At 52.4% G+C, this 280741-nt stretch overlaps 7 protein-coding genes across 10 annotated transcripts in view; 4 read left to right on the top strand and 3 right to left on the bottom strand.

Moving 5' to 3' along the window:
• Positions 1-1318, top strand: part of SPRY3 (sprouty RTK signaling antagonist 3) — a 12465-nt gene extending 11147 nt beyond the window's left edge. For all 3 annotated transcript variants that reach the window (XM_075435605.1, XM_075435606.1, XM_075435604.1), the window contains exon 2: positions 1-1318. This exon is cut by the window's left edge and continues 5511 nt beyond it. The gene's annotated coding sequence lies outside the window, so the exon portion shown is untranslated.
• Positions 1319-68170: 66852 nt separating this feature from the next.
• POU4F3 (POU class 4 homeobox 3) lies at positions 68171-69687 on the top strand. Its single transcript, XM_075435626.1, has 2 exons — positions 68171-68290; positions 68782-69687. Exons 1-2 carry the CDS (start codon positions 68171-68173, stop codon positions 69685-69687), a joined length of 1026 nt encoding a protein of 341 aa, XP_075291741.1.
• An 86737-nt stretch (positions 69688-156424) lies between these two features.
• LOC104333414 (endothelin receptor type B) lies at positions 156425-169164 on the top strand. Its single transcript, XM_075435488.1, has 8 exons — positions 156425-156519; positions 160827-161354; positions 163128-163240; positions 163727-163931; positions 164646-164795; positions 165566-165699; positions 166300-166408; positions 167409-169164. Exons 1-8 carry the CDS (start codon positions 156505-156507, stop codon positions 167556-167558), a joined length of 1404 nt encoding a protein of 467 aa, XP_075291603.1. The 5' UTR covers positions 156425-156504; the 3' UTR covers positions 167559-169164.
• A 4869-nt stretch (positions 169165-174033) lies between these two features.
• Positions 174034-183914, bottom strand: LOC104333418 (DNA-directed RNA polymerases I and III subunit RPAC2). Its single transcript, XM_075435554.1, has 5 exons — positions 183813-183914; positions 177538-177635; positions 175791-175867; positions 174572-174654; positions 174034-174231 (listed from the first exon to the last, which is right to left on the bottom strand). Exons 1-5 carry the CDS (start codon positions 183849-183851, stop codon positions 174184-174186), a joined length of 345 nt encoding a protein of 114 aa, XP_075291669.1. The 5' UTR covers positions 183852-183914; the 3' UTR covers positions 174034-174183.
• An 82-nt stretch (positions 183915-183996) lies between these two features.
• Positions 183997-202881, top strand: VAMP7 (vesicle associated membrane protein 7). The gene is made up of 8 exons (XM_075435553.1): positions 183997-184165; positions 192320-192478; positions 195649-195706; positions 196289-196426; positions 198865-198955; positions 199511-199578; positions 201616-201708; positions 202037-202881. The coding sequence occupies exons 2-8, from the start codon at positions 192333-192335 to the stop codon at positions 202103-202105; spliced, it is 663 nt and encodes a 220-aa protein (XP_075291668.1). The 5' UTR covers positions 183997-184165; positions 192320-192332; the 3' UTR covers positions 202106-202881.
• Positions 202882-205835: 2954 nt separating this feature from the next.
• Positions 205836-232983, bottom strand: LOC104333412 (SLAIN motif-containing protein-like). 2 transcript variants are annotated; one of them, XM_075435636.1, is made up of 9 exons: positions 232876-232983; positions 229469-230196; positions 218602-218738; positions 215869-216018; positions 211752-211892; positions 209505-209822; positions 209159-209296; positions 208679-208997; positions 205836-206960 (listed from the first exon to the last, which is right to left on the bottom strand). In XM_075435636.1, the coding sequence occupies exons 2-9, from the start codon at positions 230176-230178 to the stop codon at positions 206894-206896; spliced, it is 1980 nt and encodes a 659-aa protein (XP_075291751.1). In that variant the 5' UTR covers positions 230179-230196; positions 232876-232983; the 3' UTR covers positions 205836-206893. The 2 variants fall into 2 exon arrangements, with proteins under 2 accessions (XP_075291751.1, XP_075291752.1); XM_075435637.1 differs by lacking the exon at positions 215869-216018.
• Positions 232984-234640: 1657 nt separating this feature from the next.
• On the bottom strand, positions 234641-270528 carry ZNF185 (zinc finger protein 185 with LIM domain). The gene is made up of 32 exons (XM_075435638.1): positions 270451-270528; positions 267891-268029; positions 267244-267303; positions 265403-265441; positions 264702-264776; positions 263782-263856; positions 263053-263133; positions 261952-262035; positions 260740-260778; positions 260026-260109; positions 258338-258412; positions 257612-257692; positions 257108-257176; positions 256061-256144; positions 254921-254965; positions 254428-254532; positions 253479-253562; positions 252866-252964; positions 250338-250436; positions 249559-249672; positions 248805-248900; positions 247122-247202; positions 246816-246917; positions 246286-246444; positions 244824-244937; positions 244460-244555; positions 242595-242696; positions 241047-241115; positions 238679-238759; positions 238226-238328; positions 237556-237654; positions 234641-236542 (listed from the first exon to the last, which is right to left on the bottom strand). The coding sequence occupies exons 1-31, from the start codon at positions 270473-270475 to the stop codon at positions 237556-237558; spliced, it is 2658 nt and encodes an 885-aa protein (XP_075291753.1). The 5' UTR covers positions 270476-270528; the 3' UTR covers positions 234641-236542.
• Between the last annotated feature and the right edge of the window lie 10213 nt (positions 270529-280741).

Genomic DNA, 280741 nt, shown 5'->3' with positions numbered 1-280741 from the left:
GTTTGTGAACGGCTGCTGTAGCGCAGTGAAGAGGGGTGAGCGGAGGGGTGAGAGGAGCTGCTGCAAGGTTTGCATGGCTGGTCTGTGCAGGGAAGGAGCACACCATGTCCCAGACTCGCTGTTCCCCACACCCGCTTTGTTAGCTCTCTGTCCCTGGCCCTTGGGTGTTTCGAGGCTGGAGGAAGCTGGAAGGTCTTCAGAGGTTGGAAGGTCTTTCTGTGATCAGTGTGTGAGGGAAGTAGACAAGGGACGTACCCCCACCCCAAAGCCCATTCTTGGTCGTTAACAGGATCCAGTTCAGGCTTGTCTCCTGCAAGGAGCCTGTGGAGCCCAGACCTGCGGGATGCTTGCAGCAGCTGGAGGCTGCTGGTCGGCGTCTGGTCCGTGAGGGCCAAACCAGAGCTGTGATCTCTTTGGGCTCGGTCTGCTTCGGGCTATTTCTCAGTGAGCATCGGGATCTCTTGCAGACCCTTTCTCCCAGAGTGTGGGTGAGACCTGTTGTCCTGCTTGGGTGATGCTGGAGGAGAATCCCCTGAGGACGTAAGGCAGGGAGGCGGAGCGGTCCCCTCGCAGGGACACTGCGGGCAGGAGGGACGTTGGGTGGACGGGAAGAGATGGCATGCCTCCGTGGGGCAGAGCAGACGTGTGAGCGCCGGGCGAGGGGAAGCTGAGAGACGGGTGGTCACCCTGGAGCTGGCATGGCTGGTCCCCACCTTGCCCGTGCTGCCGCTCTGCCCCGGCCGAGCCCCTTCCCCTTCCCCTCCCTCTCCCCCTGCCCATCCTTCCCCCGCAGTCCCCTCGGGCCTCTGCGATGCTCTGCGAACAGGCAGCGGCTCCGCAGCCTCCTGCCAGCCCAGGTGTCCTCAGCACAAAGCTCTCCTCAGAAGACGTATCGCCCTTGGCTTCGAAGGAGAGTCTCGTACCAAGAACCGAAGCCTCTCATTCTCTGTTTGGTTGGTACAAAGGCATCCTGTACAGTGTATAAAGAGATCCCTCCCCCGGCTGTCTTCATTTGGGTTCCTTTCTATAAGGTATAATATATGTTTATAACCCGATGGCTGTTTTTTGACAATACTCTTGTACCTTTTAGGGGAAAAAACATAAAAAAAGCCAAAGTATTTATTTGAAAAGTTTATTTTAAAGATAAGAAAAAGAATAACCTATTTATTTTAATGCACCCTCCTCTGTTTGGTTTTCTTCTCTTGCAAAGCTAATAACTGTTACTGAACCACTGCTGAGATGAAAGAAGTAATTCTATGGGTGGCTTCACAAGCCCACTTAGAGCAACTATTCAATAAAAATATATATTAATTTTGAACGTGGTCTCATTCTTGTCTTCGTGACAGCCGGGGCATGACTCAGCCTCCTGCTTCGGCAGGGCTCTTGCTGGCGGCGGGGTGCGAGGCGGCTGGGCTTACACTGCACGGACTGAGTGTTGGGGGTATATTTCTAACTCCATGAGATCTCCCCTGGTAGCCCTCTCCTGACGCCTGAAGAAATCCGCAGGAATCTCAGTATGTGCTTCCCTGTCCCAGATCCTCGAGGAAGGGCAGGCTCCTGTAGCAAAGAGCAGGAGCAAACAGAGAGGGACCGAGGTAAGAAGTCCCTGAGATGTGGGGGATTTTGGTCGCTCCACAGGGATTCCAACACGTTCCCAAAGTCTCTCCTGCTGCCAGAAGAGATGAGGTGACGCCACAGGGCAGTGGACATCCTCCACAGGAGGAGCTGCGCTTTGGACATGGCTGTGTCTCCCTGCCAGCCGCAGAAGGCACCTCGGTGATGAACGATGAATTGCCCCAAATGCCCCAAAATGATGAATCTGGGCCACAGCACGAACAGTTGCTGGTTCGGGCTGGTGCCTCTGAGCTCTTTGTGCACGACAGGCCGGTGTTCCGCTCACTTCTGCACATACAGAGCCCGGTAACTTCTTCTCGGCTCGATGTTGTCTTCAGTTCGCCTACAGCTCTCCTCTCGCAAAGACAGTGGATCTTTATTTGAGCACTTCCAGAGCATGAAGTCCTTTCGCACAGATTCGGTGGCTGATGAATCCCATGGTTAGTGGCACCTCCCTAATTCCCATTTGAATTTGTTGGCTTCAGCTTCTAGCCCTTGACTCCGGCTGACCCCGTTTCCTCTAGCTGCAAGAGTTCTTTCATAGGATGGGTTTGCTAGGTGAGACCCGTGCTCGAGAGCCCTCTCAACCTTTGTGCTTAATTCAGAACACGCCTTCTCCCTCCCTCTCACCATAAAGCCTTTTTCTCAGGCTATTTTTCTGGTTTCGGAGTCCTCTCTGTAGCCTTGCTGGTATCAGAGTGTGCTTCCCAAAATACGTTCCAGTGCCTCAGCCACAGCGTTCAGGATCTGCCTCAGGGCTGGGGATTCCAGACATGAGTCCGGTCCCTGCTGTGACTCACTCTTCTTCACACTGCTTTTAAAACAAAAGATGGCTTTAGGCTGTTTGTCACCCGCTGGCTCTTTTCAGTGCCAAAGTCCCACTTTCTTGGCCACAGCCAACCAGTTTCATTCCTAGATGCACAGCCTTCTTTTAACTATGTTAGAGCCCTTTTTGTCTGCATAGTACCACCTTCCCGAGCCTTCCCTGTCCTCATCAACTCACGCCACCAAATCTTACTGGCATCTGCGCATCTTTACCGGCTGTGGTCTGTAGGGGAAGGCTGAAGGAGCGCTCAGGAGCTAAACTCTAATGGGAGATTAGCAGGGAAGTATGGGTAGGTGGCCTACAGACCACGATGACCTGAAAAGGATGGTAATTGCTTGCTTAGGGATTTTCCTTTTCCTGTGTAAAGACGTTATGGTCCCAGGAATCACAAAATGTGACAGTAATTGGGCTTTCTCCTAAAATTAGGGTGATTCTTTAACCTGCACCAGCTTTTCTGCTTTGCGCCCTTGTGAAGACCGAGTAGAGACTCCACCAGCTCCAGTATACCCTGGCACACACTGCAGAGCACAGGGCCCCAGAAAAACTGGCAGTAGCACCAGCTCACGCTCACGTGGCTGTACCACCTGGACGGCTGAGTCGCTCCTGCTGGTTTATCCCAGAGCGATAAGCCACTTTTCCTTGGCTAACGCAGCCAGGTGTTGTTCGGAGCAGGACTGGCCTGTACATGCTGTCCTAGGACCAGCAAGGCCAGAGCAAGCTCAGCTCCATGAAACCCTCCCTTAGAGGCAGAGAAGGTTTTCCACAAGTGGATTTACACCCTTTTGGTGTTGAAGTCTTCCCTTGCCTTCAGAAAGAGCAAAATTAGGCCAAACCCCAATGCCTCTGAGGATGTCTGCCTGTGCTGGAGACCCACAAGAAGCCAGCATCCCTCACCAGACTGGGAAGGGTGCCTGGTGTGCTCCAGAAGAGCCAGGCTAGGTGTTTGCAGTCGAGAGGTTGGCTGTCTAGACAGTGGAAAGCAACAAGCCCTCTTAAGGACTCATTCATCTCCTCCTAAGATGGCTAAATAGGTCAGATGACTCATGCCCTGAAAGTGCCTATTTCTCTTCACTGACTACAAAGAGGGAAGGAGCTCTCGACAGCCCTCCACGCTGAAGACATCTGAAGATAACGGCTCTGAACCTAGCTGCTGCGGCGGTTTCAGCAGGTCAGCAGGGGAGTTCAGCCTACCCTGAGGATCCAACGCACTTCTTCGTCAGTGACTTCGTCAGGGACGGTGACGAGGAGACGAAAGAATAATTAAATGCCAGCTGGTTTTTGACTCACACTGAAGGTGACATGCATGTAGGAACCTGTGCATGCAGAGTTGGGTAGGACCAGGTAGAAGGTCAAATCTAGCTCTCTGCTGTCACCATAGGCTGCAGGGACCATGGAGCAGGAGTTTAGGCTGAAGGGGTTTGCAGAGTGGCTTCTCCACAACCATGAACCCTTCCTCGCTTGGCCATAGTCATCCTCCATGTCGGGCTGAGGGCAGCGTATTGCTCTGCAGACCTCTGACCGCTGCTCTGGCCAGAAGAAGCTGATGCTGCTCTGGCCTGGGCAGATAGGAGAGTGCAGTCTGAAGGTCCCCCCCGGGTCTGCCTCGCCTACTGCTGCTCAGAGCTGCTCAGTGATGTTGGGAAAATGGGGCCTTGGAGGGATCATGGGTTTGGGATCCACCTGGACCAGTGAGCGGGCAGGTGTGGGGGCAGCTGGGAGCCTTTGAAATTGCCCAAATAAGAAATGACACCTGCAAAAGGTTCATCCACGCAAAAGGTTCACCCATGCAAAAGGTTCACCCATGCTGTGTCTGCAGCCCTGGGGGTGCAAGGGACCTTGGTCCCTACAGCCAAGAGGGTCCCCAGTGATGGCAACGTGCCATGGTCCTGTTGCAAACAGACAGCTTGCTTACAAGCACCCAGAAAAGCCTGCAGTTTATGGTGCTGTCCTGATATCACAGACCCATGCTTTGGCCCTGCAAAACATCACGAGATTGGCTTAAAAATCAAGATGCAGCTCACAGCAGATTCTTGTTTTTCGTTGCTGCTTTTGGAGGCTGACTGAGTCATGCTCACAAGCCTCCTTTGCCAGACACCAGGGCTAGCAGCTTCACTGAAATAATTAAATGAGCACGGAGATTCTCATGTGAGCCCGGGAGCCGGCAGCTCAACCAGTGCCCCAGACGTCGCAGCCTGGGGATCAGGAGTCAGAATGGACACCCCACACACGTGTTGGAGAGCGCAGAAAACTGCAAGAAGTAGAAAGGATCTTAAACAGGGGATGATGCACAAAAAGCAAGAGGGACAAGAGGTCCATCTTCCAGTTTTAGTCCAGTCACCGGCATGGTTTTTCCTCTGGACACCTCACTCCTTCCCCAGACTTTGTCCTTGGCAGCTACCGAGTGCAGATGTACCAGGCTGCAGGGCTGCTGGTCTTCCTGGGCTTCCTACCATACCCCTACAAGCATGACCGGCAATGTCTCAGCCCCAGTCTGCAGCCAGCTGCATTCTGAAGTTCTCCACTGGTCTCTGGAGAAGTGATGCTTTCCGCTGGCTGGAGGGCTCCTCACCCGGGCGCTCCCGTGGCATCCTCCCTCTCCATGTTTCTGGTGCCTGGGAAGCAGCTGAGGTTGAGGATATTTCTTCCAGGCACGTTCAGAGCAAAATTGTTTTCCTGAAATGATGCTCAAGCTCCAAATTCTCCTGGGTAGCTTCTACAGGATTGATTTCCTGTATCCGCTTCCCCTGTGCCTTGCTGTTATTCGTAAGGACATTTGCATGAAACAGTGGGATCTCAGTCTTTTGATGTGCAATTATCATCTGCAGAAATGACTAATCAATTAAGGACAGTCACTACCAGGCTTGCTATTTATTTCTTTCTCATTGAAACCGGAGCAAAAGTGCCCTTTTTCACAGGAAAATGTTGTTTTTTTCCAGCCGTGGCTGCTGAGAACTTCCCGACGGATCTGAAAATGACATCATGCCATTCTTGGTCCCTGCTGTTGTCGCCATCAGTGCTGAGCTGGCCGTGCTGCTGACAGTTAGCAGGCAGACGAGCAAGCCCTTGTCACCAGCCCTGCCAGCTCCGCGGTGCCAGCAGGAGTGGGGACGTGCCAGGAGTGGCTTGGATCGTGCTCGGACAGCTGCTCAGGCAGGTGAAAATGTGCCCAGAAATGTAAGCAAGCATGAAGATACTTCATCCTAAAGGTGGTCCACCATGACAGGGTTCAGCTAGAGGAGAGCCTAGACTGGAACTGCAGGTCTGGACCTCCCCTAGGCATAGGGGAACATGGATTTGGAGGGTTCAGCCCGTCTTTAATCACAAAGCACTGTGTGGGATTCTCCGACAAGAGGCAGAAGGGCTGGATTGTCTCTTCCAGGTGGAAGGGTGACCATGGGTTTGGACCAGGACTTTGCACTAGGGGACCAAGGCATCTCTGTGCATCTATGTGTGCACATAGCAGAGGGAAACTTAAATTAAGGTCCGGGTCCCTCGTCCTGACTGCTCTGCCTGAGGGAGGTCCCCCTAAAAGGAGAGAAACACCTTTCCTGGCAAGACAAGCCCCCAGGTCCGGTTCACTGGATGCACATGTAGACACCCGAACTGGCCCAGTGTTCAGCAGCCGGCAGGGCAAATGAGCTTCAGAGAAAGGAGCCAAGGGACAGAGGAGGTCCAGGGACCTTGCACTTGCCACCTGGTAAGCAGCGAGGGCCAGGCAGCCTTGGGAAGGGGGTTTGCAGGAAACCTTTGCAGCTGAGCGTGCTGGGCACTGCTGCTACCCATGCTTATCGCTGTCATGAGCATCCTGAGGAGCAGAGGGGAGGCTCCCACCCCAAAGACTGAGTTTCTCACCTTGTCTCCTCTGCCCGCTCACACCGTTGTGGCTCCCAGAAACTCTGTGTGACCCTGACGTGGGGCACAAAGCTGGGGGTGGCCCGGAAGACGAGAGCGAGATGGAGCTGAAAGAGAAGCAGAGCTGTTTTGTAACAGTCTGTCCCTGGGGAGGGATCACACCACACCGGAGAAGTGCCTCCGGAGAGGTGCGGCAGGCGCGGAGGTGACCAAATGAATTGACACCAGGCAATTCTCGCTGGAGCTAAAGAGACAAAGTAATTGAAAATAAATGAAGGAACATGACACCTGGCTGGCAGATCAGTTATCTATAGCATACCTTTCCTGAAATAACTGCCTCCTGAACATCGTACGCTGAGGCAAAACCAAGGAGATGCACACGTAAAATAGGCCACTCCAGCAGGGACCTGGAGGGCCCTTTATTTTTAATCGAAGCTGTCAGAAGGGTTAATTAGATGGTGAACAGCAGGGCCCCGTGTCTGGAGTGTTGGCTCTCCTTGCCACCGATGGGTACCATGCACTGGGTGTAAGATGCCCCATCGTTGTTGTCCCTGGGCAAACCCTTGTGCCACAGACCAATGCTAGTGTGGGCTTGCTTAGTTCTCCAGCCTCAGGGAGAAATCCAGACACCCTGGGGAGAGCCAGGACGGGGTGCTCTCACCCACAGGGCTTTGAGTAATTGGGGTAAGGGGGGAGTCATCCACTCATCTAAGCCCAAAAGTGCCCCCAAAAGTCCTCTAAAAGGGTCATACACAAGCCACTGCCCCCAAACTTCTGGTCTGCAAGGATCGTTGAAAAGTGCTTTTAGTCCTGACGGGACATAGCTTTTGTCCTGCAGAGCGTGGCATGGAACCGTCCCTCCCTCTGCAGAGAGGTGGAAGCAAAGGTGAGGAGAAAGGGAAGTCTGGGTGGGACTGGTTTGGGCAGTCGTGCTAACAGCGGGACTTAAATTCTTCAGCAGCAGCCAAATCCACGCCAAGCAATCACCCCACTGGCCCTTACCGTTGCTTGTTGAGGGCGTGGGTTGATCACATCTTCCCTCTGCAGACCCCTGGGAAGCCGGGGGTGTTCTGCACTGTGGGGAACCAGGAGGGTTGACCAGATTTGGCTGCCGAGTCCAGAGCCCAGTGGCCCAGCAACACGTGGCAGCCAGGGCAGAAAGCAGGCGCCAGTACCTTTCGCACAGAGAAGAGGAGGGAAAAAATAATCAACGGCCAGGAGGCAAGCCTGTGCCTGAAAATAGAGTGGCCTGAGGGGTCTCCACTGCCGTGCCTGTGACGTGAGGCGCAAGGCAGGGACGTGCATCCCGGCTGCGGATCTGCAGCACCTTCCTGGGGACTCTTTCCTCGTGGCGGAGGCTCGGCCGTGTGAGAGGTTGAGCTTTGGGGGGGAGAAATCGGGTGCCTCTTTGCAAAGCCGCAACGTTGCTGCCAGGGCTTTTCTGTGCCGACCGAGCGGTTCTCAATGGGTCCCTCCATTGCAAGGGAGATGGAGTCTTTGCACCCCCAAAGCACCCTGGCTGTCTGAAAGGGACGGGCATGAACAGTTCCTTTCTTACGCCGAGATGTGCTGCTGATCTTTCTGTTTTGCCTTTCCAGGCACCTCGATTTTTAGCGGTTCTCTTGCTGGCTTTCATTAAACGAGGCAGTCGACAAGCAGCCAGGAGCTCTGGTGTCCCAGCTGGACGAAATTTCATGAAAAGAAAGCAAGAAAGAAGGCAAGAAAGAAAGGCTCTCCCTCCCCCTCCAACAAACGCAGCTGAAACCTGGTAATGAAAACATGGCCAACACTCTGCTCTGCCCTCTGCCCTTTACGGTGCAGGTTGGAAGGTCGCAGAGACGTGGTCCCCCGGTATTGATCAGGACTCTTTTGGGCTGGCATATGGCACCAGGTTTCAAAGGCTGAGCAGCTAAAAAAGAATTAAGTGGGGGCAAAGAGTGGAACGTACCAGATTGAACTCCTGACACGCCAGGGTCAAAGATCACTGGAGATAAAGCGGGTGCTGGAATGGCCTGGGCAATGTCAAAAATAAATGAGTAAGCATTAAAAAATCAAACATCCCCCAACGCTCGGGCTAAAAGCCCACCATGTTTTGGAGGGAAAGAAATGGGCTGGATGAGTCCGACACGCTAGGGAAGAACTAATGGGGAAAAAGCCTTTGTTTGTACCTAGGGATGAGTGGGAGGGTGCCTTACCTGGAGACTGCGCCTATGGACTTTACTGCCTGGAATTTATGGGTTTTTGCCTTCCTTTCGAGTGTCCCTCAGCTCCTCAAGGACAGAAAGACCAACTTCGGACAGAAAGACCAACTTCAGACAGAAAGGGAGAGAGCGAGAGCTAGAAGGTAAAGAGAGCATCTGGCATCTCTGGCTGTGCAGGAGCATCGCTTCTGAACTGGCGAGGTGACTGGGGTGAGAAGAAAGCAGCAGCTTCAGCACTATATGCTCCAGAGCAGAAAGAGATGGGAGAGTTGGAAGAGTCCAAAGGACTGCGAATTCAAGTTTACATCAGAGTTTTTTCCCTCTGCTACGAGCCACTGTGTCCAAAGGGTCAAGAGAATGGGCAGAGTACATGGCAAGGAGCATGTACGGAGCTGCTGAGAGGACCAGGTTCTGACCTGTTCCGTCAGTGAGTCCTTCTTGTGTTACAGGGCACCAGGCACGAAACAAGGTGCAAAAGTGACCCTTGCGGTGAGTAAATCAACAGCTTCAGCTACAAAGCTCGTGGGACGCTGTGTCTTGGTTACGTCCTAGTGCAGGCTGTGGCTTTGGTACCACTTCGAGGGTCTTTTCGTAGGACCAGCTGGTTGATTTTCTCCTCACCTTACAATGCATTGCAAATGTCAGCTCCTGAGCTGCCTTCAAAGCAGAGAACTCCAGCCTGGCTCTTGCTTCAGGTCCCCAAAGAGGGACAGAGTCATGAGAGGAGCAGCAGGTGTCTGTCCCAGTCACTTTTCCTTTTCCATCACAGTGTTGCCTGGTTTTCATGCTCATGGCAGGGGGGTTGGAACCAGATGCTCTTTAAGGTCCCTTCCAACCCAAACCATTCTAGGATTCTATGATTCTATGAATGGGAGACTGCCCGAACTCCAGCAAAGGACGAGGGAATCTATGGAGCTTTTCTGTGCCAGGTGGAGGCTGGTTTAGAGTTCATTGGTGCCTCTTTCCAAGAGTGTTTCCAACTTTGTGCAGGAGCAGGGGGACTTTGTAGGATCTGCCATCTCTTTGGGCAGCTCCACCAGCGGTAAAGATCCCACGTGAGGGATCCCACCAATATGTAGCTGTATGGCCCATCAGCAGGCAGGATGACTCTCCTCTCTGAAGCAATTACTCAGTAAAAGATAAAACAAAGGATAAGTGAGGGCGTAGGACCTTCTGCAGCTGTCACAGGACCTTACCAGGCAAATCTGTGCTGCCTATAACGAGCCTACATTTGTCTTCTGGACCAGACAAAGGATAAGTGAGGATGTAGGACCTTCTGCAGCTGTCACAGGACCTTACCAGGCAAATCTGTGCTGCCTATAACGAGCCTACATTTGTCTTCCGGACCAGACTCGCCACAGCCTTCACTGGAGCCCTCAGCCCCATGCTGGAAGCTCTGGGGAGGGACATACTTGGAGAACGTTCAGTATATTATGGGAACCCAAGCTTCATTCAGTCTGGATGGGCTGGGGGCAAGCAGGGCTGGAAAGGCAGCAGACAGCTCAAGTTTTGTCTTCCTGAGTGTGTTGTGGACGCTTGAAGTCCAAGCCACAGCAAGTTGAAGATCTTAAACCTGAGCTTCAAGCTCCCTCATCATCTCCCCATGCAGTGCCAGCATCTATGATCTCCGGAGTCGTACTGAGGGTGAAAGGTGCGTGGCCTGGAGGAAAAAGGCATGGAAAAGAAGCAGCCCATCAGTTAATGGACTTACCCAGGGCATCTTGTGGTTGTTTCGGTTCTTCCCAGCATTGCGATGCTCCATGGGAAGCCGCATGTCAGTACTGCATCTTTGTCCCTCTCTCCTGTCCGGGCCACGTAAGAGATTAATGAATTGCATGGTGCCCTCGTCTCCACCTTTACTAAAGCCCCCCAAAATCTCTCGTGTTCGGTGCTGAGAGTCTGCGGATTTTTGAACAGGTTAATGAGCTTGTTTTCATGTCTGATTTTTGGTGCCTCCTTCTCTTTTGTTCTGCTGGAGCCTTTCACATCCAGCCAAGGTGCTCTATCTTCTTCTGCAGCTATGCCTGCAGGGACACGCTCTGCTCTGCTCTGCTGTTTAATGTGTCTCCTCTGCTTGATTCCTGATAAAGCGAATTGCTCGGTGTGGTATGCAGCAGGGCGGGGGGTGCTTCCAAACACAGATGATGCATTCAGAGTCTTGTCATCATGCAGCTCCACCAAAGCACTTCCACTGTGGACACCAAAGCACCTGGCCGTGAATGTCCAACAGCAACTCCTCAGAATTTCCTCTCTGAGCGTTTCCAGTTGCGTACGGAGAGCAAGGTCCTCCATCATGCTGATCACCTCACAAATATTTTAATTTCACTGGCTGTCAGGGTTAAAATCCTTCAAAATGCGAGTGGGCTGAGAGGTAGCTCAGCAGCCAAAGAGAACAGCTGAGCACTTGAGGAACGGGACAATGCCTGGCTGTGAAGCCCAGTGACACCTCCAGAAGGTTACGCTACGTCTGCCCTCTCCACTGACCTCTCAGGTGTGCCAGACAGGATAGGCAGAGTGGGGTTTTGTGCCCTCATATGTTTCTCCTACATCCGTGTAGGTGGAACACTCTAAATGGCATATTATCCCTTCCACTCCGCACTTCCCCCTGGATTTGTTCTTCCCATGAATGTTAAAAAATGTGTTCTAGAGCTGCTGTACGATGAGCAGTCAATGCTTAAAAATGCTGCCTTCTTTTCTCCCATTTTTCTCAGTGAATTTAGTACCAGATGGTAGCCTTACAGCCCCGAGAATGAAGTGCTCTATAATTGACAGCAGAACATGACTAGCAGCAGCGAGATCGTCCTCCCCTCTCTCCGCCGCTGAGACTCCGACGGTGCAGAGTGAATAATTTAGCATCCATCTCTCATTCAGCAAACACTGCCGGTGAGCTGTGTGAGGATGATTTTTATTAACCGGACGGCTGGATGCAATTTTCCAGCAAACCCTGTGTGCAAACAAATTGCAGCTGACTGCTGGGGAAGCGCCAGCGCTCATGACTGTCTACTGGTGCAGGGAGATTCGATGCCCACATCCTGTTACACCATCTCCTCTGCTCGCGAGCTGCTTCCCAAGCCCGCAAGTAACTTTGCTGGTGAACAATCATGGTTTCATATCGGGGAGACTGTTTCCAGCATGCTCGTGATGTGTTTTTTTTTTGTTCCCTGGGAACACTTGAACAAAATCACGCTGCCCAGCCCGCTCTGTAAAAGCCATTGCGGATGTTGCTGATTGGGCTCGTGGGATCTGACCAAGAAAAACATTTATGAGCCCTTTTGTTTTTGCTCCATTTCTCCATTTCCGCCTCATTCCAGCATCGGGGTGACCGTGTTAGGAGGTGAGAGGGGCGTCTGGTCTCACTGGGCCCCTCCATTGCCATCTGCCATCGGCAGGAGAAGACGTGGCCGACGGGGACCGTGCTGGAGCTGCCGTAGTTGGCAAAGCCGGGCAGGTGCTGCCAGCCGGAGACAGAGTCGCTGGTTCTGACGTTGCCTCTTGCACACCAGTTGTTGCCTGCAGCCCACTCCAGATCCCAGTAGGCGGCTGCCAGTAGGGATGAGAGGTCCTGTGACCGCTGTCCCCGCTGCAGACAGATGTGACAGCCGTTCTGAGGTCTTCCAGAGCCTTGCAGTTTTGCAACGGCACATCTAGCTGTCGGTTAGGAGGCCTGATGGATCTGAATCCCGCAGTGGGCAGGTAAGAAGACTCAGAGTTTGTTGGACAGGTGCCTGGAACATTAGGCTGTTATTGGAAACACGAGGCTTTTATGGTAAGTAATTGTAATGTTATTGGGCGTCTGCTTTAAATAGTCCACCACACTCCCATATGCCTGCAGCTGATGCTGAAGGGAGAGGTGTGTGCGCACGCAAGAAAAGGGGAAGGTGAAGTGTTTCTGTTCTGATGGGATGTAAAATGGAGATCCAGGGCGGCTGTGGCCATGGAAGTCTCCCTGGCTCCTTTCCTGAGCAGAGGGCTGTGTGTCCCTGCTGCCCTGGACCCTGTCCAGCTCTTTTCCAGCTCTGTATGAGTTCCTGTGTGCTCGCAGATGGATGTGGTATTCTTCTCCCCTTCCTGCCCTCGGTCGGAGCAGGGAAGCACTTGAAGAGATGCAGAAGATAGCGTTCCCTCCGGCAGTGGAAGCGGGTTGCGGGCAGAGAGCTTGTTTTTCGCAGGAGTGGAAAATGCCACAGCGTGAAGTCAGGTCTGGAACGGGCCAGTGCTCATCCTCGTGGCCAGCTGCACAGCTCCAGAGAGCCCGTGCTTGTGAAGCCCTCGTGGCTTGCAGAGGTTGGTCCTTCCTGGCAGCTTTGTAAGCAAGTGTGGAGCTTTATAGGGATGCAAGACCCCAAGTCTCTGAAACTTTGAAATGCCTGCTTCACCCTGCTGTATTTCCCCAGTTAGGTGGGATAGGCACCTCCTACAGAGAAAAAGAAAACCAACCCACCAGAAATGCAATCCCAAAAGACCCAGACGCTGAGTGTCTCTCAGTGTCCCTGGGAACGATGGTCACCATGGAAAGACAAAGCTCTAGTCTAGAAGTCTCCTTTGGTTTCTCCCTGTGTCCTGGACAGGCTTCACTGCCAGATGGCCGAGCGCAGGAGACCATGCTCTCTCCCTCCACCGTGATGGTGGGTCAGAGCTTGCCTGTGGCTGGTAGCTCACCTGGTCCCTACCTCTTCGGGAAAGGTCAGCCCAGCCGCGTGTGGGTGGGTCTGTAAGAGGTGACCCTCTTGGCTCCTAGTGATGCCGCACTGGGGGCTATTCCCCCAGGTCCCAGGCAGGGGAAGCCGTTTCGCAGCCTGGGAGGTGGACACGGGTGTCTGAGGGGCTTGCGGCACTGCGCGTTGCTGGGGCGTGCAGCTCAGACCAGGCAGGGCTTTGCGATCAGCAACGATGTTGTGCCAGGATGATGTTCGTCCTCTGCTGAGCTCCAAAGGAAGAATAAGAGCATCCCCAGAGCTAGAACCAGCGAGAGCAGCTGCGGCAACTAGGCCACCCTCACTTGAAATAGCCCATGGGGCAGGATTAGCATCGCTTCCCCTAAGGAGCATCCCAAGGATTAAGAGATCTCCCTGGTAAATGTGGTGGTTTTCTTTTTTCTCATATGAAGCCCAAAGGAGTGTCTCTTTGCTCCTCACCGCTCACCCTTTCCTATACAGGGCTGTAAGCGATGCCCCGTCACTCCCCAGGCTCGTGGCTGGTCCTGGAGTTACTCACAAGCACTGAGCCATTTCCATGCGCACATCGTCACCGCACGGTTGTCCGTGAAAGCTGGGCTGCCAACATCGGACAGCTATAAATAGCCCAGAGCTTGTAGGAGGCAGGAAAACACCTTTGAACTCCCCTGAAATCTGACGGAACTGGAGAGCTGCAAAGGGACAAATGATAAATGTTTGGCTAAAAATATACCTGAGCCCCATCTGCTCGGTGGGATGGGTGGGGAGGTCGGGGGTGGCGTGAGCTGGTGGTTAGAGAGGGGAGGTAGCCATTGGGACTGACCGTTCCCATTGCAAGCTCTACTGGTGACATCCTCTGCGAGCGGGAGGGAGCTGGGGAAGGTTTGACTGGAGACCAAGAGATGCCAGCAGAAGGGGTCCCACCATGTTCAACATGGGGCACAGATGAGTCAGGCCCATGGGCCGCATCCTGACCCCCTCGCTGATCCAGCACCCACCGTGGGCTTGGCTGCAATTCGAGGCTCAGCTTCGGCATCTCCCCTTCCAGCAAGAGGGTGCCTGGAAGAAACCACCGAGCCACTTTTTGGGACTCGCTTTTGCTCACACTGTCCAAACCTTCCTGCTGCTGTCTCTCACCTTCCTCCCCATCAGCCCACCCTCCTCCTCCTCCTCCCATCGTCCTGGAAACCAGAGGCCAGGATCCCTCGGCCCCGGGTGACAGCCCCTCAACAAAGGCTGCTTTCACGCTGCCGGTGGGACGGGGTCGTCCCCAGAGCCCCTTCCTCCCCGCTCTCGATGCACAATGCAGGGCGGCGAGTGCTGGGGGTGGCCCCAAGCCCCGGGGGACACCCGGTGCCAGCCGTCCTCGTCGGGTCCCGGCTTCGCCCCCCTCGCTGCCCCCTCCCTTTCACGTTTCGCAGGTCAGGGGACAGGGTTCACGGGCTCCTCTCGGCAACGGGGCGAAGGTGGATTAAGGAGGGGGCAAGGGCTCATTCTTGTTGCTGTTGTGGGATGGAGATGGGGTCAGCCGTCCCCGAAGACCCTCACACACCGCGGTGGGTCCCCAAGTGTCATTCAGCGTGAAGGAAGTTGTCCATCAAAGCTGGGAGGGGGGGGGGCTGTGGGAATACCTGCGGGCAGTTTGCAAGCCAGGCGATAGGGACCGTCACGGGAAGCTGGGATGAGGGACAGCAAAGCCAGCTCCTGGCCCTGCTGGTTTTCCCTTTTCCTTCTCCCTCCACAAATAAGCTGCACTTTCCCGGGCCCGTCAGACCCGAGGAACTCCCTGGTGCAAGCCTGGAAACGATTCCCCTGCAGCAGGACTTTGCATCTGCCTGTGGAAAGCGTGCAGGTGGGAAAGCTATTTCAGGGAAAAATCTGATCTGCAGATAAAGATTGGTCTATGCAGATAAAGATTGGTCTATGCAGATAAAGTTTGGTCTATGCAGATAAAGATCGGTCTACTGGCTCTTCTTGCCTAAACCAGAAGGAAATCTGCCTTCAAGTCCTGGAAATGTCAGATACACAGCAAGGGCAGGCACACGATTTTGGAAGCAGGCAAAGAGGCTTTCCCAAAAATACCAAGCCAGACAGAAGAAATCCTCCTTAAAGACACCCCAATCCTATCGGACACGTCGTGCTGGGCAGGTGGGTGCGGAACGCTCTGGGAAACGCACACCGGCAGGTTCGCCCCGAAATACCGCGTCTGCTCGATGCGCGTAGAGACTGACGGACGAGGGAGTGTGCGCCCACATCTCGGCAAGCGAGGAGCCTGGGGCTCGGCCGTGCCTCTGCAAGCGGGCATCGCCTCACCGGCACGAGGCGAATGGGGGTGCGGGTGGCACGCCGAGGTCAGACGGTCCCTTGATGTCAGGGTTTGCCTCGGAGCCTGGGAACCACCCCTTCAAGCTGTTCTTCCTCCTTTCGTTCCTCGTCTGTCGCGTTTCCCAGGTGAAGAAGCTGTCAGCCGTCCTCCAGCATCACGCTGATGCCACCCAGGCACCCGCGGAGCAGAAAGCTCCCATTCCCTTCCTGGGGGCGTGCGGAGGACCTGGCAGGTCGGTCAGAAGCCCTTGCCAGCCTTCTCAGAGGATCCAGAGTGCTCTTGGGACAGCAGTTTCATGGCTGCAGGCCCACAGGGAGTGTGGAACCGCACGGGTCCCTCCAGCACTGGTGAGGGAGCATCTTCTGCCCTCCGTGCCTGGGTCCAAGCCCTTTCCAGCCAGCTGATGTACCCTGCTTAGGCTACTTACAGGCATTTAACTCACTCCTGCTTGCTGGGCTGCAGGTCTCAGGCTCCTCTAATCCTCTCCTTGCAGCACCCTTCCCCGCGTGCCGCAGAATTGCTGCCCCTTGCCAAGCCAATCTGCCCCCCCCCACAGCCCCATCACTGCTTCCACCATCGCTGGATGGGGACAAAAGCCAGTGACTGGTGTGGCCTCCGTGGGGGTCATCCCCCCAGGTTGGGGTCTCGCGGGATGCTCTTGGGAGCTCCTCTCCTCCCACCGCCACCTCTGCCCTCTCCGGTCCTGCCCCCCGGGCCCCTCCACGGCCCTGGCGTGCTCCGGCGGGCAAGCGAGCGTCTTCCCGTTGGGCAGCTGTCTCTGGGAAGGTGGTGGGGTGCGACAGAGGAAGGAGCCATGGTGGCTGCAGGCAGGGAGTGCTCCTGGTACCCACCCTCCGGCTCCTTCCTGCCTCGCGAAGCTCCGCTTTCCTGCAGCCGGGTCCAAGCTCTTCTTGGCCCCTGCCTCCCCGCCTGCCTAAAAATAACTCCCCTGTGCAGGTCTGGGGAAGAGCTTCTGGGCTGGAGTTCAGCCCAGGAAGAGAAACGGGATAAAGAAGAGGCAGGCAGCGGCCCCTGGACAAGCTGACCCGCGTTGTTCTGGGGCTCGGAGCTGCTCCAGCCTCCGAGGGCCAAACCCAGGGATGGAGCGGCCCCAGGGCTTTGGGGATGCCGACCTTCGTGCTCTGCAGGGTTGGGAGGTCATGGCCACCCGAGCTGCCCAGGGCTCAGCCCCTTGTGCATCGCAGCCGGACACAGTGCAGGGGATCTTCGGGTTGGTGGGGGTGATCCACCCCAGAGATATCCCGGAGCCATCCGAGCCCTGTGGGACCTCTCGGGGCACCCACCCCTGCCCTCCTCAGCCTCAGCTGCTGGGTCTCAGCCCTGCCTTTGGGTGCCTGCGTGGTCCCTTTGGGTCTCTGCAGAGGGATGGGGAGCAGCTCCAGGGAGCAGATCTGCTTGCAGCCTTTTTTGGGGGAGTCAATCTCTGTGCTAGACCTGTGCCATGTGGGGCCAGGCATGCCCTGCATGGGGGTACCACCTCCCCCTCCCCTCCATTCCTCCCTCCCTCCTTCTCTCCCTCTCTGTCCCCAGGAACCTCATGCCTTCCAGGAAAAGGGGTATTAAATGGTGTTAACGAGCCTCCCTGGCAGAGGTTTCAACAAATGGTTCTTCCCCAGGCTGCTGGATGGGAACGGGTGGGTTCAGGGGAGGGGAAGGCGAGGGGGCACGTCTGGGGCTGATGGACCTCCTTCCTCTGTGCATCGATCAGCCGTCGGGCCAGCGGAGAGGCTCAGAGCATGAATTTCCAGCTCTGGGGTGGGGAGGGATGGTGAGACCCGCTGGCTCTGCCAAGCTGGGTGGGGAAGAGGAGAAGCGACCTCTGACTGCTGGTTTTTAAGTGGTTTTAGTCTCTCGAAACTCGCTGCGTTGCTGTTTATGCATGTTCTGCGTCGCAGCTGGCTGCGGAGGACTGAATGGTGCCCAGAGCATTTCTGGGGAGGGATGCAGACAAACAAAGGGTTGTTTTAGCCTGTGGGTCACAGTTATAAGATATCTCTGCATGGTGGACGCAGCAATTTGACCTGGGCAATATTTCCCAGGACGCAAGTTGGTGTTAGATGTCCCCTGAGGCTCCCTGGAAGATGGGAAACGGCAAAGCTTTGTGACAGAGGCCCTCCAGCCCAGAGGGCAGCTGCTCCTGCCCGCACTGCCTTGGCCCCATCCCTCCCCTCCTTCCAGGTGGGCCCATGCCACCGGATGACCCCATGTCCCGGGACACAGAGTGGGAGGAAGTTCTCCCATTGCTTCCTCCCCATCAAAATGACACCCTTGGCCGGGGCTGGCAGTGGATCTGAGGAGCTTTTCATGAGGAGTGAAATTGGGTCCTGCTGGGATGATGATCCAGCTCCTGTTGGGGTGATGGGAGCTTGATGGAAATTGGGGTGCTGAGGCTCTAGAAAACCCCCGCTGCTCCCCACCCCTCCCTTCCCCAGGTTTTTCTGCAGAGAGTTTTGTCTGCTGAGCTATGGCTTGGACCTGCAACCCTGCCCGCTGCCCGAACCCAGCAGGCTCTGTCCACTCTATCACGCAACGGAAAATGTTTGAAGGCTCTTCCTTGCAGAAGCAGCCCCTTCGTTTCACCTCCCTGGGGTTTATCTCGCTGTGGATGAGGGTGCAAGCACGTGTCTTTCTGCTGGCTGGCTGACGCCGGCTGCACGGTGCTAGGAATGAAGGTCGGATGGCGTCAGAGCTGCCACGCTCCAGGCAGGCTGGCCCGGCCAACGTGCCCATCTTCAGGCAGGCCGGTGGTCGGGGTGGATGTCACAGGGCCCTGGCATGTCCCGTGTCCTCTGACGCAGCCCTGGTCTTTCTACAGGCGATGCTTCCCCCGCGTGGGATGTGCGGGAGGCTCCTCGCTCCCGCGCTCGCTCTTTTCCCTCTTGGCCGGGGGCAGGAGGGAGCCAGTGTCCTGGGAAAAGTAGAACCTGAAAGCAAAGCTGGACTCTTTATTGTCGGGAGGCTTTTTTTGTTGTTGTTGTTGATGCGTTTCCTCCGGGTCGTTTCCTTTTCATTCGAACGTGGGTTTAAAAATATGTTTCCGCTGACATCACCCCGCTGTCCCTTTTCGGAAGCGATCTCGTCTTGGTCTCTGTGAACACCCCAGGGCTTTGCATTCCTCCCATGGCCATGAGAAACACGCCTGGAATGAGCAGTGGGGCCAGCCCGGGGCAGCCGGCGGGGCTGGGGAAGGACCAGCCAGCGAGATGGGACGCTTGGACTTCTTGCGTGGGTGGTGAACGGGGCTTGCTGGTGCTGCTCTTTGCACCGGGGAAATTCGGCCTCGTTTGCTAGCAGACAAGTGATCGCAGCTTGGGAAAATTCAGTTTTTCTCTCAACCCAAGCGGGAGGAAGAGGGTGAGAGACCGTGCGCTGCCCTGCGGCTGCTTGCGACGGTTGTCTGGTCTCTGCTGGAGAAACCCGTTGCTGCTCTGGATCTAGTCACTCCTTTGCAGGTGCCATGGGACGAGCAGATCCTGAGAAGCAATATGCATATTTTGTGCCCCCTGTCTCTGTCCAGGCCCCACCAGCCACCAGCACGTGTCTCAGGGGGCGGGGACTGAGGGGTTTGACCCCTTGGTGGGCTCAAGCGAAGTGGTCACAGGCTTTCTCTCTCCCAGAGCCGGTGAGACCAGTGGGGCCAGCACCTTGCTGTCCCACATGGATCCAGCCCAGGGCCTCCTTCCAGCCTCTCCAGCCTGACAGGGCTCCCCCTGCACATCCACGGCATCTACGCTGCTCGTGAGATCGCCTGGCACTTTCTCCACCCACCCACCCCATGGTGGTGGGACCTCGGTTATCGCTCCTCATGGAAAGGCTGGAGCTGTTGGCAGCAGGTCGGTGGCTCAGAGATGTATGGAGGGATGAACGCAAGGGTTGCTTGAAAAACCAAGACCTTTGCTGCACCCCAGCTGCGACTCCATGGGAGAGAAGCCGGAGCTGTTCCCTCCCTGGAGCCAACTGGGGATGGGGGTGAGGCTCAAGCATTTCTCCCTCGGTTGCCGAACGCATGCTGAGAGGTCCCAGGGATCCCGGAGGAAGGGTTATGGCCAGCAGCTCCAGATATTTACACAGCTGTGGCTTCACGCTGTTTGCTTTGTGCTGGGTGGTCCTGAACTTCCATGGAATATTTGGCGAGTGGGGCAAAGGCTCTGTGCAGCCGTGCCTTGTGCTGCCGGCTTGGACGAGGGCGAAGAACAGTTGCTGGCCTGGTCTCTGGTGTCTGAAGTTGCTGAGAAAGGATTTCTCCCCGAGCTCTTGCAGTTTTCCCATCCTGATGAAAGCTTTCGGGAAGTGAGAGGCCAAATGACTGTTTTGGAGCTGCTTGCTCCAAAAAGGCCATTTTGTTGTGCCAACCAACTTCAGACTGAGTTTCAGGAGCGAAAAGCTGTCTTAAGAAAAATGTGTCTGTGGAAAAACAGGACGTTTCAACTACTTCCAAGCGTGTTTTTAATGAGGAGGAATCTGGAGGAGCGGAACAGCTCCAGTTCAAGTGTCCCAGTTCGATTTTCTGAAGAAAGTGGTTTGCTTGGGAGGCTCCGGTCTGGCACGAGTCACAGTAAGTCCCTAGGAACAGTCATGCTGGGTCTCTTCTTCATGGCCAGATCCATGGTGCAATGCCTCCCAGGCACACTCTGTGGTCTCACTTCTCCCCCTCTCCAGATGCGCGATGTTGGCTGAAAACGGGGCATCTTGCCCCATTTTATTTCCTTCCCCAGATACCTCCTCCAAAAGACCACCCCATTGCTCACATCCTTCATCCCTCCTCCGCCTTTCCCACGGGCAGATGTCAGCCTCCCACATCCCTCCCTGGCCGTTTTCTCCCTCTCAAACTTTCCTGGGCTGGCTGTCTCCTCCCTGCCACGGTGCTTGCAGGCAGTCCATCAGAGTCCTGCCATCCCCTGAGCTACGGGGCAGGTCTTCCTTTGTCCCCGATGCTCCTGGAGAGTTACGAGGTGCTGCCACTTCCCCAAAATACCAGGCTGTGACCTGTGCAGTTCCCAAGGGGAGTTCTGGATCCCAAATGGGATCTCAGTTGCCCGCTGAAGCTTGAGGGCACTCGGACATGAAGATCTGAACCCATGATGTGCTGTCAAAGGTGTGTTCAGCACCAGTAGCCTTGAAAAGACCTGAAATATGGGTTTAGAGACATTTCTGGGTGCTGCCTCAGAGGACCTCCTCGGTGCAGAGAGCCCAGTGGTGGGACAGACCGTGGGGCAGAGGTGGGACTTGGGCGCATGAAGGCAGCTGCTGTGGGTGGCCAAAACGGGCCTTTTGCTGACTGCTTGGGCGGGGAATGTGGTGCTGCCGGGTGAATTTGAGGTGCGAGTTTGTCCAGACTCAGGTGTCCGCTGGGGCAGGGACCTGGGACCCGAGTGGAGAAAAACCCACTGATCCAGGCTCCAAAACCCCCCCGCTGCTCCCCAAAGACGGGGCCCGAGGCTTCCAGCCAGAAATGACAAATAGGGCAACTGCTCCATCTTGTGACCCAACCTGCGAATGCAGAAAAACTGTCGGGATGACAACGGGAGGTAACGTCGAGGCTGCTCCGAGCCCGCCTCGCCATGGCCAAGGCCATCAGAGAGGTCCACGTCCCACTGCTCGGGCAAGCAGCTGGTGGAGGGGCATCACCCCCCAGCAAACGGTGTTTTTGTCGGGCTGGTGTTAACTTGATCCACTTCCCGATCAGTCTCACCGTATCGTGGAAAACACTGCAAAATCTGTGTAGGGCAGGACCTCTGCAAGCCTGAGGGCCACCCTCTTGCTTTCCCTTCTTCGACTGGTGTTTTCTTCCTGGGGGTTTTTGGCCACGGACCTTTTGCAGTGCACCTGTGGGAGTCCAGCTCCATCCTACCCATGATGCCCCGATAGAGATTTGAAGGCAGCAGCTAGATTCCCCCTCCGGACTTCTTTTCTCCGGGGTGAGAAACCCTGTTTCCTCAGCATCTCCATCTACACCACCTGCTCCTGACTTTCCTGATGCCCTGCAAACGCCAGTAGCCTCAAGGGAAGGACAGAGGGAGGGATAGCTGGACAACCGGGGCAACTGGTGTTTTGGGGAGCAGTTTGGGCTTGTGTTGGGACCAAGTGGCCCGCGGCCAGAGCCCGTGGGCGAGGGCAGTAGCCAAGGCATGCCCTGTGCTAGCCGGTGGGCTGACAGGAGGCTTGGGTGCCCTGATGACAACAGGTGAGTAGGGACATGAGGAGAGAAAGCGCAGAGGAGTTGGAGAGGTGGAGGCTTGGTGCAGACCTGGCAGGATTAGGAGGAAATGCGTTGCCACTGGTAATGAAAATGGCAATGGTAGAGGCACCAGCCTCCTGGGTCCGGCTCCAAGGGCCTGAAGATCGCAACGTTGCTGTTAGAAATGAGATGACTGATTTCTGGCAAGGGATGGGTGGATGTCAGGAGGATGGGGCCAGACTCTTTCCAGTGGTGCCCAGCGACAGGACAAGGGGCAACGGGCACAAACTGAAGCAGAGGAAGCTTCAGCTGAACACGAGGAAGAACTTCTTCCCTCTGAGGGTGACGGAGCCCTGGCCCAGGCTGCCCAGGGAGGCTGTGGAGTCTCCTTCTCTGGAGATATTCCAGCCCCGCCTGGCCGCGGTGCTGTGCAGCCTGCTCTGGGTGACCCTGCTTGGGCAGGGGGTTGGGCTGGGTGACCACAGAGGTCCCTGCCAACCCTGGCCATTCTGTGATCCCGTGATTCTGTGCTCCTCAGACCAGTGGTGCTCTCAGGCTGCCAGTCTGATCCAATCCAGCCTTGCCTTGGTTAACTCAGACTAGATTCACGCCGTTCGATTGCACCCGGACCCCCGCAGGCTCGTGACCCACCAGCTAGCGTGTCTCTGGCCCACGTCCCCTGGGTGCCCGGCTCTGCATCCCACACAGGCAGGGTGAACCGGTGACTCTGTCTGTACCAGCCAGTTTGGGATGGTTTTCTCTGTCGCTGTCCCACAAGGGCGCAGGAGGCATGGCACTGCAGCTGGCAACGCAGTGAGTGCCGAGCTGGCTGGAGCCCTGCTGCTGTACCCCAAAACCGCTCCCCACCCGCATCCTTACGGCTGTCCGTCCTTCTCCCCAGAGACTGACCAGCCTTTCCTTGTCTCGGGAGGCTGCGATACAGCCACCTCTGCTCAGAACCCCTCCCAGCAGGGATGCTGTCCTCGCACGCCCCAGCACCGAGCACCTCTGCAAGGAGGGGCTGAGCCCGGAGGAGAGGTCCCAGCACAGCAGCCCCCATAAACCGGGAAAGCCCCAGCAGCCACAGCAGCCTCTGCCTTCAGGGCTTCGCTACCTCCTTCCCCCTGCCAGTGACAAATGATGGCGTGGAAGAGGCCATTACCGGGCACCGACGGCATCTGTCCGTCTCCAGCTTGGGGCTGGGAATGATCTTGGCCGACAATGAGCCTCCTCGGCTCTGCTTTGGGGGCTGCCTGTTAATGGGAAAGCGAAAAAAAAAACAAACAACGCTGAGAGAAGCCCGAGAGCTCTGTGGGAGAACCAGCGGCAATCTGTTGTGCTATGGATCACGCCGTTCCCCCTCCGAACATAAAAACAAAAATTAAAACCATTTACGAGAAAAGTCGCTTCCTGGTAATTTATAGCCTTTGGCTGCAGAGCAGCCGGGCAGAGGAGCTCAGGGCTGCGGCACGGGGCGAGGTTGCTCTCTCCACCTTTCCTCCTCCTGGTGGCATTTTCATTTGGGAAAGGCGCTGCCGTTCAGCCCCCAAATTCCCGTCGCTCACGCTATTCAGAGGAAGCCTTCCCACCGAAAAGGTTCGCAAGGGTAGCAACGGTTGGACTTGATGATCTTAGAGGTCTTCTCTGACCTATGATTCTATGATTTAGAAGTCATTTGAACCTGCACGGCTGCAGCTTGTTGCAAGGGCTCTGCTTGCTTTGACAGCGGGGAAAGATGTGGATTAAATCCGCTCCCGGCTGCTCTGAGCAGTGCGTGAGTCTCGTTGCAGGCTGCCGGGGAGCTCCTTCAGTTGCTCAGGCTGGAGGAGCCAGCGAGAGCGAGAGGCTGCTGCGGATTTACTGGTGGGTCTCCAGTCTGGGGGTGGGGACACCTGGAGCAGAAAAGCAGATTTTAAGGAAAACAGCTTTACTCTGCCCCTCCTCAGAGTCCAGGGGGTCTTCTGGAAAACCGGAATCTGCTTTTTAACGTTGTTTGGCTAACTTGCCCAGCTCAAGGGTGGGGAAGAGGCACCAGATATCATCAGGACCTTCATGAGGAAGAACTTCTTCACTCTGAGGGTGACGGAGCCCTGGCCCAGGCTGCTCAGGGAGGCTGGGGAGTCTCCTTCTCTGGAGATATTCAAGACCCGCCTGGACGCGGTGCTGTGCAACCTGCTCTGGGTGACCCTGCTTCAGCAGGGGATTGGACTGGGTGGGCCCCAGAGGTCCCTTCCAACCCTGAACATTCTGTGATTCTGTGCTTCTTTTGCTGAGGTGTAGGGTAGTATTTCTCTTAGTTTCATGCAGAAAGCATTGGTCTGGGGCTTGGGACATTCGGCCTCAGCCGTGTGCCCGTCCCAAATCTCCTACATGAAGTTGCCTGTCCCCAAGCCCTGAGCGCCCGTGCTGTGGCACATGAGGAGTTGTGGTACCCTTGGTGGGGCTGCTCCGTGCCTCAGGACAGCTGGAGTCATGATAATGCTCCCTTCTGACCCCAAACCATCTGGGGGGGCTGGGGAGCACTGGTGGCTATGGACTTAATTCAAACAGCCCGGAGAGGAGCAAACCAGAAAGTTCAAAAGCAGCCACTGGAGCTTCAGACGCCTCTGTGGATTTTTTTTTTCTTTGTCTTTTTTTAAAGAAATGTGCAAATAATGTGTTTTCTCCTAGGAATTATTGCTGCCTGCCACGCTGAGTGCCGAAGCCGTCACCCCCAGCAGTGACGGGCGTCTCATGGGAGAGGCAGCAGAGCAGAAAACCCCGAGATGTCGCGGCGCGGAGGAAGGCGGCATGCCTCATGCATCACAGTCTGGGATGTCACCGCTGTCATTGAGATAAATGGGGAGGTGGCCCAAGGACAACGTGGGTGTCACTTCGATTTAGCAGCTTGCAGAAGCCGGCCTGAGATGGGTCAGCAGGAGATGAATCGCTCCGTGGTGGTGGCAGCTCAGCTCCTCCTGGCAGGGTGAACCTGTCCCACCCCGTAACCCAGCTGTGCGGGCAAGGAAGGGACTCAGGGTGTCCTCGTAGGTAGAAACGTGGGCCCAGGCAGCCCTGTGGTGCGTGTTCTTCAGGACAGTGCCGTGGGTCCCAAGAGTGAGGATGGGGATGTGTCATGAGCTGGAGATGACACATGTGTGAGCTGTGGCTTGCGGTGACAGAGCAGGGCATCTTTAGAGGGGTTTGCCAAGGGCATGGCAGGTAGAGGATGACCTGGTCTTGCTCAGCCCTGGGAAGACCCTCCTGATGTGCCCTCTGGACGCTTTATGGAGCTCTTGGGCTCCAAGGCATGGGAAATGTCTAAAGTTTCAACGCATCAGCATGAAAATCAAGACAGACTGGGGTGAAATGGCCAGGTGTGTGGTGCTCTGAATGGATGCTACGTCGATTGTTTCTCAGCAAAATAGTTATGCAAGGAGGGAGTGCAAATGTCAAGGCATAAAGGGAATGAAACGAAGAAGAATGAGGCTTTTAATTTAAAATGAAATGGCCAGGGAAACCTCTTGACAGAGAGATGTGTCAGGGCATGGAAGATTTCCCAGGGAAGCGCTGGAGATCCCGTGGGGGACTCCCAAAAGCAGATTAGAGAAACATGCCCTGGTCACAGTGAGGCATCCAGCACAGCCGGGAGCAGGGCTGAGCGAGGGAGCTTGGCCCCTGCCAGCCTCAGCCACTACTGGTTGTGTCCAGCTGGGCGCGAGGTTGCTATTTGAGCAGTTTTATCACTATTTTAGGTTGTGAGAGATGGGTCTCTTTCATCTTCGGACTGAGCTCAGAGATTCTGTACTTCACAGGGAAACTCATGGACTTCAGAGCTGCCATCCCCCACGGAGGTGGCTTCTTGAACATGAAGGCGAGAAGTCTAGCCTGGTGGAGCATCCCCAGGGAAAGGGAGATGTCACTTCCCCAACCCCCAGGGAACGGAGCCATCCAGACCCTGCCAACGTGTGGACCCAAGCTGCGTTTAAGGACTGCATTTCGATGTGCCTCCTTTGATTTGACTAATTGGCCAGCGAGCTGCAGGGAGACCCAAGTGCCGTGTTAAAAGGATGAGATGAAATAAGACCGCAGAATAAATCATGAGCCAATTTCCAGCATTTTCTTGGCTGAAATGGAATGGCTAATCATTTTGATGGCAGAATTAACATAATTACTCTACCCACCGGCCCAGGCCGGGCTGAGCAGTGAGAAAAACAGGCTGCTGTTTCAAAGGGAGATGTTTATGGAAGTGATTGAATGAGTCCTGGGACTCATATCTGGGAAGAGACTGGCTTGGTCACGGGGAGCCACGACATCTGTGCTGGCCCCGAGCGTCCCGTTAGCTCTGGGCAGCTGTTGCTTCTCAGACAGAGCCACACAAGCAGGATTTCCCGTTCAGTATTTCCACCTTTGATGCACAAGATTCAGTGAGTGATGGCTGAAACCGGGAGGAATTTGGAAAACAGAAGGAAAACACAGGAAAGTTGACAACGTTGTGTTACGCCTTTTGGTGTCCAAAGAGATCAAACCTAGAAAACTTTCTTGAAGGACCCAGTCTCACAGGCTGCTTTGCACATACATCTCCTGCTTGCGGTACTGTTTAACTTGATTTTACTGCAAGCGGGTGCTATCTTTATTTTCCTCTCTTTTCTGATGTCACGCTCATATTTTACTATACATTATGCAAAACCATCACAGATCCCATAAATACAATATAGCAACTATCATGGCTTTTTGCAGATATGGTGCTTGTAGGACTTTGACTTGTCTGAATTGGAAGGTTTGTATCGCACAAGGCTTCTGTTTTTAATTAGGCTCCATCTTGAGATCAGCGACTAAAAATTGACAGCAATAAATCTCACACTCCTTTTCACCCAGCTGTTTTGGCTTGGATGCTTTATAACGAAATCTTAGTCTGCGTCTTGCGTCTTTCCAGATCTCCCATGTGAGCATCTCTCTCCTGCAAGCAGCCGGACCGGGTAAGAGCTTTACAGAGCTGTAAACTCCTTTACCTCAGGCAGGAGAAGAACGTGTGAACAGATGCATGGACTCCTGGTTTTATCTCCCTTCCCAACAAGAAAAGTCAGGATATTTTTCATGAGAGTTTCAAGCCCTTCTGCCGCTTGTTTCCGTGCGACACTAAGACTTCCCAAGGTGGTGAAGCTATAGTCAACTTGGCTTCTTGACTCCACAGCCTTGGTGCCGAACTGTAGTCTTAGGGTTGAAAATGTGCCTACCCCATCAGGAGCGTTAGAGGGTTCTAGGGCAGCTTCTGAGATGCTAGGAATTGGCTCACTCAAGCCATGAGGTCCTGTGCAGCCATGTGTTTCTCTGATCCTAAAGTAATGTTTGAAAGCAATTCTCGTGTTTCTCGGGAAAAAAATCTGATCAGCAAAGCAGAAACCTTTTAATGACAATCTGAGTTAATGCCGTTACAGAACCTCCAGCCACCCGAGTTTCCTATGAGGTTATTGATTGTAGAACATCACTTGTATATTGTGTTAACATCGTTCAGAAGGAGGACAATCCTTGTTTACTTATTTTGTTAACATTGGAAGACTCCAGGGCCTTCCCACGCACATTCATTTGCATGTTTCTTCCAATGAAAAGTAATAAAATATTAATATCGTTAAGGGACGGGGGGAAAGAAAGAGGCCTTGGACTGCTCCTCTGATGGAATGAGTGGGTGAGCTGAAGAAGCGAAGACCCTCCAGCAGAAGAGCAAGGGAGGGTGGAGGGCAGAAAGTGCACCCAAATTTCATCCCGGTCACCTGGCCCTCACAAGTGTGGCTGCAGCAAAGACTCACACAGCATCCTGCAGCTTCTTGCCCGCTGTGCCACGTGCCTGTGCTCCAGCAGACCCGGGTAAAACAGGGCAATATTCTGCAAAGGTCCCCCTTCCCTGAGCCACGCATCAAGACTTTGGCTGTCAGAGGTGGAAGGAAACACCTGAAAGCGGCTCTTTGGGGCCTTTTTGGTCCCTCCTGATTTCTCCTCCTTCTTTTTCATTCCGTTTCTCACCCAGAATGAATGGACAAGACCTGTTTTGCACCCTGCAGCAAGGCATCAGCTCACGCCTGCGCCCACTGTGCCGTAGTTACCAGCCAGAAGCTCCATGGGCTCGTGATGCCTCCATGCCAATGTGCAGGGCCCTGGCTGGCCACACCGTCCACCACCGTGGACCACCTGCTTTTATTTCCTTGGTGAGAAGGAGAAACACCCTGGACTCCAGGAGCTGAAGTCACAGGCTAATCAGGATGTATAGCCAGCCACTGAGGCCATCTATATTTAATGAGCCCTGTTAAAGGATTTTTAGAAGCGCTCTCCCCATGGACATGACGATGACTTCTTTGTTTATAATTTTTTCCCCCCTTTCCTGTTGCCACTAATCACTAACTCTCTGCTCCTTAATGGCACCTTTGGGGAGCTCTGGGGATGACTTATTTATTTATTTATTTGCTTGCTTCAGGCTGGAGAAAAGCACGCTCCCTCCCTTCCACCGACGCGGGTGGTCGCAGGTCTCAGGGCCCGTCTACGCAGCAGCCTTCTCCAGGGCAGTGACACCAGGCTGTGGCAGGCTGACAGAAGTAGGATCTGGATCCATCCCCTCCCTGGCTGACAGCTGAGGAAGGCTGAAGCGACGAGCAGAGAGGAAGAGGAAGGAAGAGCTCCTATGCTGGAAGGTGGCTGTGTGAACACAGGCTCCTTTCTCTTGGGTGTGTGGGTTGGGAAGTGAGGGCTGTGGAGAGCTGCCTGAGAGCCCAGGTGATGGCCCCAAAACATGGGTAGATGTTTAAAATTGATGTTTGGTGCCTGTAAGATGGAACTGTAAATGCTAAGCACTGCAGAGTTGGTCCATCAGCCTCCTCTCCCCCTGCCCGTGCTTGCCCACCAGCTGGGGTACCCAGCCGCTGCCTGGCCCGGGGGAGGTGGTGCCTCCTAACCCCACTCTCCTGGGGCTTGGAAGCCTTCCTCTAGCACTCCGACAATGCCTCCTCCTCTTCCTGCCTCCCACTGCTGAAGGCAGCAAAGCCCCATCCCCTCTCACCGGCAGCACGCTCCATCTCCGGGAAATCCCCCCCTCTCTGCACAGCATGAGGGTTGGACTTTCTGCATCTCTTCCCAGGGCCTGTCTCCTTCTTCAGGGCTTTTCCAGTGAGAGGAAGGAGCAGCTAGGTCCGGGGGGAGTAAGGAGGAGGAGCGAGCGACTCATAATGTTAATGTAACACCAGAGCATCCCGTTTCGCCCAGCCGGCCTCTTGTTGATGTGACCTACTTTGCCAGAGACAGGCTCATGCACTTCGTGCTGTGTGCGTGTGAGCGTGTTGGCTCACGTCCTCTTTGACCACATCCTTCCCTCTTGCCAGGTTCTCTTAAAGCCCGGGGAACCATGCTCTGTCCATCGTCTTGGTGCAATCCACCTGGGTTACGCTTTGATGCTCTGAGCTTCAGGTTGACATAAACCCAATGGGGACCATCATCCTCAAGCCTCCCAGGAAGCTCCTAGGAAACTGCTGTCCATGTCCCAGTGCAGAGACCGTCGTAACCTGAGGTGGGGACACCATCAGTGCCACTGCTGGAAGGCTGGCAGACCTTGCTGCTGGGTATCCTAAGGCTCCTCCTCTGAGCTGAATGTCGCAGGGATAGTCTTCCTTAATCCTGAAACTGAAACTTTGGGGAAAAGCTGGAATGCAAAGGCTTCAAGCAAGGTTTTCCTTCAGGCCTAATGAGGATGGGGAGAGAGAGACCTGGGAGCATTCGGAGTTGTGCAGCTCTTGGGTAGCGCTGGTTATTCTTGGTTATTTCAGATGGGTGCTTTGTGTCATCTGAACTCACCTGCAGGCAGCAGGAGGAAGAAGGGAGGCTCTCTAGCTTTTGGGAGTCAATAGTTTTGAGCTGTCTCTGAGCATTTATCTTCCTCGTGGGCTCTTGGGCTTGTGTTCCTGTGCTACAGCTACCAGACCTGAGGACAAGGCATCTGGGAACCGGACGCAGGGGTGCATCCTCCACAGGATAGAGGAGCCGGGGCTTACCTCAATTCTTGGCCCAAAGATCCAGGTGACAGCCCTGATGCCCTTGGTGACCCCAGATGCATACTTGTTTGTGTTATTTAGCTTGCTGGGCTTTTTCTGAAGTGTCTGAAAGTATCTTCTGTCTCACACAACCTTGAGCATTGCCAGCTGGGCTTGGAAATTGGTTCTAGGAGAAAAAAAAATGCCTTTTTTTAATTTAGAATTTTTTTTTGAAGATGGAAGACAGAAAACTCTGTCTACTTTCAGAGGAGAGTGTTACATCTTTAATTTTATGAAGAAGAAAAAGAGCCAAGAGCTGAAACTTGCTGATGCAGGTTCCCAGGCTTCTACCACCGATCCAGTGCCCCAGCGTCACTCAAAACCTTTCTACTTGCAAGGTCACAGATGCCAATTTTCTCGGGAAGGCTGGGGGTCTGAAGGTCCCTCCGGCCCCCTGCTAAGGCTGCCCGGCTGATGGCAGCCTCCCCCGGTCTCATGTAATTTCATGCAATTAGAGAAAAGCGGAGCCGGTCCCAGCCCCACACGCTCCCCAGCTGAGGCTGCTGCACGTCGGGGCTGCACCGGCTGCTGAGCAGCAGAAAACTCTCCTTCCTCCCTGCATTAATTTGCACTTGGTTCTGTTGCTGGCTCTTCCTCCAAGCCAACTGGTAGTGCTTTTTAATTGACCAGAGGGAGCCAGCTGAGCTGATGAAGGGCTCTCCAGGGCCCGAGTTTTTCGCCTTCGTAGCCTTCTCAGCCACCGGCAGGTAGAGCAGCAGGAAGCAAGACGGGGAATTGAGCTGCCTTTTCTCTGTGAGTGCTCCCATGCCTCTGTGGTGGGAAACTGGTTTTCCAGACCCTATCTTCATCCCTCTGACTGGAAGGGAGTCCTCCTTCCCTGGTGCTGCTGCGAGAGCTGTTGTAAGGTGACCAGTTACTATTCCCAGATGTGCTACTCCTTCCCGGTATGCTGCACTTTGACAGGGAGCTGTGGTCAGCCCAGGACAACCTGTTACCATCAGCTGAGTCAGATCTTTTAGTACTCCTGGACTTGCACTGACCCTCCACATCTGTCTCTGGCCCCAAACTTGTCCCTGGCCAGGGACAGCTTCCCACAGAAGGCAGGAGATTTTGGTGCAGGGATCTGCCATGCACCCAGCCCTCAAGACCCCCAGGAGCCAGAGAGCTCACCCATGATCATCAATCCTTCGTTTAGCTTGTGGACCCCTTCCCTGTTCTTCCCCAGCCCCTGCCCTGGGGAGCTGAGGTGGTCCCACTGCCCGGAGGAGATGTCTGTGAGGGCTTCTTGTACAGGGGTCAAGACCAAGAGCATGGTGGCAGATGCCACGACACAGCCCGGGTGTTGTGCATTCAAATCCCGTTCTCTGTGTGAGCTGCCTCATCCAGTCTGGTTTCTGTGCGCTCGGGGCTGGAGCCAGATGCCAACCTATCCCAGGGTGAGAAACCATGTCTTGTTCCAGATGTGGCCCTGGTGGCACTGAAGCGGAGGACTGTGGAGGATTACCCCATCTTTCTCTGCTCCCAAACTAGCGCAAGGACATTGCATCCTGCAAAGAATAAAGGCAAGAAGCGTCCAAACCCTGGCCAGGATTTCTGTGTGTGTTTTGCCCTGCAGGCTGCATTCTCCACCCAAGGAGGCCAGAGGAACGGCTGCACCCGAGCCCCGACTCCCAGGGCCCTGCCTGCTTCTGAGTGCGCCTGCGTGCATGCCATGCATGGAAAGTTCTGCAGCAATGCTAATGGCGTGGAGAAAAGCCATTAAAGGAGGAAGAGTTGAGGTTACAATATTGTGCTGAAAAGTTTATTGCTGCCTGTAGAGACATCAGGTCTGTGCTTCCAGGATTACTCAGTGCTTAATGCCGAGCGCCTGCACATTAGTTTTGCCGGGAAGCCCATTTGGGGTTCTTCCAAAACGGAAAAATTAAAGGGCTTCCCTAATAAATGTGCTCTCCAAAAAAAAAAAAAAGGCTCCAAACCCAGCCCAGGAGCCCAAATCGAAGCAGTCAGTGTGGGAGAAAGGCAGCATGCTGGAGCCGGGGGGGACAGTCCTGCTGTCTGAGCTGGGGATGGAGCGGTGTTGGCAGCTGGCAGCTGTGGGAGGTAACATCTGTACCCACTCCTTGCCTCTGCTAGGGTCTCCCGAGACTCAGCTACTCAGGGATAAAATGCAAATGTGCACAAGAGTTTGGGTGCACAGCAGGTAGATTCGCTTGGGAAATTCTTCTCCCTGTTTTACTGACAAAAGGAGACTCGGCTCCAAAGGGACCTGCTCATAGCCTTGCTCTCCAACCATCCTCTGCACGCAAGAGGGAGAAGCCAGGTCTTCTGAGTCCCAGTCTTAGCTCCAGGCTGTTGGGCCACTCTTTTCCCAGCATTTAGCGCGCATCTGGGAACACAATTAGTGCCTGAAATAGATGCAGACTAGCTGGTGTGGCAGCAATGATCTGGGGAAGCGGTAGCGTTTCAGCCCTAGGTCAGGTGGTTCGGCTCAGTTCTTGCTCCTGTCCTGGCACCTAACTCCTATCTGAAATCAATGAGAGTAAGGTGCCAAGATGCAAGTTAGACTCTGTGTCTCGCTGCAACTAGTAGATACTATAACTTGACACAGGCACTGCCTGGAAACTGAGTGGAGTGCGGACCAGCAGTTTTGTGTGGTTCTCAGTAGGTCCTTAAACGGCCCATGTCATCAGAAAACCCTGGAGACTCCACCTTGTGCAGTTTGGGGGTGGTTTGTCTGCTCTTGCCTTCTCCCAGAGTGATGGGGTGGGAGAGTGCAAGGGGTACATGTGCTCCTAGGTGGGGGTTTGGTTCGGTTGACCGTGCCGGTGGGTGCTGGGGAAAGGCACTGTGGTTCAGCTCACTGCTCCCAGGGAGACTTATTCAGCAACGGCAGATCTTTCCCCAAGAAATGTCATCTGCACAGGGGAATTTTCTCTTCGTGGTGTCTTAAGCAAGGAGTTAATGGTTTGCCTCTTTTGGTGAGCCCCTGGCTGGGCCACGTGATGGAGCATCTCGTAAGACCTGACCTGGTGATCGGTGGGACTTGTTCTGCGCTGGGGTGTGCTGCCTGTAGCTGCAGGGCTGGGAGTGCAGCCGTTGCCCAGCTGTGCGCTGCACTGCAGCTGCTGTTGGCCTCCGTTAAGCAGTGCTGATGCCCAGGCTTAAGAAAGAAGCTCGAGGCTGTTCTTGTTTTGCAGTCAGGTCACGAGGTATCCAGAGAATTCTCTCTCTTGGATTCCATTCCATTTCAACGTCTGATTTTTTCCTCCAAGCAAACCCCATTGTCTTGTTCCTGCTTCAATCCCTATTTAGCAGGTTGATGCCAAGAAGTGGATTTGCACATAGGCCATCACCCGCTGTTGCCAACCTACCCTTCCAGAGCTCTGGAGAGCTATCGGAATATTTCTCCTGTGCCTGTGCTTGAGGAAGAGAAATCAGTGTCATGCACACTTATTGCCTGAGAGTGCTTTGGCCACACGTGTGCCGCACAGTGGCCTGTGCCCTCAGAGACATTCCTCAGACTCATTGCACTTGTTGGGTTTCCCTGGCAGAAGGCGTTTATCTCCCATGGTGCTTTCACTCCCTAGTGATGTCTCCTCTCCTTGCCCTCCTCTCTTACAAGGCAGCACACTCCCGGTGGGGATGGCACAGGAGGCTGAGGTCAGGCAGCTGTCGTGGTCTTCAGAGAGTGCCCGAAGAAACTGCTACTTCCTAGTCCTTCTGAAAGCTCTGTGTTCTCCCACTCCCAGCATGTCTCCTCCAAGGCTTGCTGGGTTTCAACTGTCGCTCTTCCAAACGGTATGTAGGGAGGAGCTGCTTGGTCATTCCTTCAGGCTGCTTGTTCCAGACATCTCCATCCATCCCAACAGACACAAGCAGAAATTGTTTTGGTGAGCAGTAGAAGCTGGAAGTGATCTATCTGAGGTCACGCACTCACTGATCTATATCCTTCAACCTGCCGTCCTGAGAAGTTGCTGGTCTCATACATTTATTGGGGATTATACACACTCTGAAAGGTTTTGTGGTGTCCAGAACCAGAGAACCAGATGTTGGAACCAGATGTCTGCTCTCCTTTCTCATAGCCATCTGTGCATTCCTGAGGCTAGATCCTCGTCCCATGCCTGGGGCATTCCAGCTGTCTGTAGCAAAGAGGAATCAGTCCTCCTGGTTCAGTTTTTGGCACAATTACTGTGCCGGGGATGTTGTCTGCAGTAGGCCTACAAAGATTACATGACAGATAAGTCAAGTGTGAGGATATTTTGGAAGAGCAAGGAAAAGCAAAGGAAGAAGAAGAGAGAGGAGAACAGGACAGGGAAGGAAAACCCAGCCAAGGGTGGATGTTCACCTGAAGCTGGGTCTGAATGTCTCTGTGAGCTGTATTCAGCATCATTAGATGAAATTAGAAGAGAGACAAACCTACTGTGCCCAAAGTTAGCAGAAAAGAGGTGGCAGTAGAAAATGGGTTGGTAAGGTTGTGGGTAGTGGGGAAGAAATGGAGCTTGGGGAGGGGGAAGAAGCTGTGTATTTCCTTGCAAAGACAGATGATTTTGGAAAGTCAGTACGTCCAAGTTTCACTCATCCAGAGTCTGGGTGCTCTGCCCACAGAGGGATCTCGAAACCCATCTGTGTCTCCCTCTTTAATGCCTGAGGCTGCATTATTCTCCATTTACAAATCCTGCTGGGGAGAGCCGGGAGAGCAGACACTCCACACTCCCCCCGGCAGAGGCTTGGCACACAGATCCATCTGCGTGGGGGCAATGCCAGCTTTTCTCCTCACCACAAATCCCTCTTCTGCTTCCCCAGGAGAGCGGCTCAGTTCACTCTTGGAGTCGCTTGGGCGGTAGCTTCATTAGTGCACATTAGACAGGTCCCGAGCTCACAGCCTGAGACGAGGGGTTGTGAGCTCTGGGGAATACATTCCGGTTTCTCCACTCGTTCCTTCTCTGCAGCTCCTTCCCTGGGCCTCAGTTTCCCAACCTGTGCAAAACAGAAGCAGTCTAACTTCAGTGCTCCTGGCTGCTGTTTAAATCCATGGCTTCTGGTCCCGTTGACCAAGGACTGTTGCCTCTCTCCTTGCAGGAACACCTTGGATATTTAAGCACATTCATGTGTCTCCTCTCTGGTCTTGCCCTTTTTGCCATTGTCATTTTTTTCTAGATCTTTTATCTTTACCTCTGGACCTTTTCCAGTTTATATTTCTTACTAGATATAATCCTGTTCCTGTGTCCTAGGGTGGTGGTTCACCAAGACTGGTGGCAGCTGAGGGACAGCTATAGGTGTAGCTAGACAGCAGGAAGGGAGGGAAGGTCGGTATCAGTTTATTAGGTGATACACTGCCTGGGGGGGGTTATCATGCTTTAGGTCCCTGTGACTGCTACGAGGAGTTATTGTGACGGAGCTTATGGGTCAGGAGATGGAGTTAAATTCAGCTTTGGGGAACGCGAGAGAACAGGGACCTGAAAGAGAAGCTCCAGCAGAAGTCTGGACTGGAAGCGCTGGGCAGTCAGGGGTGGGGAGACAGTGCACACGAGCTGTGGCACAGGGACCTCTTCTCCTTTTTTCCATCCAAGGGGAATCTTCTGAGAATTAGCGCCGAGCACTTTCTCCGCTTCTCAGGCAGGTGATGTGGTCTGTTAGTACCCGAGGAGTCAAGTTAGGGCTAGTTCAGAGACAACTGCCCATCTCAACCGAAGAGGGACTCTGCATCATTTCCCACTGTGCCTTGCTCCCTGGATTAGTTTTTCCTGTTTCTTCCTCAACCAAATTCTCCATGGGGAAAGGAGGAAGGTTCAAATTGTGGATGAGCTCAAGCCCGGAGCAGGAAGATGCAGTGGAGAACTCCTGTCTGTCCAAAGTCTCGACTCCATCCTTGCTCCCTTCCTCTCTGTACCCGGTGGCCCTGGAATAGAGCAGGGGCTGTGTCTGTCGGCAGCTCATAGCCCATCAGGAATTGTGTTGCGTGTTCTAAATTCCACGGAGGAAGATAATGTTGTCTTTCCCAACTCATGTGTCAGCTCTGCCTTCCCCATGAGTCTTCAAGCCAGTTCTCTGATGCAAATGAGCTTTTGGCGTTGACACAGAGCCTGAGGTTCAGGAGAAGGGGATGAAGTGTCTGGCACAATGCTAGAGAGCTGGACCGCTTACCGACCTCCTGACAGTCCTAGCACTGCCCTGAAAGAGTGAGGCAAGACTTGGGCTTGTCTTTTCTAGTGTTTCTCCATCATTTTTACTCGAAAAACTCCCTTGCTTTTGGGGAAGCAGGTCTGTTGCTCCTCTGCTGGCTGCTTTCTGTGTCCTGCTCTGCTGACCACGGCAGAGGGTCTGCAGGCTGCCAAGGCTGAGTAACTCCGACCTATTCACCCATGGCTACTTTCCAGTCTCCTGCTTTGGAACTGCTGTGGGACAAGTTCCTGGTGGGCTCGTGGAGGCTGACTTCTCGAAAACGAGTCTTTTCACCTGCAAACCAAGGGCCCCGTGATACAGAAGTCATCCGCAGAGGGGAAAAAGATGAGGAACGTCCAGTCTCTCGCCACTGCTCTTGTAACCAGAACTGCACTTTAAAACCAAGCATTTCCTTTCTTGAGTCCAACACCTGTTTCTGCTCAAAAGCCACCCACCACTAGTCTCTCCGACTTGAGAGGCTAGTATTTTATTTAGGCCTGATCCATTTTTCTTTTAATTCAGATCAATGCAGGTTAATTGAGAGCAGCTTATTTTTACTTCTGCTGGTATCTGCCTGCCAGGATCAATACCAGTCATTTCCACTTAAACCGTTGTACCTTTACTGGAACTACCCGAGCACCCAGCTCCCCGCGCTGCGGCGTGTTACGGACCAGCCCCCCGTGCTTGTGGTTCCTCGCGTTATAATTGAAGCCAGTCTCTCGTCAGTCTGGCTGCAGCGGCATCCTCGTAATGCTGGAAGGAAACGGAGGCATGCTCGGCCTCAACCAGGAGATATATATTACGGCACGAAGCATTTGCACGCTAAAAATACTCGGCGAGGGGCAACCATTCATTGATCTTTGCTGCGTTAATGGGGCGGCAGAGATCCCTCCGGCCACCCTTGCCACTAGATGGGGCGATGCATCAGCGGCTGCCTTCCCCTTCCCCGGCACCCACCCGAGGGGTGGCTTTGCTCCTCACCCCGGGACAACAAGGACCTCTGTCTTCCCTGACCCGCGGCTGCTTTTTGGGAGGGTGGAAAAATCCCCGCGGTGTCCCTGGGGAGCATGGGTCATGGGGCATCTTGCTGCGGAGGTCGGAGGTGGCGTGGGTGCTCTGCTGCTGTCCGTGTTTCGGTGTCTCCGGAGGCAAATCCTCACGGATGGGGAGTGGGTTTGGGACCCATTTGCCGAATCCCAGAGTTTGGGCTTGCCCAGAGGCAGAAGTCTTCATCAGTGGAGATCGCTGGGGAAGGAGAATCATAGAATCATTAAGGTTGGAAAAGACCTCTAAGATCATCAAGTCCAACTGTCATTCCATCACCACCATGGCTGCTAAACCGTGTCCTGAAGTGTCACATCTAGACAGTTTTTGAACCCCTCCAGGGATGGGGACTCCCAGCTTTCCCAGCAGAGCGAGGGGCTGTAGTTGGGGTGGGAAATGCTGAGCTGTGCGACAGGGGAGGGACAGCACGGGGGGGAGTGCAATGTTCTGCATCCCGCCATTGCTGCAAAGCGGGACGGGTCGGACGGCAGCGTTGGTGGGACGGAGCATGCCGGCAGGGTTTGCCTCGTGTCTCCGGCTGCGCAGGGATGGTGGCAGCAGGATGCGTGGTCACAGCCAGGTGACACGGGGAAGACCTGGCCCAGAGCGCCGCTGCGCTTGGCTTTGGCTGAGGGTCACACAACGATGCAGAGAACTCGGAGCAAACATCTAGGGGACAAACCAGACAAAAAATAGTTCAGATGGGAGCTCTGGAAACTGTGTCCAGCCTGAACTCAGGCCAAGCCACTCTCCCCTCTCTCTGTATCATCGTAGCATCTCTGTTCCCGCCCCATGCTACTGCACAGCGATGCAGAGCAATGAAGGTTACCTCATCCTGAGAAAGCTGGATGTGGGGAATGTTGCTGGAGGATGGTGGGACAGGAGCGTACCTCATCTACTTGGAGCCAAACCCAGGCAGGCTGGAGGATTTTGTGGGACACAAGTTACATATTTAGACCAAGCTGCATAGCTTATGGTTCGCATCGAACCCTATGGGCAGCGTGGTCACCCAAACGCGGCGGTCCCCACATTTTCCTGCTGCTGTCCCCCTAGTCTGCCTGCTCCCACCTTCCTTCTAGCCCTGCCTGCCCACCAACCCTGTGTTACCAGCTCCCCGCTCGCTCTCGGCTCTCGCAGCGGCTGAGCACCTGGTCCTCTTGCATCAACTGCTCTGGAGGAGTCCGTGGAAGAGTTTTAAGAATTATTTTTGGCATTTCATTAGCTGATACATTAATGGAGAGCATAATCAGATGGACACAGGGGAGGGAGAGGATCCTCCCTGATGCATCAGTTCAGTGTTTAAAGAACCTTTTCCTCGCAATCTGGCTGTTGGGCAGAGGATTGCTTTAGTCGGTGCTTTGCTGGAGCAGACGAGGGCCAGCTCTGGAGGCTGCTGGGTCTTGTCCATGTGGGGTGGAGGCAGGTGAAGCAAAGGGAGAAGGAACCATCAAAGAGATGGGAAAACCATCCTCTCCATCTCCTTCCCTTGCAGCGGTCCCTGCCGTTTGCCGCTCTTTCCAGACCAGGCGGGTTGAGCTCTCCCAGCCCAACCATGGTGGCTGATGTTTGGGGAAGAGAAGAATTACCAGCTTCCTGATGGGCAAAACCAACGGGCTTGCAGAAGCTGTAGTGACAGAACAGTCAGCGAGTCCTGGTCATAAATGTCAGAGGATAAAGGCTTTGGCCCGTACCCCTCAAGCAGAATTGATTTAAAGGGTCATTAAAAACTGTTGGTGTCCATAAGGGTGGGACACAGGGGCTCCAGCCCAGGTCTTATATTCCCTCTGGCTGTATCAGTCAAGGCGATGGACTCGGAGAAGCCATATGTCAGCTAAATGTGTCTCTAATTGATTTGTGGATCTGCATGGAGTGTAAACATTTTACCAGTCAGAGAGCAGCTGATCAGGAGAGGAGCAAAGAGAGTGGTGGGAGGGGAAAGGACGTGAGAAAGTCTGGTGTGAAGTGGCGGGGGAGTCTTGGAAAATGACTTTCATCCAGAGCCATCAAACCCCGATTTACCCCTGCCCCTCCGCGGGGTTCCCCGGTAATGGAGTCACTCCCAGGGCAAAAGTTAACTCCAATTAGAGGGTCTGAAGGGAGGGTTTTCAATTCCACGTCTGCCCACAGGAGCCGTGTCAGCTCACGTTATGGAGACGGGCTTGTGGCGGGCAGGGGAGCAGCTGGCAGCAGCGTGTGGACAATGTGGGGTGTCCTGGGAATCATCCCCGTGTGAGGACGCAGCCCTGTCACCCCTCCTCCTCCTCTTCCTCCTCCTCCTCCTCCTCTCTCCCAGCAGTGGACATCTGGCCACGGACTTGCTCGCACTGGACTCCTCGCTTCTCACCTTCGGGGAGCCCTGTGGCAGCGGAGACCCAGGGCACATGATGTGCACCCAACCCATGGACCACCCCCGCCACCGAATTGTACTTTCAGCCCAAATTTTGTGTTCTCAGACTGGCTGGCCACCATAAACAATGTCTGTTTACTCATCCCTCTCCACAGCCCCTCTTTTTAACCCCTTCTTTTCCATCTCTCCTGCTTGCTCTCAGGGCAACCCCACTTTCCAGCCCTGTGTGTGACTGGGCACCCTGGTGACACCGGATGAACCCCGATGGGACCAAAGAGGTAAATCCGTGAAAAGGCTGAAGCTGCCCTGCAAAGCTGGTGGTCAAGAACCAGAAAATGGGTAGCGGCAGTCAGGGGCAGCACGTGGGAGCAGCGTTATCCCATTGGGTCACTGGGATTTTCCTGGAGAGGTGGCCAAGAGGCAAGGAGGACACAAGCCGCGGTGTGACCCCATGTGAGAGGCTTGGTGGCATCTGAGGCCCCCAGGAAAATCTCCCACCAATACCACCAACACCGGCAGGGTGGTCCCCGGGATGCTGCTCTGTGGGTAGTTCCTTTCTCACCTCACCCCTCAGCTGCCAGCCGCCCCAGGACGGGTTGTTCAGGTGGCAAACAGAGATGGAAAACCAGAGATCTTTAATCCCTGAGAGTCCCCAGATTCAACTTTCAAGACTTCACGTCAGAGCCACAAAGAGAAGGGAGGTTTTGGGGTTTATCTTTCTGAGCACGAAAAATAAGGTCCGCAAGAAACCTTCTACTTCAGCTCAAGAAATAATCAGCTCTAACGAGCCTTTTGATAAAAGCGCAAACCCGATCAGATCTACTTCTCTTGCAGAATATTGTGGGACTTTTTATTGGAATAAAACACCATGAATCATGCTCCAAACCGTGTTTTTCCTTCTTTTTCCACGCCAAGGCTGTGTTATGCAAAGCTTCCACTTGACTTGGATTTTATGGACGTGTTCACCTGAACAGAACTGAAGCCGTTCGTGAAACCCAAGTCAAGTTCAAATAGAAGAAAAAAGTGGGGAAAACATTAGAAAAAGTTAAACAGCGTTGATTTAGGGGAGAGTTGGGTTGGTGTTTTTTTTTGCTTCGTAATGGTGGTCTGGCTCTTAAATAGTCCGAAACTGGGAAATGACAAGCTGAAAACAGGTTGAAGGTGAAGCCCGAATAACTGCCAGATATAGTACAATGTTTTGTTCAGAAATAGGGTAAAGCATTTTTTCACAGGACCATCATATTTTCCCCCAGGTGGGGGCCAAAAAAAAAAAATCCAGCCTTCCTGTGTCTCCAAACTGAATATTTTCCCTATGTGACTCAGTGGGTTTCATGGTACCTGTTCCCACAGGCTGGGGCAGGAGCTGCATCTTCAGCGTGCGCACCAGCCGGGCGATGCCTCCCCGCCGAAAAACCCGAGCTCCAGCTACGCTCTCACCCCGTCGCATTCCCCCAGCCCCGTCGCAGCCGGGGTGGGTGACTGCGGCGGGGGGCTCTGCCTGACAGCTGCCGCTGGCTCCGGTGACCCCACGACGGTCTCTGCGCCGCGTCCCGTCCCACGTCTGGTGCCGGACCGCGTCGCCTGCCGCCGGGGATGGGACGAGCGTTGCGTGCGGGCTGGGAGTGGCACCCGCCTGCAGAAAACCTGCCCGGCCAAAGCTTTTCAAGCCCGGGCTGAGGCGCGCAAGCTGCCGGCTGTCGGGCTTGGGGATGGGAGAATAGCTCTACAGGGCGATTACCCCGAGCTGGAAGCTGCTGGCAATATGGTGAGCGTGGCAGGCAGCGGAGCGGCCCCCGAGCGAGGCGGCAGATGGGAATCCGTGCGGTTGAAGCGGGCAGGAGCATGCGTCTCCAGCCATAGCTTTCCCTGCAACGGGCTTGCAACAGGCTCCCGGGTTCCAGTGCTGGCAGGGAGGATTCGGGGCTGGGTTGGGATTTAGCGAGAGAAACCGCAGGCAGGAGCAGTGACCGCTGTTGTGGAACCCCCTTCCCGTCTCTCCCCTCTTCTCCTGGGGGAGACGACCCCTTTCTTCCCCTCCCAGCCACCGGCACTGATTTTTATGCCAATCTTACCGAACCACCCTCACTCCGGGTTTGGAGGCGAGCGTCTCCCGCTCCAGGAGCCGTTCCTGCAGCAGCTGCCGGCTGTGAGCAGCATGCAGCGCGCAGCCGTCACCGCCCCGTCACCCCGCTGCCCCCGGCAAGGTCATGGCTGCGGCCGGGGCAGGACAGCATCCCACGCCGCGGCGGGTCGCTCCGTCTGTCCTCGCTGTGCTGACGTGACTCCCACCGCCGCTGCGTTTCAGAGCTCGCGTGGACCCCTTGCAGCTCCTGATGCATTTTGCAGGGTGTGCGATGGCCGGAGCCCACCCGGAGTCACACCGTGACCGTGCGGTGGTGATGCAGATCCACAGGGACAGCAAGAGGTCTGCAACGAGGGGAGAGGCAAAGCGGGAGCTGGCAGTGCTGGGAAGTGCCTGCACCGAGGGTGAGATTTCCAGAGAAATAGAAACTCCAAGACTTTTTTGCCCCCTCGCCCCGGGATCTGCAGCCTGGCAGAGTCCCTCATGGGTTATGCAAGGCTGTAAGCTCTCCTGCGAGCCGTTTCTCTTCCCGTTGGTGGATGTGAACTGGCTGTAGTGGGGCAGGAGAGGGATGTTCAGCCCCGTGACCCGAGGAGCTCGTGGGACAGCAGGTACCAGGAGGACTGGGACAGGTCGCCCCTTCCCCTGCGTGCTCAGCTGGGTTCTTTCACCCTCCGGCAGCTGGGACCGTCTGAGCATGAGGAAGAACTTCTTCCCTCCGAGGGTGACGGAGCCCTGGAACAGGCTGCCCAGGGAGGCTGTGGAGTCTCCTTCTCTGGAGATATTCCAGACCTGCCTGGACGCGGTGCTGTGCAGCCTGCTCTGGGTGACCCTGCCTGGGCAGGGGGTTGGGCTGGGTGACCCACAGAGGTCCCTGCCAACCCCTGCCATCCTGTGATTCTGTGATTCTGTGACACTCGGCTCCTTGCTGAGGGTCTGAGGGTCCGAGGCTTTTCCCAACTTCCTGCTACCTTTGGCAGTGCCCGAGCACCTGGGGACAGGGACCTTCTGCAGCTGCAGTCCCTGGGAACAAGCCATTTCTGAACATCTCCTCCTTCCTCCCAGGGGAACAGAAGCCCTCATGCCCCGCAGCACAGAGGAAAACTGCGGGGTGCAGGGAGTGGGTCGGGGGTAGCGAGGAGAGCACCGTGTCCCACACCTCTCTGCCTCTGTCCGTGGGGGACGGGAGGGAGAAGAGCTTGCTTGGGACTCAGAGGTCTGTTAAAAGAGGAAAGCAGCACGAGTGAATTCCTTGCTGCTAAGAGCCGGCTGCGGAGGAGCTGTGCCTGGTTTTATTAGCCAGCGCAAAGCCGACATGATACAGCTGGCTTTCGGTGGCAAGCTCCGACACGTGCACTCCTTGGAAGAGACAACACAGCCATGCCAGACAGGCGAAGGCCAGTGCAACGCTTCAGCAGGAGCGAGATGGGGTGGTCTCTCCGGACGTGGTCACAGCCCCTCCATGGGGGTTTGGGTGCCTGATCCCGCAGCTGGATGCTGAGGACGGCGGGACCTGCCACGCCACAGAATCAATCACAGAATCACAGAATCACAGAATCACAGAATCACAGAATCACAGAATCACAGAATCACAGAATCACACAATCACAGAATCACAGAATGGTCGGGGTTGGAAGGGCCCTCTGTGGGTCACCCAATCCAACCCCCTGCCCAAGCAGGGTCACCCAGAGCAGGCTGCACAGCACCGCGGCCAGGCGGGGCTGGAATATCTCCAGAGAAGGAGACTCCCCAGCCTCCCTGGGCAGCCACGGTCGGGAATCCCACCGCTCTCCAGCTGGAGAGCATGGGGACCGTGGCCGGGGGGCTGGGAAGGGCAGGGTGCGAGCCGATGGCTGTGGCAGCATCTGCCCATCGCCTACTGCGCTTTCAGAGCTGCCGGGGGCGAGCCGAGCGTCAGCCGGTCCCTAAGAAACCGGGCTCTCATTTCCTCCCCGATGGACGTCTATTGGCCGGGCACCAGATCGTGCTCGAGGGACGCGTATCGGGTGGCCACGGCTCGCATTATCGGGCGGCTTCCCCGCTCCGTTTCTGTCCATGTGTCCCTGCGACGGAGATCGGGTTACGGGACCCGCACAAAGCACCAGCCATCTATTATTCAGCTGCTGCGTGCTACCGTATATGTCAGCGTGCGGAGCCGAGCCGACCCGGCCTCACGCCTGCTCGGGCAAGGTGGGCCTCCATAAAGTGCCTGCGCGGGGGGACGATGCTGTAAATCACCCGCCGTGAATTACCAGGACACGAGCAGCAGGTTGGTGGAAACCACCTGGAGGTACCCGGCTCCAGTAATGCTTTATAGAGCGCCAGAAAAACCCGTCCCATGAATTCCCGTCAGAGGGATGGGCAGGACAGACCAGCATCTCCCCACGTGTGCTGCTGAAATGTGGAGAACCTCTCGCCGGGTCGGGCCGTGGATGATGGGTCTGACCTCCCCGGCCGCCGGCTGGACAGGGGGCAAAAAGCCGATCAGCGGGATAAACGTCAGCATGGAGAGGGTGCAGAAGAGCCGGGAGCAGGGAGCGGCGAGCGGGCTGGTGGCCGTGGCTCTTTGTGCAGTGCATCATTCACATCTCCTGGCTGCCAGCGTCGAGGACCCGCAGACGTTCAGTGAATGAGAAACGCTCAGGACAGAGCGAAAGCAAAGATTTCTGCACCGTTCCCCGGGGAAGAAATTCCCCCCGGGTTGTGTCTTTTGTGGGGAAATGTTGTTTTGTCGACATTGAGGCTGAGTTTGGGGTTGGCGGGATAAATCTGTTTGGATGAAATTTCAGTTTGGAAACAAACAGACAAATAAAAATGAGCAGAGTTGGTGACAGTGGAGTTCTGTTTTATTACAGTTAGAAGACAATATTTTAATTTTGCTTCCACATCAACTAAATCATTAAACTTATTTTGCTTTTAAATTTTTCTTCCTTTTTTTTTCAAGCCCAGTAAAAACACATGCATTATAGCGCTATCGGGTTGGAATGTCCCATTCAGCCCAAACATCAGGCCAGCCTCCCCCTCTCCCTTTCTCCAAGTACCATCTTCTACAGGAAAACCCAATCTCAGCCTCTTCCATCAAACAGAAATTCAAATTCCCACATGGCTCTGTGTTTCTCACCAACGCACCTGTAGATTTAGCTGGCCCAAGGAGCAGAGACCTCTGTGTGTGACGGGGTCTCTGGCAGCCCCAGTGGTGGAAGAACATCTCCTTGCTTCCCAGTTGAGGCCATCCAAGCTCTGGGCCTGATCAGTGCATCTTTCAGTCTCCAGTCTCCTCCGCCTCTCTTGCCATTGGAGGCTGGGACGTGGAGCAGGAGGAGAAGACAGGAACACCAGCAGGACAGCTGGCTTTGCAAGATCTTAAGTGCTGCTGGAGATCTGAAATGCCGGGGAGATCAGGAGTCTCCAGACCATCAAGCCTATGGAGAAACGCCCACTTTTACACAACGGTGGTTCCCCATGGATCTAAGAAAAGTAGACCTCCTGCTCTACTCTCCCTGCCTTGCAGGGAAGCCTGGTGGGGCTCGTAGGCTCTGTCACCACCCAGCCATCTCCTCCCACCCTCTGACTCCTGCTCCAAGGCTTGCTTTCCTGGAGACCTGTGCTTGCGGGAGGATGGAGTTGTCCACTCCACCCTGTGCTGTTCGGCTTTCCTGCCCCAGTCTCGCTTCCCCTGCATTTTATTTCTCAATGGACAAGCTTAACAGAGACATCTTGGGTTTTTAAAAATAGTTAATATTTAAATATTAATTGAGCCATTAATTACATCTGAGCCCCAGAACAAAACAGCTGTGAATAATTAATGCGAGGGCCTATGGTAAATGCCTCTAATAATTCACAAAGCAGCAGAACCAGGTATTTTCAGAGCATTCAGTGAGAGGAGAGGCGGGGAGAGGGGAGGCGAGCAAATGCAGGAACGTCGAGGGAAGGGGCCAAGAGGAGAGGCGAAGCATTATGGGCTGCTCAGCGCCGTTCCTCCGAGGCTTTCTCAGCACAGCTCATCTCTGTAATGTCCAGCTACCGCGGAGGGGGTTTCCTCTGTGATTTGCAGTGGGGAAACTGAGTCACGGAGATTGTGTCTCCCCCAGAAGCAGACTCAGGAAGACAACCAGAGCTCCTGGCACTCTCTCCCACCGCTGCGTCTCGGGTGTTTTGGGCCGTGGGTCTCTGAAAAACGTCCCTGGCAGAGGCCTTGCACCGCACAGAGGTGGCTGCTGTCTGAACAACCTGCACTGCAAAAGAAAGCAGTCCGTAAGCCGGAGGGAGGTTTTCATTCTATTTACTTGAAAGAAAAAAAGAGATTTATTATTATTTATGAGATTTATTTAACCCTTTCCCCCTCCTCTAAGATGTTTCAAACACTCACTCTGGAGGCTGCAGCGAGGAAGATGATGCTCTGTGAAGACATGCCCATACTTTGCAGGGCCTGGTAACAGACCAACCTAGGATCTTTGCACTTAATAACTTTAATCCTTAATTACGGGCAGTTTGAGCCTCAAGTAAGGCCGAGGGCTTCAGCACCGAACACACGGGGCCAGCCGATGGAGATCTGCGCATCTTAATGGTCTCTTTGTGCTTGGGTTTGTTTGTGCAGGAGAGTGTGACTAATGACCCCATTCACTCCTGGAGCAGCTTCTCGCCGTCGCTGGCGAGGTCTTCGAGGCAGAGATCTTCCACCCCCAACAACCGCCTGCAAGCCCCGCGTCTCGGAGGGGATCGCCGGGTCTCCCTCCACGGCTGCTGGAGCGAGGGTTGGTCACCGCTGCCCTGGCCAGTCTCGCTCTGCAGCCGGGGAGAGCCCAGGCAGTCGGTTTGGACTTGCCTTTAGGCACTGACGTTAGAAAAAGGGAATCCCACCGCTGAGTCCGACAGGCAGCACGGGACAGCTTTTCGTTGCAGTGAGTGATAATTGCATCACCAGCACTGAGCAGACCCTTACGTATGTTTCACTCTCCCCTTTTCCAGTGCCCCCAGTCTCTGCTGTCGGGTAATAACCCCATCCTCGCCCCGCGGTTGATTGACAACCATGAAATGAGTGCGGGTTGCCATCCTCCGTGGTAGCCCTGTAGATACACGACACACACCCCGCTGTTCCCAAAGCAGCTTCTCTTTGCGAGCGGTGAAAACGATACAACCCACCATGTGCTTGAAAACTGTGACCCTCTCAACCATATTAACAAGCGTGTAATCAGCAAGCATCAGGACCTTTCTAATGAGGTGGTGCCATTCTCCCCGAGACACATCAAGTGTTCACTAAATCTGTCTTTGTTCCTTTTAACAGATGAAATATTCAGCCGTCTTCCTTAGCTTATTGACCTCCTACAAATACAGGAGAGGAGGAAATGGATCCCTCTCTGTCCCTAATAGCACGATATTCACAACTTTGAGTTACACAGAGAATAAAAAAACAGATTGGAATAATTATGATCAGTCTGCTTCCTTATCTGTATGGAAGTAGCATTTATAAATTAACCAAAATCGCTTGCAAATCTGCATAACAAGTTACCCAGGTTCCTAATGCTTTCAATTTATCCTAATAGACATTTAATGAATACTTTATAAAGCCTTAGATGGGGAATTTTAAAATCAATGGTGCTATTTTATTGCTGTTTGTATTATCTTTATTTGGACGGTGTCTTAGCGCTCTGATGCCCATCGATTTCAGGCCCTGATCAATGGAAGAAGATTTCAGCTCAAACACACCGAGATGCACGAGCTGGATCTGGGGCTAGAGGGTTCTTTCCCTGGCGAGGCATGGCTGGTCTCACGCTCACGGCTCGGACTGAGGGTAGCATGAGGTAACCCTAGATACTGTCCTTGCACGGCTCTCCTCTTACCTCGTGGCTCCTGCAGCTTCTGGGGTAACAGCAATTAATTATCCTCGGAGCAGCTCCGCCGCGGAGGGGGCAAGCAGCAGGTCTGTGCCCCTTCTTTGGCTCCAGCTGATTCAGTGGCAGGCTGCTGGCGATGCCGGGGTGTTTTACCCGCCTTCAGATCATGAGTGTTCTCCTAAAGACCTCTGAAAGCCTTGCACCAGTGCTAGCTCAGCGACTATGCCCAGGACTGATGGAGAGAGATGAAGCCTGACAGTTTCTCCCACCAGCGTTGGCTCATTCAGTCCCGCGTCCATCGATTTCCCTCTTCTGTCGCTGGTTCCCTCCAACCTGGCTGAGCATGGGTGAATCCTGTAGAGAAATGGATGAGGTCCACAGGAACTTTTTCTTTTTTGGGTGGGTTTTGGAGAGGAGCTGCTTGAGCTAGGAGACAGCATGGAGATATTTCCTCGGATTCAAAACCAAAGCCAAATTGCAAGGCAACCTGGATTTTTTTTCCCCGGTCTGGAGGTGACTACAAATTTCACTCCGTTTGTCAAACTGGGAAGTTGTTGCATGAAATATGGCTGGTTTTTACATGATTTATTATTAATTTCCATTTAAGGAACAGAAATATGCAGAATTTAAAGGTCTATTGTGAAAGGTTCACACAGCTTTGCTGTTCAGCCCATTGTATCATTCATGCAACAGTTGTGAGCCCTTAAAATCATCTTCTGCTAATTTAGGAGGTGCCCTGAATGGTTTTCAGCAACAGGAATTTGAATTACAGGCTGGAAAACAGGTTGAAACAGCAAAATCAGATCCCCTCTGTTCTCCTTGGCTAGTTTGGGACTACAGGGTCGCGGCGTAGGGTGGGTACCATGAGCCAGAGCTTTGGTCCAGAATACGTTGGGGTCTGGACGTTTGGGTTTGCTCCCACTGCAGCAGGGACGTTTCCTTAAGGGTGTGTCTTCTGTCCCACGTTAAATTGCTTTGTGCACAGTGCTGGAGCTCTGGGCAAGCCAGGCACAGCTCATGAGAGCAACGCTGGTCTTCCTGGTAACCTCTTGGCTTCAGGGAAAAGTGGAAGTGCTGGTGGATGCTAGAAGCAGCTTCCAGCCTTCCCACAAACCTGCTAAAACTGGGGGGAGAGCTAGAGTATTCTGCCAGATCTGGCTCCAGGCAGGATAAGCTGGAGGGCTTACCACCTTTGCTACAAGGCAGACCCTCCACTGCGCTTGAGAGAAGGGAACTGGATAGTGTCAGCTCGGGAAAAAGGAAAGAAACATCCTTTGGGAGCTAACACCACCACACTGAAATGAAAGAGGCAGGTCCCTTCCCACCAGGGACAGGTAGAAGCTCTCACTCTGCCAACAGCAGCTGCTGCCTGCTGGGACCTGGATCCACATTCCCCCTGGCATTGCAGGAGGTCGTGGTGATGCACTTCCTTGGGAGATCAGCTTTGCTTTGCGTTGAAGGCTTGGAAATTCACAAGAGTAAGGACAGAAGTGGAGATGTCTTAACCACTGGACTCAAGTCATGATCACACGCACCCCATACGGACACTGAGTTGTTCCCAGGCGGGTGGAAGAGGTTGCACAGGAGCGGAGAGCTCTGAGTTTCAGAACAGCCTGAGGTCAGGATCTCGCTCTAGCGAGAGTGACCGGAGTTTAAGTCCCTTCAGGAAGTGACGGGAATCATGCTCAAGGCTTCCCTTGGGATATTGAAGCTTTCCGTCTTGAAAAGATAATCTTTTCTCATCGTCGCCCTTGTGAACAGCGTGTACCTAAGTCCTGCCACCCATCTGCCCTCCTTTGCTTTTGTGAAACTCCTCTGCTTCGCTTGGCCGTGCCGGTTTCACTTGACCTGGGAAGTTTTCAGGTTTAGGCAAGAAAAATCCCAAATCAGATCATTTCTGAAATCTCCCTTCTGCTCTCCCTCTGCAATTCCTTAGTTCAGCCACGCAGCCACTGCCTTTGGAGCCCTGCTCTCGTGTCAGGGCTGTGGCTCAGCTGCACCCCTGGTGCTAATGTGTTGTTGAGGGCTAATTAGCGCTCCCAGGAACGAGTGCACAGCGGGTTCAGCCCATTGCGTGGCGGCTGGGCAAGGCCACAGCTCGCACAAGACTTCGTGTGAGCCCTCCCTGACCTGTGGGCAGCAGCTTTTCCACCGACCTCAGCCTGCCGCTGAGCTCCCCGCTGGTCGCCTGGCTCGTGCAGCTCTAGGTTTATCCACAGAGTCCCAGATCAGAGACTTCTGCACCTCCACGTGGGGACATTTCTCCTCTTGCATTGCTGATGCTCTTCGGGAACACACGAGCTCCAAGGGACCTCTCTCCCTCAGAGCAGAAAGCTGATGTACTCAGTTAGTATTCTCCACGTCCCTGCGCATCCTCTCCCCTTCCAGCCCTCTGGACCTATTCTCCCTCCAGCCCTTTTCTGCCTCCTGCACCAACGTCCAAGCATTTTGGAATTCAAAGATCACCCTTTCTCTCCTCTGCCCTTCATCTCCGAAGTGCCTGCAGGGCATAGACCAGGTTAATCTGCTGCCTGCTAATCTCCCCAGTGACAGGCGATAAGAAAAGGGACAATATGGGAAGGTCTGTGGGTCAGCCCATGGCCTGGAGGGCTCTTAACCCTTTCCTCACCAGAGTCCCCCAGGTCCTGCCTGGAAGAATTCTGCCTGTCAGAAAAGACAGTGAAGGTTTATGCATAAAGGTCAAAAAAAGCATCCCACTCAGATATTCCCTCCATCATGTCCCTCCTCCTCCTCTCTGAAAAAGACTCTCTCCTGTAGGACTTGTTAGACACTTTCCTCTCCTATGGCCGCAGAAGGTCTCAGGGGATCCAAAGACATTTTGACACCTTCTTGTTCTTGCTCTTTTGGTGGTAAGTTAGTTGGAAACCTGTGTCTGCTGCGTGCCCAAGTAGAAGTGCCTACCGCTGGAGTGGAGATGGCCATGGACACTGGGCTGAAGCTAGGCCCACCTGGCGTCAGACTGCTGGTTGCCATCATGCAGCTGCCAAAGAGGACAGCTCAGAAGCAACGTGCACGTGCTGACCACGTCAAATGGTTTTCTTCCAAACCATGCGTTGCTTTTCAGCGCTGGTGCCCTCCAGGAACAGAAACACGGGGTTAAAAAGGAGGGGGATGAGTACGACGGGAATACAGTACCTGAGACGTGGGGCTGCTTTGATCCCATTCCCCAGGAGATGCGGGCACAGGCGCTGTGAGAGCACAGACAGCTTTGTCTCCTCTGAAAGGAAAGAAACCTGCCAAGGGGATAAACTTTCCCCGCTTTAGATGCCTCCCCTCTGCTTCGCTGACGCCCTGTGCGTGCTTTCCCTGGAGGAGCGGGGACAAAAGCTCTCTCCTGTCACCAGATAGCCTTGCGAGGAGCGCTGGCTGCCCGGTGCCTTGCCCCCTGCAGCTGGCGGCACTGGGGAGGGTTTGGGGGGTTTGTCTGCTGACGGGCACTCGCTGCCTGGAAAGACCAACTGAACTGCTGCCCAAGCGCAATTTCTGCTCAGCCTTCCTTTGTCCCCAGAACAAAACCAGCCCGCACCGTACAGCTGCTGTCGCGTGCTCATGGGGCCGTCAGAGGGGCTCCGGACTTAAATCCCCTCTTGTTTCCCACCCACGGGTGTTGGCACTGACCCTGCAGCATCGGCGTGGTCTGCTGGGACCACCCCACCCCTCGACCCAGCTCAGTGTCAGGCTGGGCTTTTCCTCCTCCTGCTAGGGTGAGTGGGGGGGAGCAGGGCTCAAGGGACACCGGGCAGGGGGTCGAGGGCGAGGAGAGGTCTCTGGGACAGCAGTGACAGTACGCGAGTCAGTCACGGAAATTTCTGTGACTGGCGAGTGAGAGACTCATTTATTCAGACGAGCTTTTCTGCCTGTGGGTCTCCCAGAAGCAAAGTAATTTCCTCAAGTGGCTTTGACACTTGGAATTAGACCTGAATTTGTTCTTCATATTTCCCTTCCCCGCTCCAGGAGGATTCAAGATGCTTGTGCGATTCAGTGGGGCTGTCTCGGATCGGCAGCAGCCTCTGCTCCCAGCAGGATGAAGCTCCTCTAGACCTCACTGCGATGGGTCCTGCTGGCATTGGAGGGTTTCAGCTTCAGCCCACGCTGGCGATGCTCGCTGGGGACATCGTGTGAGTCACAACCCGTGCTGTCCATGTGGATGGAAAAATAGTCCAGCCCAGACAGGAAAGACGTTCCTGGTTCAGGTGGTCTCGTTGATGCTGCTGTGGGTTTGGCCTTGGTCGGCAACTGCTGGCTGTGACCGAGAGGGCAAGGGCAGAGCATGGGGAAGGGATGCAGCGAGGCCGGGTTTGCAGTCAGAGCGGTGGGGAAATGGCTGTCCACCTGCAGGTGCTCAGGACACGGCCTGGCTGCCTTCGTTTAACACCGCTTTAGTGAGATGACCTCCTCCCGCACTGAGTTTCCATCTTGTGAACCTCAAGGCGCGGTTGGCTTTGTAGAAACTGGGGGGCTGTGCCCACACCTTGCCCGAAGCCAGGAGCGTCTGCCCAGGCTGTGGCCCTGAGCGTGCTCTGGAGCCACAGCAGAGGCTGCGCTCTCGCAGCCGGGCAGAAATGGTGCAGCAAGACCAAAACAAGTACAGGCAAAACCCTCTGGATGAACCTTTGCCAACTCAAAAGGCTGCCTTGAATGCCGGCGTGTCCCGGTTTGGTGCTTTTCTCAATAGCACGTGTTGACGTGGTTTTCATTTCACAATGACTGCTTGAAACGAAGCCTGCTGCTTCTGATCATAAAAATGCTTCCAGTAGCTGGAAACAAAGCCGAAATGGAGGTGGTGAGTTTCAGAATTATCTGATAAGCTTCATGTCAGTCCCTGATGATTTATGTCGAAGCTGTTTTTCCTGCACTTTTGGCTTTTCTTTTTTTTATTCTGTTTAGAAACTGAAAAAACCGACCCCACCAGTTTTCCTAAGGAACAGAGAATCTGATTCTGGTTCAGAGGTGCACGACTCGTGTGTGTGTGTGTAAGGCTGAGATATTTTTGGCATGAAAAGGACCAGAGTGATCTGTCTAATGAGCACCAGAGTGATCAGTATTGCTCGTGTAAAGATTTTGGTCTGTTTGCAAGCTGTAACGAATAACCCAATATTAGAACGACTCAGGAAAACCGAATAGTTTCTGCTTTCATCAGATAATCACAAACTGACATTTCTTGAGTAATTAAAAACCCAAACACAAACAACTTCAGAATAAAGCTAAAAGGAGGTGACAAAATAAGAAATGTGGGCCAGAGGTCAAAAAAAATTAGTTTTCAGATTCTTAGTTTTCCAGTAAATAAAGGAAATTTTAAGGGAGCAGAGAGTTTCCCATGAACACTTCTGTTTAATCACAAGGGTATTTTTACGAAAATGAACACAGTAGTGGAAAATTTTTTTGTTTCCCACTTACACAACTTCTCCGGGGGCTCAGTTTGGAAATAATCAGCTTTCTAGAGGGAGGACTGGGGGCATTTTGGCCATCCTTACAGCTGGAGATGGATCCGTAGCGCCAGAAGCCAGGTCTTCAGTCCTGGCTGGGAGGTTTCTGAGCCAGATCTGTTCCCAAAGGGTGCAGAGGGTCTCCCTACCCTGCTCTGTGTGGGTTGGTGACACCCAGCCCCGAGCTGGTGTCAGCAGAAGGCTGGTGGGGATGCTCTCCTATGCCAGGGACGCTCTCCTATGCTAGGGATGCTCTCACACACTGGGCTACTCTTGTAGGCAAAGATGCCCTCAGGGTGCACCAGGGGTGTCCCGCACGGACGAGCGCAAAGGTGCTCTGATTTAAACCCCTCAGCCCTGCTCCCTTTTTCGACATCCTACCCGTCTGAGGGGATCTCCCTCCTCCTCGCCGGCTTCAACTCGCTTCTCCCATGGCCCCCTCCTCCCCCTCCCAGGAGCCGTGCAAGCCCCGGCTCCTCCGAGGGGTAATTGAAGCGGCACGTAGAGCATATGGCCAAGCAGGGATCCCTGCTGCTGCACCAGCTGTGAACTGGGTGCTGCGAGAGAGCAGGCGGCGAGAGGCTCCCGTCTCCCTGTCTGGCTGCCTGCCTCTGCCCGGGCGGTTATTCAAATGACAGCTCGTAAGGGGGTCTGCCTTTTGGGGTCTCGCTGGCTGCCTGGGTGCTGGGGGAGCGGGAGCAGAGGTCAAGGTTTCATCCTGGACATCCCTGCATTTCTCTCTTCCCCTCGCCCTCAGGTCCCCCTCGATGGTGCTGCCTCTCCCTGTCCTGCCAGCCCACCGGCTCTGTCCCTGCTCCTGCCACGCACCAGCTCTGCTGTGGGTTTCGGGGTCCCACGTGGTGCTGTGGGGCAGCTTGTGGGGCTGAAGGACCCCTGCCAACAGCCACCCAGGAGTGGGTCCCCCTGCACCAGGCTGTTTCCCGTCAGAAGACCCTGGCTTTGCAGGTGAACTCGCCTCGGTCTCCCCAGAGTTGTGTCCTTTGCCCTCCCAGGGGTCCCTGAGCCTCTCTGGGGTACGGGGTCTCAGGGCTGGGGCTGGGGTGGCTCTGCTCTGCGGTGGGAGATGTGGCAGCCCGAGGTGAGGGAGACCTGAGTGGAAGGGACAAGTGGCTGTTACAAGCTCTGCGTCCTGCACTGGGGAACATCATTCAGAGACATCCCATGGGGCCACCTCAGACACGGCAAATCTGTTATCTCAGGATCAGTTTTGGCAGCGCATGAGATCTGCAGATATGGTGGAAGTTCTGGCATCAAATTTACAGTTTCTGGGACATCTGATTAATATGGGTGCTGTCTCTGCACGGAGGGGCTTGGGAGATGGCCACCCTCCAGCATTCTGCCCTGTCCTCTGCCCCACTCCCCAAATGGCCTTTTGTCTTCAAGGCTTCACCCCTGCCTTAGGTCGAAGGAGAGCGGCCAACAGCCAGTCCTGAGGACAAGGAGGATGGCGGTCCCCACGCATGGAGGGGATGCACTGAGGGCCTCATGGAAGTGGGAAGGACAGCAGCCCTCCCTCACTGCAATGGGGTTCAAGTTAGGACAGTGGGTGGAGAGGACATCTGCCCTCCTGCCTGGCACAAAGGGGCATCGTGCTGTCCACGCAGGGGCCAGCTGGCTCTCTGGGGTCCCTTGTCAGGTGTGGCTGTGACACTGAGGAGGGACTGACAGCTGCTCAGTGCCACGGCTCTGTCTAGATCCAGCTGCCATTCAGCCTTGAAAAAACACAAGGGCTACCTGTGGGTGGCATTTTACCAGCAGCATGTGAGATTGTTTGAAAAGTCACGGGGAAGATGGGGAGTGGGTGAAGCCAGATACTCCCAGACATCAGGTGTGCCAGTACCGGCTCCTCTCCAGCCCTCCACACCTTGGCACACCTGGCTGGAGAGGATCTCTGGGCACAGAGCGGTTCAGGGGAATCAGACTTCCTTCCAGCCCAGAGGGGCAGGTCCTGACCTCACCCATGTTCCTGCATGGCTTTGATGGTACAATGGGTTGGTTGGTCCCATCCTGAGATGGGACATGTTCATATGTGGAGTTGGGGGTGGAGGTGGTTGCCCTTGTGGTGGACCTGGCTTTAGAATCTAGGATGCTTATGGGTGGCTGGGCAGTGTTAGGATTGCCCTGGCTCCCCATGATGCCTGACCTGACATGTACACCCATCCCCACCTGCCTCCTGCTGCTGCCTGCCCACCTCATCCCTTGCGGAGTCCATGGAGGTCTGCTGGGCACGGACACCACCCTTGCCTCCTATCTCTGTGTCTGAACAAGCAGGAAGAATAAGGTCTGTGTGAGTGCTGGGGTAGGAAGGTATGAGCTTTTCCCTGAATCCTCCAAGGAACCTGCAATTGTATCGTCCAGGATAGAGACCAAGCCTTTACCCACTCGTTACCCTGAAACCAGATTTGGCTCTGGTGCCTTTTTCTACCCCACACTGAGTACATTGCCAACACTACCTCTGATGGAGGGACTTGCCATTCCTGCTGTTTCCAGGGCTACTGCAGCCTTCCACCTAGCCACTGATAATGGGTTCACCTTGCTGGTCAGGTCTGGGTTCCCACCGAGAGCAGAGATGTCCTTTTTCCAGCTTCCATCTCTCCTGTCTCTTCTCCTGTCCCCCAAGACCACGGACGAGGGAGGCTGGGTCTTCTCCCCTCTTGCTCAAGTGGCTTAACCTGGGAAGGGTGATCTGGTGTTTCACCACCCCCATCCTCACTCCGCCAATGTCTGGGCAGCAACAAACCCCTGTCGCTGAGTGCCTGTGGTATAAACCTAAACCCACTAGCTGGTGGTGTCATGGCCATGTGGACTATGAGATGGCAGTCAGTGGTCCAAGACATCCAAGAACCAACTGTGGGCCAACTGGCTTAAAGTATAACTGGGATTCCCTCCAAGGTGGAAAAATTTGGGATGGGAGATCTCTAGTCTTCAGGATCAGGTCTCTGGGACCTGACAAAAACTGAGGAGGTGAAAAAGGCTCCAGTTTCTCCAGCACTTACCAGGCCCATCTTCTGGGATGATGGCAGAGCTTCTCCCTCTAGGTGGAAGGATAATATCCCAGCCACCTATGCTGGGCTCCCAGCTGGTTCCCCGTATAGGGGAGGGGGCAGGGGGAGACTCTTTATTGAAAGGAAAGGGGCTTCATTTGGACCAATTATTCTCAAACTGAGGTGGAGGAAGCCGTCATTTCAGCATTTCCTTTCTTTTTTTTCCTCCTTTTACATTTGTTGTGTGTGTTTTTTTAACACACTGGCAACGGCTGAATATCACACAAGTGCCCTGTCAAGAGATATATTCAATAAACACTTGACACCCAAGCTCAGGAATACATGGCCCATGGCAAACATGAATTATTCAAATGGAAATCAAGATAATTTTGCTTCTAACTCAGAAAACCAAGACTCTCTCTTTCCTTCCTTATTTTTCCTCTCTTCCTCTCATTTTCTTCCTGTTCTTTCTTTCTTTCTTTCTTTTTTCTTATCATTTCTCATTCTTTCTTCTTCCCCCTCTCGCTTGCTGGAGATCCTAACTGCATTAATATCTATGGAACTCACTTTGCTGAATAAACCAAGGTGGGGACAGAAGGAATCTGCTTTGGATCGGGAGACGGTCCGCATGTTTGTCCCCTGTGGCTGCTGTATCCCTTTGGCTAGGGCTTCTCAGTGGTGGGACACCTGTGGTTGGGTACTGTGGAGATGCCGTTGCAGCTAGACGTTGGATCATCCAGCCAAAAACCCACAACTTCGTCAAGTGTGAGTTGTCTGGGAGAAGCAGGATGTCACAACTGGCCATTGGGGTGTCTTTCCTGCGTGGCTGGGCCTTTCCTCTGCTCGAGTAGTCTCCTGCCAGCTGTAGGAGTTGGTCAGGATGGGGTGGGCTTATGTCATGAGGGGTTTGGGATGCTGGGGTTGCATGGGAAGAGCTGCCTGGGGAACCCTGCTCTGGAAGGACCTGGCTGGGACTCACGGGACCGGGGATCAGCAGTAAGCTGAAGAGCAGAAAGAATGTAGAACAGGGCTACAATGTAGAAATGGGAGCAATGCCCAAAGCTAGAGGAAAGGAAGGGACCTCTATTCCTACCTCTACTCATGATTTCACTTCCACTTCCTCTCCCTCTCTCATTTCTAAGAAATGTGGTCTCCAGCGGATCAGCACCAGGTGGTACCAAAGGCATTGGCTCATGGCAGCTCTTCCCCTTCCTGGGACTAAATGGGGCACTGAAGCCCTGTTGTTTACTGAGAAGAGCCAGAGTGACTCTTAGGAAGGCTTTAGAAATGTGATGCCTTGACCAGAGTCATGGGCAGCAGAGGGGGCATTGCCCTGTTTCCTCCCACCATCTGGAAAGTCTCTTTCCAGCTGTTCATGGTCTTCTCTTCCATAGACTGATTGAGCTCTGGGCTCTCTGATGACTAACGACTTGGTGCAGTGAGTGCTGCCTGCTCAGACGTGGGCTGAGATTCTCCACTGAATCATGGCACAAAAAAAGAACTTAAAAGAGTTTGCCCTTGCACAGAAACACTCTGGATTTTGATAAGGTGCTTTGGCTTACAGAGAAATACAACACGCTTGAGCCCTCCAGGTACACAAGGGAATGTTCAGTGGCACTTCTGGGCTATTACAGGCCTTGGGGTGCACAGACCCACGTAGCAATGCTGTTCCCACCGGTATCTGCAGTGCTTTAGGAGCCACGGAGCTGTGAGATTGGTCAGAGGAGAAGCAATCCCACCAGCAGTCCATGGGGTCTCAGCGACCAGGTCCTGAGAGGAAGTAGGACAGTGAAGATGCTTCCCATGGCTGCCTTAGTTTGGTCAAAGCCATTAACTATTTTACGGCTCCCCTTCCTCCTTTCCCTGGTAACATCCACCCTGGGTGGGAGCAGGCTCCATCCACCTCCATCCTTCCTTCCCCTCCCTTTCTCCAACCCTGCCGTGATGCCGGAGTTTCCCCGCTCCCGGTGAATGGCCGTGGTTTCTTGTGAGGTTGGGACTGGCTGTCAGCCAATCACAGCCCAGCAGCGGGGATCTAATAACCCCGGCGCCAGCCATTTAAGAGGAAGGAGAATATAGGTCATCAGTGACATCATCTCTCGGAAAGGTGGGGGGGGGTTTGGGAGGAGAGGGGGAAGCAATCGTTTAGATTTGGAGAGGAGCTAACTGGAAATTTGGGCCATCAGGAGAATAATGGGCCGAGAGGAAGAGATGGGGATATTAATAGAGCTGGTTTCTGTAAGAGCTGGAGCGAGCAGCAAGGGATGGAGAACCACAGAGAGCCTCCGCGTCGGCAGGCGTGTATGTGCTGGAGTGGGTTGGGAGTCCTCAGGGACCTGGGAGCATCAGCCTGGGTTCCTGCATGGCCACACTGTGCGAAACCTCCCTCTGCATCCTGGGAGCCGAGCAGGTCTCTCCTCCTGCTCCTCACCCGGTGGTCTTTCATCCCCCCCCTCCACCCCATCCCGACCGGCTGCCCCTGCCTCCCAGCCACGGCAACCACCATCCCAAGAAGCCCTCTGAGAAACCCTGGTGGGTTCACGGGGACCGGTGTGGAGCTTGGTGTGGGTCCTGCTTGCTCCTCTCTGCCCGGCCGCTGGTGACGTCTAAGCCCGGTTCCTTCACCCGCAGCCCTGCAGTGTTTGCGTGCTAAGTCAGGCAGATGCAACACCCCCAGGCGAGTTTTGGTTGCATTTGTAGATTAAGATCCTTGACAGCCTCTCCCTGCTCACTCAACAGGGGCCCAGAGAGACTATGGTACCTCCGTCCTTGGAGATGTTCAAGCCTCACTATACAAAGCCCTGACCAACCTGTTCTAAGTGGCCCCGCTTCAAACAGGGTGTTGGACTGGAGACTTCCGTGTATCTCTTCCAAACCTGGGACTCTATAGCCCTGCAAAGGGCAGAGGACCTGCAGACACCTCCCATCCTAGGACATGACTTGGCCATTCTTTTGCAGAGGGCAGCACAGCTCCACCTTGCCCCATCTCCCTCACCTGATGGACATCCGAGAGGCATGTCGGGAGCGGGGCTGTGTGTCTGGCTGTGTCAGCAAGTGGAGGAGTGCTGGGGAGCAGCTGAAACCCTCTTGGCAGCATCTTACACCACCAGTGCCCTCCCTGGTGTGGTTTGACCTGAACCAACCGGTACCCTGCCATGGCAAACTGGGGGTGCACTCGGGGCATAGCACAGGTCCCAGAAAGCAGCCTGCACAAGTCAAAGGTGTCCAGCAGTGGGGACACAGGCTATTCCATGTTTTTCTATCTCTGGACCAAACTCCTTTCACTGGTATCTTTAGTGCTCTTCAGTCCTACCAAGCTCTCAGCGTGCCTGATATGTGGCCACCCCGATTAATTCCCCACCGCCCGTGAGTCTCCGTGTTGCTGCAGGGCTTTGCTGCACTGCGATGGAGGAGAGCAGGAGAGGGAGAGGGGCAGCGCTGCCAGCTGAGAGGGATGCAGGAGGTGAATATGTATGAAGAGGGGAGGGAGAAAGGAAGGGGGTGTTCCCCTTGTTAAATATTTACCATCCCAAGCGGGTGATGTGGTATTTCCTACCCTCTAGGAATTCCTAGGGACCGGCAAGGTTGACCAGAGGGGAGCAGGGGCTTTCTCCCCACCTCGTCTGAGCAGCAAAACCTTGCGCCCACGCCGGAGGTGTTTGAGGTCTTGGGCACAGCACTGTCCCTGGAAAGGTGTCACCTTTCAGGTGGGGCACAGAGGCAGTCAGTCCTGGTGGTGCTGGGGTGGGCTTGACGGGCTCTAGCAGAGCTGGCCAAAGCAGGGACCTGGGATTTCCTCTCAGCTGGGAGGGGAAGGAGAGAAGTGCTTTACTCACTGTAGAAGAAAGTCTAACAGGGCAGAGTTTATGAATTCGACTTTCCCTCCTCCTTTTGCAACCAAATAGCTACAGCAGCCACTGCAGACTGTCTGCTGGGAACTCTTTCTTCTTTGGCTGAAGGAAGAGGTCAAGCATCCCTTTCCTTTTCTTCATCACCATCCTCCAGTGACCACGGAACTCTGCGTACCAATATCTGCCTTCTGCTCCTGCACCTGGGCAGAGCCAGTGGTACAACTGGAGCTGCCCAGACACGTGGTGGGTGGATCACTTTGGCATGCATGCAAGTAAAGTTCTACTAGCATATTTTTTTTCAGGAAAGCAAGGCTACCTACTCTATTCTTTGTCTGTCTCAGGACCTGGGTCAGTTATTGTGGGTCTTAGTTGCTCTCTTTTGACCTCAATGCAGATAACTGTACTCACAGCGAGTTCCCAACGAGCAGCGCTGGGCTCCCCGAAAACCACAGTCACGAGGACAGCCCAGTTGGCAGACTTGGGACATGATCAGAAATGCTTCAGTCAGTGGCGTGTCTTGGTAGAGGGTCATGAGGGCGTCACTTCATCTGTGATATCCAGGTCTGACTGGCCAGGAAAAGATTGAGCAGCTTCCCAAGCCGAACAGAGATGCTCGTTTGCCTCTTTGCCTCTAGAGGAGGCTTCCTGGTCACTCCACGGCGATCACTTCATATTCGATAGTCTGTCCCTGGTCGCTGCATCTCTTTTTTCCATCTCCTAATTTAGTGGTATCTTGTGGAGGTAACGTTTTGAGGTCTTTGCTGCTGTTCCTCAGCAGTAACTTCAGGAAGGTGGGCAGTGCTTGAAGGTCCCGGTTGGCGCGCTGGGCTGTTGAGCTGCTTTCTGACTAACTCGAGGGGGGACGCTTGCTTAGAAAACAGAAGGGAGGCGGTGGGAGCCCGGCTCCCCAGCTGGCTGCTGCTCCAGCCCTTTGCAACACCGGCGTCACCGAGCCAGCTCCCTGCCCCAGGAGGGAGGAGGGCCCGCAAACCTCCTTCATCCCCTGGGTTTTCCTGGCAGTGCAAGTGTACCTGAGGCAGTGGTGTAGCGCAAGGGAGGAGATGCTCTCCATCCCCTCCCAGAGGCTCTGCCAAGTTAATTCTGCTACAAATACACAAGAAAAAAAGAGTCTGAATATCCCTAGAACCAAAATGGCCCTCAAAGGGGATCACGTGAGGTGACTTTGCTTTCTCCTTCAGCATTTCATCAGGCAACAGGACTCATCCCCTGTGGCACCAGAGTCCCTTAAAAGAGAGGTCCCCTTACAGCCAGGGAAGCCTTGTGCATGTTCCTGCTTAGATTTCCAACCAAACTGGGCTGCTGAACTGTGCAAAGGGAACGGCGTGAGCTGCAGCAGATCACCGAGCCGGGAAGAGGCTTTGTGAGCAGCTGAGCATCTCCCAGGGGCAGATTACTCAGCCACTTGGCTGTTCTCTTTTTGCTTGGGCGAAGGGACATTTGTCTTTTGGGGAACAGAGCTCCCACTGGCAAAAGCTGGGGTGGAAATAGCCAGGAGCCATGAGGTGTCAACCACTGCTCTTCTGATGGGTTTTGAGGCTGGGCTGCACCACTGTGTGCAGGGACCAGGGCTGGACATCGCCATGGTGGGGAGGAGGGACACGGGACGTCCATCAAGGAGCAGAGTATGGGGGCAGGGGTAAGAACCTCTTGTGCCTCTCCTCATACACCTCAGCCCTACCCAGGGCCCTCTGAGTTTCTCCACCCTGAACACTAATAATGTAAAAGCTGTAGGAGGCTGGTTTGGGGCTGGGCTGCACAAGCTGAGACCCTTGAGTTTTTTGCAGCCCACCTCTGCTGCTGGTGCCCATGGGCCCCTCCGCTGTCCTTCCCACCTCCCGTGTGTCCCCGTCCCGCTCACTACCCTGCAGCTGGGGTTTGAGCCGAGGCCAGACTGTCCCGCGACTGAAGGGCACCTTTGCCCAGCCACCGCGATCTAGGGCAGGGAGATGCCTGGGGCCAGCATCTCCAAGCCATGAGCACAGCCTTGACCACAGCAAAAACTGCTTTTCCTGCTGGACGGCTGAGGAGAAGGCTCCCTCTGAGGCATGGAAAGAGAAACTTGGGCTTCTTATGTAAAATAAAACTGTCGGTAGTGGGGAAGAGCCCCTATTTTCCAGCAGAAAGCACACGTTCCCACGGAACCCAAGCGCACCCTAAAAGCGGGTTAAAGCACGCCCGTTGCAGTCTGCATGGGCTTAAAAGGAGGGTGCTGAGTGCCAGTTACACAATAGACAGGGCTCAGGTACTCTCTGGCTGCAAATACATTTGATACGCTGAAAGGGTTGCGGGAGCGTATCAGACGAAGTTCCTTACTTTGCTCAGGCAGCCCATCAAATATTTAACGGGCTGCCATAGGCAATTACATTAGAGGAGGTAGTTAAACACCCCCTACCCTAGGGCACCCCCCTGCAATGTAAATCAAACAAATTGGACTCTTTTCACAATTGACACACACGATTTTACTTACTGTAAATAATTTAGTATTAAAAAGTCGAGCTACACTTTGCCCCATCTGGATTTTCTTTTCTCCCGCTCTCCCTCCTGCTCCGCGGAGCTGAGCAGCGCGGACTCCGGGCTCCTAATGCGATAGATGGAGTGGAGGAATTTTGCTGCCTGGGCGAGCCGTTAAAAGATTCCCATTTCCTAATGGAAGAAACCACACTCCGGAAACTTGCGAAGTTGCCCATTTAAAACAGCCAGAGATGTTCCCTGCCAGCTAACAAGGGATGGGAAGAATCCCTCCCTCCGGACGGAGCTCGGTCTATTGCTGGTTGACATCTCCTGGGGTCGTGGCAATCTCCTATAAAAGTTGGCTGAATGGTTGCACTTTTTAATTAAAAGCTATCTTTCACGATTAGGCTCGGCGGGGTTTTAATAAGGATTTTTACAAGCTGGCGTGCAGCACCGGCCTGCGCAGATAGCCTTTCTCTTGCACCCAAAGCGCTAGACCCGTGCATTAAAATACGCTGTGCTATCCAGGCTGAGGGAGAGCTCTCGTCGTCATCAGGAGCTCTTTCTGTATTCCTCTCCCGGCCTCCAGGAAAACAGGCGTTATGAAAGCGTGAGATTTTGAACCGCGACTTGATGTCTTTTTCTAACTCCCGCACAGAATCCGGGCTCCCGTGAGCCTTCTGCGACGCAGCTGTTTGCCGCGGAGTCGCACGGGGCATCGCTTCGCCGCGTCCTGGTTGCGTTTTTTGGATCTCACAACAACTTTAAATCAGCACAAGTACCCCGCGCAGGAGGAACGTTCTCCTCGATGATGCCGTGGGCCTCTCTGAGAAGTGAGACGGCTTGTAGAGTTTAGTTTAGTTGAAAAGCTCTTGGGGCTTGATTTTCCGTTCCTGCACTCCAGCGGGCAATTGAAACCACCACCCGGTCACAGCGTACGGACCTCTGGCAGGTAGAGCCGCTTACACAATTTCTGACAAAACCAATTTTCATCAGAAAACGTCAACTCCGATGAGATCGAAGCATTGAATCCCCGAACATCTTAATTCTGACGGATGGATCCTCCCCGGGGTTTCCACAGATGGCAGCGGGTTGTGGCGGAGCTGAAAGCGGCCAAGCGGGGCCGAGGAGATGTGCTACCAGGAGCCGTGGCCCTGGGACAGCCAGGATGCTGCCAGAGGACAGGCAGAGCCACAGACAGGGACTGGGACGGCTGCCGGCAGCGAGAACTACCGGCTATTTGGAACTGAAGTGCCGCGTAAGCCTCAAATTTCCAGCGCACTGGAGAATCACCATTTTTGGCTACTCCCACCTGCTCAGGGCCTGGGAAGGACCAGAAGGAACGGGGAGGGGGGAGGAGGGTCCCCTGACCCATCCCACTGGCCAGGGAAGGGGAGACCCTCCATGTGCTGATTTCCTGGTATCTACTTTGCCCCACACCACGTTTTCCAGGAGCGGTCCCAGCAGCCGGTCCGTACGGGTGGGTCGCTGTCCCCTGACGTCTCAACCCACACTTTGGGATGACATCCACCGTCGGCTGCCCACCAGCATCCTCACCCTTACCAGCCCGCTGCTGGGAAAGGTGTCTGAGCTCGCAGAGCGTGAGCCTGGGACAGCTGAGCCCGACCTCCGCTGATGAGAAGAAAAGTGGCAGCGGTCACCTGGGGACAGAGCCACTTCCAGCCAACACAGCCGCCGTGCTCCACCTTTCTGCAGAAAGTCCTGTCCCTTTTCCACCGAATCCTCTCCTGGAGACCTGGAAAGCCGTGTCCCCTCTGCTCCGCGTTAGTGTTCTGCTGGAAGCTGTTAATCGCTGCCAGCGGGTTTAATTGGTAGCTAGAACACACAGACCCCATTAAAGCCCACGAGGGTGCCAAAGGCTCTCATTCAGGCACAAATGAAGGAGCAATCAAACCCACTTAGGTAATAAAAACAGCTGGAGTCTGGAGGCAACTGCCTGAGGCACCAAACCACATGGCAGGCAGGACAATCCTCTAAAAACCCTGCAACGGGTCGGCCTTTGATTGAAAACGAAGGGATTAGGCGGAGTGTTGTGAGGTTTTGTAGGTTAGAGACAGGAAGGCAGACAGAGAAACTACGGGTCATCTTCAAAAAGCAACAGAGAGGTGGAGGTTCTTGAGCATGGACCTTGCCGGAGAGAGTCTCCAAGATGAGTTTCCAGTGGGAACGACAAGTGAGAGCACCTGATGCACTGGCTGTGGATGTCAGGATAGCCACAACATCCCTGGCCCTGTTGGCTAACCTTCTGTGCTGCGGCACAGAACCACAACATCTGACCATCACGAGGAGCAATAATAACTTTAAGAGCTTTCTGGCTCTTCGTTTCTGTGTAGGGATTCATCTCAGAAAGGTTCCCAAAGCCACCATCCAGGCTGGGGTGCCAGCTCTCAGCCTGGAAGCTGAGCTGCCCCTGGAAGGAATTTATCTTGAAAAGATCCAGCTTATGAGGTTCTTTATTCAGTGTTTTTATTTGGTCTTGATAGGAGAGATCCCGACTCTCTTTTATCCTGATTCTAGCGAAATACCTCCTGCTTCCCAGGAGCTACTGATACGGATGGAGAAGAGAGGTGGGTCTGGACTACTGCCTTTTTGGAGTGATTAGGGGGGAAATCTGGTACATACATGAAGAGACCACAGCAAATGTTGCAGAGCTGCCCCACGTCACTCAAGCAAGCCACAGCGGAGCATTGGCGATCACCCCGAAGTTCGGCCCATTCCTTGCAAAGTCCGCTGTCAGGGCTCAGAAGGGCCAAAGGGCTGAAGAAGCAACCAGCCCACCGCTGCTGTGAAGGTAGCTGAGGTGTCCGTTGTCATCACCGCTGCAGAAACTGTCCTTCCTCGGTGCTTTGCTAGGTTTTTGTGTCCTGGTTGTAGGACAACTGGTTTCTCCAAGCCAGGAGGAACCTGGTAACTCCCAAATACATCCAGAGGCTTTGGGACCATTGATGCGGAGGGTGCCTGCCTTCTTCCCTGCTGGGGCCAGCCCACAAATCCATGCAGGAGCTGGCAGGAGGACAGGTTGGCCCATGGAATAGAGCTGGGAGGAGGTTCCTGCTGTCATGGCAGTGCCTCGCTGTGTCCCTGCTTCTGCACGCAGGTGTGTCTGCGTCTCAGAGTCCGTGCCGGCGTGTGCAGGGGTGCGTCTGGGGACCCAGCCCTCTGTATCTCGTGCTCAAGAAGTTTGTTGCCAAGATGAGGCAAATCCAGGGCAGGGTGCTCAGGGGCGTGACAAGGAGAGACGCAAAGGGGGGAGGCTCGGCTGTTTGGAAAAGGGGTCTGATAAACTCTGGGACACGGGGGAATGAAAGGGACAGGACGCCATTTACTTCATCTGTTTCTTCTCTAATTTTCCTGATGCATGCCCAAGACCCAAGGCTAGCTGAGTCTCTGGGCTGGCCTGGGACGGCTGTTCTGCTGCTCTGGCAATCGTTTCAGTGGTTGCAAGTGTGGAAAAAGAGATCAGAAACACCTTCGTGCACTAGAAAAGGTATTTTTGTACTTCCTGCTGGCCTTGTGCTGCCCTCGGGGTCTGCGTTTGTTCAGGTCCTGAGCTTCCCGGAGGTGTGGAAGACCAGCTGCCGAGCCCCTCGCGGAGGAGACGCTCATCTGGTCTCCCCCTGCCCCAGCTGACCCTTTGGGAGACGTGCAGAAGAGGAGCGTGCCCAGGCCTGATACCAGAGTCCCCAGCCTCCTGCGCATGTCCTGGGACAGAGCCTGGAGTCGGTTCCTCGCAGCGAGGAACCGAGGTTGGCTTCCTTGGGGAGAGTGAAATCCACGGCTGGGAACTGAACAGCTCTCTCCAACCTTCCTCCTCCGAGCTGCTGAAACGCGGAGAATGAGGAGAAAGGAGACAGAGCAGTCACCACGGAGAGCCCGCAAAAAGAAAAGATTAAATACGCCGACGAAAGCTTCTGGTTGCCGTGAATGAGCTAGCGAGGCGCTCGGCTGAAGGGAAGAGAAAGCGCCCGGGCTCACTGCGGAGCACCCAGGAGGGACAATTCCCTGTTGCAAGAACCCTGCCTGAGTCTCCGCTGCACGGAGAGCTTCCAGGGAACCTCTCTGGCAGCCGCTCTCCTCCGCCCATCCCCTGGTGCTGCAATCTCTCCGCAAGCTCGAGAGACCGCGACTCGGAGAGCGGTGCTGGCAGAAAGCAGAAGGGGAAGAGGCTTCAGAGCTCCTGCCCGCTCTCGCCTGCGGACGGTCAGAGCAGCAGCGTGCTGGCAGCCACACCGCCGGGCTTGGTGGCCTCTGGCACGCGTGGGATGCTTTCTGGCCGGCGGCAGGTGGGCACTGCCCGTTGACCCCCTCCCATCCCTCAGGCTGCCAGGGACAGGGCTGCGCTGGCAGCGGCGTCGGGGTGATGCGGTTACCCCCCGGGCAGGCTGCTCCAGAGTTGGGGTTCAGCCCCGCGTGGGCTCTCCTCCAGCCCCTCCGCACAAGCCATGTGTCGCACGGGTCGGGTTCGGGGAGCTTCTCGCTGTTTGACGGCTGTGCCTGAGCCTGGGCAGCACCACACGCGGTGAGGGTTGCTTTCAGCGTCTCCTGTCGCTGGATCTGAGCTTTCCCCGTGCATGCCCAGAGCCAAAGAACCATCTTTTTGGGGGGAACACATCAGCCTCGCTGGTAAGACTGCGATCAGGTCAGGATTTTCCTTTCCTGGTGTCACTTGTTGACCCTGTCTGACCCGAGGTGCCCGTTGGGATCCCCGTGAGAAGGGACAGGTCGGAGGATGCCGCGTGCGGGCTCCGTGGAGACGAGGGTGAGTGGGAAAGGGGCCAGGAAAGGCGACACTGACCCCGACTCCTGAAACACCTGCGCTGCGCAGTCGTCCTCACGTGCCCTGCTGGGGTCGGAGCTTCTGGGCTGGGTGAGCACACGCCGTTCCCTCGAGAAGCGTCTGCTCGGAGCCCCACCAGCACCCTGCTGTCCTCCAGCAACCCCACAGCCGCCATCCCCACGCCGTCAGTCCCCCAGCTCCGGGCTGGCAGTGCCTGGGGGGCTGCAAAGCCCCCCCAAAGTCCAGCATGCAGCCACCGAACTTCACCTCCACGCTTTTTTTGCGGTGACAGGAGCTGGGTGGCAGGCGGGGAGGAGAGGGAGGGAAGCAGTTGGTGGGGGTGGGTAAGTGCGGAGGCAGCGACGGGCTGGGAAGCGCAGGCTGAAGAGGTTGCGGAGAGACAGACGGAGGGACGGACAGGCGTGGAGTCTGTCGGACACTGTACCGGCAGGAGGATTTGGGTAATCGAGCCGAGTGGCTTCATAGAAACAGGGCAGAAAAAAACAAAGTTGGTGAAAAGTTATTTCATTGTTCTTACGGTTTGCAACCCAAGGTGCTTTTTCCCTGGGGGGGCGAAGGGTCGTGCAGGCTCCTGTTCACACCCGGGCTGGGGTCTACTCTGCTTCCCAGATCCCCCCATGGGGGAAACCCAGCCAGGAGACACGGGCAGGGCAGGCTGGGAGCAGGGGTCTTGCAGGGTCTCGGCAGGGTGGGCAGGGGCCAGGCAGGGTGGACAGGGGGTCTTGGCGGGGTGGGTAGGGGGTCTCGGCGGGGTGGTCAGGGGGTCTCGGCGGGGTGGGCAGGGGCCGGGCAGGGTCTCGGCAGGGTGGGCAGGGTGGGCAGGGGCCGGGCAGGGTCTCGACAGGGTCGGCAGGGGGTCTCGGCAGGGTGGGCAGGGGCCGGCAGGGTCTCGGCAGGGTGGGAAGGGGGTCTCGGCGGGATGGGCAGGGTGGGCAGAGGGTCTCGGCAGGTTGGGCAGTGCCGGGGGGGCTGCTCAACGGCGGGGTCCCGGGGCAAGAGCGGGGCCCGGCGCCTCTCGCCTCCCCCCGCCGCCGGTGCGGGCTGCGGGTAGCCCGGAGGGACACCTCCCCCCCCCCCCTCCCCGCGACGGCGGGGGGGGACCCCGGGAGAGCGGCGCAGCGCAGTGCCGGGGGGGGGGGGGGGAGCGGTTCGGGGGGGGTACAACAGAAGGGGGGGGGTGTGAGCCCCGGTTTGGGGGGGGATTAAGGAGGGGGGGGGGTGAGCTCACTACCCGGGGGCGGGAGGTGGGAGGGGCTTACCGAGGCCGGTCCAATGAGCGGGCGGGGGGGCGGGGGGGGTCGGGCTATAATGCCATTGATGCCGGGCGGCGGAGCCAGACAATACCGCGCCCCCGGAGCCGGGCTGCCCGCAGCCCCCGGCTCCTGCCCCGCTCCTCTCCCACCATGATGTCCATGAACAGCAAGCAGGCGTTCAGCATGCACCCCATCCTCCACGAGCCCAAGTACCCCCACCTCCACACCAGCTCCGAAGCCATCCGCAGAGCCTGCCTGCCCGCCCCCCAGGTGAGCCGACCCTCGGGGTGGGTTTGGGGAGGAGGAGGAGGAGGAGGATGGAAGGGGAGCGGAGCGGAGGGGGGGGGTCCGCATCCCCGGACCCCTCTGAGTGCCACCATCCCCAACTTAACTCCGACAGCCGACGGTTTCCGTCTGGGTTTCGTTTGGGGGTTTTGGGGGGGGGGGTCCCCTCCCTTCTCTGGTCCGAGCAGAGGGTCCTCGGGACTCCCGCCGGCTCCGTCCCCCTCCGCGGCTCCCCTCTGCTTTGGGGAGGTCTCCCCGGAGTGATGAGTGGGTGCCCGGGGTCCCGCATCCCGCTCCCGACCCTCATATCTATTTTTTGTGGGGGAGCGGGCTGAGCTGGGTTCGTCTGCCCCGTCCCAGGCGCTGCTGGAGGGGCCGAGCGGGACCCCCATCACGCCGTTTGCCCGGCAATCTTCTCCAGCTCTTTCGGTTTGTTCTCGCTCCCACTCTTCTCTCCCCCTCCACCCCACGTCCAGATACAGGGTAACATTTTTGCGGGCTTTGACGAGACCTTGCTGCGGGGTGCCGAGGCTCTGGCCGCCGTGGATATAGTGTCGCAGAAAACCCACCCCTTCAAGCCGGATGCCACCTACCACACCATGAGCAGCGTGTCCTGCACTCCTACCTCGTCCTCCGTCCACCTGCACCACCCGTCCGTGCTGACCACGCACCATCCCCACCACCACCACCACCAGCCCTCCCAGGGCCTGGATGGCGAGCTCCTGGAGCACCTCAACTCCACTCTCCCGCTCGGAGGGGTGCCCGGCCCGGACGTGGGCTCCACACCTTCGCACCCTCACTCCCACATGTCGGCCATCAACCACATGGCCCACCACTCCCAGCCTATGAACATGTCCCACCCCCACGGCCTCGCTTCCCACGCTGTCATCTCCGGCCCCGAGACGGAGACGGACCCCCGGGAGCTGGAGTCCTTCGCCGAGCGGTTCAAGCAGCGGAGGATCAAGCTGGGGGTGACCCAGGCAGACGTGGGCTCCGCGTTGGCCAACCTGAAGATCCCGGGGGTGGGCTGCCTTAGCCAAAGCACAATCTGCAGGTTTGAGTCCCTCACCTTGTCCCACAACAACATGGTGGCCCTCAAGCCCATCCTGGAAGCGTGGCTGGAGGAGGCCGAGCGGGCCCAGAGGGAGAAAATGACCAAACCCGAGATCTACACGGGGGGCGACAAGAAACGCAAGCGCACCTCCATCGCTGCCCCCGAAAAGCGGTCGCTGGAGGCCTATTTCGCTGTGCAGCCGCGGCCCTCCTCGGAGAAAATCGCCGCCATCGCCGAGAAGTTAGACTTGAAGAAGAACGTGGTGCGGGTCTGGTTTTGCAATCAGAGACAGAAGCAGAAAAGGATGAAATTTTCTGCCACCTACTGAAGAAGGGGCTGGGAGGGTGTGTGGGGGGGAGCGCCTGCCCCCTCCCCAGCCAGCCTGCCACGGTCCTGGCCCCGGGCCCCTCCAAAATGGGCAGGGTTTGGGGTTGTTGGCTTTTTTTTTTTTTTCGTTTAAAAAAGAAAAAAATTGGAAAAAAAAAAAAAAGGAGAAATAAACCTAAAAAAGGGAAACCCGCCCAAAGCAAAGCGAACAGTTGGGTGCCTGCTCCTCACCCCGGGCGAGGCGGCCCCGCTGTTGTGACTGGTACGGACTGCTTTTGTAGATAGGACTGGAAAAAGAGATGGAGAAAAAGGAAAAGACGACACGAAAGGCCTCGGGGGGGGTTTTGGGGTGCCTGGAGTCAGGACAGCAGCAGCCAGAGCCCGGCGGGTCCCTGTCGCAGCCCCTCGCCCCTTCCCGGCTCGGCTGGGCAGGCGGGAGCCGCGGGGACTCTCGCTCCTCGGTGCCCCGTCCTCTTCTTTTAAAAAATTGAAATTTAATTAAAAAAAAAAAAAGAGAAAACAACTAAGAAAGCAAAGGAGCCCGAAGCCGCCGCGGACGGCTGTAAATACGGCGGTGCCGGCCCGCGCTGCCCGCGCTCGCTGCCGGCTCCCCGCGCACGCCCGCACACACACGCACTTGCATGGTTTGGTTCGCGCTCCCCTGCCCCCAGCAAACCCATCGCATTTTTGCAATAACGTTTCTGTTTCTACCTCATCGGCTAAATTAAAACAGAGGGGGAAAAAAAGAATTGAAAAAAAGAGGGAAAAGAATTGGAAAAAAGAGAGAAACGGATTTTAAAAGAGAGAAAAAAATTGGAAAAAGAGAGAACAGAATTGGAAAAAAGAGAGAAACGAATTTTAAAAAGAGAGAACAGAATTGGAAAAAGAATTAAAGAGAAACGAATAAAAAAGAGAGTAAAGAATAAAAGAACTGAATAAGAGAAAATAATTTTAAAAAGAGAGAAAAGAATATAAAAATTAAAAATAAGAATAAAAAGAGAGAAAATAATAAAAAAGGAATAAAAAAGGATAAAAGCATAATAAAAAGAGAAAATAATTAAAAGAAAAAAAAGAAAAAAAAATTGGCACGTCCCTGGAGTCGCGGTTTGGTCGGGGAAAATGGAGATTTATTTCGCTTTGGTTTCACTCAAACTGTTCGATATCCGTATGATTTCCCTGTACAGAAACACAGACACCCTACGCTTCGACAATCAAAGTCCGGGGGCTGCGGGGGGCGGCCCGGGGCGGCGGGGATGGGCGGGCGGCCCCGGCTGCCGGCGCGGAGAGCGAACTCTGCACTTTCTAAGGCAAGAATACTCTTTTTTCTGTTGTTTTCGTTTTTGGTTTTTTTTTTTTTTTTCGCTTTGCATATTTAATAAAGTTGCCTCCGTTGCCTTTTTTTTTTTTTGCCTCCCTTTTTGAAATGAAACGCGGTTTCGTTTCGCTGTGCGTGTGCTGAATGGAATTTGGTGTCTGTGTACGCTGCAGCATTTCAAATAAATCATGCACGTTTTACCTCACCCTCCTCCTGCCTCCTGGAGTTACTGCGGCCGCCGGGCACGGCTCCGGGACCCCCCCGGGTCCCCCCCGGCCCAGGGACCCCCCCCAGCCCATGACCGCTCCTCCAGCCCATCCCCGCCGGCTCCCGTCGGGGCGGGCGCTCGCCCTTTTCTCCTCCTCCTCCGCGGGGGAAAGGAACGAAATGAGACACCCCCCCCCAAAAAAAAAAGACGACAGACCGCAGGGCAGAGCCGCCCTTCCCCAGCCCGGGGCGGAGCGGGGGATCCCCGGGAGCAGGGGGGTCCCCGGGAGCGGACCCCACCGCGCTACAGCCCCGCGGCCGCTCACGCCGGGTCGGGAGCCGGGGGCGGGGGGGGCTTAGGGGGGTGTTTTCGTCCCGTTCCCCGCCCGGGACTGAGGCGAACTCCCCGCCTTTGGAAGCTCCGGGGGTCTCTCCCGGGGTGGGTTTGGCTCTGAAGCCCGGGCGATGCCCACCCGGGGTAAATTCGTTAGCGGGGGTCGGGCGGAGCGCAGCCCGCATCGCCGGGGCTCGCCCGCAAACGGCTGCGGGGACGCGCTGAGCCCCTTGCCCCCCCCACCCCGCCCTCCCTGGGGGGGTCCCTCCAGGCAGCCCCCGCCGCCCCCCCTGGCCCCACCGACGGCCGAGGAAGGGACGCTGTGAACTCCCGGCTCCGCTCCGCCGGGAGCTTCGCCTCTCGCAGCCGCCCGCATCGAAACCTCGGGGGGGGGGGGGGGGAGGAGCAGCCCCGCGGGCCCCCCCTCTGCCCCCCGGGGGGGTGGACACGGAAAAAGTGGGGTGCTTTTTATTTGGATGGTTTGGATTTTTCTTTTTTTTTTTTTTAAATAACTTATTGGAGGGGGGTGTGTATCCAGACGCAGGGAGCCGGGGGGTGCGGGGGAATCGGGGGTGCGGTGCTGCACCCCGAGAGCCGGGGCCCTGCGGCGGGACGGAGCCGCTCCCGAGCCCGGAGGCGGGGGGGGGTGAAAAAAAAAAAGTAAAAATTAAATAAACTGGAAAGAGGGGGCAAACGGTGCGGCGGCCGAAAGGGCCGTCGGCGGGGCCGCTTCACCGGAGCCATCGAGGCAGAGCCCCGCCCGCACCCCCGCACCCTGGGACCGGGGGGCAGCTCCGCGACTCCCCCCGGCCCGGCTCCCGCTACCGCTCACCCCAAACCCCATCTCCGCCTTTGTTCCTTCCCCCCCCCACCCCGTCCCTGTTTTTTCCACCAAGCGAAAAGCGCATTTTCATAAATAGACCTTGGCCAAGTGCTGGCGATGAAATTTTAATGAAGGCTGGATGCTGAGTGCTGCCCGGGGGGGCCTTGGAGAATCAGCTCCGCGCAGCATTAGCAGCCCCCCCCCCCCCCGCTCTGCTCTCCCCTCGCAGACAGCACACGCTCCAGTCTGCCGCTGCTCCGGCCTCGAAGAGTGTGTCCTCCCCCCCAGACCCCCACCCCAGGTAGCCCCCTCCTCAGAGCCGGGAGCCCGAGCCCTGCCCGGCGGCAGGGGGGGGAGGGGGATGGCGCGGGGGTCGCTGCCCCGGGCCGGGGTGGGGGGGCCGGCAGCTCGCAGGTGCCGCAGCAAACTTCGCGAAGGCGAAGCGATGCAATATTTATCAGCCGCCGCCATAAAAAGGCGAGCCCGGCTTTCCCCGGCAGAAATGCAAAGCGCTCGGCTCGGGAGCTGGAGGGGGGGCGGCGGGGGGGGGGGGCAGAGCCCCGGTCCCCGGACCGCGCTGCCGGCCGCCAGGTAAGGGGGGGGGGGGGGGGTCCGGCCGGGGGCTGGAGCGGAGGATGTGAAGACCTGGATGGGCGGCTGCGGGGGCTGGGAAGGGTGGGCAGCGGCTCCGGGAGCGGTGATGAGGCCTGGCAAACTCATCACACATGGGGGGCTGGGCAGGAGGTGGCCTGGGGACTGCTCCTGCTTCTGGTCCTGGTCCTGGCCCTGGTCCTTCTCCTGCTCTGCTCCCGGTCCTGGTCCTACTCCTGGTCCTGCTCCTGCTCCTGGTCCTGCTCCTGCTCCTGGTCCTGCTGCTCCTGCTCCTGCTCCTGCTCCTTCTCCTGCTCCTTCTCCTGGTTCTGCTCCTTCTCCTGGTCCTGCGCCTGGTCCTGGTCCTGCTGCTCCTGCTCCTGCTCCTGGTCCTTCTCCTACTCCTTCTCCTGGTCCTTCTCCTGTTCCTGCTCCTGCATCTGCTCCCAGTCCTGCTCCAGCAGCACCCACTGTGCCCAGGCTGGGCCGGTTGCAAGACTCCGGGATGCACTGGGGGGGTCCGGGTGGAGGTTGAGAAGGGCCCTTTTTACAACTCCCACACCCCGCACCCCCAGCTCCTGAGTTGCCACCTCCTGGGCACAGGTCTGGGAAAAGATGCTGGTTCTTCCCAGCAGAAGCTCTGGGAGCCAGGAGAGCCCAGAGACAGGTCCCGGCCATGGTCCTGCCTCTTGGTGTCTGTGTCCGGCTGGAGGTGCCGGGGTTGGGGGAAGGGCTGGTGCGCAGGGGTGCTGCGGGACCCCATCCCCGAGGCTCTCCCGCTTCTGGGCCAGCACACGCGGGGCTCACCCGGAGCGCTCAGGCCCAGGCTGGAAACCCGAAAGGACCCCAAACGCCGCTGAAAGGAACCCAAACCCTGCTAAATTCAGCCCCTCTGCAGTGCACTCTGCACGGGGGGAGCGTGGGGGAGAGTCCAGGGCCAGGAGAGCCCGTGGAAGAAGGAAAAGAAAGGCCCACACCGAGGTGTCATGGGCACACGCGCACTCCCCACTCCTGGAGTGCAAAGGACACCCCTGAACCGTGTCCCCAGGGCCAAAACAGCGTTGAACGAAGGGAATATTGATTGGACTGGACACTCAGCTCTCACCGGTTTTTTGTTCATTCAAGGTTTGATGTATGAGCTAGCCTTGACATTTATCAAACCTGTCTCTTTGGCGGCGGGTCCACCTCTGAGGGTACCTGCTCACCCACCACTGATGCTGGCCCAGAGCTCAATGAGAAGGTGACGGCCACACTAGAGGACTTGGTTCCTAAGCTACCTCCAAGCTGGTCGAACAGGTGGGGTGGGCCAGGCCTTCTCCCTTCCCCAAAACTCCAGATGGGGCATCCTGGGAACTCAAAAGCATCATGCACAGCTCATTCACCAGGGAGGCGAGCCTTGACAGAGGTGCTTTGGGGTCTTCAAAGCAGGGGTGCACAGGTGAATGTAGACCTTGAGACTCCAGTTATGGTTGATGGAGAGGAACCAAAGAGTCTACAGTGCAGTTCATCTCCTCCTAACATTGACTTCTGTAGCGGGGTGGGTGAATGGTACTATGGACGCATCACCTTAAAGCCTACAGAGATGCTGAATGACCAGCTCAGATGGAGACATCTATAAATGGGGACACGACAGCATAGCAGAGATGGGTCCTACCCCTGGTGCTGCCCAGGCTTTGGAAGAAAGCTGCCCACCAGTTCTGGGCTGCTGAAGCTCTCAGACATCACTTCTTGGAGCTCTGCCCAGGGAGCCCTGGGAGCTGCTGCGTGACCCGTAGCAGGGAGCTCTCTTGCAGCACAGTGCTTACTTCCAGGCTGTTTAGCTCCATGCCACACTCTCTTTTCTTTTTCTGCTATAAAATCCAAGGCCCCCCAAGAATCTGGGCATCTCACCCCTTGAGCACACAGATGAGTGACCCAGGCCAGGGTGTCCGTGCCGCCACCCACCAAAGCCTGCTGGAAAGCGTTTAAAGTCACCCATGCTCTGCTGAACTGAGTCTGGAAACTCCAGGTGAATGCAGACGTGTTTGAAGAGATCTCGGGGGGAGCCCTGTCCTTCCTTTATCTTTTAGAACTGAGTAATTTTGGATGGAGTACGGCTTGAACACTGCACCAGATCCCTGACACCCCACTCTGTTTCACAGGATTGAGGGCTGAGGGCCTGGGGTGAGGGTCTGGGGACCATCAGTGCGTCCAATTTCTCCACCCATGGAGCTTGTAGCTCTAGTCCCCATACAGAGCCTTGATGGTTGTGGGGAACCAGCAAGGTGGCCACCACCACCAGCCATCCCCAGTAACAGCAACAGGCGTTGCCCGGCCCCAGAGGGACAACCCCAGCCTACCCGTGTGTCACGACAGCCAGCTCGTAAACCGGAGGAGGGATACGTGAACCCCCTCGTTCAAATATTACCAGCACGTCACAGCTTTGGGTCTGGAGGAGAGAAAATGCTCTGTGTTCTTGAAAAAGATTCCTGCCTTTGAAAGCCGTGCAGGTAACGGGTGCCCCTGCTGACGGACTCTCTTCTATTATTCCATGTGTTTTAGTGCAGCGCAGAGCAGATGTATTTTTAAAGAGGCCGGTGCTTGAAGTTGGCTCTGTTCCACTACAGGGGAAAGAGGAGTAAAGCAGTAATTACAGGCTTCGTAGGTGCCCGAGCAGGGAGGAGGACGGCTGGGCTGGAGGGGGAACCCGGGAAGAAGGCTGGCAATTAGCTGTCTTTGGAATGAGTTTGGGAAGCGGGGCAGGGTACTGACCGCAGGGTAGGGGAGCCGGCAGGACGGCTCTCCCCCTCCCCAGCTGACCAGTTGCTCTTCACAAGTTCCAAGTCCTCAGTCCGGCCGTGGGTTTCCCCATCTGTGCTCTTTGCTCTCTGCTGCCGAATGCTTCCCCCAGCTCCGGGAAGATGCTGGGGATTTTGACAGAGCGGGGAGCGCAGGATCAGGCCCCAAACCGTGTGTTCCCCCAGGAGCTCAGCTGCTCCAGGTGAGGAAAGGTCTTTCTGCGTTGTCAGATCAGATTGGGGCATAGCGGCAGGGGGAGGTTGGTGACCTGCTCTGAGTCGGAGAGGAAACATCTCGGTGGGTGGAGGAGATGCACAGGGAGAGCCTGGGGAGAGCTCCCGGGGTGGGGGAAAGCTGAGCTGGAGGGGCTGGTCTGTGTCGCTTGCATCCTGATGCTCAGACCTGGAGGGATACTCACGGACCTCGGCGTTTGGTCACCCGGGCATCGCACTGCCGGGATGGGGCCACTTTCAACCCAGTCTTGTCCCAAGAGGGTTGGGAGCTCCAGAAAGCAACAGAAAAAGCTGGTTGACGCTCACCGTTGAGATACCTCCCAGTCTGCATTTCCAAGGACCAAATTCTGAGTTTCCTCCTCTTGCTGGCAAGATCAGGAGTTGGGGTGCTCCACCTGCCTGCAGTGTAAGTGGCTTTAATGGTCGGCTCTGGTGCACAAAACCAGAGCTCTGTGCTCCCCACGCTCATCCCAGTGACAGGAAGGGATCCTAGTAAGGTTATAAGCATGTTTTTATTTTAAGTCTGCATTGAAGAAATCCTTCCAGATATTTAATCTCGTGCTTTTCCCACGCAAAGACCAAGGTCTTGGTCTCACCAGCCCTCGCCTGCAGGACTAGCTCTCTGCTGACCAGGAGCCCTACCGAAGACCTGCGGGAACCGTCCCTCATTTTCAGCCATAAGCTCCAGGGAAGGGCTGTGGGATTCAGCTTTGGATTGTGGGATGAATCAGAGAGTAGGAAAGCTCACACAGGATTTTAGAAACTTTGGGATCCCGGAGATAGAGAAATCAGAGATAAAATCCATATTTCATTTGCAGCATCTCACCAACATTTCCAGCAGCTCCAGGAAAAGAAGACCTTTCCGAGAAATATGAATATGTCAGCTCAGAATGATGTTTTATTTATACCAGGCAAAGAAGATTTTAATTTCACACCCGGAAAAAAGCATGTGCTTTTGTAGAAAATCTTGTTCGACTGTATTATGTGACTACCGAACAGGTACCTGTGGATCAGAGGGCGTTCGTTTCGCAGCGCGTGCTCTCGGTGACGCACACCACAACCCTTGTCTCCAGCGAGTCAGCAGAACTCTGCCCCGCTCACTGCCAGCTCCAGGAAAGCGCTTCCCAGCCTCGCGGCACCTTGCTGGCGGCTAAATGGTGGAGCAGAGCCCCGTTCATCTCCCCGGTGACACCGAGCTCCCATCCCGAGCAGGAAACGCCCGCTGGCCTTGCAATATGATGGAGGGGGGGGTTTCTACACACGTGTTCGTCTGGATCTTGTCATCTATCCAGACTTTGAACCGGTTCCTCACACCAAGGTTAACACTCGGTGCAGCATTTTCCCTGGTGTTTATCAATATTTGCGCTGTGTACCTTGGGGTCCCAAGGGAGATCAGCAGTCAGGATCCTCAGGTTAGGAAAGACAACTCCGTTGTCCCATTTTTAGCTCTGTGTTGCCGATACTAAAGCAAGAATGCAGCGCTGGGTGGGGGTCCCGCTGGTGCTGGTGCAAGTTTGGGGCAGGAGAACTTCATTTGTCCGGTCACCAAAACCAGTGAATATGATTTTAGAGACCTGTTTTCTCACTCGGAGTCACACCACGAGTGAATCTGTTCCCCATCATACCTCCCTTATGACTTTCTGTCTTTCTCCCCTCTTCATCTTCTCCCTCCTCTCCCTCCATCAACTCTTCTGCTCCTCTCTCCTCCCTCTCCCCTGTGCAGGACTCGCTCTCCTCACAGTCTGCCCTCTCACACGTGGTCCAGCTCTAACGCCGGGGTTCCTGGCGTTCCCACCCCATGGGAAAAGGCGGCAACACGTCCCAGGCTGAGCATGGCTGTGCCAAGAGGGGATGGTGTTTCCCTCCCAAGACCACCCAGCCTTCCTGCTGTGGGGGACACTGGCATCTGGGAGGGCTTCCCTTCTCCATGTGGTCCTTCAGAAGGAGCCTTCAGCGCAGACCCGCTCTCATCTTCCTGCGCGGAGGGAGCGGACGATGGACCTGCCCGGCCTCTGCTCTCCTCTGCTCTCCACCTCGGGCACCAGGAGCTCAGCTGGTCTGCTCGGGCAGACAAACCGGGACCGAACCGACAGCAGGGAGACACCGAGGGAGTCCCAGGCTCCAGCCTCTCCCATCAGAGACCCAAAGCTCCCCGCCGGGAGCCAGCGAGGCAGCACAGCCTCCCGCGCACGGGCTAATGGCTTCTGATGACTCTTCCTGGAGATGCTTCAAGGGTCTTTGCCCGGGTTTCTCCCTCGCAGGCTGCTCTGCTCTGTGCCTCTTCCGTAGCGTCGGAGCGCTCTGCCTCTCTCCTGCAGCCAGCGTACGGCAGAGCTGGCTACCTCCGGCTCCTCGCATGGATTTTTCCTCACCCTGGCTGTGCTGGTTGGTTCAGATCTAAGTGAGCTTTTCAAGCGCGCTGCCTGTACGTCGTTATTAAAAGACACAGCTTAAGGGGGGTGGGGGGGAATGGATCAGCTCTACACGCTCCCTGTAGCCAACACCATGGGAATCTTCCGCTCTGCAACTGTTCTCAGCCCCCCACCAGCTGCGTGGTGCGGCCCGCCGGGTCAGCAGGACGTGGGGCCGGTTCGCCGGCCGTGACTAATTCGTCACGAAGCGCAGCCCCTCCGCTCGTTACCTTCGTGCTGCTGTCCGCTCTGGTGTGAAGGCAGGTGGACAGGCAGGGACACGTCCCCGAGGGGTGCGACCCAGACGGGGTGGGGGTAAGGGCAGGTGGTGGGCAAGCTGATTGAGATGCTGAGTTGGATTCCCCGCGGCTCGTGGAGGAGCCCACCTCCGTTGTGAGACAGGGGACGAGAAGTGGTCAGCCTATTCATGACACCAGCTTCTGAGGTACAGGTTCCCCTCGGGAAACTTTGAGCCCTGGGTCAAATTTTGTTCTCAGATGCCTTGAAATCGCGGCAGACACCCCAGGTGGCACTTACACTGCCGAAAGCCAGGTCTCTGGGAGTCCGGAGACGTGCAGGCAGCAGTGCCCGAGGAATGAGTAACATGAGGAAGAACTTCTTCCCTCTGAGGGTGACAGAGCACTGGAACAGGCTGCCCAGAGAGGCTGTGGAGTCTCCTTCTCTGGAGATATTCAAGACCCGCCTGGACAAGGTCCTCTACAGCCTGCTGTAGGTGACCCTGCTTCGGCAGGAGGGTTGGACTAGATGACCCACAGAGGTCCCTTCCAACCCCGACCATTCTGTGATTCTGTGATTCTACCTGGCCCCGGGGAGCAGGGTCCCCGCACCTGGGCGTCACCTCCAGCCTGGACTTCTTGCAGGAGTTGCCAGGATCTGTCGGTGACTGCAAGCGATGAGAAACGCAGGCTTGCCGTTCACCTGAGAGCTGGTGTCCCATCCAAACAACACGCCGACCGGCATGGTGCTGCACCAGCCGGGAGGAGGACAGAGACCCAGGCACAATTACGGACTCATCCTCGTGATGTACCGACCCTCGAGTCCCGGCCAAAGGCTCTTGACCTTCTGCCACCCCAAATCGACGCTGCGATCCAGTTTGGACATGCTGTTTTCCTTTGCTCCCTGCCTGGCAGGGTGCTGTTAAGCAGCTGCCATGCTCTGCACCAGAAGCAGCTGCGTTGAGCGCTCCTCTCGCCGGGGGAAGCGGCTGATTTGTGCCGTGATGGCTGTGCATCCCCCCTGTGAACGACTGGCTGTTGTACGATCCTGACCGAGCCAGCCACATGCTTCATAATGTCAATTGTAGTTCAGTGTTAATTATTTATGATAAAACTTCGTAATGTGCCGTTAAATGGGCTGCAGGATATTTTGGTTAAATTAAGGAAACCTTCAGGCTCCCTCTGTAGAGCCTTGTAAATGCTTACAAATATCTGAAGGGTGGGTGTCAAGAGGATGGGGCCAAGCTTTTTTCAGTGGTGCCCAGCGAAAGGACAAGGGGCAACGGGCACAAACTGAAGCAGACGAAGTTCCGTCTGAACATGAGGAAGAACTTCTTCCCTCTGAGGGTGACGGAGCCCTGGCCCAGGCTGCCCAGGGAGGTTGTGGAGTCTCCTTCTCTGGAGATATTCAAGACCTGCCTGGACAAGGTCCTCTGCAGCCTGCTGTAGGTGACCCTGCTTCGGCAGGAGGGTTGGACTAGGTGACCCACAGAGGTCCCTTTCAACCCCTACCATTCTGCGATTCTGTGATTTTAGGCCTTGCTGAGAACAAAGGTTCAGTTAAAGCTTAGGCGTTGTGGCCTCTGCCTGTGGCCTCCGGTCATGGAGATCATGGGAGCGTGGAGATCAGTTCAGTAGCTCGGCTTCGTTGTTTCCAACAGTAAAATTCCAGGTGAAGAATTTACCAAGCAGACTTCAAAGCCTGGTCTGCGGAGTCTCCTTGAGTCTGCAGAGAGCCTGAAACGCTGTCTGGGCTGCCTGAGGATGCTGCTGGGTGGACAGTGATCCCACAGACCCTGCAGTGCCTTTGCATGGTCAGCCCTGGGCAAGCAAGTTGGCCTCCGTCTCCTACATGGACTGGTCTGGCAGCCTGAGCTCCGGCTGCTCTAACACCCTGCGGATGTGGAGAAGCAAGCCACCCCGGTGGGGACACCCCTGCTGCCCTAGCTGCTGAAGGCAACTGGCCTCCTGGCCACTTGTCTTGCCCTTCCTGGGACACAGGTTCTCCATCCACCCCCCCAAGGGCCACCTCTGCAAAGCTGGGGAGCGGGCACTTGGTCTGCCTGGCTCTGCAGGTCTCAGACACATGCAGCAGCCCTTGCACAGAGGCGGGGACAGGTGATGCTTCCACCAGCCCTGCGAAGCTTCTCGGCTGGTACATTTGTTCATTAAAATCCTCAAGTGATTTGGAGTCCTTCAGAAGCGAAAGAGGCCAAGAAGTGACCTCCTCTCACCACCCCACAGGCGAGGGGATGTGCTGGTATCAAGCAGCTCACCAGGGACTTACTGGGTGGCCAGAGGGGACTTCATTCTGACTGTAGGAAAATTGCAGAGAACAGGGAAACCAGACCTGTGATGGAGGAGAGCACTCAGGGACCAGACCCTGCACTCAGAGGTGGCCGCTCTTACTTAGGCTTCACTTCAGTGCCTGCTTTCTTTAAGTCGATCTTATTTCTGAGCAGGGTGGACAAGAGCCCCGAAGAAGGAGGAGGGGCTCTGGGTGTCTGTCCATCCTCCTTTCTCCACTGCCTTCCTTTCCCAGAAGGATGAGCCTCCCACCCTGCACCCCCCATACAACCCTGGACCTTCCTGCATGGTGACTTGCATGGAGCAGGTGGCAGGAGATGGCACCCTTCTTCTTGACCAGGACTCTCTGCACAGCTCTGAGCGAAGGCATCCCACCCAGTCTGAAGCAAGGTCCCCACCAGCCTCTCCATGCTCCCTGCCCCCGATTTCATTCCCTAGCAAACCACCCAGATTGCTTGCTCAGCAGCCCTCACGCCCTGGCCCTGCTGCCCCTCGTCCCCAGGGCTCTGCACAGCTCTCACACCAACTGCTCGGGGACCAGAGCTGCCCCTTGGGTGGCCCCTGAGACAAAGTGGGTGCTGAAGCTTGGCCCTCTAAGGCCCTGCCATGCTCTAAGTGCTGGGCTAGTGCATAACAAGGGATGGCTGCTCCCAGCAAAGGTGGTGGCTCCTCAGCAAAATTAGGCCTTAGGAGAGCTCCAGCCTGGAAAGAGAAGTTCTGGCTGATTTGCTCTCTGATTTCAGGTCTTCCACAGCAGACAGGAATCATCCTTCCTTTCCCCCCCGCTGAGATGCAACTCCAGCCACCACCTCTCTTGCTTCTCTCCTGTTTTGTGCTTTCAGAGGTGATGTCCAAGTCCAACGTGTCTGGCTCTGTGGAGTCCAACTCTGGAAACATCCTTCATCCTTCTGACATGTTGAAGCAATGTTAATTTTCAGAGTCTGCTTGTGACCTCTCCTCTATGCAGAGAGAGATGAGCTGGCACACAGGGAAGCTGGAAAGGAGTGTGAATGCAAGACATGAACTTCTGTCTTCCTATGGGGGACTTGGTCCGATTAGAGCCATGCTGGGCTGGCACAGGTTTATGATGGGATGGAGTCCAGGCATTGAAAAGGAGAGAGGATAGTTTCTTGGATTCATAAGGCAGCACCACAGAAGACCATTTCTTTCTGTAGCTGTTCCCAGCATGGTAGCCTTCCTTGTGCATGTCATTATGCTCAGCTGAAAGCCTCGGTCTTCTGCTACAGGTTACACCCCAAGGTCTTCAATCCTTTGCCATGGGTTTTCCATGGGAGCAGAAACCAATCCAGTGAAGCATGCCGTGTTCCCAGCTGGAGAGCAGGGAAGGAGATAAGGCAAGGTTAGCAGAACCCTAAAGGAGCCTCTTTCATCAGGTCAGTCTCATGCCTTCTCCAATTGTTTCATCCCTTGGAGCACTTCAAGCCTACTATGAAGTAGTGGAGGAGCGGCTCTCACAGGCGTCTGTCCACAGTGTCATCTCTTGACCTTGGAGCCGAGACCTTTCTAAGGCTGACGCAGCTGCTCTAGCACACCCAGGTCTGCCACTGTAGGCTTGTCGGTGTTTGGACCTGTGGGTCCTCAGCAGGAGGAGTTGTTAAATAGGGCCGAATCTGGCTGGTGACACAGAAATACCCCCCCACCTGCACTGCACTTGCTGTGATGGCTCCAGCAATCCGCAGTGATTTTTAGATGCTCTACACAGACTTTTTTTGAAGCCTCGTTAAAGAAGCCGATTGACACAACTCCGACAGAAGAGACATTTTGAACTCTTACCTGAATATCCCCTTTGGCCATGCTGTTTCTTCCCATTCTCCCACCATTTATTACTAATGTATTGTATCGACATGGCTGGCTATACTACTCATGAATGAGGGAACATCTCTCTCCCTTGACTGATAGATCAATGTCCTTCCAGACCAACTTTCACGCCTACAATTTTTGCCAGCCTTGCTGTTTCCCTGCTCTTTCTACCACCAAGAAAAACCCTTGATTAGCAAAAGTTTGGGTCTACTACGTGAGATGAGGCCTCCTCTCTGCAGGTGAGAACATCTGCAGGAGACACAGACTGCAGGTTGAGCAGCGTGATGAGCTTGCCCATGGGGCCACTTCAGTGTCTGCTGGTGTCCCTGTCCCACACTCACGCTCATATACCCACCTTCCCCACTTCTTGTTGTGCCACTTGATACTGGCACTGACAGCAATTAGACAGCTGACCCCAGATATCCCTGGTTTATGATTGCAGACACGGTAGGAGCAAACCTAAACATGTTGTCACCTCTTCTGCTGCTGCTAGAGTACCTGCACCCAGAGCATCAACCCTCACCACAGTTACTGACTGAAAAAAAACGGCTGTAGGAGGTGTGCATGGTTATCACCAACAGACTAGCTTGCAGTGCCCAGGGCCAGCTAGTTAAATTGTCCGATACGAATGAGCACCAAAGTTTCTGGGGATAACAACCCCCAGAAGCACGGGCAGGGTGGCTCCCAGTGGTGAGGTCTCAGCGTCGAAGCAGTCACGAGCCCAGTTATTATTCTGGGGCCTCTCTAGATCGTCTGTGCCCCCTCTGTCACATCAGCCTCTATACACTTCCTCCAAGGACAAAGCCCCCTGTGCACGGCACCATATTTTCATCTCAAGTAGCCTTGCAGTGCAAAGACAGTCTCTTCTGACAGGCCATAAATATAAATAAGCCAGCTGCAGAATGATGACCCTTTGGCGTTACCGCGTTTATCTGTCTGACCCTAGCAGATGTCTTCAGGCCATCCCTGTGAAAACCTCTGTTCAGCTCTGCTTCAGCTATTTTTTTCCTCCTTTCTCTCCCTCACGTCTCCAGTTCAGCTCTTGCCTGACTCGGCAGGCCCACGGCAGTACTCCCCAAGATAAAGCAAGAGCATCTCCTCCGCCTTTTGCCCACCTGCCTTGTCTGCAGCAGGGCCAGGGGCTGCCGGCGTCTGCTGAAGCTCCGGCTCCTCCGCCTGCGGGGCTGGAACTGCCCCTCGCACTGGAGAACGGGCGACGCGATGGCATCGCTCTGGGACAGCGCCAGGGTCCAGCATCCGCTTAAAACAAACCGGGATGGAGCTGTGAACGAGTGACTGTGCACTTTGCAGGCGATGGAAATGCAGCTTGCCTCGGCGCCAAGCCCTGATGGCTTCGTTCTGCTTCGTAAGGCTCTTAGCTCCCGTGGGCTGGAGCCAGGCTCCCTCTGAGGGCTGGAGAGGCAGGAAGGTGGCCTCCTGCAAGCCACTCCAAACATTTCACTCCCTAAAAAGTTCTCCTGTTCAAGGGTCTAGATTCTGCCGTAGGTCATCACGGCAATGGATGCTAACTGGGGATCTGGGTGAAGCTAAACTCTGCCAAGAGCAAATACCTCCCCAGTGCTCCACGTCCCACTGCAAAAGCACAGTCACTGCCTTCATATTAACCTTCTATGGAAATAACAAAGCATCCAGCAAACATTTCCATACAAAGAACTTCTGCTTTCATGGCTCCCTTTGCTAAAATCCTCATTAGATAGCAATTTTCCCCGATGGGCTTAATTCATCAGATCTGAAACCTTCCCGTGAATAAAAGGAGACCTTCAGGAGTATGCTGCCAGGGGAAGAGGGGTGGGCATGGGGAGCGCTGGGGCATGTGAGCTGCTGGGTTTATTTACTGTGCAGTGTCCCAGATCATGGTACGTGCTGGTCCCAAGGAGTTTTGGGGTGAAAGCATCTCCCTGAAATCACCCTGCTGTTCCCCTCCCACTCTCATTGCAGCTCCGGGGGGGCACACACACCCAGAGATGTGCCTTCAGCATGTCTGTGCCACTGTGACCACAGTTTCGACCACCAGACTGGAGCCCAGCTGGTGACTGAGGTTGTGGTGTCAGGAAGAAAAGCGTGGTCACAGAGGCTGTCCCAGCGGTGGCCAGTGCAGGAGGAGATTTGTGGATGTGCCGCCTGTGTCCAAGCCTGTTGGATGAGCTGCCACTTCCCCTTACCACAGAGATGCTCCTGGTCCAGCGTCTGAAGCCCTGGTTTATCCCTCTTAATCATAACCCTCACAAGATACAGGGAGGTTGTGGAGTCTCCTTCTCTGGAGATATTCCAGCCCCGCCTGGACGCGGTGCTGTGCAGCCTGCTCTGGGTGACCCTGCTTGGGCAGGGGGTTGGGCTGGGTGACCCACAGAGGTCCCTGCCAATCCCTGCCATGCTGAGATTCTCTGATTGTGCTTCCACGATGGACAAACCTTTCGCTCAAACCCCCAACCTCAGTGCAAGAGGGCCCAATCCTGGCAATATTTTTGCACCTCTGAGTCCAGCACAGCCCTGTGCAGCGGGGACACCTTCTTCTCCTGCCACGCTCAGCTTCAGACCTCTCCTGGCTCCTTCCTGCTGGGAATATCTGTGTGCTCTCTGGAAAAGGATCTCAGAGTACGGGCAAAGGCAGCACAGAACCCGCTCGATTTTGACTCTGGTTGGAGAGAGGCAAATGGCAACTGCTCCAGCAACATCCCCTGATCAGTTCTCTGTGTGCCTCACCGCCGTGATGGAGGAAGAAATGTGCCCACCGTCAGCCTCAGCTCCCACCTTGTCAGAGGTGTCAGCCTCTTCTGATTTTGGCAGGCTCTTTCCATTCTTTTTCTCTGGCTTTTTTTTTTTCCCCCCCTCAAGCTTTTCTCTTCCTCTTTTTTTCTTGTGCCCCCCCCCCCCCCCCCCCCCCTTGCAGCCTCTGTTCTTCATCCATTATTTAGGCTTTTCTGACTGTAACAGCAACATTCGCCTTGTATACCTTGTGTGGGGTTTAAAATATAGATAAAAGCAGAAGGTCAGACTTGAAACACAGATTCTGACGGTTGCTTCTGACTTTGTCTGGAAGCTACAAAATCTGGAGCTGTCTGTGCCCACTGATGGTATTGGTACAGTTGTTTGTTTGGCTTTTTTTTTCCCCCCTCTGGTTGATATTTGATGTTTTCATTCAGTCTTTCTAAAAGTTCTGGGGCCTGGCTGGCTTCAGGACAGGGGAGCAGGACTCGTGCAACTCTTGCTTTGAGGCTGCAGGTCTAACCCTGACCCAACATGGCAGCGCCTGCCAACGCCCGCTGCTCTCCGTCCGCAGCGAGCTGGGGAGGAAGAGGGAGGCGTCCCCACCCAGGACCCAGCAGTCGCTAATTGGCACCTCCGGTAGGAGATTCAACAAAGTTAAGGACTCTCCCTTTCAATTATAAATGCCCATGTTTCTTTTATGTCTGCTTTCTTCAGCCGTCGAAGCAATTGGATTTCAGGGACGGATGTTTGTGGGAAACAAATTTCAATGTGTGAACAGTCCCAGAAAACATACTTTCTACCTGAACAGGCAACAGGGCAGCCAGGGCATCCTTCCAACCAGGAGATGGAGGTGTGCCATGTGATATAGCCGACCAGTTGCAAATGAGCCCAAATTTTGAATATTCATGATGGATCCGAAGATCTGCTAGGGAGACGGAGTACAAGCGATGAATAAGGAAATCGCTCACCAGCTAGCGACATCTCTTAAGCATAGGAAAGGAGGTGAAAGTCAGTACACAAGATGTGATTATGCATTATTTTCACCAACAACATTTGCAGTTCGAAAGTATGCAACACATGCCATTAGGAACATGAATTAGAAGGTCCATCCCCCAGAACCTAATATCTTAAAGTTACTGGTACACGATTCCTTTATTCACTTTACTGACGCCTGAATGCGAAAGCTTCATGGAAGACATCTGTCCTGCAGAAGGACCTCAGCGAAGAGGTTCCACCTTGTGAAGGCTAGGAGGGGTCCTACGGAAGAAATTACCTGACAAGCACTATCAGATGTCACAGCACTGAGCAGCTTTTCAGGGCAAGAGCAGCCCATCATCAGCAGGGACCACACAAAGGAAGAGCTGCAGTGAAAACACAAGATATGTTGGGTTTGCTGTACGCACTTAGCGAGAGAGGGATGAGAAAACCCTCAGGTGGGTTGCTGGTAAGCAGTAGATGTCTGGTTGCTTGGTCTTCGAGGCATTGCTTCTTCTCCAAGATGGGGCAACAGGTGAAGGTGATCCTCAAAAAAAGGTGCTCATTTGTCATGTCAGTGAGCTCCGCGCAGGTAGGGGAGCGCACTGAATAAGAGTCAGAAATGCGCTCAGGATTGCCCAAAGTGTCATTTTAAACGAAGACACTGATGGAGGAACGCCAGCCATGCCAGCCAGCGCTCACCAGGAGCAGGGCGGGACAGTGATATTCTGGGTTTTGCCTGCTGGGAGGTTAATGGGGCACGCTCTCACTCTGCACAGAGTACTCACAGAGAACAAAGGGACTGGCTCACTTAAAAACAGACCCAAGACTCCCAGTCACCAGCCAAAAAGGGGCTCTCTCAAGAGCTGTCTCTCTCCACGACCAAGGCCCGCACGCTTTATTATCACTATCACTTGGCTTAGGCAGTGCTTGACCTTGCAGGGATCTGCAGCTTAGGTGCAAGTTTCAGCCTGCTATGTGCCAGCAATCATGTAATAGAGCTAGATATTTTAATGGCAGGTATTGTTAAGATGTCTCCGTAGCCCATCTGGCGCTCTCAAAATAAATTTTTTTCACCCTAGCCCAAGGGAAAATGTATCTGTCAGGGTAAGGCTGGCTGCGGTTTCTTTCCAGGCACTGTCCTTGTCCAAACGGGATTGGAAGGAAACGGAGACTCATCAGCTGTGGTGGTCGTTGGATGTTAAGGGGCATCACTGACCTCAGCGAGACCACGGCAGTTGGGGTGAGTGAGAAAGGCTGGACAGCCTTGTTCCTTGAAGCTAGCAACTACAGCCTCTGTGCCTGAAGTGCATCATCCAACACTCTCTAAAAGTCAAATGGTGCAGTAGACAGGTGGTATTTGGAGCATGCATCAGTCTGTGCTCTGTGGTTACAACAGCTCTGTGAGCGGCAGATGTGACACGGTCCATGAACGGGTCCATCACCGGGGAGTCATACTCTTCCCCTCAGCTGAACATGGAGCATTTCCTTCACTGTGCCTACAGCTACAAGTCATCTGGCAGAGGGTTACACTGAGCATGAGAGAGAAGACGCACAAACACAATCACTTACAAGGGCAACAGAAAAAAAATTGCGTTATGGAAGGGTCTCCCCAAGACCAGCAGCTGCTGGCGAGCCAGTATCTCTGCTTCGGAGGACCACAACAGCATGACGTGGATTGAAAGTAGCCTGTTAGGGGTTTATGGGGCCTTCAGAGAAAGCATTGAGGAGCATCTTTAAAATCCTGGAGGTGGTACCTTTAGTTCACAAACAGGCTGGCCAAGCCATGTCCACAATCTGCTCTTCCCAGGATCTTAAACGTCAAAAGGAAATAAAGAAATAAGACTTCCAACAAATACAGGAATCAGCACTGCTGATCAGAACTGGTTAAACAGACATTGTTAAACTCAGAAGTTTTGCTCTAGGAGTACGGGACTCTTTATCTATACAGATGTCTCCCTTCAAATCTTACGAAATTCCTGGCCTCCGTGGCAGGCTGGGACTGAATAACTATCCATTTTTAAAGTGCCTTCTTTCCACCAATGTTCTGTACATTTGGGAATCCATTTCCATTCTGATGCTTTGAGCGTTTGCTTTCTGACACCTAAAGCCAGGTGATTATCCCCATGTTTAAGCACTGAAATATAAAAATCACTGAATATCTTACCGCTCCTGATGAGGCTGATGAGCACTGCAAGTGGGAAGCAAACCTAGAATCTTTACCAAGAGGACTTTCCTCTGGGTTTTGGTGACAAATCCCCGGTGTCCCAAGTTCAGCCTCGTGCTTTTCTACTGCTCCCAGTCCTGACGGGTGCCGAGCGCTCGATGCTCTTGCTGATGGCTGTGGGGACTGAAGACACCCTAGTTTTCCAAGAGCAGGTCCTCTGTGTGCAAGAATCTCTCAGAAGCCTGAGAGTTACTTTTGTTTTCTTCCACCGGTACTGTCCATTTTGCCTTTGGCAAGCATCGATTTTCCGCAATTCCCCGAAGCCCTTATAAAGCAGCTGCCAACACGGCTCCCTCGTAGGCCACTTCTTTTATTTGTTGAACAAAAGAATCATCAACCTTGTCTTCAGCGATGTTTGGCGAGTGGAGTCTGGGACTAGGATGCCGAGCTCCCTCTCCTGGCTGCTGGATCAAAAGGAATAGCTGAGAAGTCCGGTGTGCCGAGCAAATCCGGATTGCCGGGCTCGGCTGAAGGAGGAAGAGCCCTTCCAGCTGTTCTGCAGACTTTCATATTTCGACATTTTTTCCTCCCCGTGAAACGTGTTGGAAAAAACTTCAGGTGGAACGTTTTGGTGAGAAGTATCCGTTACCTGTGTGCTGAGCCTGCTTCCCCTTTTCTCTCATCTGTAACCGCTGGCGAACAGATCCCAGTGGGTGAATAGCCCCGAAGGTCTCTGCAGAAAATCCACGGTTGTGTCTCACTGTCAATTATCAGTGAAATGTCATTCCACGGAGAGAGTATGGAAAAGCACACCCATGCTTTGCCTGTCCTGGTTTGTCAGGGCAGAGGAAACCCCCACTTTTCTTCCAGAGAAAGAGAGTTAATTTTTCTCTCAGTTCCTGCCTGAAATCACGCCAGCTTTCACGTGCGCCGTGAAGAGCGAGCACAGCACAGGTTGGGATGAAGGGTCTGGATCAGCCTATTGTAAGATGTGGCCAGTGAAGGCCAGGCCAGTGTGGGCCCAGTGGGTGCTGAAGAGCTCATGGGTAGCTCCATCAGAGACATGATATCTGCAGGACCAGCATGACTTGATGCGACGCAACGAGCAGCTCTTGGGGCTCACAGCAGCAGAGCAGGCAGCTAAGCAGGCTCAAACACTCAAAATCTTCAAATCAGTGTCGCAGCACAGGTAGTGGACATAGTTAAATTTCAAGAGACCATTAAATATCTTCAATTGACCTTTGCTGTTTCCAAATCACAACTATCTTCCTCTCTCTTTAGCAATATGTAGTGGCCCAGCACATGTTGCAGACTCAAGAAGTCTTGATTTAGTCTTGAGCTGGGATTCTATAGGAATTTGGACTGAAAAGCTCATGGCTCTGCTTTTATACTGAGGGGCAAAAGCACCAGTTTCTTTTGAAAGAGCATTGTGGGACTTGTGTGTCCATCCTGTTACACTCTCTGCGAGCAAATGTGTACAACAAAACCAATGTTAAAATTCAAGAAACCCTGGAAAACTTTCCCACAACGCAATTCTGTGACCCTCCAGGTTGGTTCAGGTCTAGGGAGAATAACGGTACTTGCTGTCCTTAGAAATGGTGAAAGTCTGCTTTCGTGACACAGGTCTCGCAACTCGCTGGGGCACTGTGTGGGTTTGCCCAACCATCCCAGCCCCAGCAGTCCCCATGAATCACATTACAGCTGCCCTCGCTCTCCAGCCTCCACACCCAGGTAAAATCAAGAAGAAAGTAAGTTCCCACCGTGCTCCAAGAAGAAGTGCCATCATCCTGGGAGCTGTTTAGAAAAGGTTCAAGCCAGGACACTGCCCAGACTCTCCATGGCATAAAAACGAACTACACTCACCCATGAGCACTGATGAGCCGCTCCATCCATCTGTTCCAGATGTTTGTCATCGCTGATCGCACGGCATCAATCTTGGCACAGCCAAAGGATGGGCCAATGCTCTGCTGGTGACCTCACATACCTCGACATACGCATGAGTAGAGAATGTCACAAAAGTCTGCACCACAGGTAGATCTGTGATCACCAGCTCATTCACCCAGAACTTTTATTCCTGTGAAAGAGCTTCACTGCTTCAACCCTGTTCTCTAATAGGACCTAGAGGAAAAAGGAGAGGTACAGACAGAAGTGATAAAGATGGTCAGAGGTAGACAATAGTCTCCTCTTTAGAGCAACTAAGCTGCCACCCTTCTTCCATCAGTTTTGGTAACCTTGTGGTATATGCTGGCCACAAATCCTCCCACCCTTCTCTTGCAACTGTCCAATACACTACACCTCTCAAACCTCCTCTTCCCACTGCAAAAACTCACCCTTTGCCACCTGCTTTATCCTCTGTGTCCCACCTCAGGGGTTTTTGGGCAGAAAGGACCCAGTGAGCAGGGTGTGAGCTGGAGGCAGATGGGTGTTTGGGAGAGGGATATGTGCTGGTCTTGGAGCAGGGCTCAGGCATGGCAGACCACGGCTCGCTTTCTCCATCTTCAAGACAGATCCAAGGCAGGCAGATCAGGTTGTGGATGCTGATAGCACGAGCTACAACACCCTCTCACTGGTGTCTTTCGTGGCCAAATCCTGCTTGAGCGAGACTTGTTCAGACAAGACAGGAAAACGAGCTTCACAGCACGGTGACGAGCGGCTCAAAGGAGGAAGAAGCTTCTATCTTAAAGGGAAACGAAAGCTCAGCAACAAGGTCACCTCCACTGCCTCAGGCAATCTGAGGGATGACAAAAGTTGAGACATGTAGCATGGCAGAAGACAAAAGCCATCCCTGGAGGGCAGAAAGACAGGGGGAGTGCGCAGCATGCAAGAAATTTCATGTGAGGAAAGCCACAAGGATTGCTGCCATTTAAAGGACACACTCCTGTGTGGATAGTGTAGCATAATGGTTCACAGGAGCCTTGACCAGGATTCTTCAGAGCCGTTTATGCTCCAGACCTGGCACTGAATTCTCATGACTACTGACGGTGGGCAGGTGGCCAAGGGATACCAGGAACACAAATAATTGTGGGGATTTGGATCTTGTCTCCAGGATTGCAACTTCTCTCTGCTCTGCCCACAGCATCCGAGTCCATTGGGGATGGATGGATGGATATTTTCAGTGAACTAAAATGCAAAGCTCTGAGCCTTTCTCAGCACCTGAGCTCCACCAACAAGTACGCAGGGAAATAGTTTGGCTTTGTCTAGGAACTAGACTATTTCTGTTTGCTGAGGACTTGTGACTGTCCCTTTCAGCAGATCCAACAGTTTCTGAAACCAGAAGGGTCAAGGCAACTGCTGTCTTGTTTGGCCTAGGAGAAGTGCAAATGGCTTTAAAGTCAACAGACCCACAGAGGTCCCTTCCAACCCCTACCATTCTGTGATTCTGTGTAAATGGCTCTAACACGACAGAAAGCTGGGATGCGCACAGATTTTCCAGAGATATGGGCGAAAACCGAATGGAGGGTGTCTAGATCCATGCTGCAAGTTTTAGCAGAGCAGGAAACTGGACATTATTCAGTGCAAAGTGCTTGGCACAGGCGGAGTAACTGGAAATATGTGTCAGGGTAGCACTGCAGGCTGCACCACGACGGTGCATCTGGAGTCGGGAGTCCAGGGCACACAGGGTGGCCCTCATCACTTTGTTGCTGGGAGACAGACCCACCGAAGATCTGCTCCAGAGCAATGAAGAAAGCAGTCTCGGAGGCGTTGATTCAGTGCTTCACAGCCATGAGTGCTCTGAAGGCAAAGGGGCGTGAGGAGAAACCAAGCCTGAACTCTTCAGGCTGCTGAGACGTCCCGCACTGGGGTGCCGGTGCCTTTCTCCACACCCCCTGGTGCTCAGCTGGCTCCAGCAGCGCGGAGTGAGCATCCTTCCTTCGTGTCTTGGGTGGGTGCAGTGTGTCAGCACAAATGCGTCCGAGAAGAGAAGTAGCTCTGTGTTTCTGCTGGAAGCTCTGGAACCGAGGACCCCACCTCGCAACTGCCTGAGGACAACGGCAAAGGCAAGGTTTGTGCAAGGGAGTCGCGTTTGAATAGCTGCAGCATCTCAGGAGAATTCATTCGGGCACCTGGACGACTAAGGAACGCTAAAAATCTTCCCATTCTCTCTGATCACCCACATTCTTTCGAGATCCCTCTCCTGGGTTCCTGATCCACTTGGGATCCTTGAAGATCCCACTGTGGAACAGAGGTGTCTTTCAGCTGCAAAATAAAAGCAGAGTTAAAGTGATGGGTGGGCAGCTTGGAAGCTGGTACTGCAGCGATATCTTTCAGCGAGGCAGCTGCACTTCCCCTATCTATCACATGCATTTAAAAGCTTTTAAGAGAACAATCTATCCCCTCTGCTGGCAAAGCCAGTGCTGGGCTGTTCGTTGGGTTCTTAAATCATTTTAAAATACAGAGCAATATTGTTTTAAAAGCCTTTGCTCTCTCCCGGCTGCAGGAAACCTCAGTGCAGCTCAGCAAAGCTCCCTGTGCTTGTGAGACACCAGCTCCGGGGCTTTCTGGGGATCCATTACAAGCCAGAAAAGGGCTGGGCACTGCCTGACAATGACAACGCCTTGGTACAGGCACGGGTTTTCTCGCTACGTCATTTCTGGACACTCAACAAGACTGCTTATGTAGCCCAGACATTCCCATTTTTTTGTCATTTGATAGATGAGGTCTCTGTGCTCAGGGTACGAGTTTATATTTGCTCAGCTGCCTGAGGATGACAACGGATGGCTCAGCTGCAGAATTCACCTCCAGAGAGTGAACGTACCCAAACTGCTCGTTGTTCAGGCGAGGCTTTGGCTGCAACGTCCTTGATCCTGCCATTCCCACACAGGCCTTGGTTTCAAGCCCAGGTAATTTATCCTTTGTGCAATATGTTGCCATGTGTTCTCAGACAGAGAAACAGGGGTGGTGAACTGGGGACATTGGGAAGACCCCAACAACAGTACCCCCTATCCAGGGGTGGGAGTGCATCTCCTATTTCATCTTCCCCTTGCCACCTTCCGAAGCTCTGGTCCTTCGGCAGTGCTCAGCAGTGTGGAAGCCATCACGGTCCTCCGCGGCAGGGTCAGCCATCGCCTCGTAGTGCTAGAGGGAGAGTCAAAGTTCAGCCACCAGCAAAAACCCTAAAGCATGTCGCAGGCTTCCTGATATACCTTTTTCGGGCTTGTTGTAAGCATGTCTGGGACCTGTTCCTGGCCAGTTTGAGCAGCAGGGGTAATGCACATGGAAGGAAGAGGCTGGAGGAGCCACCGAGGACATCAGCTTGTGCAGCCAGGGCAGCAGTGCCTCTAGATGCCATCCCTTAGTGGCTGTCCTTGCCAGACCACCCAAGAGATGTCATCCCCCTGATTTCCCGACTCCTTTCACCTATTTCTGTGACACAAGATACGTGGGAAGGGTGACAGGAGACTGCCGTTAGTGCAGCACAGACACCCCCTGCTCACATACCCAGCTCATCCCTTGCAGGGGAGTCCAGTCCTTTACCTACTCACCACCCAGCTGGGGAGAAAAAATGCTTGCAGTTTCCCCAGCGGGCTATCAACCAGCAGCCAGCCCTGGAGTCAGCTCATCTTCTCTGTGCAGGAGGGAAACTGTAGCCTTTGATTTGGATTTTTTTTTTTTCATGTTTTGCTCTGTTCCTGGTGGATATAAATTCTGGTTTCCCAGGACGAGCCTGCATGGCTTCTGTCTCATGCAGAGTCAGGATGCCTGTGCAGTGCAACAAGTGACCCTCAGAGCAGATGCTCTGCTCCAGGGTCCAGGGCTTGACTGAGATTTCACAGCTGAGAGGCTCCCCTGCAAGTCTGGCAAGGCAGAGGAACCTCTCTTTCCATTTTGTTTCCCACATCACAACCCCCTCGGCTCGTGGAGAGCAAAGCTTTGTCCCCGGAGCAGCAGTCCAGCAAGAAAACTGCCATGGTTATGCGGTGCCGCATGGAAACAGCCCAGCTTGGACTAGAGAGGAGGCAGGAGGAGCCCTGAGGGTTACCAAGGGAGAGGAGCAAAAGGAGGTTTCTGCCACGTGCGGTCAGAGCTGCACTCACTAAACCATCCCCTCGCAGGGAGCGAGGTGTCAGCTGCAAACGCAGCACGGCACGGCAGACGCAGAGGGTCTCTCCTGCTCATCCCCAGGCTTCCCCACATCCCAGGTCGTTTGCAGGGCCCCCTTTCCCTCCTGCCCCCTTCCAAAAGGGCTTTGAGTGGTCGGTCTCTGCCAGATCCCTCTCCGAGTTGCAGAAGTTTCTCCGGGCTCAGCCGTGCCGCTGCCAGGGATCCTCCCTCTCGTCAGCGCTCACCGCTTCATTTATCTGCAGGATCAGTTGTAGCCGTATTGATTTTTCCTCTCGCCCTCTCCTCTCTGTGTTTGCTTTCTGAATTATGCAGCGGTGCAGTTTTTCCTCCTCGCGAGGAGCGAGTGAATTGCGGAGGATCAATTGAGCCCTGCCATAGTTTAGTCAGGAATCCCCAGTAGGGGCCAGAAGAGAGAAAGGAGAAGGGAAGATAATGAAGACGGGGTCGATCAATCCAATCGTGGTGCAAAGGAAAGAAAGGGAAAGAAGAGAGAAAGGGGTTTGAATAATCAGTCGGTTTTCCTCATGCAGTCCTCAGATCCCCCAGTCTCAATCAATAATCAACTTTGACACTCATTGCTTCAGAAACAAACACAGAAAAATTCCCCTAAACTCAAATAATGTTGTGCTTTATAGCATGAGAATAGCCAATGATGCCCTGGTAAAGATGAGGATAGGGAGAAGATTTCTTCCCCTTCTTCCCCTTCCCTTTTAAAAGCACATATTATGAAGGCTGGCTAGATCTTGGCTGAGCCGAGATGAAAGGAGTGCAAACAGTGCTTTTAGTAGTTTTCTTGTTGCAATTATTTTGCCAATAGTAATGATTGCAAGACAGCACGGAGGATCTTTGATGCTGTGCTGGTGACGTGGAGGGGTGGACAGAGAGTTGCTGGGTTTGTTCCAGTACCGCGTGCAAATCTAGGAGACAAAACCCTGCAGATGCAACCAGGCATGAGCTTTGCTTAGCTTAAAGTATGCAAATGAACCACAAGAAATTGCCAGACCGAGGCACAGGGACTGCAGTTGCCATCTGCATGTTGGGACAGCACACAGCAAGAGATAACCATTTCCCTCCATGTTGTGCCTGGAAAGCTTAGCCAGACTTACAAGCCCATCAAGGGTTTCTGTGCTAAGTCTCCACAAGCAGGAAAACAATTTCGCAAGGTCTTTGGAGATCTTGCTCCATCTGTGTCATCCCCTACTTCAAGAGCACCGTGAAGTGCCCAGCTCTGCGCCGCAGCCAGCAGTTACCTTCCATGAGCAGCCAGCCCTGGGGTCATGCTGTGCCCACCACGCTTCCCTGGGACCTAGGGGACCAAACCTTTGAGTTCTCCAGGTGCTGGAAATCAAACCTCCCCAAAGTCCTGCTAGGTGACCTGAGGGAGAGCTTATCTGTCTCGAGGCTACCTTGTTTCTAGAATAGGCTGGTTCTGCTTTTTCATCTCAAACAACACAGCTCAGGTCAAGGCCAGTTCCTAAAGAAAGCATTGTTTAGATCTGGAAACTCAGGACCTGAAGCCACCAGTCCATCATCTGTTGTAAAACTGCGGGACCAACAGGCAGGTCATGGGACAGATGTCTCCACAGATCCACTCCTGAGTTTTCAGTCCCATGAAGAGCAGCGTTCTGGTTTGAATCCCTATGTGCAGGACAGAGCAGTTAGCTTGAGCTCACACTGGCATCAAAAAAGCAGGAAAGCATGGCAGGCATGGATGGAAGTTTGAATTATTGACCATGGACACTTGGTCTCTATACCAGAGACTCATGTCAGAAGACAACCGAATTTCCTAGGCTCCAGTGCTTGAAATCAGGACAAGACTTTCTTTCCCCAGAATAATTTTAGTCAAACAGACTCTTTTTTTTGATGACAAAAATGCCGCGAGAAGACCTTTTGCAATTTTTAGAAGAAATATTGATAGAGATAATTATTCCTCCCCTTGTCATCCATACTGGACCTGACAACCAGGAGTTACATTACCCATCCCATTCCGCATTTCCCATGATGCAGGAGCTAATTTAGTCCCTGCCTTCTATATTCACCTATACTCTGCAGGAATGTGATCATCCCTGAGACTCCTCACCCCAACAGCCTGACTTTAGCCAACAGGTTCAGCAGTTGCTAATGAGGCAGACAGAGCCTGGGAGATATGAAGTCAAAAGCTATTGATGGGAGGCCAGGATTGGAAAGTAAGTGGAGCTAGCAGAAAAATAGTTCAAATTGAACGGCTTCCCTGATTAGACTCAGATTAATCTGAAAAAAAAAAATTAATTTCTAAGATCTGTTCTTCCATCACCATTTGCCCTGTAATTTTACTGAAGGATCAGGACAAGGATCAGTCAGCTGTAACAAATTAACCCTTAGGTTAATAGGAATGGAGGTACAGGTCACCCTGGTAGGGACGGAAGTACAGTTCAATGGTCCCTGGCCCCACCATGATGCTGGGGAGGGCAGTGCCTGACTGCAGCCTCTGCAAGGGGACGCCCCTCCCTGACCATACAGAGAGGACCATGAACCTCCATGAAGCATTTCCCACCACAGCATCCTCGACACCTCTACTCCCTGTCCTGCAACCCAAGCAGAGTGACTGCTCACACTGGTGTCTACAAGGTCTTGACATACCGTATGGCTTCGCTGGTCCATCCCACCCTGCGTGTGAATAGTGCCTGGCCACAGCTGACCAGACGGGCGTCACACATAGAGGGCGGACATCCTTTATACTTCATCCAAATACAAATGGATAATTAAGGTGTTGAAGGAATCACACAAGTGTCTCCAAGGGTGGGAGGGGCTACACCCATGGAGTCGTCTTCTGAAGTTTAATCTTTGCCAGTGCTGCCCACTGCATCCTCAGACAGACTTTGCTTTTCTGTAGTGCCAGAGACAAGGTGCGGACAGGGAGGACTGAACCTTTCCCTTTCACCAGTTTAGGGAGGTTTGTTTGGACGTCTTCTGTCACATTTGGCTGGTGCTTTCCCTGCTGGTCATGACCACTAGCACTGAAGATGGCTTAGCCTAAGGAGGTACGTAGCTTCAACAGGCATTTCCACGTCAACCTTCCCTCTCAGCTTATCGCCCAGTCCCTCCACCAAGGGAAGGCCACCTCCGACCCATCCTGGAAGTGTTCATCACTGGATTACAGATGCCTGAGTAAGGCAGGAGGCCGGGCTGGTCCTCGAGCAGCATTACAGAAGTAGCTCCTTCCTCGCCTCCTCCCAAAAGTTGTTCCACATTTTCTGCTAATAAGGGCACGGGGAGAGAGAGAGACAGAGAGAGAAGAGGAGAAAAACTGCTCTAAATTATTCATTGACAATATCATTATGTGTCATAACAGTGTGTCTGTGATGGGAAAGAGTGAGTGTGGCAGGGGCTGGGGTAGCACAGTCCGGGCTGCACAATAGCGAGATCTGATTAAATATTGATGTACACTAATTGGCTACAGGGTTTCAGGACAGCTTGGGCTTTGTTGGGATCATTTGTATTCTTGCTTTGGAAACGGACCCCCCCACACGCATAAACCCAACATTTTCGTGTGCAAGTCTTCTCCCTCCTCCTCCTCCTCTTTTCACACACCCTCCCTCTCTCCCTCCCTTGCTTCCAGTCCTCCTGATCCCCCTGTGTGTGTACAAATTAACATGATCTTAACCTCTGCTGGTTTTCTACAGCACTGACATGCTGCCAACACCTCTGTGCAATCAGGTTAAGCTTGCAGAACTGCTTTTTGGTGCAGAAAACCGGCCTTGCCCTCGTGGGCTGTCTTCTCTTGGCATCTGTGTCTGGCCTCTTCTCTTAGCTCTTTTCTGCTTTTGCCCCCCAGGCAGGTGGGAAGTCCTTCCCAGACACTTTTTCCTTCTGAGATGCTCCAGACCTTGACACAGAGCCTCCTATGGTTTGCACCCATAGATCCGAGTGTAAGCCTGGGAGATGTGAGCAGTTTGAGGGGTAGTAGCTTGAAGTTTGTAGGCCAGGTCATTTCATAGTTAAACGTCACAAAGTCTCCAGTGCTTGGGCTGCTCTGCCCACCACTCCAGCTGTTCTCAGCGTCTGCAATAGATCCACCAACCAGTACTACAACAGTAGGCTCCCTCTGCCTCTCCCCTTGCATCTGATATGCCAAGACCTCCTCCACAAACATCAGCTCTTCAGCCACAAGGACCCTCCCTTCACGATGCCCCACTGAGTCTCATGATCAGCCTGAGGTCCTTTCACCCTCTGATACCTCGGTAAGAGACAGCCTGAGATGTCTGGAGCCAGTAGCTGCTCCCAGCAGAACGGTCTCAGACCAAGGGATACTTCCTGCAATGCTTCATGCTCTGCTAAACACCTTTATCCAGCTTTTTGGCATTTTAACTGTTCTGTTCATGAAGAAGAACATCCAAGTTAACATCCCCAGTATTAGATCAGATGAGCTGAAGACCTAGCTATGGAATTAACTGAAGCCGATGAGTTTTATTTAGTTCTCTAAACTCCTCTTTTTTTGACAGTTATGATTAAAATTTTAAAGAAAGAATGACACGCATGATCTACACTACCTTTCAGCTGAATGGCTGAGAGGTATAGTTTGGGGGAAGGTGTTTGCTAAAGATATTTTCCCAAGCTGCTTTTAAATAAATCAGATGGCACAGAGTGAGGTGAGGACTGGATGAAGCACCTTGTGTGCTTTGGTGTGTGCTTTGATGAACGTGTCCAGTAGCACCCTGCTGAGTTTTCACTCCAGTGAATGAAGACAGGACTTCCCAGAGGGGTCTGGTTAATCCAGCCAGCACAGCAAGGACAAGACATATGGTAACAAGAGGATGGCACATCAACATGAATCAATTTGTAGGACCAGATCTCAGAGTCCACATTCTTCTTCAGTGAGAGCTTGCTTCCATCAAGATGAACAGGTTGGTTCACTTTGACAAAGCACGTTGAAACAGGATTCAGGCGATGTGGGCTCAATTCTTAGCTTTGCCACTGACTGGCTGGGTGACCTGGACATATGTCTATATTCCTTAATTTCACTAGGCTTTAGCTACTTTGTAAAATCTGGATTATGTACAGGCCAAAGCTATCCGGTATCTGATGGGCTGAGGAGTAATAATCTGCACCAGCCAGCCACAGTAATCTGCTAGGGTCAGTTTCCCCGCGCTTTACGTTATTATTCACTTCTCATGCTTCCCAAGGAGGATTATTCTATTGAAATGTTGCTATATTCCACAGAAACCTTCACACAAAAATGGTGTTAATATTGATACGACTCACCCCCGGAGCTGTACAGTTGTCTGTGCAGGGGACATACCAAACGCTGAGATGCGAGCCCTGAAACAGGCGTTCGCTCTGCCTGTTTCAGCCCCTGCCTGGAAAGCAGCGGGCTGCAGTTTCCAATCCTCTTTGCTGGAATGTTACAGAGACCCATACACAGCCCGGACAAACCACAGAGAGAAGGAGCTGCCAATTCGTTAATACCCCCTTGGTGTCTTGGCGACTGCCAGATGCTAAAGGAAGGACGTTAACGTTGTCTGCAGATCTGAACAAGGACCCAGAAATTATCTCCTCAGTACTAAGAGCTAAATAAGGATTCTCTGAGAGATGACTTTTTGGATAGACAGCCAGAGATTATCCTGAGAAAATGAGTAGTGAGCACGTGAGTCTGAAGAACGCCAGCTGTGCTTTGCAAGCATCATCCTGGCCGTCAGAATCTCACATGGTTGATTTTAAGGCCACCCTCTGCAAAGTGCTTGCCCTTTCCAAGGCCATGTGTGGTTCTGAAGGAGAACGCTGCGGTTTCTCAGACCAAGACAAGCCAAAGAAACTTCTGAGTGATATCTCTGGTAAATTTTTCCCTTCTGCTTTACTGTAGAAAACTGAAGATTTGAGAAAAGGAAAGTCTCACTGGAATAAAGAGAAAACACAACAAGAAAGATCTAATAAAAAAGAACTTACCCCTTGCTTGAGTGTCTTGTTCATCCCAGTGCCTAAAGGGACTCCAGCTCCAAAGCAAGGAGTTTGAAAGGTGTCTAAACAGTCATGGCAAGTGGTAGATCTTCTGTCTCACAAGGTCTTCAAATCTGCCACAGTGCTCTGTGGAAAGATGTGCCAGAGCCCAGGCAATGGTCAAGCCTTAAGTGGCAGTTCGTTTGGTCCAGCGGGCCCAGGACTGGATCCAGGACCTCGGAGGGTACCATGGGATGCAGGTAGAGATACCTCCCCATGGCACTTTCCCTGACTACAGCGGCATTGGCTTGGGCTCCTTCTGAGGAGGAAATGATATCTTTATGTTTAATTCTCCCTGATGTGTCTCTCTTGCCTGATTTGGCTGATTGCCTTCTGAACCCACGCAAACCTTTACCACGTGGCAGCTTCACTCTGCCACATGAGCTACCACGTCCTCTTACTTGTTTTGAACCTGTCACCTGCAGGGACCTCAGTTTCTCTCAGAAGAGGTGGTGAGCAGTCATTCCTGTGTCCAACCCATGACTCTGGTGGTCAGCATGGAAAAGGAGAAGGCAGGTGCTGTGTATGTGAGGGACGTGGCCAGCCACCGGCTGAGCTGGCTAATTTCTGAAGGGCCTGTGCTCTCAGGACGAAGCTTGGACTGTTTGTTTTCTTTTCCTTAACGATCCTTCTCCCTCTTCTTTGAAATCTTTTGGATTATTCCCTATAAAAAAGAAAAAGAGTTTGGTTTGTCTGTTTGTTTATTTATTTAGGACTAGCCCTTCTCTTCCACGTCGAGTAGAGCCCACTTCAAAAGGGGCCATGTGCAAGAGTCTCTGGTGGGTCCCATGATGTGGGGGAGATGGAGAAAGGGCCCAATTGATTATCAGAAATGAGCTCAGTGAGATGAAAAATAGAGTGATGGAACTCATTTTAAAGGGGAACCGGCCTATCTCCCAGGCTAAAATGTCATCAATTTTTTATTAAACAGAATCTTTTCAATAGAGAAAATGAGCTCTTCTGTCCTCACGCATTCACTTGTGTTTTCTCTTTCTTCCCCCCATTTCTGCTTGCCAGTGATGCCTCCCTCACGGGGTGATTCTGCTTTTTCTCTTTCTTTCATGCTCCTGAGCTGGGTAAGAGGTGCGGAGTTAGATGGAGACCTGGACTCCAGATGTCTGAACAAGTGTTTAAGGCTAGTGCTGGTCCACCAACCACTGAGATGTGCCTAAAGCTATGGTGATGGCTTCTCATCAAATGCCCTCTCCTCTTTTTCTCTGGAAGGGCTTTCCTCGATCAACGCAAAAAGCCACTGACAAGGGTAGGGCTGAGGAAAGCAAGGTCTGCTCTCCACATCTTCGGAAGAGCTCCTGGCTGACCATTAGCCATTGCTTCCTGTTCCTGCTCATGGTGAATGAGATCTTCTGTGCCCCTAAGAGAAATATGACACTTAAAACATTTTTGAGATGTAATTTTTTTCTTCCCGTCTGTGTCTTTCTACGTAGCACAGCAGAGCTCTGGGGCACTGAAGGCTCCTTTATTATAAATATCTGAATGTGACGTGATCCCCCTCCCTGTGGTCTGGAGCAAGCTCATCATCTGAAGGGTGGAAGGAAGGTTGTGCCACACGATGCTGCTCCTGAGAAGGTGGGGGATACTGGGCTGGCACTGGCACTGCCATGGCTGATAGGGGAGCGTGAGAGCAGCAGGAGCTGCTGCTGCATTGGAAAGCACTCATGAAAAGCCTCTCTGCAGGGAGGTCTTCAAAAAGATGGAACCAAGCTTTTCACAGTGGTGCATGGTGGGAGGATCAGAGGCAGTAGGCATAAGATGAAATGAGAAAAATTCAGACTGGATGTATCAGCACCTGACTGGATCAAGCCCTGAGGGTCATAGCTGACCGTGCTTCAAGCAAGAGTTTGGACTGGAGACCTTGTGAGGTTCCTTCCAGCCTGAATTATTCCACGATCCTGTGAAGTAAAGCCATGAACTCCCTGTGCACATCAATAGCAGTGGGGTGGGGTAGCATGGCTGCCATATGGACTGAGGTCCTGCTTTGCAAGGTGAGTTGTTGGTCAGTGTGGAGGTGATCGTAGCTGCTGGGGGGATGATTTCGTGTGAGAAGAAGAGGAAGGAGGAGGCAGGCTGTAGTCAGGTAGGGGAGAAATGCATTGCGGTGTTGGCATGGGAGGAGGCAGGAGCTGTTGGGGCAAGGTTTCAAGAGGAGAAAGGAGCAGAGAACATTTCCTCCATGAAGAATAATTTGGAGGCTTACTGTTAAATCTTGGTGAAGGCTTTCTTCTGCCTCATGGCAGCCCTGTCTGGGAGTCCGGGAGCTGCAGGCACATGGCGAGAGCAGTACCACTGGTTGATGCTTCCCAAGACACGAGGAGACAGCGAGCGTGGCATGTTTGTGTCGGAGGTACAGAGAAAGAGCAGCAGCCAGACAGAGAATCCAGCGGGTCGGAGCAGCAGGAGAGACGGCCCTGCAGAGCAAAGCAGAAGGCTGGAAGGAAAGAGGCAGCAAATGCAGGTGGCAGAGGCATGGGAGGCAAAGAGAGGAGTGGGTGGAGAAATCAGCGGGAGACAGGCAGAATAAACCAACTTATTTCCAAACCACCCAAGATAAGACTGAGATTTGGAGCAGTTTGGGCTCAGCTGGCATCACACCACCACTGGAGATGTTTTAAAAGTCACTTTCCATGTACTATAAAATACACATATAGTGCAGCTCCCCCATCTAACTTGGCACCACGTTGCAACCTGTCCAACAACTCCCGCTTCTCCTCCCAACCTCTGCCTCACTGCCCGGTGGAAGTGCTTTCTTTGCAGGTTTGGAAGTGGGTCCCATCACCTGGGCAGCCCAAGCATCGCTCGGTGCCTGCGCTAACAGCTTAGCAGAGTGGCGACAACCTCCAGAACTGGTACAGCCTAAGAGGGGTTTTTACCAGTCCCCCTCATGGAGGCAGGTCAGAAGAGCTCGACGCTTGTCTGTTCGTCTGCAGAGACAGGTCAGAAGAGCTTGACGCTTGTCTGTCCATCTGCAGCAGGCCGGCATCTCAACGGATGGCTGCGTCCCAGCTGGTGGCTCCCAGTCTGTCCTACGCGGGTGGGCAGGAGATGACTGATTCAGTAAGAAGGCCTGTGTGGGTGACCACGATTTATTCTAACACATGCTTTAATTTATCAACCATCCCGCCAGTTTTCTGACGCCCGCGCGTGACAAGGAGCCACCCAACCTCGGAGTCAGACACGCCTCTGCGACCACCAGCGCCGTGTTTGCCGCAGGTTGCACAGACCGACGCTGCGTTGATGTGCCGTGTTCACTGCTAATTGCTACTTAGCAAGGCATCTAATTAGAGACAGTCATCCACTCGTGTTAAAATCACCAAAGCTTGAGGAAAGCTGCTCCATGGCTGGTGTATATATATGTATATGCATACATATATATTTATATATATGTGGGGCTGGGTTAGAGTATTTGCGCTTGTAGCTGGAGAAAGCCTCTGTGCACGTATCTGAACACAGGTTTGCAGTCTTTTATCCAGGACCAGTGCGTGCTGGTCCGGTGAGAGCATGTGTAAGGGCTGATGCGTGTGTGTCTACGTAAAACTGGTTGTGTGCCTGTGTTCTTGCCTTTGAGTGCTGCTTCCCAAGCCACGGGAAGGCAGGGATACGACCAATTTCAGCTGTGTGTTATATTTTTGTGTGTGTGTGCAAGCGCTGGGCCTCTGTACTGGGGAAGATGCATGCGTGTGCGTGCTGTGGGTATCTGTGAGCGTGCGAGAGATGCGACGGACCAGCGGGCTGGTGTTCCTCACAGGGGCTGCCTCTCGTTTGCTACGTTACAGCTTTATCCGCGAGCTCCCAGCATGGAAACCTCGCTACCACTCCAGAATGTACCAGGGAAAAAAAAAAAAACCCCGCCGACAACAATGTGTGTTTAGGATCCATTTACCGGGGGGGATTTTCCCGCCCCCCCCTCCTCTTAATCCCTCTTGAGCTGCGCGAACGCGAGCAAAAGAATAAAAAAAAAAAACACGCACAAAAAAGAAAGGGCGAGAGCAAGGGAGAAAGAGGATTTCCTTCAAATCTGCTCTCTCTGCCCGCGACGGAGTCTCATTCCCATAATCATTTTGACAGGTGTGCAGCGGTTGAAAAGTTGGGGGGTCCGGGGGCCAGGCGGGGAGGGCGAGCGGCAGAACCCCGCTGCCGCGGCGCGGGCGGCCCAGTGCGCCCAGCACGCTGATTAGACATGACAAGCACACCTGCCGTCTCCCCGGCCCCGCAATTAAAGCCTCTTTGAGGTCCCAGGAAGTGACCGCCATAGAAAAGCCCCTCGCAGCCAGCTCCTTAGCATATTTCCAGCATCATTAGCGCAGCGGCAAAGGCAAGGCACATCGGCGGAGGGCTCTGACATGACCCGTGCTCCCTTCCCACTCGGGGAGGGGATGCAAAGTGACTTTTAAAGAGGAGTCTCTTTTTTCTCCCTTTAAATTTTATTTCCAAGCCCTTCTCGTCTCTCCCTCCCTCCTGCTCTTGGAAATGTTCCATCTTCTCTGGGGTCAGCAGGGGGAAGGGAGCCAGAATTCATTAAAGAGAGAACAGGACTTTGCTAAAACTGGGCAGCTTCTGGGAGGAAAAAGCAGTTCTGGATTCCAGCGTGTATTCTCACTCTGCTCCCTGCTCTCTCTTCTTCCTCCTCTTTTTTGCATCCTCTTCCTCTCCTCCACCGCCTCTCTGTCCCCCTTTCCTCTCCCACACTCTGCTCTCACCATTCCCCTCCCCGAGTGTCCCTTGCCTGGCTGGTTGTGGCCACTGTGAGTGGTAGGGACCAGACAGTGACCACCCGGTGCACAGCATGGAGACCCTGGTGGGATGCCCTTGTGGCATCTCATGAGGCCAGTGTCACCAGCACCCTCACCAGGCATCCGTCCATCCACCTGACCTCCTACCCAGCCTTCCAGCTCCTCTCAGAGAAAGCAGAAGTCTCCAGGGCCAGATCTTCTTCCATTCTAACACGGCAGCTGGGCTGGACTTTTCCTGAACATCCCATGGGTTCGTGTGGGTGTGCAGGGCTGAAGGAAGTTTGTGAGCTTGTTGTGCCCCTAAGCCCTGCTTCCACATGAGCTGGGAGGTCCCCGGAAGAAGTTTCCCATCAGTCCTCAACGTTCAGAAGAATTCTGGGGGACGGAGGCTGTGTCCCTTGAAATTCCTCATTCTTCATCAAAAGTGAAGTCCTAAACCCACCTCCATTCTCACTCCACTCGCCTTCTTCCCTTGGACCTCCCAAGCTTGCTCTAGACACATGAATCCCTTGCCGGCCTTCAGACACAGCACTTTGTGCCATGCTGCGGAAGATGCTTAGGAGAAGATGCTTTCCCTTCCCTCTGCAAGTCCTCCTCGCTGTCCCCCTTCAGCCTCTGGCCTCGTTGAACGTTTTCCTTCACTTCCCTCCTAAAGCAGCACTGACTACAGCATCCCTCACTTGCCAAGGCACCTGGACCTTCGGCCAAGAAAGACCCTGATCCACCACGACCTCACCACACTCATCCTGACCCTTCTACCACTGCAGGACGGGGCTGTGGATCTGCAGGACCAGAGCTGTGAAGGCACCAGATCACCCTGCAGCGCACAGTGGGCAGGTGAGTGTGACTACTGAGCGTAACAATCCTGACAATAATAAATAATGCACACGGAGCTTTCCTGCAAAAGCATTCGGGGTTGTTAGACTCAGCTAAGAAGCCCAGGCCTTGACAGCAGAACAAAAGGGTCCCTCAGGGACCGTTGCCGATTCCTGCGTGAACAGTGGGGATTAGCAAAGCTGTTTTAGCAAGGTACTGATAGGTCCTTCAGCTCCGGAGTGTCGGAGCACTGCGGAGGCTTTAATGGATTCACACGCGCAGCACTGCCGAGGTGGGGTAGGAGCTGCCTCTGTTTTGCACAGGTGAAGAAGAAGCACGCGGCAGATTAAATAACTTCAAGAGCATTGCCCCAGGGCCGTATCCCGCCGCAACTCAGGGCCAAAGCAGCAGCCGGTACCACTCTACCTGAGGACACTGCTTCGGTGGGTGGCACTCGCTGTGGAGCAGCATCCAAGCCAGCTCCACCTCGGCAGTCCCCAGCCCTCTGATGATTAACGTCCACCCAGACGTGCCTCTCTGAGATCTTGTTGGCACCTCAGCAGTAAGACAGGGCTGCACAGTGCTGTGGCATCTCCCCAGTGCCACCAATTCTTCAACCTGAATTAACCACGAGGGTGTCTAGGGGACATTATTTCAGTAAATGATGTGCCTGGCTCTGCCTACCATCCCCTTTGGGGCACTGCTCTGCTTCTGGATGATACTAGCTATTCTTCTGCGCCCTTTCCCCTCCAACAGTGAAGGCAGGCTTGGAGCAAACTGGTCCATTGATGGGGCAGGAAGGAGGGGTGAGGACACTCCCTGGCACCTTGTCTGCTCTCAATATCACAACAGGGAAAAAGAATCAGAAAACTGGATTTGTTGAAAAGCTTCAAGTTCGAATACTTTTCCCCATTTTTTTCTCAATTACTTCCAAGTATCTTTGCAGAAAACTTGAAAATAAAACTCTTCAAGTACCTGCTTTGAGGTTTTCCCTTTGCACCACCATGGCATCGAGTACAGCAAGCACTGGCTCCAAGCCTAAGAGACCTGAACTCTGTGAAGTGAAAGAAGGAGAGGAGGGAGAGCAATAGCTGTGGAAAGAAATACGGCCATGAACCTAAAAGAATGGCGCCAGACAGCTGGTCTTCAGCAGTTTTGGCTGTCCCACAGTTCTGCACATCAAACCCTTTGTATCCACTTTGGGTGCAAAGGTCTGGATGATGTCCTTTACAATGTTCATGACAGCATCCATCACATGACAACCCCCCCCTCCCAGCCAGGTGGTAAACATCCTAATCCTCCATCCTTGATGGTCTCTGACTTACAGGCTGCCTAAGAAAAGTTTTCTAGGTAGGGCATGGAGGGGTATTTGACACGTACAGGGATAGGAGCAGAGAGGAAGGTCCTGCTCAGAACAGATATAACTCTGCAAGCACCCTATGTGATGACACTCAATTTCTGAGAGCTTCCGCCAACCCTTGGTGTGTGGATTTCAGCCTTATAATGGTGTCTGATTCCCAGTCCAGACTCCTTGGAGAGCAGACCAGTGGCCCGGTGCTCCACATGCCACTGCCTGCAAGTGGGAGTGGAGCCAGCACAGCAGGTCCCCCAGGGTGGCTCCAGCTATCTGCCTTCGATGATTAATAGCGAGGGGTCTAAATCTAAGTTGGCTGGTTCCCTGCTCATCCAGCGAGTCACAGCTCCCGGGACCTCCCTAGGGAATCCCCTTAGGACGTCCCTGCAGTGACTGCTCTCTCCTTAGACAACGCAAAAGAACAAGCAGGTTCAGTTGCTCACACACCTTTGGAGGAGAGGAGGCGAATCCCACCCTCCAGGTCCACAGACACCCCTGGTCGGGTGGTATGGCCACCTCTTGCCACCGCCACGGCTGTGTGCTGAAAGCTTCTGCGAGAAAGCCCCCTCGGGAGCATCCCTCACAACTACGTGTGGGAAGGGAGGCAGGGATGCTCATCAAGGAGCGCCCGCCGGCGTGCAGCCGAACACGAGCGGTGGTACTCGGAGCTGCTGCCATGTCCACAGAGCATGAGGCTGGGGCAGCAGACATGGCTGCCGAGCACGGGCGGCAGAAGCGAAGGAGACAGAAAGCTGAATGGGAGAGGGAGGTAGAGCATGAGATGAGCAGAGAGTAAAGCAGAGGAAGAGGAAAGAAAGAGGTGAACGGATAAAGAGGAGCTAGAGGAGGGGCAAATACTGCAGGAGGAGTGAAGCGGAGCCTGAGGATGAGCTCTGAGCCCGCTTCGTCACTCCAGGTCCCCCCAGGGGACAGGTACCCAGTCTGCGGAGCGGGCGAGTGCTGTTCCACGGTAATGGTTAAATCAATGTGTTTACGGATGATGACACTAGAGTGACACACAGTGGAGAAGCCTCATGAAAAAATAAACAGGTAATAATCACACTGCGATGTGCACACTCCACTTCTCATTATTGCAGAAAAAAAAAGCCCACCAGGGTTCAGCGCTTCAGGAGATTAACCATTCCCTCCCTGGGTGGGACCCTGCCCAGGGGTGCTTGCTCTCGGGGGGGTCCCCAGCTCCTGTCTCCTCCATCAGAGAGCAAAGGGGTGCAGCAGTACTTGCAAGTGGTGAGATTTAAACTTAGCACAAGTTGAGGAATGTGACTTATGGAAAAGTGTGGGGAAGAGGCGCTTGCAGCCTGGGTAAGCAGGAGAAAGGCTCCAGCTCCAGGAAGGCAAGGCAGCTCCAGCAAGAGCTTGCTGGCATCACACAAGAGAAGCTTCCACCACTATTTCTACACAACCCAGCCGCTGCTGTGGGTATTGATGACCTCCACATGTCCCCCGAAGTCCATTTCTGTACCCATGGCTCCCCTGGGCAGGCCCTGGGGACCTGCTCCCGCACAGCTCAGTGTACGACCAGTCTCTCTGAGCCAACTTGTGTCCTCAGATCCTCCCCTCCGCCAGCCTGCCTCAGCTGCCCCCAAGGTCACAGAGGTCCTCTGGCCAAGTAAAACAGAAGGGGATCAACTTTTTAGATGTGTTATTTAACACACTTGTTTGCAGGCAACTTGAGTAGAAACATTTAAAGAGCAAATGGTGAGTAAGACCACTTGGCTGAGTCAGCAGCAGCAGTGACTCATCTGCAAGACCCTGGAGGCAGATGGGGAGAGCTGGTGGGTCACGCAGGGCTCTGCACGACCTCCACCACCAGCCACAGGCTCTCTCTATAACGCAACAGTCAATCCAGACCACCTCCTCGCCCAGATCTGCCAGACCACAACCGTCTCTGTGGCCAAAGTGCACGAAGACGATGGAAGCTGGTGCTGCATCAGTGCGCAGAACCACAACTAACCTGGTCTGGAGGAGAAGCCAGCATCCAGTAGCTGGGAGAGTGATTTGCTGTGATTGTGCACCAGGCTCGCCCACCGCCATTCAGAGATGAGGTCTCCGAAAACAGCTCAGCACCACGCCGTGGTGGGAAGTGCAACCCAGAAGTTATCAGAGAGCTGAAGAGATCAGAATAGGTGTCCATCTCACTCTGCATGTCAAAGAGCTGGCTGCAGATATGAGGTCTATAAATCCATCTCTGGTGCGGCCAGAAGGAGCAGGAAAACGTCATCACCTACTTTGCAGTACAGAAACAAGGGAGACTTGATAAAATCATTATCAAATAGTTTTAGAAAAACCATCGTTGTCATGCAAGAGTGGAACTCGCTGCTGCAGGATCCTGAGGAGAACAGAAGCATAAACAAATTCAGAGATGTGGGTGGTGTGTTGGAGAGAGGCAGCATCACAGGGCAGAGTTTGTCCATCCACTGTTCAGTCTTCCCAACATGACTGCTTCGTTTCTGAGCACACGTATCCATGAAGATGCTGGCTGTGACAGTTTTGCACCCAGGGCACACTGACAAAGCGGGGTACGGAAACAGGACCGGGAAGGGACACCCGGCTTGGTTCGGCCTTGCTCAGCTGCAAGCAGTCATGTACCCGGTCCTGCAACCATCAGAAAAAACCGCAGAGAACATCTCCACACCCACAGCAAAACCCACCTATTCTGCAGGCTTCCTGACTCTATCCCGCCCTCCACAAGCTTAAAACTTCCATAAAATAGTTTCAGTCCCCAAATCCATGTGTTCCTGGAGGAAAGCAATGGAAACTGAAAGCACTGCAGTGACCCTGGGACGAGACAAAAGCTGATGCTTCTTACACCGCCCTCCCACCTCTCTGCCTGCAGTGATTTGAGGATATGAGATCTTTACTGTGCCAGGGAACCTTTAGATCTTAAATGCTTGGAGGAAAACACGGAATAGCCACCCAGAAGTCAAGCTACATGGTGAGAAAGGGAAAAACCCTTCATCCCCTTGGAAAAGGTGAACAGAAACACTGACGACATGGTGATAATTCAGTATAAACGGGATGTGGAAAGGCAGCGGTCTCCCCTTCATTTCCCCATGGTGCTCCTACCTCCTTCATTACCTGTTCTTACAAGATTTACTGCAAGGGGCTGAGATTTGGACAGCAGAAGAGGAACCTCCCACCCCTCCCTGCTCCTTCTCCTGCCTTGGCAGGGCAGGAGCTTGGTGGGGTGGCTGAGGGAGAGGGGCAGGAGGCAGAAGGTGACAGCAGCGAGGTGACAGTGCAAGCAGAGACACGGCTGAGAAGGGGAAGGGACTTCCGAGGAACTTGGTCTGTCCGGGCATTTGCACTTCAGCTTTTCAAGAAAGAGCAGTGAGGACTCCAAGGTGGTGGGTGCTACCTCCAGTGCCGTCTCCAGAGGGCCTTCAGGCACCAGACGTGTCCCCTTCCCACACAGCAGCTTTTCAAACAGGTGTGTTGAGCTAGGGGAGGGCGTCACACCAGCCTCAGGAGAGCCTGTCTCCTGTACAACCCATAAGGAAGGTCTGGGCAGCATGCACAAGGGCAACAAACCATCACCTCCACTGCCTGCAGTTCCCTCTTCGTCTCCACCCAGAGAAAGCCCTGCTATGGATGTGAGCAAGGTCAGAAACGGGCTCTGCGATTCACCAAGGCACCCCGCAGTGTCATCATCTCTGGATGGCACTTTAGGCTGATGGATGCCACCTCCTCCCCTGCTTGCAGATGGGAAGCCATGTGCCCGTCTCCTTCAACTAGTCTCATTTCTTGGATCTGTTGACTCTGGAACAGCTTCAAAGTGTCAGCGCTGGCCATCTCCCAGGGAGAAGGAGCGTTTTGTAAGACGTTAGCCGTGTCCCTTTTCATTACGAAGCCGTGAAAGGCCCACAGCGCAGAACAATTGCTTCATTGCTGCGTGATGGGAACGGCTTCTTGGCTTGGGTGGCCAAGACGGGTCAGGCCAAGCTGCCTAAGGGGCATAAAACCCCTTCCCTCCAGCATGCAGCATCCTGGGCACTGGTCCCCAGCCCCCTGGTGCCCGTGGGGTCACCCTTGGCACAGACGGAGGGATGGAGAAAGCATCTGAGCCACCTCTCCTACAGCCGGCAGTGTGTGAGTGGTGAGGGAAGGGAGAGGGAACAGAGGAGGAGGTTGAACTACAGCTCCTGGTTAGTTTAACCGAGATAACCAATAGTAGATGCAATATTGGTTTGCTGTGCAGCCCCTGCAACTAAGAAGGGGTTCAAATGCCTTCGTGGTGTTCAAGGGCTTGGAAGGCACCCACAGGTCCACGCACAGGCCACACAAACTTCCACTTGCCAGCAAAAAAGCGTATGTAGATGTGTGCCCTCTGCTTGCTTGGCTCTGAGCTCTGCTCATGCCCCCAACAAGAACACGAGCAGGCTGGCTTCTTGCAAATTCTCAAGACAGGCATGTTTTGCCCCAAAACATTGTTTGTTTCCGTTGACAGGCAGCAGAGCTGGCTGTAGTTCTCGACTGCAGTAGAACAGTGCTTTGCATGAGGAATTTGGATCTCGCCCTAAATCTGCTTGGACAAGGGCCCAGATCCAGGCACAGGGTTGCACTCCCGTACGGGTGCAGTCAGGGCTGCACAATGCCCGTGAGACTATAGACTATTGCCCACTCCTGATCTTACTGCAGGGTTGATCTCCTTGCCTGAGGTTCCGTCTGCTCACTGCGTGGGATCCGTTGACTCCAGCCCCACACTTAGATATGGTGGGAGAGCCCAGAAGCCAACGGAGGGGCCTACGAGCCACTGAACAGCAGCTGAAATCCAGCCACACCCTGCCCTGAAGCATCCTTGTAAGCTCCTTTTGGGAAGGATTTTGCTAACGCAGGGGGGATTACACCAACAGCTCTCTTCTGCGGCACTACTTTGTTTGGGATGTCGGACAAGCAAATCAATCAGCCTCAATCCAACCCCGAGGAGAGGATAAATGTTTCTTGCCTTTACTGTGAAGGTTAGGAAACTGAGGCATATAGGGATTTAAGTGGCTTTAAAAGAAAGAAAGAAAAAAAAAAAAAGAGAAGATAATCACAGAGCAACGCAGCCACAGAGAGAGAGTTTGAATGCCAACCTGCTGGGTGCCAACCATCAGCTCGAACGACTTCTGTCTGCCAGATGGGCTCCTTGTTTCTGCAACAGCTGGAGTGCTGCTCAACCACGGGCTGAGCATGGGGTCCAGCCTCCGCAGCTCGTTGCGAGGTGGGCTGAGTCACGGGGAGATGGGCAGAGGGCTCCTGGACAAGGACACACAGATGGACAAGACAGACAGCAGAGCTAAACTCCAGTTCTGCCCAGGCGGGAAGGGGAAGCAGGGGGGAGAAGATGGGGTTTTGTTAAGACAGTGGCTGGACCCTCAGGACTGAGAGCTCATCCATATTTCACATACCAGTTAGACAAACAAAACAAGAACCAGAGAGGCAAGCAAGGAGCCCGTTTGTCATATCAAAAGGGGTTTCAGTGGTACCTTCCTTGCCCTCCTGTCCCCTTGAAGTTTGTAGCTGGGGGGGAGAAGGGACAGCTCCCTCTCCAGCCGAATGGCTCCCTGCCACAGCTGGAGACGGCCTGTGTGTAATTAACCTCCAAGCCAATCCCCCAGTGGTGGCTGCCAGGCAGATCAAAGAACTCACACATCTTTGTCTGAAACCGGCAGCCAAGAGGAGCTGGGAAGAAAGCAGAGTAGGGGTGGGAGAGAGAGCGAGGGAGCACGCGTGTGTGCTCCTAATTGATAAAAAGGGAAGAGCATCTTCCTCCGAGAGATCTCCAGCCCCATCAAAATGCAGGAGAAGAAGAAGAAGGGGAAAGAAAAAAAGATATCCTTTCCCTTACAGAAGCACACCAAAATCCAACTGTTTTCAACAGAAGAGGTGGTGACTGCTATGGGGGCCAGGTCAGCCCCCAGCCAGGGCTGGAAGAAGAGGGCATCGTTGGTTGTGATGTTGCTACTGCTCGGTGGGCACATGAGCCGGGATGCTGGCTTCCAGCTTTGCCCATGGTGGGGAGGGCAGAGGGGCTATTCAGGGTTTTCTGTGGGGATCCTTTGCAAGGTGAGGATCTGCAGGAGCACTCAACAGGATGACGTCAGCCATCTGCCTCACCTTCTCTTGCAGCATCAGTAACAAGAGAGATGAAAACCAGCACAGTCTACCCCTAATGCTGCGTGGTTTTTTTGTTTACCACCTAACTGCATGTTTTGGAGGGTGGCCCAGGCAAGTAACTGGGCCACTGATGAGCTCCTGGCTGGAGTTCCAGCTACTGGTCTTGACAGAAGGAATCACCAGGTGTGACAGATACTGGCGTCAGAAGATGGCAAAAGAAAAACAACGTTCTGAGGGATAGCTGGATTTTACAGGTGGTTAAAACTCATTGAAGTGAGAAAGAAAATTCACAGATAAGTGGAGGGGAGTATTGGGGGACCTTCCAGGTCTCACTTAGGACAATAACCCAAATCTCTTGTTCTGACCACAGTGCAGGTGTCTAAGCTGCTTCTGCAGTCAGGATGACCAGGAGGGAGCTGGTTGCCTTTCCCTGCTGGCAGGAGAATACCTGATGGGACAGATAGACCATTCTGGTGTCACCAGGGCATCTCCCCTATCAATTCTAACACAGAGACTGAAGGCCAGAGGTCTTTCCAAGAGCCTCACAGGCCAAAACCACCCCACAGAGATTCACCTACCCAAAAAGGAGGCATCTGAGTCCAAGCATCCCTTTGCAACCAGTGGAGAGGGACAGCAGTGCTGCCCAAAGCTCATTGACTCATCCTGAATTTGAAGTGCAAGACGGATGGAAAAAAACACCTGCCAAAGGGACTGTTCTTCTTCCATCAATTGCAACAAAAACCTGACTCCCCAGGAACTGGAAGATCCGTCAGCCTTTTCTGCACCACAGGCCATGGGGTTTTCTCAGGTTGCTCCCGAACGGAGCCCAACAGTTTGTGTTTGGCTGAAGCACAATGTTACTAAATAGCGTATTCCTCGATCCACGCGATTCAGTGAGGTTGGTCTTTTCTTGATAAAGTGCCAAAGGCTCCGTCCACACCGGCGTGTAGAAGTGTAGAGATGAAAATGCAGAACCCTCTACATGGCACATCCTCAAGTGCAGGGAAGTTCTGTAGCCGTGAGCATCCTTGGGTGGGGCATATATTCACCCCAATAACTACTCACATTGTTATTTACACTCTGTTATTTTGCTGTCTGCAAAGGCTCACTTGGGAATAAAGCACTAAATGAAGGGGTTGGAGCAAAAATTACAATTATTTACCATAATGCAAACTGCGGTGAGCACCAGCCCAGCATTAGCCTGCTTCAGGCAAGTGAAAGTCTGTTCATGAAGAAGGAGAGGCCAGATGTATCATTTTGGTTGGCTGCGGTTTCCAGGGCAGGAGTCTCATTGTGGAAGCCTCCTGGTTTTGCTTTTAATTCAGGAAGACACAAGTCAAAAGCGAAACTTGCTGGTGATCAGGCGATGTAGTATTTAGATTGTCAACATGGGCATCAGTGACTGAGAAGGGAGGAAGCTGGACTTGTTTGTAGACATTGTGTTCTGGAAATATGCAAAGAACTGTCAAAGGGACTGCATGACCTGATAAAAGAGCATATTAAAACTGGGCTACATGTCAGGTTACGTGCACAATGTGTTAAGCAGAAGTCTTCCACTCCTGGACTGTCATAGCCAATGCTGAAGAAGGGGACACCAACACACTTTAAAACAAAAGCAGCGGTCTGAAAATGATGCAGCCTTTACCACTTGATTCTGAAAAGAAAGAGAGCCTGAAACCAAAAGACGCTGCTTACAGAAGCATACAAACATGTCCTCAGCGCATCCTTGTGCATGCACAGGGTCAAGGGACTCAGCTTGGGGACAGAGTCCCTCCCTCCGCTGCCCGGCTTTCCAGCTGGAGAAACCCACCAGTCCATCCTGCGTCTTGCAGAAGGGTAAGCAAAGATGCCATTGATGAAACCCCAACGTGCGTGGCAGATACGTGGCTTGATGGCACCCAGGAGCACCCTTCAGCTTGTTGGTATTTGACAAGATCCAAACTCCCAACCTGGTCTAGAAGGAAAGACATTTCCCAGCTCCTTGCTCTCTGAAGCATGGCAGCTGGGTTTGGGCATAGCGCAGTAATCCGGTGTGACAGCTGTGTCCCAGCCTAGAGAAAACCAGGAAATGGCATCCATTTCTTGGTAAAAAGAAGAGTTTTATTGCTCATAGTTTTAGGACAGAAATAAATGGGGTAACAAAAGCAAAAAGAGATTGGCTGGGGTTTTTATTACTCCCCAAGCCAAATTGCCGTAGGGGTTCCTATCAGGGGCTGGCGCAATACGGGAGTAACCAGATTAAAAGGAGGAAAAGGCAGACTGATTGGGTATTTCAAATTCCTTTCAAAACTTAAAGACTCAGAAAAGCCACTCAATTTCAGCAGATCAAGTCTTGAGGTCTCAAAAAAATTACATTTGTGCCCAGGAGCATAGCAACTCCCCAAACCTACCACGTCTCCGGTGGAAAGTGGAGGTTGCTCTACGCTGGTTGGAGGAGAAGAGCTGTCTTCAGAGCTCCAGGCAGCACGCTATGCATGGCTTCACCCCTCCCAGAGCACAAGATATCCTCCTTGTGCCCTGTGGGCTACCGGGTGCCCCACAGAATTACCTTGCTCAGACCACGGACCGAGGTGAAAGTCACGGGTGGGATAAGGCACTTGGGATTCAGAGCCCCATGTGAATCGCATGGCTCAGCCACACTTCCAGCATCTGCAGGTCCCACCAAGGGAAACAGGACGGATAATAAACACAATCAGTGGGAGCTGCTTTTAGTCCTAAGATTTCCACAGACTGTGCTTTTGCCTTCAAAAAAATCATTTTTTACTCACTCAGGTTTGGGTTAAGCTAATCCTCTTGTTCCTTCAAGCACAGAGCAGCTAATGAGGCTGTGTTCTGCTGCTTCTCCTGTGCTCATCGTGCCGGTACCTCAGCCCCTGTTCAGTCACATTACAGTAATAAATACTGTAAGGCTTGCCTAACCCTGAGATTCCCCCAGGCAGATTTTGTAGAGTATCCATTTAAAACGATATTAATGAAACAACTTTTGCTTAATTAAAGCCAATTATTGACTTACCCATATGCTCAGCAATGCCTGCTTACTGGCCGGTATAAAATGATTGGATTTCCCATCTTCCCACCTGACTCTGGGCAAGGATTTCAGATATTAGCCAGCTTTCTGAAAATCAGTGTGCTGTTAAATCGTAAGCAGCCCGGCCTCTGGTGAGCCAGTAGCTCGTGGTGGTTTGGGTGTTTATTGGGCACTGCAGTGGAGGTACTGGGGTCAGGCAAGGGCAGGATTTTGCAGATCCTAGAAGTCAGGGCTGCAGTTTTTCTACTTTATGTTGAGTTTGCAGTAACTTCATTATGAAGCTTCCTAATGAACAGAGCTGATTTTTGGTCTCAAGACATGTCCGTGGAGGACAAGCAGACCAGGAGGCAAGCAGTCTGCAGCTTATTGCAGCAGGTAAGAGGTTGGGTTTAGGGGCTGGTGTTTTTTTTTGTTTGTTTCTTTGTATAATATTATATATATATTATATATATAAAATAATACAGAAATAATTTTTATGCCCTAGACTAGCAAATTCCAGGGGTTCCTTCCCATTTGCACCACGGAGTTATTTTTGCTATTTATTTAATCTCATTTCTTCCCATGAGCAAGACTCAAACTCCCCAGATGCCTCATTTCAGCACTTCGATTGAAAAAAGAAAGTTTATCTTTCTCAGGCTGATTTCACAAGATGCCCCTTCCCAACCAGCCTGAGTGTCACCTCCCTCGCCTAGCCTGAGGGCTCAGCACCCTTCCCTGCAGCCAACGCTCCAAGCACATCTCTGCCGGCTTCCAGCGGGGCTGTCTGGTAAAAAGGACCCAGACCCTTACTCCCACCGTTTTGTAGCAGCACCCTAAACCCTGTCATGAATCCAGCCCTTTGTTTCCACAGCTCGTGCCTGCGAAGAGATGAAAGGTGCTCCAAGAAAACAAGTTGCTCTGCAAGCAGGGGGACTAATGAAGCCCAATTCCCTGCAGGTTTACCTCTTGTAGCTGGATTCTCTGATGTGTGGAGCGGTGTGAACTCAGACTAGAAGATGCCCCACACCCAGGACTTCTCAAGCAGCTTTCTTCTCCCAGATGCATTCTCCAGTGTCTCTTCAGGTCGAAGATGCGCTGCAGGCTTGCCGTCTCTCAGGCTGTTAGTAGGGTTTTGGTGTTACATCCGATTGCTTTATTTTGTTGCATATTTTTAGACCGCATTTATCAACCACAGATGAATGTGGTTAAAGCTGGCCAATGAGTTGAAGTGTCACTGGGTGGAAAGACAGGCAGTAGACACACGCACAAAACTGTGACTGCAAACATCTTTTTTCTTCAGAAAACAGATCAGAAGTAAGCGTTCTATTTATCGGTGCCACAAACTTGCACACTATTCCTGTTTCAGGCTGGCCCGAAACCGAATGGGCACAATTTTCAGCTCAGCCCATGAATGTAAGACTTCCCTACCACGAACAAGCTCAAAGGTTGCTCCTCTCCCTCCCACCAGCCCCAGCAGGGATGGCAGCTCAAGCAGGACGTGAAGATAGCAGAACCCAGAGCCCCATCTCAGCACTGGCAAGAAACACACGTGGTGAAACACAAACATGGACTCAGGAGTGCAGAATAGATGAAACTAGTGAAGTAAAGATGTGTACGTGTGGAGGTGTTTGCACAAAGCAGCCTGGATGCACATGGTAGATGGAAGCTGATATTTATCCATACTCCTCATGCTGTGGATGCTGCAAAGTCAGAGTGGGTCTGGCCAGGTTCGTGGTGCTCAGAGACATTACCTGTTGCCGTCTCATGAGAAACCAGCACTGAATTGTGAAGCTGACTGCATCTTCTAGTGAGAAAATAAAAGCACACACAGCTTTCGGTGGCAGTCTCCGTTGTACTGGAGGGCTGTCTCTGTTGCTGGAGCAGAGTAAGTAACACGGCTGATGTGTACGGTGTGTGCAGATCAGGAGAGAGCTTGCTGTCACAGGCGGTGATGGTGGGGTGTAGCCCTTCCACTGGGGAGGAAGGAATCAGTATCAAAATCAATAGCTCTTCCTCTCAGAGAGGAGAATTATCTAAGCAGCGAGAAGTGGTTCCCTTGCAGCTGGTTGATTTTGGTAATCCATTATTAATGCTTGAGTTACAGGCCTGGCACGCTCAAAGGTCATGTTGGTAGAAGAGCACATCAATTGTTTCCAAACATTTCACCCTGCAGCACCCTTGCCATGGCCAGGGGAGTTAATCTGGATATTCTGGTTAGCCTTTGCCTAAGGTTTCTCTCTGCTGAGGTCTCCAAGAAGCCTTCTTCAATCTGCCATGACAAAATCTTTATACAAGGGCAAATATCAAGAGACACCCCATCCCTTTGGATCCTGCTTTTCATCCCTGTCAGAGAGGGGAACCTGCTGAGCAGTATTTTGTCTTCCTTGCCACACTGAGTTGCAGGTTGTTGAACAGTCTCAAAGGGAATCAATGGTCTTATAGACAGGAAACCCAAGTGAAAAACAATGAAGAGGAAGGATGCTGACTTTGGATGAGGTCATGGTTTACTTCAGGAGTAGTGATACTGTTTAGATCCAGACTTAGCAGCTTGGACAGCTAGTATTCATGTGGCTTTGAAGCAGATGGGTGAAGCTATCTTACATCATTTACTCCAGTAAGATTTCCACCGCTTTGAATGTGTATCTCTGAAGAACATCTCAAATTTTCTGAGAATAGCTGTATCACAGCATGGAATAGCTCTGAATCAAAATCCCAAACCCAGATCCCACTTCAGACATGAGCCTCCAGCTCAAACCTCTCTCTACTATTGTCCAGCCACAAAGAGCCTGAGCTTTAAGAAAGGTTATCTGAACTTTAGTGGAGAAAAAGATGATAGGACCTCAAAGAAGCTCTTGACTAATAAATAAATACATGAAATCAGTCAATAGTCTAAGGAACTCTTTAGAATCAAGCCTGAAGCCACACCAGGATACTAGAGAAGTTCCTTCACTATGTTTTATGGTAGTAAAAATTTGCACTAAGCTGTAAGACTCTGGATAAGACAGAAAACATTTTCTTTTGTTCACACAATCACAACAAAATGTTCTCCTCCAGCCAGGCACCTTCTCCTTGGTGAGCACAGGGCAGGCTCACTTTAGTACTCACGCTACATGCAGGACAATTGCCTCACCCGGGAAGGACACTGGAGAGAAGGTGATGACGTCTTCAAAGTGAGCAAGCAGTCCTCTGAGCCACCAGGTAAAAAAAGACTGCTCTCCAGTGGATTTGCATTGTGTGAGTGGAGTCTCTAACATCTCATTAACCAGAAGGAAGGCGGCTGGGGCATTCAGAGCCTCTGCTGAGTAGACTTTTGGGTGTCTTAAGGGCTAGGCTCAGGCTGTAGTTCCTCTCCCAGCAAGTAAGCATGCTTCCTGCAGGAACGCTTGCAAAGATAAAAATTACTAAAAAGCACACTTACAAAGTGCAAATTTCTGTGGCTAGCCTCCAACTTGGTCAGGGTGGGTAGGCATGTCTCTGGCAGAGGGACCTTCTTCAGGGCGTGGGGTTGAGTTCCTCACCCTGTTCCAGCTGAAACAGGCAATGTGAAGGTCATGTCCTGGTGGGGAATTCATTTCAGGCAAAGTGAGGTTCAGCCAGTTTATTTCAGAAGGCCACAGGCTGGCACCTGAGACCCCACTTGCACACACTTGAAGATGCTGAACAGCGGAGCTGCCACAGGGACTTGCACCACTACAGAACTCCCAGGAATTTGTCTGTAGGGAAGCCTGAAACTCTCTTGGCTTAAAATACATCTCCCTACGCCTCCTCCCCAAATGTTTCCACTATGCTAGAAGCCCTCTCACTCCCTCCTTAGCCAAGGAAGTCAAAGTCTGTGCTGTGCGGTGTCTTCTGTTGGTATCATCAAGCAGGACATCAAGTAAGGGGCAAATCAGCCAGCACTGAACTAAGTTGGGCACGGATGGTGGGGAAGATTACCTGTAGGAGATGCTCAGGAAGAGGGAAGACAGACTTTTAGCTGGATATAGCTTAGGCTTGACCCAGCTTCAGAACAAAGAACAAACTCTCTGGGGTCTCCATCCAGCACCATTTGCCAGAATTCTATTGAGTTACAAAGTTCTGCCTCTGCAAAAGCTGTGGACAAATTCCATCTCCATCAGCGTTTCATATTCTGTGCTGAACCCCTTCCCCTCAAAAGATTGTTTGCTCCAGGAAGCGATAAGCAGACTCTGCCTATGGAATCCATATGGGATGAGGAGACAATCTGAAGAGAGGCATCGGCAAAGCCCCCTTTTTCCATCGAGAAATAGAGAACACAGATGAGAGTAAATTCCAGCAAACTATACGATCAAGGGGGCCCGTCTCCATTTCACCAGAGGAGCTGGTCACTTTACCAATATCTATGCTCAGAAATACGCTTTTATCAATAGCTGAATATACTCAAGCCAGCATTTAAATGACTCGCATTAGTGTCTCTGTTGCCCCCGTACCATGTCATGAGGTCACCTATTGCACATGTTAATGACCCCGAGGGTGAGAGAGTGGTTTCTGGTGTCTAACCAACACTCCTCTGTATTCAGTCCCTGTGCATGCCCCAGGTTTTCGCCCTTGTCACTTATTTCATTCTGAATCCAAACACTGCCACACAATGCACTTGACCTTTGCCCTGGAGGGAACACACTTGGGACGAAGGAAGAATTCACTCTTTATTCCTTTCTAATTCTAGTTGTTACTATACCATCATGGACAAATCCCCACTTACACAATAGAAACCAAGTCGTCTGTTCTCGCTAGTTCTGGGACTTTCGACAGGGGTTCCTCCTCCCGCCACAGACGGTCCAGCTTTTGCCCGTGTCCAGTTTTCACGTTCTACATCTGCCCCGATTAACCCTTGTCACGATGTGGCACCAGCTGCAGAAGGGATGAGCGGTTTTCTGCCCCTGCCACCTCGGTTGTACCTGACAAGCGTCTGGCAGAGGCAGGTAGCTGACTTGCGCGGCGTGCGTGGTGCATTTCACAGCCCAGCACACGACTCCTTGCTTTTTTGGGGGTTTCCTTGGACTGTTCATTGGCTGTGGATACACGGCCAGTGTAGGAAGAGCTCTGGGCTGCAAATATGGCATGAGGGTCATCCAGCTTTCAAAACAAGCACCCATCTACACAAGGCATCCATCCAGCCAAACTACATAGAGACCTAAGGAGAAACGACAGGTCCAGGCTCTGCCAGCAAATGGCTATTGCATCCTACTTCCTCAACAGTCCTGAGTCTTCCTGCTTTAAACTATAGACTTAACCAAGGAGCCATGTTACCTGAGGTTTTCTTTCTGGCTGGAAGTAGATTCTGTCCCTCTGAGACATGAGCCACCCTTGGAAGGTCCTCCCATTTTTCAGAGTCTCTAGCAGGATCTCCAGGATCTCTTCGTGCTCTTCTTTGGGTCACGTGCTGAGATGCAGACTGGAAAAAGTCACTCCTTTCACTGAAGCCAGGGTGATGCTGCTCTGAGAGAGAGTGAAGGCAATGGGCTAGATGCTGCTGCTTAACTAATTGGCTCAAACACCTGAAAACTGGCCCAGGAACCGATGCCAAGCAGAATGTTTCAAGCTGATTTTTCCATGGAGATGAGTTCCCAAAATTTGAAATATAGAGTGAAATCTGGGGGGAAAGAAAGGAGATTTTCCTCACACCCTTGTCTAGCTTTCATCGGCTTTTAAAAGTGCACGGAAATCTTGAGGTTCCCTTACTAGTGAGACCCTCCCTCCCTGGTTTCATGGACAGAGCTGCACTAGACCAGCTTTCCCACAGCACACCTTGCTCTCAAATGAGTAGTAATTTGTATTAGTCCACACACTGATCCCATGACAGATTTGTATTTACTCACTGTGCACACCTTTGAAACCCATGTGGTTGGGACATGAACCTGCTTTCAGAAACCTCAGCTGCGCAGATGCAGAAGTCTGAGAGGCTTGGCTCATCTTTCCAAGATCCCAAAGAACCTTCAGATATTTGTCTGCTTTAGGTCATTTTTGTATTAGTGATTGCAGTGGGTAACTAGACTTCACATCTTCCTGCTGTCTATTTGTGTTAATTTACTGCCGTGAAGTTGCATAAATGGGCTAAGACCTATCTGTACAAAGAGCATCACAAATCATGAGTGTTCAGATGACTCCTAGGTCAAAGAGCATCTACCTAAATGCATAACAAAAGACAGAAGATGGCAGAAAAATGATCTGAAAAAAGCTCAACCCATGGAGACCGTAGTCAGCTCGGTGAGCATAGTAACAGCACAACCACCGTCACAGCTCCTGAGAAGGCAGCCAAGCAAAGAAGAGTTTGGGGAGGGTTTGGAAGAGGACAAGGAAGGAGCTGCTGTGGGGATGTTTACAGTGAGCTCCTCCAGTCTGCTGGGACTCACCTATCTCCACACCATTTCACCTGCACCAAACCAGATGATGAAGAGCCTTATGCCCTCCCTGACTTCTTAGCTGTCCATCATCTACATGGGACACCCCAGGAGAGACTCAGCTGGAGCCAAAACACTTAACCCCCTGAAAGACCAGTCCCTATTTTCCCAGAGAACCAGGGAACAGCCTTCTTCGGCTACAAGCATTTATTCATCCTTTCTTTTTCTTTTTTTTTTCTTCCTGTTGTGTTAACAGAGCATCTAATGTGACTAAATAGGACAACCTTCTCTCCCATCCCCATGAAAAATAAATGATGTGCTTTCTCTCGACCACCTTCTCCCGCCTCCTGGTGCTTTTCTCACCAGGCAGCTCTTGGACCTGTGCTCCCGTGGGCAGACCTCGTGGAGGGGCCTGGGAACCTCCCCCAGCCACACCACAGCGGTGGGAGCCATTGGCTTACACCAGCGAAGCGCGGTGGAAGCAGAAGTTTGGGGGAGTCAGAGGAGGGTAGGGAGAAGGACGAAGGGGGTGTGTGTGTGTGTACGTGGGGGTGGAATCTATGTGCAGAAAGCAGCCAAGTGGCAGCTTACCCTGTTAAATATTAATCATCTCTGCTTCTGCAATTTCGGCAATGCGTCTAGGCCCACCACTGCTGAATATTTCATTAACACCACTCACTTCCAACGGCACTTCTCCCACTTTTCTTTCTCCCATAGACCCCTCTCCCTGCCCCCTACTCCTTCCTCTACCATTGCCAGTGCCAGCCATGGCCATGACATCCACTCTCTAAGCCCGCATCCTTGACTCCCCAGTGGTGAGCACCAGCCCAGCCCTGCTCCATGCGCAGTCCACTGATCGCGGTGTCTGTGCGGGGAGAGAGCGGTGAGGCCGTTCAGGGGAAAGAAGATCATCAACTCCACTGGGAGAAAAATATAAGTGCGCATCAACAAGTCCCATGCTAAATAATACATGAGGCAGGTCAGGGCAGAAAATGCTGACTCTGGGCTGGGAGCTTTTTAAACCACGTAGTCTATGTTTCTTCATCACTGGCTTGCTCTGCGTGAGTACTTTGGGAGTGCAATCAAACGTGCTAGGGTGAGCTTTGTTGGGTCTGAGCAATTTTCACCTCAAGCTCCTGATCATAGCTTCTCCCTGCCTGCTTCTAGCCACCGGTGGAGAAGAGCCCACACAGTGTGCAGCACATTGGGTGGCTGCAACCATCCAGGGCAGTGGCAGGAACTGGGACTAGAGAAGGACCATGCTGGAGATATGAGGGTCTGCCAGGGAAACCAAAGCAAGATGACGTGCTGGTGCTTTAAGCCAGACTTGATGGCTCCGTGTGCAAGTTTACCCTTCTGTTCTCCCCAGACTTAGGTGCCTCTCATTAACACTAGTTGCAAAACTCTACCTCTCCCTGCTCCAAGCCCTTCTTTTCCATCCATTCTTTCCTTCCGCTCCACTCTTTCTCTCTTCTCCATTCCCAAGCCTTAGACTTATTCTTGTCTATCATTACACTACTTTTAAAATTAAACCAAATCAGTCATTAGAAAGTTCAGGTTGACCTTTCAACAATTACCTCCCCCCACTAATTTCAGGTTTAAATGTTCATATGATCCCAATGTGATTTCGAGGAGGTAGAGCAAACAAAACAGGCTAATCTGGGCTCAGACTGCCTCTCCCTACAGTGCACACCAGCACTTAACTCGCTGGTGTAGATTTCTTGTGCTGATAGGCAGAGCTGCAAGAGGTATGGACTCACAGCCTGCTGCTCCAATAAGAGATGGCCATGGTGGGACAGAATCACAGAATGGTTTGGGTTGGAAGGGACCTTTAAAGGTCATCTAGTCCACCCCCCTGCAATGAGCAGGACATCTTCAACTATATCAGGTTGCTCAGAGCCTGGTCCAGCCAGGACACCTCTGTCCTCGCTGAAACATCTGGATGCAAAGCATTTAAGTGTGAGCTGGTCCCATCTCCTTCCCCGTCACCCTTTGTAATGAGTAGGGAGAAAAAAATTACTTGCAGCTCGTGATTTGTGCTAGTCAGAAGCTGGGCATCTATGTCAGGTTATGTGAGTCTTGTTTCTCTCCGCTGCCCTGGGACGTCTAGCTTGGACATCTAATTTTCAGATATCTCTTGGGAGGTGAGATAAACCACCCCAATATCATTAGCTGGGTGAGAAGAGGCAAAAATGAGGAAGAACTTCATTCTGAGGGTGACGGAGCCCTGGAACAGGCTGCCCAGGGAGATTGTGGAGTCTCCTTCTCTGGAGATATTCAAGACCCACCTGGATGTGGTCCTGTGCAGCCTGCTCTGGGTGACCCTGCTTTGGCAGGGGGTTGGACTCGATGACCCACAGAGGTCCCTTCCAACCCCTAACCTTCTGTGATTCTGTGAGAAAGGAGCAGACAATTCTTACATCTGAGGTAAGTGAATGGCTCTTTCCCTGCCATTGCTTCTACGTGATCTAAGATCAGCCGGAAACAAGGCCAAGAAAGCCACGATGTTGTGTGCTGACCTCATCGGTGATGCTGTACGACAGTTATCTACTTACCTGGAGAAAGACACTCCGGCATTGGCTGGCATTAGTTGTTCCTCTTCCAGCTACAGAAAGTGCAAATCCCAGGCAAGTTTTAACGTTGTTATCTGTCAAGCGAAAAAAAAATTTTGATCAATAGCTGAGGAACTGCCTCAAGCCACTGGTACGTTTGTTGCAAGAGAGGGCTTTCTCTGCAGATCCCTTTGGGGGATCGAGATATTCTTTTTGTGTAATATATTAAATAAAATGTGCACTAGCGAAGTCACTTGAAAACACCGAATGAGATAACTTCATCTGATTAACGTAGCATGCTTTCTTTCCCCCTTTTTATTAAAAATTCACAAGGCTTCCCATCCCTTATTTCAATTAAGCAACTTGTTTGTCAGGATTATTTGTTACGCATTTTCATAAACATTTGATGAATTATATGCAAACATCTCACTAATGCATTAACAAGACTGAGGTTTTAATTACACCACACTCAAGGCAAGCGGGCCGAAGGCTCCTCCAGTGAAGTTAATTGTGCTTCCTTGTGTCTCTGTGCGTTGAAAGGGGAATTTTCCTCTGGGGGAAATCACATTACAGTCTGCAGCAGCAACACTCCCGCCTCGACTCTCTGCTAGCACCAGCTGGCCGAGCAGCACTGAACGCAATCCCTTCAAGAGCTTCACTAGCCTTTGCTAAAAGGATGCAACTTGGGCTCAGACTTTGGCAGTGAGGAGCTGGGAGGTGATACAATCAGTTTTACGTTGGTGGTTCTTCGTTATTTGTCACATGAAGATGACATTTTCGAAGGACTTCCAAAACAACAGGATTGCTTGGCCCACCCCCTTGAACTTTTCAATTTATGAGAACACGGAAAATTTCAGACCATCTGCTGCCCTGGTCTGCTACACAGTCAGTGTAGAGATTCAGGCACAAGACAAACGGTCACTACCTTCTGCAGGTGGTCAGATTTCAGCCCTACATCCTCCCTCTTGACTATCCAGGCAGCTGGGATATTTTGATGTTCGGATAACTCATGACCAGCCTGAACTGAGCTACGCTTTTGAGTGTCCGAGTGCTTCACAGCCAGCCTAGCTGGCAGCTTGGTGATGAAGCTCACAGCCAGGCAGGCAAGGAAAAAGTGGCTGTCTGGGTCTGACGCACCAAGAACTGAACTAGAGAAGCCAGGTCATGGCACAACAGGTTGACCATGGCACCACTGTTCACCCATCTTAGAGTATCCAGACCTGAGGCTGTATCATTCCTTACTTTGCCCCTCTATACACGGAGACTGATTTAAGAACTGTAAATAGAAACCTGGACTGGTTCAAGTCTATGTTAGCTGCCGCTTTAAAACTGTCCTGAGCTCAACTGCTTTGAGCCCACTCTAACCCTGATTTTCTTCATTTTTTGGAGAGTTGCTGACTAGTACCTTCCACAGCTCCCCAGCAAGGGACACCCATCATGCAGCAGTCCAGTTTCTACCCATTCTGCCAAAAAGAAAAATATTGTCATCTCCAGGCTTTCCTCTGTCCTACATCTGTCAGCAGAATTAGGTGAATCTGCAGTTCCTGAGATGGGTCTAAGAGCTGTTGCTACAAGCTGAGATCGTGGAAGGTCAGAGGCATGACAACTCCATCCTCTCTCTCAGTCTCCCTTACCACTGCCTGATACAGCATCTGCTCCATGTTACTGAACAAGGAGTAACATTCTGCTGCACTGTCCTCCTGTCGCCACTGCAGCTTCATCCATCCACAGTCTTCCACAGTGTAGGCCAGGGCTTGCACCATACCTCGCAAACAGCTGGATTTTCTCATGATCTTTCTGCTGAGGCAGGATTTGTCCCCATCCCTTCCTCCTGGCATAGACAATCAAAGTATAGGGACATCTGCATGGAGGACCTATGTTGTTGTACAACCACGGAGTCCCAGATCCTTGTAAATCCCTCACTCCTTGGTGCTGGAAGCACCGTGGAGGTGTCCGGAGCAATAACTCAGCAGTTTTCAGGTCCAAGGTCTTCAGCACAGGCAAAGAGAGTTTGGTTCAAGCCAAAGGGCTGTCGAGGTTAAGGAACCCCCAGTTATTACTCCAAGCTTCAGTCAGTCTGGGGCAGAGTAGAGAGCCAGGCTCTTGGTCACAGGTAGCCTTTGGAAGGTTTAACAGACCTTGTGCCAAGGAGTGATCACCTCGTCACCTGCTATAGTTGACAGCAAGCCCTTACTTTACATTTTCCCTGATAGATACAGCAACGACTGGAGGGTTGCCTGACACGGTCAGAAGACAGCACCTTCCCCTTAGCTCCCGTCTTGGCCAAACTGCTTTCCTTAGGCCAGCCTTAAGGGAAACTCCTGCACGAACCTTTCCTTGCTTTGTGTCACCTCTTTTCTGTGTTTGGACAGCACTTGGTGCTTCGATGGATGTCTCTAAATAGCTCCTTGCTGCCTATACTGCAGCTCTCATTAAAGGTTTCGATATCTCTCCAGCTCTCTGCTGGGATCTGGGCTCCTACAGAACCTCACCTCCAAGCTTCTCAAAAAGACCGAGTCAAAACTGAAACATTTTTGCAAAATCATTTGATCTGGATTTCCACCAGGTTTAGAATATTTCATTTCCTAAAAATAATCTAGAAACCCCTGAAAGTCTGCTTGGAAATTAAATATTAACTTGGGTCTAATCTTGTGACAGCATTATTTGTTCAGTATAATTTCTTCATGTTTCTGTTGAGGTGGCGCACACCTCATTCCTGGTTAGTACTAACGACATATCATGGCATGTTATGACACGATGGCCAAATATATTATTTCTTTTTAACACTGTTTTAAAGCTTCTGATTTTATTTTCTGTTCTTTTCATTTCACAAATTGGAACATTTTCGGTGTTTGATATCCTTGTTTTAGCCGGGCAACAATTTCAGACACTTTTTTTTTTCTAAAATCAGCTGCTACCCTAATTAGTACCGAGCCCTTATCTCTTTCTCTCTTTTGGAAGTATTAAAACATCAAACTGTTTCATTAGGCCAGTGAATGTTACTGCCTTTGATTATAAAATAAAGCCAGTATGTAACGCTAATTAGAGCATTAGCCATTCATTATTGTGTCGTTTGTTTTTTGACACGTAACCAATAACGGGTCTTACAGGACTTGTTCCAGACACCGCTCATTTCTCCTGCAGATTTGTCACGATAGCACGTGCGTTTAATTCAATTACAACACTAAACCATAGGAGCAGAATTTTAACGACGCTGTAGGCAAAACTAAAAAGAAATAAATTGTTTCAGGACTCCCATTCCACGGACAAGCATCTCCCCTTTCCAAGCACAGCAGAACCAAGTCCTGAAATCACTGAATTTCCCTGCGAAAGGATGTTGAATTTTAACCGCGCTGGTGGTGACGCCAGCAGTTCTGCCAGCGCGGAGACGCCTTCGCAGATCCCCATCCTTCCGACGGCGGGGGCTGCGGGACGGAGTGGGGCGACTCGGTCCCTCCGCCACCCGGGCTCGTCGCTCCCTACCGAGGGCGACAGCTTCCGTCAAGGAGCCAGTTGTTATTTTTCTTTCCCACTCCCAAAGTATTTCTGTGGTAGCCACTGAATACAAATTAAGGCAGTAGCGTTAATATTCTCATTACATTTAAATCTAATGGGCTTTTTTAATATTCAGAATCAAAGGCACTTCACCACCAGTAGTTTTTTTTATACTTTTTTTTTTTAAAAAGGAGCCCTGCATCTCATTCCACTCTTCCTCCTCCTCTTTTTTTTTTTTTTAAATTTAATTTTTTCTATTTTTATTTTAAGCCAGGCTAAACCACCAGGGAAGGGCCGTGCCTATAAACAGATGCCACTCACAGAGGGTCTGGGAGGCCTTCACATCATTAGATGATGCTGAACTTTGAACTTGTGATTCGGAGGCTGCGTTCGCGGGAGAGGAGGCGGTGGCGGCAGCAGGGATGAGGCCGGGGTGGAGGGTGGGGGAGCTTGACGGGGCCTCTCTGGTGAATTGCTGGCCTACCCAGCACAGGAACGCTCAGGACTTCAAATCGGCTCCAGCCACTTTGAAGCTCCTCTCTCTTAATCTCTCTCTCTCTTTCTCTCCCTCTCTCTCTCTCCGTCTTTTTCCCCTCTTGCATCTATGAATCATTCATGTCTTTTTTTTTTTTTCCCCTCAGAGGTTCCTTTAGGAAAAAAAAAAAAAAAAAGAAAAAGAAGAAAAAGAAGGGAGAAAAAAAAAATATATACACGCAGGCTCACACAAAGCCCTGCCTGTGTTTATGTTCCTGCTGCTCTGTGTAGCTTATTATCACCAATGTTGAACAAATTACTGACACGATGTCTGCAATGTGCTGCCATCCCTCGGAGCGATGCTCGTGATGGGGCTGGCTATTTTGTTTTGAATGTTAATGTACAGTGGGGCACCACGTTCAATGTAAATACAGGGCGAAGAGTACTTACACGGCGCACGGAAAGGAGCCTGGCCCCAGCGCTGGAGCTGCCAAACGCGGAGATGAATTTGCACAGGCGTTTGCCAAAGCCAAGAAACCAGAGACCAGCGCACAGCCAGCGACCACAGGCGGGTGGGAGAAGGGCTTTCTGCGTCAGGTAGGAACAGACGTACCTGCAGGAAGGGTTTGATAGCCTCAGGAAGGACCGCGAGTTTCGGTTCAAGCACTCCAGCAATGCAATACCTAGTCCTGAGAATCAGACGCTTTGACTTTCAGAACATATCTATGCTCCCAAACAAACCCAGGAAGGGGTCGGTCCCATGTTTGTGGTTGCACCCACATTCAGTCTTGGTCTTTGCTAAAGAGAATGGTTGAACCTCCGCTGACCATGGGAACAGTCCCTGGCCAGGGCCACCCCAATGCTGCTTGGACCTCACCTTGGAGAGCACCAGCACACAAGGCCAAACCAGGCCAGTAAGTGTGCTAACGCATGCGCAGTCTGACTCTGGGTACAAACTGGAACAAGCAAGGATCCACCATGTCTTCACCAGGACAAGGGTGCACAAACCCATCCTCTGGCGATTGCTTCCCTCCGATAGCCAAGAGGAGCCCGCGACCAGCTCTTGAACTGAGGTTGGGGCCAAGCAGAAAGGGAAAGGAGAAAAAGCAAAGGCCATTCACAGAAGGATGGAGACCCCATAGTTCCCACAGCAGGAAGAGGGGTCTGTAGATGGGATCTGTGGAACCCATTACCTTTGAGTAGGTGAGTGGTGATGTTTCTGCAGCAGCGGGGGAGCCTTCAGGAATTGCACTGGCTTTCAGAAGGATCCCTTGGGTCTTGGCCACTCCAGCACCTGCGGACTTCATTTGCCACCTCTTGTGGTTGCAACCACTCCGTAGTGACCAGCACTAATGCTCCCACCCCAGCAAGCCTGAGACTGGGACTCCACAGAGCTGCAGCAGAGGCAGACCCATTCAGCAGCTGCCGCTCACCGCTCCAAAGAACACCAACATATCGGATCTACTGGGAGCAGCTTTCTCTCAGAAACCCCACCGCCTGGCTGGAGCCATCAGACTACACACAACTGCTCACCACCACCCCACCAGACTTGTTCAAACCTCTGTGTGTTGAGCACATCTATCACGCTTCCCATTGCTTTCTCTCAAGTCTAACCCTGGGCTGGCAGGAGACTGCGAACTCAGCAACACGTTCGACTCCTGGAGCACATGGCAAGTCCTCAAAGCAAAAGGACATGCCAGGGGCACTAGCTCTCACGTGGGAACAGGGGAAACTGAGGCATGAAGGGGGGGTGTAGGTTGCTCGACATCACCCAGCTGGCTACTGGGGATGGGAAGACAGTCAGCTCTGGAGCTGGTGGTGTACTCCACGTTGCTGCGAGGTTAGGAATGGGGACTTCACTGCGTTTGGAAGGACATTCAGCGAGGTTACCCAGCTTTGCATAGCTCCTGGAAGGCCTAAATAGATTGATGTGGGGTTAACGCTGTTGGATGGGGATTTTAAAATGCAGGGGGCTTTGTACAACACTTGTTTCCCCCTGACACCTGGACTTGGCAGCAATTAGGTCCTGATGCACTTAAGCATCCAGCTAACTTCAAGATTTCGGCCTCTGAAGCTCAGGAAGCTTTGCAGATATCTGCTTAATGTTGTCTCTGAAGGGGGAAAAGAGCATTTGCTGTCACCATGTGCCTCCCAGTCACTTCTGGGATCCCCAAGGGCTGGTCGGTGCCATCCCATTTCTAGACTGAAGCCCAGTCTGGGTTAAGTGGTTTATCCATCTTGACACAGGGAATCCCTGGGTGGGCTGAGACTGGAACCCGCGTCCCCTGCTCTGAGCACACCTCTTGGTCACATTTCTAGACCATGTCCTGGGAGAGGCCAGAAGAGGCCGCACAGTTACAGATGAAGGAGATGCTTTCAGCACCCCTGTAACTCTCAAAGACCATAATTCTAGGGTAACACAGCTTGCCCAGCCTAAGCAAGGACTCCTACCTTCCCACTCTCTGCTCAGACCTCAAAAGAAAAAAAAAAAAAAAAAAAAAAAATCCTTCTCCAGCCCAGCAGAGCCAGTGCCATATGCAGAGGTTTTATTAGATGAGATATATGACCTAATTAATATCTAAAAAATGAACAGCTTTGGTATGAATAATAAATATTTAGGGCTCTTTCCAGCTGTTCTTGTGTGGGTCTGCAATACACTGTTTTTACCATTGATTTTTGGTTCCCAGGAAAATATTCCTACTGATAAAATGCATTTGTACACCCCCTATGTCTTATATATTTTTTTTTGTTTCATATAGCCTAATAATTTTTCTAAGTTTAGGGCAATGAGTGTTAACAGAAAAAATGTGAGCAGCCATCCACCTCACCTTCCTTGCTTGCGTAACTTGTCTCCCTCCCCCTGTCTGATTTAAGCCCCGAATCCCAAGGATGAGCTCCGGGCCCACCAGCCGACACCACCCAGAGAAGCCGATGCCGAGGGTGATTCCTTCGGCAGCAGATCTAAACGAACCGAAGGCAGCGCTTGCCCACTCCGCGACTACACCGGATGGGGAACTCTGCCCCGGGATGTGAAGCAGTCAGGAGCAGAGAGAGGACACGCACATCTGGAGCACAGCCCTGTGATGTCCCGAGGAAACCTGCTGGCACGGGACACCCTAAACGTTCTGCTGCTGGAAGCCAGAAAAACATCAGCAGGATTTCCTCTAAATACACACTTTTCTTTTACTCTTCTCTACGTAGCTATGACCTGGAGCAGGCGCGGGGAGATGCACGCAGGGATGCACGCACCAGGGACATCGCAGGAAAGGGGACAGGCTGCTTACTCTGCCTGAGGACGGGCAAGGAGAGCTCAGCTGAGCAGATGGGCATTGGACCAGGCTGCCCAGGGCAGTGGGGGAGTCCCCATCCCTGGAGGCGTTCAAAAACCGTGAGGATGTGGCACTTGGGGACATGGTTTAGCAGGCGTGGGGGTATTGGGGTGACGGTTGGTCTTGATAGTCTTAGAGGTCTTTTCCAACCTATGATTCTGTGAGTCTACGTTGGTTGGCCCATGCTTCTGGACCAGGGAAGAGCTCCTGTCCTGTGCAAGTGATGCTTTGAGAAGAGACAAGGAGGCTCCTGGAGACACGGGGCAGAGTAATTTTAAGTAATGCCTGCACTAGCTACAGGCATGTCCCCAGTCTCCCTAGCGCTGTCACCAGCAACCCACCTGCTGTCTCCAGCCTGTAACGCAGCATCCAGAGCTTTCCTCTGATTCCTTTCCTCTTCTCCAGCACCCTCTCAGTGGGGTGGCTGCAGCCTTGAGCTGTAGGACCCTCTCGCTCTGCTGCAATAGAGCCTGGGGCCAGGAACGCTTCTCCCACCTTTCTCCAAAGCGGAGGTACCACCTCCCACCCGGCCAGTCCTCACGATGTACCAAAGCCCTGGGTGCAATCCTAGCTAGGAGCCCCACGTGGTAGAAGATGCTACACCTACGTCACGTCGTATAATTCCCCAACCGATCTCAACAGATCGCTGGGAGCAACGGCCCTCCCGCAGCCTTGCAGAGCATCGCTCCAGCGCTTTCAATCACGGCTTGGGAAGAGCAAGCCCTGCTCTCCCCGTGCGTGCAGGGGTGGGCAGCCACCCCCAGCCCCAGCCATCTGCTCCGCCGGCCGGGCACAGCGAAGGAGGGAGGACGGGATGGCCAGATGCCTGCTGCCGAGCCGCTTTGGGCAGAGCAGAGGGCACCAGCTGCAGATCCGGCTCCAGACCCAGACACGCTTTAGAGCCCCACGGGGATAGGGAGGACAAAAGTGCTGGTTGTCTTCACCCCAAAAATCAATAGAAAAGAGGGTTTTTTTCCTCACGAGGCTTGAAGGAAAGGGATTCTGGTGCTGTGCCTGAATACCAGCACCTTCAGCATTAGGGAGTTGTTACCCTCCCCAGCCCTTTGCCCTCCCACTTGCTTTAACCAAGAAGGAAATTTTATGACGATGGGAGCTTGGTTCCTGTTTGAGCTGGCATTAGATTAAGAAAAACTGATTTTCTTAGACTTACCTATTTACACGAGAGCCAGGCACATACCTCCACAGCATGCCTTTTCGGGAGAAAGCGTGATGCTCTGGGAGGATGCACGCTGCATGAATCGCTCCCGCACCTTGGGAGGGAAAACTGGACTGGGGGAGAGAATACCCCAGGGTTAAACACCAGACTTCAGGGCAGGCTCCTAAAACTTCCCTGCTCTCTGCACAGAGTTGGTAAATACATGAACGGCACGTGGAAAAGCATCAGATCTTCCCAGGATATTGATTTTTGACTTTCATTTCCCCAGCCGTCGCCCGACTCGTTAGCTTCGGATCAGGCAGCCTAATCTGACCTGATTCTTAGATCTTAGGCTGACCAGCCTGAATAAAAGTCGCCTGCCCAGCCCTAATGCACTGTCTAATGGGCCATCTGCACCGCTCCGGGGACCGGAGGGTCACCGGGAGCTCGTTAGGGAGCTGGGAAGGATATCGGTATCCGAGGGCTTCCCGGGCTGGGGAACAGGTTCCCCCCACACGTTTGCATCAAGGCACGAGTTTGGGTCGAGGTTAAACACCGGCCTTGGCAACGCAGCTTCGAGATCAAGAGCAGAAGGGACCCTGAGCACACACACGCGTTTCCAGGAGCCACCAAGAGTCTGGGGCCGAATCCTGCAAACGCCCAGCGTCACTGGGGTGACCTGGGGTCTGGCACCCAGCTGGAAAGAGAGGAGCATGAGCAGTGACCAGGAGGCTTGTTTCCTGCCACAAACCTGCAGCATTCAGTTGTACTCATTTCTTAGGTAGAACCAGACCAGATAGTACTTTTTTTTGGCAATTTGATCCAAAAAAAGGAAAAGAGAAGGAAATAGGCTGAAAGGAGCTTCGGTGTACGAAAGCAGACCAGCATTGGCTTAGACAAAGCCTGGTCTCTGCACCCCAGTTTGCTGAACTTTCAGGCAAGTAACATTCAAACCCCCTGCCCTTTTTACAGGCAACTAATTTCCACCTTTTGTGCCTCAGTTTCCCCACCCACCAAACAGGAACCACCCCTGTGGGTTTTCCTTTTGCTTTGAGATCTTCAGCAATGCTCTGGGAGGCTCTTGCAGGAAATTTTCATGAGCAATCCATGCTCTTCGCATGGCTCTGGGCCACCAAGTCTGTCCTGCACAGGTTCACGGACAACACCGCCATCTCCAGCCTCGCTCACTCCTTTGCCTCGTTGATGGCTGCTGCGGGGGGAGTTTACCAGCTGCTTGGTGCTGCCGACAAGATTTCCCAACAATGTGGACCAGGGCTGGAAAATTGGCTTTATTGCTTAAAGCGCACCAGCAGCGGAGAGCTGGGGGAGGCAGCAAGAGGGAAAGGCAGAGAAAGGAGGAAGGGGAAGTCTGGGGGGGCCAAGGAAATCACGTCCCACCAAGACATTTGGGCCAGAGGACCCCTCATCCCACCTGGGCCAGACCTTTTTGGTCAGCCACACTGAGCATCAGCCATCCCCGGAGCAGCCCCTTAGCATGTCCACCTCAGCCCACCCCTGGGGCACGCTCCGATCCTGCGTGGACACGAGGAAGATGCTCCTCGAGTCTCGCATTTTAAGTCTGCATCTGCGCAACCCATGCAGGTGAGCTGAAACACTTCTGGATCATAAGAAACTCTTGTCCTCTCCCTCTGTCCAGGCTCTCTCTCCTTCCCTTCCCCACTAGCGTTCAATTATTTAATTTCCCCGCCCCCCAACATCTGAAAGCCAAGCGTCTTAAATACAAATCGCGTCCAAATCATTACATGCAGGACCTTTCAGCCCTCTTCAGAGCAATGGGCCGTGAGTAATGAGCTCTGCTGAGAGTTTGCTGGATTTCACATACAACAGATGTAAAAGATGGGGCTGGAGAAGGGGGGAGGAAAGGGGGAAGGAAGCCGGACCCAGCCAGGGAGACGAAATACTCACCACTCACCTTTTCCTTCATCTGCAGCAGGCAGAGGAGGTTCAGGTCCTCCTGCGCTTCTGCGATCTAGCTCCTAAGCTGGGACCAGGTGGACAAACAGCCAGGGTGCAACTTGAAATTGAACCCCTGAGCCCTCCAGCTGCTCAAGCATCTTTCCATGGGTGGGGGTCCAGCCCTGGACCTTACCCCCAGCAGACGATGAACCAGTCCTCGTCTCCCAGGAGTTGTCCTCCCCTTCCTCCTGCTGCAGCAGGAGGTCCTGAGGCACAGGGCGTGACGTTGTCCGAGATGCCAGGACCCAGGCTTGGATCCAGCTCCTCTTGCTCTTTCCAGGGGATGCCCAGGGTGACAGGGCGTGCACAGGAACCTTACTGCTGAGACACTGTGGACAGGGAGGAGAAACGGCCACAGGCCATGACAGCTCCAGATAAAGCTCAATGCAGAGATGGACAGTCCCTGAGCTCACCCCAATCGGTCAACTCCATCCCTCAAAGGGACTGTCATAGACACCCCAATGGCTGGGTGACCCTCACATGTCTCCGTCTCCAGCTTCTTTGATGCAGCACCAAGTATTTTGGGGTGAAAAAAAACCTGGTGGAAGAGACTCACAGCACACCATCCTGCTGTCCCAGGCTGCATCTACACCTCCATCACTGCGCGCTTTGCAGGTGGGTGTTACTCCAGGCAGCACATGCGCTACCACCCACAGCACCCCACAAACCCGGGGTGCAGGACGCCGTGGGGCTCAGGGTCACCAAGGCCAGAAGAAGTCTTGCACCCAGATCCAGGATGCTGAAGGCTCAGGTCCTGCAGATATCAAACGATGCATGGGGTGGTTTCATCTCCGTGCACCAGTCTCTGGGTGCCAGGAGAGCACAGCGTACAGGACAGCCACCATGTAGCTCCCCGCCACAAAAGCAAGCTGTCTCTGCACCATGTCCCTCTGCTCCCAGGGGCTCTCAGGGCACCAGTGGGACCAGGCAGGGATCTGCCGTCCCCATGGAGGAGGAGTGCAGCTCTGCTGCCATCCCAGCCCCTCCGATGCCCCTTAGAGCATCCACACCCAGAGCACCTGGTTTGCTCCCTCCTCTCCTGGCTCCTGCCACCAACCACTGCACCTTTGCACCTGCTCTGGCAGCACCGAGCACCAGCAACTTCCCACACACAGAGCAAAACACCCCTCACCACCCACAAGCAAGACCCCAGCCCCTGGCACTGGGAGAGCCAGACCTGACCAGGGCTCACCCTCCCCTTCCTACCCAGGGAAAGGTGGGGGGAAGAGGAGAAAACGAGAGCAAACCCTTTCACCGCAGACTTCAAAGTCATCGTCAGCAGGAGCCTTCGGAACAGTTTAAGTACAAAATGAATTGTTTTAATATTTAATCAGTCTATAATAGGCCTGGGGATCCCAGTGGAGACAGTTTGCAGTTGAAAGGATGTCCAAACTGAGTATCCCCCTCCAGAAGGGACAATGGTCCTGTAGGAGCCCCTGCCCCCGAGACACATCAGGGCAATCTCCTCTCTGCCGGCTCCCCTTGATGTTGGCACAGCACCTGGGACTGGCTCCCACCCACTCACCTGACACGAGCTGTGGGCTTTGAGAGCCATAACCATAAATCCTCATCCTGGAGGACAATGATTTAATTCTCTGATGAGCTCAGAAGAAATCTCATCCTGCTCCCCTCTAACCCTGTAATACCCTTCCAGAAGTCTCTGGCCCCCTTAGTCCGCTGCACTCCCTCTTCCCTGTGGGTTTGTGGGTGCACCCAGCCATTCCAAGGGCAGAACCCCAAATGCTGGCATTACTCAGGCTGGGAGGAAGCCCTTTGTCTTTCTGTGAACCAGCGTTCTTGGGTGTGCAGGGAATACAAACCAGATGTGGCTCAGCTCAGCCTTTCACCTCCAGGATCAAGCTGTGGTCATTGCAGCAAGTCCAGGTCACACGAGTGGGGCTCAGCTCAGGTCCCGCTGCACAACCCCCAGTAGCCCCACCTGTAGGGAGGGTTGCTGAGGGACAGGGAACATTGGAAAGGTCCTTTCACCACCAGCATGAGCACCCAGGCTCCGTACTGGTTCCCATCTCCCTTGCTGGAGTTAAAGCAGCACCTTCTGGCCCTGGAGACCAGGGCTCACTGTGGTGGCACTGCCTTATCACACTCAAGCCCTTTGGGTGGTCTGGGAACAAAGCATCACCGCTCCCGTTTGCAGGTTGGGAGCTAGAGGCACAGAGCCCAAAGCAACCTCTCCGAGGCCCTTCAGCAGATCTGAGCCCCAGTCCCAAGCACACCTCAGATGTGCATGGAAGTTCCCAGGACATGAGGGACACAGGGTGCTTCCAATGCTTCAGCTGCCTCCTTTTTCCCTGGGGAAAGGGAAAAGCTTCTGCACCCACCAGGGTAGAGAAGTTCTTTGCTCTGTGCCAAGTCCCAGATCCACCACCACACTCACAAGTAGAGGCTCCTTCATTCCTGGTTAGTATCTGAGCACAATCCTAAAGCTGCTTCCTCCCAGTAATGGAGGAAGTAATTGAAAGTCTCACTCCTAACATTCTCAAAACCTCTCATTTAAATTGTCCCAGCTTGGAAGGTGGGAATAATAGACCCAGCAGAGAAATCAGCTCCTGGGCAGCAGCTCTCAACATGCAGCAAGCTCCACTTTTGATAGGGGCCGTCAGTTATTCACAGAAAAGCTGCTAGCGGGCTTAGGATGCCACAGAGCAACACGGTACTCAGACTACAGCAAAGCTCTGCTCTCTGCTATAAATTGTTTGCCCAACTGTTTGGATCCTGCAAGGACTTTGACAGTGAGAAACGTGTCCCACCTACAGCAGGGTAGAGACCGATGCACTGGCACCCGGTAGGGAAGTGCAGGAGAGGATGCTGTTTTCTCCCCAAGCAACTTTGAGGAGCACATCTCCAAAGGTCAGCGTCCTAGGCTCAGTCCCTGCAGCCCAGCTGCTCAAGGCCATGGGGGATGCCACCACCGCAGGCTCCCAGCAAGCCCATGTAGGTGCAGAGACAGGAGGAGGAAAGGAGCCTGCACTGCGATAGCCAGTGACTTTACCACTTCTTACCTTGGTATCAGAGCAGGTTATCCCCCTGCACCAGGAGCTGGGATCCCTGCAGGTGCTGCCAGACAGCATGGGCAAAAAAGACCTTCCCCAGGATAGAGCTTCTCTCCCTATTCACTACTTTTGGGGGGAATCCCCAGAGTTACCCCACTCTGGGGCAGCCTGGCCCAGCCATCGAGGAGGATGTCATGAGAATGATCCTGGGGAAAAATAAATAAGCCTAAAACCATTATCAATCAGGGTTATGCTTCCATTAGTCGCCCAGAGGATCCTCTGCCCAGAAGCAGCCGTCGCCGCACCGGGTTCGAGTTACTGCCGTTTAGCTCTCAGTAACCTGCTGGATGCAATAAATAACTCCGAGGGCCCTGTATGGTAGAACTGGGACCATTAAACATGCCGAGTTATTTTTACAGTGTTTCTACCATGAGGAGCCGAGCGAGGTCTTTAATCACTTTCCTACCAGCACCATCTTCTGGCCAACACCAGCCCCTTGCCCTGAGGCTGGAGTGCAGGCAGCAGCCCGGAGTCCTGCCAGATGCAGGCAGCTGGAGCCCCAGGCTGGATGTGTCATGTTGGCTCCCGGCACTTCGGTAGCATGCAGGGTTGCAGAGCTTCTCCCTCCGGGCTGGGGACCTGGGGCAGGGTCCCAGCAATCAGTGCTGGCACAAAGCAGAGCCTCCCACCATAGTTACTCCAAGCTATCATCTGGTTTTCTAACTCAGTGATCCAGTCACTCCACCCTGGTAATGCTAGAAGATGCCCAGAGGAGATGCCCAGCTCCACACGGTTGACCAAGGAAGGTTGCCTCACCAGCAGGAGCTGAGCACCAGAGCCGGGGGCAGCCTGTGGGGAGAGATTCGCCACCCCACGGGGACCTGGTCTGCCTCTCACCCACAGTACCACTCCTGTTTGCCAACATGGCTTTCAGACCAGACAGCCCAGGCCACCTGGCCCTGCAAGGCAGCTGTGAGATATCCCTAACCCTCCCCTAGATCACCCTTCAGTCCAGAGATTGTGCTTTTAACTCGCCATCACTCCCGTTACGTGAACAGGCTGTGAAGGAGACCCATTTGGTTCCAACAGGGAACAGCTCCTTCCCTCCTTCTCGGTGAGAGCTTCCCTTCTCCCCTCTTGGTTGACTTCGTGGGGCAGCAGCCCCAGGAAAGGCCCCGCATGGCCACAGAGCCAGTCCCCAGGAGATGGCAGCAGCCGGCGAGGGAGACCACCCCTGCTAGGGACCAGCAGACCCACCAAGAGCTCTGGAAAGACCCTGCAACCCCATTCCTGGAGCTGTGCAGCCACCAGCAACCCTTCAGCTGAGCGTTTCAGGCTGTAGCAATTCACAGGCCAGTTGCAGCTGGAAAACTCCAAAGCTGAGAGCTCAGCAGTACCATTAGGCAACAAATACACAAGGCGGGAGCAAGGACTTTCTCAACATCCAAAAGAAACCTGTCCCAGAAAAGCATGGTTGCACCAGGTCTCTTCTCCCCTGCCCAGGGCAGTCTGCTGTCTCAAGCCAGGTTTTCCTTACACATGAACAGATGGGCCATTTACCAAGTCCTTGTACTTTGCTATCTTGACACCACATTTGAGGTCCACTATACCTTGCTTAGGGTGGGGAAAAAAATAAACGTTAATTCTGAACTAAAATTCTCACCAGATTTTCAAACCTGGACCCTGTTACTCTCGGACTGGAGTCTTCAGCTTCTTCCTTGGTTGGAAACGCTGCTGAATAAAATTAAAAGCCTGCAAATGCTGACTGTCCTCCTAGAAATGGTACGGTAACATTCACACACATTTCCATCTCTTGGCAGATCCACACAGTAGAAAGAATGATACCTTCAGATTTTATAACTCTTGGACGTTTCCCAGGAGGTATAAGGGGTTTCTTAAAGCAGTCCTTATCATTTGGCACGAGAAGACTCCATCTGGGCCCAGACTCCTCGCAAGGACTCTCCACCACCAACGGACCGTGGCCTGAAGAGCCAGTTGTAAGAGGAGAACAGAAGAGACACTGGCAACACCAGTGTTAAGACATGGAGCTTAGTGAGCTCTGCCTGCTCGACCATGGATCCATATGCTTGGGGTCTCACGTATGAGAAGTGTAGACAGGAGGGCAAGAGCCAAGGAAGAGGCTGGTGGCATGAATGAAGCTGCCTGACCTCATTTTTCCTCCTGAGAAATCCCACAGTGATGAGCCAGCTCTTTCCTCACCCCTCCACGCCAGAGGGCTCTGAGCTTTTACCCTTTGCCACACCCCAGATCCCTTTGCTTGAAGCCCTGGTGCCATCACAAGTAAGAAGCAGACAAGAATTGCTTGAGGGCACCAGGAAGACAACCAGCCCCTTCCTGAGCAAGCCCTAGGACCGAGGCTTCAAGGGAGACCCGGCAGGCCAAGTCCAGCCCATTTTCCCCAACCAAGGGACTGCAGTGGTCACCAGCAAGTGAGACTGTTCCTGCTGCCCCAGTGCCTCAAGGCACAGGGACGCTGCCTCTCTACCTCCTCCTGCCCATATTCCCGGTCACCACTGTCCCTGGGAAAAGCCAAGAAGCACCCAGTGATTTTTTTGGCTCAGGAACACAAAGTCAAGTCTCCTCTCCCTCCTACATTATTTTTCCCTTCAGGAAGTCAATTCCTGGCAAGACCAAAAATAACTACCTGTGTGAGGTGATGACCAAAGCAGTCAAGTCAGGGCCAAAACAAGCAGCGATGGTCTCAAAATAGCTCCAGCAGTATCCCGCTTCCTGAGGGGGAAGGAAAGGCTCCTTGCACAGCCGTCACTCCAGTTCCCACCATGGCAATCACAGAGCAGTTCTTCCATTTTCATGGGAAAGGGACAGGAGGAGTCTTCCCACATGCTCCACTTTGGCTTAGCACTTGGTACTCCTGGTACAGCAGCTGGTCCCTCAGGGACCCTGGCCACTGCACACATCCAGACCTACTGTCCTTCAGCTTGAGACTGGGTCTAGGAGGCACCATCTTCAGCCCTGTGACCCGGCCTCGCTGCCCTGCCAAGGACATAGGTACAAGGGGTCTTTGGTAGCTCCTTGGTGTCCCCTCGACGGAGGTGCCCAGGGTGGTGCAGCTGCCCAGATGACACCAGGCAATGGCACAGGGAATGAATTGTAGTCAGGACTCGGATATCTCCCCTTGATGGGGGTACAAGAAAAATCCACACTGCCTAACAGAAGGGAAAAAAACGGGCACAAGTTGCATACAAAACCCTGTGGATGCGTGACTGTTCTGCATGTTTGGGATGGACCCCACACCCACCTCCTTGAAAGACAAAGCCAGGTGGCTGTTAGAAACTCCGGCAGCCTCCTTGCTTGGCCAACACACACTGTGGTTTCGTAGGATAGGCAAGCAGCTTTTGAGTCATACATCAGCTGTGGTTAGCCTCTGCAGACCAGCTTTGCAAGGAGCCAGAGCCAAAGGATTTCAGCCCAGCTTGGTGTCCAACAAGAAGTCCTTACCAGCAGCCTCCATCCATCAGGTGGACACGGTCCTCCATCCCCTCAAAGGCAGTCATGGTGGGCAGCCTCCCAGTGAACCATCAGTTGCAGAGATGAGGACAGACAGGCTCCACCATTTCCAGAGGACGTCCAGGCATAAAGGGCCACACTGAGAACGGAGCAGTTTCTTATGCCACCGCAGGGCTGTCGCACCCCGTCACAGCATGGCACCTGACAGACCTGTGCTCCCAGAAGAGCACCTCCTGACACCACGGTATCACATCCATAAGTTAGATACACACAAGCATGAGGGGAAAGGCCAAGCACTCATAGTTGACTGGACAGGAAAGACAGCTAAGCCATGTCAGGACACCAAAAAACATCATCAGAAGCCATGCTTGTCTTGCATACTCCTGCCAGTGTCCTCTCCTGCCACCAGAGTACATTGGAAGGAAGCAGGGGGTGTGTGGGGCTGGGACCCCACTACCTCATGTTTAGTGCACTGTGCTGGGACCCCTTTAATTTGCTGCCATTGCCACCACCCCTCCACCCAAAGAAGTTGGCTCTGGGAGTCATTTTCGTATTGTTCAGTAGCAACAATATCAATAGATTCCAGGAAGGGAGAGAGAAGAACGGCACAAGGAGTTGTTGCACCACCCTTGTCATGCACCCTGCGTGTGGGCTTTGTCCCAGTCCAGCAAACATGCCATACGGACACTGGGACCCACAGCAGCCCGGGTCCATCTGTGTCAATGACCACATCTCTCTCATGCAGACAGGCAGGATATGAGCAAACCAGTGGCTTGGAAAGAAGTTAAACTCCGGGTAAAGGTTGCAGAGGATGAATTCCAAAAAGTCCTTTCTTCTCTGCAGTTCATTGACACATCAGAAGAAACTCATGTACTGCCAACAAAGCCGAGATAAGCCTTGCAGACCATTGCACTTTAAGGAGGGCTTGGGGTGACATTATCTCACTTGGATTTTGGCGTCTGCATTTTTCTCCCATCACATGGCTGTGGCCCGCTGAGATGCTTCTGCTCGTTCTCTCTCCACTGGCCATATTTTGCCCAAAGTTTCCATGGTTGCCCAGCTGCTCCTAGAAGGAAAGCTAATGTGAACCAAGGCATTCAGCAGTCCTCCTGGAGACTATGATCAGTGTCACATGCTCTCTGTCCATACTTATCACTCATCCCAGGCTGGGATACCACAAAAAACACCTTTAATTCCTGTAACCAAAGCCAAAAAGACACTGACTGGTCTCATGTTCAGTGGATCAGTTTTCTCACAGGTGACATAACCTTCACCCCTCAGAGGCAGTGACAGACCCCACCAAGCAATGGCAGCTCCCAGCAGCTCTGTTGGAAGTGTGGGTCTCTGCACCTTGCCCACAACTTACAATGCCCATGCAGCCTGTGCTTGGTTGTCATCACCTTGGCTGTAACGGGAAGACAGATGTCAGAGACCTTTCTGACTGCAGTGTGACTCCCATGGAAATCAGCCTGTGGAACCACCACCTCACGCTGAAGCTCAATCTCCTCCCTGGTCCCACAGAGTGGGAGGTTGTATTAATACCCCATGAAGTTCTGATTACAGAGGGGATGTTATTTTTGGGCACAGCTAATATCATGCTAGCGTCTGAAGAACTGACTGACAGCAATTGATTTAGTGGGTCATGCAAATTAGGCAGATTATACCCAAAGCCATTGTGGTTATAGGTTTGATCCCAAAGGCATGAGCTGGATGAGAACTGGACAAACTGATGCTTGCAAACCCCATGACCAGCAACAGGCATCAAGCAACATTTGAGGTAAGCAAGGGAGAAAAAAGCTAATCCAGCAATGGCAATGGGTAACATTATTTGCTCCGTTAACCAGCACAACTGGCAGCTGCCTGTTACCTTACAAGATACTCCTAGGCTGCTACCACCACCAGCAGAAGGGGTTCCTGGGCAGGGACATTCTTTTTTAGACTGTCTATGTTTCAGGGCAGAAGGTTAATTAGGTAGTAGGGTAATGAGGAGTCATTAAATCTGCCTGCACCATGCTGTTAGCATAACAAGAGCAGACCAAGAAGGTTAAAGCTGGGATTCATGTTTTCCCATTGCCTTCAATTAACCTTTCCATGTTTTTGCAACTCTGGGCCCCAGAGATAGGTTCTGGGTGCCTCTCAGAGGCTGTTAATTAGCAGAACACAGAAACAAACTTTTATTTTAAGTAACTAGGATCATTATTTTGTCTTTCAGCATAAAATAAACAGTCAGGACCCACTTACCCTTTGAGCAATGCCACTGTCCCATCAAAGTTTAGAAGGGTGACTTAGGTCCCTGTGATTTATTTTGAATTGTTGGTCTACTCTTGCTTTCATCTCCTCAAGTGGAAAGCCCTGGGGACTCCTCTCAGCCCTCCACCAGCGAGATCCCTTTACTCTGCACCCTGCATGTGCCAGGCACAGCTAAGGCAGTGTCCCCTAAACTGGGGGGTAGGTGGGCTGTCGGGAGGCAGGTGTTCCCACCACCTTAGTCTGCACACCCAAAGCTGTTGGTCAATCAGCCTTCAAGAGGTCTCCACAAGGCAATTCACCACCAGTAGATTCAGAGACCCCACTAATTAGCAAGCAGGGCTAGGCTCTTAAACTTTTTTCCCTGAAAATAGATGATGTCAATGACAAATAGATCTGTGGGGTACACATGAACATCAGGCACATCCCAGGGAGTCACGATATGAAAGCTCTGACTAATGCACCACCTGGGGAGGATGACTCAGCCAGTACAGACACCACCTCCATGACTAGGACCACAGGTTAGGCATGCAAAACTGCACAGGACAGAACAAGCACCTGGCTGCAGGATTCAGTTCCTCTCATACTGACTTTTGTCTCATCTTCTGCAGAAAGTATCCCACTCTGAGATCTTTAAAGACTTCATCCTGCCTCCATTGACTAGAGACAGACTTTTACTCTGGTGGGGGGGAGCATCTGCTGCAGGAGAGAAACTACTTGCCCAGGTCTGGCACACTGCACCCTGCCATAGGAAAAACTTCAAATGAAAAGTTTTGTGAAGCATTTGGATGCGCCTCTGAATGCCAGGACATCTTCAGCACCGTGGGTTGAAAGAACAAGATGAACAAACCCCTACTGGTGGGTTACATAGAGCTGATGGTGGGTGGAGGCAAGGTCATGGACCCGATGCTTCCTGGGACTTCCTGTTGCATAGGATTTCTTACATGTGAGGAAGATCAGAGAAGACTGATGGTGATTTACAGTGAAGGAGCCAGAAAAGAGTCTGGAAAGGTCCAGGTACTTTTCTTACTGTGATGAAGTTCCTGGCTCAGTGTACGAAGTGGTGTTTTCTCCTATAGCTTTTTAATCATAGCACCAAGACACCTTTTTTCCACTTGACTTTCACTTCATTTACTCTTTTGGTGCTCATTCCTTCCCTCATCTTTCATCCACTTGCAGATGTGTGGTGAGATTCTCATGGCATCCCAGCTCTCTGAACCAGGTCCTTCCTTCTAGAGGCTGTCAACAGAGCATGCTGGGCTGTCTCACCTGCTAGCAAAGTGAGTATTTTCAGGGTCCGTGGTGTATTCATCGGTGGAGAGACATCTCAGCATCAAGGGACCTTCCATCACCACATGTTTACACAGCTAAACAGAGGGCATCAATTATTGCCCACATGCTGCTGCTCTGTCTTAAAACCAAAGGAGATCTGTGGATGACAAATGAGAAGTGTCCACAAGACAAGCCTTCTCCTCATCAGTCCATAGCAGCAAGAACTACATTGCACAGCTCTTATGTGCAGAAGCCCACAAAGCTCCCCTGAAAACAATATTATAAAAGCCTAAAATGGGACTCTGGGAGCATTCTTAAAACGAAGCTCTCCAAAAAAGAAATTCCTTTCCTTCTCTAACTCTTGCTTGTGGGAGTTGATGGAGCAGGGAGAGGCTTCATGAGACGGGATGTCCTTAACTCCACCATCAAGATGGATTGACCGTGGTGGGGCCCCACACTGGGCTGACAGTCTCCAGTCACATGCGCTACTTGTGATCCAGCAGCTCTCCTGGGACATGAAGCTCTCCACAGAGGGCCAGTGTCTCCTCCACACAGAGACACCATTTAGAAACCTCACATGAAACCAGTCAGTCCTAACACGCATGACTGGGCTTTGTCTCCAGGCCATCCTTGATTTACAAGGCAACTCCTTTTTTGTAATTTTTTTTTCCTTCCCCCATTAGTGTTATTCCAGCTCCACTCCAGCAGGATGAAAACCTTCTCTGAGCCCCTCCATACGCCCCTATCACTTGACTCACCCTAGACTCTGGGGGAGAGTTCCACATTGCCTGTCTCAGCACATCCCCTCCAGCATGAAGCTAGCAAGGACAAGCTGGCCACTCTTGTTGGAACAGGCACACATAAGCATAATGAGTGGGACATTTAGGACATCTACCAGGGTTGCCAAAGTGACTTGGAGCTCAGAAGTGGAACTGAGGACTGTTATCTGCCGTTGCCATGAAGATGACCTCGGGCCATTTAAATGGGATGTTTATTTCTGCAGATGAATGGACTTTTTAACTGACAGTTCATCTACAAAGCCAGCTTTGCACATGTGCACTAAATGATTTTTCCACCTCTTCTTTCAGGATTACCTTGCAGCAGCAAAGTAGCTGCTAAGGGGGATGAGAAGGTTCATGCCAACTCTCTCCTTTCTCACACTGTTTTGGAGACACTAATTTCAAGTACCCAGCGCCTGGCCCAGAGAAGACTGCCACACACCACAGTGTGGGGCTGCCTACTTGCAAGGTTCTCACCATCAGCCAGAGACATCCCAGTGGCTTGATCCCCTCGCAATATTCTTGAAGCATTTTCCGTCCCTGACAATCGCTGCTCTGGGGTGGCTCCACAACTACTAGAGCAGCAAAACTCAGCTGGTGTTACACAAAGACTCCTCCACATCACTGCCAGAGGTGCCACACACTGCAGACCCCTTAATAGAAGGGTCAGATCCTCTTTTTGCAGTGGGAACTTCCAGAGGCAGAGGTTTCTCCATTTTCTTCGATGGCTTTCATGAACCTGCAGTTCTTCTAGCAGAGTCCAGTTTCAAAGGGCAGGTTTGAAGCCAGCACATGTGACAACAAACCAGTTTTGTTAGCCACCACCTACATTAAATTACAGTTATTCATGGCTCATCCCTGAGCTGTCTACGAAGCTGTTGAAAGTTATTGGTTGTCAGTGAAGCCCAAAGTGAAGAAGGCCTTGAGTTCTTTGCTGTACCTTTGGCTTTTACTCCCTTTCCCCAGGGATAACCAAAGCTCAGACCACAGGAGGATGGCATCCTCTATCAGATATTAGGGGAGGTAATGCACACTTGTGTTTTCCTCTGCCTTCTCTTAGTCTCGATACATTTTTCTGCTGGCTATGGAGCATTTTGCACTTTACCCTTTCTGACTTTATCGCTGGTAAGCAGCCAGCTGACTCTGTCTGCAAGCTGCAGCGAGCAGGGTGGTACGGGTTGAATGTGAGGAATCACATCCGTCTTGCTCTCCCCATAACTTTAAAGAGTCTAAATTACATATTGTTTACCCAATCCATCTCGCACTGTGTTTCATCATTCCTATTTCCTGGAAAGGTCAACAGTACTTGAAGATGAAATCTGCGTTGGTGACTCTTCAAGAAGAGGCCATTAATCTTTATATAATTATCTCCAATTATTTCAAGAGCAATAACCCATTTGTCCAAACTTTTCTCAGAAGCTTGTTAAGCAGAGCGAGGGAATGAAAGGTAGGAGAGACTGGGAAATAGTCCTGAAACATTACCACTGAGCTTCTGGGTGCTGTGGCTGTCGTTGCTCCTCTCCTGACATTGTCCTGCTGAAGTCAAGGAGAATTTGCACCAGCAGATCAACCAGCCTGCAATTCCCATGCTGGCAAGATCACAGGAGGATCTGGTCTTCTCCTCAGATTCTGGAGATCAAATTCCAGATCGCCTGCTCTGGGTGACCCTGCTTCAGCAGGGGGTTGGACTGGATGACCCACAGAGGTCCCTTCCAACCCAGACCATTCTGTGGTTCTGTGATTCTTTGTGGGTTTTACATGAAGCGGCTGGACCTGTGCCTGTGCTGACAGAGCTAGGATTTACTTTAAGTGACTCTTAATACCCCAGGAAGATGGTTCCTGAAGTCAAAATATTCACATCTTCCAGTTCTCCAGCTGAACTCCTTCAGTGAAACAGATCCCCCAAATTACATAAAGATAAGATTCAGACACTAAACAAAAACCCAAATCCACTTACATTTTCTATCGGATTAATAAAGTTACCACATACACATGCAAAGGATTATTTAAAGGCTACAACAACTACACAGGGCAGGAGAGCTTGTTTAGCACTATGAAGCCCTATGATACTGTCAGTTTTAAAGCCAACTATTTAGAATTCAGTCAAAGAGCTGGTAAAGGGAAATGAATATAACGTTTGCATCTCAGCCCTGCTGCCAGAGTAGATGACCTTTAACCAGGGTTGTTGGCTAAGAGCATCAGTGCTTCCAATGGAGGTTCATGTGAGATCTTCTCAAAACAGCTCAGGGAAATGCACCTTGTGACATAAGATCCAGATGTAAGAACGCTGGCAAAAATGACATTTCTGTGTTAATGTACTAAATTTCACTCTTTTTCCTGCGAGTAAGATAGTTGCAACAAGGTAGCCAGGGCAACCTGACAGGTGTAATTTGTCAGGACCCCCTGTGCTCACAGGTAACACATCATTCTCTTGTTTCCTTGAAGAATACACACAGAGCTACAGGACTCCCCAGCAGGAAAAGCCTCTGAGTCCATACACCCGATTAATGCACCATTGTTAAGGCAGCACAGCTATTTAGGCTGAGTCTTCAGAGTTTATATGGGCACACAAGAAAAAAAATTAATCCTCTAGTATATGCTGTCATATAATATCAGCTCACACATGCACCATCAGAACCACTTACTCTTTGTCCCACACTGTGAAGCCACATGCACGTCCCAGCAGCATGCCTGGCTAGCCTGGAAGAGCTCAGGAGCTGAGGCTCAAATGGTGCCTGTGCCACATTTGCATTTCCAAACACCAGCTCAGCTATGGACCAATCCATGAACCCCTAAAGGACTCGAAGCGGGGTGCTCTCTCTTCCAGAGGAGTGCTGCATGCAGAAGGCGACTGATCTGCTCTCGCTGCAGACCACAAAACTCAACGGGGACAAGGGGAGCATTGTCACCAGACCCGGAACACTGCCACAGAGGGTTCCAATTTTTATAAAAACCAAGGGGAGAGGGGATGAATCAGAAAACCCAAGTCAACCCAAATCTTCAGAAGGCTCTGACAGAAAATCCGTAGTAGATGCAATACAGAGAGGACATTGTTCTCACTTATTTTCCTATCCAGTGCTTTACTACATCCTTCCCTACAGCGCTGCAAGGCAACACTGAAGGCTGGATACGTCTCAGCCCTCTGCATCTCACTGACAACACCAAGTTGGATTGAACACCAGTGTAATAGCCAGTAGATGCTCCCCTTCTGTCTGAGGAATCCTTTGGATTTGTGGGGTTTCTAGAGAAACAAGCGCTCTTTCCTTGAAGGTCAGGATCAACATCATCACATCAGTTTCAGCAACATCTTTAAAGTACAGATATGTCTGCAGTTTCAGGGATTTCCTTAACAGCTCCCTTCACCCATGAGGGGTTCAATTATCCTGAACTCTGAGGGCTTGCAATCAGGGCCTTCTAAGCCATCTGAAGGCAACAAGAGGCTGCTGCTCATTGCAAGCTCCAGTTTATCAAACGTCAAGCAGGAAGTCACATACACACAGGCACCCTCAGACTTAACACGAGGACATGATGGACAGCCTTCAAAGAGAAGCAGCTGGCAAGCATCCCTTTCTGCTTGTGACTACTGCCATGAAACTCCCCACGCCTCAGAAGTCAGAGTTGCAAATGCCCTGTCACCCTCAGCCAGCTTGACCCCCATTGGCCCCAGCTGATAAGAAAGTTGCAAGCAAAAAAACCAAGTGCAGGGTCAGCACGGGCTCGTGGGAACAGCAGCGATCTGGCTTTGGAGGGCAGAGATGCTTTCCGAGACATCCCCTCCTCCAACAGGAAGGAAGAGTCCCAGCACTCCACGTGTTTTAGACAAGACTATTCCTCCACTCACCCATCCTGACCAGCAGGAAGGGATGTGGCTGCAGTCGAACACGTACACAGAGGTAGATGCAAGTCCTCAGACAGTTACTATTGCCTAGCCCTTTGTGAAGGAGCACATCAGCAGTGTTTGGTGGGATCCAACCTGGAATTGCTGAAGATTTTGTGGTGTGGGGTCCACACAAGACTACCTGTAGTTGCTCTTGGGTGCTACAGGTCAGGGGTGGGGACTATTGACAAAAATATGGGGAAAGTGGGGCTTTTCTTCCCGCTGCTACAAAGCCTTCTGAAGCCAAAGGAGCATCTCTTCACGCTACCCATAAGAGAGGAAACCAGCAGCAGGCAGGATAGGTGTTGGCACCATCATTTGCTCTCTTCACTGTCCATTGCTACACCAGTTGTGCCAAGGGTTAAAACTGAAGGACATCAGCCTGGCGAGGGTGAAGGACATGACAAAGCTCATAGCTCAGCAGCACCACAGAGCTTGACAAGAATGAAAACATTTGCTGCACAAAAGCACTCCTGGAAAGGTGTCGGAGCTGTGCTCCAGGACTCCAGATCTCTCTGGCAAAGGAAGTAGGGTAAAGTGAATGCTGTCCACAAGATTTCAGGAATACAACTGGAAACGAAGATGTCAGTGTGGGAGTCAGTTTCTGAGCTTTTGATATCAGCATTCTTAGTGCCCCAGAACTAAACCCAAGCCTTCCTGAAGGATTGCTAAACAAAAATACACTGAGCATTTAAGTTGGATGAGAACAAGCCTCCCAAAAGCAGGAGGATTTGCCCACTCGCATCCCTAGAGAAGCATACTCCCAAAGGATTTGGTCACGCAGGTCCCCAGCAGCCCCCTCTCCACAATATTTTACCAGTTTGAATTCCCAAGGAACTGCCTCCAAGTTTTCCTATTCAGGTCCTGGAGGAGACCCACCATGCCTGACATCTGCATGAATAACCTCTCCCCCCAGGCATCCCTGCTTCCTACAGCACACTTCCCACATCTAGGGTAATGCAGACTCACACCCTGGAAGATACAGGGAGGGGAAAAAGCAGATACAGCTCCTTGGCTAATTAGCAGTATTAATTACAGTCAGGCTCAAAGTGATGTTGACTGAATTATACTGCTTCCCACAGGCATGATAAATTTTCAACACGTCATGTTTCAGAGCAGAGCATGAGAACAGATGAGTCAAGACCAGAAATAGAGAGAGGAAGGCAGGGTCTGTGGGAAGGTGTGTGGAGACAATCAAAGCATTGCAGCAGAGCAAAGGAAATGGGAGAGGAGAGATGACGTGAAGCAGCTGGACAAGGCAACAAGACGGTCACTGTTGCAAGCTCCCATTCCACCCTCAAGGTGAGCTCAGGAGGCCAACCTGGATGCAGCTTCTTCCTCTAGAGACAGGTTTCTCCCTCCCATCTCCCATTCAACCACAAAGCCCTCCTCCCCATCCCTGCTCCTAGAGGTGTACATCTACCACAGGGCACCATCCCGTTGTCAGGACACCACAAAGACCAGCAGCTCCCTCAAGGACAGGGAGCCAAGGGGATACCCCAGCCAGCAAGGCAGAGCCTGTCCCACAGTACCTGAGCAAGGTGAGCAGAGCAGGGCTGGAGAACGGCTGAAGAACCAAGAGCTGAAATCATTGGGTAAGCACAGGGTGATAAGTCACATTTTGAGATCAAGCCAGCCTATGGGTCAGGATATGGCTCAACAGAGCCCACAGCTAAGTAGGGGCATAATTAGGACTGAGCTAGAGCCTAGGACTCCTAGAGCTGACCTGAAATAGGGCTCCGGGTCCGTGGGTGGGGTGGAGGTCTCAGGTGAGGCTGCTTAGGGCCATTAAGACCAATTAGTGCCTCAGGGGTCCTGACAGCCACCTCCAGCCCAGGCCTGAATATATTTCAGGGTAAACAGCTGCGTTCATTTTGCAGGTGGGTGAATGAGTGTGTATGTGTCCATATGTTAGGGCGGTGTCAGAAGAACCTCTTAAATGATCCTTCCAGATGTTTCCCTGCTGTATGACCATACCCGTACGTTCTGATCCCTCTCATCTGATCACACACAAATAACTGAGCACAACTGACTCTGTGAGACAGTTCCAAACTTACTTATCTGCAGGTTAAATCCAGTGATTCAGGCTTGAAGTAAAGTGATTGTTTTTGCTTATCAACCCTCTAAGGACTGTTGTTCCAGTGGCTTTGACTTGAAAGCCATCAACATATTCCCACAGTTGGCAAAGCTATGAGGGCTGGACGCCCTAATCTGTGCCTCTCTCCAGACCACAAAGATACGCTGATCACACCAGTAAGCTGATTTCTTGCTGTGACACAATATCATGGGACTTGGCTTTACTTTGGTGTTGAAGCTTTAGAAAGTTAAGAGTTAGCTCCCATGCAAAGCCGTGCACCGGGACGACTGACTCCAAGACGAGCAGGAGGGCTGCAGATCAAAGTTCAGGAACAGACTCCATTTTAGCTCAGAGCTCTGGAGAACTACTTGCTATGGGTATCTCAAACTAGGAATGCTGGACCTGAAGTTACTGGTCAAGGACGGTCCCAGAATGCACAAACTGCCCAAAACTTGGTTGCCATTCACTTCATCTTGGGCTGAGCTCTTCCATCATAGTAGCACTCTTTTGGCGACACTCATTAACAAGATCTTTGCTATGATTTAAGAAATTCATGCTGCTTAGGTTTTACCTATTAGCCTTTCTCTTGTGATATTCGAGTATTGAAATGGACAGAATAGGTTGGGTAGGAATAGGCAAAAGCAGAAGGCTGTTGAGTTAGATGGTAACTAGGTGATCCAAAGCCTATACTAAGAGGAACAAAGGGATGTGAGAGAATGAGCACTGGACAAATCAAAGAGATGAATCAGGTACTCAAGACACCTACACTCCATGCAAAGACAGTGATTTTTCCACACCTTAGCTTCTTGCACAGAAAATAAATTGCAGAAACCGTTAAAGTTTAGCTGCAGAAGCAAGTTTTCAGAGGTCATCCTTCCAGCAGCTCCCTAAGTTAAAAGCAAAAGCTATGTGCTCTTTCTTGTGATATGATAAGACTGCGGTATTTCATTTCAACACGGATCTGTCTTTCTTCTCAACAAATACAACTGAAGCATTAGCAGGAGACACTGACAGATGGATGATGGTCTTTAGTAGGATCTCGTCCAGATGCTCTCCCCAGAACTTGAGAGTGTGTCTGATTTCCAAATGAAATCTGAGCTCCAGGCTGCAGACCAATCGACCTGCCCTAAAGGCAATGTGAAGACAAAGTATCGGTCCTCCTTCTCATCAAATGTATCAATGAGCAGTCGGTGTTTCGCCGAGTTATGGCTCCTCTGAGCTCGCCATGCATGAGACCAGCCAATCTCGCCAAGCCACCTTCTGTGCTGCTCGCGTGGGAATCAGTCAAGCACAAACAGCAGCAGAAAGCCAAATGAATTCTCCTTGACTTGTCATCTTCTAAATGGAAGGGCAGCCTGTGCGAAACGGATCCCAGGACGCTGTTGCTTGCCTGCACGATGCTGCATTGCTGGATTGTGCCGTGGCTTAATTCAGAAGTAGCCTCTTCATTCTGATAGTTTAAGTGACCCTTAACGTCAGCCTTGAAACTGAATTGTGTCTCCAGGACACTAGTTGACTGTACAAGAAGATTGCTCTTTTCCTGGGGTCTCCGAAGGGGGCTGGAGCCGATCTTTGTCTCCAGCAGAACAGAAAGGTCCATTCATCCCTCTGTCACATGCAGAAACATGACTGTCCCAGAATAGGACTGCAGGATACTTCCCCAGTGGGGTCGGGAGGAGAGGTGCCATGCGGAATCGTGTGCTCTGGGAAGAGAGCCAAGGAAAAGCTGGCCAAAGGGTTCAAGGAGGCACCAACCCATGCGCTGTGACTTCTGCCCTAGGACGAGATGAGCTATGTGAGGTGCATATTTCCTGATCTGCCCAGGGAGTGGAAGCATGCAGAGGGGCAGACACACTTAGGGAACGGTGGGAGGTCACCTCCTGATGCCCTGCAAAGACACTAGTTGGTAATGAACCTGTTTGCTCCCACCCCAGGCCAGACTGAAGGCCCAGCCTCCATGTCACAGCCATCCATCAGGGTACAGAAGCGCTTCTCTGAGGTCCAGAGTTAACTTTGAGACACTTGCTTGTATGCTGGAGACATCTCTGAGCACCACTGACCAAAACAGGGGGGGGACCAGCTGGCTGCCCTTGAAGCGAGGCCAGAGAAGGGCTGTACCCATCCAGCCCAGACCACTAGCTGGTTTTACCCTACAGTTCCATCCTCAGAGGCTCATGTGGTCTGCCACACGCCAAGACAAGATGGGCAAGGAAGATTGAAGCTGGAGAAAAGAAAGCAAAATGGCCAAGCCTAAACACTACATGGCAATGTCAGCTAAGAAAGTGAGAAACAGGATCCTCCAGCAGACTCCATAAGCATCCTACTCCCCCCAAAAAAACCATAAAGTGACAGTTACAAATCAAACAATCAACTTAAAAATAAAAACAAAACAAGAAAACCAGATCCCTCCACACCAGCCTGTCACGTGTGTTGCTTCTGGCACCCGAGCTGGTGAGACCAAAGTGCTGTTGGGGACACGTCTGTCCACGTGCTATCACATCTCTGTCTGCAGAGCAGGCATGTGCCAAGACCTGAGCAGCGATGGAGAGATGGGGGGATGCCAGACCCCTAAGATGGGCTCTCCAGGCTGGGACGCTTGCTAGGATGAAGAGAGCAGAGTCTGAATGGAGGTTTTGTTCTCCACTATTCTGAGTGAGGAGTCATCTCCGATAAACAAGGGCCTGCAGTAAATAAAGGCATAACTTTTCTATGGGTTATCCACAGCTCTGATTCATCAAGTCTTCAAGAAATCGTGGAAATGCTTCAGTGGAGAAACACAGATAATTTGCTTTCACACAAAGAAGGAAGAAAGCTCCCAAACAACCAACACAGATTATCTCTACCCTATTTACAAATCTTCACCGCGGAGAAGAGCTAGGCTGGTCAACTCCTCATTCGCATCTTTGGCCAGGTCTCAAGGTGAGAGGGAGTCTAATCTATTCTTGTGTCTGGATCCACTCAGAAAAAAAGGCTGGAACGGGCTATACGTACAACAATATTTTAATGTGAGCTTCTATAGTTGAGGTTACCGGGAAAAGGGAGGCTTCTCCTTCCCCAGCACCTCCATAAGGACTTCCTATACTCTGTCCTCTCTGCTAGAATGGAAACCACAGGTCCCCTCTGCCTTGCTTGCAGTAGTCCTCTTGCTCCTGAACACTTCCTCAGAAGCTCCAGGTGGAGCAGCTGGCTTTACCCACCCCGGGCAGAGAGGGCTTTGATGCCTCCTTTCCCCACATGTGGTCAGGGCTGTGGCTTCCTTCACCCAAGCACAGCCACGGGGCTCCTCCTAGCCCGTCACTACTACGTTCCAAGCAGGCACGCTGCTCTGTGGTCAGCAGCCTTCCCCCAGCTCCCTCCCTCCCCCTCCAGCTTTATTTGTTTATTATTTTCATCTCCTTCACGGAGCCATCCCGCGTTTCTTCTGCTTCGCCCTCCTCCTCCATCCCCGTCCCGCGCCTCGCCTATTGGCTGCAGGGGCTGCGCTCAGGGGGAGCCCTGCGATTTTCTATATAACCAATCGCTCCATTTGGAGAGACCTCCGCGAGTCACGAGAGGCGAGAAACATTCCCCTGAGCACCAGCCCGGACACAGCAGCAAACTCCGGGATCTCCAGCGCTGCCGTTCTCCCAGGGTCTGCAGGACATGCCCAGCTGCCCGTGTGGTGGGAAGGAGCCGTGAGAGGGAGAGAAACCGACCCCAGGAACATCCAAAATTCATGGTTACGAGGAAGGTAACTTAACTCCAACGAAAAGCTTTGCTGTTCCATGCACTAATTTGCAAACAAAATGCTTTCCTGTTTCGGGGTGAGTTTTTGCACGTTTTTCAGAAGGGACCACGGTGCCTGAGCGAGGTCTAACAAATGGGCAGGGAGAGAGTCCACGAGAAGAAACCCAGCACACCTCTGCGGGAAAGGTCCCTCTGCTTGTGGACCAGGTCAGGTTCCGGTCAGGGAAGCAGCTGGGGGTGCGGTGTTCTCATCTGCCTTTCTCCCTCCTTTCCCCCACCCATGGCATTTTTGCAGCAAGAGATGTTTATCTGCAGAAAAGGTCTGGCTTGCGTTTGGCGAGGTTACTCCGGCAGGAGACCGTGCGTGGAGCTGCTCTCGAGGGCAGCCTGCCCTGCTGCAGGCAGCGCGTCGTGGTGGGAGAGGCTGGCATGAGACGCGGGGTCCTCCGGGGATGAGGTCGGCTCTCCTGGGCTCCCAGGCAGGGGGAATCCTGAGCCTCCTTACCCTTGCAGACAGGAGCAGGCTCTGCGGGGTTATGGCAATGTTTTTCAGTCTCATCTCCTCCCTGGGAGTCATTCTCTGGTGTCTGTGTCATGACTCCGGTGGTTTCAGCTGTGGTCTGGACTCAGCACAGCATAAAGGGCATTTCCACTTCCATGCCCCAGCCGGGCAGGTGGGGTGGGGATGGCCCCTGCGGGCACCAAGTCGCTTCCCCAGGTGATCAGCAACAGGAACAAAGCTCAGAGTATTTTGGGTCAAGCGATGCTGGCTTTGGCTTCACATCTGCTGGGCACTGAACAAGCCTCCTGATGCTCCCGTGCCTCAGTTTCCCCCACAAGTGAGAAAGGGATATGCTTTCAAGCTCTCCGAGATGTGACTTGCAGCACCAAGGGCAAGAAGTAAATGGGCTGAAGAGGAGAAAACAATGCTTCTCTTTCACCAAATTGCTAGATTTTAAGGCAAGATGAGAAGTGCTTTTTTCTTCAGTGCTTCGCGGCTGTGCTGTGGAGGGATGGGCAGGACCCAGTGAGCCGTGTCCTGTGATCCCTACTCACATGAGCTCTTCTGCCAAACTCCCGGGGGCTGAGCGGCCACGCCAGGCTCTGTGGTCCTGCACCAGGGGGAGCAGATAGGAGCAGCCCTCTGCTGCAGAGGCCGCAGGACATGGCTTCCCAGGGATGCTCTGGTACCCCTCTGTCAGCTCCCGACGTGAGGAGCCACCGTCTTCCTCCAAGACCCCAGACAGCAGAGACTTGTCTGTGCCATCCACAGCTGCTCCCTGTGAGCTGCTCAGTCCCTCAAGGATCCCAGGCAGGAATTCTGAGCTGGGTTTGCCCTCTCCTATGAGCCCCCCAAAACAAAGGTGGGCACAGCGGGGAGGAGAGAAGGGTGTTGGTCAGGGCACCCACCCATGAGACAGCTGCCCCTGGTGCAGCCTGGGGCAAGAGGAAGAGGTGAGGACCTTAGCCAGGGTGCAGGCTAAAGTCCTCGCAGGGATTTGCCCCAATGAGCCAGGTTGGTGCTCCTTCAGGTTATTTATCCGTTCTCTCCCCTCCTTTCCTCCCCCCCTTCCCGACACAGCCAGCTACCTAGCACCTGACCAGGAGTCACAGCTGAGAACAACATCAGAACAGGTCAGAGCAAAGCCCACCCTGACCAGCTGTCTCCAAGACAGCAGCTGGAGCAGATACTTAGGTAAATATCAGGAAGAAGGTGGTGCCGGAGAAGCTTTTTTGTGGTCACCAGGTCCCAGATTTGTCAACTAGCTGATTAGGGATATGTTGAGACCAGGGAGGGTACCAGGACTTTCGTAGCCACCAAGGACTAGGATTGTTCCAGCAAGCAGGTGGGAACATTCCTCCACACACACTGACTGGTGACAACTTTACCAGTCCTCAGCTTTGACCAATGCATCTCTGAAGGTATCCCACCTGCAGGTACCCCTCAATGATGGGAGAACTACAGACCTTTGAGAGCAGGGCACTTGCAGGCCAGATACGGGTTGGTTCCCAACCATCGTATGGAGACTCTTCTCTAAACGCTCTCTTTTTTCAGCCGGAGGCCAGCAGGTATAACTTCATAGTGCCTGTTCTGGCTCACACCAATGCGGCTTATCTGCTAGATAAGTTTGCAAAGCTGTTTGAGTCTGCAAAGAGAAAAGGCACAGAGAACACACAAGGCTGCTAAGCTCCAGGCACAAATGTTTCAGCAGACAGAAGCACGCTTATAGCGAGCTGAAAAGGAAAGTGATGGCGTATTTCACTTTCCTGCGGTGAAACTGTACCCAAGGTGCCGCTGTAAGGATTCAAACTAGAAAAGCAACATCTTTAAAATGTGGTTGTTTTAACAGAACCGAAAACTTCACTCTCTATTTCATGATGTTTAAACTGTGATTGAAGGGATTTGGTTATTTTATTGCCTAGCTTTGACACGTCACTGGGAACATATTTTAGGCTCCCTCCTAACACTGCTTGTTTACAGTTTAACGTACTAAGGACCCGACCGAAGGACGTAAGAGGGTCAGGAAGAACTGAGCCTGATTTAGATTTTCTGGCAAGAGCAGTAGGGTGAGACTGAGAACTGGGTAGGTCTGGCGAGGCTGGTTTGCTGGGACAGCCTCCACCTTCATGCTGATGATGCTCGGAGTCTTCCAAACAGCAGAAGGGCAGAGATGTTTCTACAAAGCCTGGCCTGAGCCCCTGGCACATGAGGAATGCACAGCTGTATCTTGAGAAGGTATTGTTGTCCCCAGCGGGACTCGTGGTTGGTTTGGCCGTGCCTTCCCAGAGTGGGAACAGCATGCTCCCACCACACACACACTGCTGGTCCTGGGGTCCCCCCGGTCCGGGGCAGGGGGAACCGTGCTACAAGCCCAGGAGTGCCCTGGCTGGGTGGTCCTGGGGAGAAGATCACGGGGTACAGCTGGTTTGGGCTCAGTGGAGTCAGAGTGGAGACTGAAGTCCCATCTCTAATCCCGGGCAGACAGCCCGATCCCTGCCCAGCCGTCTCCCCTGGACCACCGCACTTCCCAGGGAAGCCCCCAAAGTCTCCAGCTTTCAGTCTAAGCTCAGCAATTTCTCCTCCTTTCAAAGCTCTAAAGTTTCATAGTTTGAGAAACATATTCTTCGCCCGCTGTAAGCAGGAGACCCGAGATATGTCCCTGCCTGCGGCATGGGGAGTGCTGGGCACAGACTGGCAGGGTGCTGACACCCTCCGCTCCCTCTCTGGGCTTGCTTCCCACTGGGGACCATGTCTGGATGATCCAGAAGCCCCTTCCACAAATTCACACCGTGCCAGGACAGCGCTACAGCCGTCCCCAGCTTTCTCCTGCGGTTGTGGAGCAGCAGCTCAGCTAGTCCTGCCCGAAAGCATCGTCTGAGATCTGCAAAGCAGAACCCGTCCCGGCGATATTTATTAGCAGCACTCCAGCCCTGGTGAGCTGGAGAGGCCTTTTACCGTGCTCAGCAGTCAAAACTGCAAACAGCACAGGGAGATTTATATCCCCGAGTAGTGAGCTGAACGGGCACGGTGGGTTTGGAAAGGAAATGGTTCAATTAACGACGATAAGGATGGGGAAGGAGGTTCTGTGCTGCTCGCGCATAAATTGCAGTAAGATGTCAGGTATCAATACAGCATTTCTGGAAAAGCCCTCGTAGTGTTTTCCCATCATGGTTCCCAGCAAGACCGTGCTGAGTCTTTTCACTTTGCAAAGAAAGCTGGCGCACGGCAGCCCATGGGATCTGCTGAAGAGCAGGATGTTGGTGCTGCTCCAGTTCTCCCATGGCACGAACTGGAAGGAAGAGTCCGCTGGTTGTGTGGACCCCGAGACGGGGTTGGCAGAACCGCCCAGACGTGCAGGCCTCTACAGGGCAGGTGCCCCAAAACCGCTTCTTCAAACAGTCAGAAGCTAAATGAGACGTGTGGGGTGGGCACAAAAGGCTGTGCTGGGCGGAGAAGTCGGGTTTGCTGGGTGAGCAGCACTGCCAACCTCAGAAGGTGCAATAGGTGATTCACCACACCTATCTGAGAAGAGGTAGGTGTCCTCGTTTGCTGAAATGCTGTGCGAGATGTGTAAGAGACTGCTTGTTTTCCTTTTAGTTTGTGTTTCTGAACAGGCATGCTTAATCTTAGCAGCAAAGATCTCCCACCCACAGGGGTCAGCTGCTTTGACCAGACAGGATCTAATCTGGCATGATTTCTGATCGCTGTGATGATGGACCTGCTTCAGCAATTGCTTTTGTTCAGTCTCATGCTGTTCCTCCTTCCTCTGGTCATCAGTTTCCCTCCTTCGTCCCTTTCTCCATCTGCAGATCCAACCAGGACCCAAGCAAGGACGTCCCACAAGCCCTGCAAGGACTTCTGCACCCAGCTTTGCCATTTGGTCCTCAATGGTGAGAACCCTGGCTCCCACTGCCCTCGCCATCTTCCTGACTTGCCTCTTCTGTGGGGCACATGGCCAGACCCCCAGGGCTTTCCAGGAGAGCACCGTCCCCTTCGAGGTGCTGAGCCAGGAGCAGGCTTACAGCCTGGTCCAGTCAAGCCTGCTCCAGGATGCCAAGTTCTCAAACCACTCAGAGACCCTCCCCAGGAGCACCAGCTCTGAGCCACCCCTGCTGCCCTTGTGCATGAAGCCTGCAGACATCAGACACATCTTCAAGTACATCAACACCATCGTGTCCTGCACCATCTTCATAGTCGGGATCATCGGGAACTCCACGCTCCTGAGGATCATTTACAAGAACAAGTGCATGAGGAATGGGCCAAATGTCCTCATTGCTAGCTTGGCCCTCGGAGACCTTCTCTACATCCTCATTGCTCTGCCCATCAATGTCTATAAGGTAGGCTCCACGCGGCACAAGTGCCACAGCAGCAGGGATGGCATCTGCTCCCACCGGCCTCGGTGTCTTGGGGAATATTTACCCTCTGCTCTTTACTGCAGGCTCCATTTTTGCCAGGGAGAGGGGGAGGGTGTTCCTGCTCTCCAAAGGATGAGAAAAACCTGAACAGATAAAAAGCCCAGAGAACTGCCCTGGCTCTGTCCCTGGCTGCTGGGTTAAACCACGACAGGTTCATTCCTGGGAAAGCAGAGGTGTTCTCAGCTACAGCTGCGTTACGTGCACACACACACACACACACGCACACACAACCTTCCAGATCTGCTCAAACTCGTTTAAATCACAAGAAGAGAACGCTTGCAGTCTCCTGACATTACAACCCCATGTTTACTTCAGCTGAACAAAAATTATTGTTCTCGGGCACTGGGGACACCTCTCCCAGCACAGTTCAGTTCTTCAGCCTCAAGCAAGTATTTTTTTATTCTAGCTAAGCGTGAAGACTCATCCAGGAGCAAGGAAGAGGGCTGTGTTATAAAACAGGGGCTTCTTTCAGAGACACTGCCCCCTAAACTAGAGAGAACAGGCTGCTGTTGACACCTGCTGTTGACACAAGCTGCTGGCTTGGAGGCGCATTTGGCCGTCTCTTGGAGACGCAACTAGCACAGCTTGCAGCCAACACAAAGCAAAGTCAGGATATTTTGTCCAGGCTAAGCGCAACATCTTGCATTGGTGTTGCCTGCCTTGTAACAGGAAAACTGGGTCAAATCTCCAGGGTCGGGACTCCCTGCTCTGGCCACATCTACACCGACATTTCCTGATTGATGTTCAGGATTTCCCTAGGGCCACCCGAGCAACCCCTCTCCCTTCTGCTCCTCTTGCTTCCAGCCACCTCCTGGAGGAGAAATTGTTGCTTGTTTGAGAAGCCCAAACTGACTGTGAGAAACCTGGTCCTAAGAGTAGCCCAGTACCCTTGTGGTGTGTCACCCTTCTGACACAGTAACAGATGAGACGGGTGAACTACCCAGGTTTGCAGACCAAAGGAAAGGGTAGGGTTGGTCAGCTGCCTCCATCTGAGACCTTGATTTCCAGGTGAGCTTCTGGATTGATTTGTCTTGCTACTGAGGCCAAACTAAAGAGCTTGCACAGAGGGCTGGTTCTGAATAGGGGTAGGCTTAGTATGGGCTCCAGGTGTCAAGGGGATATCAGGTCATCCTCTTGAGTGAGTGGCCTGGATTTCTCCCACCTTCAGGACACCTTGTTCCTTACCGATGACCTCTGCTTGCCCCAGCTGGTCTTGGGGCCACAATGTATGCGTTCTATAAGGAATCTCAGTGTAGTAGAGGGTCAGAGTATGGTAAGGGCTTCAGACTACATGACTGTGAAAGCCACCTGAAAGAAGCTGTCCTTCATGGATTTTAGGTGTTTCAGAGAGTGATACCCATTTTCCCTCTGGAAGTGACCCAAAGCCCATTGCAGCATTTAGGATTCAGGTCCATTCAAAACCACCCAGGGTCCGGAGCCAGGACCTGGTGTCTGGACCATTCTTCCATGTGCGTGCCAGCTCATCTCACAGCGAGTCCTTGGGGAAACGAATGGTTCCCAGCACGACACACCATACTGGAGAGCACGCACTGCGTGATTGTGGCAGGGGTAACCTCAGAGTGCTTTCAGCTGCTCTTTGTGGGCTTCTCACACCTTGTGGGTAACCACCTGCTATTCCGGGAAGCCGGACACGCTTTCCTGAAGCAGCCTGTTAACCCTGTGGTTCTCCCCCAGCTCTTGGCAAAGGACTGGCCCTTTGGCGTGCAGGTGTGCAAGCTGGTCCCCTTCATCCAGAAGGCCTCAGTGGGCATCACAGTCCTCAGCCTTTGCGCTCTCAGCATCGACAGGTAAGAAACCACTTCTACAGCTGCACTGCCCAGTCTGACCCATATCTGACTATAGAACGTCCCATCATTGTCACCAAAAGGCAGACTGCAGGGCAGCTTGGTGCCAGGTCAAGTTCACAGATGGGGACAGGGTGCTGTCATGCAGAATTGAAATCCAGCAGGAACTGACTCTGGTCACAGAGTTTAAATCCTGCTGGAAAAGGTTGAGGGATTATGATGTACCGAAACAACTGCTGGGGTGGTGGGGAGGGGTGGCACCTCCTCAACGGCAGGTAGACATTGGCCAAGGGTAGCTACCATCACATTCATCCATCGAGCCCGTTTCTGATCTTTCCCACTCCACTGAAGGGGAAGGTTCAGGGGTGGAGGAGCAAGGCGAGGGAAAGGGCCTTTGGGGACCACTCTAACCTGTACCTTCTCAGCCCCTTCCTGATGGTTGCTTTCTCACTCCAACCTGCTCTTGTTGTGTTCCCACACGTTGGGCAGGTACCGAGCGGTGGCATCGTGGAGTCGGATCCAGGGGATAGGAATCCCCATGTGGAAGGCGGTGGAGGTGATAGTGATCTGGGCAGTGGCCATTGTGCTCGCAGTCCCCGAAGCTATAGCCTTTGACATGGTGGAGCTCAGCTACTGGGAGCAACACCTCTGGGTGTGCATGCTCGCTTCTGAACAGAAATCCAGCTTCATGATGGTAGGTACTCTGCCCCGTATCAGCTGCAGGGCAAGGGAGAGGGAGACACAGGCAACCAGGGCATCGTCCCTCCTTGATTAGAGGATTTGGTGCGTCTGTAGATGGCTTCTTCTAGCCATTGGGGCGAACACAGGGAAAGAAGCATCAAACAAAGCACGGAAGACCCAGCATTGTAGTGATGTGGGGCAGACTAGCTTTGAATGTGGGGCCAGAAAACAGGCAGCTGGACCTTAAGCTGTGTGGTGTCTTCACCGTCCACATCAGAAGGTCATGACGCATCTGGGGAAGCTTCAGAACACGCTACACTGTCCCAGCAGCCCAAAGAGTGTCTCCACAACCAGCCTACACGGGTAACCTTTATCACAGGGTCAGCTCAGGGCGAGTAAGGGAATGAAGACCCTTGCAACGCATCACAACTTATCCCATGGTGTCCACCAAATAAGCTCCTTGCAAACGTTTCCTGCACACGAGTGCTAGAATGGACTGGCAGCCAGATGTCAACCAGCCTTCACTTCGTTAGGTTAAACATGTGCACCAGCCCTGGGGGAAGATAATCCCATGTGCACTTAGCACGGGAGCTGCTACACCTTCACACATTCAAAGTGTCTGATACAGGCCAGCCCCAGCGTCAGGGACTGGGCTGGTTCATGCCCCAGTTACACTCCCCCACCTCTCCTTTCCCCAGTTTCCAGTTGCTCTTTCTTCTGCACGCAGTTCTACCGTGATGTGAAGGACTGGTGGCTTTTTGGCTTCTATTTCTGCCTCCCCTTGGTATGCACCGGCATCTTCTACACCCTCATGTCATGCGAGATGCTGAGCAAGAGGAACGGCATGAGAATTGCTCTGAATGACCACATGAAACGGGTAAGAAAACCAGAAGGGCAGAATCTCTGGTATTTCCTGAACAGGAGGGAGTGCTGTCGAAGGGCAGAACACGCATTTGTCCCTGTAAAGGACACGTATCAGCTGACATAGCCTCGCAGTGGTCAACTGGAATTGGCAGATGCAGATGCATGGGCGCCAACCAGGGAGATGGCCTTCAGCTCTACAACTTCCAGTCTCAGGGACAACCCAAACCACCAGCCTTATGGCCATGGACCAGCTGGAGTTTCAGTTTCTCATGGTCATCTACGCCCCGGCCATGCTGTGCCAGCCAAGATCACTCCAACCTGGACCAAACGCTGACTGTGCCACCTCACAGACAAAGGGTGCAGGGACAAGAATAGTTTGCTGTCCCCTCCCGTGCTTTGTGGAAGGATGCCTTGAGGCTGGCCAGTTCGTTGTCACAATAACTTGGTGGGAAGGGTGGGTGGATGAGGCCCCCGTGTCCCAGGGAGTACCCCCCCAGCAAAGTCACCAGGAGAAATGGTGGGAAGGGGCGTGAAGGACTCTGGTCCGTATTGTGCTGCTAGGCGTCCTACCCCTTTCTGCAGCCTGGAGCTCCGAGTCCTCCTCACGATGCAGGGTTTGGGACCTGCAGGTTGTGCTTTGGACTCAAGAGGGGTGCCCAGCCATCATCAGATTACAGAAATTACTTGAAGGGCCCTTGCTAAGCATGGGGAGAAGGTGCTTTGCTGCACCCGCTCTCCAGTGCTCAGACCGTCCCTCCTCCCCTTCCCCCCTTCTCTTCGCAGCGCCGGGAGGTGGCCAAGACGGTGTTCTGCCTCGTGGTGATCTTCGCTCTCTGCTGGCTGCCCCTCCACCTCAGCCGTATCCTCAAAAAGACCATCTATGACCAGACAGACCCCAACAGATGTGAGCTGCTCAGGTAGGGGCATCAGGAGGAGGGCACCATGCTGGGACGCCCTGCGGGCACCGGCAGAGGCTCTGCTGGGCTCACTGCAGGCTGGTGGAGCTGCCTTCCGAACTTCTTCTTGCAATAGCTCCTTTCTAGATAGCATTGCTCTCCTGAGAGGCACAGAGAAAGGGTTTGGGGGACCATAAGAAAAGAAGAAATCAAATTTTGCAATGTGTCCATAAAGCTATGGGTTAGAGAGGTCTCCAGGGCAGAGAAACATTCCCCGCAGGGCTAAAGGGACTGCAGCATGTCCGAGGGCTCTGCCACATGGTAGGTGCCTGTCTTCCCCTCTCCTCTTTACCCACCACACCAAAACCCAGTTCAGGCCAGACACCGCTCCTGTGTTTGAGTTTGAGAACACCGTGGTCACCCCGGGGAAATCAGGTCTCACGCTCTTGGTTTCTCCAGGAAATTCTCCTCGCGAGCAAAGGTGTTGTGCAAGTGCCCAGCCGCGGGAGGGACTGCTCTGTGTTCACCTCTGTGGTCAGTTGGCAGGCAGTATGGAAACGCTCCCTCAGTTCTCTGTGGGTTTCCAACACGTCCACCCTCTTCTTTCCCCTCCTGCCTCAGTTTCCTCCTAGTGATGGATTACTTCGGGATCAATATGGCTTCCCTCAACTCCTGCATCAACCCTGTGGCTCTCTACTTTGTCAGCCGGAAATTCAAGAACTGCTTCCAGGTAGGGTTGACCCCTCCTGAGCTCCTGGTTATGGTGACCCGTCCCAGACACTGGTCCCAGGGGCACAAGCTCCCATGGACCAGGTGTGGTGCAGCCCCCATCGCAGTGGACTTCTCTGCTCACGAGACAAAGGGAAAGGTGGAGAGCAGTTTGGCAAACGCACCCTGCAAGCAACGGCAGAGATGGGTCTGGACCTCGCAGCTCCTGGCTCCCAGGCATATGCCCCATCAGGGACACACAGCATCACCCTATTTGCTTATGGACTGATGAGATTTCTCCCCAGTTTTCCCCCTGCTAGACCCCTCTCATCCCAGCTTGAAGTCCACCAGAGCTCGTGGCCTTGCTATGGGGAGGCTTCTGCCAGTGCAGGGTCCAGGACAAGGCAAAAAAAGTCCCTGTCGCTCTGGATCAGAAGCATCCCCACAAGCCATCAGACCGGGGACTGGGGCTGCTTTGAACTGTGAGCCCAAGCTGTTCAGAGATAATTTTCGGGAGTAATGGAGCCCTGAGAAAGGGATGGGAAGGGATGGGAAGGGATGGAAAGGGATGGGAAGAGATGGAAAGAGATGGGAAGAGATAGAAAGGGATGGGAAGGGATGGGAAGGGATGGAAAGGGATGGGAAGAGATGGAAAGGGATGGAAAGAGATGGAAAGAGATGGAAAGGGATGGAAAGGGATGGAAAGAAAGTCTGCTCTGGCACAGAGGAGCTGAGCCTAGCTAAGCATTACCCGTATTTTCTGTCCCCCAAGGACAAGAAAGCACAACTGCAAAAGGCACCCAAGCTTTCAATACGTTCATTTCCAACCTAAACCAGCCCTATCTTGGAGAACCTGCTCCCAGCAGATCTGCAGGACAGCAAGGCTCAGAAGCGCAGGCCGTGATTCCCAGCCTGGCACTGCGCAGGCTGACTTGCCAACATCAGTAAGGGAGTATTTCCTCCTCTTTTACCCTATAACCCACGTTTGTGACCTCTCTCTCCACCCTCTTGTCTCCTTGCAGTCCTGCCTGTGCTGCTGGTGCCAGAGACCGGCTCTCAGCATCACGCCGACGGACGAGAAGGGCTCCGTTGGGAAGTGGAAAGCCACTGGGCAGGAGCTTGGGCTGGACCGGAGCAGCTCCCGCTTGAGTAACAAGTACAGCTCTTCCTAAAGCCACGCCACCGGCGGGGCCGAGAGGAGAAGGCGCGGTGCCGAGACGGTGGGACCCCTCCGTTTCCCTCACATGGCCGTTTCCTGGCTGGGCTTCAAATGTTTTTTGCCTTCATTTCATAACCCACCTGGAAGGAGCTGCAGCATTTCACGGACCCTTGGGACTAGCTCTGAACACAGCCCCTGAGCCACGCCGATCCGTCCCCTGGTCCAGGTGGCCCCTGGAGGAAGGGGATTCAGAGCCTGATAGGGCTTTTCATTTCCTCGCAGGAAAACCAAGTGACTTACGGCCGTTTGTCTCGGGTGGAAACGTGGGGTGGGGAGATGTGTGCGGAAAGGGAAAGAAGGCTGAGGTGGGGTCACTTAGAGATGGGTGCGCAATGAGGAGGAGAGGGAGAGGACCATGAGTGATAACTTCTAGCTGAAAAAGCCAAAGAAAAGCTTAGGTAACATCCCCTATCACCTCCCACTGTTTGTCCCTGGGCAGAGAGCCAGGATGAGATCCAGGCACCACGACCGTTAATGGCCTGAAGTCTCCTCCTGTTCACGGTAGGGAGAGACGGGCAGCAACTTGGCTTCGTTGTGCAACCAGCCTGACCTGGGGAGCCCTAAAAGCCGCCCTCTCCTTTACCTTTTCTGGCAAAATGTGCCCCAGGGATGCCATTCACCCCGCCTGCGTGCGGCACGGGAGAGCGATCGCTCACGGCTGCGCAGCTTAGGGGACCGGCTCTCCTGGGCAGAAGCCCGCGGCAGCAGCCAGCCAGCCCATCTGCTCCAGCTTCCCCCTCCCCAGGGACCGGCGTTACGGGCTGGCCGTAACGGGCAGAGCTTGTAAGCCCAGGAAGGGGCAGGCAGAGGTGGCTCACATCTGGATGAGGCTGGGACCAAGGAACCAGCCCTCACCTTTCCAACCCCCTGCGTGACCTGGAGGCAGCTAATTCTTGGCCTGACACAGGATGCGAGGAGAGGATCCAGATGCGCCCTTCAAGAAGAGCATCCAGCCTTGATCCGCCGTCTTCGGCAGCTGCGGAGCCCACAGCCTGTTGCAGCCGCTGGCTCCCAGGACGGGGATCGCCTGCCAGACCACAGATCCAAAGGAGAAAAAGGGCTGCCCCGCGTTTTGCTGCCTGTAATTCGTCTTCCCCCTGCTAACCAGGCTGAGCTCCGAGGGGGCGGTGGGGCTGGACCCCGACGTGTCTTGGCCGCAGCACCGGGACACCAAGGTTGATGTCATCCATAAGGTGCTTGTCCTCACGGTCAAACTCAGGTGGAAAAGGCAACGGGGAAGGCCCGACCTCAGCTGAAAGAGCTAACCAAAATACGGCAAAGAGCTTTCACAAATTTACTATTTAAAATAATTACTCCCCGAGTGCTTTTCCAGCATGTTTTTCTAAAAAATCATGCTTGCATCTCTTGCCAAAGCTTCAAGAAAACCTGTATGAGAAAGTTTTAGTTACCAAGATTTTGATTATTTTTCTGTTGGTGTTTTCTTCTCTCCTTTACCTCTCTCTCTTTCTTTCTTCTTTCCCCTTTTCATCTTGTCATGGAAAAAACCAGAGTGAGGAAAAAGGAAGAAAAGACCGGCAAATAAAGCGAAACGTTTTCCAGGTGTCGGGTTTTTTTCAGCTTAGCTTTCACTGAAATGCAACTGTCTTACAAACAAATCACATTTCTGAAAGACCAGCGGGTTTCCAGGAGAACCGGCAGGCTGAGGACGACGGAGACTTCCCCACCCGCGCGCGCAGATTTGCGGGCGCCGACCTCGCAGCGCTGCCCCTGGGCTGACTGCGGTTTGCTGGCGGAGAGATGAAGTCAACGGAGAAAACTGATCCAGACTGAAATGGTCCAGCGCGGATGTCTTAGTAGCAGGATATTTTTTAATGATTGTGCTTATAAAAAAAAAAAATCTGAATTCTATGTATATTTGTCCACACTTACAGGCAAATGGATTCTGTGCCTCCAAACCAACACCTCACGCCAGTCCAAGGACGCGGCAGCGGGTAAGCCGGGCGCACATCGAGCCTCGCACAGCGTTTCACTTAGACCATGCCCTACCCCAGCTCGTGGCAAACCGGCTTCCAGGAGGCCCAGCTCCTTGGAGACCTCCTGAGACGCTGAGGCTGGTCCTCTCCTACGCACCAGGGCTTGCCCTGCCGGGCTGCGAGCAGCCGCCGCGGAGCGGCTCGCTCCAGGTTGACGTCTCCACCATCGCGTCTCTGTTGGTACTCCCCGAAATCCACGCACCCGCCCGAGCTCGGGGGCTAGGGTGCTCGGGAGGTGCCCGGGCAGCCGCGTGGTGCCGGTGGCTGGAAGGGAGAGGCGGCTGGGCTGTGCTGACCCCTCCATCTGCTGCCACATGCATCACCGGGGGGTCTCACCAATGACAAACCTCTCACCGCTTCAACCAAGGATCTGCTTCTTGGGCCACATGATGCAGGGGGGCATGGAGGTGTCGGATCACTTGTCAGGGAAAGCAGCCCCGTGACAGGTGGCGTTTAGGGTGCCAGCAGCTAACAGGGATGCTCTGACCCCACGGCCACAGCTTCCCTCCCACTCACTCGAAACGGCCGGTGCTGAGCCAGCACCTCGGGGTTCTCGTTGCATTGCACAGGCCTGGAGCATCACCCTGGCTCGTGGGGACCCCACTGTGAGAGCCATGTAGGTAAGAAACTCTGTGAGCAGGAGACTCGCTTGCTAGGGCTGGTTCAGGTCAGTGCCCTCACAGCCTGGAGAGCCTGGAGAAGGCCGACAGCTCCAGCGAGCAGAGGATGCCGGGGGTCAGATCTGGAGATCTGTCGGGTAAAGCTGGCAAGTGTCGGCCGCAGTAGGTAATTCCAGGCCAATAGATCCACTGAGCAGGGCCAGCTTCAGCCCCAAATCAGCGCTGGAGACCAGCTGAGGGTGAGCATGCACACATGCAAGGAGCGTGACCTCCTCTGCCCCATCCCTCTCTGCCCTCCTGGCACGTACCTTGCCCCTCTGCTAGCCCAGGTGCCCATTTTCAGGCGGTTTGTTCCAACCTGACCCTGAAACGCCAGTCAGGGCTGCCCTTAATTAGTAAGAAATAAAGCCAAACAAACGGGAGCTGTCAGGAGACGGGATCCCTTGGGCAGAGAGCCAGGAGAAGCAGCTTTCTGTAGAAACAAGATCGCTCCAGACCCAGGAGGGACGCGGACACTGGCTCATTGTACCAGGGCACGGAGGAGGGCGATGCTGTTCTTTAGAGGACTGAAATACTCTGGGGACACAGGAGCCAGCTAAAACGCACTCAGAGCCTCAAAGAAGCAGGAGAGAGCATCAAGCTCTGCGTGTCCTCCTGGGAGAGAAGCCACAAGCACTAAAAAGGTGAAACGGCAAAGAAAGCAAGCAGCTTAGGAGTTCAAAGGGATGGACCTGTCCCTGCCTGCTGCCGTCCTCCTTGCTGCAAAATAAAGTCGGTCCCAGCTGGCAGACGTCAGCCTTCTCGTGCTAAACCAAGAGCACAGCCCGCCGGCGCGCTGTTTGGTGCCTCCCAGCAGCTGAGCAAGGGTTGTTCTCCCTTTTGCCTGCACCGTGCGTGGGAACTAGCAGATTTCAATGCATGGCTCCCCTTCATTTCAGCGAAGATTGAAGCATCTTGACAATTCCCCAGCAGGGACCTTCAGCAACGCCGTCAGGAGCGGCCTCCCAAAGGCTGGAGAGCCACGATCCTCTCCCAGGGACAGCCAGGACAGCCAGGACCGGCCGATACTCACACGGCAGACACCAACCCAGGCACAGTGCGATCCGCTTACCTTGCGTAACCGCCCGGGTCCCACGTGCCCAACCTCTCTTCTTAGGCTCCAAGAGCAGATTTCATCACTCTTGCATTAGCAGCCACGCTCAGATCAACATTTTAGCCTTAGATGGTTCAAAACCAGCCTCAGCTCCGCACGTTATTAATATTGCAACAGACTGACACGAATTCATCCCAGCTCTGGACACGACGATCACTTGCTGCGCGTCTGTTTAGCAGCGACTTCAGCCCCCTTTGCTACAGCTTTCCCCTTGTGTTTTCCTCCCAGGCACCTTCTATTAAAACCAACCCCATGAAGTTCGACCCAGGGTGAGAAAGGAGGGAGGGGAGGAGAGAGCTGAGGTATTGGCGGGACGCAACACCCTTTTAAAGCTCTTCAGTCGCACTGGCATCCACATGGCACTTTCCCACCCCTAGAAGGTCTCCCTTGGGCTACAACCAAGACAAGTTTCAGCTCAGAGGAAAAATAATTAACACCAGAAAAGCAGGAAAGCAGGCACAGTCTGGTTTTAGCCGCTCATGGAAGCGCAAATGCAAAAGCATCACCTTGCTGCCAGCTCCTATTGCCCGCTCGCCGGGGAGGGCTGCACCGTTACAGGCACCCTCGTCCTCCCCTCGCTTCCCCGGGCAGAGGAGGTCTTGCAGCCCAGCTCAGGGCACACGTAGCTGGCCCGCAGCATCCCTGTTGGGACGCTGGAGGAAGTGACGAGCAGGTCAAGACCTGGTCAGTGTTGTCCATGACTCCTGGGCTGAGATTGAGCCCAGGCGCAGGAGTTGGCTCCTGGCTTGTTTGCCCCTTCACCCTCTCCCCCCGACCCAGGCAAAACGCGTCCCTGCTCTTGCCTGGGCTGGGGAATTCTCCAGCCAGGGTCCCCAGGCTGTGCTTGCTCCTTCGCAGCGGGGTGAAACCCTCACCAGGCGCAGCCCCTCTTCCCCACGCGCTCCTGCTGCATCCCAAGCCCTGCAGGAAAGATTTCAGCCTGAAGACACCAGGGCAGAGAGGATCAGCCAAAAGCAAAGCTCCAGCAGCCACCCGCTGTAGATGTGGGACCACACCGGCACGGGCAGGACGAATCCACCGCAGCAAACCGAGGAGCCTTACGGTGAAATGCGGGGTTCAGCTGGCTCCTCAGCCCAACGCCCGCGAACACAAACCCAGCGCCAGCCTGTCCGAGAGCCCAGGTCTGTCAACCCCCGTTTGAGCGAGTGATTTTATAGAGAAAACCCGCCACGTTACATCCTCCCTCTTATTCCTCTGTCCGTTAATAAAACATTTTGGTGTTTGAAAGAAAATTCTCTGGGTGTTTCTTATGTGGCAGCAGGGGGTCTGCGAAGCCTGCTAAATACTTCATCGCGTGTCAGCAGGTTCCTTTGGTAACCGCAGACCTCCAGCGAAGAGACAAGCGGTGTCCCCCCTGCGCAGAGTGAACTGGAAAGGTTCACAATCCTACGCCTGGTACGGAGCAGAGAACCCCCTGCAGCTTCACGCCACGTCACGCGCAACGGAAGGCTCTCACGTGGCGAGCTGCCAGCAGAGCCCACCGAGGCCAGCGCTTCAGAGTTGCACCCTTTAAACCTGCTCAGGAGGAGTGGTCTGGGCCTGCCTGTGCCTGCAGTCTTCAGGGGGTTAAAAAAGGCAAGTGGTTTTTTTTTTTACACACCTCACCCCTCAGATTAGCAGAGTATCGCTTTATAGTGATCTGCTCCAAACGGAAAGCTGGCCCTGTCTGTGAAAGCTGGCCCTATCTGGGGCAGCTCTATGGAGAGGGACCTGGGTGTCCTGGTGGATGACAGGTTGACCATGAGCCAGCAGCGTGCCCTGGCTGCCAAGAAGGCCAATGGGATCCTGGGGTGCATCAAGAGGAGTGTGGGCAGCAGGGCGAGGGAGGTTCTCTTCCCCCTCTGCTCTGCCCTGGGGAGGCCCCATCTGCAGTGCTGTGTCCAGTTCTGGGCTCCCCAGTTCAAGAAAGATGAGGAGCTGCTGGAGAGAGTCCAGCAGAAGGCTACGAGGATGAGGAGGGGACTGGATCATCTCTCCTACGAGGAGAGGCTGAGGGAGCTGGGCTTGTTCAGCCTGGAGAAGAGAAGGCTGAGAGGGGACCTTAGAAATGCCTCTAAATATCTGCAGGGTGGGGGTCAGGAGGACGGGGCCAGACTCTTTCCAGTGGTGCCCAGCGACAGGACAAGGGGCAACGGGCACAAACGGAAGCAGAGGAAGTTCCAGCTGAACACGGGGAAGAACTTCTTCCCTCTGAGGGTGACGGAGCCCTGGCCCAGGCTGCCCAGGGAGGCTGTGGAGTCTCCTTCTCTGGAGATATTCCAGACCCGCCTGGCCGCGGTGCTGTGCAGCCTGCTCTGGGTGACCCTGCTTGGGCAGGGGGTTGGGCTGGGTGACCCGCAGAGGTCCTTGCCAATCCTGACCATTCTGGGATTCTGTGATGGCAACTGCACTGGTGGCAGTAATGGGGAGAGGGTGCTGCCTCTCTAAAAGCTGGATTTCACACAGCTCTGGACCCCTCTGCTCCCTCTGGGCTCTGGACCAGGCTAACTCGGCGCACCAGCCTCCCTGCAAACTCCGAGATCTGAAAATCCTGGGCAGCAAACAGCAACGACACTTGGGAAGAAACAAGATGGAAGAGTGAACGAGCTGCCTTCCAACTGTCATCTTCCATACCTGGGCTGAGCTGAACGCAGCGTCACCTTTGCAGCATCAAACTTCATAAACTTTATTATTAGAGAAAATACAGGTTTGCATCAAAGCGGTCACAAAAAAAACACAACAAAAACGCTTGACACAGGGAATTCAACACAGAGACGTTAGACACCCCACAGGGACTGTCACCCCCCGGTGCTACTGCATCTCCTCCTCCCTCTGGGCTCTGTACTCCTTCATGCTCCTCTGCAAACAAGAGCAAAGGACGAATGTTAACAGTGGATATTCGAGAGGCTCACGTGCCACCACCCTGGTCTGTGCTGTGACTTCTCTGCCCAGTGCCTGGAAACGCTGAGGGACCCGAGAAGCTCTGACAGAGCTCCAGATACCTTCAGCAGTGACTGCGCTTTACAGGCCCTCCAAGGGAAAGGAAGCCAGGCCACGCCGCAGGTCAGGCAGAGAATGCCTGAAAAAACCATCAGGTTTCTCATGTCAAAAGCGCCTACAACACAGGTCTCAGCCCATTCCTCTCCCCTCTGAGAGCAAGAGATTGACAAGGCCCCGAGCTCTTCAGGAAGAGTCTCACCTCAAAGGTGTTGAGCACATGTTGGCAAACACCCATCAGGTCGGTCAGCCCTTTCCGGAACGGCTCCACAGCAGGAAGGGCCCCTTCAGGCAGGAAGGAAGCTGCGTTAGTGAAACGGGAGGTGGCTTCCAAAGGGGCTGGTAGCCCTCTCCCTCACTGCTCCGGGGCAGCGCGGTTGTTAGCACCGTGCCCAAGGGCAGTCCCCGTGATGGGCAGAGGCTCTCACAGCAGGTACGTGCCCACCGCTTCCCCCCTCCCGGCCCACCAGCAGCAGCCTCAGAGCTGAGCTCAGTGCGGTGGTGCAGGCTGTGGCACAGGAAGAGCAGACACTTACCCGGCGGTTAGTCTCATGGGGAAGGGGTTCCCTTGGCAAGAACAGCCTAAGCACTAATTATTTTTAGGAAATTAAAGTCAAGCACTCATGGGAACAGCCCCGTGAGGAAGGAATGAAGTACTGCTGTCCCTCCAGGCAGCAGGCAGAGCTGTGGAGCTCGCAGGGCCTGGATGGGACTGAGCTGGAGGGCTTGGTGTGCTGGGAGGGGAGCGTGGCTGCACGAGGCTCAGAGCTGTCAGCGCTGTCTATCATCAGGGAACAAAGTCCTCTTTGTGAGGCGAGTCAAAAGACAGCGCAGGCTGACCAGGCTTTTCAAAAGAGCTTTGGGTCATAGCCTGACAGAATCACAGAATGGTAGGGGTTGGAAGGGACCTCTGTGGGTCATCTAGTCCAACCCTCCTGCCGAAGCAGGGTCACCTACAGCAGGCTGTAGACGACCATGGCTGCAAGACAGCTGAGAAGCAGAAACAAATTCCCTCACTGCAGCTACACACCTCAGCACACTTCGGCTTTACTTTCCAATCCCCGTGCTGGTTTAGCGGCAGACGGAACACCCATCTCCTGCGGCAGCGAGGAGCAGATCTACTCCCCCCCGGCACCGCAGCTCGGCGCCTGCTGCCAGCCCACCCGGACACCTGGGACCAGGCAAGGCTGCGGGCTCCTCGGGCTCGGCTGGCTCAGCCCTACAGCTGGGAAAGAGAGGAGCTGCAGCGTCACGGCTCCGAGTGGCCTCTCCAGGGCACACGAGTTGCAGCTGGCTAGCAGAGAAGGGGGAGAAAAGTGCTTTTCTTTATTTAAATGACTCCTGGTGGAAACCTGGCACAAGCAGGGGGAGTTACACGAAAACAGGGGCCCTGGACACAAAGGAAACTCGCACGGCCGTACCTCTGGTCTGGATGCGGAAGTTGATCTTGCTTTCAGAGGGGTGCGTGATGCAGTAGCCACAGAACTCCACATCAGGGCTGCAGGAGGGGAGAGAGGAGAAGAGAGCCGTGAACGCCAGGCCGACCCACAGCAAATCTCCGGGAAGCCAGAGGCTCAGGCCACCCCAGACCTGCTGGGGCTCAGGATGTTTCTAAAATGACTCGGGGTCTTACAGGAGGGATCTGGTGAAGGGAAACTACCTGTGTGACCTCACTCACAGCCCCCCATCTGTCTCCGAGCTGCAGCTGGAGCTTTGCAGGGGCAGGACACGGCTGGCACGATTGCAGGCACCACGCTGGCACCACCAGCAGCCCGCTGGCAGGCCTGCCGAGCTCAGGCAGGGGATGCCGGACGCTCGGAAACCTCACCCTACACAAACCTGCTGCAGCTCTGCTGGGCAAGAGGCTGACGGGTCCAGGGCATGGCAACGATTCACCGAGACGGTTTGCAGGCAGCACGGCATCTGCCTTTCTGAGCAGCAGCGGTTGGTCGAACCTGTGTGCGCCCAGCAGGAAGAACGGCCCCTCGCAAGCAGCCTGCGTTCTCTCATGTCACGGTGATTTCTCAGAGGAATTCACATGACGTTTGCAAAGCAACTGTCGTTTGAGGCGAGGCATTGAACTTCCTGCTGCCCTTCCTCCCAGGCTTACCAGCAGGTCTTCACAAACCCTCAGTGCTGCCCAGTTCCATCAAATCGGGCAACCAGGGTGAGCCTATTGGTATATTTTGATGGGGGCAGGACAATTAATTCCCAGTATCAATCCCTGCATCTCCATGCAAGCATGAAAGACGATCAGTTTGCTTAACACTGGCTGTTCCTACCGTCTTTTCTGGCAGCGCCTGTCCCAGAATGAGACACAGACTCTGCCTGGCCACGGGTACTTACGTGGAGATGCACATCATTTCACCCAGGGCCAAATAAGACTTTTAGAAGTCTTCCACATGGCATGCATTAAATTTCCTCCATAACTAACCCCCAAGGAGCGGTGAGGGCTGGCTGCTCCCTACGGGATGGGGAGCTGGGAGCCACGAACACTACGGACCTCGCTGGCTAGCCCTGTCCCACAGCACCCAAGCGAGGGAGTAGGGTGGGTACAAAGGCGGTAGCCAGGGTCAGCCAAGGGTCCAGATCATCAGGCAGGTTTGTGGGGACAAAGCAGGTCCGAGGTCAGGCCAGGAGGTCAATCTGCAAGTCAGGGTCAGGTCAGGGGAGGGTAATGAGGGTCAGACACTACCCAGTGATCACCAGGCAGGCGTACATTGAGGAGGAAGGGCTGAGGTTGGGTCAGCAAGTCAGTCTGTGGGTCAGCATCCAGATGAACGGAGTCCACAGCCCCACAGGGGCTGAGCTGGAGACCCATACTCCTACAACAAGGCTCAGGAGAGACTGAAAGCCCTGAGCTGAGCTTAAATGGGGTCCTGGGCCCATGGACAGGGTGTGGGTGGAGGCCTCGGGTGTGGCTGGTTGAGCCCGTTAAGGCCTGTTAGTGCCCTCAGAGTCCTGACACACACAAGTCAAAAGCGGTGGTAGGTAAGGAGTTTCTGACACCATGTCTGGCATAAAGACCCTACAAGGTACGTGCAGAGGTAGCTTCCGATCATTTGCCTTGTTCCAGCAGCAAGTGAGATGGAGGACAGTAAGGAGAAGGCCAGAACAGGAGACAGAGGTACCCTCAGCCATGCCAGGCACCGCAGAGGCCCCACTTACTTCTTCATGACCATGTATCGGAGGGAGTTGCCGAGTGTGTGGTCCTCATCGTGCAACACGAACGTGACGCAGTTTCCGTCTGTCCCATCTGCCTGGACCTGCCGTGAACGGGGAAAGAAGAAATAATGCTGTAAAGCTCTCTGAGGTAATGAATGCCAGCCCTAGGCTGAAGAATAAACTGGTTCAGCTGCACCAGAGCAACTGGGAGGGCTTGTAGGTCTGGCTGGGCCATCTCTGTGGCTCACGCCTCGGGTGCTGCAGCATGCCCCGTTGCAGCAGAGGGGAAAGGTGCAAAGTTACAGCGCTCAGAGAAACCTCTCCCCAGTGATCAAAGTGCCTGTGTGTCCTTCCTCCTGGCAGGAGAGGAGAGGAGCCCGAAGAAGGCTGCGGCTTCAGGACCCATGGAGGAAAGCGGCTGGGATTGACTGTTCAGGCTGGTGGGATCCCAGGTCCCCCCACCAGCATGTGGCTAGACAGGAACGAGGGGGACAGCCGAAAAATCCCCAGGGAGGGAATGCTGCCTATCAGCAGGGACATCTTCACCCAGTTTGAAAGCACAAGGAGCCTCAAGCCCAAATTCACAGGCTTAGGACGAGCCTGGGGAGCCCAAGGGTGAGCCTCTGGCTGCTGAGCCCCGCACGTAACGAACCCCACGCGTAACGAACCCCGCAACACCGGCAGCCAGCCCCGAGCCCTCCTGCGGCTTCTGGCTCCGGCGCCCAAGAAGAGCTTTACCAGCAAACGCTTCCTGAGAAGCCTGGTCTGGGATCCCCTCCAAAACCGACGAGGCACCTAATTAATCGCTCGGCTGTCAGAGGGCTGCCGGGCCTCTGACCCTTCCCCAGGCTCGGCGCAGCCACCGCGGAGCCCGACGTGCCCAGACAGCCCCAACCGCTTCCTCTCCCGGCAGCAGGGAGAGGTTTCGAGGTTAAGTGCAGAGCTGGGTTAAGACGAGCGCTGATCTCTTTGCGTCCTGCCAGTGGCCAAATCCTCAACCGCTCCGGGGGTTTTACGACCCCTCTCATCTCCCCTCGGGCGGTAAGACCCCCCGAGCAGTCCCGCTCGTCCTCCTGCAGGTACAGAGGCCGTGAGGAATTGACCCAGCAGCTCCGCGGGGAAACACAGACGGATTTCCGCGGAGGGCGAGATCACCCGGACCTGCCGCAGACGGGTCGGTGCGACGCAGCGACGTGGCGTCAGCGACGGGGATGTTGCACTGACAGGGTCTCTCTCACCCCCTCAGCATCTCGCGAGCCACAACCAAAGCGGGAAGTCTTGCTGGTGATTAAAACAAGGCAAAACCACACTCCCTCGGTTTGGAAGGGCCGTGCGGCGGTCGCTCGCCACAGGGCGCTCGGGCAGCCGGTGGCACGGACGAAAGGCCCTGCCTGCTCTCCTGCTGGCCAGACCCAGCACCTCCTTCCCCAGCGCAGCTGCTGGCCCCAGTCTCCCAGTCCCTCAGTTTGCTGACTACACAAAACTGGGAGGTGTGGTAGATACACCAGAAGGCTGTGCTGCCATTCAGCGAGACCTGGACAGGCTGGAGAGTTTGGCACAGAGGAACCTCATGAGGTTCAACAAGGGCAAGGGCAGGGTCCTGCACCTGGGGAGGAACAACCCCAGGCACCAGTACAGGCTGGGGCGGACCTGCTGGAGAGCAGCTCTGCAGAGAGGGACCTGGGTGTCCTGGTGGATGACAGGGTGACCATGAGCCAGCAGCGTGCCCTGGCTGCCAAGAAGGCCAATGGGATCCTGGGGTGCATCAAGAGGAGTGTGGGCAGCAGGGCGAGGGAGGTTCTCCTTCCCCTCTGCTCTGCCCTGGGGAGGCCCCATCTGCAGTGCTGTGTCCAGTGCTGGGCTCCCCAGTTCAAGAAAGATGAGGAGCTACTGGAGAGAGTCCAGTGGAGGGTTACGAGGATGATGAGGGGACTGGAGCATCTCTCCTACGAGGAGAGGCTGAGGGAGCTGGGCTTGTTCAGCCTGGAGAAGAGAAGGCTGAGAGGGGACCTTAGAAATGCCTCTAAATATCTGCAGGGTGGGGGTCAGGAGGACAGGGCCAGACTCTTTCCAGTGGTGCCCAGTGACAGGACAAGGGGCAATGGGCACAGACTGAAGCAGAGGAAGCTCCAGCTGAACCCGAGGAAGAACTTCTTCCCTCTGAGGGTGACGGAGCCCTGGCCCAGGCTGCCCAGGGAGGCTGTGGAGTCTCCTTCTCTGGAGATATTCCAGCCCCGCCTGGACGCGGTGCTGTGCATCCTGCCCTGGGTGACCCTGCTTGGGCAGGGGGTTGGGCTGGGTGACCCACAGAGGTCCCTGTCAACCCTGACCATTCTGGGATTCTGTGATTCCCCTGCTCTGAGGCCTTGTAAGGAAGTATTTATTAAAATTCTTAGCACCGGTCGTACTCAAGAGCTCGTTTTTTCCCAAGGCTACAGGCTGAGACAAGAGCAGCCCAAGTCAGGAGGCACCCGCATACCCGGACAGGTCGCCTGGCCCCCCGATTGCTCCCTGCACCCAGTCACAGGGTTAGAACCCAGGCACCAGAACCCCAGTGCCCCCCTGCCACAAGGCGGGTACGGCTCCGGTCAGTGGGACAGTGCTACTCATGCAGCTGGGTCAGGGAAGGGAGCACCTTAGCTCAGGTGTAGCTCTGCACACACAGGGGCAAAGAGATGCTCTTCCAGACAGAGAGCAGATATTTACAGCTGAGTTACAAACGGCACATGAAAAATGCTCTGAGAAACAGGATAACCGGGAGTTGAACATGCAGCGCTGGCTTCAGACTCCCTCCCAGAGCTGAAGGAACACAGGGGCACAGGAAGGAAGGGACAGACGCACCTCTGGCACCTCTGGCACGGTGGCTGGGCCAGCGCGTGGGGCTGCAGCAAGCGCCTCGGAGCAGCAGCTCAATGAATTCCAGCTGTCCCTGCCTCCTCAGCACGGCGTGACCACCCGGCGCACGGCGCTTTCACACAGCTGCGAGGAGCGTACTGCGCTCAACCCGCCTGCTCCAGAGACCCAGCTTCTCCCTCCTCTTTCCTGTGGAGAGGCCTTGGGTACAATTCTGGATCTGGCCAGGACTGTAAGCTTCCCTGCTTCTTGTCAAGCCCAGCCAGTTGGGTACCTCACCTCTGGCACAGGCGCTGTCTGCTGCTTGGTTGGACTTGATGATCTTAGAGGCCTTTTCCAACCTATGATTCTACGATTCTGTGAAATCACCACGTTTCCCTGAAGGATGGATTCCTCCCCAGCCCCTGCAGCAACCGGGTCCATGCCCTGAGGCAGAAGGCTGAGATCTGTCAAGGTCTTTCTGCATCTCGTCTAAAAGGTGTCCAGGTATCAAACTGTTCAGCACAAGAAAACGTGTTCTTCTATGAGCCAACTTGTAAAAAAAGCCGCGATGCCCTGGAGTAGAGAATTCTGCTTGTCTGGAGTCCTTCCTCTTTGGTTACACATCGATTTGCTACCCGCTTTACCAAATGGGCCTTGTTCTTGTGCTATGGTAGAGGCAGAAGGAAAAGCTGATGAGACCTCGAGGCAGCTTCAGGATCGATCAAATTCACCTGAGCTCCTCTGAGACCACAGAAATGGAAAAGCTTGCACCGAGCGCCCCAAGACGACCTGGGGTACACCCTGCCAGCACGCTCAGGACATGGCCCCTGCGACCTGGCCACCCTCCTCCTCTGCCGGCTACGCGAGCCGAGGAGCCGCAATCTCATGTCACCCAGAAGCTCTCCTGCTCAGAGGGGCTGTGATTTATGGTGATGAATTATTTAACGTCGTATTTGGTGCCTCAGTAGCGCTGTGGCGGATACATTAGCACAGTGCTGAGATAATCGGATCAGCGAGACATGAAGTGGGCGGGGAACGGTCCTGCAAGTCACTTCTTCCTACGCTCACTGCAGTTTCTGAATAACTCGTCTTTTATGTCAGAATATCCAGCCCTTTGCTGGTCTTCGTGAGCAGCATCGCTTCCTACACGTCCTCCCGTCTTCTGTGCGGCACCGCATTGCTCACGGAGGAATCTGCTGGTTTGCTGCCAAGGGCCTCTCCTGTAACCGGAGCTCTTCAGAGACCAATCTTGTTCGTCACGCCAGACCTGCAGGGCTGCGAGTGGGCTTCCTGGTGCAGTCGTGGCTTTCAGCCTGCCGCCCGCACTGCTGGCGAGAAGAATATGGCTCCACAGAGCCTGAAGAAGGCAACTAGCAGAAGCCAGGCTATGGCTAAGAGACTCCAGGGTCCAGTGTGCCATTAGGAAAAAGTTTAGGGGCTGTAGATTGAGAGACTATGGAAAACCACTGTATTAAGCCTTCCCCAAAGGCAGCTTTGAAAACCAGGCAACTCACTTGTTTCTCCCGTAGGGCTGTCCCAGCGCTCGGCTGTCCCCGTTTGCCGCAGACAGACAGGGGCACAGAGCACCCGATGACCCCGAGCCAGCTCTCCCTGTCCCCGTGTCCCGCTGCAAGCGCCAGCCAGGAGCCCGCAACCCCGTCAGCGCAAAGCACGGTGCCATCCGCAGCCTCGTGCTTCCGGCGACGGAGAGCGGCTCAGGGAGCTCCTGCCACGGGGCCCAGCAACCCGGGATGGGCGAGGAGAGGGGACGAGGCACGCTGCCAGGGCCTGACGTCAGGCAGGGCTCAGCAAGCCACCTTTAAAAATGTTAGTCCTAACTGTCACCGAAATCGGGAGTAAAACTTCTTAAGGCCAATGTGTCATTAAAAAGCAGGCACTCCTCATCACGGCGCCGGACGCACGGGGGATCGCTCCTCCTAACGTGCATGCCGTATGTCGCCTCACCTCAAGCTTCTACAACCCTGTTACAAGCATGTGCATTAAGTTTCCTGGAATGTTCATACATATTTATTCCATTTCCTGGAACTAATTATCATAGTTGCATAGTCATTACGCAGCCCTGAGGAGAAGGACTTGGGGGTGCTGGTGGGTGAGAAGCTCAACATGAGCCAGCAATGTGCGCTGGCAGCCCAGAAAGCCAACGGTGCCCTGGGCTGCATCGAGAGCAGCGTGGCCAGCAGGGCGAAAGAGGGGATTCTGCCCCTTTACTCTGCTCTCGTGAGACCCCCCCTGGAGTCCTGCGTCCAGCTCTGGAGCGCCCAACATGAGAAGGACACGGATGTGTTGGAGCGGGGCCAGAGGAGGCCACGGAGATGATCCGAAGGCTGGAGCACCTCTCCTATGAGGACAGGCTGAGGGAGCTGGGGATGCTCAGCCTGGAGAAGGCTCCGGGGAGACCTTAGAGCAGCTGCCAGTGCCTGGAGGGGCTACAGGAAGGATGGAGAGGGGCTTTTCACAAGGGGGTGCAGTGACAGGACAAGGGGGAACGGCTCTAAGCTAAAAAAGGGCAGATTTAGATGAGATATTAGGAGGAAATTCCTCACGAGGGTGGTGAAACCCTGGCCCAGGCTGCCCAGAGAAGCTGTGGCTGTCCCCTCTCTGGCAGGGTTTAAGGCCAGGTTGGATGGAGCTCTGAGCACCCTGGGCTGGTGGGAGATGTCCCTGCTCATGGCAGGGGGGCTGGAACCAGATGAGCTTTAAGGTCCCTTCCAACCCAAACCATTCTGGGATTCTGTGCAGCCTGGGTCTCTGTGGGGTCCTCGATGGTCTCTGGTGGTCCCTGGTGGCTGCAGAAGCGGTGCTTCTTAGTGTCCTTTCCGTGAATTCTGAGCCTTTCCTCCCACCTGTGGTCAGCAGTTGGCTCACTGGGCAGTTCGTGGATTCCTCTGGATCTCGGTGTCCGCTGGTTGCTCTGCGCGTCTTCAGGATGTGCCTGTTAAGTGCTTGTCCGAGGCCTCTGACAGTCGGTCCTGTGTTTTCTGCTTAATCCCTGTGGAATTCCCTGTCGTTCTTACGCACCATGTACCCCCCCGGACACCACACCACGTACCCTATTTTACAACATAACTGGTTTTAAAATAGCTTAGTCCCGACCTCCAGGTTCTTCCGTTCCCTCCAGCACGCTCCCAAGCACCCAAAATTCAACTAAAAGGCGCATTTCTCCCCGTCCCTCCGCTCCCTCGGCCTCTTTCCCCCTCTGCCGGGCGGAACCCAGCGGCTCCAGGCGCTGAAAGGCCCCGGGCAGGGCCGAGGGGTGGCGAGGCGAACGGCGGGGCCGGCCTTCCCTCGGACATACCCTCCCTGTCGCGATTTATCGCGCCGCGGGGCCCAGCCAGGAGGAACGCCGCGGCTGCCGCTGCTCGGGGAGCGCGGGGCCCGCCGCCCCCTGCCCCGTCCCCCCGTCCCCCCGTCCCCGGGCTCACCGTCTCCAGCGCTGCCTTCCTCTCAGCCTCCTCCGCCATGGCCTCCGGACTACAACTCCCAGCGGCCCCCGCGGCACCGCCCCTCCCGGAAGCGAGGCCTGGCCCGGGGGAGGAGCGCGGCCTTCCTCTCAGCCACCTCCCCCATGGCCGCCGGACTACAACTCCCAGCGGCCCCCGCGCCTCCCGGAAGCGGGGCCGGGCCCAGGGGAGGAGCGCGGCCCGCTGCCTCTTCCGCGGCGGCCGGCGAGCGGTGGTGTGGACCGGGTTCCTTAGGGGAGGCCTTCTGGGACGCGTCAGGCCCAGCGGCTCCGGTTCTCTCGGGAGCGGGGCCCGCAAGGCCCGGAGCCGTTGCGGTAAGGGGGAGCCAGGCGGGCGGCGGGCCGACGAGGGTGGCTGGGCCGCGGCGGCTGCCCCGGCCCTGGTGTGGGCCGCTTCCCGGGGCCGGGGCGGTCAGAGGCCGGGGGTGGAGGGGGGGGGAAGGCCGTAGTATAGCTCGATGCAGAGCCTTGCGCGGGTGCGAAGGGGTGAAGCCCCCCGGAGCCCCTCTGGTGTGGGGTGGGGGGGCCGGGGGAGGCCTGTGGGCCTGCGGAGAGCTGCCTGCGAGGGGTGATCTCCCCTGGCCTGGCGTTACCCTGAGAAATAATAAATAATGGGACCTTCGAAATGCCTGTAAATATCTGCAGGGTGGGGGTCAGGAGGACGGGGCCAGACTCTTTCCAGTGGTGCCCAGCAACAGGACAAGGGGCAACGGGCACAAACTGAAGCAGAGGAAGTTCCAGCTGAACCCGAGGAAGAACTTCTTCCCTCTGAGGGTTCCCTGGCCGAGGCTGCCCAGGGAGGCTGTGGAGTCTCCTTCTCTGGAGATATTCCAGCCCCGCCTGGATGCTGTGCTGTGCATCCTGCCCTGGGTGACCCTGCTTGGGCAGGGGGTTGGGCTGGGTGACCCACAGAGGTCCCTGGCAACCCTGAACCTTCTGTGATTCTGTGTAGATGCCCAGGAGGGGTTAAAGGGAAGTCTGCGCTGCTTTCTGCCGAAGTCACCAGGCTGAAATGATCTTCTTATTGCAGGCAGTTTGCAACTGGCAGGGTTGCGACACCTACGCTTGTTTAAAGCAAGTAGTGATGTGGTACCCCTTGCACTTTCTGGAAACAGAAGCGGTAACCTCCTCCATCGCTTGTGGGCACTGAGGCCGTGAATCCTCCGGTCAAGCAGGAGGAGTGAGGAGTTGCCCTTGGCTGGCAAGGGCAGCGCTGCCGGTGGAGGCTGGGCACCGTTCTCTGGGCTCGCTTCTTGCCCCAGCTGTCGTAACCACCGACCGATAGTTTTCACTGCAGACCTAGGATAGTCAGAGCAGCAAACAGGTTGGTTTGTGCCTCGCTTGGAAATGACACATCATCCCTACCTGAGCTTTAAGCATCACGTTGAAGGCTGAACCTGTGTTTCTGACGTTCTTGAAGGTGCTGCAGGTTCTTCTGCGCCCTTCCATCGCATGCCGTGAGAGACTTCGTAGGCAGCGGCACGCTGCGTCGCGCAGCCTGGCTCGCAGTAAGTGGTCAGTGCGATGCGAGTGCAGTACTCGACTCGCCTTTGTGCTTCGTCCTCGTTAGCTGCCAGATGCTTCTGGTGCTGCCGAAGGAGCTCTTTGGAGCCGTGGTGGTTCCTGGGTGGCCGAGGAGTGCAGCCTGTTCACAGAATCACAGAATGGCAGGGCCCTCTGTGGGTCACTCAGTCCAACCCTCCTGCCGACGCAGGGTCACCTACAGCAGGCTGCAGAGGACCTTGTCCAGGCGGGGCTGGAATATCTCCAGAGAAGGAGACTCCACAGTCTCCCTGGGCAGCCTGGGCCAGGGCTCCGTCACCCTCAGAGGGAAGAAGTTCTTCCTCGGGTTCAGCTGGAGCTTCCTCTGCTTCAGTTTGTGCCCATTGCCCCTTGTCCTGTCGCTGGGCACCACTGGAAAGAGTCTGGCCCCGTCCTCCTGACCCCCACCCTGCAGATATTTAGATGCATTTCTAAGGTCCCCTCTCAGCCTTCTCTTCTCCAGGCTGAACAAGCCCAGCTCCCTCAGCCTCTCCTCGTAGGAGAGATGCTCCAGTCCCCTCCTCATCCTCGTAGCCCTCCACTGGGCTCTCTCCAGTAGCTCCTCATCTTTCTTGAAATGGGGAGCCCAGAACCGGACAGAGTTCCCCCTTTCCCTCCTGATTCGGAGCCCTTCCGTGCAAGGCCCACCTGCTCTCTCGAAGTGACTTTTTCTTTTAGGAAGGTTTGGTCTTGGCTACTTCCAGCCATCCAGTATTGCGATTTGAGACAGACAACAGTTGTGGTCTGTAGGTTATGCAAAGGGGTTGATTTTAGTGGATTTAATTCCTGACCCTTTTGTAACCTCTGAGGAGAGATGTTCTCTAGCAGTGTAATAGATTTGTGTTACTAACAGAAGCGATGCACGAGTTCTACAGGGCTGCCTGAGACGCTGCTTATAGAGAGAAATATGCTCCTTGTTGGTCTGTTTTACTTCATTTAACCCATTCTTGTTGCAGAGTACGTGGCCGTTGTATCCTCAGGCTGAGGACTGTGAATTCGGCGAGCTGGTTCCCTGCTGTCGCAGGACTGCGGGGTCACGGTGGCAGCGAGTGCCACCTTACTTGTGGTGCTGTGGACCTCTCACCTCCCTGGCATGGGTTCTGCGAGCAGCCCACGTTAGAAGAACGGAGACTTCTAGAAGTTGGCTAAACCACTTTGTAATCCTCAGTGTGAACCTGGAGTTGTTCTGCTCTGGGAATCAGGGCGTCTCTCTGCTTGTGTGGGCGCTGCAGTTGGGAGGTTACTCGCTGCCTCGCAGGCTGCTGATCTTTTGCAGCGTCTGGGGGTTGTTTTTCCTTTTACAACTGCTCCTTTGTGTTGGTCCTGTTCACGGAGTGACTGCAATGTGAAGAGATTGATTTCTCAAGGCTTGACAGTCCCCTCATTGCTCAAGAAGCCGAGTCGTGTCTGCTGATTCCTGGCTGTGAGCTGGTGGTGTGCCACGCGCCGACACGGTCCTGGCCAAAACGCTGCAGGTGGCTGCGCCTCGGCGGACCCGAAGGGACCTGAGTGGGTAATAAATGCCACCTGGTTTAGTGAGTGGTGTTGCAGATCAGCGTGCTGTTGTCACTGTTCCCAAATGCTTTGAGGTGTGCTGCTCAGCTGTTGCTTGTTGTTAGGAAACTTAGGGTTGGTAGCACCTGGAGAGGTCAGGCGGGGAGTGAGTAGAGAACAGAGGGAAGTGCAGTTTGTGTAATTTGCATCTTGGGGTTAAATTAGTCAAAGCCGAGGTGCAGGACAGGGGATGAGTCCAAGCCTGTAGAGAATCACTTCTGAAGGACTGGACAGTTGAATGTGTTGTTTTTGTTTAATTTTGGGGGTTTTTTTTGGCCACAGCTATTATTTTTTTGCTGGGAAAGCGTTTGTGCTCTCTCTGTGGCCTTGTCAGACAGGAGTGAGCTGCTGTCGCTTTATTCAGGAGAAACAGGAAGAGTTGTGTGGCAGCTCATCGTTCCTTTTTACAAGGTGAGAATCAGCCATGTGGCTGCCTGTCTCTGGTGCGATGACCCTTTAACTGGAGTTATCCAAGGTCTGGTTTTGTTTCATCTTTGTAAACTTGTTTGGTCTGGTTTTTGGCTTGGCTTCTCTTCTGTTGCAGCTTCTTCAGGTGGAGGCAGTGGCTCCTGCGCGCGAGTTCCGAGGAGCTGCCGACACCATGATGTTTTAGCTCTGAGTAATCCCCGCTTCTGCTCAATGCCAGGTCCAGATGCCCCCGTCTTAAATAATGCTGTGAGCATCAGGCTGAAGCTTTTGGTCTCTTCAGGTCTGCGGAGAGCGGGCTGGTGACTAGTAACTCCCTCAGCTTCTGTTTAACTAGAGGTAGGCGAGTCCTCACCTAGAGCACTGGCGTCCCGCTTTGTGACCCTTGGACTTCCATCCGCTGAGAGCAGCTTTTGAAGGCCAGAGGCAGCAGAATATCACTGGAATCTCTGACTGCTTTTCCTGCTGTAATGTGATCAGCATGTGGCTGATGGAGCAATTTAAGGCTGGCTTAAAAGGGAAAGGAAGGAGGAAAAAAAAAAAAGCAAGCCCTGCTAGGTTGGCCACGTAAATCTTCTGTGGCAGGACGTCGGAGGGCTGGGTGCTGGGAGCACCCCAGCTGGTTTGTGCGGGTTGACCAGTCTGTGGGCTCTGCTAGGTACAGCTTTCTGGAAGGAAGTTTGGGTTTTCTGCAGTGGGGCAGCTCCAAAACCCTCTCTGTGAGATGCGATCTGGCAGGCTGGCTCGGAGGCGCTGGGAGGAGGAGGCTGGGGCCGGCCTTCTGAGAGGCTTCGCAGACGACTTGGCTCTCTGCTTGTCATGTGATGGTAGTTCAAGTGTTGCAAGTGATGACAGGGTGCCTTGGAAGCCTGTTTCTAAACTCCTTTAAGGCAGTGGCTCTAAACTGGGAGCACTGGCACTTCGCAGGCCTGTGTGTAACTCTGGAGTCTTCCTGTACGAGAAGAGCAGCGCAGTGAGCAGCCCTGGAGCTCCAGCACCGCGAGGGTCGGGAGCTCAGCTGGGGGTCTGACTTGGCGGGCTGCCCGTGCTGCTGCTTGGAGGGGTGACTTGCTCTTTGTAGGGTTTCTCCCTGGAAAAAAAAACTCCTGGACTTGTGTAGAGTAAGTGATTCTTGGCGTTGGGAATGGTGGTACTGAGTCAGCCTGAAGGTGGCTGGTGGGCTGCCTAGGGAAGAGCAGCAGAAGCTCAGGATTAGCTCTTAGGCTCCAGTGAGCGGCTGCTTGGGTGATATTTGTTTAATAGTGATGATTTTCCTCCATAAACTTGGCAGTTACTCGCTGAACTCAGTGAGCTCTTTTCCTCATGATAACGTGTGGGAATGAGCTTCAGAGGCTGCGCTGTGCGAAGAACTGCTGCCCGCTGCTGGAACCTGTTCTCGACCTTTTATTTTCATTCTTGTGTTGCAGATAGTGAGTAATCACAGCTTTCCTCTCTGCTTGATGTTCTTCCTCCTTGGGTGTCTTTGTGCTGAGAATTCTCCTTAGGAAGTATTTAAAGGGAAAAACTGTTACCTTTGCTTTCCCATATTCTGTAGCTTCCATAATCATCTTCAGGTGCACATAGACACCGCTTAACTGAGCGTAAGAAGCACCACCCGTCCTTGTGTTCAAAGATTATCTCCTCTTGGATGTAGAAGAATTTGGTTCTTTCCTGCAGTGCTGTCAGGGTTGGTGTTAGAGGGCGGCTGTGAGCCTGCAAGCCAGCACACCTGTGGCTGTGGGAGGAAGGAAAAACAAACCTGGCTGTTTGTCCCCACGTCTGAAAATGAGCTGGGGCTCGCTTGCTGCAGGCTGGAAGGGTGGGGGCTGAGGCAGGGAACTGCTGTTTGCACACCCCAGTTCCCTTGCCGGTGGTGGGAGAGGGTCTGCTGGTGTGGGCGCTCCGCACCGCCCTTCTTCCGGCCAGGCTCTGCGCGGGGGCATCAGCTGGAGGGAGATCCCGTTGTTGAAGTCCCTGAGCCACGTCCAGATGAGGCTGGCACCGAGGTGGGAGCGGCGGCTGGGAAGGAAGTGGTGCGCGCGGACGTGGACACAGTAAGTGAGGAGAAGGGAAGCGAGCAGGGGGTCTTTGTGCCCAGAGAAGGGCAGCGAGGCTGGGGAGGGTCTGGAGAACAAGTCTGCTGAGGAGCGGCTGAGGGAGCTGGGGCTGTTCAGGCTGGAGAAGAGGAGGCTGAGGGAGGACCTTATTGCTCTCTACAGCTCCCTGACAGGAGGGTGCAGTGAGGGGGGGTTGGTCTCTTCTCCCAGGTAACTAGCAATAGGACAAGATGCAAAGGCCTCAAGTTGCGTCAGGGGAGGTTTAGATTGGATATTAGGAAAAATTTCTTTACTGAAAGAGTGATCAGGCATTGGAACAGGCTGCTCAGGGAGGTGGTGGAGTCACCATCCATGGAGGTGTTCAAAAAACGTGTAGATGTGGCACTTCGGGATATGGTTTAGTAGCCGTGGTGGTGTTGGGTGGATGGCTGGACTCGATGATCTTAGAGATCTTTTCCAACCTTTGATTGTATGATTCTAAATGCAATGAGTTGCCTTCGTTCTGAAAACAGGTCTTCTGACAGGGTAAATGAGAAGCAAGCCATGCAAAGCAGCACAAGGGGCTTCCCTCCTGTCCTTGGCGGACGTGGAGGGGCATGTGTCTGGGGCAGAGGAGTGCCAGCTTGAGGCCAGGAGGAAGTGAAAGCACCAAATCTGTCTGGGGGAGCTGGTGCCATGTGCTCTGGTGCTTCCTCCCCCTTGCTGTTATCGATGCCCTTTTGTGTCACTGCTCTGGAAGAGTGAAGGAGAACAGCTTATCTGGGAACTTGTGTCTGCCTGGTGTGAGGCTGTCTCTGGGGTGTTCTCCCTTCCCTTTCCTGGCACTAGGAACTCTCTGGGGTCTTCTGGAGCGCGCTTGGCTGGGTGCTCCGCTCCGAAGCGGTGTCCTTCGAGACATCGCACTGTGCTGCTCCCCACTTTGCTTGCTGTGGCCCCTCGTCAGCCCCATCCTTTGCTTTCTGTTCCCTTCGGCAGCGCTGGCTCTAAGTGCCACAGTGCTCCCAGGTGGTTGCAGCTTAGCCATGAAGTCTGTTCACTGCAAAAATCCATGAGTTTATTCTTCTTCCCCTCCAACGTTGAGCTCTTAAACCTGTGGGAGGTTTGGGAGATGATGTGGTTGTTGCTGGCCAAGCCTGAACCTGTCAGTCTCAGACTGACAAAGTGAGCCCCGATGCCGTGGGGCCGTGGTTGTGTCTCGACTTCACAGCCTCGTGAAGAGCTCTGCGTTCCTCCTCCGCCGCTTCCACTGTCAACGCGATCCTCTGTGTGCCAGCTGACGTGAGGGCAGAAGCTCTTCGGGGCAGATCTGTCTGCGTGGCAGGACTGACCCCCGGTGCAGCGGAGACCGCTGGGTCCCTGCGGTCGGTGCCGGCGGGGTGGGAGGGCTGGCCGGGCACGGCCGGTGTTCAGCCTCCCTGCCTGTGGCCTTCGGATCCTGGAGCTAAACCCCTGCTCCTCTGTGGTTGTGCCCGTTTCTGGAGAGGTCTCCAAGCTACTTGGTTGCATTGAAAGAGGTGTGTGATCTTTCCAGCCAGAACGCAGGCGGGTATCTCAAGGGTGGGTGTCAGGAGGACGGGGCCAGAGTCTTTCCAGTGGTGCCCAGCGATAGGACAAGGGGCAACGGGCACAAACTGAAGCAGAGGAAGCTCCAGCTGAACCCGAGGAAGAACTTCTTCCCTCTGAGGGTGACGGAGCCCTGGCCCAGGCTGCCCAGGGAGGCTGTGGAGTCTCCTTCTCTGGAGATATTCCAGCCCTGCCTGGCCGCGGTGCTGTGCAGCCTGCTGTGGGTGACCCTGCTTCGGCAGGGGTTGGACTGGGTGACCCACAGAGGTCCCTGCCAACCCCGACCATGCTGGGATTCTGTGAAAACAAGGCAGGCAATATGAGGGCAGTCAAGTGCAAAGTGAAAAAGATTTTTGGGTTTTGCAGGGTCAGAAGTCTTCCTAAGGCTTTCCTAAGCAGAAAAGAGGCTTATGGATGGGCTGGATCAGCCGAGCGGATGCCGCAGCTGTGGCCTGACGTGTGGTTTCACCTGTTAGATCTGGGGTCTGTCAGGAGATTAATGTGATGATACCTGAGCTGATGAAGTGTGTCCCTTTATATGACAGCCGGCATGTTTTTCCAACTCTAGAGACTTCGCAGAAGTCTGGCCCTGGAACACCTGCGCGCTGTACCTGTCCCGTTTGATGCGTAGGCAGGAACGTTGGCTTGGAGTGGTGTGTTGCTGAGGGCAGTCGGTTTGCAAATGCGCTGTCTCGCTCTGCGGGATGCCGGCGATGTGCCGTTACAGAAGCCCGGGGACGACATACGCTCAGCCAGCATCTCTGCAGCATTAAATGGAGACGCGTCCGGCGTGACTCTAAGCAAGTGGCAGATTTTCTGCTTCAGTTCGATAGCGATCGGAGCCAAGGTCTCACCCCGAGCAGTCATGTGCTAGGCACGGTGGGCTTGGTCTGTATAATGAGCTGCGCTTAGCGTAGCTGCGAGACAGTTCCTTTCTGAGCGGGAGCTGGCTGGCCGCAGGCAGTTTTCTCAATAACGAGCGAAAAAACCTTAAGGATCAGTTGAAGAGCAAAAATATGTACAAATAACCAGAACTCCAGGTGGAAACAAGGTAGGAGAAATTCCTTGTGGTGTCACTGACTGTAGGACCCCATGCAGTTGCAGTAAGATGAACCTTCTTCTAGAGGCTGTTGTGGCCTTGGTGTCGCTCTGAACAGCACCCAGAAGGGGAAGTGAGAGCGGCGTTCCGATATCGGCATCCTGTCGAAGTACTGAACCAGCTCGTGCCTCCCTCCCGCGGTCTCGAGGGCTGAGAATCCTGTGGAGATGATGGTGCTTTCTCTGCCAGAGGACGCGAGGCTGATTCTGGCCATGTTTTTGTTTCCAGGTAGTCTGAAGTCATGGCCATCCTCTTCGCTGTCGTGGCGAGGGGCACAACCATCCTTGCCAAACATGCCTGGTGCGGAGGAAACTTCCTGGAGGTGACGGAGCAGATCCTGGCGAAAATACCCTCTGAGAACAACAAACTGACCTATTCACATGGGAGGTGAGTAAGCCTTCTCTTCTGGGCATGGGAGGAGGACAGTGAGCAGGCACCAGGATAGGAATAGATGGAGAGAGCCAAATTCACATTTGGATGCGTTTGTGTGCTGATGGAATGCGCAGTCGGCTCAGTAGCTACTTTTTTTCCCCCCAGAACTTTGCAGCAGAACCAGAATTTGAATTTAGCTTAAGCAGTAAGTACCAAGGCTGACAGAAAATCAGGTTTTCTGTTTTTATACAACTCCAGAGTGAGTTGGGGGGTGCTCAGCTGTGGGTTTCAGACTGTTGGAGTCTTTGGTATTTGGCTTCTGGAGTCTTTTGCTGGCTTGAACGTGGCTTTAGGTAAAAACATCACCCTTCTCAGGTCACTTGTGGATCCCGGTGGCTTTGAGAGAAGTCATGCTGGCAGGTGTTTAGAGTCACCTTGAGCTACCACAAACCCAGGCTGCGGGACAGGAGGACTCTTCCCAGGCTTGATCTCTGAACAGCCCTCGCTCGCTGTTGGTAGCACTGAGGGATCAGATGTCACACTGCCCGAGACTCTGCTGAGGTGTTGCACATGTCAAGTAGGTACGTCAGTGTGCTGGTGTGCAAACTGAAGAGAGAACTGTGGAGAGGGCAAATTTAGAAGCGTTGGACCCCGCTTCAGCTCTTTTTTGGAATTGGCAGCGTGGCTGGATTCTCGGTATTGCCCAAGCTGTTGCCTTAGAGCTGTTTCAGCTGCCTGAGGAATCGAGAGCTCAGGATTGGGGTAGTTTTCCCGCACCCTTCCCTGGCTTGGGAGCACTGGAGGGCCCTGGGGTGAGCTTTCTGAGGAAGCTGCCTGTCCTGGGCTCTGAAGCACTTGGGATGCCAGATCTTTTCTTCTACTGTAATTTGAAGGGTACGGTTATTTTCTTTTGTTTTAACTTTGCCTGGAGTGCTGCTCCACCAACTACAGAGTGGAGTTTTAGGAGCGCTGTAGTGGACTTTTATAGGTGAAAACTTGAATTGTGGCAGAGGTCGGTGTGCTGTGTGCGGGGGAGCACTGAGGGAGAGGTAACTGTGCACCTACACTTGCAGAGCACGCTGCGAAGCGTGCAGTCTTTTGCTCGTTACTGACTCTTTCCTTGACGAGGATTTAACAGACGTGGCAGAAGATCACTGCAGTTTGTGGTTGCTCTGCTTTGCATTGTGCTATCAAAGCATGCAGGCGCCATTCTGCAGCTCTGGGCACTGAGCTGAGCATCAGAGGGTCTCCTCTGCAGAGTCACGCTCCTCTGACAAGTCGTAGGTTGGCTTTTTTCTGTGATTTGGACAACCACCTCCTCGGTCAAAATCCGCCAACCCTGCCTTCCCTCTAGCAGAGGGGAAGGAGGGGTTCCCACCCATCTGTTTGGGGGGGCTGAATATTTTCACGCACACATGCTTGGTGCTGGCAACTTCTTCCTGCTGTCACAAAGCAAGGGTTTTGGGTTTGTAGAGACACAGAATAACGTCTTTTTTACCTTAGCCATGCTAACTGGGCAGAACGTGAAAGGTGTGAAGCTGAGTGAGCACCAGGAGTTGTCGTTCTTTGGTCTGTGGGGTTTCAGGGATCCTTCTGCCTTGCCAGGGTCCCAGCCTGTAGGCTGGAAAATTGCCCTGTTCTCTGCCTGGGATCGTTTCCCCTCCTCTGAAATGGGAAAAAAATGGAGTTTATTTTAACTTTCTTTGGACTTCTTAAACTCATTTAATGAGTTCTTTTTGTTTTTAAGAAGAACTCCTGTGTCTTATATGATCTCCAAGGAAAACCAGCCCTGTAGCTTCGGGAGTTGTTGGGGTTATTCTGCCTCGGCTGTTAAGGTGCTGCTACAAGTCACTGGGGCGACACGCTTTACCTCTCTCCTTCCAGGAAGGAGGGGCAGTAGTTGTGGTTATGCAGGGATTTTTTTTTTTTTTTAATAACAGACCTTCAGGGCAGTAAAGGATACTTCTAGCCCACCCCCAAAACTTATTTCAGTATCGTCTTATTTATAGAATACAAATCCTGAGTTTGAAAGCTGCTGAGCTGCGCTCTCAGCTGCACCAGGCAACTGCAGCGCAGCACATGCGTTAACTTGCTTTGGTTCTGGAGTTTGTAAGAGGATCCACAAGCTTCCTGGGGAAAGCTGGGGGAATACTCAAATGTCAAAGTGAAAGGATACTCTGAGTTTTTAATTAGGGGAAAGAAAAAAGTATTCAGGTGGCCTTTTTGCAGCTCTGTTCCTATTATGTCCCGCTGTGCTCATCAGAAGAACCCATCACCTGCTGGAGCATCAAATGGTAGTGAGGGGGCAACAGCTGAAGCCAGTGGGTTGAACTAGAGTGCTCTGATCGGTTCTGGTTTGGGTTTAGTTGTGTGCAAACTAAGGGGGTTTTTCTGATGGGCCTAAAATAACAGCTTGGTTTAATTTTGATAGGAAAATATTGCTTTGAACTGTTTTGCACTGTTTTTCAAGACGCTGAGGCTTGCAGCTAACTAACATCTGGGTTCGCTCAGCACCACCGAAGGCATTGGCACGTGCCTAGCTAACCTGGCCACGTGACTCAAGCCTGTTCAGCCTGATTAGTGTTCGTTCCGATTCATTTTCTGCTGCGGTTGCTTTGGTCTCTTGGCCTTTGCAATGAAAACCGAAAGCAGCACAACCCAGCCGTCGCAGGAGCAAGGCTGGAGAAGCAAATCACTGTGCCGGCCGGGTTCCCCGACGTCTTGTCTTGCTGGTCACTCCAGTTAGCTGCAGCTCTCATCGCATGCGAACTAGCGCACGGGTGCTTGAATGCACACTGATTACAGAAACCTTACCCCTGGGCATCTTGTCAGGGTTTTGTTTTCACGAGTACGTAGCTGGAAGAACGTGGGACTGAAGTTGTTTGGCGACTCGATGTCCCCCAGAGTTAGTGCTGAGCGTGGAGTGCTGTGAAGTACGGGCGGCCGGTGATTCTCGAGCTTGTGGGTGGCCTCTAGTTGAGCGTAGCTCGTAGGAGTGGAGACACTGAACCTGCACAAAGATGGCTGGGGTGTGCTGGCATCTCTGTGGGTTCCTGTGGAGTTACTGGAATTTGCTCTCCTACTTCTGCAGCCCGTGAAGCCCCGCAGGCAGCAGTGTCTTCTGGAGGGTTAGTCCTGGGGCAGCTCCAAGTGACCTTTGTTTTTTCTTTTTCTCTTCTCTGCAGCTATCTGTTTCATTACATCTGCCAAGACAGGATTATATACCTCTGCATCACGGATGACGTAAGTATTTTGGTTACAGCTATTGCACAGACAGGCTCTTGGCAGGTCTTGGCTTTTTTCGTATCTGTACGTCAATGAAAATCAGTAGTGGGTGCTAATCTGAGCTGCCTTTTCTTCCCCCATTGGAGCTGCTGCGTGTGTTCTCGTTCACGTTTGAAGCCTGAGCCTGGAACTCAGCTGCATGTGCATAGTTAGTTTTGGGGTGAAGTCCTTGGTTTTGCCTTGTTTCTCTCTTAGCAGCCCCAGTGCAGCAGAGTCTAGATGTAGAGGCCAGCCTCTGGCTGCCGGTGCAGTACGCCCAATACTCCTCAATTCTGGAAGTGCTGAAGCCAAAACTTCTCCCTCGCTGGAAGAAGGTACCAGGCACAGAACTGGAACTTCGGATACCCCGGCGGAGTCTGCTGCAGCCAGTGCCCAGGAAGCTGGGCCTGAAACCTGGCCCGGGGTGACCAGGCAGATCCCGCGGTGCTGCCTGTTCAGAACTGATAATTACAGTTTCTCCGCAGCTGGCCGCGTGCCCCACGCGCTGCGTTACTCCTGGCTTGACGCAGCTCTGGACATGGTCTGCTCTCTTCCTTCCAGGACTTCGAACGATCCAGAGCCTTCGGCTTCCTGAATGAGATCAAGAAGAGGTTTCAGACCACGTATGGCTCGAGAGCGCAGACAGCCCTTCCCTATGCAATGAACAGCGAGTTCTCGAGTGTCTTAGCGGCGCAGCTGGTGAGTTCTGTTGCTAAATGGGGTTCCCTGAGCAAGCCAGATTTCTCCCAGAATCACAGAATGTTGGGGGTTGGCAGGCACATCTGTGGGTCACCCAGCCCAACCCCCTGCCCAAGCAGGGTCACCCACAGCAGGTTGCACAGCACCGCGTCCAGGCAGGGCTTGAATATCTCCAGAGAAGGAGACTCCACAGCCTCCCTGGGCAGCCTGGGCCAGGGCTCCGTCACCCTCAGAGGGAAGAAGTTCTTCTTCATGTTCAGCTGGAGCTTCCTCTGCTTCAGTTTGTGCCCATTGCCCCTTGTCCTCTTGCTGGGCACCACTGGAAAGAGTCTGGCCCTGTCCTCCTGACCCCCACCCTGCAGATATTTAGAGGCATTTCTAAGGTCCCCTCTCAGCCTTGTCTTCTCCAGGCTGAACAAGCCCAGAGATGAGATCCTCACGGTGACACTGGAAATGTCCAGCCTAGTTCCAGCTGAACTAGGTGTGTCACTGATGTGAACTGGGTCACTAGATGTGACCATCCCGTGCAAGCTAACATCGCTGTCACCAACAGCAAGGCAAATGCACGTTACTGCACTTCTGTCAAACTAAACTTCAGAACCTGAGTACCTGGCAATCCCAAAGTGCCTCTCGCTGCTCTCCTCCTGCCTTCGGGTGGTTTCAGTGGCACACTGCTGGAGCGTGACAGGGGATTGGCTTCTGGTGCCGCGTCGTTTTCAGGAGGAAAGAAAACTGGGCTTGGATTGCAGCCCAGTGCTGTGTACAGAGCCGTGGCAGACTCTCCAGCTGGCTCACGGAGAGGCTCCAAGGATTTCCATTCCCAACACAGGCTGGAGGTTAAAGAGCAGGATAAATGACTCGTGAAAGGTCCCACGTTCTCTGAGCTGAGATTTGCCTTGGACCCGCCCAACCCCAAAATTTAAGTGTCAGGGTATTACAAAACTGCAGGGAATATCCCTGTCACCCTTGGCTTGCACTGCTCAGCTGCAGCTGTCGTGGTTTGGGGACAGTGCTGGGCTCCAAGCCCGGGGCCTGCAGGCACCGTAGTCTTTGCGAGCCCAGTTGTTCCACCGGTATGGTTCCAGTCTGGAAGGGCGACGAAGCCCATGGCGGCGGGGTCTGCAGGCGATGTGTGAAGGGCTGTGGGACAGAGCCCGCGGCGCGGGGCTGCGGTGGGCAGAGCTGCTGTCACCCCGTTTTCACAAAAGCACGTTGCTTGCTGTGCGTTGTATTTGAGGAGAGGTTTGAAGCAGCTGCCTTGCTTTGTGTGCTTTATTCACAGCATGGGTGTAGCTTCGGGAGTATTTTGGCACACAGCATAGCGTCTGCGTTCCCATCAGCCCTCTGCAGAACACGCTGCACGGAGCGCTTTTCCTTAATGCAGGGTTGACGTGAGGGGTAACCCTGCTCTGCCTCGGCGGGGTTTTTTATGGGGAGAGGAGGAGACAACGCGGAGAGCAGCTGCTCTAGGTGTGGGACTGGGCTGCTCTGAAGATACGAGCTGTTGATGCAGTGGGCGTGCGCCGGTTTGCGCTGCTCCGTGCTGCCTGGTCTGCAGCGGCGTGCGGCCAGTGCCTGCAGAGAGAACAGGCCTGGGGCAGGCACGGGCCTGGTGCTAGGGGTAATGTCGAATTAAATGGCTGAAGTCAGGTGGAAAACAGAGAAGGAATAAATAACTGCCCCGTGACTCGTGTGATCGATAGCCTGACTTGTGCACAAAGCCTCAGGCTGTACGGTCTGCAAGGAAAGTGCCTGGAGCCTCCTGCTGACGAGTCTTCGGAGTCCTTGACTGACTACAAACAACTTCATCACCTGAGCAATGTTGGTTTGGATGGTTTGATTTATTTTATGTTTTCTCCTGAGACTTCCTTTGCAATAAAGATGAGATGTCCTTGGGACGGTGGCTGTCAGAGCTCGTATGCAGCCTGTGTCTGGGGCAGCCACAGTCGGTGCCGTGCTGGAACCTCGAGGAGGTTCTCAGTCCGCTCTGCAGCGGCTGGTGAGCCTGTTTGTGTAGAGATAAGTAGAGAAAGTCACAGAAGTGTGCTGCCCTCATAAATAGCTCAGAAATGTTGTGTGGAGTGGGACCACTGGTAGTAGCCCAGGCATTTGGTGAACCATATCTCACAGATTCTTGTCTCCACTTTCCTTCCTTGCTGCCGATTGCTTGGACTTTGGAAGGGGGCTGTTATTTCTGGGAGCTCGGGGAGTTGCAGGTGCCAGCTCCTGCAGTGTGGGAGCAGATGGGCATGTGTGACCTGTAAGAGGCCAAGAAACTCAGATTTTGGTCCACTGTGTGCTTGTAAATGTCTTGGGTAACTTGAAAACTCACATTTATGTCTGTGCTGTTCTGTAGTGACCCGGAGTTTCTTGTTTTGCCTCGAGGAACTGAAGCGCAGCGCTGAGTTCCCTGCTTTCATTGACTTCTTTTGTTACAGAAACACCACTCGGAGAGCAGGGGCACGGACCAGGTGGCAGAGACGCAAGCTCAAATCGATGAACTTAAAGGAATCATGGTTCGAAACATAGGTATCTGCCTTCCCTCGGCGCCGCGCAGAGTTCCTCCGGGCCAGGAGCGGGGCTGGTGGCCAGGGGGGCCTCTCTCAGCTGGGGAAGGGGCTGGGGGTCTCCGTTCGCACGCTGTTGCTCGCGTTGAGCTTGGCTGAGGGCGGCACGTGGGCGTGAGGAGCGCTGTCCGGGAGGGACTGGTGCAGGTTGCGGTGGGGTGAAGCGTGCTCCGGGTTGGGTCTGTTTGTCGCGGTGGCTTTCCCGCAGCCGCTCGGAGGAAAACGCTCCCCGGTAGCTTACGCTTTCTGTGTCAGACTGGTTTGGGTTTTGACAAGTCTGACCACTTAAAATAGAGTGTTAGATCTGGAACTGACCAAAACTGAGTGCGATCAGTCCCAAAACGTAGCCCCTGTGATGCGAGGCTGTTGCCTGGCAGTCTCTGAAAGGCTGAGGACTGCTTGATGTCTGGTGAGCTGCTGCCGAGAGCTCCTGGCGTGTCGTTGGGCTGGGGGGTTGGAAGCAGCTTTCTGCACTGGGATTCCACTGACAGCTTTGGATTTTTGTCTCTTTCTCCAGACCTTGTGGCACAAAGAGGAGAGAAGCTGGAGTTGTTGATCGATAAAACGGAGAATCTTGTGGATTCGGTAAGTCTGGGGAAGAGCTTAAGAAATGGGGAAACAGTGTTACTGCACAAGGGAGAACTTCTTCCCTCTGAGGGTGACGGAGCCCTGGCCCAGGCTGCCCAGGGAGGCTGTGGAGTCTCCTTCTCTGGAGATATTCCAGCCCCGCCTGGACACGGTGCTGTGCAGCCTGCTCTGGGTGACCCTGCTTGGGCAGGGGGTTGGGCTGGGTGACCCACAGAGGTCCCTGCCAACCCCAAACATGCTGGGATTCTGTGAGGGAGCAACGGGGGTGTAGACCAGCATCTAGAGCCACTTCTAACCAGACAGTGAAGCACCTGCACCTACTGGTGATCCGTCCCTGGGTCAGACACAAGTCCTGTCTTACTCCCCTGTTCCCTAGAGCTGTTTCCCAAGCTGCATCCCAGCCTTGCAGCTCTTTTTCGGAGAGTGAAGCTCTCCCATGTGTCTCTGTTCCGTATCCTGTTCAAGAACCTGCCCCATCCTGTTCAAGAACCATCTCCCGCTTGCTCCTGCTTGCCACAGCCAGCGCAAGCAGTGGGGTTTCTTGTCCTCATCTCTTGTACCCAAGGCGGGGGAAACCCACCCTTTATCTGGAGCGACAGGAAAGCCAAACACCTCAAAGCTGGCAAAAAGTAGTCGTGCTTTCGAGAGGCGGTGGAGGAGCCTGGAGCTTACCCGCCAGGGAATCTGTCCTCCAGCTGTTGGGTGTTCAAACCTGAGCACTGCCACAGGTGGTGGCGAGAAGTGGCCTCACCTCAGGTAATGCTTCAGACCAAGGGACGGGAATTCCTTCAGCAGTCAGGCTGGATTCATGTCCCAGCTCTCCCAGGGTGGAAACCACGCAGGAAGGGAAGGGCTGGGACGTGCCCCTCGTGCGAGTCTCTTGCAGCCCGGCAGTGAGTGTCTGAGGAGATCCAGGGCTGGAGCTCTCAAGCTGCGGAGTCGTGGCCTGTGTTTTATCGCTCCCGTGTGAGCCTTGGGCACGAGAACATTGTGCATAAACCAAGCATGTTAGAACCCTCCTGGCAACAGCGGCAAGGGAGTTTTTCCTTTTGGGAGGGAGGTCTGAAGAAGCTGGTGATCAGAGTAGCCCTGTCCTGTGGAGAACTGTGCTGGGGCGAGGTGTGTTGGCACCCAGCAGGCTGCTGCCACGTGGAGGAACAGCACAGCTGAGCAAACGAAGCGCTCCCGAAGTTCAGATGCTGGCTGAGCATGGGAACCGGCTGTGAATCGGAATTACAGTGCGTAGGGGTACGGCTCTGCCCAGCGGAGCCTTCCCTGGAAAAGCTGGGGGTGGTTTGTGGGGAAAACCCAAACGCAGGCGGCAGAGCGTGCTGCTGAGCTGGCTTCGTGCGGTGCTGCGGGTGTCTCCTCCCTCAGCTGCTGGGGGGAAACGTGGGAATGGTTGCACTGATGGGGCCTGGTGGGCATCGGAGGGCGTTTGGTGACCCAAAGCTATCTGGAGCGGGGAGAATCGCAGGATGCGGCGAGGAGATGTGGGACAGGGCAGCCGCGAGCTTCCCGTGACGTGCAGCAAGCCCAAGCGCTGGAGGAAAGTCCTAGAGCTAAAGGACTTGTCCAGCCCTTGTGGCTCCGCTGTCCCGGGCAGCAGGGTGGGCCCGCTCCTGCTGACAGGCGCATTTACGGTCATGAAGTCGCACGCAACGTGTTGGGGAGTGGATCTGTAGCTCCGGAAATACCTTGGAGCGCTTCAGTTCCCGAAGGGTTGGAAGTCAGATGAGAGCCCAACCAGAAGTACTCTGAGGTGAATAAATCCCGGTGGGCAGCCTGTGGGCCCGGCGCTGCTCTGCGCTGGTTCTGGGCGTGCTCGTACGCTTCGTCCTGCCCCTGAAGCAGGGCAGGAGAGCGTTCTCTTGACGCCTGAATGAGTGGAACGGCTCCGGAGGAGGGGACTGCTTCGGGTGATCGGGGAGGCGGTGGCTGGGGAAAGCATGAGCCTCTTCCTCTGGCTTGGTGGGATGCAGCTCCCTTCACAGCAGCTTCAGGAATTAATGAGCTTTTTACTATCTCTTGTAGTCAGTCACTTTCAAAACTACCAGCAGGAACCTTGCGAGAGCCATGTGTATGAAGAATCTCAAGCTTACCATCGTCTTCGTCATCATGTCAGTTGTAAGTACGGAGCACGAGAACCTTCAGCTCTTCACCGCTGAAAAATGCCCGTGGCGTATTGCTGTGTTCAGGCCTGCGTGCACTCAGCTCTGCGCCTGGACGGGCTGTAGCCGTAACCCAGGTGTTTGGGTGGTCCCGGGGGAGGTGAGGAGCTTCATGCCAGGCAGCTTGTCCTCTCGGGCAGCAGGAAAAGCTTCCCAGATGGTTCTGTGTGGGTTTTGGTAACCCGGGGTTTCCAAGCTTGTCTTCTGCTTGCCGGGCGAAGTCAGCCATTGACTGAAGGATGGAGGTGCCATTCTCTGCTGACGCGGCCGTCTTTGTTCCCCAGGTTGTCCTCTACATCATCGTATCGGTTGCCTGCGGTGGCCTCGCGTGGCCAAGCTGCGTGCAGAAGTAACTGGAGGCAGCTGGTGCTGGTCGTGTGGAGGTGGAATCGCGGGAGCGTGAAGAAGCAACCTACGGATTAACTCTCGGTCTTTCACTACTGACACCTTCTCATCCTTCCATCCCTCCAGGGCTGCCGGCTCCTTGCCTTACTACCCCGAGCAGGCCCGGCCGGTCACGCTCCCGGGCAGCTCCGGCCTCAGGAATGGGCTCGTTTAAATTACTTGAAGGGATTTTTTTATTTTAATTTTTTTTTTGGTTTCTCTTTGTCCCAACTCCAACCTCCATGGCTGTGCGGGCGGTATGTCCGGCGCAGGAGGGTGACGTGCATGCTCGCCCGTGTAGCTTTGCACTTTGTGTGCGTGGGGAGCGGTGCCGCTAGCTGCTGCCCTGCGTGTGACGGGGTGGTGGAGGGCGGAGAGACGAGAGGGCTGCATGTGAGCTTCCACTTTCTGCAAGTATTGGAGCTGCAGGTCGCCTGGCCTCGCCTGGTTCTGCCGTGTTTCAGCACGTGGAGGTCGCAAGCGTACTACTGGTAGTAAGAAAAAGGGGCTCGGGCTTTACGCGCTGTCAGGTGTAGGTGCTGCTTCTGTGTGATGTCTCCCTCTTCCTGGAGGTCTGGCCGCAGGTGGCAGGAGAGGGTGCTGGGTCACCTCAGCGTTTTGAAACGGCTGCCTCTTCATCCTCACTTCTTCCTCATCTTCCCCCCTTGATTTGTGGCTAAATCAATACAGCAGAGGAGATGGCTGCGTGTAGTTAAGGTTGCAATAATTTATCTGCTTTCTCACATGTTATTTCTCCTGTTCTTCTTGGGAGGGTGGACTAAAATGAATACTGATGTGTGAAATGGGGGGCCAGGCTGTTGGTGCGGCTCGGTAAGGTGGTGGGCGTCTGCGGCTGTCGCTCTGCAGCTGCCTGCTAAAAACCGAGGACAGGAGCGATGGAAGGTTGGAGCCGACGGAGCGTTGCCTTCTCTATGGTCTGAGGGCGAAAGGCTCTGTCAGAGGGTGCAGGATAACATCTGCTCCTCTGAACAGAATAAAAAACCCCAACACAAACCCAAGGCTGGTAACCACCCGCAGGGTTGGGTTATGCTGATGCTGTGTGGCCGTTGGAGGCCGGGGACTGCTCTGGGGGGTGCAAGCTGTGACGGCCGCGGGTCTGTCCCGGCTGGACACGGAATCACTGGGCCTGGCTGAAGCCAAAGCCGCTGCTGCCTGTGTGCGGGGGCTTCCATTTTCTGTCTTCAGGGCTCATTTCCAAGAGGAGAAGCGGAAACGACTGAAAGCTCATAAAAGCCTCGGGTGTTCTGCACAAAAAGCTGCCCCGGTTCGGTCCAGGGCAGTGGCTTCTGAGGGTGGGTGGACGCTGTCAGGGTAGGGCAGGGGGAGGCACAAACCCTCAGTCGGTGCCGTGAAACTGCTGCTCCTTCAGGGGCTTTGTGTGGTGCGTTACAGCTGCCCAGGAGCCTCCCAGCAGGTGCCAGGTGAAGAGTTCTCCTAAAAACTTCTTCAGCTTTGTCTTTGACTAGGCTGAAGTGTAACCAAGGGTGATCAGCTCGTGATCCCCGGAGAGCGGCAGTGGCTCTGGGCAGCGCTGGGGTCACTGGTGTCCGTTTCTAATGGCGTTAATTGAATGGAAAGCTTAGGGAAAGATTTCCTTCCTCTGACCTCGTACTCTTGCAGCCACCCACAGCTCAGCATATGACTGTGCATGTTTTAGGGATTGTTGATGTTACCGTGTTCATTTCTATGATTTGTTGTCTTATGTACAAATACTTTTTAAAGAAAATACTTCCTTTGCTTTTAAAGGATGCACTGAGGCATTAGTGTAAAAACAAAGTTAACTTGATTTAAATAAAATTACTGTACAGAAAGCAGAGTTCTTCAGTTTTGTGAAAGGTGGCTCTGGGTGTAGACTGGTAGTAGGAACGACTCCGTGCAAGCAGCACATACCTAGGGCAGGTCACCCTGTGTCACCCTGCAGCTCCGGCCTCGGTGGCCCCATGCCTGGCTGTGTCCTGCTGCCAAAGAGCTGCGTGAGGGAGGGAGTGAAACCTGCAGGAACTGCTGGAGTTCAGCTGATTGTTATCTTGGTTGGAGGCAAAGCTGCACTCTGAGGGTATCTGCCAGGGCTCAGGATGAGAGAGGCACAGAAATCAGAAGGAAGATCACTTGGTATGAGAACAGCTTAGAAAAATGGAAGGATAAGACTTAACACTTCATTAGCGTGATTGTTCTTCTGTGCTTAATAATAAGTTATGGACCAGAAGCAAACAGCTGGCCCTCTCCTGGAGCGGGCTGGCCAGCTTCAGGTGCTGCTCAGGATCAGATTTATATTTAAAATGCCCCTGAATTCCAGCAGAAGCAACCCTTGGAGTAAGGCCCTGATTATCCTCTTTGCATACGGCTCCTTTTCGCCTCGGGTCTGTCTGGCATTGCGTATCCAAGTCGGTATCGCTGTAGCCCTCCATTCTGCAGCTCCTCATAAAAACGGCATCACAGGCCTGATGAGCTTGAACCAGAATGTAACCTTGAGCTATTTAAGCATTTTACTTTTCCAGAAAGTTTCTGTTCTTTACCTAGCACTAGATGTCTATTAATTGGTAGCGGCTGCCTCAGCGTAGGAGGCCGCAGAGACGCAGGCACGCTCCTACCTGGGAATGCAGCTCGCAGTAAAGCTGAAAGGAGAACTCAAACAACCAAGGAAGGGACCTGATGCGTCGCTGGTCTTTCACCTTTCTGCACACTGGGAAGGCAAGTTCAGCGTCACAAGGTTCCACCTTTTCTCATACTTCTGCTGGGTGGAAAAGAAGCTTCTCCTTTAGGGAGAAAAAGCCTTAATGGGACAGAGCTGCAAACCTGCAGAGCTGTATTGGGGGCAGCGAGAAGCCCATTTGTGTAATAATCGGTTGTCTCTGACCCTTTCACACGTGGAAGGGAGGCGCTGGCAGTCGGAGCACGAGCAGCAGCTCCAGCTCCATCTCTGCTGTAACAGCGCTCATCCCCGCAGCCGGCCTTTTGGCCCTTCAGCAAGGCGGAACTGGCTCCCAGGGTTACAAAGCTGCTCTGAAGTAGAAGAGGGGTAATTCAGCTTTGGGGGAGGAACAGTCTGCAGCCACAGCTTGAGAAGTTTCCAGTAAAACAGATATTCATTAGAATGAGCAAATGGAACACAGGAAAGAAACCCTCGCTCCTTCTCACTTAGCAGCTTACAGCTGTATCTCCTGAGGTGCCAAACCCAGCCCACCCCCAGTGCTCGGAGGGGGCCGAGAAGAGTCAGCTCCTCAGGGAGCCAGGCCTGGGCGCAATGCCTGGCCCTGCAGGAACATGCACAGGAGCCAGCCTGAAACAGCAATGGGCTACCCACTGTCCCTTCCTGCCCCCCTGTTTTTTTCTTTCTAAAGCAAACTCGATGCAAAAAGTGTTCTCTGCTGTGCAGCGCAAGTGGTGTTTCCCAGATTTTGTTCTGCTCAGGCCACTTGTGGATGTTCTAGGACAGATATGAACCAAGTGCTGTGATTTAAGTTGTCCTTCACCAACGCACCCACCTCACCGTTATGAACTCCAAGGCAATTAAAGGTAAATATCTCAAGAGACTTCCTCTGGAGACCTGCGGAGCTCCAGGAGCTGAAGGGCAGCAGCAGACTCCTGCATGGCTGGGCCTGTCACGAAAAGCCTCGCTCCTAGCGTAAAAACCACTCGAAAGTCAGGCTGGCTCTTTGAATAAAGCAGATCTATTTCAGCACCATAACATTTTATTAAACTACACTATCAAAAAATCACATTGAGGACAGGGAGAACATTGCTGTCAGTGCATATTTTCTGTACTAAGACTGTGTTCGTAGCATCCAGCACCTGCCGAGGAAAGGACGCTGCGACAGAATCCTTCATAGCAAAGAGACAGTAGAAAACTCTTCTACAAAAATCAGGGCAGTTGGTGGCTAGCTGGAAGAGATGGAAGGGAAGCGCTTCAAGTCAAATCAGTTAGCGAGGGTTAGTTTCAAAAAGTCTACTTTTAACCGGTGTTTGTTAGCTTCTTCATCTGGGAGACGAAGATGCTGATAAACAGCGGTTTTTAGGTAGCAGTCCCTGTCCCTGCCCCTGCCTGTGCACAGACCCACACAAATATTGTGTACTGCTCCTTCACTTGTGAACTGTGATGCACACGCTTGGATACAACAGCTTGAAGTGTACTACAGTTATAAAAACCTGCTTCATCTTCTAGAACAAACAATAAAAAGTAGCAGAAATACGTTCTATACAGAAGTAAAAAAAAAAAAAAAATACCCCAAACAGTTGAGTTCCAGACAAATATTAAGAGTACATCAGGTTGGATTTAAAAAGTCTGACTTTAACATCTACCTAACTATTTCTAGTCTTCCAGGGCCACTGCTACGCAACCACCGCAGCAACGGCTCCAAGCTGCTGTCCGGCACAGGCAGGACGTGCAGCAGCCGCCCTTCTGCGCAGGCCTCCCCGACGACGTCTGTCGCGACGAGCCCCCGAAGGGCTGCAGGCAGAGGAGATAAGGCTAGCTGCAGTCTTCGTGTGAAGACGCGCATTTCAGTCGTGTTTTGAAGAGCGGAGACACAGTAAAGCCGCTGTCCGTCCCAGCCCGGGAGGGCAGGCTCCCGGCAGAACAGCAGACGGCGAGCCCAGGTTGCATCCAGGAGGAGAGGAACTATGTCCACAAGGCTGTGGTGCGGTGGGGCTCTCGACTTTCCTTTTTGAGCAACTTTCTTACGCCCAGCCAGCTGGGGTTCTGCTTCACAGGGGTGTTTGGCAGCGCAGCGGCGCTGTCAGTAACATCCGTCCTTCCAGGAGTCATCCTCGGTGGCCTGAGTGGGCTGTGCTGATGGAAGAAATCTGGTTTGAGACAAGAAAAAAGGTCACTAACAGCCAGGAGAAGCGGTGTCCGCAGTAAGCTGTCGCTGTACGCAGCGATGCGTGTTTGAGGCTTTGGCTTTCTGCAGCGTCTGTCTCCTGAGCACGCCAACCTCTGCCTGCCTTGGGGCAGCGTGGCAGCCAGCCGTGGGCACAGCCCTGCGCAGCCCCTGCGGCGGGCGGCCAGCAGCACAGGCACAGCCGCAGCGATTTCGGAGAAATTCAGTGACTGTTACTGGGTACTTCAGCAGGGGCACACATATCCCGCCCTGCTAAGCTGTTAACACTGCTGTGGGTTTTTCCCATGGCTGAGCCCAAGAGAAATATTTTTTTCCCTGCAAATGCGACTAAACACATGAAAAATAATCGGGTTGTGTGGAGTACTGTAACAAATTAAGAGTTTAAAAATTCCCTTTTGAATATTTTTGTAAGTGGGTAGATACAGTTCAATTTAAGGCTACACTGGGACACTAAAAATCAACAAGTACTGACTGGTTATTAGTTTGATACTGAATCAACTTCCCCCCGTCGTAAAAGTTTACGCTACAATTGTACTGAAAATAGCTGTAAAAAATAGCTTTTGGCCATTTGGTAGTGGATTTACCACAAGCAGATGCCTTCGGGATAAAAACACGGCCTAAAGCAGTCCGGTTGGAGAGCTGGTACCAGCATCTTAGAGGCCTTCTTCTTTAAAGAGACTGAATATGGCGTAACTACACAGCTGTCGCTTTAGACTAGCTACAAAGTTCAGATACCCACTGGCTAAATACTTAGGAAGCGAATCAAAAGCCAGAAATAAATGTCAAAAAAAAAAAAAAAAAAAAGAAAAAAGGGTCCAAAAACCCATTGCATCTTTTGGGATTCAAACCTGGCCCCTAAATCAGTTCAGAGTTGTGCAACAACAACAAGAACTGTAAGTTTCTGGAAACCTTGATATATGCTGTGCTTCCGCCCTGCTGTATGAAGTCACTATGACCACCCAATCCTGCTTAAGACAAGCCTTGTTAGCTTGTCCTACTTTTCAAACCCTTCTAAAACTCGTTAGGCCTTGGATAATGCCCACCTCGAGTCCAAACTAAAGGCTAAGGAAGGAAAAAACAAAACAGGACACCAAACTTATTTTACCAGTAGCAAAGCTACAGAGGCACCAAACTAGGGCATCTGGGCAGATTATATTAACTGTAGAGAGCATTCATCAGTCCTTTAGAAGAGTTTTTCCTCTTCCCAAGAACAGACGTCTGCACTCAATAACTATGTGCCAGAATGTTTATTTCTTACAGAAGTTTGAGCCTATGCCTCTTCATTTTCCTGGACAAAGAGCTTTGTTTAAAAGCAGCACTTACTTTTTTAAACAGATGGCATACTCAAATATTGAATGGTTTGGTTACAGATTACATGGTGAGGCCCAGCCTGTCAGTCCACCCGTACAGTCACAGAATTTAATGTCAGCGGTCTTTAAAGGACCTGCGGCCCTTTGCTTCCTGACTGAGGGAAAAGTACTTCACGCCCACGACTCTTCCAGCTAAGTACTGCCCCTTCTTCAAGGGCTCCCCCACCACAAGCCTACATCTCGAGATAACGGGTAGCTCTGACCCAACTCTGTAACCTCGTCACACTTCAGAACCGGAGACGAACGTAACTCTTTAAAAAAGCGTTTCTGATCTGTGAAAGAGAGGCAGACGGTCAGGCCCCACGCTCACCTCCTGGACGGTGCTGTCGCCTTGCTCTTGGGCGCCGAGATCCCTCCAACAGACACGCGGGCTTTAGTGGCTGAGTTTTTTGCCACAGTGACCATGTTACCACTTCTGGGAGTGCAGCTGCTACTGGCAGAGCCTGTACTAAGCGCAGATGCCTGTGGTTTCCGAGCTCCACTGACGGGACTGGCGTAACCGCAGGCTTTTACTGGCTGCCGGGGTGTTAACAGAGAGTTTGTGCATGACCCTGCTTTCATCGGCTGTCGCACCGTTAAGGGAGACTGCCCAGCACTGGAGGAATACCTGAGCTTACTGGGAGCCAGACCTAGAAATGGAGTAATAAAAGAAAGAACCACCCAGTTGGCAACAGTATGTTCAGAACCCTTCAGGATACCAGGCCTCTTGAGGGCCTCAGGTTTAGTCAGGTCCGTCAAACGGACACAAGGAGATCAGGACAGTGGGGTGGACAGAAGCTGTGGCACCGACCTGCTGAGCGCTGCTGAGTGCGTGGAATCCGACTGCTCGGCACCTGCAGATCCGACTCCAGGCTCCGACTGCTCCTTACAGACTCCAAAGCCCGCAGGCTGGTCCTGGCCAGGTTGGGCATGCTGTGGCGCATCTCCTCTGAAATCAAGAGCGAATTCTCTACTTGCTGCCTCTGGTAGCAATGGAGGTGGCCTAACGGTTTAGGCTATCTCTTGAAAAACATAGGCACTTACAAGTAGACAAGGGTTTAACTAACTCTTACCTTCCATCAAGTAACAGCGCTTTTGAAATGTATACGTCAAAATTGTTTTCACTGACTGATACTGAAAGCTCCCGACGAGCTTACCTTCGCTGTTCGCATACTTGAGGCGGTCTTGCATCGGACTTTGCACGGACCTCCTCGGGGGACGGATGCGGGAAGTGGATGACCGGCCATAATCCGCACTGGAGGAAGGGGACTGGCATCGGGGTGAGCTGAGTGGAGACGGCGAGTATCTGTGAGCGCTACGGTACGACAGGGAACAGTCGTAATCATCCTCATCCTCAAGGCTGTACGTGTCGAACTCCTGGTCGCTGTAGGTCCCTCTTCGCAGGGAGTGAAGGGAGGCACTGGAACTGCGACGTGACACAGAGGCAGAGCTAGAGGCACAATCCTGCCGGAGGCCTGGAGACGGAGGGCAACGGGGCTCAGAGTCATCGTACTTGGAAATGGAAATTCCTTACCCAGTTGCAACCCAAACTGAGGAGCAATGCTTTTAGCGGTGATTCATTTCACCTTGGAAGGAGAGTCAAGTTAATAACTCTCTTTTCTGCAGACACTCACAGCATATGGGATCTCTGAACTGGAACTGTGTCACCCACATCAGTACTGTTTAATTAGAGCAAAGAGTTCAGGTCCAGACTGACCTGAATGACTCCGTATGTCACGGACACAAGCAGCTGTGACTGCACACTACACATTGCCATGCAAGCTCTGTTAGCTTAACTAGGCACAGGAGTCTAAAGTACAGTATGAATTTTTTAGTTCAATTAGTTACGCACCCACCAGCATTTCAACAGGTTGAAACAAAGATTTGAACTTCTGCCTCCAAGTGAAAACACCCCTGCTTTTCACCGACATCTGCAGTGCATCTGTCTGGTTTATTTACAGGTCCTCCCCAGTTCATGCCTCTAAGTCTTCTTGCCTAACAAAATACAAGCAACTTCTCACTAAGAACTAGTTTAGCAAACTGGTTGAGGGGACTTTCAAGAAAGGCATCAGTTACAGTTCTGAAAAACCCTCTTCTCTGTGCAGTCCCTTCATTGCAGAGATTCAAAAAAAGCAAGCGTTCCTCGCTCGTCTCCCTTCGCAATGCAAATATGAAAAGCTTCCATCATTCTGAGGATGAAGCACTTTTCATATGTCACTGGAAACTGTAGTGTGACAGGATTTCCTTGACCTTTTTTTGATCACAGAGCACAAGAAAATACATAAGTTTAAAAAGAAAAAGGCTGCTTTATTCTCTTTAACACACTTGCACTCGGGTGTAATAAAGTGCTAACAAGATCTTACATGGTTTGCTATTTTTGGTCTCACATTCCAATTCCTGTACCATGGTATTGTTTAAATTCATCAAGGCTAAGAGAAAGTAAATGTTCTCCAAAAGAAACACAGGGAACTTCATTCTCTATTTCCTGTAAATCAAATCAATGATTAATTTGCACAGACCAACAGAGCCAATCACTTTGTTCCACCTTGATCTTCAGTTAGGCCCTTGTCCAAATCACTCTGCAGTCGATAGCAAGCTTACCAACAATTTAATGGGAATGGGATCAAGGCCTGAAATCCCCCCACACTGGGACACAGACACCTCTTCTGCTTAAGTTAAATCTGCAGAGCTCTCTCTGAGCACTTTACCAGAGCAAAACTTAGACTGTAATTTCAGCTCTTTCAGTTTCAGTGCTCTTGGACTTTTGGTTTTACACAACAGAGCAGTGGAAGACTACTTGCATCTTCTGTGAAACAAGCAACTCGTGAAACCCGGTCCTCTAGACGCTTCTGATATGATTTCAGGCTGCAGTTAGGCAGAAAAACATAAGTTTGCAAGCAAAAAGTTTTGCTGGGTTATTTTTTCAGCTGGATCAGCTCCCCAGCCCAATACACAGTGCAGTCACGCAGCTGCCTGCGTCTGCTGAAGCGAGGGGACAGCAACCGGATGGGCAACGTGAGCTGCCGCTGCTGTTTAAGCTGCCACCGTTACGGAACAGTTACTCCTGAAACGTCACCTGTACTTCAGCAACAGTCTGGGATGGAGCATTTCTGAGCGCTAAAGGGCACGTACGTATTTAACACAGGGGGGCTTTGGATAATACTTTGAAGACTATCCTCTGCTTTAAGAGGGGATATCTTGAGACTATTGTACAACTGCTAAGCTTAAGTGGCAGTTTGGGTCTGTAGACTTTTAAAGGGAGCCCCTGCAAATCACAAACATTTCAAATGATCTATTAAATTATTTTTTTGCTGGGGAAAAGGGGAAGCGAAGAACAATAGGAATCCATCTACATTTCTCTACAATTCTCAAACAGTAACACGAAGGAGATCGCTGTCACGTACTTTCTTCCTGCAGGCGTGCCATAACCTGGACGTCGGTCAAGTCCTGCAGTTTATATCCCATAGAGATGGAGTCGTCAGACGTACTCAGCTCACTGTCCACAGACGACTGCGAGCTCAGTGCAGAATGCATGCTCAGATAACCTTCGGGAGGGAAGAGGAGAGAGGAACATCAGAAGCATTCAGACATCCACACATAAAACAAGAAGGAGCAGCAGAGTATTTGTTCCAGCAATAAAATCAGTGCAGTTGTGAATGCTAGAAAGAATGAAGAAGTTAGAAATTACTTGAGAACACAACGCTCAGTATTTTAACCTGCAGTTTTCAGGAGGCAGAGTATCTCTGTGCAGGGAAAAAAGCCTGTGCACTTCTGTCCAGAAGGTGGCAAAGGGATGCTTTGTAACTCTGAGCTCAGAAACATCCTTTAAAAGATCGGTATTGGTATTATTTCTCTCTATTTTGAGAAAGGGGCAACTACTGATTTACTTATTAAGCAGCACAGTTACATGAAGTACTTGCTGGGGCACTGGTGAGCAGTCATAGGAGTAAAAGGTTCCAAATAGCTTTCAGAGTCCAGTAGCTCAGAAATCAGTCATGCAATCTGCTTACGCAAAGTGGGGTTTACACTAGATTGCCTCCTCCCCATTGCTGAGGTTTATCCATTCCCCCCCCCCCCCCCTTACCATAAACCAAGTTCTGTCTTACAGGGAAGGATCTAGCTTGTCACACAACAGGTCATAAAAAATACACACTGGAAGGATCTTTCCGTCAGTGAAGTTTTTCCCCCAAGTCAGGCATTAGGAAGAGGAACAAATAATTTTCCTTTTGAAGAATAATAAAAATATCCTCATAATCATCATGAAGTGCAGACATTTACCTGCTCGTACTTATTCTTAAGTCAAGCGAGTCAGTGTTTTCCATGGCTTAAGAGTACTGCTACTTGCTGCGGAAATAGGGAGATGAGAACAAGCCATGTAACTCTGGGGTTATCCTGGCACTTCTCCCTCAAACGTGGGAGGCCTGTGAGTAGCCCTATAGACAGAAATGCGGTCTCACAACTGCCTTTGGTCCTCCTCCAACACCGCTCTTCCTGGCATCTGGGGTGCCTGTGACTGCAGGAGGGCTGCGCATCACCTAGCCGTCAGCCTGTCTCCATCTGCAGGCGCAGGCAGATGCAGCGACAGCAGGAGAATCTTGCTGCCACTCCATCAACCTTCACTTTGGCTCGGGCGTGCATCTTCGAGAGGCAGCACGCAACGGGGAGCATATCTCCATCTTCTTTTCCCATTGCTTTGTATAAAAACACCCAACCAAACAAAAAAACATTGCTAGAAAAATCTCTGGAGACACAGAAGGATTAGTGAATGTAAAACCTCCACGTGGCAAACGTGCTGGTCTGTGCTGCGTGTTACAAAACAGCACAATACGCTCCTAGCATTAGCAACCCTCGAACACAGACACGTAAGACCATGTAACTTAGAAAGCTATTTTAGGAGAGAGTACATCATTACCTTGAAGTGATTCTGAGACAAGGTTGCAACCAGTACCATATAGTTTTTGGGTTTTTTTTTCATTAAAACCCACGATCTGGCAGAAGATCAGATAAAGCTAGTAGGCATGCAAGAGCCTAAGAGCACTTGACATCACTTTCAGCCGGAGTAGGCTTTAGAAACACAAATCCTGCTCAAGCAGGGATTCGAGATCACCACTTAGAGCACCAAGTAGGCTGTCGCACACCAGCAGACAAATCACAAACACGAGTCAGCCTCCCAAAGCATCTACAGGACATCATCCACCACTGACTTCTACTTTTGCTGACGCGGTACTGCCTGCTGTGTGCTAAGCAGTCTCGAAGGCAGCGCACCTACTGCATAATTCTCAGCAATGACACTGGAAATAAACATTTTGTCTGTTCTCGGCAAAACATCTAAAACCCATTGCCGAGTGACCCTTTCAAACTGCGGTTAATTCCAGCCAGTAGGCAGGAGCAGCAGGTTCCCAACGTTATTCCTTCAATCAGTTCTGAAAAGTAGTAACCGACGAGATGGCAAATGCACATTTGAAGTCCAGGCATAAAACGAATTTCTTGCGTGGACATGGAGCAAAATGCTTCATACCAGTAAGCCTCAAATTCCCATTTCAAAAGGCACACAGGTTTGGCAGTGTCAAGATGCTTACGTTACACAGGGATAGCAGTGCGACCGCGGTGTGAGGGGTGTGTCTGTGCGCGCGTGGGTTACACAAATGTCCACCCCGAGCCAAGACGCTCCAGCACTAAGCCTGCGCGGCTGTGTAACAGCCCTGTTTCCTTCCTTCTGGTGTCAGGAAAAGACATCGTGAGCAGCTGAAATAAAGCCAACGTGAGAGCAGGGACTGCACCTGTAGCACGTAGTATAATGAATAAGCACAGGTTTCCTGCTGCTCCTAACACCTCCTTTTAATGCTAAAAGCTGTATTTTTAATGCCGCTGTATCTTAACTACAGCTTTTTGAAAAGCAAAGTTCCCAGTTCAGTTGGGTGAGTTTAGTTTGGTCGTTGCATTTCAAGTTGCAGGTCTATTCAAAATCAGTCAAGAAGGGGAAGAAAAACATCCACATTCTTTCATCAGTAAAAACTGTCGTGGCTCAATGTTGCCAGATGAAGTGATTATGGTTTTCCTTACGGAAAGTTCAAAATACACCACATCTGGATTTTGTAGAAGGTTTGTTTAGTTTTTGAGGGAAATTACTGTTAAATATTTTTCATTTGAATGGCAGGGAAGCTCCATTTTCCTCAGAAATAAAATTAGATTCGAGTCAACCAAGCTGATAGTGACCTTTAAACTCATGTCAGCACTTACACCAGTCACAGGGGAAGAGCCACCAAACAGATGAACTCTCAGGTATAATCCTGCACAGACAAAGCCTGTTCTGTGCTTGATTTTTTATCTGGTACCTCTGACAAGTTCAGCAGATTTGCAGAGTGAATGAAGAAGTCTAGAAGTGGCACAGGCACTTTGGTTTTACGCATCTGCAACCACTTCTGTGTGAAAAGGTTGTGAGACATCTCAATTGCCAACCAAACAAGAAATTGATTTAGAGATTTATCCCTGCAGAATTCAGCCTGCAAAAATCACCAGTCCTACAGGCATCCTTTTGTTTGCAAAACAGAGATGTGTTAATTTCTATTTACAGCAGAAAACCAGCAGATCTCCAAAGCATACCTGCAGCTGTGAAAACATCCATATGCAACCCTTTTTTTCTTTAAGAAAAAGTTCATTTAACATCAAGCTTCAAGCCAGAAACTGTTAAACATGCTTTATGTTTTTAAACATGCAAATTAGGACACAGCAATTTCCACAAAACCCACCCGAATGAAGGCAGACTCCTTCGAAGAGAAAGCCAAGAGGCAGAGCAGCTGCGCTGGGAAACTGAGCGTGAACAGCACCAAGGCCCAGCACAGCTCCTGCGAGAGCCTACCCGGCCTCCTCAGGCAGCAGCTTAAATGCACAGGCAGACTCGAGGCCGAGCCATTGCGGAGAAACTTCACTACTGTACCTAGAAATACAGGCTTCTGACAAGAATTTTGGCTAAGTTGCCTCTTGGGTAGGAAATCTTACTCCAAACGCAATTAGGTCTGATGGAAAGCTTTTGCTATTTTGTGTTTAGCTGCCCACTTGGCCAATTTAAAGACTTCTCCTGGAGACTACACCTTTTATCTTAAAGCGCAAGGCTTCTTTCTGTTGCCTACATATTTTCAAAAGAAACTTCACACACTCTCCAACCATGAAACTCAATCCAAGTAACTTCATGAAGTTAACACCTACATATGGTAACATTATTCAACAGCAATATTTTCTTTGCCAACAGCTGTTCTCTATTTTGTCACTTAAAATTAGTACAATTTATAAACACATAAAGTTACAAAAACAACAAACATGAAATAACTACAAGACATTTAGAATGCAAGGAGGTTTTCGCCTACACAACAGACGAAACCTGGGTCAGTAAGTGAGCAAATTAACAGGAGAAAACCCCATGGGTGGACTTGCATCTCTTGACAACTTTTCCCTGTGTCAATTAGTAATACTCCTTGCATTTTAAACACCACAGGTTTGCACTGCTCTACTGACATGCCGTACCTGAGCTGCCACAGGTTAGTAGTGCTTTGTTAGTCGATTTGAGATGCCCGGGAGAGTTTAGTGCATTGCTACAGGAGCCTGCCTCTGTATTCAAATTATACGCGCTTGGTGACGCCAGCGGACTGCAATACAGGTTTTTCCATCTACTGGCTAGAAGGAAAAATACAAAAAAGCCACAAAGGTTATCAAATTATTTTCAAAAACAAGGAGCATAGGACAAAGAAAAGCATCAGATCAAACAAGATTAAATATCGTAACAGACATACTTTAAATAGGACATCCTGATGGTGTCAGTTACAGGACGTAGGGAGCAAAGCAGCGCCTGTTCCCTTGCTCACCCTCCCCTCTAACTTGTTTTGTCACTTCTGAAGAATTCCAAGAATAACTACTGACAAACTCGGCTTTAAAGAAGCCATGCATATCTGAAAGCTTCAGTGCTGGTCTGCAAAGATGACTGTTTTCATAAATATCTGTCACTTCTACACCCCACTTGCATTTTAAAGAACTCCACTGAACTTTGTTTACACGTGTCATTTTAATTTTTAATGATGGAATGAAAACAGCATTAGAGCACAAAAGCTATGCCTGTAGATTAGAAGGAGAGCAACTTCGTATGAAATGCAACCACTCTGAAATAGTTCTTCAGCACACAGACTCGCACAGGAGTTAGTCAAACAATCAAAATAAGCCAAGTAGCAAAAGTCTGTGCCTCCGTGCTTACAGAAGGCGGAAATACAGAGCTACAACACTAAGGAAGTGCCTCAGTCTATGAGGTGTGTCTGTCCAAGGGGCTGCTGTACTGCCCCCCGAACGCTTACCATTGAGCAGCTAAGAAAATAATGAAGATTGACAATATAAATAGTTTTCTCTTTTTTATTTCCCCCATAAATACAAGGTCAGACTATTTTAGTTAAAAAGGAGTGACAGAGTACACCAAAGCCTGATACATTTCAGACAGAAATCAAAGAGTTAATCAAACAAGTCTTCACTCAAATTCTCCAATGCAGATGGTTTATAAAAGTAAATGAAGTTTGTTCTCAAACTACATTCACTTAAATCAGGAATTTCAAGTCTAAGCTCAAAATAAGCCTGATTTCAAGGAGTGCCAGAACACTGTTAGTATGTAAACTTCAGAAAAAGCCCAAACCAAAACAGGGGCCTCTCAGACTTCAAATCACCGAGGTCAAATCCCTGGTCAAACTAAAATCAAAATTATTGCACACAGACAGCAGACAGAGCCAGGCAATTCAAAACCCAGGCAGACAACAACTTTTGTACCAAACTGGGGGCTGCATTTTCAGCAGTTAAGAACATCACTGAACTTCAAAACATTAATTCTCTCAGGCAGTGTTTGAAAAAGTGAAGTTCTAGCCACAGCTGTTGTGTTTAGATGGTCACGAGTGCAGCCAGGCAGATGAGGCTGCAACACAGGCTGCTCTGCAATGCTTTTCAACGAGGAGTTGTTAGAAGAAAGTAACAAAGCCAGTCTCCAGCTGCAGGTAAATCACAGCTGCCCATGTAAGAAAGCTATGTGACACAGAGCGCCGTACAATTTAGCAAAGGATTACTTACTTCAAACCCCTCTGTCTCGGCTGTCAGCAATTCAGCCCAGGACTCGCGCGTTTTACACACGAACCCGGAGTGCCTTTGAGAAGACAGAGGGAGGATATCCACCAGACAGATGCCAGGTGATGTGCTACAGAGACGCAGCGACAGAGCAACCTGCCGAGTTGTGTAATGAAGTAACCTATGCATCTATTCTGACAGATCCTACATCAGTGAGGGGCTAATATAGGACTGATCCTTCTGCGCTCTGAAAAAGGAGAAGAAAACCCACAAACCTACATGCCCAGAATGCAGGCTATGATGGTGGTACGCGACTACTGAACAGGACGCTCCATGGCGTTTTCGTTTCAGGCAGATTAAGTAAGGGGTTTTGCCTCAGTGGTTAAGTAACACAGCTGAAAGCCGCCATGACGTGCTTGTAGGGGATGATAAAACCTGAAGAAAAACTAGGTTTCCAAGTGACACTGTTCCTTCAAATTACAGATTTTAATGGTTCATTACTGCGAGCTTTGAGCATCAGACAACTATTTCACCCAGGTAATAATACTAACGGTAAGATATGGCAAGAATAATCCCCATTAGAAACACTAAAGAACACTGGAATGTTTTATATAGAAAAAAGCTACAATAATAGTTTTATATGATTCTCTCCCCCACCTCCCAGAAGCACATTTTTTCCTCTACATATTTTTATATTAAAGGTGTTTAAATATTTAAAAAAAAAATCAATTAAGAGTCTGAAAACACTAAAATATATTTTAGTGCCTCAGCTCTGAACATCTTAAAAAAACAGAAAGCAAGGTAATCCATTTGCCAGTTGATCTGAAATGCCTGTATCTGTGTCTTCAAAAACACAGAGGCAAAACATCACAGTTCAGTTTGTTTTGTCTATTACTTGTAGTCAGCATAGTTTTCTTAACGTTCACAGAATGCTCTCTTACCTTCATCAGTTGAGGCATTGCCAATGTAAACCAACAGCAGGGAGGGTTTTGTACCAGGACAAACAGGCATCAAGAGCACAACAGCTAAAGTGCTCTCTCTGCAGATACTCTCCGCTACAGCAACCGCAAACTTCGCGTCTCCTCTGCTTTACTGTTTCTCGATCATGTACCGTACACAAGTGGAAATAAAAGACACCCAAAGAAGCAATGCTTAGAGTTTACACACCTTGATCAAGTCTGTTTATAAGAGTTCGGCAGGCTGCTTCCGTCTCGGCACTGGGATTGTCCAATACCTGTCGGCACCATTTCAAAGGCGAGTCCGCTTTCTGATCCGTAGCGGATTTTCTCGGGGACACATAGAGCCTTTGCAAAGATTGAAAGGAAACAGTGAAAAATGCGCATTAACTGAAAGCATACAGCCACCAAAGCATACCTAACAGTAAGCAACAGGAGAGTTATACAAATTAAAAAATGGGTAAAAAAAAAATTAAAGTTTACATTGTATACTATGACTCAGAAACAAAATTTACTATCACAGTAGTAAAGTTCACTGAAAGATGGCTTCACAGAGAAAGTACTCAGCCTCTGCAAAGCAAGCTTCAAGCCTGGCCTGCTGGAATACTGCTAAAAGTGAAGTTGTTGGAACAATCTCCATCACCTATCACCCTGCCTCTCCCCCTCCAAAAAACCCATCTCATGACAAAGACAGCACGGGCGGGGAGGTGGTTCTAACCTGAGCTTCAAGGTGATCTACTTTCAGAAGTTTAACTGTTGTATTTCTTGTTAAAACACCCGTGGCTCTGGATATTCCACCTGTATCGCACTGCAGGCAACAACTGTCTCCTCTCTTCTACCAGCACCTCTCCGAGACGCTGAATGAATCGCAGGAAGTCTGCCCATGCATTTCAGGGATAAACCATTGAATTGGAAGATTCAGAAATCTTCAGATTAGGATCTTCAGTTAAGAAGTATGACGACTTAGGTCTTCAGTTAGGAAGTATGACTGTATGCTCCCTTTCCTCTTTTGTTATTGTAATGTTAGATAGGGTCTCCTAAAGCCTAAATTTTGGCTAGTTCTAATACACCTAGCACTGTTTTGCATATATATACAGGATTAGCCTTATGTACAGACAGATTTAACCATCTTATACTCTTTGGTTATCTACAACCGATCTCGTGTAAAGTAGCATCTCCACCATACTTCCTAAGTAGAAAATTTGTCTCAAGAAAGGTTAAAGCATATAGGAGCCAGACTGAATAGCAACTCGAGTATTTTACTTACATATCCCACATTTGCATTTTTAAAGCAAAAACAACTGCAATGACCAAAAAGCCTCCTATATTTTAACATATAAATAGAAACACACTTAAAAACTTTTGTGAGGGAAGAAAAAAATCAGTACTGTATATATATAAAAGCTAAACAGTTTGTAATTGTTGCAATGTCACTTAGAGAAGAACACCCTTGGGTAGCGGGCATCGAGACCTCAATCAAAGAGCACGGGAGAGGTGGGAGCAGAAACGAGAGGCACAGTCACCAACAGACTCTGCCCAGAGACAAACTCCCTGCGTGTACTAATACAGACCTTACTTTAACAGCGGAGTTCTAGCTAAGTAATCTTCATGTGCACGTGTTAATATATTTACTGCGCTATGAATGCACTGCTACAAGCAGATGCTCAGTACAGTATCCTGCTGAAGTCATTCAAAGGACCACAAAAAGGAGTCACAGGGAGGACAGTAAGCTTTGTGATGATGAACTTAAGGACCTGCATCTGTGCAATTTCTGGGCAAGCCTGAGAGGTGATTACCTCTGACCTCAATTAAAAAAAAAAAAGCAGAGAGGAGATTTCTGAAAGCAGAAACTTTTTTGATCTTGTTAGTGAGGCCATAAGATTTTTACACTTAAGTCTCCAACTATCAAATTTGTCCACAATGTAATTTTTTAGATTCAAGCATACCAGAAGCAGAAAAGAACTTCCAAGTCTTTGAAACTGTGTAGCTATTGAATACCTTTCTAGAAGCACTATGCTTTGAGACTAAGTTTTGGGGCGTGAACATGCAGGACCCTGATGGAGAGGTTTAGCTGTCATTCACAGCAGTGAGGTCTAGCTGTCGGGTCCCTCCCTCTCAACAGGCTCTGACGAGCTGTCTGCACAGCCTTCAGCAGCTGCCTCTCCACACCAAGAAAATCCACAGGAACGGGCTTCATGCTTCATAATCTCCTGCCAGAAGAAGGGAGCTCATCCAGGCACACCATCACACAACTGCTTATTTTTTTCCATCACCACTTTCCTCTCAAGCACCAGTCCGGTACTGCTTCACCTAGCGAACGGCTCGAAGGCGACAAGGAACCCTCTTGGTCACCAGCAAACTGGCTGCAGCCAGGCCTGATGATTGATGCTCCTCCCAACAGCCATCCTCACGCTGACGTACACAAAGTATTTCACCTTCATCAGTGCAAAATCCAGTATTTGAACATAAGAGTGATTGTGAGGATGGTTTTCAGATTTCTAGGAATGCAACTGCCTCCTACTCCCTCTTCTAGCAGTAACTTCTGACACTCCTGCACCAAGATGCATCAAGTCTTTCTGCTCCAGTTACTCATTCTCACACAGACATCTCATATCCAATTCATAAAATACTCCTTTCCCCAACAAACCTAATATAAATCATCACATATTTTAGTAATTCTCCCATTAATTTGTAAAACACCCACATGTTTAAAAGACACAGAAACATACTATGGGACTCTCAGTTGTCAGGTGCCCTATCCACAAAAAGCAACATTTGGCTAAATCAAAACATACAAACAACATGGATATTTAATACTCCGTACTGGCATCAAAACGTCCATCTAACCTACTGCTGTGTCCCCTGTCCTGTGTCCGGGTAAGGATAAGTGCGGAAACCAGCAACCCGGCAGCTGTACTGACGCAGGAAGCTCTCCCGGACTCCCACAACGCAGCAATGTGGGGCTATCAGACCGGGCATCTCCGCATGCAACAGCTCTCAAGATAATATATCTCAGTGAAGCCATCTAATCCCTTTTTTGAATTCCTACCTGCTTTTAGCACCCACAGCACCCTGCTGCACCAAGGCACAGGGTGAAGGACCACCTCCATCCACTTGCCCTGAAAACATCACCTGCTGCTTAGTCTTGGTATTGTCTGGTTCTTGGGGGACAGGATACAGGTGGAAGGTAATTATTCTCTGTTGCCTCTTGACATGCCACTCACAACTTACACATCTTAATAATATTCCTGCCCCTGGCCAGACCCATTTTTTTCAGGGAGCAGAGATTCAGCCTCTTTCGTCACATCTCGCACAGAAGCTTTTTCATACCAAGCTTTACACAAAACCACATGCAATTGAAAAAATCCAAAAGCTGATTTGCTACTGACAAAACAAATGCTGAGAAACATGAACACAAATATTCCTGAAGGTGCAATGTTACCTTTTATGAAAGGCCCCACAAGCACATCTTGCCGCATTTCTGCACGGGTAAATGAGCATTACAGCCACTCACATCCAATAAAACAGAGAAAGCAAAGTGCTCTCTCTCTGGATTTATTTTACAGTTCAGACCAAAAAAGCAGCAGTAAAATCATCAAACAAAAAAGAGGCCAACTGCCTCCTTAGGGCAGGTCACACTGTTCTTCACATATTTTAGGTTAAGGGAGAAAAGCCCTGCTCTACTTCAGGAAGGAGTCGTTCTACCCAGCTCCTCCCTTGCTTCCAGCCCTGTTTCTACCCAGGCCTATATCAGCTGAAAATGGTAATACTTGTTTGATTGCCAGAACCGTTTCCACATGGAGCAGAGCTACCTGCTGCCCGGGGTGGCAGAGTCTCTGTAGTCTGCCAGAGGACTCTCATTTTTCAGCTGACAAGTCTATTAGCAAGAGCTGGTCTCACTTAGAATTTCACTAAACTCAATCAAGTAAGCACAACTCAATTTTTCAGAGCACAGACAGGCAACATAAAAAAACAAAAAGAGGAATTCTGGATTGATTTCACAGCATCAGGTTTACTATTTTCCCTTTTAAGTGCCTTTGGGGAAGGGTTCAACACACTTAGCAAGCTAAGAACTCAAAATATGCTGGCATGGCTTATTCTCCTGGAGCACAGCACACCATCGGCTGATAAAGACACCAGCCCCACAAACAGAAGTGAATGTTTTTCTGGACACAGTATTAAGAACAAAAGTCACCTTTCACTAGAGGATCCCCCCACCCAGTGTCACGGCACGACAGCCGCAGCGACAGAGCCCGGGTTAATACAGCACCCCACTTCCAGCTGAACCAAACCGGGCTTTCTTCTGCCAGAGGTTTTTGTGATAAGCTCAACTCACTCTGTTTAAAAACATGCAGAATTTTATTTCTGGTACTTTTATCCTCTAAGGCTGTTTGATTTGTCAGGTTAGCTTAATCCAATAAGCACTGGAAAAACCGTACTCAGGCATGCAACTAAGTATGCATTCGACCGCCAGCTTATGAGTCAGCCAAAGTCTGTTGGGTTTAACAAATACCCGATTACCGAATAAGCCCTACCTTGCATTTTGCTCCTACAACTCAGCAGTTTGGGTGTGAAGCACGTTCTGTTTAAACGGCAAAAGGTTATGCTTTGAGTATTTTCTCTTATCAAATTGCAAATGACAATTAAGAAGTTATTTAGATAGTCACAAGGCCTACAACAAAATTCAGAAAGTAAACATTTGGGCATATAGTCTCAATTTGATGTATGAGGGGGTTGCTGCATAACTGATTAAATATGAATGAGATTTTCTTCATCTTCTGAGGAAAGCCTTAGATAAAGCATCGTTAGTTTCTGCTTACCACTGTACGTGTTTCACTTTCCCATACAAAGTATCGTATGAAATGCACTGCTGGCAAGAGCCAAGCAGTTTTAGTTGTGCACCAAGCACAACGTGAGATTTTTCTTCCATTAAGAATGTAGGCACTCGAAAATAAATTTATGGGATTCTTTGCACTTTACTCTGACATATTCTAATGTACTGAAAGCACAGCATCTTCCAGAGATAATATTTTTCTTTTGGGGTCAATGTCACGGGAGGATTTGTGGGAGTTAATGGCCACTATTGTTTGATTTTGAAAATACTGCTTTAAATACAAAACTCCAAGAATCCAGAAAATACTACAACAACTTTCTCAACTTGCATGCTGCACTGAAATAAAGCATATTCACAATTTAGTACACATCAGATCAATCATAAGAGTGCAAACTGGTATTGCCGGAGAATTTAAGATCCTAATCATGTAGAATATTTGCACTAATTAACCTACAGATCGTAAGAAGAGAATCCAGGCTGCGGAAAGCTGTATAACTAGCACATTAGCAAATTAAACTGAAAGCAAAAGGAACCTCAGCTTTCAAGACACACGCTTGGTTTATTTATTATACATCTTCCACAGCACTTAGCACCAGGAGTTACAGCGGTACCAAAACCGGCAGACATTACACTGATTCTCAAACCTTTGAGTTATACACATCAGTGCAAGGAGAAAGAGGCCTGAGGTAGCTAAATACATTTAGAACAATTTAGTTTTATAATATACGCCTCCATAAAGTGCTAAGAAGGCAGCTAAATTCTTCTATAAAGCATGTATTTCAAACAGATAATGTGTTCATTTTCCTTTCCTTTATGCATCAGACTTCAGAGCGTTGTTTTTCAGATTTATTACTGTGCTTATGCTGCTCTTATCTCAAATCTAAACACTATTGTTGAACAGAAATACCAATACTGGCAAAACAGTGTTGGGGAAAGCAACACTGAAACAATACTGTTCCAGGTCTTGAAATGATAGAAACATAAAAGGGAAAAATGAGGAAAATCCTGTGGAAAACACTCCACACAAAAGCATTACAGTATTAGCCCAAGTAGATGTTTGAGCCTTTATTCCCAAGAAACAGAAACTGGGAAGAGAGAAGAAAAAAAGAAGAATGATACTGCAAAACCCAGAAGAGGCACCACCTTTTCACGTCTGTCTAGTGACTAATCCTGCTGAACAGAACACCAACAACCTCGTCACACAGTCGCAGAAGCTCTAACCATGGCATTAACTCTATTTCATGACGCAGCCAACAGACTACGATGATCAAAAGGCACCGTGTGGGACAACTTCAGAGCCGCATTATGCACGCTGCACAAGGGTGCTGAGCAGCATCCGTGGCGATCTCGCTGCAGCCACGTCAAAAGGCTTTCCCCCGGCAGCGCAAAGGAGCAGACGGATGCCCGTGCCCACACCTCATCTTACAGAAAGAGCCGTGAGCCAATACCTCAAGCGTTTCAGTAAGATTGCCGTCATTTTAAGCTTCCGCCATCAAAACCAATTTAACTTGAAAGGTTGTATTTTGCACACAAGTGTCAGACAAGCAGGTAGGTTTTTCGTTTCAAATTACTCTACTCCAGCACTGGCAATTACTGGCAACAAAAACTGCTGATGGCAATGCTGTCTTCAAGCTGCACAGACAGGGTCTGACGGAGCTCACCTACCCAGAGATGGTGCACAGCGAGACAGACGTTACACCGGCCATCGCAACGGCTACCTGGAGCTAGCACAAACGGCTAACACGCTACTCAAACAAGCCAGACAACCAGGAAATGTTTTTGATAAGTCATCTGTACAATATTTAGTGCAACAGAGCTAACTGATCCACTGTTAAAAATACCTCTAGAAGGTTTTCGTAAGACCACCAGTCCGAGAAACTAAGGCCTTGCAAATTGCTGTGTCCAAGTCATGGAGAGTCTTGTCAGCAAGGAAAGATCACAGGCAGACTACTGCATGGCTTGTGGAAGTGTACAAATCAATTATATAGAGAGTAGGGAGCTAAAGTTCTCCCCTAAATAAGAGGCACAAGATGCCGTATTTTTCATTATGCTATATTTGTACCATACCTGAATTTTGTGCAGAACCACACCCTCATTTGCTGGAACTTCTCCAGAAATTTTTTTCCTATCTCTGGTGACACAAGAAGGTAACAACGATGATATCCTGCAGCATGTTGAATTAAATGCTTTAAGACATCAATACAGCAGACCACTGGACACAGGGCTAAGGCTGAAAAGATACACTCCCAGCAAACTCCTAATAACAGTGGCTTATCTGAGCAAACCCTGCTCCTTCTTCCTACAAAGACTACTTCAAGCGCACCCCACTTGCTGTGTTGAACTCCTGGATTCAAGCGGGAGACGACACAACACGAAGGTGAAGGCAGCACAACCTGTTTTCAGTGGAAAAGCAAGCTTTTGGGAATGAAAACTGTGCAAGGCGTGGATGGAGCATCAACCCAGGGATTTACCTGAGTGTGACAGGGATTCCTTCTCCTCCTCACCCCACAAAAATACAGGACCGTGTTCAGCTGAGCAGATCTGAACACCGTACATAAAAGCTCATCTGAAGCCCTGTGTTAAACCACTGGCAGTTTTGCCACTGAGATCAAGATCTTAAACAGCAGCAGCAGCCATACGCCTTCTGTCAAGGAGAAAACCTAAAGCTGTTGAAGGCGAGGCATGGACAGAGAGTTTGGTACTCATCCCATCAAAGGAGATGGAGGCAAAAATAGTCTAATCTAGTAACAAGGAGAAAGAGTACTGAAACAATTTAGGGCTTTTCACTTCTGCCATTTCTTTCTGTATCTCTCTTTCATCCAATGACACATTAATAAGAACACTTTATAATTCAGAGGGGTTTGGAATTGGAATCATTTCATCTTAATTCCAAGTCAAAATCCTCTCTCCCAAGTCTTACCAGGAAAAACAACTGAGAATTGGCAAAATATCAAACAAGCAGCACGGGAATGCATAACAAAGTGCTGAACACAAATCACTGCATGAAGAACAATAAACCAAACGTGCAGAAAACCACAACTGAATTCTTTGATATGTGGAGTACCTAAGAATGCCAAACACAAAGGAAGACAAACAAGGTAATGCTATCGCAAGCATATCTTGCTTGTCCCATTCCGCACGGTAGCAGCCCTTCTGCAAACAGCTCAGGGGCTGACCTGCGCTGCAGCGTAGCGTAAGAGAGAAAACTGGTGACCAGTCACGGGCAAACAGCACTGAAGTCTAAGGCAAGCATCACGCTGAACTCCACGGCGCAGAAAGCCGGCTTTCCCTTGATTGGGTCTCACAGATATTTACAATTTTGAATAGCTATTTGAGAAAGTGACCTAAGAAAGCAAGTCAGGGGACAGACACCAAAGTAGTACAGAGTTACAGCTGTGGCACGTGATGCGGTACCTCATGTTTCACAGGAGTTCAGTCACTGCGATGTTGGTTTTCAACACAAAACCTCAGACCACAAAAATCTTGCTGAAGCCAAGGGAAGCTGCACAGAAACGTTTGCAAGTTTGATCCAAACAAAAGCAACAATTCCAGAACAGTGCAGAAACTGAGACCCTATCTGCACCCGCAGAGAACAGTAACAAATCTTCTGACCCGCTCCTCCGTGCTTCCACCTTCTCCCTCCTAGGGCAATGGTTTGTGCTGTTACCACTTCTGCTCAAGTGGAAAAAATCCACACCGCAGCCTTAACGAGAGGTTTCAAACCTATGAGGAAGGCAGGAGGTGAAAACACAATACCACAATAGAAATTACGCTGAAGTTTGGACCTGTTCTTAAAAAGAGAATGACATGGAGATACAAGAACTAAAACCTCTCTTTTTGAAAGCTTCCTGCTCCCCAACCCCTGTTTGAAACACCTTGATAATTTAAAAGAATACAAAATAAGTTCTTCATGTTCCTTAATGTATAAAACATCACTCCCTCTACTAGATGATATTAAATAAATAGTGAGCAAACCAAAAGGACTGGGCTGTTGAAATCTATCAATTCAGCAGTGACAGGAAAAAACAAAGCCACTGTGAATCTCAGAAATTACCACAAATTCTAAGTATCAAAGGATGCACGCTATGTTCCAATACTAGCTACAGTTTCTTCCCTAATGAATAACATTTTAAACAGGACAGCAACTATAACAATATAGTAAGCTATTCGCTTTAACTACACACTACTCCACACATTTGGATATCCAGGCAGTACAAATTCCCCCCAATCAGCAAAGCCACCTTATTAAAGCTGATCCTAAATCTATATAGCATTGAGGAGTTTGTTGGGGTTTTTTTTGTCTTGTTTTTTAAAAAAGCTCCCCCCTCTCCCTCCCTTCCCCAGCCACTGTTTTCTGATTACTGCTGATGGGAATGCATGAATAGCTGCACGGACGGTAGGTGAGAAGTGCTTATGAGGAGCATTTGGGATATTCGGCAATAGGCACAGCCACGCACTACTGACCGTACATACATTATTCGTTGCCTCCTTTCAGTTTAGCTGAAGAGCTGTAGAACAGGAAGCCATTGTAAAAACAACTTCTTGTTTTACCAGGTTTGTTTCACAAGAGGAAAACAAAACAGAGCGAAGGAAGGCAACACGATCAAAGGTAATTTATGATAATAAAACTTGCACAAGAGCTCCATAACACCACCTCTATTTAAGCTCCTTGGGGCGCCTCTTTCTAATCTGTTAGCCCGTGTTAACCAAATGTGACAAGCAAACAGAAGTATCAAAACCATGAAGATCCTACAAGGTCTAGTGAGCAGGGAACCTGGCAAGGAAGAATGCCCTTATTAGCCACCAGCTCAAGGAAAGGTTAATAAACTGAGCCTGTGGGTGCAGAACCTCTCCTGACTGCACTGGACACTATTCACTGGCTGCAGAAATCTCCGACTCCGTCTGGTTTCTTTGCTGAGTCATAGTTTGAAGAATCTCTCATGTTACAGGCTATATAAACAGGAATATAAAACCAGCTGTTCTCATTAACATGGAAATAACAAATCCTGTCTTCCAAATTCAACTTCAGTATATTCCCTTATGTTTTTTTTTTCTTTAAGAAGTCTGTTCACAACGCTGTTCAGGTGTGCTAAAGAGCTGCAGTGATCACATTAGAGCCAGCACCTGGGTTTTAACAGAAAGCTTGCAAATAAAAAAAAAAAAAAAATCATGACTGGCAGTAGAAGGTAAAAGCAAATGAGAAGTCACTTGTAGCATCTGCAGCCAGGAGAGGTGCGTGAATGGACTTTCTGAATGCCCAGGAAAAGAGCGCATAAGAAGAAACCCAAAAATGCTTTCCTCCGTTTTTAATATAACCTTGAATTTAGACTTGAGCTGATGCCATTACGTTATTGAGCCCCATTCCATTAACCAACAAAAGTTTACCTTCACTTAAACTCTAAAAATTCATTAGCCATTGTAAGAGTTGTTTTGTATTCAGCAACCCTTCCGCCACACTATCTTTGCTGCCAGATTCATCTCTGGCTACACAGTTCTGAAACACAATTTGCAGATCCCCGAGGCTCTCCTACGAAGTCTTAAAATTAGTAACTCTTGGTAAAACCTCGAGTCACAGCTATTGCATGAGCTGGAATTAGCCCCGAACTGTAACTAGCTTTGGAAGGGGAAGGGAAATTAAATCTGCTGATTTGTACACCAAGTTCTAAACAACGCTGCTGGTGAAGCAGCGAGCCCTACAAAGTAAGGGCAGCTAAGGACTACATCACTGACCTGTTTTGGTTTGTGTCCCTGAACAAAAGGAACAAGTTAACTGCAAAGAAACAGTACTCGGGAAATGGAAACGATTTGTCTTCTTAGATACTAGCAAAAGCCACAAATTCCGGATGGTCTAAGGTCTCAGTTTCTGTTTTACAAAATTATTATTTAAATACAGTATTTGGCAGTCACATACAGAGCTTAAAAACTCCATTGTTCATTCATCTGAGGGCATTATACGTAAACCAACTAACAGGGAAAAGAAGGTTTTCTATGCTTGCTACAGCAGTGTCAGGAAGAAAGTAGGAAAGAGAAGCCTTAAACTGATTTGGAAAAAAAAAAATGCTCTGGCACAATGGTCTTAAAAATAGGAACAGCTAGTAAAGAGAACTGCATTCTTGCTGCTAAAAATCAAAGCACTGTACAGGAATCACTTTATACCCTTAATAATTATTGCACACCTGAACACAGAAACTCCCAACCGCAGCAGCACAAGGTCCATATGTCCCTGAGGTTTTGACATACATACCAGCTATCATCTTCTTCACTGCAATTTTCAAGTTCTATCACTTTCACTTCATCCAGATCCGTGTTATTCGAAAGACTTTCTAGGTCTCCACATTCTTTGTTGGGATTTTGTTCGTTTATTTTAACTGAGGACTCCATGCCTGCAATGACCAAGTTTCCCATAAGCTCTGCGCTATTGCTTGTATCCATATGTGAAGAACACCTCATGTTATCACCGGTCTTCGTTTCCACCTTATGCATGATAGAAGACAACTCCTCAGTGGCACTGTTGCAGCTGAACTGCATCTGGGCCTCTAGGTCTTTTTTTAAGCAGTTGTTCTCTCCTTCCTCTTTTCTTATTTTGCTTAACTGGTTGTGCAGATCTGCCATTATCTGGAATTCTTGCTTCTCAGTGATGGCATTGATGCTATTATTAATTTCCATCCCATTGAGACCAGAGTCATGGTTATCCACACCAGTATGGATCTCACTTTGCATGTTTGTCCCAAGAATGCTCCTGCCACTCTTCATTCTCGGGTGCTGGTTCTCGATCTCCAGCCTCCTCACCAGCTCCCGCAGCTTTCGCACCTCCTCGAGCTCTGGGCCAACCTCCTCGGATGCCGGCTCCGTGTCAGGGCCCATGGCCGAGCTCTCCGTTGAGTCTCGTCCTAGGTCAGGCTCCAGAGCATGATCCCGCTGTATGACCGGGGCGTTCCCAGGAACTACCATCATCCAAAATGCACGGTTTCACTGCAAGACATGAAAAACATTTAAAAGCTCCGGAAAGATGCACAATATTTTAAGTAAACTGGAATTAAACACCTAAAATTCTAAACTAATTACACTGGGGTAGAAGGTGATGGAATTTAATCAAAAATCTATTGAAAAAGAACAACTGAAATTAGCACGTAACATTTCAACACACACAAATTACTTGTTTTAAACAGCCAGGATGTGCCACCTCTACGCTACAAATGAGACTGTATAAAAGGAAGCTGATTTAATCAGGCACAATAGTTTCCATCTGTTTACAAACAAAATACATGAGAAAAGCACTGATTGAGCAAAGTCAGGAAACATAATTAGCAAGGTGCTGACGTCAGACGATGACAGCATTAAGAAAATGGTAAAAAAAACATCCTTTGTTCATTAGCAGGTTTATCCTGGAAAAGCAGGAAAAAAAACTTGAAAACATTTCGGTATCAACTTATACCACAGACTAACGACAGGAACTGCAGTTACCTCGGTACACGAAAATAAGCGTAACTCATGTCTTTACTGGCATATTTTCCTCTTACAACTGAAGAGAGAGGGGCAAGCTCTCTGATGCAAACACAGTGAAAAACAGAAAAAAAAAAAAATCGATAAATATCACACCATAGATTACATATTCCACCAAGTTTCATAAAATGAAGCCGTCTCGCTGCTTTTCCTGTCTTGAGTGCTACTGTTCGCCCCGCGGTTGTGTGACCGAGGAAGAGCGTGCAGAGCACCATCGCTCCGGCAGCTTTAAACCGCACAGGTACTCAGGCTGCCCAAAAGCCAGGAAATAACTCTGCTGCATTTAACACACATTTTTACAACATTTACAGTGTAACAAGCAAACACTAATTTTTCCCCATACTGGTAATTTACACGAGTTTTCAGTTTCAATGCCTGCATTCAGTTCTGAATTGACTCCTCACTGAAAAGTCCCTAACAGAGATTCATGTTCCACAGAGCAAGGAGATGCCCCTAAAAAAATTGTAAACCCTTTCCATTTTGCAGCAGGAGGGCAAACAGATAGACTGACAGACAGAAGAGGGAGTCAGACAACACAGCCAGTTCAAAGTTTAAAAGATTCGACGCAGGTGTTACAACTGCGTTTGAACCCTGATTTTTTGCAGCTGTAGATCTTCTTCCCCCCCCCCCTTTGCTGCCTGAAAACAACTGCTGTTTTTAAGGCCTAATTGCCAGCAGGTAGAGTAAACCATGAAAATTAAACGTCACACAAAGTACCCAAACCAAGCCAGGTTAAAAATCAGACTACCCTCCCCCCCCATGTACACCTTTGCATCTCCCTATTATTTAGTTACTTGTAACAGCAGCAGCCCAGTACGTTTCCTAAAAAAAATACAGTTGTGGGTTTGGGTTTTTTTTTCCACTTGACGAGTTTTTTTTTATTTTGGTTCTCTACATGCAAAACGAAAATCTTCGGCTTACGTTTGAATTACAAACGAACACGAACAGCACTTAGGAAGAGCTGTAAGCAAACAGAGCTGACTGTGGCACGCTGCAAATGCAGCTTTCCAAATCCTGCCCGCGAGCAGCATCACTGAAGCCACGGCCACTTGGGGAAAAGAAATTTAATTTGTAGTTACCAAGCAATCCGATTCCTACCCGTCCGTCCCCCTTCGAAAATCTCTCCGCGTGCATTCTCACTCCTACAAAACCACCCCAATCTCTCAACGGGTGAGAAAACCAGCGTTACGGTTTCCGAAGACGGGTCCAAGCCACTGCTCAGTGACTCGCCGGGGATGCAGCAGCGGGGAGCCGAGGAGTTCCACTGTCACAGCAGAACAAGGGCCCAGGGTAGGGGCAAGCAGCGAGGTCTATCAGCCGGGAAAGCTGATCTCCTCCAAGGCTGAGGCGCAGCAAACGCTGCGTTTACACTCACAGAGGGGGGGAACAACCAGATCAGAACCGTTGAGACATCTCCCGCGACCGGTAAGTCTAAAAAGCACCAAAATAAAGCCGCAAGGGTACGGGCGGGCAAAAATATAAATCTGCAAAACTTCATTTCATTGTATGATGGGCCGGGGGGGTGGGGGGGGGGGAGGAAGCCGCATTCCAAGCCGTGGCTGTGCGGGAGACAATAATTGGACTTTTTCAGGGAGACATCCGGGTTTTCACGGCAGGTTAACGGATGGAAAGGGCGGGGGGGGGGAACAAGGACCCGCTCTACGCCCCCAGCCCCGCAACCCCAGGCCCTGCCGGCCCCGCTCCCGGGGAGGCTCCGCAGCGTGGACAGCTCCCGGTGCGCGGCCGCGCTGAGGGAGGAACCGGAGGGAGGAGGAGAAGGAGGAGGAGGAGGAGGAGGAGGAGGGTGAGGGCGGGGAGAGGGTCGCAGCCGGGGGCCGCGGGGAGGCCGGGGCCGGAGCCCCGCGGGTGGACGCGTCCTGCGTGAGGAGCGGGGGGGGGAGGGGAGCCCCGAGCGTGAGGGAGCGGCGAGGGCGCGACCCTCACGGGGTGCTGCGGGGGGCTCGGGAGCGGCCAGCCCACGCCGAGGGGAGCCGAGCCGAGCCGAGGGGAGCCGAGCCGAGCCGAGGGGAGCCGAGCCGAGGGGAGCCGAGCCGAGGGGAGCCGAGCCGAGGGGAGCCGAGCCGAGGGGAGCCGAGCCGAGGGGAGGGCTCCAGCCACCCACGCCCTCCCCTTCCCCTCACACGGTACCTGCCGCGGCCGCCGATGGAGGCCGAGGGGGCGCGAGGCCGCCCACCGCCGCCGCCGCCTTTCTCCGGCGACGCCTGCAGCCTCGCTCGCAAACGGCGGGAGGGAGCCGCCGCGCGCGCATTTGGGCCCCGCCCCCTCGCTCCCTCCCTCCACTCGCAGCACCGCCGCCTCGCTGTGGTGGGGCCTTGTGCGCGTGCGCGGCGGGGCCCTGAGGCGGCGGGGGGGCCGCAGGTTCGATCCCGACCCCGGCCCCGTCACGGCCGGGCCCTGGCCCCGCACCGCCCCGGTCCCGGCAAGGGGGTCTGCGGCTGCACTGCCTCGCGGCGCCGGGCTCTGCCCTCAGCCTCCCGCGGGGCTTCGCGGCCCGGTCACCCTGCGCCAGGGCTGGAGGCCGCCGGCGGGGCTGCGGGGTTTCCCGAGGGCTCGCTGGGGCTGGGGTCGTTGGGGAAGAGCCGCGGCTGGCGGGGATCGGTGAGGGGGGAGAGGGGATCCTTCTCCTTGTGCATACGGTTCTGAAATGCAGAAGAGCAGGGTGCGTGTGCAGAGCAGGCTGCACAGCACCGCATCCAGGCAGGTCTGGAATATCTCCAGAGAAGGAGACTCCACAGCCTCCCTGGGCAGCCTGGGCCAGGGCTCCGTCACCCTCAGAGGGAAGAAGTTCTTCCTCGGGTTCAGCTGGAGCTTCCTCTGCTTCCGTTTGTGCCCGTTGCTCCTTGTCCTGTCGCTGGGCACCACAGAAAACAGTTTGGCCCCGTCCTCCTGACCCCACCCTGCAGATATTTAGAGGCATTTCTAAGGTCCCCTCTCAGCCTTCTCTTCTCCAGGCTGAACAAGCCCAGCTCCCTCAGCCTTTCCTCATAGGAGAGATGCTCCAGTCCCCTCCTCATCCTCGTACCCCTCCACTGGACTCTCTCCAGTAGCTCCTCATCTTTCTTGAACTGGGGAGCCCAGAACTGGACACAGGACTGCAGCTGGGAAGATCTCTCGTGTCTCTGGAAAGTACCTGACCTCATCCGCCAGGCAGGAGAAACCTGTGTGCAGATGACCCTTTTCTCCTCCAATACGTGGCGACAGCAGGAAACAGGGAGATTTATGTCTTTAAATAAATCATTTTTTCATTCAGGAGGGTGGAGCGGGGAGGGGTAGGTCAGCAATTCTTCAAAGTTCAGGCCAAAACAACTTGAAGCGTATTATTTCTAGAATAGCTGCAGGTTCCTTTTGGGCGATACGTGTCTTTGCAGGGGGGGGAAAAAATGCCATCGAGCCCTATGTGGCGATGCTACTGCTGCCTCCGTCACCCTGTGCACACGGGTGTCAGCGGGATGGCACTGCTCCTCCGCCTGGTCCTGGGAGAGGGGCGGGGAAGGGACGGGCAGGACCCCCGAGAGCGGCGCTCCAGACCCCTGGCTGGACACAGGGCTGATTTTTCAGACTGGGGCCCAGAAGCGCGCATAGGACGGTGCGTTGGGGATCAAGGCTCCCCTTTCCCCAGGTGACAGCAAGATTGTAGAGCAACCAGGCTTAAACTGTATGGAGAATACCAGATGGCGTGTTTGCTGAACCCACCCCCTCCTCGGTCCTGTTTCTTCTCTCCCATTGCCCCACCCATTCAGGGACTTTACTGACGGGTCACGCTGGAGAAGCAAGCAATAACCAGGCCGTCAGACCAAAGGGCACGCGACAGGAGCGTGTCACACGGTGACGCAGCCGCACGTGAGCTAGGATCGTTTATTAGAGCCGTATACGGAGGCGAAACAATTGCTACAGGGAAATGCAGGGCGGCAGAGAGGTGGTGCAAAATGCGTGATGGACAAATCCTGCTCCCCCTAAGGCCATGTACCCATCAGGAACTCTGGAAGCGGTGAATACGTTGTTTCTGCTGATCACCTTCTCAAAGCCCATCTGTTTCGGTATTTTAAACAATCCCCCTTCGACCGTGGCGTAACGGGACGCACAACAGCTGCTGAACCAGTCACTCCCCACCACTGGTACTGGTGCCAGTAAGGAAACGCTGGCCGTGGTTTTCAGACATGAGCGACTTAGGGAGATGAGACGCCTTGTGACCTTCTTCTGTTCAGAAAGTAACATCTCATTAACATCTTCGTAACTTAGAAAAAGGCAGGCAGCCACAATCAGCAGTTGTTTCTGAAAATCATGCCTTCGTGACGACTGGGTTCTCAGGGGGTTGCCCGTCGCCCCACACACGCTCAAGGTGGAGCTGCCCAGTCCCCTGCCGCGGACGCAGCTGGAAGGTCTCAGCCTGAAAGGCTTGCCAGGAGCAGAGCTGTTACTGCTTCCACCTGGAGTTCCCCTCATGGAGTTGCTTCTGAGGTTGTGCCTATAGTTCGGTTAAAGAACTGGTACAGCGGCCTGAAAAAAGCTAAGCAGCCCTCGTGCTGTCAAACCCTAACTTGCAAAGCTTTTGCATGCACACCAGCTCCGTCACTAAGTGCATGGAGAATTCTCTGGCTAATGACAGTCTGCATTAGAGCTTTTGCCATCACCTGTTTCCAGGTAAGAGCTGCCACAGAACTGACCCGGGTGCCTTGCAGCCATTGCTAAGGCTTTCAAAGAGAGAACAGGCACTCTCGGGACACAGTCAGGGCTGGGCTCTTAAGGCACAGAGGCTGAGTTCCAGGCTTCCGTATTCAGCTTTCTCAACCTCTCAGCATCTGAATTAAGGGCTAAAATGATGCAATTCTGACTTTTAGTAAGCACAGCATCTGCCAGGAGTTCAATTTTGTGAGTGAGCATTTGCGATGTAAACAATTTACATCAATAAGAGAGGCATCACGGCAAGCCATGGCGAGGTGGGGGGCGATTCCGGTTTCAGTCAAGCAGCGCTCCTTGTCAGGAGAGGCAATTGAGATCCCTGTTCTCTGGCACGATTTGTGTGGCCACGAGACACCTGCCAGCAGAGGCCAAGTTAAACTACCTGGTGAGAGCGAGTGCTGTCTTCCCAAACAGACAGCGGAGACGCGTGCTGCTGCAGCAATCCACCAGGGAGCAGGCAGGAAAGGGAAATTAAAGCTGACACACCATTAGAGTAAAGTGAGTCTGCAAGTGCTCCTGAAAGCCCATGGAAAAAAAAATGGGAATCAAGCAGAAGCTATTTCTAGGCAGAATTTGGGGATGAGAAGCAGAAATAGGCTTTTGCTAAGAACTAAATTCAAACCCTCCCAAGAATCCAAATTTAGCGTTTAACACTTCTCGTCTCTGCTTGCTTTGTGCCAGCTCACACGCGCTAAGCTGCAGCCTGATTGCAGAAACGGAAGGAAAAAAAAAAAGTCAGAAAAGCTTTCTCGCAGTTAGCTGAGATAGACCTAAGGAGCTCTGCCTGACTTCCAGCACAGGAGCGCTCGAGAATCTTGATGAAGTTGAAGACAGGCGGAGGGGCCCCGCACCTTTGGAGAATCAGCCCAGTTCTCTTCATAGATGACACTGCCTGATCTTGTTAACATCAGCCCTTGTCTTGGGTGCAGCTGACAGCATAAACTAGTGGGTGTTAAACTCATTCATTGTGATGAGGCAGCGAGAGGGAAAATAACTGGAGGAAAGCAGGGGAGCAGGAATTCTGCTATCTTAGCCAGTCAGGAACTGCTGGATATCTTCTGATATGTGCTGCTGAGGAGTTTCCACTGGCTGCCTTCTCCAGCTCTGCAAAGCCCTGCAAGCAAAGAAAGAGGTGGTGAGCACAGGAGCTGGGTGCCACACAAAGCACCGCGTTACAGAGGACAGTGGAGCAGGCGAGCGTGCGGGAGTGGGATGAAACAGTCACGCTGCATTAAGGGGCCAGCAAGGCAGCCACGTACGCCAGGAGGCAGGTGCCCCTGCCCTCCTCCTCCTCTCTATCACGAGGCCGAGGGAGGAAAGGAGGCCGCTTTTTACAATCTGGGCGCAGCAGCAGGGTTTCTGGTTGCCACTGTGGTGACTCTTGCCCCATCCAGATAATCATAGAATAGAATCACAGAATCATTAAGGCTGGAAAAGACCTGTAAGATCATCAAGTCCAACCATCACCCCAGCACCCCCATGCCTGCTAAACCATGTCCTGAAATGCCACATCTAGATGGTTTTTGAACCCCTCCAGGGATGGGGACTCCACCACTGCCCTGGGCAGCCTGTTAATCAGACAAAACAAACCCATCTCCAGCCCGCTTCCTTGTTGATCTGTTGACCAAGCGTGCAACTTTTTAGTTTTCCCAGTGGTTTCTGTCTCGAAGGATCTTTACGTAAAGCAGTAACTGCACTGCCACTGATGTGCTGCCTCCTCGCTGGAGGAACGTTACGGCTGCGAGCAGCACCCAGCCCCCTGCAGCAGGTTAGCTCGGGACACAGGGAGGAACTCTTTAATCACCTTGAGAGCAGACTGTCAACCTCGCAGGGATGTTTCTCTCATCACTCAAGCCAGCCCTCAGCTCGTCTGCCCCCGTGAAGCTAACACAGCCTGTTTATCACATTATGGTCAGAGATTCTGGCTCTAACTGAGACCCCTGGGATCAGCTCCAGCGTGTTTCGAGCTAATTCTGCAACAAGGGTCACTGCTTCCCACTAAAAAGCCACAGGAAAATCCCTGTATGGGTCACTCGGTAAATGTGAGGGTTAAATGCTCTTCACTCGGTAAACTCCATGAGCTCTCTCATCCAGCCATTTATGTGGACGCTGGGAAGGGGCACTCACCTAGAAGAGTTTCTCGTAGCACTTGTCACAGTGGACAATGTCCCGGTGGATGAATATTTTATCCAGAAGGTCTCCCATTGCCTTGTGGCAAATTCCACACTGCAAAAGGGAAAACAAGGTGGTTGGACAGTAACCGAAGCGCCGTGCAGTAACGACAGCATGGAGGGGGCAGAGAAACAAACAGTCTCCGTATCGCTTTACAGAGGTGTGAGGATGCCCAAGCAGCAACCTCTGAGGCTAAACTTCCTACAGCAGACAAATGCCACTGCAGGCTTCCTCCTCCCACACTCCCTACGCTCCCTTGTAAACTTTGCAAGGTTTGAGAGATTCAGCGAGACCTGCACTGGGGCACAAAGGCCACGGAGCAGCAAGTCTGCCAATAGGACGGGGACAGGAAGAAGGAGGGTGCTGCTATTCTATCAGATGACAACACAGAATCCTCCTTGTTCTAATTATCTGAGGAGCTGAAAAACTTCCGGGGACACAACCAACACCTGTGACTATGACATTTTTTGTCCCGATGCAGACGCAAACTTTTGGCACACACTATATACGTTACTCTGAAAGCCTGAGCACAGAATTTCCACCAAGATTCCCCCTCCCACCACTCAATTTCACAGCAGCACACAGAAGGCAGTCAGTAGCTAAGGGTTGGGTTTTTTTTTTTTACCCTGAAACAGTATTCGTGGCAGCAGATGTTAAGATGCTCTATTATGATCTTAGGGCAGTCTCGGATCTCACGGCCACAGTAGCTGCAAACGGGTTCACTGGCCCTGTGAAGGAACAAGAGTGCATGCCTCTGTAACAAGCTGATTCCAGTCTCAGCACTGGTACCAGAGGTTTCCTACCCAACACCAGCACCGCTCTCCATGAGCTACCTGCTTCTACATGTGCCTGACTGCGCCAAGTGACAGTACAGACGGACCTGCGTTATCCCAGGCGTGCAGGGACCACAACCGCAGGGCCGTACAGATATTAATGTCACTGTATTTCCCAAAGATCATTTACACTTTGTGCTGTTCTTTCACCAAACACATACCAATATTCTAAAAAAGCAAAACCTTCGAGTCATTTCTGTGTAACAGTTTGCTGAAGCCCCTGAGGCAGCCCCAAAGTGTCGTACCTCGGCGGGGGAGCGCTGCACAGGTAGCTGTGGTGGCTGTAGTTTGCTCTCTCCAAATCGGTCAAATCCACAAGGCTGCCACTGGAGACAGAAGGAAATATCAGCGCTTGGCAGTGATAGATGGGAAGAGCGTCTCAGATGGAATCATTAACCATTAACCTAAAGTCCTAACTGCAGCATCCCAGCTGCCTGTTCCTTGGAGAGAAGGCTGGTCTGTCCTGACCGGCTCTGAAAAGCCATTTCCCCAACAGAGAGGGCCACGCCGACCGACGGCACAGGGCTGTCAGCAGCAGGATCTCCATCTTTGCTGCATTCACGCTGCTGATTCTCCACAGGGGTGGCAGTACCCTGCTCCCTGCCCCACACCACAGTGGCAGTGCCTGAGACCAGACCCAGAGCCTGGCAGATAACCTTGCCAAGCAGTAGGCACCTCCAAGGGCAAGCAGAGACAGCAAAGAGCTGCCGGCCCCAGCGCCTAATTTCAGAGCGCTGAAAAATGCGCCTGGCTGCCGCCGTCCCCAAGGGGAGAGCAGGATGTGGGCAGCGTGGCTGGGGAACCGGGGCACGCACCCTGCGATGGGGCCCCTTCGAGCCCGAGGGAGGTGGCACAGGCTCTCCCACCCCGTCACCCTCTGTGCCGGGAGGAGCAGAGGGGCTCAGGAAGCCAGTGCTGTCGGTCCCACTTGAGGATCTGTCAGGATGCAGCTCAGGAAGGGGCTGAGAAGACCTAACAACGTTGCCAAAGCAAAGGGAAAGATACTGCTCGCTCTTGCTCTCTCCCTCCTCTGGTATGTTCCCAGCCACGTGCTCCCACCCCCTTACTCCTCGCCAGCCATCAGACCCCTCTGTGAGCCAGGCTGTTTTGTTAAAATGGCAGAAAAGGCAAGACTGGGTGGGCTAGGAGCAGAGATAAAAAGAGGGGAAGCAGGAGAGGAGGGGGGGGGGAGCAAAAGCCCCTGTCGGTGAGAGCCATGGCTGCCTTGGCTCTGCTGCCCGTGGGCCCACAGCTCTGGAGTCCAGCACCTCTGGAGCTGGGACGTCAACAGGCAACGGGCACAAATTGAAGCACAGGAAGTTCCATCTGAACATGAGGAAGAACTTCTTCCCTCTGAGGGTGACAGAGCCCTGGCCCAGGCTGCTCAGGGAGGCTGTGGAGTCTCCTTCTCTGGAGATATTCCAGACCCACCTGGACGTGGTCCTGTGCAGCCTGCTCTGGGTGACCCTGCTGGGGCAGGGGGTTGGGCTGGGTGACCCACAGAGGTCCCTTCCAACCCAGACCATTCTGGAATTCTGTGACCAGCGTATTTTCCACTGGCTGCTAGACGAGACTGGGAAACCCCTGCGCGGCTGCTGGGCAGGCAACCTGTGAAACCCTGCCTCCAAGACACTCAGGAGTCAAACTTCTCTGGCCTCACCGGGGTCCTGATGTTTACACGTGCACCCTGTAAATAGCAGCTATTTTCACTGCTTACCAAGCTCCCAAATCCTGAACTATTACGCAGGGAAAGGAACGGAATGCATCCTTAGCCTCACCCAGCTGAGTGTCCCCTCTCTGCCTTCTGTTCACCTGTGTGTTTTAGACGCTGCGGCACTGCGCTGATCTTTGGCTGCTGACATCTGCTTTGCTGCCCTGTAGGAAAGGCTAGAGGCTCACGCAGTCGCTGAGCAGCTACCACAGTAATGCCAGTGCAGCACTGCGGGAGGATAACTGCCAGCAGGGAGGCACCACACTGGCTGTTAACTGGCCGCCACATCAGTGTAAGCACGATGTGCATACGGCCAAGTTCTGCTCTCAGTCACACTGGTGTGCACCTGGAGTAGCTTTACGTAGCTCACTTTCAGCGGAATACAAAAGACTGAAGATTTAAGCACAAAAATGGCACCTTTTAGCTTTTCCTAACTCATAAATAACTTTTTGGAGTGAGAATCCACAACCTCCACTTTTTTCTCACCAATTCCAATCATTCGTTTACATGTGCAAATGCACAGCGAAGCTTGAGAGTGCCAAATACGCAGCCTAAAAAAACCCAGAGTGTCATGTTTTCATCCCGTCACCCATCTCAGACACCACCCCACCTCGAGTGGGAGCTCACCCCTCTACTAGGAGCTGTGGGACGGCAGTCCTCCGGCCACCGCAGCGGGGCTAGACAGCCCGGCGGACTGCAGAGATAGCCCTCTGGGTCCCCAAATCAGCGCTGCTGTCTTGGCAAAGCTCTCTGCCCACCCAGTGTAATAAATCCCGCCAGGGCTGATGAGCTCGGGCACAGCGGCACGGTGACGCAGTGCTAACTGCTCCAGCTCGGGAGCTGTGTGCTGTTGCTTTGCACATGTATGTGGACACGCGACTGCCTCTGGACACTCCTCGTACCTGCCATAGCGTGGCGAGGTTGATAACTCGCTGCTGTTCACGTACTCCTTCACGAAGAGGACCCCTTTTCTAGGAGCGGATGGAAACAGAACGAGACGGATTTGCATTAGAAAAGACTGGAGCTAATGAGAGACGGCGCGGGGGACCACATGTGTGCACTTCGACATGCAATGCGTGCATGAAAAGGCACAGAGTGAGATGCTGTTGTTCTTGAATAAATACTGAACATCAAGCATTGTTGCTAAATAACACCTAATACACCCCTCTAATTAACCCACCAAAACAAATCAAGTTAATTAAAAAGAATGGGATGGATAACACAACTGTCTCATCCAGTTATCCCCTATTTTGCAAGGATAAGTCTTTTTCAAATCACGTCGGGATTATGCACACAATAAGCAATTGGAGAGCTGGTGTTCTGCCCATGAACACTAAAGCCCTCCTGGCGCAGCCCTGCTCGCAGTGACTGTTCCGTCACTGCACTGTCTCCAGCGTTTTCAGCCATTATAAACTGCTGCTGGCTTGTTTTGGGGGTGTTTTTGCTTACAGAGCTGACCTTTCTTGCATATTCCTCCCTCTTTAAAATTCCGATTTCCAAATGACGTGCCCCCATCTGCCTGTCTGTCTGCAGCTCCGTCACAGCTCGAGGGGAGACACTGTGCCTGCCAGCTCTCCTCCCAGAGCCATGAAATGAACTAATCAGGCTCTTTCGCCATGGTGCATTTTCGTTGCTGCCCATAAGCTATGATTAATCCTCTCTTCTTATATGAGCAAACTAAGCCATGTCACAGCTAAGGAAAGGAAAAAAAAAAAGGGGTTGTTTTTTTGTCCATAGATACTTCCTACGTCAAGCGTTTCAGATGAGCATCTCCTGCTTGGACCAGTGGTGTGAGAAGCAGGCTGTAGCAAGGCCAGGAGGACATAAATATTACCCGTCAAAGCCTATGCTGATCTCTCACCACTCTGAAACCCTTCTCTAAATCGTGTAAAACTGTGCAGCAACTTCTGCCTCTGAGGTGGAGCCTGCAGAAACCACAAATCCCAGAACGCAGCTCTGAGCTGACAGCTGCACCGTGACGGGCCGCTATCTTCTGCAATACGTGACAGGTCCGGGTCCTGTGCCAGCCCCACCGAATGATACTCTCGCTGCAGACTGCTCGCTTGCTCTTCATTATCAACAAAGGCAAAGAGTCTTCCAAGAGCCCCACACCTGTGATGAGTGTGCGTGGCACAAGGAGCTCCATCGTGTCCCTCCAGCTACCACGTCTTATGGAGGATTCATGATTAAAGAGAAAAGACACAACTGATACAGTGAGCTACATCTTGATCTCTAAAAAGGGCACCTGCAGAGAAGTACCCGGCCCATCTCTTCCTTTTGGGTGGCTCTGGCCACCACGGCGATGCTTGTGCTCTTAGCCAGAAGTGGCCGAGCAACGTCCCGTGGCCCAACACCAAGCAGCAAAGCCTGGCTTGTCTTTGCCCAACAGGATGGCTGGGTGAAACCCCTGCGTTGCAGCGGGAGGACCACGACCCCCCATTGCTCTTTACCCGGCAGCGCTGGAATCGGGCTGGTACCCAGAGGCCGCTGGGCTGCTGTGCGGGAAGGTGGCAATCGGGCTGCAGATCCTCTCGCTTGAATTCGAGAGAAGCCTGGCGAGAGAGAGAAAAGTCTGTGGGCACTGGAAACGTGAGCCGTGACGTGATCCAAGCTGGCAGCCAAGAAAAGACCTACCACAACTGTTAGGAGGGTGCAGTATTAAGGCCCTTAAGGATGCAGATTAATTAACCTTTAGCAATGACCAAAAAGGCTTATTTGTCTTTTTACATCTGCCGAGTAACAGTACTACTTCCCTGGAGAAGTGATTTGGAAAAGCCTGATTTATAGGGCCATGGGAGAAAAGATCAAAGAAGATCTTCAAACAAGTAGAGACCTTCAGTGAATCACGTGGTCTGAGTGGGAGCAGCCAGGGAGAGAAACACCAAGCAACCCACTGCAGGAGAGGAGGAGACGGGGACACGTTGGCCAAAGTCCAGCACAACTATCCCCAACTTTTCAAAAGCTGCAGAAGGAAGAAGGCAAAAAAACTATGGCTACTGAAACGCCTTCGGAAAGCAGCTCTGCCTGTCCACTCAGCAGTGAGACCTGTTAACTGTGCCTTGCACGGACGAAGCTGATCTTGCCTGGAGCCAGTCCTATCCACAGATCTCACACCCACAACATATTCTCCTTTACAGAGCCAACACCCAGACCTGCACTGGTGCCTCCATACAGCGTCAGACCACACGTGGATGGACTGACCCTGCCATGAAGGACTGCAGAAAGCCCAGGGTAATGGCATTCCATACTGGAGACCTCCTACCCCTTCCAACAGCCTTGTTCTGGGACCAGTTCAGTCATTTAATCATCGACATTCTGGAGATAGTGATCCATGAAGGACACGGATGTGTTGGATCGGGGCCAGAGAAGGCCACAAAGGTGATCCGAGGGCTGGAGCACCTCTCCTATGAGGACAGGCTGAGGGAGCTGGGGCTGTTCAGCCTGGAGAAGAGAAGGCTCCGGGGTGACCTTAGAGCAGCTGCCAGTGCCTGGAGGGGCTACAGGAAGGATGGAGAGGGGCTTTTCACAAGGGGGTGCAGTGATAGGACAAGGGGGAATGGCTCTAAGCTAAAAGAGGGAAGATTTAGATTAGATATTAGGAGGAAATTCTTCCCCATGAGGGTGGTGAGGCCCTGGCCCAGGCTGCCCAGAGAAGCTGTGGCTGCCCCCTCCCTGGCAGTGTTCAAGGCCAGGTTGGATGGAGCTCTGAGCACCCTGGGCTGGTGGGAGATGTCCCTGCTCCTGGCAGGGGGATCGGAACCAGATGGGCTTTCAGGTCCCTCCCAACCCAAACCACTCTAGGATTCTATGATCATCTCTCTCTCGCTATCTCTCTTTGCTTTTAGCTGTCTTTTTTTTCTGTAGCCTCTGCAAAGGCTGATTGCTGGTCACGGGAGGGTAGCCAGGAACCAGCCCTTCATTCTGTGGAGTCTCCTTCTCTGGAGATATTCCAGCCCCGCCTGGACGCGGTGCTGTGCCTCCTGCTCTGGGTGACCCTGCTTGGGCAGGGGGTTGGGCTGGGTGACCCACAGAGGTCCCTGCCAACTCCGAACATTCTGTGATTCTGTGATTCTCGTGTCACTCTATTCTTGCACCCCACATGGTGGAACATCTCCAGAGACGGGCATATTGCAGACCCTGTGCTGCATAGCTTTCGCTAGCAACAGTTTGAGAGTGGTTCGGTGCCTCTAGATCACACATCCACTCCCCAGAAACCATTCCTCTCCCTTTCAGCTCCTGGCTTTGCTTCCTAGCTCCTCTTCCGCAGCAGCTTTGTGAAGGGTTTCCCTCACAGCCATCCAGACTACCCATTTACCTGGTGCTGCTATAGTTTAAGCTGTCCATGTAGAACGGCACCCTGTGGCTTCTCTGCCAAGTGGACATGGTGGGATCTCTGGGAAGGGAGTCGTGGCTATGAAAGGAAGCGATACAATCTCAAGCACTGAACTTGAGCATGGGAGGGATTCTCATGAGCAGGGAGAATCTTGGCTAAACGTCTCCCTGCTTAGCAGCAAAATCACCCACGCATCACAGCCATCCACGCAAACAGCACCTCGCTGCACACGCTTGGACCCAGGCAATTAGCAAGAAGTGGGTCAGGACGCTCCTGAATAAGCTACTAAATGTAGCAGTGGGGTATTCTTTGGGTTCACAAGTCTGGATTCCCTTTGCCTTCTTACCGTCCAGCTGTGGGGTTAAATTCACAGTGCCCTCTGGCACTGGCGCTGTCGTATCTGCTGTTCCTAGGGCTGCTTCTCCCGTCATAACCTCTCCCTTCGTAATCTGGGGTAGGTCTGGCAAGGAAGCACAAAGCCCTGGTTACGTTGTGCCAGGAGTCACTGGAGGCCCCGCGCTGGCCAACTGATGTTCTGTCTCAGCAGTCACCATCAGGACACATTCTCCCTTCGCCCTGCCCATTTCACCTGCGCTGCTCCTGCGGCTGCAGCATGCACACGAAGCTCTGAGGCTAGGAAAGCAGACTCAAAATCTAACACTTGAGAGCAAAGCTGCAGCAGTTCATAAATGGATATATCTCCATACCGTTTCCTTCCCCAGCACTCGCCAAAACCACCACTGCACCATCTGCACGTGTGACCTGCTGACCAGCTGGCCCGGTTGGGGGCCAGACCTGCACAGTTCCACTTTTCCAGGACAGAACTCATCATCAGAACGGCTTTAACCTGTGGGCAGAGCTCAGCCTCTTTCAATAGAGAAAACGAGCTTATAGCTTATGGTCATTCTTTTCTTGCAAGTGCCCTGGGGCACAGATTATGTTTATATTGTATATCAGCACTTTGATCCTGATTAAAGCTTCAGGCAGCTGTATAACTTCATGTCAAACAATGCTGAAAACCACCGCAAATCAACGCTGCATTAAGGAGAGAAAGAGGGGCAGGCTAAGCTCGTCGTAAGATGAGAAAACCCCTGCTCTGGGCAAGACGTGCATTTGGTCTACGATACAAAGCCCAGGGCAGGAATGAAGCGCGAGCTTCGTGCGCTGCAGGGCGACACATCAGCATCACGCAGTGCTGGAGGGGTGAGAACAGGCTACGAAGTACAATGAAGGTCTGTCCTGGTTTTTCTAGTCCTAACCTGCAAATGCCTCCAAAAGCAAATGAGAGCTTTGTGACACCAATTTTCCGGAAAATGCTAAAAGAGGTGAAGGCTACCTTCAGATCACATGAATGTAGATACATTTATATATATACATATATATAAAGAGTAGTTATAAGTGTACAACTTGTCTCTTACATTATTGATAATCATAAGAAATAAAACCCAGACTGCTCTTGAATCGTCATCATCTCTGCAGTTACAGAGGAGAAGCAGATGTGGTCCCTACACATCTGTCGGGTTTCCAGGCGCTGTGTAGGTGATCTGAATACAGCCCGCCACGAACTCCCCAGCGTTACAGAGCAATTATCAGCTCAGATCTCCTGAATCCCTTCTTCAGCCCTTCAGGTCCAAAAATGATCTTCGGCCACATGTTTTGAGACCTGGCAATACCGTTGGTCCCTCTGGGAACAAAATCCCATTCTCGCTTCTTGATGCAGTCACTGTACAACCTGGACCAGAGTTTCTGTCAAACATTTCTGTGCCAGCAGCTCTCCCTGCCTCTGCATCCCACCCCTGAGCCCTCACCTTCTGGTGCCGAACACCTGGCTGTCTGCATAGGACGGTATCCTGTGACTGGGTGCTGACACGCTGGGGTTGAAGGGCTGGCGGTCCATGTACAGCGGCATGGGGTGCTGGGTCTCATACGCACTGCGAGCACTCTCCTTTGAGCTGAAGTTGGACCTGCTGAAGAATTAGAGCCCATTTGACCATAAAGACTGTGTTTGCTACACAGCAGGTTCTTAAGATCACGGGGCACGGCAGAGATCAGCACTACTCCCCCTCCCCTACACGAGCTGAATTGCCAGCACAGTGAAATGCTGCAAGATTCAGCAGTCGTCTAAGTTAATTTGATAACTGACATTAAATACGAACAATCATATGCGGGTGGAATCCTAAACCTGACTTTCCTTTTGTCAGTATCACTTGATTAGTGTACACTGGGTGAATTGACATAAATCCAGGACTTCAGCTAGGGTTGTATCAAGAAGCAGGAACGGCAAGGGTGAGGATTTGAGAGCCACTGATGGGAGAAACAAAGGGATAGTCCCATATACCTGGCTGCCGCTGGGCGAGGCTCGTCGTGTCTCCAGTCTCCTGGGCTCTCACAGTGACTCTCTGTGGTGGGGCAGGTTTGTTCTTCAGAAGCTGAAGTCATCCTGGTCAGGGAGGAAAAAGCCTGTCAGCAGCTTTAGCCTTTGTGTCTAAACCTGTCCACTGTGGCGAGTAAACGCAGTAATATTGTGATTATGTTGGTTTCAGCAGCCACTAGCCAAGAAACAAGCATCCGTAATGCCTTCGAACGGGGCAACAGGGAGAACACAAGATGTGCGAGACAGCGGCCTGGCCCCCAGGCTCCCTACCTTTCCTGCCCTGAGTCAGATGCATTCGCACATTGGGTCTCTGGAGCAGAGCAGCTGCTTTCTCCAGGTAGAAAGCTGGACCTGCCACGACAGAAGGCCATGATAGTCTGTAGAAGTGCTACTGCGCATAGAATTACTGCAGGATGCAGGTGCAACTCCTGCTGAATCTCCTGCCTCAAGAAAAGTGCAATATCCCTGCACGGGAATAGGCCAGATAATCCAAAGAGAAGTGAAAGAAAAAAAAAACAGAGAGAAAATACAGATCTCTGCAAAAATAAGGCTGAAAGGAAAGGAAACTAAAGGTCCTGATGAGCATCAGTTACCTGTTTACTCTTTCCAAAGCTGACATTTGAACCCTGGTCATTTAGTTATGACCATTATGGGTTATCCAGTACCTCTACATTACATTTCAGACTAAGAGCATGAGCTGGCCTCATCTGGGTACAGCCTCAGAAGTGTATCCACTAGAGAAACCCTCTGCAGAGCCACCCTGGATCTACAGCCGTCTACATCCATCTAGGGAGAAGTTTGTTCACTTTTTCTGTCTGGTTTTCTATGTTTGCGCACGCCAGCCCCTCTGGGAATACTGATACCCCATGGAAAATCTGAAACTGGCCTGGACTCCTGCATCAACACTGCATGTAATTAGAGTCTAAGAAATTCATTCTCAAAATGCTGTCAAAGATCCTGCCCTGAAACATTCAGGTTGATGAAAGAGGAGGCAGTCCTTACACTTTACCTGCTGATAGTTGAGGGCTACCCTTCACTACGGGGGTTCACTAAGGCAGTAAGCCAGAAAACGACTGGTGCGGTCACCCAAGTGAAAGCAAGATCAATTTATTCTGATTCCCTTGCAACAAAGGTAGATACCTTAAATTCTGGCAAAACACTAACGGTCACTGAGCTATAGATTCCCACTTGGGCTGGGATGCTCTAAGTGCCGAAAGAAGACATGTTTGTCCAGGAGCTCAGGCTCAAAATCAATTTAGTGAAAAGAGCAGGAGGCACCTCCCAAGTCCTTCAGTGGAGTGATGCTGCAGAAGCACTCCTGACTGCTCCCTTGGCAAGTCTGATCCAAACCCACTGCACCTGGAAGCATGAAGACGCTCAGCTCAGGACTCTGCATTTCTCTGGGTGACTTGGTAAGCCTGAGGGCTCACCCAAAGGAAGTTCGTGGACTGGGGGAGGCATGGAGCGGGCAAGAGATGAGAGTTTTATTCGTCTTGGTGACTTTGGTGGGAGGTACTGGAGAGAAAGCGGAAGTCTTATCGCTAACTTTTGTCTGTTTTTCACCGTTTGGAACTTCCACTCACATTCTTCAGGACTGGGAAGAGCTCCTTCTACCTCCTTGCATGATGAAGTACTACAAATCAGAGTATTTGTTGTACATCCAGGACAGCTCCATTTGTCAGAAGAACCCAGGAGGACAGGACACTGACACCACTGCTCTCTCCCTGGTGCTTTTCCCGGTGCCCCTTCCTGAGCTCCCTCCTCCACAGTCCTCACTAACCACACACTCTGCTGTCCCACCATGCACTATGTATCTCCGTGCACTCATGCAGAAAGCCCAGCTTGGTGACTCCTGACCGGAGACACAGCATCCTCAGTCCCTTCTCCAGGACCACCTACAGTAAATTCCCCATGTTCTCTCATCAGAAAAAGCAAGCCCATTATTTCTCTTACCTTCTTGAAGTGACTTCTTCACTCTGCACACAGGGCGATATCCCCTTGCTAATGTCCACGCTCCCACCAGTGCTGTCCCTGGAGCATGGCATGGACCTGGGGGAGAAGAGCAGTCTGGTTTACAAGTTGATTTGAAGATGGGCTGCTCACTGAAACACACACATGAGGAAGCCCCATTTGACCAAGAGCCTCAACTCTTCAAATTCAGGGGCAAAATATGGACAAAAGCCAAGAAATCAGTCCACAAAGTCCTTCTGTTCGGACATGTAGCCCTGCACTGTTTTGCCCGAGGCAGGCTGAAGGCACCGAGACAGCCACCGCAAACCCAGTGGAGTCACAGGTCAGCGGGAAGGAGAGTGGCCCTGTGCCAGGGAGGCCAGAGTACAGCCTGAGAGCTGGCACTGACTGGGTAAGTTCGGAAACGAGACCCAGCGCTACCGTGGAGGTGTGACCCTACACCAGAGTTGGTTGCTTGTTGGCACATGTCTCTAGAGGCAGTCTCTGCTTCCAAATTTAAGGTCCTGGCAGCGTCCAGCTGGACGGTGTTTGGTGCCTCCAGCTAATGAGGATGTTTTCTCCCAGGCTTTCATATAAAACCATGGTAGCAGGTTCACTCAGCAGGAGTAGCACCAGAATCAGGCACAAAAGGGGAGCCCAGGAGATTTTATCAGCATCCGTAGGTGGGGGAAGACACGCAAGGAATTAACCCTCATCCAAGAGGAAAAGGCAAGGGGGTAATTATCTGATTCCTTACCTGGTCATGCTGGGTTCGTGTTCAGTACATTCCCTCGACCTGGGAGGCTCTGGGTGGACATGGTGGTCAGGAGGGTCTTGTCCCTTCTCAGCATGGCTGTTTGAGTCCAAAAACCTAAAACAAAGATCTGTGCTTAAGGCACTGGACATGCTGGGGTGAGCAGACATCCATTCCCCAGGCAGGAGCCATCAGGCAGGGAGCAGGAGACACTGTTTGGCCAGAGGTATTCCAGACTGCCCTGGTACCAGATCTGATCGGAATCACGCGTACAAATCCCATTCCAGTTTGCAGGACCACAGCTAAAGGCCATTCATCTGAGATTGTCATGGAAGGAAAACTTTAGGCACAGTAGAAAGCACTTGTGTCAGAATGCCTTGGACTGACAGATGCTTCTGACACCTCTGGACACACTCACACGTGATTTTTCAGCATTCATAAATACTTGGATAGTACTTGCTCCGATTCTCGGGCAGCAGACGCTACTGCCTGCCACTGCAGCACCAAGGGAACCATGCTGGTGCCAAAGGAGCTATGTCACATGCTGCCAGTGCAGAAACTGTCTCTTGGACTCCACACAGCGTGCGAGTATATCGCATTCAGCTGGCTTTTCCCATCAGCACGGGCGGGCTCGCCTGCTGTAACGTGCCATTATAAAGTCCTCGCTCCTGGGAGCAAAGTGGAGGGGCTGTTCTGTGGTCTCAGTTACTTTGGGAACAGAATAAGACATGAAGAATTACGAAGTGAATAGATGCTGCGAGCGAGTCCTGCGGACCACTTACCCTTCCTGGACCAGCTCTGGTTTACACTCATCCGAGGCCCACGTGCCCTCGTGCCCTGTCTCTCGAGGGGTGCTCCCCTCTTTGAAATCTTGGGAAGATCTGGCAAAGGAAAGGAAACACCACTTGTGGCTGTCAAGCACAAACACCTGAAAGCTCAGTTCAGTGCACGCTGAGAGGAAAGAAAGTCACCAGGCTTTGGTGGAGGATATTCCCGGGGCCAAGCTGTGGGCAGCACAGTGAAGCACCGGTCTCAGCACGGCACAAAGCACTGCTTAACTGCTTGGAATTTAATGGATGGGTCAAGCAGCAACATTTTCACATGCTGAAATTAACTCTTTAAAATACCAGTCCAAGCTATGTTTTCTGTAGACAAACATGCTGCTTTCTAGCATGAAAGTAGACCTGCAGAGTATCGGGTTATTTATTACGGCTATATCACACTTCAGGATGTGCACGCCAGGACAGGCATCGCACCTCACACAGTGTCTGATCACAGAATCCCAGAATGGTCGGGGTTGGCAGGGACCTCTGTGGGTCACCCAGTCCAACCCCCTGCCCAAGCAGGGTCACCCAGAGCAGGCTGCACAGCACCGCGGCCAGGCGGGGCTGGAATATCTCCAGAGAAGGAGACTCCACAGCCTCCCTGGGCAGCCTGGGCCAGGGCTCCGTCACCCTCAGAGGGAAGAAGTTCTTCCTCGGGTTCAGCTGGAGCTTCCTCTGCTTCAGTTTGTGCCCGTTGCCCCTTGTCCTGTCGCTGGGCACCACTGGAAAGAGTCTGGCCCCGTCCTCCTGACCCCCACCCTGCAGATATTTAGAGGCATTTCTAAGGTCCCCTCTCAGCCTTCTCTTCTCCAGGCTGAACGAGCCCAGCTCCCTCAGCCTCTCCTCGTAGAAGAGATGCTCCAGTCCACTCATCATCCTTGTAGCCCTCAGCTGGACTCTGATAATACCTGAGGCTGAATTTGAAATGTTCCTCCCTGTCCAATACTCCAAAAGGTTTTTTGTAGCCAGGCTCCCTCATTCAGTGTTTCCAATGACACCACTCAGCACAGCTTCACCTCCCCTTGCCTTTCTAGCTCAAACTCCCCATTCTCAGGGTGCACGTTGGCTTTGCACCAGGCCTTTGGAGTAACGACGCTGCTGTCTCTCAGAGAAGAGCTGGATCTATACGGGAGAAGGAGTCGCTCCAGCATGCCAAGTAGGTGGACTGTGAGGGAATCACCTGGGCAATGCTGTGTGGGAGCTGTGCTTTATGAGACTCAACACTCAACAGCTCTGTTTAGCTCTACCTTTTCCCCTGGAATGGGAAGGGCCGTCGGGAGTTTCCTGCCTGACAATGCTGTTCCAGAAAAGGAGTATTAGCCGAGGGAACCTGACCTGAGTCACGCCAGCGAGGAAGGATGGTAAAGACATGGATGTGCAAACAATGTTGGACTGAGGAGAAACGCGGCCTATTCCTAGTCCTGCTGCTAATTCAGGGTGCAATTCAGCCATCCACGTACAGCTGGCAGCTGAAATAGGCAATCTGAAAGGGGTGGGATAAAGTATTCAGCGTTTCTAGAAGGATCTTTTTTTCCTCACCCATGGCAATAGAGGGAGTCTGAACAATTACTGCAGAGCAAAACCTCTCTTTCCTCATCAGACTCCTGATGGGGGAGTCAAGTGACTCCTCCCTCACTGCAGTCCTTCTGGTAAAGCAATTTTTAGCTCATTGGGTTTCTGCTTGCTGGTCTTGTGGGATAGGAACCCCTCCGGGGGAGCACTGTGGCTGCCTCCACTAAGGCTTTAGGGCATACAGTGCTGTAAAAGTGATGATGATGATGATGGTTGTTTGGCTGTTTTTCTTGTGAGTTTTTAGAGACCTTTGCCATCTCTGCACTAGGGTGCAAACTCCAAAGTACTCAAAAGCTGTACCAGTCCACGCAAACAGACTCCCAGGAGTGCGCCCCAATTGTCCTACTGCCCCAGCTCGTATCTGGCTCCGTGCCTTGGGCTGCTCCCTGCAGAAAGCAAGGGAGAAGAAGTGGGTGATGCGTACTCATATCCCACCCCAGGACTGGTACAGGATGCGGCAGACATCTCTGTCCAGACTCCTAAGGAGAGGACTGGTGGAGCCGAAAGGAGATCGGAGCACTGGCCCAGGCTGCCCAGGGAGGCTGGGGAGTCTCCTTCTCTGCAGATATTCCAGCCCCGCCTGGCCGCGGTGCTGTGCAGCCTGCTGTGGGTGACCCTGCTTGGGCAGGGGGTTGGGCTGGGTGACCCACAGAGGTCCCTTTCAACCCCGACCATTCTGGGATTCTGTGCCACACGCAGCAAGGCTATGGGCTGCTGGGAAATGCCAGATGCACGTGGTTAGTCTTCAGTGAACGTGCTGGAGAAAGGAGCAGTTTAATGCTGCTTGGACTAGTGGCCCTTATTACGCTACTGTTCTTGTGCTGGATATTTTCTGAGCTATCAGTATTTCCAAGGCTCTCAACAGTGAGAAAGAACGTATTAGCCAACATGGGGTTAGCACCCCGGGTCCTTACATCACTTCACTCCAGTAAGGCTTGCTGTATGCTGGGACCTCAGGGTTCGTGTATCTGCTCTCTTGGGCGCTGCTTCTCTCCTCGTAGCCCAGGACAGATCTGCTAATCAAAGAAAGGCTCATTGCATCTTTAACATCTGGCACGTGAATCCTTGCACCAGTGAATACTGCCCACTCACCAGGCAAGGCTTGTGTCAACCTGTACCACGCACTGTCCAGCACTAGGATTTTTCTCTAGAGGCCAGATTTAGACTACAGCTGCATTTCAGTGTTTTTCAGCTGCCTTTCCACTGCCCTGTTGCCACTCCAGCATCACTGTAACATTTCACTGGATTATCAGCAAATGAGCAGGTAGTGACTGGACCCCACCAAGCACACAAGCACCAAGAGGAGGGAAAAAAGCTGGGGTGCTTGGTTCATCTCAAGGAAGATGGAGGAGGGATACAGTGCAAACCTCTTTGTTTATTTTGCAAGCTGCGCTTTAAACCTCAGCACAGCTGCCTTCATCCTTGGGACAAAAGCTGTGAAAAGTAGTCTCTTTCTGTGCCTGCCTACTCAGATTTCCCTTAATCCTCAGTATTACCATAAGCCCACTAAGTTTACCCCACTCTTACCTTTTAAAGGAATATTCTGTGTCCTCGAGGTGCACGGGGGCTCTCTCAGTAGGAGGAGAGGGGACATCAGACCGCAGGCTAGAACTGTCAAAAAAAGGAAGGAACCTACAGCTTGATAGCTTGCCAGAGGCTTCAAGAGAAACTTGTATGAAATAACAACACTGCACTTTATGAGAGACCAGAAAACAGAAAGTCATTTTCTCAGAGAACTGATCTTCCTTCAGAAAAAACATTTTCACCATCTCTAATCAAGAAGAATAGAGGCTGTTAGTGGAACTAATGCAGTTACTTGGCCTCAATTCACACACGTCTTGGCTGGATACATGACTTTTCTGGCCTGTCACAGATCGCTCGCCTGGGACAAAACACAGTATCACCAACTTTGGGGAAGACGTTCCTACGCCACTAGCAGCAGCTCTGGGTCTTGGGTCTTACACCATCCTACTGGGAGCCTTGTGACCCTCCTCACCTCAGCTGGGAGCTTTAAAGACATCATTGGCTCACCTCAGGTCCTTTGGAAAGCCCATCCGTGGAGTCAAGTCCCAAAATAATGCACTAAAGTAAGTGAAGAAAGCAGCTTCAGGGAGATTAGTGCGTTGGATGTCAACAGCAGCAATTCTTTCCTGACTCTGCACCTCTGACACTGTCAGGGGAGCGAGCACGCTCTAAAACGCATGTGGAACAGAGACGCTTTTAAGATGAATGCTAAAAGCAATGGTAAAGCTGCTGTAGCTGCTCCCAGGCTGCTTCTGCACAAAACGTTGATGTGTAACAGCAAACAGAGAGAATACTGCTCCCACTGTTGAGCCACCTAGGGTTTTCTGGCTGCCCTTGCTTTGTTGCCCAGTTTGGATTCTGCTTCCAACTCTGCTCTGGATGAGTTACTACTACTCCCCTCCACATCTGCCCTCTGCGAGCAGCACTGTGAGTACCAGCACCAGGCCCTGACCTTGCAGCTTCAGACTTTGCATCATCCAGGTAGCGAGAGGTCTCGTACTGACGGTGCAGCTTGTCTGCAGCATCTGCAGGGCTGTCCCTGCACTCAGAGTTGGACCTGGTAAGAGAGGGAGATTCACAGGTCACAGGAGGAAGCTTAGCAAGTTGGAGAACAGAGCAAGAAGTAAAAACATCAAACGTGAAATTTTTCTGTCTCAAATATAACGTCTTTTCCTCCTTCCTGCTTAGCTCAGTACATTTCCTGCAGCAGACCTGAAGGGCAGAGACATAAATCCAACTGACTCGCGCTAGTGCATGGAAAACGGCTGAAAGATCTCAGTCCATTCTGAGCTGGTGGATCAGGTCCACCCTCCCTTTGCAAGTGCATGCAAGTGCTGCTCCCAGAACACATTTGTTAGGGCAGTGCTAGGTCAGGAAAAGACCCCTCTCACTCAAAGGTCGAGAAGAAAAAGTGAATTTTACACTGTTAATAGGTTTACACTTACATTGGTGGGTGAAATCCATTGCTGGCTTCTGTGTGTTCAGGATAACTGAAAAGGAGAGAAAACAACTTTAGAAAGCATCTTTGGTTTGGTTAATGTTCTACAATTATTTTCTTACGCATTTAATAAAAGAGAGAGGAGGAAATCCCTAAAACTTCCCAGAGATGTTCCTCAGTATATTTCTACAGGTAAAATACTGAAAAACTTTGGGGAAACTCAGTGCGTATGAAGTACAAAGGAGCATTTAGTAACTCTGAACATCATCAACGTATGACAGATGCCAGCGGTACGGAGTCATCTGGAAATTCAAGCCAGGACTCCTCCAAAAGCAGTGGGGTGTCCTACAGCCTACAGCTGCAATGCAGGCACCTCCATCTGCACGCACAACAGGGAAGGAACGGCCCTGACATCCTCTGGCTTGTCTCAGGATGCTGACAAAACAGGGAACTTCAGGTGCCTGATCCAAAAATTGTATGCGTCCGTTTTCTTGTTCCCAGGCTGTAGGCAGTGAACAGCTCTCACTGAACTTCTCTTCTGCAGACCACAGGGGCAATGCCTCTCCGCCTTCACTTCCACCTTCTCGGGCAGGACAGAAGCACAGCCACTGCTCTTTGCAGTTTGCAGCCTTTCTCAGTCTGTCAATCTCTAAATTCTTTCCAGTGCGGGCGCAGACGCCCTAGAAAAGCTGTGAGACGGACTGCCGTGGAGACTGCCGCTTGCTGCCACACAACAGGCAGGAACTGAGTTGTTTCGGTCGCCTTCAGCGGATGGCTGAGAAGTACCCTCAGACTCACAGAGGTATTTAGATCAAATTAAGCCAGTGTTCTCTATAGAAGGAGGTATTTCTCCAGCCCTACAGCAGTGAAGAGCAGCGCAGCATGGAGCCCAAGCTAAGAAGATCCATGGGCAATCAGCTTGGTTGCATGCCAGAAGCACTGATGCCCATGGGAGGGGCAGGATCCTTGTGTTTTCTTTCCCCCCCGCCCTTCTTAAACAAAATTTTAGAGAAACTGCTGCAGTTCTGCATGGCACAGATTGAACTGTGTTTTTCCATCAGTAACTATCCATTCAGAGTTTCCAGACAGCTGAGGAGCAGCAGTTTATCATTCCCACCATGCTCCAGGAATTTCACACTAACTCTACCTTCCATTCATGGCGGCCACGGTTGCGCTGGGGGCCACTTCATCCCATGGGAACAGCTCAGACTTTTCCTTCACAGCTTTGTCACTAGAAAAAGGAAAATGCCAGCAAGATATGACCTGACAGCATTTATAGTCTATCATCCCAGAACAGTCCTCTAAGCTTTAATTAGGAGGAGCACAAAGCTAACTCAATCTACCCGGATAGGAAGGGCCAGCCTCTGGGGTACGGTGGGGCTGACGGCAGTTCATGGGTTACGCAGAGAGAGGTGCTGCTCCCTGCAGCGAGGTACTGCTAACCCCTTTGCTCAGGTCAGCGTTAGTGCCCTACAACAGTTGTTGTCTCTCTGCTCCTGGGCCAGAAAGGCCTTCCTACAGGTCCTCCAGCTGGACCCTACACCCATCTTTCACTCCCCCAGACCTGTCAAGCTGCGCGTCTGTCTCCTTCCTTCCCCGCCAATTACTCCCTCTCCAGTTTTAGGTAGCTTAAATAATGAGGCATCCTCTAATTTCTCTGGGCGCCTGACTCACAATTAGGAGCCGCTATGTGACCCAAATGACCCCGAGCACAATGAGTGCGTTGTAATCAGGCTGTCCCTGCAGTGACATACGAGGATATATTTATGGGCCTCAGTTGAACGACCGTGACAATAGCCCAGCCTCTACCTTTTCTCAAGAACTCCAGACTTGGTTTCAGCCTGAGATATTGGTTTGGGAACATTTCTAGCTTTATCTTCACTGATGGACGTGGAGAGTGAGTTGTGAGGTTGGAGAGCAAGGTAAAAAAAAAAATAAATTAAAAAACCCCACAAAGTAGACTCTCTAGGGACTGAGCCAGAGAGAAGAACCCTTGAGGGAGGTGAAGGAAGAGTGGAGAAAACCAACAAGGTGCAGCTTAGCCAGCAGATGATGCTCCTGGAGAGCAGCCAGGACCATGACTGGAGAGATCCCATCTGTCTGAGACCGCCAGTAGGTACAAACTATTTCTGAGCAAAAAGCAGGGTTACGCCTTATGTTCGGCAGCACAGACCAGCCTTATTCAAGTTCTTACCCGTCGCCATGCTGTGACACAGCTTCGGATGAGGATTTCCCATGAGGGGCCTGTCTGTTTTCACCATTGCTGCAAGCAAAACAGCAAGAACGATTAGGCAGGGAGACGAGGGGACACAAAGTGAGGCACAGGAACTGTACGGCAAGGTGCTTGGTGGAAGTGTGCTACCTACGGTGCAGGGACTGGATTAAAACGAAAGCCCGATCAGTTTAGGAGACAGAAAGGTCTGCAGTTTCTGGGCTCGTTTTCTCATCGGAAAGAGCTGAGTAATGTTCAGGCTGTGGGAGGCCCGCAGCTTCCATCTGGGTGTATTTCCTCCCAGATTGCTAACGCTTTTGTAAAGTGCTGCTTTCTTAGGCTCCCTGTGCTGTAGCATTTATTGTTCCGTGACTGCATTCTGTCCAGAGCAATCGTGTGTATCTGGGAAAAGACCACCCAGCAGAGCCAAAGGCCCCTTGCTGTCCTTTGTGGAGCTTCAGGATGACGCAGGGCCAGCAGAGCTACCTGAGCTCAGCAGAAGCGGAGATTCTCCCTGAAGTTTCACTCGAGGATGTGGTTGTTTGGCTCTCACTGCCTGTTTCAGCGCTGCAAGAGAAGGCAAGCAAAAAAGCTGTCATTCCTGAACAAACCAGCTCTCCACTGCAGCTGGCCAGAATTTTCCCGCATTAAAGTATTCCTTTCTGCGAATAAGTAAAATGGAAAACAAACATCACTGTTTTCAATACATTTACTTACAAAGTTGTCTTATCGGAAACAATTTTTAAATTAAAAACACTGATATTGCCAGGAACATCTACCTTCTGCCGATGATACAGAAAGAAAAAAACAACAGAACAAGGTCAGTAACCAAAGCGCTGTTTGCAGTGCTGTGGAAAGCCGTGTCAACATTTTTTATACTATAGTCACGAATTCAACTAAGCAGCTGAAAATTATTCCCCTACACATATCTGGTGAGAAAGAGTTCAGCGTGTTTGGGTTTTTTCTTTCAAATTTTGAGCACTTCTATCAGGACGTTGCCAGATCCTTGCAGGCCACAACGTGGATTTCAGAAATAAAATCTTTTTTAAAACAGCTGCCTGCATCTAAGAACAGTCTCCCTTGTACAAGGCTGACAAATTTGCTTCACTGACCCTCCCAGAAGGGTGCCCAGAGATGGGTGCTACAGCCACGGGTGGGCTGGTGCAGCCCCAAGAGATGTCCGAGACCTCCTGGCTGGGCTATAAACCTTACCTGGAGGGAGACACTGCTGCTGTCTTTGGCTCATTCCAGGAAGACCCAGCAGTGGTTTTTCTTAGCCCATTAGTACTGACAAAAAAAAAAAGGGGGGGGGGGGTAACAAAGCATTAAAGAGAGAAGATTTTTTAGGTGCTTTTTCCTGTGGGGCACACATCCTGCTTTCTGGTCCACGACTCTTGTGTCTGCTTGCTGGGCAGCGAGGCCAAACCCTGCTGTGCAAGGACTCGCACACGCCGTTGACCCTTGCACTGGTGTGCCTCATATCTGCCTCTCTGCTGAAATACTCTGTCTCTAGGAACTGGCTTTTCCTATTTAACACAGCTGGAGCTGTTTCTGTCCCCAGTGTTTGAGTTTGCACTAAAATCCAACTTCCCCACACGTACAGATTAAAGCTTGGTGCATTCACAAAACCGACTTCACTGTGTGCATGTGTGTGATATGTGAGGAAAGGAGGGTAACTGCTTCCCAGCCCTGCCTCAAACCTGAACCACAATGGCACAAAATTGCTACCAAAATTCACGAGGCAGCTCCTTCATCCTCAAAATTTAGCATTTCGGGCTGAAAGGCCTCATTTATTGGACTCCCTGCTGCGCCCACGAAGGACCAGAGTGGCAGAGGAGCTAATAAAGCTGCTGCCTGGCATCAAGTCACCCCGCAGAGCAGGAACGGAGCGCTGAATCCCAAATTAAATGAATCTGCTTGAAAAGAGAGAAGGATTCTCCCTCCTAGAGCAAAGACTTCCATTTCAGCCAAACGTTTCTGCATACTGGTCCCACTCAGCCCCACACCACGTGTTCCTGACCAGTATGGACTAGGGGAGGGTGTCACCGCTGCCCCTGTACAGCAGACAGCCCGTCCCCAGGTCTCACATACCACGGCAGGAACGCTCCGGCCTGGCTGCCACGGCTCTGTATGGCTCTGCGCATACCTGGCCTTCACAGCAGGCTGTGAAAGGGGCTGGGGGCTTGAAATGAGGCTAACATTTCCCATCAAAGCAAAGATCAGTTTAAAGATAATGAACCTCTCAAACCTCTCCGGTCGCACCTATCTGCTGCCATCACAGCAGAATAATTAAATCTAAAGTCTAACAAAAGCAGAGGGCTGGCTCAGGGGACTGGAAATAATGAGATATTGAGTATTTCAGGTCTAGGTGATGGGGTCAGTTCATGCAGCCAAGTTTGCTCATAAAAGGAAATCGTTCCTATCTGCGTGACGGCTGCTCCGACGCCTCCTGCAAGTTGTCTTTCCACAGGCGCTGCCGGGCTCATTCCTGTGGCACATGAGCACCTTGTGAAGACAGGACCCATCGGGCTGCGGAGCGTGATCAGGAGAGGGGCTCAGCGGCAGGTTTACACCGTACAACTCACATTAGAGTTGGCCTGTAGTTAAATGCAGTTTGTCACCCTCCAGGGCTGTCAGTTGGGTGCTTTACACTGTCCCCACGCCTGCCCGTTTGTTATGCCAAGTTAGCTGACCTCATTTTTCATTTTGGATCTTTCCCTTTTTGCAACAAAAGGGGCAATCAGGATTTTCTGAGACATCTCTTCTGAAAAACCTTCATCTCTAGTGGTGTTCAGATAACTGCTACCTTGCAGACAAATGCAGTTACCTGCGAAGATGGCAAATGAGTGTGCCCTAAAATCAAAGACAGTCACCACACTGCTGCAGGATGAGGTAAATACCTGTTGTCATCCCGTGTAAATGTGCAGGAATCAGACACAGTTGGACTCCTCCTCTGCTGTCCTTCCTCTTCTTCTATCTCAATTCTTTCCAAAGGCAAAAAGAGAGACAAATATCATGCTGTTTCCTATGCCCCACTGCTATCTATTTCAGGCAGTTATTCTTGTTTTCCCTTAAGCTATGCTCTCCCTCTGTTTCCCCTAGAGGCAGATTTCTCCTGCTCCTCGTGCTCCCTGTGCTCTGCTACTGTTGAGCACCTCAACCAACTGAATGAAGCGAGATCTTCAGCCCAAATCGGTGGCATTTTGCTGTCACAGTTGCTTTGCAAATAGCATCAGCCGAATGGTTAAATCCCAGAGCGCGCCCTGGGCATCATTTCCCTGTCACACCAACTGCTTTAGAAGTTAAGTGCCTGAAGCCTTCACCCTGCCAGCTGGAACCAGCCTCCCCTGGAAGAAGAAAGGCAGCGAACGAGCCTCTCCTGATTTCAGGCTGCCCATAACCCAAAGCATCATCAGTACTGTATCCTCGGTGTTTACGACACTGCGGGCTCTCAAAAGCCAGCGTGACTCAACCGAGAGCACCCCTTTCATGGAAGTGTCCCTCCTCAGCGTTGAAACACCCCGGGATCTCCTGTCCCAGCGTTTAACAGCAGCCCTGGTACAGCAACGCAAACGCCCAGCCCCAGCAGCACTTCCCGAGGGTCAGTGACCTACCTCTTGGCAAACAAGGGTGGAAATTCTTGTGTTGGGCTGCTGTAAAGGAAGCATAAAGGCAACAGTTAGAAGGTTGGAGGTCAAGACACACCTCGGGCAGGGGCAGCTCCCAGAGTCTCTGACCCATAATTGACCCATATAGTGCAAGGCATTAAGGGGCCATGTAACACCATTTGGGCAGAGCTGACAGTGACCGGGTGTGTTAAACCCGCGCAAATTACAGAGTGGGGGAAACAAAAATAGGAAGAGCAGCTAGTTACAACCTGTGAAGAAGCTTCCCCAAAGGGCCTTTTTAATTTTATACCTTCCTGGTGGCTGTTTTTCTTCCTGCATACAAACCTGCCTCCCTCCATGCCACACGATGCACCAGAGGATCTAGCAGCCAGTGCAAACACCCTTAACGTCCTTACGAATCCCACCCAAGCACTTCTGTCACTCTGGGCACAGCTGAGTGCTGCTGGTGCATCCCCCCCTGCTTCCTCCTGCACCAGCAACCTCCTGGTGCCTCATTGTGTCACCCTGAGTTATGTCAAGAGGAAAAAGATCTATAGTGAAAGCAAGCTGCAAAAAAAGTCACTGTCATTGCTCCTGGGAGATCAGAGACCTTGGCAATCTGCCTTTTTTCCCCTCCCAGGAAAGAGATGGACAACAGAGCCCTGAACACCAGTAGCTCCCACACATCCTTCACATTCCTATGACCCATCCACGCATCACTGTTGGGTTCTTTTTCCCCACAGAACTATTCTGAAGCTGCAACTAAGATCAGGATCTTGTAAATCTAGCTATTGTTCAAACACAATGTAAAGGCAAACTCTGTTGCAGAAAGCTGATCCATACTGGATGCAGTTTATATTTATTCAGATTTTCCCCTTGCAGGCCACAGGACTGGAGAGAGCAGTGTTATGAACCGAGCCTGAAAACTGAAGATAGTGGGCCCCAGGAAATAGGGGACTATCATGGTTTTCCTCTTCCTGAAATCTCATCCCTCTCAGCAAGGCAGGCTTCCCAAGACCTTGGAGGATTTCCGCAGTTCTGCAGAAGCCTGCAGATATCCTTGGCACTTCTAGAGAGACGGCAGCTATGTCTTCTCCACTCATAGGAAAGGTACCCATCACTGTCAGAGAGCCTTGGCTTGGGCCACTATCCCCGTGAGACTGCCTTTAGCAGCCTCTTCCCTGTCTCCTGCCCCACACTCGCACGCTGAAGACTCACCCGTTGCTTTTCTTGGCTGCCGAGAGGACGTAAGCACGTTCCCTGCTGGCAGTGCGTCTCAGGACGCTGTTGGCCGCCTCTGTCCTGGAAGGGAAGGAAGGGGTCACATTCTGCTCATGCTGTTGGTGGCTGCTGGCTGTAGCCTTGAAGAGGCAAGAGGTGAACAACCCTGTGGAGGCTTGTGCTAACCCTGATGGAGCTCCCATGCTCCGGGTAGCAGAAATTCAGCCAGAGCTAAGAGGAGTAACAATGTCTTCTGCTGTTTTTAGTATCATTCATGCTGGGCCACAGCACTTTCACATGGATGTGAAAAACAAACCTTCCTCTTCCAGGAGGGCAGAGGGAGTTCCCCTTTTCAAGACCAGGACCGTTGCAATATTGCATACCAGGGGACAAAAAAGCCAGGAACCAGGCTTTGTGGCTGACATGCTACATGGGCTGCACATGTCTACACAGACATCAGCACCACCCAATGCACCGAGGGATAAGTGCAGTTCTCTGACTGTTATTGGTTCGTTTCCAGTAGGCAAATTATCAACTTTTCATTTGTAAAAGTCTTGCATCTGAGGAAAAGTATCTTCAGAAACTTGACTGAAAGCAATGAGGATGGTGGCTGCATCAGCTGCAGACAGACCACGCAGACAAAACACATTCTACTGCTGGTACCAGGGCGAGGGACCCATCTGGATCTGGCCTTAGATGCCAGTCCCCGCGTGGTCCGGACTCAGACGCACACGCAGGCTGTGGGAGGTGGGCTCCTCCCGCTCCTGCCACGCTATTTGTACCTCTCTATCTTTTCACATAGGCACTACGGAGCTGACTGAGTCCACAACCCATTTCCAGCTGCCAAATTAATTGGGGTATGCTGTCAGGCTGAATCATGTCAGGCTTTTAATTATATTTTGTTGGGATCGCAGTCGCCTGTGGGCATAGATGCGCTCTGTGTAGAAATATCTGCTTATTATTATTTCATTGCAACCAGCCCTAATGGCTCGGCTGTAATCATCATCGAACTGACCCTCCCAGTAATGAACAGTTAGACTGAGGTAAGTCCACTTGTCGCTGCCCCTGCAGAGAAAGGTGGTTACCCGGAGGCCGTACCTCTTTTTATGTTCATCTGGAGTAAAAGGCACATCCTCCTCATCCAAGTCCACTGATTTTTGCCTGACATTATACGGAGCTCTGAAATAGAAAGGGAAGGGGAGAGCCAGGGTAAGGGAGCTGCCTTTGTAGGCTGCTGCAGAGGTAGCACAAACAAAACCCACGGTAAATCCAAGGGCAGGGCACGTGGAAGTGGGTTCAGACCCTAGAAATGTTGCACACAAGCGTGGAAAACACTTGTATTTTTCATGCACACTGGGGTACGCATGTCCCCACAGGATTTTGTTCTCTTGGTACAGGGTTAAGCTTAGAAGTTGGTTCATGATAAACGCTCAGCTGTGTTTGAGATCAGAGCCACAGTCTTTGACATGAAAGGCAGTGTAGGGAATGTCAGCAGCGCTGTTCTGCCACGAGGCCACTCCTTTCTCCTGGTTTCAGAAAGGCTGGCAATGCTGCAAACCAAGTCCCCCGGCTGCATCCTCCAGTTTCTGCCTTAATTACTACCAAGTGATAAAATTTTCTCCATACAATGGCCATTAGCAGTTCAAGCAATGCCTTATGGCCCACACAGGCCTGGAGGTAGCACCGGAAACCACTTCAGCTTCTAGAGAAAGCTCTGCAGTGCTCGGCTGATGAAGCATCCACGTGCGGGTGGCTCCATCACCGAGGCTCAGGTGCTGCTGAGCCTGTGCACAGACAGCAAGCGCTGGATCCCTTTTCCACACTCACAGTTTCTTGTAATCCTCCGTGGTCATTCTGTAGCCAGAAGAGGAACGGCCCAGGCTGCGTCCCTTCGCGGCAGTGCTGCGGACAGCACAAATCACATCAGTTAGCATGACCCTCCCGAGCTCTCACCCTTCACCACGTCCTCCCCAGGTGAGCTCATGCTCCACGTGATGGGAGAAAACAGGGTGATCCCAAAGACCCACTCTCCGAATTCAGGGAATGCTATTTAATTGCAGGGCAGCGCTTGCCTTCTTTTCACAGCCTTGTACTAGGATTTGAGGTCTGCTTTGCTTCCCCAGGCCCACTGTGAGCTGTCAGAGCCGGGATGGGCAGACCCCTCTGCGGGATGGTGCTACTCTGCCCCAGGATCAGCCAGCGAGAAGGAAGATGACAACTTGTGGCATCACCCTTCTCCCCAGATGAATCAAAACAGGGGGAAAAGTGGGGTTTCAAAAGGTTTCACTTGAAGTGCAACAAAGGATCTGCTGAGATCTGAACCATGCTTACATCTTCCTTACTAGAATTAAATGTGCCTCTCAAGATGGGTTGCAAATAAAACCCAAACCACAACCAAACCCACATTAAAAACATCAAAATGAAGTGTTACAGCTTTGCAAGGATTCCTTGTGATTTGTCCCCCACTCAAAACTATTTGCCAAATTAAACACAAATCCGTGAGTGCTTTCGCAGCCAACTGCCCTCCCATGCTCCGGCGAGGAAAACAGGGAGTTTGATGCCTTGTCCGTTTCCCAGGTCTGCTGAGTGCAGCTCTGAGAGGAACAGCCACATCTTCCAGCGTTCAGCAGGGATTCAGCAGAGCTCAGTGGAAGCCCACAAGCACTGGCCAAAGTAGAAGGATGACCAGAAATATATACGATATTTAAAAGGTCATTTTCACGAAGACGAGGAAGACACCCACATACCTTTTTTGTGCTTGATTAGAAGGTGAAGAATCTGCCACGGAAGAGGTCTTATCGATGGTTCTTGTGAACACCCCTCTAGGGAGAAGACAGACAGGTTAAATTTTTTTCAGGATAGAGTCTGAAACTAAAATTAAGAGACTTGCAGCCACTCTTTAGCCTAACAGTGTCCGGGTGCCCTGTCAGGAGGAAGGTGCTGGCTGAGGACACCGAGAATTAGGAGGTGCTTCCTTGGGAGAGTCATCCTGAGAAGAGTCTTCCTACTCCCTGGCCCCATGAGGTAAAACCAGCTCGCGCAGAGGCTTGGGTACGGTATCGCAGGGCTTGCCAACCTCATTAGGATTACGGTGACATCGGAGTCTCCGTTGGCAACAGCCCACGTGTCAGAGGAAGCTGAAGCACACCAGCCCCATCACTGGTGCTGTGCTCCTCACAAGCATGGTGGGACACTTCCATAGCACGATAACCCTTCCAAGTGTGATCACTGTATTAGACAGAAGAGATCTGATTTTCTCTTAACATCACCATCAAACTACCTGTTAAACAGAACACTCAGGAGTATCCCTTCACCAAGGCACTCCCGGAGCATTGTCATGTTCCTGACTAACAGGAGAACCCAAGAGATCATAACATTTCTCATGCTTGTTGCTCCTGATCTAGTTCTCCTTCCCCTACAGCCCAAATATATGCCACTCTATACCAACCTGATGAGGTAACCGGATTGCGGCTTGGAGGCAGAAGACCTGTGCAAAGAACAGACATTAGTGAATTCAGAAACATGGGGAAAAACAACAGCAGCAGCTCCAGCATTAAAGGGAAACACCCACGTGGCTGTCAAGCCAAAAATCTAGCTAAATAGATCTCGAGTGACACCGCAGCTGCTGCACCAAAATTAACCTTGGAAGCATTCTTTAAAAATGAATAATCATCAGAACGAGCTCCACGAGAGATTTTTATAAGAAAACTGAATTTTAGAGTTAGCCAATTAAAATTAGTCACGCTGACAGTGTTTTCTGGCTCAAAATTAAGTCCACAGGTTGATGGCTCAGAGGGAGGGGATGAAATATAGTAGAAATCCTGGTTGTTTTATCACAGGAAAACTTCATCTTCATACTGACTTCTCCGAGGGTCTGTTCTCAGGAAGGGAGCGTGGCATAGCTCCCATGGAGGGAAAGGAAAGGGCTGCCATCAGGTGGGGATCCAGCCCCTTGCCCCAGAGCAGGAGGGAACATCCCTGGAACCAGCTTCGAGCTGTCTTGGGGACGTCTTCCTGAGAGCAAAGTGGGGAACCAGGGTGGGCCTCAGGGACCTGGTTCCCATCAAATGATCAAATGACATCCTCTAACCAGGCAGGGTCAGCCATCAGGTCAGAGCTTCGCAGGAAGGCAGGTTTACATGGCCCATCACTACGTGTCTGAGGTGGCTGCCAAGCCCAAATTTATCCAGTTGCCTTCACAGACACAGAAATGCAAAATCACTGCAGGCTTAGCCTAGCTCTGGAGCTCTCCAGATGGGATGAGCTGGAGGACAATGAGCACTAAACACAGCCCCAAGCTCTTGTTTCTGCAGCGTCCTCAGAGCAGGCACCAGCAGGGTGTAGCTCATCTCAGCCCCATTGCCCAGCTGTTCCCTGAGCACTCAGCTTTGAAGGAGAGCTGCAGGGAAGCTGAGAAGTTGTCCTGCTTGATGAAGGAATGCCCATCCTCACTTTGAAGTATAAACAGATCCTGAGTGTCCCGGGCTCCCTATCACTCACTTTTCATCAGCCTCAGGCCCTCACACATTTGTGTGAAGATGCCCCTTCAGATACCACACTTCCAATGTCACAAACGTCCCTGTTTTCACTTATCCTGCACCTTGTAGAGCCCTATGCTGCAGAGGGAGGCAGAAAGAGGTAGGGCATGGCAGGAAACCATCCTGTCTAACTGCAACAAGAAGTGACAAGAGCTGGCACAGAAGAAGGGAGAGGAAGCAGAGTACTGCTCATGGGAGAAGCCAATCCTCTCCCAGCAATGGCACTGCAGCTCGTAAAGAGCTCCCACCTGTGACTAAGCCCTTTCCAACAGCTTTATATTTTAGGACGCTTGTCCCACAAGCTCCTGGATTCCTGAAGAGCCCTTGTGCTCTGGCCCAGAAGCAAATTCAGCTCTCGCACAGGGCTTCACTTGTTCTGAGGAGCCCCCAGGCTTAGAGCACAGAGCTGTCGCACCAGCACAGGAGCTGATGTGCATGTGCACCAGTAATCTTGTGGGATCATGGGCTTGAAGGCATTTGTTCACCTGCTATAAAGACATCAATCCATCCAGCCACTCATCTGGACTTTGCAGGAGATAAGCCATGCTCTCTACGAGGTGATAGCTTGTAAGACTTTACACTGAACTCTGCAGGCTCTCCTCGAGGACAGCACTTTTCAACACAACCGCAGCAGCGCACGGGTACGAGGAGGTGAAGAAAGAGCACGCACTTGTGAAGAACCAATGACAGCATGCACCAACCCCACGAGATGGCACAGAAGGGAAGCAACAGGATGGGTCCCCAGAATTACCTGTCGCTCTGGGGAGCAATAGGTGTTGAGGCTGGGGATCCCCCACCAGCCCGTCCAGACCTGAGGAAAGAGAAAACACAACGACACGATTAACTTCTGATCTCGCCGGGCTGCCTTGCTGAAGGCGACAGTGCTGTTCTTGGAGACAGTGGCTAAGATAAGCCCAGTTTAGGCTTGGTTTTGTTTCTAACTGAAGAGAAGCAGGTGTGGATTGCGGCGTTCCCTGGTGCAGGGGTGGCTGTGGGACACAGCCCTGTGAGCCGCAGGAGGAGATGCAGACCTGGCTCTTTCATCACTTCAGCTCCCTCCCACCAAGGTCTGCCCCTTCGTTTGTCACTCCAGGGATGCTGAAAAAATCCGGCTTCAGAAAACCGGGAGTTCTCCCGAGACTTCGAATCTGCCTGTGCTGCCGGATTCCCAGCTCCCAGGGAAGGCCATTTCCCAGAGCTTCTCCCCAGCCTGCATTTATCAAACATAAACAGGAGCAGCGCTTCCCACTGGCAGCGACATTTCCTGGCATCATGGGGACCCCAGAACATGCTAGCACCACACGTGCTGCTTCTGCAGGCCAGAGAACAGAGTATTCGTGGAAGGGTGATGAGGAAAGGGAAGGGAGAAGAGGAATGTTCCTGGGTGGCCCCACTTACAGCGGGCTGCTCTTCTTCTCATCCTCAGAGTCCGAGTTATGGTGGTGGATCCAGCTCTTATCTCCTTTCAGGGTGGTGCGAACCTTCATCTGCTTAATGATCCTCCGGCGATCTTCATCGGTGGGTGGAATGACACGTCCTGGGAGAGGCAAAGGGAACAGACAGAGAGAGAAGAGTTACCGAGCAAGAGCGAGAATTCAGTGTCAGCAGGCGGGCAGGGTAAGCCTCAGACAGCAGGGAGCACGGGTCTCCTTCCCGTCAGGTTCAAACACTGAACAGGGCTTTTGCCACTTGTGATGAAAGAGGGAAACAAGCTGTCATCCGGACTTCAGGATCAGTTTACCCTGACACATCACCTCTACAGAGATGCTGGCAGTTCTGTCCTCTGCTTTCAGAGCGCTGTTAACACTGAGTCGTTTTCTCTCAGGAAGAGCAAAGACATGCAGTGGGTGGTCTAAGTCACAAAGCAGTGAGTTTCCTCTGACATTTCCCATCGCGTCCGCTCTAGCACAAGGCTGTTTTGGTTTGTGGGAGAGGATGATAAGTCTGGAGCGTGAAGCTCAGCCAAGAGTTGGGGGCTAGAGGTAAGCCCTAAAATGCAAACAGCCAGCTGTCAGCTTTCTCTGGAGGAGACATGTCCTGTGGTTTCTCATTTCCATCACAAAGCTCAGTTTCAAACACATGTTCTCAAACCACGTCTCCCTAGTGGTGTGATTCTGGCCCAAAGCGGGAAATGTCCTGTACGGCTGCTCCTTTGCTGTCCAGCAGCAACTCTGCCAAGGTCCTCGTTCTGCTCCTTGTCTCTGCTCAGGCAATGAACCACAGCCACATTCTCTGGTTGAGAAAGTCAGCAGTGGCAATTAAAACATCAAATTAAAATGTGGGAAACTGCAGAAGGTCATGCATTAGGAGTTGCTAAATCCTCCCAGTGGGAAAAAGATCGGATGAAAAAAGCAGAGGTTAATGGCGAGGACTATTCAACCCCAAAATATTTGGAGCAGGCAGGGAAGGAGACGGGAGGCTGGGGAAGGGGGAACAGTCCCTCACAAGGGAAGGAAATGTGCAGGTGACTGATGTGAAGGGCTTCAGTCATCCTTGAGTGCCAGAGTCCTGCTGGACCAAACTGATTGCAACTGGGTATTACTTAAAATAAAAAAAAAAAAAAAAAGCTTAACTGGGAAATTCCCCATTCAGCATTTTCTTCTGAAGGAAATTTCCCATGGGGAAATTGTAAGATGAAGACCAGATAATGAAAACACCAAGCCTGCTCTCCTCAATGCACTTGGACAAACAGCTCAGGGGTTTAGTTATTGCAGCTTCACAACTTCTTATCATCCCAGCCAAGGAAACTGCCTGCCTGCATGCTCTTAGCCTGTGGCAAACATGAAATAATTCAATTTAGCTACCAGGAAAGGAGGGTCAGTTAGGTCTCTGTATCTTGTGCTGGCGATGGGCTAGCAGGCTGCCCAGAATTGGTTATCACTGAGCAGCTGACACGCAGTAAATCGATTAATCTCTGACACACAGTCATGTGCCTCAAGTACATGTTGTGGATTTTTTGTTTTTAAACAACTGGTCACACTGGAGGGTCTCTAAGGAAAACACAGCTGTAGCAATGAAGAGGGTGTCCTTCCTCACATGGAATTAGCAGCAGCAGTTAACAGGTACAGGTAGGCAGGGCCACCTCTACGGCAGGGTGCAGCTTAGGGACTGGCAGCAACACTCCTCGTGGGGAGCACCTGGGAAGGGAAGGGCTGCTTTTCTTAGCATCAAAATTGAAAATTGAATCTATTGCCTAATGGAAATGAACGAGGCATTTCCACTCTTCTCCACGTCACTGTTTCAGGTTACCTACAGATTTGGAAGCATCATCCCATGTAGTGACATCTAAAGGTCCTGTGAGCATCTGTTGCTTAAAAATGAAACCTCAGAGCCTGCCACAGAATTCTACAGCTTGGGCATGTTCCTGGGACAACTCAGAGCAGCCTGTAGCCCCAGTATGATTTTTTCCACACTCCTTTGATAATAAGACATTATTAGGAGTTTATTAATAATAAACGCAGTCTTCTCATTACTGTATGGATATTGCACGCTGCACAAGGGTGGTCTCCAGCCCACAGAATTTTGTTTTTTATATCTAGAAGAGACAATAAGATGGTGTGGGCAGACAGAGACACAGGGAAGCCTCCCTGGTCAGCTGCTGCACTGGCTGCTCATTGCTGCTGTATTTTCAGTAGACATTTATAAGACAGTGAATTTTAAGGAGGGTCTTGGAAAGAGAATAATAGGGTAGTTTATTAGCCTTTTGCTCATCTCAAAACCTCAGCCAAGCTATAAGCTCTCCAGCTCTCTATACCTTCACAGATACTGAAATCATAGCCAAATGCAGGTAATTCTGGAGCAGGTTGCAGACAAGGAAGAAGTGTCCTCTCTCCTTGGACACACTGCGCTGGGGGAGTCGAGCAGAGACGACGCAGCAGATGCGACTGCGCAAAGAGGGCAAAGGAAAGCCATGGCAGCGGACAGAGCCCCATCAGCCTGGGAAGGGGAAAAGAATTACCTTTACTGACACCCAGGGACATCATGGTTCTCAGCAGCGCCTTCCTCTTCAGCTACCGTTTGAAGACAACAAGCCCCTGGAACAAAATGAAAAAGGGGAAGAGCAGATCAGTAGTTCTGATGTGAAAAACTTTGTCGTTATGTGGAAGGGAGAGGATCGTAACAGTGTCACAGCCACAGAGTCTGGAGGATAGGGAGACTGTGGCATATATACTGGCGTTGTGATTCCTCCCCATGCCGTGTACCTTCAGCATCAAGGATCGGAAAAATCAAAGGAGTGTGTTCTCCACACCTGTAAGTCTTCAGATCGGCCATGACAGATGCATCCTTCCAGGCCTGGAAGGAAAGTGGTGGAAGAGACCTTTGCCAAAGTGCCCAGAGCCACTCACGTAGGACAGACCTTCTGGAGTCTACAGAACTCAGAGCAGCTGCGGCTGCTCGGGTAAACCTTGGGATTTTTGTCAGGTGGGAGTATAACACAAGGACTCTTGACAAATCTCAGCTGGCAGAGAGATCCGTTCTTCCCCCAAGACACAGCAGAGAGAACGTCCTACCGCCCGGCCCAGCAGCAAGCGCCAGTACTTGCCACTGACGGCAGCCGGGCCCCTGCTTAAACAAGATGGGCAGCGAAACGACCCGAAACGGCCACAGCGAAGCAGCAAGGGGAAACTCCTGGGTGTACGACCTCGGAGATGCTCTGAGATTAGGAATTTGCAGAGCACTGTTTGTTTAGCGCTGCAGCTGAATCAAAAACAACCATATACTAAAAGTCAGGAAAAAAATTGGTTGTTTCAGAGTCTGCCAAGATAATTAAAAAAAAATTGTGTAAACAAATAAACAAACAAAAGTAAGCAAAGCCCCTCGAAACGGACCCACTGTTTTGAGACTGGTAGAACCCAGGTTAGTTCAGCACCTGATTACATGTCTATCAGAAATGTTTCTTTTCTTTTTTGACTCTCAAGTTTTTCACAGCAGCTGTGGGATGAGCCCTTGTTTCAGAGGAGAAAATCAAGGGCAACTTCCAGCTTCTACAGCCCTCCATTCCTTCCCTGCCAAAACGATCTGCTGAACCTGGATTCTTCAGTGACTATGCTATTCGTTAATAAAAATGCCCAACCCTAGTCGGGAGTCTGTGAATCTAAAATTAGGTTGTTATTATCTGCTGGTGGGCTTGTCCCTGCAATATCGCTGCGAAGCCACACGCCCATGAGGAATGCCGAGTGCTGAGCTCACAGCATTGCTTCTTGGCCAAGCCTACTCCTTCGGCTTGTCTCAGCCGAAGATCTCCCTACTGCGTATCCACTCCTCATCCAGTTTGCACTGACACTGCGAACAAGCCCTCTGCTATCACCCCAAGGCTCCCTCTCCCTTTCGCAAACACTCCCAAACATTAATTCAGCTTTCACCACAAGCAGACAGCCCACCTCTTTTCTTATCCTTCCTGGATCCCCCTTCCCAAGTGACTTTAACTGACCTTGCTATTTAGAGAGAAATGAAAACTGCAGCATTGCCCTAGATACCCACAAAGAGCCTCTAAATACTTGGGTATCTCTGTACTAAAGGTGGGAGACTTGGCTGCAGTCTGCAGGCGAGCAGCTGACGGACCCGTAATCTGGCAACTTTGGGTTAAAAAGAAATCACAGCATCTTGGACATGCGGGTCGAGAAGCCACATGGCTTCATTACCCACAGCACCTGAGCGAGGCGGATTCGCACCACGGCTGCCTTGCTAACTGCGATTCAGAGGTGCATTCGGTGCTCTCTCCTACTCATTAAATTCTTTCCTATTCCAGGACATAATAAAGCTGAAGCAAGTGGAGGATGAGAAGGGGTGGAAAAGAACTACCCCAAGAGATTGCTACGGCCCTGATGCAGGGCGAATCAGGGGCAGGAGGAGGTACAGGCTACATGCTGTCATACTATGGAGGTGTTCGGAAGCTGGAGAGCTGTTGCCTATCTAGCGGCGTAACTGAGAGGTGATTAGGCCCCCAGCACAGATCTTTTAGAGGAATAAGCTGAGGTTTAGGAGCACGTAGGAAAGCTTCTTGGGAAGGACTGGAGCAAGGGCTGGAGCTCACGGAGGTGCAGGACTCAGCTCCGCTCCCAGTCACGCACCGTAGCTGTGCCTGGCACGTACTGCAGGCATCGCAGGCCAGCCCGGCAAGAAACAACCTCTCCATTTATTGCTTAAACAGAAACTTCGCTTCTTACTCACCCAGCTCCCCTAACAAATACACCCAAAAGGAAGGGAAGCCACAAAGGGCGGCACTCAGCATGTGTATAAAGATGTGCCAGAACCTACACACTGGCCAAGCCTTCTCCTCTGGCGCTGCCTTCCCTCTTCCCGGCTCGCATCACCCTGGGAGGGGCCGCAGCAAACACTGTCCTGCTCCACTGATATTTCTGGCTCGACAAACAGGCGTTGGAACACAGCGGTGCTGCTCACTGGGCTCGGCTTCGGGGGACTGGCGCATGGTTTCTGCCAGCCTGCTTTCTCCAGCTATGAGCCAGGGCACGGCAGCAGCCCGCTGGCTGCAGGCCTGGCCGTGGCAGCGTCGGATGCTGTGCCTGCGCAGCGAGACCGACCGGGATGTCCCTGCTGGGGCTCGGAGCCGGCTGTCCTGCCCCACACCATAACAGAGCAGTCCAGCAGGAAGCTTTCAGCAAACCTTCTGTGACAGGCGCAGAGGGGTGCACAGGCCCTTCCCTTCTGCGAGAGGTGGAGAGGAGTCCGCTCTTGGCTTCCTTACAACATCGTTTCCTCTTTCATTAATGAAGGCTCTCAAGTGGCTGTTTTCACCTTTCACCTGAGGATCAAGGCAACACAGCCTAAACAAGATCACCAGAAGCTGAGTGTGAGTGGGCTCAGCAAGAAAAGAGCAACTCAAGAACCCTATTTCTTCCTGCTGTCGGCTCCTGCTGGACGGAGGATACTGGGCTGGGTAAAGTTCTGGCCTGATCTTTTGCCTGCTTAGCGCCTGCTCAGTGACTAGAACATTAAAATCAACCCAGGTTATACCATGAATCCTGCAGTTAGGATAACTCAGCATTTCTCGGATGAGGAATGAAAGCGCATTTTCTTGTTTTAACGCTAGCTGGCAGTGATACCTGGCAGACAAACCGACACCTACGGATGCTGAGATAGTAGCTGTGATGAAGAAACAGGAAACAAAAGAGAGACATGGGATCCACTAACCCAAACCAAAGACAGACAGATCAGCAAACCGCTGTCAGGAAAAACGCTCACATCTTCCTCGTACCTGTATTTGTCCATGTTTCGATATTCCAGCAGTTGGTGGGTAGAATAAGGAACGGCAGACATGGCTTCCCGAGCTGCACCAGGCTGCAGTGGGCCCACAGCCCAGCCTGAGTACTCAAACCGTACGGCTGTGCGGGAAGCAGCACAGGATTTACGGGGCCGGAGAGGATTAGCAAGAGGGTGTCTGGCTCTAGAGCACCGATACAATGCTCCTGGGAAAGACAGCGCTGCTCACTGCTTCATGGACTGCTCAGAGACTGAAACAGCTTCCCCTCCTCAGCAAAATTTCAGTTTAGGCTTCAACACGTGCTACAGGACCTCAAAACAATTTTCAAAGCATTTTTGCCTGTATATTCAAATTTTTGTGAGTCTGCAGTGCAGTAAACCCAAAGACCTCAGTTCTAGATTTGGAGGGGGTGTGTTCAGCTGGCAACACTTGCCTACCATTATTCCCACGAACGGTTGTGACAAGCCAACACAGAGCCCTTCCGAAATCTTCCTGACCAAAATGTTGCTAGGGAACGCATTTCTTAAAAAAAAAAATGCTTTTCTGCTACTGGAACCTCCATTTGTGATGTTAAGTTACAAGGGCAAAAAGTGGTTTTGTTGGTGTAGCTTATTTGGGAATTATTAGCTACAGCCATAGGATACAACAATTTCATCTATCAGTACAAATGCACTTGCCTAGTGCTGGAACAGGCTGCAGCTGATCCCAACAGCTCTACTTCCACCTGGAGAACGAGAACATCACCTGCCACCTGAATGAAGCTTGGAGATCTGAGCTCAGCAGGCGAGAGGAAAACATTGATACCCGACAAACTTCCCACGGCCTGCAATTCCTCAGTTCTGAGCATCTCCAAGAGTTTCAACACAAGTGCTTTTTCTCCCAGTGGGTTAAGTCCAAGGCTTCACTGGAGTGGGTAGCATTGCTGGAGGCTTTACCATCCAAAGCAGCGTTCCACCTTGTGAGAGTCCTTTAGAAGCTGGGAGCATGGCCCATGAGTTCGGGAGCAAAGAAAAACCTCTCAGCTTGTTTGGAAACCCTCCAGCAGTGCTGAGGGACATCTGTGAACCTCTGGAGCTGGCTGTGAGCATAGTCTCCAGCTGCGCACCACTGCAGCTATTTTTCCAGGACAGATCCTCAAAAAAGCCCCAGAAGAAACCCCTTCCTCTAGGCAAGATGCCAGAGCCATGCTGTTCCCTGGCTTCCTCTTGTCAACACAGGTCAAACATTTGCCCAGCACCTGGCACTGGTGGCAAAATGAGAGATACCAGGGAAGAAAGCAGTTCAGGTGACTCGACCTGGCCCAAAAGTGATGCTTCAGGACAGGAAACACGGCAGTGGATCCCTCTGTGGTTTGGGCTCCCCAAGTCCCCACGCCTACAGCATCCTATTGCTGACGGAGCAGTCTGCACGCGCAGGAGCTTCCAGACCTGTAGCGTCACAGAAATGCATGTAGCACTGGAGAGGAGCACGACAGCAAACAGCTCTTCCTCTTTTACTGGCCTGCAAAGGTGGCTGTCCCCTGAAAACCTCTGGGGTCCTTATCTCCGTTCACCACCAAGCAGGTCCCAGATTTTGAGGCTCTGGGTGAAAGAGAAACAGGTACAGCCAAAGAGTTTGTAACCTTTCCCACTCCTGTCCCCACAGAGCCCCCAGCCTTCTCTGTCCTTCGTTGTCCCACAGTCCTCTCTCCATCTCTCCACCACTGCAGAATCCCATTTTCTCTTTTTTTTTTTTTTTTTTTAAAACCCTATCCACACTGATTAATCGCCTGTTTCCAAACACACAGCAGCAAACTTTCGTCACCGTGCTTACAAAATGTGGAGGTCTCCACTTCTCATGGGGAGAAAAACCTCTTCTGCCTCAGACTAGATCCACTGCTTCCTTCTTGCCTTCTAGTTAGCAAACCAGCTCTGCTGGGCTGGACCTTTTGGTCCTCTGTTTATTCATTGCCTAATACAAAATGCTTCTGCTGTGTGACTAGGAACACCTCCATTATAACAGGACACGTGGTAAGTCACCAAGTCACTCAGGTTTAGATACCAAGCAGAGTTGTTCAGGAATATGTATTTTCTTCCAAACATTCACTACAAATATAAAATCTGAGGGGGAAAAAAAAAAAATCCATTTAAATGAAAATCCCCGTTCCCTCCCTATTTATAGAGAAGGTTTTCCTTTCAGATGTCCAGTGGGAGCCCTGTGGAGCCAACTGCCTCCTATTAAGTGTCTGCACACCACCAGTGCGAGAGGCCCTTGATCCTAATTGGCACCCTTGGGTGCCATCATTATGTAAATGAGCAATAACCCTTCTGCACTTCCTGATCCAAACAGTTATCGCAGGCTCTGTTGCACCGTTAAGCATAGCCCAGTTTACCCCGCAATGGCTGCGCTTCGAAGGACGTTTCCCCTAACACAGTCTCCCTGGACGACCCCACAGAGCTGCCTCGGGCTGGATGCCTGCAAAGCGCCCTGCGGTCCCGCAGTAAGTACCAGACTGGCTTTGCAAACCACCAGCTCCGAGAGGCGATCCCCCTCTGCAAACAGTCACAGGAGGTAAGTCAGAGACCGATTTCCACGTAGACAGAGTCCTGGCACTGGGGCTTACAGGAAGCTGCGGTGTACAGTAGTTGGGCTTTCATCTGCACAGCGAGAGAGACGGGACCGAAGTGAACTTGTGAGCACGACCTGCTAGAGAGACATCAAACAAGCAGTAAAAAAAAAACCCCAGAAACCCCACATACTGACCATGGTGCCTAAACGTGCCTGTTGGCGTGACTCCTTGCTCAGCAGGGCCAGCTGGGCACCGCGACAGGCAGCATGTCAGGCACAGCTACGTCCATCCATCACCTACCTGTCACAGACAAAGCCTAGGGAAAACTTCCCGGTAGCACGAGGGACGGAATTCAGTTCCTCCTGCACCTTCTCCCAGACTTCTTCTGAGCTAAAATAATTATGATTTCCTCTGTTTTAAAAAGCCTGTGACTCACAGAGCCATGTGTACTGTCCAAGCAAAGCACAACAGGGTGCAAATTCCAATACCACCTGCCTTCCAAACAGTTCACAGCGATGCCTGGGGTTACAGACACCGCGACACATGCAGCGTGCAGACATTCAGACCAAGAACACACATGCTGAATCCTTTCTATGGCTGAACCTGTAGCTAGGCATAAATACTTTACACTTTTTCTGTTCTATGTACTTCCTCTCTCTGTGGACTCAGTGGAGTCACTGTACCTTGGTATTTCGGCACACGCAGCTCTGAATGGATGTTTCAGATGGTACACAACACTGGGACTTGTGTTCTTCCAGCAAGCATTAAGAATAATATTTGGAGAGTGTTTCGGTTTTGTGGTTTTTTCTCAAAAAAATAAATAGTTTCGAATAAAAAACCAGACTGGTAAAAACGTGCTGATTTCACCACACTTTTTACCTTAACCCAAAACGCAGATGTAAGCGCTTTACCCACAGGAGCACAGGGCTCTGGGAGAAACCCCTTAGCTGGGAACAGCGCAGGAAACCAGGGGAAGCTCCAAGAGCTGTCACAGCAAGCCCCAGCCCCAGCGACGCTGGACACGGGGGTTAACAACACCTGCAGCCACGAGAAACAAACCCACCTCGCTGCAAAAGACCCCTCACGGGCCGAATCAAACCAGCAACTGAAGTTCTGCAGAAATAGCTCCACAAACTCCCGTCTGCGTAACAAGGTTTAATGGGAGGTAACAGAATCAAAGCGATCCTGTTTCCCAGGATAAATGCCTACAGGAGTTTTCATCTTCTGATCCTTAAAACCCGCAGGGTCCTACGGACACCTTACAAGAACAAGCCTTTATGGAAAGCAGATCTGGAAAGGCTACAGCCAAGATGTTTAGACCCCAAGCAGAAGTGGAAAAAGCTCAGGGGAAAAATAAAATCCCACAGGGTCACACCCTAAGGAAGGGAAGAGCCCCGAGCTGTTCAGTGAGTGACTGGGAGCCTGTCACAGAGGCAGCACCACTGTTATAATAGGGGTTAACTCCTGACTGCCTTAGCCCAGGGAAAAGGAAAACCAAGTCCCCAGGTGCCACCCGAATCTATTTAATAAAGAGGATAAAAGAAGAGGCCAACGCACTGCGTGGTGCCGCACGCAGCCCGAAGAAAACACCTGGCTCTTTGTTGAGAGGCGCTGACGTGGCCGGCGTCTCGGCTCCCGGAGCTGGTGTCCTGCAGGGCTGGTGTCCTGCACAAAGGCATCCTCGAAGGGTCCCGACTCCTGCCCCGCTGCTGGCGTGTAGGGAGGGGGCATTCGTCTCCCCTCTCCGTACTCTGCTTTTTCAGTGTAGCAGCACAAGGTTAGGAGGAGCGGGAAATCGGGGGGTTAGGGGCTTACTCCTTTCTCAGGCGTCATTAAGGAGCAGGCAAAAGATGGAGGATTTCCGATTCGCTGAGCGCTTCCAGCACAGAAGAAGGTTGTTCTGGTTCGACGTGAGAACACAGCTTGCAGCAAATGGAAAAATTCAGGCGAGATCACAACTAAATCCTTTGGCTGATTTGTCATACGTTACGCTGCTATATATGTTTTAAACAAAATTAAATTAAAATTGAGGGGAAAACCCACATTGTTTCAAAAGATGAAAGTGTTTCATTACAAAAGGCTTATGTTAGCCTTTTGTTTCAGGTTTTAACTTCTTTTTTCTCGGGAACAAAAACTTAGTGAAACCTGCAAGTATTTTTGAAAGGATTCAGTGTTGCTAAGTCTGCAATAAAAAAAGAGATTGTGCAAGTCTAACCACAGAGCTGTATCAGGTTCATCACCGTGAGTCCAAGCTCCCCAGGCAAAGCAGCTGCCAGCTACAGCCTCCCCAGAGAACTCCCAATGTCTCCTTTAACACAATGCTATTCTAAAAAGCAACCCAAAAGCCCCCGAGAAGACCCTTCCCCGATTAAAATTCACCAAATGCTCCATCCACAGCCCAAGCTTTGAATCCAGGGTGTATCTTCACGTGATCCTGAGGACGTACCTGCTGCAGTGCAGCTGGCCTCCGCTCTGCTCCTCCGATGGATGCGTCTCCCTGCCACCCTCTGCTCCGAGGCAGGAGGAGAAGCTTTATCCTCGCTACAGGAGGGTGGTTTCCCTCCCAGCTGCTGCCTGGGAGCTGCACGTCGTGGGAGTGTTTTGCAGGAATTCCCAGTGGTGGCCTGCCTGTGGCCTCATTAGTGGTGACATCCCGCCCCGGGAGCGGAGTTGGGACAATCTGTTGCAACTTAGATCTTCTGTACCTGCTTCACACCCAGCAGGGGATGCCAGGTGAGCAGAGGGGCAAGCGTGGGCCATCCAACCCTTTATCTCAGCGTACAGGTCCAAAATGGGATCCTGCTAAAACAGGACAGGTAGACAGCTCTGCCCTTCCAAACCTTCCACCTTGCCCTCTTGGCTTGCTGCAGGCTTCTCCACTCCACGTTCATCTCTGGTGTGCTCCTCAGCCCCGAAACCACTGTCATCTCTTTCATCTGTCATCTCCTCGTTTCCCAGACCTGTCCTTCCCTCTTCTGGATCTGCCCACGACCAAGATGAAGATAAGCTGGCACCTTACTGAGGCTCTGACTTCACGGGATGTTTCCAGCGTGGATCACAACAGCAGAGAAACGGGGTCAGCTGGAACTGCCACCAAAGTCTTGGTCTTACAAGGGGGAAAAGCAACACGCTGGCCACTGGACACAGCAATTTTTAAACTGATCCCCTGCCCCCAAGTTCTCATGAGCCCTTTATGAGTCAGGATCTGACCAGCTTCCAGGCAATTAAACCCACACTGGCCCTCCCCTCCCTGCGATAGCAGGTCTCAGGTATGCAGCACAGGCGGAGCTACGTGCTGGGTACGCCAGCGAAGGTGAGGTTGCTCATCTGAGTGACAGCGCTGGGAGAACCTCTGTTGATAAGCTGGGTTTCCTCCTCCATCAGCTACACGGGGCTGATTTCAGGGAGCAGCAGGGAGGAATTTGGCCCAGTTATGACAGTTTACAACCTCCTTGGTTCTGCAGAGCACTGCACAAGTCAGAGGGATCTCCAGGCCTGCCCCCCTCACCCCCTCCTGCTTCTCCCTACAGCCCTTCCCTATAAACAGCATCAAGGTATAGGAAACCAGCTGGCCATCCCTGGGCGATGTGAACACGTGACAGCTATATGCTGGATGCTCCTTCTGATATTTGAAATCATCTGTGATTTACAGTCCAGCTCAGCTTCGTGTTTCTAGTATAATATGGCCAAAACACTCTCACTCCTCAACCGGCACACTGGCTGGTTGCAACCTGTGCTCAGCTCTCAGAGCAGCCTCTGGGATGTGACGCCAGGACTTCCCAGGCAACAGAAGACCCATAAAAATGGGTGCTATGATGGCTGAATTCCTGCTGACAAAGCATCCAACATGAGCACCCCAGCACAAGAAATAAATGTTCTGCCTGCGCAGGACCAAAATCCTCTTAGACTGCAACCCGAGACTGCATGCTTCAAATGGAGCTGCGAGATAAATCCACGCGGACTACTGAGACAAAAGCCCTGATTTTCAAAGGCGCGGAGCACCACCAAGACCCTACACAAGCATGGCCCTGGAGATCACACACAGCTTGTGTTCACCTCTGGCAACGTCTGGGGTGCACAAGGAGCTCTGCGACAGGCAGAGAGCCCTCGCTTCGGAGTCCACCTGCGGACCGCAGGCAGGAGGGGCACGGTGCCTGCTGAGACGCTGCCTCCCACTGAAGACACCGACTCTGAAGATCCTCATCACGTGAATGAAAGCAATTACAAGCTATTTAATAAGGAAAGGGGAGCTGAAACCTTGTTTAGATTTCAATCTTCAGGGTGTGTCTGTCTGCGGGCAGCCAGCCAGCTCCGCTCTCCCTCTGCACGCTCCCGGGTGCCGCAGTGGTCCCTGCCCTGCCTCTGGTGCTCCACCACGCTTTGAGTTCTCATAGCAGCTTCGAGGTACGCCGCTGCTGCTGCTGGGACGGAAAGCCTCTGTCCCTCAGCAGCGCCTTGGAGTACAGCTCCCGGCGAAAA

Source organism: Opisthocomus hoazin, chromosome 14 (assembly GCF_030867145.1).
Source record: "Opisthocomus hoazin isolate bOpiHoa1 chromosome 14, bOpiHoa1.hap1, whole genome shotgun sequence".
NCBI lineage: Eukaryota > Metazoa > Chordata > Aves > Opisthocomiformes > Opisthocomidae > Opisthocomus > Opisthocomus hoazin.
This window is presented reverse-complemented; position numbering and strand designations above follow the sequence as displayed.

Bases quoted from the DNA above. Each gene is read 5' to 3' on its own strand.
- ZNF185 (XM_075435638.1), bottom strand. From the start codon at position 270,475: ATGATGTCCCTGGGTGTCAGTAAAG. The intron at 257,177-257,611 runs GTAGCTCTGCTG...TTTTGCTTGCAG, and splicing joins TCCGCTTCTGCTGAGCTCAG to CAATGGTGAAAACAGACAGG. The intron at 238,329-238,678 runs GTACGACACTTT...GTTCCTTCACAG, and splicing joins TGCAGCGCTCCCCCGCCGAG to GGCCAGTGAACCCGTTTGCA.
- LOC104333412 (XM_075435636.1), bottom strand. From the start codon at position 230,178: ATGATGGTAGTTCCTGGGAACGCCCCGGTCATACAGCGGGATCATGCT. The intron at 209,823-211,751 runs GTACGTGACAGC...CTCCGTCTCCAG, and splicing joins GGCACGCCTGCAGGAAGAAA to GCCTCCGGCAGGATTGTGCC. The intron at 209,297-209,504 runs GTAAGCTCGTCG...TCTTGATTTCAG, and splicing joins CAAGTATGCGAACAGCGAAG to AGGAGATGCGCCACAGCATG.
- LOC104333414 (XM_075435488.1), top strand. The intron at 161,355-163,127 runs GTAGGCTCCACG...GTTCTCCCCCAG, and splicing joins TGCCCATCAATGTCTATAAG to CTCTTGGCAAAGGACTGGCC. The intron at 165,700-166,299 runs GTAGGGGCATCA...CTCCTGCCTCAG, and splicing joins AACAGATGTGAGCTGCTCAG to TTTCCTCCTAGTGATGGATT.
- POU4F3 (XM_075435626.1), top strand. From the start codon at position 68,171: ATGATGTCCATGAACAGCAAGCAGGCGTTCAGCATGCACCCCATCCTC. The intron at 68,291-68,781 runs GTGAGCCGACCC...CCCCACGTCCAG, and splicing joins CCTGCCTGCCCGCCCCCCAG to ATACAGGGTAACATTTTTGC.
- VAMP7 (XM_075435553.1), top strand. From the start codon at position 192,333: ATGGCCATCCTCTTCGCTGTCGTGGCGAGGGGCACAACCATCCTTGCC. The intron at 195,707-196,288 runs GTAAGTATTTTG...TCTTCCTTCCAG, and splicing joins ACCTCTGCATCACGGATGAC to GACTTCGAACGATCCAGAGC. The intron at 196,427-198,864 runs GTGAGTTCTGTT...CTTTTGTTACAG, and splicing joins GTGTCTTAGCGGCGCAGCTG to AAACACCACTCGGAGAGCAG.
- LOC104333418 (XM_075435554.1), bottom strand. From the start codon at position 183,851: ATGGCGGAGGAGGCTGAGAGGAAGGCAGCGCTGGAGACG. The intron at 177,636-183,812 runs GTGAGCCCGGGG...CGTTCACGGCAG, and splicing joins GGAAGGCAGCGCTGGAGACG to GTCCAGGCAGATGGGACAGA. The intron at 174,232-174,571 runs GTGAGACTCTTC...TCTTGTTTGCAG, and splicing joins ATGTGCTCAACACCTTTGAG to AGGAGCATGAAGGAGTACAG.